Genomic DNA, 279775 nt, shown 5'->3' on the forward strand with positions numbered 1-279775 from the left:
TAATTTTTGTATATATGTTATTTTTCACAAAAAAAGAAGGAAAAAAGTTGATTGTGATGATAAAAAGTATTTAAACCTTCTAGTCTCCCATATTCTGTAGCAGCTAGAAGGAAAAATATGAGAGGATCACATGGTAGCCCATGACAGACTCTGGGATCTGTCCTGTAACCACTTGTTGAAGAGTGCTTTGAAAAATATTGCTTTTTTTATTTCTTTCCTTTGTATATATGTTATACTATGCAATTTTAAAAGTTTTTTTAAAAAAGAAGAAGACATTGGGCAAACATAAAGAAGAACTCAAAAGCATGAAAAAATAAATGACAGAACTTATGGGAATGAAAATCACAACTGAAGAGATGATAAAAACTGGAGAACAACAGCAGATCTGAGAGGCAGGAGAAAGGATTAGTGAACTACAGGACAGAACATTTTAAATCCTACACACAAAAGAACAGATAGGAAAAATAAAGGAAAAATATGAGCAGAGGCTCAGGGAATACAATGACAACATGAAGCACATAAATATATATGATATGGGTGTTCCAGAAGGAGAAGAGAAGGGAAAAGGACAGAAAGACAAATGGAGAAAATAATCACTGAAAATTTCCCATCTCTTATGAAAGACATAAAATTACAGATCCAAAAGTATATACCCCAAACAGAATAGATTCACACAGATCTACTCCTAAGGCACTTACTAGTCAGATTGTCAAATGTCCAAGACAGAATTTTGAAAACAGCAAAAGAAAAATCAATCCATCAAATTCAAGGAAAGCTCGATAAGACTATATGTTGATTTCTCAGCAGAAATAATGGTGGCAAAAGGCAGTGGGATGAGATATTTAAGATTCTAAAAGAGAAAACTGCCAACCAAGAATTCTATATCCAGCAAAACTATCCTTTAAAAATGAGGGGGAGCTTAAAGTATTTTGAGACAAACAGTTACTGGGTGTGTTAGTGACTTAGAGACTGGATCTACAAGAAATAATAAAGGGAGCACTACAGATAGATAGAAAACAACAGGAGAGAGAGGTCTAGGGCAGAGTGTAGAAATGAAGACTATCAGTAAAGACAAAAAGAGAAAAATATATAAGATATGACATTTAAAATCCAAAACACAAAATGGAGAATACAATACTGCCTTTACAGTAATAACATTAAATGTTAATGGATTAAACGCCCCAGTCAAAATATATAGACTGTCAGAATGGGTTTTAAAACGTGACCCATCTATATGCTATCTACAAGAGACTCACTTTAGATCCAAGGATAAAAACAGATTGAAAGTGAAAGATTAGAAAAAAGATATTTCATGCAAACAACAACCAGAAAAGAACAGGGCATCTATACTAATATATGACAAACTAGACTTCAAAATGTAAAACAATCGAAAGAGATAAAGAGATAAATTATGTATTAATAAAAAGAACAATTCTTCAAGAAAATATAACAATCATAAATATTTATGCACTGAACCAGAGTGCCCCAAAATACATTAAGCAAACACTGAAAACCCTAAATGCAGAAGTAGACAACTCTACAATAATAGTTGGAGACCTCAATTAACTGCTCTCATCAATGGATAGAAAATCTAGACAGAGGATCAATAAAGAAACAGAGATTTTGAATAATACAATAAATGATCTAGACTTAACATTTACAGAACATTACACCCTATAACAGTAGGACACACATTTTTCTCAAGTGCTCATGGATCATTCTCAAGGATAGACCATATGCTGGGTCACAAAGCAAGTCTCAATAAATTTAAAAAGATTAAAATTATGCAAAGCATTTTCTAGGATAATAATGGAAAGAAGTTGGAAATTAACAACAGGCAGAGGGCTGGAAAATTCACAAATATACGGAGACTAGACAATGAACTCAAATAAACAGTGTGTCAACAAAGAAATTACAAGATAAATCAGTAAATATCTCGAAGCAAATGAAAATGAAAACACAACATATCAACACCTATGGGATGCAGCAAAGGTGGTGCTGAGAGGGAAATGCCTATATTAAAAAAGGAAAAAATAGAGGAATTAACTGTTCACCTGTAATAACAACAAACTAGAAAAAGAAAGAACAGCAAACTAACCCTAAAGCAAACAGAAGAAAAGAAATAATGAAGATTAGAGAAAAAATAAATGGAATTGAGGATATGAAAACAATAGAGAAAATCAACAAAACCAGAAGTTGGTTCTTTGAGAAAATCAATAAAATCAATTGACCTTCAGCTAGACTTACACAAAAAAAAGAGAGAAAGAGAGAAGATGAAAATAAATGAAATCAGAAATGGGAGAGAGGACATAACCACTGACCTTGCAGAAATAAATGAGGTAATGAGAGGATACTAAGAGAAACTATATGCTAATAAACTAGACAGCATAGATGAAATGGATAACTTCCTAGAAAAACACAAACAACCAACATTGACTTGAGAAGAAATAGATGACCTCAACAAACCAGTCACAAGTAAAGAGATTGAATCAGTAATCAGGAAGCTCCCAAAAAAGAAAAGCCCAGGACCAGATAGCTTCATATGTCAATTCTACCAAGCATTCAAGAAAGAATTCTACCAATCCTTCTTAGATGTAGCAAAAAAAATTAAAGAGGAGGGAATGCTACCTAACTCATTCTATGAAGTCAGCATCACCCTCATACCAAAGGCAGGCAAAAATACAAGAACAGAAAATTATAGACTAATCTCTTCAATGAATATAGAAGCAAAAATCCTCAAAAAAAATACTTTCAAATAGAATCCATCAGTATATTAAAAGAATTATACACCAAGACAAAGTGGGATTTATTCCAGGTATGCAAGGTTGGTTCAACACAAGAATATCAATTAACAAATATCAATAAATCAAACAAATCAATCAATAACTCAGTTGATGCAGAAAAAAGGCATTTGATAAAATTCAGTATCCTTTCTTGATGAAAACACTTCAAAACATAGGAGTAGAAGGGAAATTCTTCAACATGATCAAGGGAATATACTAAAAACCCACAGCTAACATCATACTTAATGGGGAACACTGAAAGCTTTCCCTATAAAATCAGGAACAAGACAAGGATGCCCATTGTCACCATTTTTATTCAACATTGTGCTGGAAGTTCCAGCCAGAGCAATTTCCCTTATGTTTATGGTATCACAACCTTCTTCCATACAACACCAATTACTATCTCACAGAACACATGTTCCTTAGAAGATACTCTGGAAAGCACCACCATTAGCAGTTCCCTGTGCGACCATTTGAACATAGCAGAGTGGGGTCTCAGTGAACAGGTTCGGGTTCCCACAAGCCACTCATCCATTGATGAACATTTGGACAGTTTCCATTTCTTGGCAATCATAAATAATGTTGCTATAAACATTGATATGAAAATGTCCATTTGTGTCCTTGCCCTCATGTCCCCTGAATACATACTAGTAATGGAATTGCTGGATCATATGGCAATTCTATACTTAGCTTCCTGAGTAACTGCCAACTGCCTTCCAGAGCAATTTTATTTTACATTCCCACCAACAGTGGGTAAGTGTGCATCTTTCTCCACATCCTTTCCAGCATGTGTCCTTTCTTTTCTTTTCTTTTTTTTTTTTTTTGATAATCGCCATTCTAGTGGGTGTCAGAACCTGATCACTACTTACCCCCAGCAGAGGTTAAAATATTCCCTTCCTCACTGCAAGGAGAACAGGACCAAGCAGGTAGAGCCTTGATTCTCTCCAGGTGGGGAACCTTGGTCAACAGCCAACACCCTTGGACTCAGCAAGAGACCCTGATTCATGCTTTTGTTGCACCCTTTACTTTTCCTGCATAATAGTAATTATATGGCTTTTTACACTGTTCTTTGTGTGCTGTCTCTATGGCCATGAGACAGTAAATTCCCCTTGGGCCAAGGACTGTGTGTACCATTTTCACTGCTGATGGGAGTGATGGGAGGTGCTTGGTGAATATTTATTTGATGAAAGAAAGAAGGGAAGAAAAGAAGTAAGGAGGGAGGGAGGCATGAAAGGAGGAAATTTCTCAAACTTGTTTCTTCATCTGTAAAAATGGGCCAGTCATTCCTATAATACAGGATATTTGGATGGTTCAATAAAACACCTATTTGCTAAATTTCCCCACCTGGGAAACTCAGTCTCCTAAGCATTGGCAACTACCAATTTAATAGGCCAAGCCCTCAGCCTTGGAGCTTGCCCTTATGAAACTTCAAAGAAGACAAGCCTACTAATAATGATGTCTGAGAGTCACCCCCAGAGAACCTCTTTTGTTGCTCAGATGTGGCCTCTCTCTCTAAGCCAACTCAGCAGGTGAACTCACTGCCCTCCCACCTATGTGGGACATGACGCCCGGGAGTGTAAATCTCCCTGGCAACATGGGCCAAGACTCCTGGGGTGAGCAGGGACACAGCATCAAGTGATTGAGAAAGCCTTCTTGAACAAAAGGGAGAAGAAAGAAATGAGACAAAATAAAGTCTCAGTGGCTGAGAGATTTAAAATAGTCAAGAGGTCATTCTGGAGGTTATTATGCTTTATATATGTATTCCTTTTTAATTTCTAGTATATTAGAATAGCTAGAAAGAAATACCTGAAAGTGTTGAACTGTAATCCAGTAGACTGGTTTCCTGAAGATGATTGTATAACCATACAACTTCTACAGTGTGACTGTGAGAATGAAAGCCTTGTGACTGGCACTCCCTTTATCCAGTGTATGGACATATGAGTGAAAAAATAAGGACGAAAAATGCCCTTTTCTCCTCGCTCCAGCAGGAAGGCCCCCACCTCCAAGCATTCCTCAGTGTTGCTCCCACGGGGGCCTCAGCTTCTTTTCCACATCCAGGTCTTGCAATGTCACAGTTTTTAGGCTCTGGTTCTTTACCCATCTCTCTGCCACCAAGCCCAGCTGCTTGAGGGCTGAGGTTGTGTCTTGTTTGGCTTTGTAGCCAAGCAAGGATCTAGCATGATGCTTGGCACAGAGTAGGGCCTCAAATACATTTACTGAATTGGTGACGTCAGCTCTTGTACACCAAAATGAAAATATTTCCATCTCAGCTGAATCCCTGGCAATTTGGCCAAAGAAATTAACTCAGTAGTAGAAATGTGGACCAACCAAGACTCAGCTGTAATTACCTAACTAACTCTTGGCCAGAGATAAATGGCAAAGGAATTACCTGAAGATAGTAGACTCTCCAGCCTCCGTAGGAGTGGCCCTTTTTGCAGTGTGTAGGTGGGTGTAGGGTGGTGTGGTAAGTCAGATCATGCTGCCCCAAACATACCCACATCCTAATTGCTAGATGCCATGAATATGTTATATGACACGGCAAGGATGAATTAGGGTTGAAGTGGAATTAAGACGCTCATCAACTAATCTTAAACAGATTATCTTGGATTATCTTGGTGGACCCCATTGTAACCCCAAACGTCCTTCCAATGTGGGAGAAGGTGGCAGATTGTCAGAGATGGAAGCAGAGTTTGGAGTGATAGGATTACTGGCTTTGAGTATGGAAGTGGGGCTACAAGTCAAGGAATGCAGGCAATCTGCAGAAACTGGAAAAGGCAAGAAAATGGACACTTCCCTGAAAATAATGGAACTCTGCTAACTCCTTGATTTAGCTCCATGAGACCCATTTTGGACATCTGACTTCCCAAACTATCAGATGATAAATTTCCAATGTTTTAAGCCACTAAGTTTGTTACAACAGTCATAGGAAACTAATTCAGATTGTTTCTTGATGAGTTGTCCACTTCACAAAATAGCTCTAATTATTACTGTTATAGCTAGCACTCTTTGAACACATTCCATATGCTAAGTCCTAGACAGACATAATCTCATTTTATTCCTCCATTCATTCTCACTACCTCAAATAGGTAGATAATATTACTATCATGCCCATTTTATGGATTAAGACAACTGAGACTTTAAAAAGATTAGCACCCAATAGTCCACATTTCCTTTCCCCAATCCCCACTGGGTTGTTGGCTGCCTTTCCCAGCAATCAGCCCTAGAGAGCCCCACTGTAGCCTCCTGTGGGTTTGTCTGTCCTCTGTGACTTGTGGGCTGGATGAGATGGAAGAAAGAAGCCACAGAGATCACCGCTGCTGCTGACCACATAGCCCAGGGTCTGCATCTACCATGGGGGTTCCTCCTGCCTTCAAAGGCGCAGAAATCTCAATTCACCACCTCGTGGACAAAAGCACCTGGAACCATGCAACCCAACAAACAGCACTGCCTGCACAGGCGCGGGAGGCAAATGAGTGAATGTGCATTTGCATGGTTTATAATTCATGTTTCCAGTTGCCTCTCATTGGCTTTCCAGAGAATAGCAATCTGCCAATGTTGCTAGAGACATCCCACACAGGTCTCTTTCCTTTCGCCTGGAGATAGTCCCTGCAAGCCTGGAACCCCGTAAGTGGGACAGAAGTCCTGGGAGGCCAGAAGATGAGAGCCGAGGTTCAATGGGCTTGGCTCTTGGAAAGCAGCGAAGCTTATAGGGTTTGGGGTTAGTCCATCTGGGTTCAAATCTGGGCACAGGCACTTCCTAGCTACATGACTCAGGACAAATAGCCTCTCTAAGCTGCCACGTCTGATCTATGAAACAGGAATCACAGCTCACATTTGAGTTCTAGGACATTGTGAGGCTTAAATGAGATGATATGTGTAAGGCTCTTAGCTTGGAGCCTGGAACGTGGTAAGTGCTCCAACAAATGGGAGCCCCACTCCTCAGTACCCTCACTCTGCTGAGCTCAGAGGATGCCATGTGTCTCCTTGCCAGCTTCCTGTTGTGGTTGCCATGAGGTTGGACTTGGCAAACCTCCTAGTGAAAGGTACAAGAGGGCTGCTGGTGCCATTGCCCCATGCATGCTGCCACCAGAGGCAGGGGCCAAAGTCCAGGCAGGGGCACGTCTCTCACACATGAACAAACTGTCCCCAAATCCCTCTTCCTCAACTCTCCTGGCAACACAGTGAGGAAGGGAAACTAAAATAGCCAACGCATGCCCCTGGATGAGTGAGATCATGGGTGTTTGGGGTTTTCTTCTCTATGTTTTTCTACTTTGTTAAAATATTTCTGCAATAACCATGAGCTGTATCCCCTACTTCAATAGATAATTATGGAAGAAAGTGAGATAATGCTTGTAAGATGCCAACCACAACATCCCTTGATGATAGTTGGTGCTCATTTAAAAATTTCATTAAAAACAATACTGTAGTATGATGCATTAGAGTGGCTATAGGGAAGTACCTGAAACTATACAGCTGTGTTCCAGTAGCCTTGATTCTTGAAGATGATTATATAACTACACAGCTTTTACAATGTGACCGTGTGATTGTGAAAACCTTGTGACTGATGCTCCCTTTATCCAGGATCTGGACAGATGAGAAAAAAAAATAAGGACAAAAAATAAATAAATAATACGCGTTATAAATAAATATCCAGTTTTAAAAAAATGAATAGATTTGAAATGCTGTGGTCAATGGGAGAGAGAGGTAAGGGGTATGGGATATATGAGTTTTTCCTTTTTCCTTTTTTTTTTTCTTTTTCGGCAGTGATGCAAGTATCCTAAAAATTATCATGGTGATAAATACACAACTATGTAGTGATAAAAACCAGTCCTCTATCTTTTGTAGAACTTCATGATTCCTGCACTAGTTTTATATGCTTTATTTCATTCAGCTATTCACAATTTGAGATGGACTTTTTTCCTCCCATTTTACAGATTAGGAAGCTGAGGCTCACAGACATTTAGAAGGCTGGGACACGAGAAGCAGCAGGGCAGAGCCAGGCTCCCACGGTGAAACAGTGACAAGAATCCTGCTCTCTGACTCTCCCTTCTCCTGCCGCTTCGAAGACTCAGGACCCCCAGGCTCCCTGCATCTCCTTGAGAAAGGAGCCCAGCGCTGCCTGGCACTTACCCCTGACTTGGGGCTCCCTACCAACTACTGAGTCTACAAACCAGGCTCTGGGTCCCTGAACCCTACAGACCGCTGGCACTCTGTGGACAAACCACAGGCCTGAGAGGTACAGGAGGGGGGCTGGTTCCCCCAAAGTGGTGACCGGCAGGAGACGGAGGCCTTGGTTGAGGGACAAGGGTCTGGGGATGAGAGGCAGGAGACCCCTCTTTACCATGCATCCACTTGGAAAGGAGGACAAAGCCTTGAAGTGTTTATTTTTTCATCTTTGCAGAAAAATACCTGCTTTTTTCTTATCTTATAGGGGAGACGTTTTTGAGTAAAAAATAAGATCTTTGTAATACTTTGAACTCCTTTAAGTTGGAGGGGGGATATCAACGTTCTCCAGAGAACCCATTGCACGTGCACACACACACATACACACACACACACACACAAGGAATTGGCACACACGATTATAGGGGCTGGCAATTTTGAAATTCATAGGGCAGGCTGGCAAGCTGGAAGCTCAGACTTGATTTATGCTGCAATCATGAAGCAGGATTTTTTCTTCTCCAGAAAACTGTGGCTTTTGCTCTTACAGCTTTTAACTGATCAAAGGTAAACTCCTTTACTTAAAGTCAACTGATTGTAGACATCAACCCCATCTACAAAATACCTTCACAGCAATACTGAGATTAGTGTTCATGATAATCAGAGCTCCCTAGAGGAACAGAAGCAAGAGGAGAGACCCATAAATATGAGACTTATAAAAGTGTCTCATGCAACCGTAGGAATCAAAGAGTCAAAAATCTGCAGGGCAAGCTGTGAAGCTGGCAGCTCTGGTGAGGGTCTGAATGAACCCCGCAGGGGAAGCTCACTGGCTGAAGATGCAGTGAAAAAGTCTCTCTTCTTCCTTAAGTCTTCAATTGATTAAATCATCTCACTGTGGGAAACACACCTTAGTTGATCACAGATGTGATCAGTCACAAATGCAATCAACTGATCGTTTAATAAACCAGCCTTCCAGTTTATCAACCAGCCATGAAATATCCTTGCAGCCATGGTCAGGCCAGTGCTCACCTGACCAGACAACTGGGCCTCATCACTTGGCCAAGTTGACACCAGAATCTACCCATCACGGTGTTGGATTAGGTAACTGGTATTATAGACTAACCAAATTGGCATGTAACAGTAACCACCACAAGAGGTGACAAATGTCTGTTAAAAGGGTTATTCTCTCTTTCGTTCATTCAACAAATAAGTATTGAGAGGCTTCCACCTGCCAGACTATGACTGTGAACAAGATAGAACTCCCCTCATTCTCATGGAGTATGAAGTCCAGTAAAAACAAACCCCAACCCCCAGTAACCAAAGCAGTCAGATACCCAAATATTCTTCCAAGCAATTCTTGGTAGCATTTTTTCAATCCTAAAATGAAAGTAGCACTATCCAGCTTCTAGGTCAAGAGGGTCACTGGATCTGGGCTAGACCCAGTGGATGGAGAGGCCTGTACCCTCCTCCAAGGAGCCAGCCAACCCAAAAAAACCCTAAGGATTGGGAGAAAGACCAAAGGTGATGGTGGAGTTATACAGAGAAGGTCAGGTTTAACAAATGAGTATGATTGCTGAATCATGGTATTAATACTTCTTTCAGTCTCCAGTATCTTAGAGCAGCTAGAAGTAAAAGCCTAAAATTGTGGAATTGTAACCCACATCAAGCTATGAAATCTGTTTTACAACTAACTGTTGCAGTGTGATTTTAAATTTAGTGTTTTTGTATATATGTTATTTTTCACAATTAAAAAAAAAAAAAAAAGCCAGCTAGCCAGCATCCCAGGAGGCCATACCAAGCTCTGGCCTCCGGAAGCCTTATGTCTGCAGACCCTCAGAGCACCCAGCTCCCCCCGCCCCCCATCCCCCGTCTCAAGTGACTCATCAAGTTTGGAGGACAGGGAGGCAGTATCTGTGCTTTTCGGTCATCGCTGTTCACATGGCTAGTGTCTCTGGCTTGAGCACCTAGAAATATCTTCCAATAATGTCGGCATTTATAAGGGGCTTCTTGGCACTGCTCCCCTCCCCCAGGACACCAAGTCACTTTCTTCCACTGCTCTGCAGCCAACCAAAATGTACTGCCCCAACCACTCGGTTTAAATAAAAGTAAGAAAATAAAATTTTAGTAGAAAAGTTGTAGGTTTCCAGAAAATCAAGTCCCCATAGACCCCTGTTAGTACAGCCTGGCCTTAGTGTTGAACCTTTGTTACAAGTGATGAAAGAATATTACTCTAGTTGTACTATTAAAGGTAGCCCATGGTTTACTTTAGGGTTCCCGTTTGTGCTGTACACAGTCCTAGGGTTGTTTTTTAAATGTTTATTCTAGTAGCATATAATACCCCCTAAACTTTGGTTCCCGCCGCCCACCTCCTCCCCCTCCAGGCCCGGGGATGCTGACTGCTCCTGTGCACTGCAGTGCTGCTTCCCTAAATCAGCTTTCGCAAAACCTCTTCCTGTTGTCCCTCCAGGGCCGTGCAGGGCCCCCCAGAATGTCCATGCTGTCCAGTCAGCCTGGAAAAGGAGGTGCGCGCCCTCTTACCTCTGCTGGGGTGCCTTGAGAGCAGAGGCCCCAAAGACAGCCCAACAATGCCACCCATGGCAGTGCCGGGGCCCTCCCTGTTAGAGCTCCCACAAAATGCTTTCATTCCATTTTGACCCACGCTCCCCTCTTCTCTCCCCACTAAAAAAAAAAAAAGGTAACACCATGCAGCTGGAACATAAAATTGCTTGTGTTGTTTTAATCAATGCAGCATCTTTCTCCCAAGACTCTTTCCCGAAGCCCTCAGGGCCTGCCCTGAGACCACATGTCCCTTTCCCCCAGCCCTGCCCCATCCTACAAGTGGTATTTGTTTTAAAGCCCCTACTTAGAGCCCTTCAGAACCCTCCAGCCCTTGCCCCCGGGGGCACGTGACTTTCTCTCCAAAGATGGCAGCAGCCAGAGGAGGGTGTGTGGTCAGTGAGCTGGCTTCAGCAGTGTGGCCACCACGGGCCCCGGGGCACCGCCTGGGAGCTTGCTTTCCAGGCCCGGAGTCTCTGCGCGCTTAGGCATATCTGCAGACCGTCCCGGTGTCTTCAGGAAGTGGCGCCTGGGTCTAGAGCTTACCTCACACTGCAGCCCGCGGGGCCCTGCGCTTTGCAGGGTTGGAGGAAGTCGTGGGGCATCCAGAGCTGATGCAGAGGGTCCTTTTGGGGTTCAGCTAGTTCAGGGATGGCCAATGTGGTAAAGCAGAAGTGGCTCTCTGGATCCTGCTCTGAGAAGACCTCTAGGTCAAGGCTGGACTCCGTGAGAAACTCTGCTGCCATGAATCAGTGACGGCCACCATTCTGTGGGTGCAGCAGCCATGGCTGTCCTGGACTTGCCATCCCTGGGTGGATGTCTCCTGCTAACTGCAGCTGCCAATTCCTGAGGGGTGACATGGGCTCAATGAGAGGCAGCCTCGCCAGTCTAGTTATTCCAGCCTGGATGCTAGAGAGAAAAAGGAGATAATCCCAATTCTCCTTTTCTTCATTTGTTTAGTTTTTTTTTTAATTCCAAAGTGTGAAATTGTCAAAATGTTAATTATACAGAAACATCCAAGCGAGTAGTACTGAATGCAAAAATCTAAAGAACCAGAGAATCCAAAGACAGATTGGTGTCTTTTTTTCTCATTTCAATTTTCAATTCTCTCTGCATAATTTGCTCTGTGTTTAGAATTATTTTCCAAGCTAAGTCATCACTGCTTTTAGCTCATTCCCAAAGCCTGAGGTGGAGCCAGAAGGCTTTCGAGGCAAAAGTGTTCCTCGCCCTGGTTCGGGTCCGAAACTGGAGGAGAGGGTGGCTTGGCGGGGTATGAGCACTTGTCAGTGCAAACAAATCCACGGTGGCCCCGCGGTGGTGAACTCCAGCACTGGCAATACAACAAAAGCCCCTCGACCTCTCTGCTTTATCAATCTGTCTCTTACTGCTGGTGGTAATGACTAGTCCTTAGAAGATCAGTCCACACCATGTCAACACTTCAACCTTCTCAAAACCATAAATTTCGCTCTTTCTAGTTCATAGCAGCACTATTCACAGCAGCCAAGAGGTGGATACAACCCAAGTGTCCTGTCATAGATGAGAAGGTATATACAATGTGATTTATCCACAGAGCAGAATATTAAGCCAAAAAAACAGGAATGAAGTTCTGATACATTCAGCCACGTGAATGCACCTTGAAAGCATCATATTGTATGAACTAAGCCAGGCACAAAATAGTGTACGGATCAAATGATCCCACTTATATGAAATATCTAGAATAAGCAAATTCATTAAGTAGATGAGACATGATCTGAGGCTAGAGGTTGAGGGATGGGGTGATATTGCTTCATGGGTACAGTTTCTATTTGGGAGGTCGTGAAAAAGTCTTAGCAATGGCTGGCGATGATAGTAGCACAACGCTGTGAATTCAGCTAATACCCCTGAAATTGGTTCACAATCAGAACCAAACTACGGGCACCAAAAATGCATCTTCATACCCCCTAACATCTGCCCAAGACCACCTCTAATTCAGCAATATTGCCACAATCAGAATCTTCAAGACTGTCTAACCATTCTGTTGATCATTTTGCAACCAATTAACTTTTTAAAAAATTTTTTATTAATTAAAAAAATTACAAGAAGCACAAACATTCCCAACACATACACTCAGCAATTCACAATATCATCACATACTTGCATATTCATCATCATGATCATTTCCCAGAACATTAGCATCAATTCAGAAAAAGAAATAAAAAGACAACAGAAAATATAACAAACAGAAAAAAAAATTTTACATGCCATACCCCTTACTGATCCCTTTCATTGATCCCTAGCATTTCAAACTAAGTCTATTTTAACATTTGTTCCCCCATTATTTATTTTTATTCCATATGTTCCTCTCATCTGTTGACAAGGTAGATAAAAGGAGCATCAGACACAAGGTTTTCACAATCACACAGTCACATTGTGAAAACTGTATTATTATACCATCATCATCAAGAAACATGGCTACTGGAACACAGCTCTACATTTTCAGGCAGTTCCCTCCAGCCTCTCCATTACATCTTGGATAACAAAGTGATATCTACTTAATGCATAAGAATAACCTCCAGGATAACCTCTCGACTCTGTTTGGAATCTCTCAGTCATTGACACTTTGTCTCATTTCACTCTTCCCCCTTTTGGTTGAGAAGGTTTTCTCAATCCCTTGATGCTGGGTCTCAGCTCATTCTAGAGTTTTTCTCAATCCCTTGATGCTGAATCTCAGCTCAATCTGGGATTTCTGTCCCACGCTGCCAGGAAGATCCACACCCCTGGGAGTCATGTCCCACGTAGACAGGGGGAGGGTGTTGAGTCTGCTTGCTGTGTTGGCTGGAGAGAGAGGCCACATTTGAGCAACAAAAGAGGTTCTCTTAGGGGTGACTCTTAGGCTTAATTTTAAGTAGGCTTGACCTATCCCCTGTGGGGTTAAGTTTCATATGAACAAACCCCAAGACTGGGGGCTCAGCCTATAGCTTTGGTTGTCCACACTGCTTGTAAAAATATCAAGAATTCAACTTGGGGAAGTTGAGTTTTCCCCCGTTCTCACCATTCCCTGAAGGTGACTTTGCAAATACTTTTCCACTCACTGATCAAATCACTCTGGGATTCATCAGGGCATCACCTGGACAAACCAACAAAATCTCATGTTCTATACAAAGTTCCATGTACTTAAGGTGTTCAATCAACTATCTACATAAGTTATATTAGGAGATGCACTAGTCAAAGTGTAGATTTGTACCAAATAAATGTTTTTTGCTTTAGTCTCACACAGTTGAAATTTTAAAATATTAAGTACCATCTATTTTCAGCACACTGCAGTAATGACATTCTTTTGTTCTTCCTCATGCAAAAACATTTTTTAAATTTGTACATTTAGTCACTATCATTATATAGTCTAGGCATTCCTAGATTACACCATCTCAATCTTTATCATCTATCTTTCTTTGTGATTTCATTTATGCCCCAGCCCTCCTCCCTCTATCATTCTCATATGCAGCTTCATTCAGTGTTTTAACATAATTGTATTACAGTTAGGTAATATTTTGCTGTCCATTTCTGATTTTTATATTCAGTTCTGTTGCACAATCTGTATCCCTTCAGCTCCCATTACCCAATATCTTACCCTATTTCTATCTCCTGATGGTCTCTGTTACCAAGGAAATATTCCAAGTTTATTCACTAATGTCAGTTCATATCAGTGAGACCATACAGTGTTTGTCCTTTTGTTTCTGGCTAATCACACTCAGCATAATGTCCTTAAGATTCATTCATGTTGTTATATACTTCATAACTTTATTCTGTCTTACAGCTGCATAATATTCCATCTCATGTAAATGTCACAGTTTGTTTAGCCAACTCTCTGTTGATGGACATTTTGGCAGTTTCCATCTCTTGGTAATTGTTAATAACGCTGCTATAAAGGTTGGTGTATAAATGTCCATTTGTGTCCTTGGCTTCGTCTCCTTTGAGTAGAGACAGCATATAGTCCTGTTTTTTAATCCATTCTGCCAGACTATGTCTTTTGATTGGAGAGTTTAATCCATTAACATTCAGTGTTATTACTGCATGGGTAGTACTTTCTTCTACTATTTTGCTTTCTGGATTTTATATGTCATATCTAATTTTCCTTCTTTTTACCTTTACTCATCGTCTTCCTTTCTACACTCTTCTCCACATCTCTCCCTTCTGTCTTCGTATCTGTCTCTAGTGTTCCCTTTAATATTTCTTGCAGAGCTGGTCTCTTGGTCACAAATTCTCTTAGTGATTTTTTGTCTGAAAATGTTTTAATTCCTCCCTCATTTTTGAAGGACAATTTTGTTGGATATAGAATTCTTGTTTGGCAGTTTTTCTCTTTTAATAATTTAAATATATTATCCCACTGTCTTCTCGCCTCCATGGTTTCTGCTGAGAGATCTGAGCATAGTCTTATTGGGCTTCCCTTGTATGTGATGGATTGCTTTTCTCTTGCTGCTTTCAAGATCCTCTCTTTCTCTTTGACCTCTGACATTCTGATTATTAAATATCTTGGAGTATATGCTATTTGGATCTATTCTCTTTGGGGTACGCTGCACTTCTTGGATCTGTAATTTTAAGTCTTTCATAAAAGTTGGGAAATTTTCAGTGATAATTTCCTCCATTAGTTTTTCTCCTCCTTTTCCCTTCTCTTCTCCTTCTGGGACACCCACAACACGTATATTCGTGCGCTTCATATTGTCTTTTAATTCCCTGAGTCCCTGCTCATATTTTTCCATTTTTTTCCCTATAGTTTCTGTTTCTTGTTGGATTTCAGATGTTCTGTCCTCCAGTTCAGAAATCCTATGTTCTGTCTCTCGAAATCTACCAGTGTAAGTTTCCATTGTTTTTTCCATCTCTTCTACTGTGTCTTTCATTCCCATAAGTTCTGTGATTTGTTTTTCAGACTTTCAGTTTCTTCTTTTTGTTCTTTCCTTGCCTTCTTTATATCCTCCCTCAATTCATTGATTTGGTTTTTGATGAGGTTTTCCATGTCTGTTCGTATATTCTGAATTAATTGTTTCAGCTCCTGTATGTCATTTGAATTGTTGGTTTGTTCCTTTGACTGGGCCATATCGTCAGTTTTCCTAGTGTGATTTGTTATTTTCTGCTGGCATCTAGGCATTTAATTACCTTAATTAGTTTATTCTGTAGATTGCTTTCACTTCTTTTATCTAGGGTTTTCTTGCTGGATGAATTTGTTGTCTATCTGTTCTTTGACATTCCATTCAGCTTTATCTGGACCTTTAGCTTAAGTTTTGTTTAACAGAGGAGAATTTTTCAGTTCTTGTTTTCTTGCTTCTTGCCCTGCTTGTGTGGTGCCTTTCCCCCACACACACACTTAGGAGGGTCTACTTAGATATTATAGACCCCAGCCAGATTTTCCCAGACCAAACTGGCCTCCTATCAGGCGGAAAGAGTCACCTGCGTCAGTTTTCCCTGAGGGCGAGACCCAGCAAGTTGAAAGACTTTTCTGTGAAGTCTCTGGACTCTGTTTTTCTTATCCTGCCCAGTAGGTGGCGCTTGTATGACTGCAGGTCCCACCAGCACAAGATGATGCGGTACCTTTAACTTTGGCAGACTCTCCCTGCTGGGGGTGTGGTGGAGACAGAGGAGAGGTTGTAGGCTCATTTTAATGGCTTCAAATTACCAAGCCCTGGTGTCTGAATTCCTTGATGGAGGGATTCCACCTGGGTGGGGCTTCACCCCTCCCCTGGGGAAGGCACAGGCTCCAGATAAGCTCCCCAAAGAGCTCACTTCTGCCTATGCCTGGGGCAGCTGCAGCCTGAAAAGTCCTGCCACTGTATCCAGAGGCAGTCAAGCCTTTGTAGATACACAGCCACAAAAACCTCTGTTTCCTTCTTTCCCCCCCCCCCTTTTTCTGTCAGTCCTGCCCCCTTGGTGCTGGGGCAAAAATAAGCAACCTCTGCTTTGACCAGGTTCACCTAAACTGGGGGCCTATTTTTAGTAGTCAGAATTTGTTAATTAGTTCCACATTTGGCGTTTGATTGTTCCCAGTCCCTGCTGCTGGTAAAGTCCTTTCCTTTCCCCTCTGGGAAGTGGCCTGTAGGGGAGGGGTGCTGGCTGCCACAGCTTTGGGAACTCATGGTTCTGGGGGGTGATCGCAGCCGGTCCAGCTGGTCCAGACTGGGATATGCTGTGTGTCTGGTCACTGACGTGGCCCCAGGAGCTGTTCTGTACTGTTTCTGGTTATTTAGTAGTTGTTCTGGAGGACGAACTGAAATGCACGTTGTTAAGCCGCCATCTTGACCCGGAAGTCCCCCAATTAACTTTTAATAGAAAAGAACCGATCATTCTTATGTTTTGATCTCATCTCTCTATATCTAACCTGGGAATGGATAATTTTATTTTTCTTTTGCAAATAATACAATTATCTATCTAGAAAAATCAAGGAAATCAACAAACAATTACAACCCATAAAAGATTCCAGCAAGTTTGTTAGATAAAAGATTAACCTCAAACATCAATTACTTTTCTCCACACTGGCAATAATCAACTAAAAAGGTATGACGGAAAGATAATGGCAATACAAATATAAAGCATGGGAATTTCATTAAGTTTGCACACAAGATCTCTATTTTATAAACTTTATTAAAATAATCTATAACAGAGGATGATAATAATAAACAGAAAGACATTCCACGGGCTTGCATAGGATGACAATATTATTAAGATGTTCATTCTTCCCTAAATGAATCTATAGATTCAGTATCATCAAAATTGGACTTTAGTGGGATTTTTGGAGGTACTTAATAAACTTACCTATAAATTGATTTGGAAGAGCAAAAGTATATGGATTGCTTAATTAACCTTTAAAACATGTAGCAAAGAGGTAAATTTTGCCCTATTACATAATAAGATGTATTTTGAAGCCATACTGAAAAAAACAGTTTGGTGCTGGTACAATAAGACAAATCTATGGGAAGAATATAAAGAGATATTCCCATGTGTCAAGGGAATTTAATATATGAGAACGGGGGCACCACAGACCAGTGAGAAAGAACAGATTTCTTAGCTACGTGTGTTGGAAAAAGTGGCGTATTATTATGGAGGAAAATGAAGCTGGATCCCTACTGAACACTTCACACAGAGGTAGACTTTATTGGATTAGAGTCCTTGGCATGAAAAAGAAACTTATATATTTAAGAGAAGAAAATGTGGGAAAATATGCAAACTAGAGCTAGGGAAAAATTTCTCAAACAAAACCTCAAAAGTAAAAAGACTGCAGTGCAAAAAAAAAAAAGGATGGCCTGAATAACATCAAACCAAGGATTTCTTTTCAACGAAGACATTATGATCTTAGTTCATAGAAAATGGACAGAAAGGAAGAAGGTATCTGGAATACCTAAAGTCGATAAGAGACTTAATGCCATATATTGACTACAAACGAATAAGAAAAAGACAACCATGATGCGGAAAAATGGATAAAAGATATGAATAGGCGATTTGGGGAAAGGAAGTGCAAGATATAACGTGTATGATGAGGTGCCCAAAATCACTGGTAAAATCCTAAATGCAAATTAAAACGAGATGTAATTTTGCATCTGTTACACTGGTAAAATTAGGGGGCTTTACGATGCCAAGTGGCTCAGCTTCCCAGGGCTGCCAAAACACAGTACCACAAACTTCAAACGAGGGAAGGGAATGGCATGTTAATGCTGAAATTGTACAGAGTTTCTATTAGGGTTGAGTAAAGTTTCATAACGGATGGTGGTGATGAGAGCACATTAAGGGTAACTAACTAGCCATGAATTATATATGTGAAATAAAAGGGGAAATTTTAGGTCATATATATGTTACCAGAATAAAAACTAAAAGAAAAAGCACAGGACTGTACAACACAGCGAATCCTATTGTAAACAAGGGACTATAGTGAATAGTCTAATTATAAAGATGTTCCTTTATGGATTATAACAAATGTACCACACTAATGCAAGGTATTAATAGGGCGGGGGTCCGTGGGAACTCTGCACTCTCTGCATGATATTTTAATAAACCTGCAACTTCTCTAATAGAACAAAATGATTAATTAAAAAAAAAATTCTCAATACCAAAAAAAGAAAAAGAAAACTAATCCTACATGCTAGGCCAGAGACATTTTTTTAAAGTTTCCAACTTTTTTCTTACAAAACATCTTTAAAAAGGCATTTGGAGATAAAACGGCCAATTACATGGCGATTCTGAGCTCCTTCTTGTGAGCGTGGGTCATTTCTCAGGATGGGGCAGGAGGTGGGCGGGGCACTGCTTAAACAAAGGTATGCTGCTAGGTGCTTTCCACAAGCTGTTTCGTTTAGTCTTCACCACGAGAGGTCTGTCCCATAATCCCCGCTTTCCAGAGGACGGACCTAAAGCTTAGAGCAGGCAAGTGACTTGGCCAGGGTCTATGGTAAGAGGCAGGTATCTGAAGCCAGGTCTATGTGCTGTGCACACGACGTCACGCTGATGGGCATTGGACGGGGGCAAGGTCCAGCTGCTCCTTTTGACTCAATGCACTGAGTACCTGTGGAAAAGGACTCAGGGTCCTGTGTGCAACCGAGGCAGGAGGCCCACATGGGGCGTGCACCCCCTTTCTCATCCTGGAAGGATAGAAGGACATCCTTCTCCCAGGTTTCCCTCAAGGGCTTCTCAGTTTTGTCCAAGCCCAGGGCTCCTGGCTCCCCTTGCATTGCTCTCTAGGGTGCTCCAGCCTTGTCATGGGTTTTTCTTTCGGGGTCATTTTCTCAATCAGGGAATATGCTCTCTTTCCATGGCCAGCTCCTCAAGGGCAGAGACCACTGGGGACCCTCTGCCCAGCCCCAGACAAGGAGCCGGCTCAACAAAGAGGAGATGCCTGTGTATCAGTTGTGTTTCAGTGAAATTAAAATGCAGTGCTTCTATCCATCACATTAGTTCCACATACCTCTGAGTTTGAAAATGTCTTGTTTATACCACTAAGGAATCAGGTTGTTAGAAAACTAAAAAATAATGCAAAAGGTACAGTGCTTCATAGCAGTCTGCCTGCTGGCGCTGTAGCACCCCAGGTGAAATTGCACACATACATTATAAGCCAAGAGAGTGCAGGCTGACCACCAAAGGTCTTAGAACCCCACAGCCACAAGGGATTTCCAGAGACCCAGTAGTTCGGCTCCTGGCAGGCACCATCCAGGCTGCGGTGAGTCAAGGCAGCCCCAGCTTTAAATCCCAGCTCTGCCTCTAACTGTGAATAGTAGTCGACAATCTTAAACTCTTCAAGCCTTGATTTCTTCATCTGCAAAATGGGGATAGTAACACATTCCTCCTACAATGGTTGTGAGGATTTGTTGCAACTGTGAATGGAAGTATATAACAGAATATCTGGAATACAGTAAGTGCTCAATAATGTTCATTATTTTTGCTGTTAAATTATGAACAAGTATCTCCAAGAACGGAGACTCCCTTTGTACTTTAAGCAATAACCCAAGAAGTCAGGTAGAAATAAACATGATAATCTTGGCTTAAATGGTCAGAGAACACACTCATTTATCCAGGTGTTACAGCTGAGTACACAAAAGAAAAATCAGTTCAAGGGATTAAGAAAATGTTCTTGACTAAAAAGGGGAAGAGAGAAATGAGACAAAATACAGTGTCAGTGGCTGAGAACTTTCAAACAATGTCAAGAGGTTATCCTGGAGGTTATTCTTATGCGTTATATAGATATCCCCTTTTTAGTTTATGGTATATTAGAGCAGCCGAAGGAAGTACCTGAAACTGTTGAGCTGTGTTCCAGTAGCCTTGTTTCTTGAAGATGATTGTATAATGGTATAGCTTTTGCAATGTGCCTATGTGATTGTGAAAACCTTGTGTCTGATGCTCTTTTTTTCCAGGGTATGGACAGATGAGCAAAATATATGGAGTAAATAAATAAATAATAAAGGTAAAATAAATTACGTAGATGGAAACACTGGTCGTCAATGAAAGGGAGGGGTAAGGTGTATGGTATGTATGAGTTGTTTTCTTTTTTCTTTTTTGTTTCTTTGCTGGAGAGATGCAAATGTTAAAAAAAAAAGATCATGGTGATGAATACACAACTATGTGATGATATTGTGAGCCACTGATTGTACACCATGCATAGAATTTTGCATTTTTGTTTGTTGTGTGCAATAAAAATATTTAAAAAAATCAACTGTGGTAAAGGATAGGTCAAGCCTACTTAAAATTAGGCCTAAGAGTCACCCCAAGAAAACCTCTTTTGTTACTCAGATGTGGCATCTCTCTCCAGGCAACACAACAAGCAAACTCACCACCCTCCCCTTGTCTATGTGGGACATGATTCCCAGGGGTGTGGACCTTCCTGGCAACGTGGGACAGAAGTCCTGGAATGAGCTGAGACTCAGCATCAAGGGATTGAGAAAACCTCAACCAAAAGGGGGAAGAGTGAAATAAGACAAAATAAAGTGTCAATCAATGGCTGAGAGATTCCAAACAGAGTCGAGAGGTAGTCCTGGAGGTTATTCTTATGCATTAAATAGATATCACCTTCTTAGTCAAGAGATAGTGGAGAGGCTGGAGGAAACTGCCTGAAAATGTAGAGCTGTGTTCCAGTAGCCATGTTTCTTGAAGACGATTGTATAACGATATAGCTTTCATAATGTGACTGTGTAATTATGAAAACCTTATGTCTGATGCTCCTTTTATCTACTTTATCAACAGATGAGTAAAACATATGGAATAAAGATGAATAATAGGGGGAACAAATGTTAAAATAAATTTAGAGTGAAATGCTGGTGATCAGTGAGGGGAAGGGGTGGGGGGTATGGTATGTATGAATTTTTTTCTGTTTTCTTTTTATTTCTTTTTCTGAATAGATGCAAATATTCCAAGAAATGATCATGATGATGAATATGCAACTATGTGATGATACTGTGAGTTACTGATTATACACGTAGAATGGAATGGTCAAAAGTTAAGAATGTTTGCATTGGGTGGGCCACGGTGGCTCAGCAGGTAAGAACGCTTGCCTGTCATGCCAGAAGACCCAGGTTTGAGTCCCAGTGCCTGCCCATGTAAAAGAATGTTTGTGTTTGTTTGGCGTTTTTTGGTATTTTTAAAAATTTTTTTAAATTAATTAAAAAAATCAACTGTGGTTCTTCTTGCATTCATTCACACCTTCAAATGTTTAATTTGTATAGGAAACATTTTATTGCATGCTATTTCCCTGACATTTTTTCTTGAAAAATTTTTTAATTAAAGCAAATTAGAACTATATATTCTTAGAGTTAGGACGGAAAGTTCCTAACACACATCCCAGACCCTTTCTAAATCGAAAAATGTTTTTCCAAGCATCTCTCTACTCCCATCACTGGCAAAGAAACAGCTTCTGCCTGTGTAATTCCAGTGCCAGGGAACTCACAACATCACGAAACAGAGCTTGCAAGTTGCTATTGTTTCCCTCGCAGTTGACTTTTTCTTCTCCATACCTTCAACATCAGCATTAAAAGTATTCACTTACATTGAAATGTATGGTTTCTTTTGTTCATATGTTATTTTTTTACGAAAGAAAAAAGAGAAGGAAAAGTATAATAGAGAAGATAGAATTTAACGAATGAATATGACTGCTGAATCAATATATGTATTTCTTTTGCTCTCCGGTGTTTTGGAGCAGCTAGAAGAAAAAAATGAAAAATCATGAGACTATAACCCATACTAAACTTTAAAATCTGTTGTATAACTGCTTGTTTAAAGTGTACTTTAAAATTTATTGCTTTTCCGTATATATGTTATTTTTCACAATAAAAAAAATGTTAAAAAATAATACAAAAGATCCATGATGAATATAATATTTAAATCTTGGAGAAAAAAAAGTATGCATTCATCCATGAGAGCTGAGTTTCAGTGCTAGTTTACTGCCATATCCCAGGACCAGGCACATGCCTTGGAACCTAGGACATAACCAAGAAATATTTGTCGGATGGATGGATGGGTGAATAAATGGGTGAACAGATGGGTAGATGGGTGGAGGGATGGTTGGATGGGTTGATCGATGGTAGATGGTGCATGGATGCATGAATGATACGCCATCTCTGGGTTTTATAGAATAAGTTAACCATATTTATTTCCCCCATCATACTATGCCTTCAATTCAAGTCATGTGAAAATTAATTTATGCCTAAATTAAAGATGTTGGGTAGATTTCACGTGAAACAAGTGCTATAGAACTGTTTCAATCCTAAGACCTATAAACTATCTCAAGATCTGGTATCTTCAATAAACACTGCTTATGTGATTTACCCACTGATTATAGGGGTATGGGTAATTGCAACAGTCCGATGAAAAACAGTCTCATTCATTTCCAAATATTAATACTATCAGGTACCCGAGAGATAGTTACTAATATGTACATTCCTTTCCAAATGTCTTTTTCTTCTTTTCTTTAATCTTTAATGAGGTATAACCTAAAATCTGTTTTGTACTTAGTGAAATGCAAGGTGCAAATATTAGCCTAAATGTATGCATTTTTGAACTGGATAGAAGGACAGAGTTTTGACAGAATCCATTTACACTTTCCAGAAATGTGTATTCAATCATTGGCAACATGCTCTCTTTCCCGGATTTGGTCATTGGATTCTTTAATCGATGTGTCTGAGAAGAAGATGGTTTTCACACTTATATTCCATATAAATAAAGGAATGCATTCACTTTTTTTATAATAGATCAAGTTCCAAACTGACTTTACTATCTCTCTGTTTTCTTTCCTCTGTTGCAGAATTTCTTTACGAAAACTTTCAAGCCATGCCCAATAACTGACTTATTGTTTTCTTCACAGGATAAGGTGGGAAGCATTGGAAGTACCCAGCAAAACCCAGACAGCTGAGAGATCCACGGAATTCAACCAAGTGGCAAAGGGTGAGGTGAGGTGTCCCTTCTTGGTACAACCATGTCACAAACCTAAAAAGGCTTCTCAGAGGTGGCTGAGTCTATCCCCAAGGCCCTGCTCTGTCCTCAACCTTGGCTTTGCCTGCACAGGGCTGTTCTTCCTTGCTAGGCTCCCTGCAGGACCTCCAGGATCCAGGAATTTAGAGTGAGCAGTAGAGATAGCACCAGCAGAAAGAGCAATCAGCAGCTTCCCTCCTGTACCGCCTGATGATTTGATGCAGATTCTGCTCCACTTTGTAAAAAAGATAATTCTGGAAACCTACAGGATCATAATGAACTGAGGAAACACAACAGTCCTAGGACCTTCTACCTCTAAATACATATACATGTCCCCTTACGGTACTGAGGCCATTCTGGTGATAGACCACACTCTCTGCGTTGTCCTTGGCTACAGTGAGGAAGCACTGGAAGGAAGAGGATGCTTTTCCACTTTGGGTCTTTATCTAAAGGGAACATCACTTTGCAAACTTCTTGTAGGAAGTGACTTTGTCAATTCAGTCTGATACCAGACTGGCACCAACATGCAATCACCACAGTATGCACGTAGGGGTTACTCATCTCCCTCCAGAACAGGGTCAGGGACCCAGAATGGGAGGAAAGGCCAACTCCACTCTGTGCTAGGGGGAGGAAGAGGGGCCAACAAAAAGGTGCCATGGGTTTTGCCTATCACTTCTCAGGTTGTTTTTTCTTGATTCAGTACTTGCTCTTTAACTGTTTTCTGGAATTTTGAAGAAGATGATCCTGCCAGTATTTGCTAGTTGTTCAAAGATTACATGGGGAGACAGTACCCTGTAGTGTCTTACACTGCCATCTGGGTTGATTGGAAGTCATTATCCCCATTTTAGAAATGAACAAATAGACACAGAGAGGTCAAGCAACTTATCCAAGGTCACACAGCCCATAAGTGTCAGGGCTTGGATTCAGTCCCAGGTTGGCTGGTTCCAGAGCCCATGCTCTTGACCAATCTGTTTTCATTTGTGACTTCCAGTTGGTGCCATATCAACTGATATACTTCTATGGATTATGGATTTTGGAACAGCTCTGCCAGCAGCAGCAAGAGGCTCTTAAAAGCCAGGTCAGCCTCACCTGGCTTCAAACCCAGAGCCTCAGAGGCAATGCCTGGCCTCAGTACCAGCCCACCAAACCTACACTGGGACAGATGTCCATACACATCATTTTTCATTCCCTACCTTAGAAGAAGATGTCAATTAAAAAGGATGGGAAAAATTCTGGTGATGGGTGGTGGTAGCATAACATTGTAAATGCAAATGATGTCATGGAATTGTACGCTTAAATTAAAATTGTACACTTAAAAATGGTTAAAATATGTATATATAAATTTTTTAAAGGCATACATAAGTTAGAAAAAAAGGATGAGAATTAAAAATTACATAAATTATATTTGTTAGAAAGTATGAGAACGACACACCACACAGTCTTGGCAAGAGTGTCTGTGAGATGGAATCCTTAGTTGGCGAGCAAAGGTTAACATTCAAGATGTCAGGTCATAAGGCACCCAGCTGGGACTTCCTGCTCCTCTCCATCCAACCTTATCCCCTGCCCAAATGACTCTGGTTATCCTGCTGGCAAACAGACAAATGTGTTTTGTCTCTGTGGATAACTGAAGACAAATATAGCTTGTCGAACTTAAATCTTCTCAGCAAGTGCATGACAGAAGTGCACAAACCATGGAATTATTCAACCACAGTCTATTCAGTGCAATACAATTTAACAAGTACCACTGAGCGCCTGCTGCGCTGGCCAGGACTGTGTCGGGGCTCAGCATCCAGATGTAAAATCCAGAGGCCCAGCAACTCTGTCCCATGGGAAGGGTGCACATAGAAGCACACTCTAGTGCACTGCACTGCATGTATTCATTTGAAATAAGTTAGGACAGGAGAGGGAGTAATTTATTCTACTAGTGCACCAGGAAGGCTCCCCAGAAGAGATGACTTCTGGGTTGGCTTATGAAGAATAAATAGGAATATAAAAGAAGGGACAGGCCTTTCAGCCTTAAGACAGAGTCTCACAGAAGTCAAGATTGGGGGCAAAGTAAAAAGATGCAAGTAGAGGGAGGAAATTCATTACAATAGATTCCCTGTTGTCAGATACAGTTAACCAAATGGTACTTGGTACCCGGTTAACCAAATATGGTGATTAACAAGTGTTTCCATGTAACTAACCCATCGGAAAATTACTAAATTTCAAGGATGCTTACTGGTCGAATTCTGTGAAACATAATCCCACCATTTTTTCTTAATAAACTGTTTCATTTTCTTATAGAACCACAGTTAATGATTATGAATAGGAAAGGGCCAGCTTACAGAGTTGTGGTTTTATAGAATGCCCCTGTACTTTGTTTTGTTCCCCACATAGCTCAGAAAATCATGGCTGTGTTGCTTAAAACAACCCACTATGGCTACCACACGTCTCAGCCCACTCTTTCATTTAAAAGCTTAATGTAATACTATGATGCATTCCAGAGTATCGGGGGCAGATAAAAAAAAATATTTACAAAATCCCTTGAGAGTGGGCCACGGTGGCTCAGCAGACAGAGTTCTCACCTGCCATGCCGGAGACCCGTGTTCGATTCCCGGTGCCTGCCCATGCAAAAAATAAAATAAATTTTAAAAAATCTTTTAAAAGTCCCTTGAGAGACTGGAGTAAAAAATACTGAACTATTAACTTTCCCACCTGGGAAATTCCTGATATTCTCTTAAGCATTTGGAACTCCCAACTTAATAAGCCATGCCCTCAATCTTGAGGCTATCCCTTATGAAACGTATTTCTGAAATGGTGAAGTTAAATTTACTTATAAACACACCTAAGAGTCACCCCCCAGAGAATCTCTTTTGCTGCTCAAATGTGGCCTCTCTCTCTCTCTAAGCCAAACTTTGCCAATAAACTCAATACCATCCCCTTATGTAGGACATGATGTTCAAGTATGTAAGTCTCCCTGGCAACATGGGACATAATTTGCAGGGATGGGACTGACCCTGGCACCATGGGATTGAGAATGCCTTTTGACCATAAGGGGGGAAAGAAATATAACAAAATAAAGATTCAGTGACTAAGAGATGTCAAAGAGAGTCGAGAGGCTATTCTGGGGATTACTCTTATGTGGGCTTCAGCCACATATTACAAATTGCCATGGGATACTAAGCTCCAACCAGCAGTGTTCCTGAAAACCTTAAAGAAAATCCAGGGTCAATCTAAGACTCTACAAAAGTTTTGCTTATTAAATTTATTTTTCAGAAACTTAAAACCTCCAGCTTATTCCCAGGCCAGATAAGCCTTGAAACTTAGAGGTACCAATCTCTTCCAGAACACTGACCAGTTGCATCCCTCTACCCCATAATGTCGACCCCACTTTTCAACGTGAAAAAGTTAGAATGTTCATTGCCCAAATATCCCTGAAGTTTGAGAGAATAATCAAAGGAGAGGGATGAGTTGTAACAGAGAAGATAGGATTTAACAAATGATTATCACTACTGAATCATTATATAGACATTTATTTTTAGTTTCTAGGGTATTAGAACAGCCAGAAGGAAATACCTGAAATTGTGGAACAGTAACCCATACTATACTTAGAAATTTTCTCTATAAGTACTTGTTAAACTAAACTTTGAAATTTATCACCTTTCTGTATATATTTCACAATTAAAAAAAAATTTAAGTCAATACAGGGCAGTGCAATGGTGGCTCAGTGGCAGAATTCTCACCTGCCATGCTGGAGCCCCCCATTCGATTCCCAGAGCCTGCCCATGCCAAAAAAAAAAAAAAAAAAGAGTCAACACAAACCAATAAAACATGTGAAGAAGCAGCGGCAAAGCACATCCAGGGTTTTGGGGTATTCTTCCTATTTAATTAACAGAAGGAGCTACACAAATTTGCAATGCAACACATCAAAATCGTTTTCTTTTCTCTGTGTTTCCAGTTACTGTGTGGGAAGCAGAGACTTTGCCAGGATTCAGGGGTGCTGGTTCCACACACAAAACAGGAGGGTCACACCAGACACTGCTGACGTCCCCACAGGTTCATTCTCGCCAAGTGAATTGCACCAGTTCCCGATGTTCCAAGTTCAAAATTGTCACCGTCCTTCCAGGTAAATGATTAAAGAACAGTTAACAGCTTTCTGTTAAGCATAAGCAGATGGCGTGGGCCCTGGGAAAGGATTCTGTCTGATAGTGCTTACAGAATTTACTCTTACAGTCATGGCATATGATCCATACACTGGTAGCTTGGCCTCTATCAGTATTCTCATTTTATGAACAAAGCAAGAGGTTGATGTCAGCAAGACTCAGTCCACCCAGCATGTAAGTAATGGAGCCAGGATTCAAAGTCCAGATTTTCTGACTCCAAATCCTATGTTCCTTCAATGCTCGGCAGTTGCATAAATAAGGAAGCACCCACAGCCTTCTCTACTTCTCACCAGAGACATCCACGGTCCAACCAAGTTCCTTGGAAGTCATCCTAAACTTAACCCTCTTTTAGTTCCCTGGTAATTAGAATATCAACATCATGGAGATGGTTCTTACAGCTTGAGAATCTCATGTGCCTTAAACTTACGAAGCCAGAACCCACATGGAGATGGTTCTTATAGCTTGAGAATCTCATGTGCCTTAAACTTATGAAGCCAGAACCCACAAGTCTCAGTGCCACATCCAAGAACTGTGTCACCTTCAAGAACATTCGGTGTTCTGTTCAGCAGCCAGGTCTATTATAAAGGAACACACTCACCACACAGCTCTCCAAAACGAATTGAAGGGATGATCTGCAGCAACAGTCCTGCTGAAAATACCATCTCTCCTTTTAGCAATTCCCCCATGCTCCGCGCCCATCCCAGGGACCTTCTGCTCTAGAACCCCCTCCCCATATTCCCACCCACCCTTTCTTCACCCTGTGGATTGGCAGGACAGCAAAGCATTCAGGGTCTGACTTGTTTAAATCCTGGCCCTACCACTTACAACCAGGTGACACTGAACAAGTTCCTTCCCGTGTCTGGGCCTTGATTTTCCTCATCTATAAAATGGGGGTGGAAATAGTACTGTGTGTACAGTAATGTTGAAAGGATTAAACATGATTATGGGTGTCGAGTATTTAGCACTGTCAGTTAGCGAAGTCAAACTTCAGTATTTTTTTTCTGCAACTCTGCAGATCCTGGAGCATCTAGACAACCACTGAGAAAAAGCTCCTTCCGTGTACAAACAGGCACAAGACAAACAAGGCTCGGGTGGAGATGAGATTTCAGGCAGACCTTCGCTTCAAGCCAATGTACTCACTACTTAAAGTTTCTGGCTTAAACATCAGTGGGCCTGGAGAGGGTGGGAGAATGGAGATTAGAATGGAGACTAGGGTAGGTAGGCTCACTACCCTAGGGACCAATGAAATGTCTCCAATCTTTGCTGCAAGCGGTCAACATTCCATAGTGCCAAAATCCTATAAATACATAGGACCTGCCACCGCAGAGTAAAATTGGATATATTTTTCTTATTCATTTCTTTTCTTACCAAACTAAAATGCAAGCACTCAAGTTAGGTCGTACTTCATGATATGTATCATGAGTCGAGTTTTTAATATTAAAAAAACACTATTTATTATAACCACAATCTTACTGCTTCAGTCCACCTTTTCAACTAATAGTGTCCTGATAGCCTGTTTCATTTTATTTATTTCTATTTTTATTGAGATATAATTCACCTGCCATAAAATTCCCATTTTAAAGTGTATAATTTGATGGGTTTTAGGATATTCACAAGGTTATGCAACCATCACCACCATCTAATTGCAGAGCATTTTCATCATCCCCAAAAGAAACCTGAATCTAATAGCAGTCACTCTCTATGCCCACCTCCCCCAGCCCCTGGCAACTACTCATCTACTTTCTGTCACTATGGCTATTTGCCTTTTGTGGATATTTCATAAAGTGGGACCATGCAAGATAGGCCTTTTGTATCTGGCTTCTTTCACTTAGCAGAATGCTTTCAAGGTTCATCCATGAATCAGTTTGCCCTTACTTTTTAATGGCTGAATAATATTCCATAATGTGAATATACCACATTTTATTTATCCATTCATTGTTTTTTTAAAATATTTTTATTGACAAAACAAAGTGCAAACACAAACATTCTTAATATTTGAACATTCCATACTTGGTGTATAATGAATAGCTCACTGTATCATCACATAGTTGCATATTCATCATCACAATCATTTCTTAGAACATTTGCATCACTCCAGAAAAAGAAATAAAAAGAAAAAAGAAAAAAGCCATACATACCATACTCCTTACCCCTTCCTCTCATTGACCACTAGGATTTCCATCTACCCCATATGTTTTAACCTTTGTTCTCCCTATTTTTTCCTATACCCCTTACCACTCCCTTTCCTTAATTACTAGTATTTCAGTCTACTCAATTAATTTTACTATTTATTCTCCCTATTATTTATTTTTTATCCACATTTTTTACTTATCCATCCATACCGTAGATGAAAGAAGCACCAGACACAAGGTTTTCACATTCACACAGTCACGTTGCAAAAGCTATATCATTATACAATTATCTTAAAGAAACATGGCTACTGGAACACAGCTCTACAGTTTCAGGCAGTTCCCTCTCGTCTCTCTGATCCACCATAAACTAAAAAGGGGATATCTATATAATGCACAAGAATAACCTCCAGGATAACCTCTCGACTCTGTTTGAAATCTCTCAGCCTCTGACACTTTATTTTGCCTCATTTCTCTCTTCCCCCTTTTGGTCAAGAAGGTTTTCTGGGACCCTTGATGCTGAGTCCCAGCTCATTCTAGGATTTCTGTTCCAAGTTGCCAGGAAGGGTCACACCCCTGGGAGTCATGTCCCACGTAGAAGGGGAGGGCAGTGAGTTTGCTTGCCATGTTGACTGAGAGATAGAAAGGCCACATCTGAGCAACAAAAGACGTTCTCGGGGGGTGACTCTTAGGCCTAATTTTAAGTAGGCTTAGCCTATTCTTTGTGGGGATAACTTTCATATGAACAAACTCCAGATTGAGGGTTCAGCCTATTGTTTGGTTGTCCCCACTGCTTTCAAGAAATCAGGAATTCTCCAAATGGGGAAGTTGAATTTTCCCCCTTTCTCACCACTACCCCAAGGTGACTTTGCAAATATTTCTTCATTCACTGTTCAAATCACTCTGGGATTTACTGGGTCATAACACTAATCTGGACAAACCTACAAAATCTCATGACCTATTCAGGGTTCCATGTATTTATGGTGTTCACTTAAACTGTCCATATAAGCTAAATTAGGAAATGCACTAGTCAAAATATAAATTTTGTTAACCAAATAAATATTTCTTGCTTTAGTCTCACACAGAAGTTGAAGTTTTAAAATATGAATGACCATCTATTTTCAATACCCTACAATGCTGACATTCCTATGTTCTTCCTCATACAAAAACATTTTTTAATTTGTACATTTAGTCACTATCATTGTACACTCTAGGCATTCCTAGATTACACCATCTCAGTCTTTATGGTCTATCTTTCCTTCTGGTTTCTTATGTGCTCCCACCCTCCTCCCTCTATCATTCTCACATTCAGCTTCATTCAGTGTACTTACATTATTGTGCTACAATCAGGTAGTATCGTGTTATCCATTTCTGAATTTTTACAATCAGTCCTGTGGCACAATCTCTACCTCTTCAACTCCAATTACCCAATCTCTACCTGTGTTAGTTAGATTCAGTTGTCAACTTGGCCAGGTGAGCATACCTAGTTTTGTTGCTGCGGACATAAGCCAATGGTACGTGAACCTCATCTGTTGCTAATTACATCTGCAGTTGGCTAGGAAGTGTGTCTGCTGCAATGAGTGACGTTTGACTTAATTGGCTGGTGCATAAATGAGAGAACGCAACATAGCACAACCTAAGCAGCTCGGCATTCCTCATCTCAGCACTTGCAGCTCAGCCCAGGCCTTTGGAGATGCAGAAAGAAGTCACCCCGGGGAAAGTTGTTGGAACCCAGGGACCTGGAGAGAAGACCAGCAGAAACCATCCTGTGCCTTCCACGCAAGAAAGAACCTCAGTGGAAAGTTAGCTGCCTTTCCTCTGAAGAACTAACAGAATAAATCCTCTTTTATTAAAAGCCAATCCATCTCTGGTGTGTTGCATTCCGGCAGCTAGCAAACTAGAACACTACCTTATTTCTATCTCCTAAGAATCTCTGTTCTTAATCGAAATTGTCCAAGTTCATTCATTAATGTTAGTTCATATCAGTGAGACCATACGGTTTTTGTCCTTTTGTTTCTGGCTAATCTCACTCAGCACAATGTCCTCAAGGTCCATTCACATTGTTACATGCTTCATGACTTTATTCTGTCTTAGAGCTGTGTAATATTCCATCATATGCATATACCACAGCTTGTTTAACCAATCATCTGTTGATGGACATTTGGGCTGTTTCCATCTCTTGGCAATTGTAAATAATGCTGCTATAAACATTGGTGTGCAAATGTCCATTTGTGTCCTTGCCATCATGTCCTCTGAATAGATACCTAGCAATGGCATTACTGGGTCATATGGCAGTTTTATACTTAGCTTCCTGTGGAACCACCAAACTGCTTTCCACAGAGATTGTACCATTTTACATTCCCACCAACAGTGAATAAGCGTGCCTCTTTCTCCACATCCTCTCCAGCACTTGTTTTCTGTTTTATTGATAATGGCCATTCTGGCGGGTGTGAAATGATATCTCATTGTGGTTTTGATTTGCATTTCCCTAATAGCCAGGGAAGTGGAGCATCTTTTCATTGCCTTTTCGCCATTTGTATTTCCTTTTCTGAGAAGTATCTGTTCATGTATTTTGCCCATTTTGTAATTGGATTGTCTGTCTTTTTGTTGTTGAGTTGAACAATTTCTTTATATATTCTGGATACTTGACCTTTATCTAATATGTCGTTTCCAAATATTACTTCCCATTGTGTAGGCTGCCTTTTTATTTTCTTGACAAAGTTCTTTGATGCACAAAAGTGTTTAATTTTGAGGGATTCCCATTTATCTATATCTTTCTTCAGTGCTCGTGCTTTGGATGTAAGACCTAGTAAACCGTCTCCTATTACAAATTTTAAAAGATATTTCCCTACACTTTCTTTTAAAAGTTTAATGGTCTTAGATCTAACGTTCAGGTCTTCAATACATTGTGAGTTAATTTTTGCATAGGGTGTGAGATATGGGTCCTCTTTCATTCTTTTGCATGTGGATATCCAGTTCTCCAAGCACCATTTATCGAAGAGACTGTTCTGTCCCAGGTAAGCTGGCTTGACTGCCTTATCAAAGATCAATTGTCCATAGATGAGAAGGCCTATATCTGAACACTCTATTCTGTTCCATTGGTCAGTATATCTATCTTTATGCCAGTACCAGGCTGTTTTGACTACTGTAGCTTCATAATATGCCTTAAAGTCAGGTACTTTGAGACCTCCGACTTCATTTTTCTTTCTCAAGATATTTTTAGCTCTTCAGGGCACCATGCCCTTCTGGATAAATTTGGTTATTGGTTTTTTTATTTTTTCAAAGTAAGTTTGGGGGATTTTAATTGGTATTGCATTGAATCTATAAATCAATTTAGGTAGAATTGACATCTTAACTTTGTTTAGCCTTCCGATCCATGAACACGGTATACCCTTCCATTTATTTAGGTCTTCAGTGATTTCTTCCATTCATTGTTTAGTTGTGGTTAGAGCTAGTTCCATCTTTGGGTCATTATGAATAATGCCACTATGAACAATTGTATACAGGTTTTTGCATGAACCTGTTTTCAGTTCTCAAGTATATATATCCAGAATGGAATTGCTGGGTCATGTGGTAACTCTAAGCTTAACTTTTTGAGGAACTGCCAAACCATTTTCCCGCAGCAGCTGCACCATTTTGTATTCCCATCCATTTTCCTGCATCCTGGCCAACACTTCTTATTGTCTATCTTTTCTTTTTGTCATCGCCATCCTGGCGGGTGTGAAGTGGTATCTCATGGTGGTTTTGATTTGCGTTTCCCTGGTGACTAATGATGTTGAGCCTCTTTTCATGTGCTTATTGGCCATTTGTGTACCTTCTTTATAGAACTGCCTATTCAAGCCCTTTGCCAATTTTTTCTAGGGTTGTTTGTCTTTTTATTGTTGGATTGTAGGAGTTCTTTATATAAAGACCTCTGGATAGTAGCCCCTTGTCAGATAAACAATTTGCAAATACTTCCTCCCATTCTGTGGGTTGTCTTTTCACTCTTGATAGCATCCTTTTACATGCAGTGGTTTTTAATTTGGACGGAGTTGCGGGTCAGTTTTCCACACTTATAAATTCTGAGAAGCAGCTTTGGTAGCAAAGGTCTTGTGGGTAAGTGAAATCTGCCTGCTACAGTGGCCTGCAGCCTGGTGGCCTGGGACCCTGGCTGGGTGGGTTCTGGGTGCGAAGCAAGTCATGGATCTGCTGTTGCCTTAGGCCTGGCCTCTGCGATGGGAAGGTCTGGAGAGGGAAGGTGTCAGAGTGGATGGACCCCAAGAGAACTCAGGATTTGTGGATAGCCAAGGATCTGTGTCTAAGAGGAAGGAGAGGCGAGGAGAAAAAGGGCAAAGGTCCTGTCCACAGGCAGCCTGACGGGGAAAGAGACCTGACTGCCAGAGAAGCCTGGTTTCCATGTGACCGTGGGCAGCTTGGGAAACCCGACTCAGTTGGGAAACCCTCACAGATGGGTGGGGAGCACTCCTCCCAGCTACAGGAGGCCCAGGGGGCAATAGAAGCTGTAGCTTGTGAATTATAGCATGAAAAAGAAATGCACTATTGATTATGGAGAGCAGGATGCAATCTCCTGTGTAAACAGTAAATAAATGAAAGTCCATCTGCCATCCAAGGAGGTGGGAACTATGACTCTCTCAGATGCTTATTATTCCTTCCCTATTCTTGCAGGTTCTCAAGAACATTAATTAACACAAGCTGTCTGCTCTGTCTAAGGCAGATGTGGGGAACAGGAAGAGCATTAACTTCCCTCTGCATTTCAAAAACTGAAAGCATAATTATAAAATAGGCTGCCTCTAAATATCACTCAGGCTTTTGACAAGCAGCCATGGGAATGGATTTAAGGCCCAATACAAGATATATTGACACGTCAACATCCTGGCCCTCATCCATAAGTGGTATTACACGTAAATCTCTTGACTTCATAAATATTTGAGGCTCAATCAGACCTGCACACTGAACCTGCCATGAGCCAGCCCTCTCTGCTCTACATGGATGAAATTTCCGCATCAGAAGGTTAAGGGCTATCGGTACTGTTTTTCTGTCTGATTTCATCTCAGCCTGATTTCTTTCAGCTCCTGTGTGATTTCTTCCCAACTTTTCATCTGTGGGCCCAGGTTCACTCCTGAGTGGGTTAGCTATGGCTATATAGGGTGGATGAACCTTGTGAAGCAAGAGTGGAGCTGCTTTGCAAACACTGCATTACTTTGCTCCTTGCAGTCCTTAGACCAGTGACAGCTCACCCTCACCATTGTCAACTCATCCCAGCCCCCCCCCCTTTACACAGAACAAAGAGTGAGAGATTTCTCACATGCTATTTATGCCACACCACTTGTTCTAGTTTGCTAGCTGCTGGAATACAATATACCAGAAATGGAATGGCTTTTAAAAAGGGGAATTTAATAAGTTGCTAGTTTATAGCTCCAAGGCTGAGAAGATGTCCCAATTAAAACAAGTCTGTGGAAATGTCCAATCTAAGGTATCCAGGGAAAGATACCTTGATTCAAGAAGGCCGATGAAGTTTAGAATTTCTCTATCTGGAAAGGCACATGGTGAACACGATCAGGGTTCCTCTCTCATCTGGAAGGGCACATAGTGAACACAGCATCATCTGCTAGCTTCTTCTCCTGGCTTCCTGTTTCATGAAGCTCCCCTGGAGGCATTTTCCTTCTTCATCTCCAAAGGTCACTGGCTCATGGACTCTGCTTCTCGTGGCTATGTCGTTCTGCTCTGCTCTCTCTGAATCTCTCTCTTCCCCAAAATGTTTCCTCTTTAATAGGACTTCAGAAACTAATCAAGGCCCACCCAAATGAGTGGAGACATGTCATCACCTAATCCAGCTTAACAACCACTCTTGATTGAGTTACATCTCTGACCTAATTACAGATTCAAACACACAGTATTGAATAGGGATTATTCTGCCATTAGGAAATGGGATTTAGATTAAAATATGGCTTTTCTAGGGTCCATACATCCCTTCAAACCAGCACACCACCCAGCTTCAGCGAAGACGCTGTGATGAAGCACTTCATCTGTGCAAGCTGGGGTGCCACTCTCACCCTGCTTTGTAGGTATGTCTCCTGGTGGGCCCACGACAGTCAAGAGCCAGCCAACCTCAGCAAGGCCAATTGCACCGGCATCCAGGCCACCCAAGGGCCTCCCATTCACCTAAATGAAGTGCATGTCCCAGGGCTAAAAAGACAGAGCACCCATCCCACCGAAGAAGTCTGTCTGTCTGGGCACCCCTGTTCTTGAGTGATGTAGCATTTGATCCAACCCAAGAAAATCTGCCAGCAAAACTGACCCTGGCCCCTTTTGTCCCATCCCCTACCTACGCGCAAGCACGCACACACACACACGCACGTGTGCTCATATGCACATACTCACACAGATACACACACATATGCACATGTGCACACACTTACACACACATACATTCATTCGCATATACTCATAAGCATGCACACACATGCATATGCTTACACACATACACATGCATGCTCACTCACACACATTCACACACTCACACACATGCATGCATGCACATGCTCAGTCCCCCTTCAGAGTTTCCCACACAAGGGTCCTGCCCTGCAGGCTTTACCCCAGGCTCCTGTCACCAGCTGAGTTCCCATTGAGTTCTGCCCTCACCTATAATTAAGCCTTGTAATAGCAAAATGCAGCAGGAGTAAAAAAAATAAATAAATAAATAAAGAGCAACTTCTTGGGAATTTAGTTTAAGGAAATAACTCAAGAGAAGAAAAAATTTTATGAAATAAGACATTTAACCCAGTGTTATCAAAGGAAGAGAACCCAATAAATAATCTAACTGTCCAGCAAAGGGGACAGTACAGTAAATTTTGGCTACCATATTGTATGTAGTTTTAATTATTAAAGATGATGAAAATTACTAACATTCACTGAGTGCTTATTTATCTATCACCTTCTAAGTGCTCCATGTGTTCTTATCACATTTCACCCACAACCCAGGTACTATTATTGCCCTCATTTTACAAATAGAGAAACTGAGGCACAGAGCGTTGAGCCTCTGGCCAGGGGTCCAGACACCCAGAACTCTAACCGAGGCAGTCTGGCTCCAGTGCCCCTGACAGTTACAGAGATATGGAAAAAGTACGAGACCCAGTGTTCAAAAAGCAGACTGGAAAGGGATATGCACATTAGGACTGAAACCTTTACCTGTGTGGACAAGACTGCAGAGTTCAAATGCAAAAACTAAAATCTTACCGATCGAGTGTTTTCCTCCTTCCTCCTTTCTTTCTCTCTCTCTCTCTTTCTCAATTTTCTTTAATGTTTCACAATGTCTTTTCAATTTACTTTGACATAGTAACGCCAGTCTGTACCCCCTGTGCCTCCAGGGGCGCGGTGGACCGAGGCCAGGCAGCTTGGGTCAGAGCCAAGGCTCTTCCCTTGGGCAGCTAGGTGGATGGTGGCTTTGCCGCTCCCAAGTGTGTGACCTGGAATAACGTCTCAGTTCCCCCATCTAGAGGACCAGGGATTAGAGTAAACCCGATCTCACCCGGTGGTCGGGAGGAGTCAGGAGGCTTTGTTACATAATGCACAAAAACGTGATTAGTATTTCAATAAAGGGCTGGGGCAAAATCAGTCTCTCTAGGGGAAGAGCACCCGCTCCTTTCCTGGGGATCGTGGTCTTCCGAAGTCACTGTCACCGACGCTTTTGCGTCAAAGGCTCTGCCAGGTTCCGCCGGGGGAGTGAGTGCCTGTCACTCCTGGGTAGCGCCCCCAGACAAGAACCGACGGGAGCCCCCAAAGCAGCTCAGAAACAAGGAGCTGCGGGGTCTTCAGCAGGAGCCTCGGTGCAGCCATTAGCAGAAATGGACAAGTGGGCTCCCAATCCAGCAGCTGCCAGCCAGTGGAGCTCGGAGTTCTCGCTGCTCCTCCAGCTGCCTGCCTCCTGCGGGTAAAGCCTGGGGGCCTGGTCCGCCCGGCATCGGTGCTGCTCGCCCTGGGGGCGTGGGGGTGGGAGGCTGCACGTCCTTCCACAGCACTTGGCCAAAGAGGTTCTCCTCTGCACACGCCCAGCTTCCGCCTTGCACCTGGGACGCACCAAATGGCTGGAGCCAGCTCAGGTGAGTTTCAAGCTTGACATTTCCCTCTGCACTTGGAAGGCGGTGGGGGGTGGGGAAAGAGTGCAAGTGAAGCCCACAGTGCTGGGACTGAGTCATCTCTCCCATAAAATGAAACCCCGCTTCCCTATCTGAGGATGAGAGAGGACGGAAGATTGAGAATCCAGGAGGAAATGTTCTCCAGAGGTATCCCCAGGCAGGTAGGTCACCCTCTTCCTAAAAAGACATCATTCTGCCCAACAGGTCCTCTGGTCTGGGGTGTGGACGCTTCACTGGGAGGGAAGGGCAGGAGGAGGGAGCCAGCCTGCCCTGCCCACCTCCCAGCACGCCCCCCTCCACCTTCTCCAGCTCCCAGTCACCATCTCCTTTGCAGCTTTGGCCCCCTCCAGCTTGGAGAGCCAATGACGCCCTTATTCAGGGACATGGCCCCAAGACTTCAATCAGTATTTTAGTGGCATCAGCATTTAGAAAACTTGCTACTATTCATCCTGTTGGTTCCGTGCTGTCAAGTTCAGGGCAGATGGTGGATCCTCAATCAATTTATTCACTTGTTTTCTCAACCAATAATGCCTATTCGAGGTCAAGAATACTGGAGAATGTCTATTGGGTAAGGAAATGGAAGCATACTACTTGTCATAGTTCTCATTCTGAGCATTTCCGCATTGCCCCGGGGACCCGCTGTGGTGGTTCACCTGCTGCCGAGATTGCCCCCTGGTGCCTGCACTCCCTTCTCCCTCGGGGCTCCCTCTCACTGGCCCTCTGTTTCACCTGCCACCTGCCACCAGCCTCATTACCATCTCCTGAAACCATGCTCTGCCCTATGGCCGGGGCTGGCCCTCCCTTGCCCAACTAAGCTGCCCCAGCCATGCCTGTCCTGGGGTCCACAGCCTCCAGCTCCTGGCTCTCCTGGGGCAGCCATCCCCACCATCCGCAGTCTCCAGCTGCCCATCTTGAGATCTGTTGTTTAGGTCAGAGGTTACAAATGTATCAGCCTCAAGGTCAGAGCCAGTCTGGACTCATGTTTTGTCAGGCCTGTGCAGTGTTGTACAAATTGAGAAATTTCACATGAATCTGGATCTAGGGCTCTTCTTGGAAGATGGAGGATCTGGCAAAGAGAGCCTGGTCCGCACACAGCCACCAGGCGACAGGATTGGAGCAGCTGCCCCTTTCAGGCAGGGTGTGTGGCTGTCCCTCATGCCAACATCGCCATCCCCCCACAGGCCCTGTGGCTCAGGTCATGGGAGCTACCTTAGAGATTTGGGGGCCAATATTACCCAACAGTATTTAACTCAGTCTGCTCCTTTAGGGTGTGGTGGAAGCCCTGCTGTATTATTCCCGATTCTGGAAGCTCACCTCCTCCCAGGGTCCAGCCACTTCCGGGTCCCCTGACTCCAGGGACAGAGCTAATCCCCTGAACCCCAGACCATTTCCCTGCAGGCCCGCAGGTGGGCATGCTGGAACCACCCTCCCTGGGAGGCTCCACGTGTTTGTCCTGGAGATGCCCTGTGAGAAGGACGCCCCAGCAGCCTACATTGAGTCAACCTCCCAGCCAGCGCTCTCCACATCTGGACTGACATCCTGCTCAGGGCTGGCATGGCGCGTTCCCGCCCAGCTGAGCAGCTGTGCACTCCTTACAGGGAGGTCTGTAGGTGGTCATTGGCAGGGCCTGGGTTTGAGCCCAGGAAGTTTAGAACCACCCCTTGAGGTCAGGCCAAGGGAAAGTACCCTAGAGCTTAAGTCCATTTCGCTGCTGATGGTGCCATGGCCCCGTCCTAAAGGAATTAATTGCCTGGTATCTTCTTGAGAGGTGATACTCTCTCTGCCTTTGGTGGGCCAGATTGGAGCTTCCGCCATCTCCCCCACAGCATCACACCACAGCCAGGTCTTGGGGGCAAGAAGAAAAGGTCAGTAAAGTTCTCTTCTAGGAATGGACCCCAAATCACATCACATCTAAGAGTATACAACTCTCACTTTTCCAAAACCAAAGCGGTAAGGTGGCAAATGGACTTCAACAATTTCAGATATAATTCTGGTGAGAAACCAAACTAAGATATTAAAAATTCTAGATTTTAGGTCTCGGTGCTGAAGGTCTCCATTTTTTTAAAATAGAGGTAAGTGGTAAGGGTTGCTGTAAGAAAACCCAGTGGGTCCAAAGACAAATTTTCAAAAAGTTAACTGATGATGATACATTTTTCCAAAAATCATAACTTTACAGAAGTCTTCACCATAGAATTTCTTTAAATGATGAGCGTCTCGGATGCATTTGCAATCAGAGTAAATGTATAATCAGTTTGTAGATGAGCATCAAGCACGAACATCATCCCAAGATTCATTTTCAGCGTGTGAACGCCTCTTGCTCCCTCCCTTTCCCCATCGGGTCCTCCCTTGGCTCATGGAGCCCTCAGCAGGATTGACGCCCAGGCACTGACTGTGCTCCCTCGAGGAGTTAAAAATAAGTCTGGGCTTGGCAATGGAAGCACACAAAGAGGGTCCCAGCAAGTTAAGGCCACAGTCTGGAGTGGAAAGAGGCACAGCCGAGGCATGAGGTGGACTTGACTCAGAGATAGGCGTCTCTGCCTCCCAATGCCAATTGTTTGGACTCCAAATCACAGCATCCAGCCTGGATATTTCAACAGATCTCTGGCATGGAGCAGAAGCAATCCTGATCTGTCTGTTTTATTTTCAAGAAGATCAAAAAAGCAAGGAAGAGGAGCTTTCAGGATCAGAAGTAGAGAGAAAATGGGATTGGCCACAATCACTTTGGGTTTCGTTTTTATTGAGCCTGCTGTGCAAGGAGGATAGGAGATTATAGGAAAGCGAGGCTGTTTCATCAACAAAGTCAATCAAATAGAAAGCTAGCTTAAAACCCTTGAGGGAATAAGAAGTAAAATTGTTCTAGGTCTTTTAGATATAGTTAAGAAACCCACGGTAGACATGACCATGGCAGACAGAAAGTTAGCTTTTGGCCAAGAATTTGCCTCTGATTCCCTCAAATCATTCATTCCTCACTTGTTGTGACCCCTTCTATAGCCAGCATGGGCTTTTATTAGCAAGATCAAAGAATTTGCAGGATGTAGGAGGAATGCAGCTTCTTCATGCAATGAGTTGTGCTTGAGGTTAAACATCATCACTAGCAAATTCATAAATTCTAGATGAATTACAATGCTCAGCTTCCAAAATGACCCCTTTTTGTATTTATAAATAAAATGAAATGTAGGGGGACAATTAGTCCTCATTAGGAAAGTCAGCAAACTAAAAAAATAAAAATAAAGAAAACCAAGAATTAGTGTGAACAAGGCTCATTTACATCCATAATGATGCAATGCCCCATAAGAAAGACCAATAATTTCAAATATGTATTTGTTTATTGAATAAAACACTTACCCAATAGGTCAATGTTTCAGTTTGCTAAAGCTGCCAGAATACAATATACCAGAAATGGATTGGCTTTTTTAAAAGGGATTTATTAAGTTACAAGTTACAATTCTAAGGCTGTGCAAATGTGCAAATTAAGGCATCAACAAGACGATGCATTCACTCAAGAAAGTCCAGTTATGTCCAGTGTTCTCTGTTACATGAGAAGGCATATGGCGACCTCTGCCATCATTTTCTCCTGGCTTCTGGTCTCACATGGCTCTCTCAGTTTCTGACATCTCCCAGGGTGCCCTCCTTCTGCATCTCCAAACGTTTGTGTCTCTTGGTTTCATCTCTCTGCCCTTTGTGTCGGTTCTGAGCTCTCCATGTTTTCTGCCTGTTATTCTTTTCACACAGAGCTCCAGTAAAATAATTAAAACATACCTTGAATGGTGGGGTCACATCTCCATCTAATCAAAAGGTCCCTACTGACAGTGGGGTGGGTCACATCTCCATGGAAGCCACCTAATCCAACAATAGGCCTGCACCCACAAGACTAAATTAAAAGAACATGGCTTTTCTGGGGTACATAACAGTCCCAAACCAGCACAGTCAACATTCTGGGGAGCTGAGTGTGAGCACTGTTCTGATACTAAAAATAATATGCATATTGTAGTAGTTAGGTTCAGGAGTCAACTTGGCCAGGTGGTAATGCCCAATTGTTAAGCTGTGGACTTAAATCATCAGAATGCAAAATTCATCTATGGCTGATTACATCCGCGGTTGGCTAAGGGGTAATTATGTCTGCTTCTCTTACGGCTTAAGAGAAGTTAGAAGAGAGCTCAGCAGCCCAGCATACCTCAGCTCAGTGTTGGCTCAGACCCAGAGGTTTGGAGATGCAGAAAGGAAATGCCCTGGGAAAGCCATTTGAACCCAGAAGCAGGGAGAGAAGGCCAGCAGTCATCGCTGTGTGCCTTCCCAAATTAATAAATTTGTAACTAAATAAATTGCCTTTTGTTCTAGTTTGCTAGCTGCCAGAATGCAATGTATCAGAAACGGAATGGCTTTTTAAAAGGGGAATTTAATGTGTTGCTAGTTTACAATTCTAAGGCCGAGAAAATGCCCCAATTAAAACAAGTTTATAGAAATGTCCAATCTAAGGCATTCAGGGAAAGATACCTTGGTTCAAGAAGGCCGATGAAGTTCAGGGTTTCTCTCTCAAGTAGAAAGGCACATAGTGAACACAGTCAGAGTTTCTCTCTCATCTGGAAAGGCACCTGGTGAGCACGGCATCGTCTGCCAGCTTTCTCTCCTGGCTTCCTGTTTCATGAAGCTCCCTGCGAGGCATTTTCCTTCATCTCCAAAGGTCGCTGGCTGGTGGACTCTCTGCTTCTCTTGGCTGTGTTGTTCTGCTCTGCTCTCTCTGAATCTTCTTCACTCTCCAAAATGTTTCCTGTTTTACAGGATTCCAAAAACTAATCAAGACCCACTCAAATGGTTGGAGACATGCCTCCACCTAATCCAGCTTAATAACTACTCTTGATTAAATCACACCTCCAGGGAGATGATCTAATTAAAGTTTCAAACATACAATGCTGAATAGGGATTAGAAGAAACAGCTGCCTTTACAAAATGGGATTAAGATTAAAACATGGCTTTTCTAGGATCCATACATCTTTTCAAACCAGTACACCTTTGTAAAAGCCAGTCCATCTCTGGTGTATTGCATTCCAGCAGCTTTAGCAAATTAAAACATATATATATACATTTTTTTAAATTCACCAGATATCATATAACCAAAATGAGTTTGCCTTTCCCTTAAGGAGTTGCTGATGATCTGTAGGTGGTTTATGCTTTTCTAAGGATGTTTTCTGTTTTCAAAATTGATATATAATTTGCATACTATAAAATGCACCCTTTTAAAGTGTACAACTAAGAGGATTTTAGTATGTCACAGAATTGTGCAAACATCACCACTATCTAATTCTAGAACATTTTCATCACTCCACAAAGAAACCCTGAACCCAGTAGCAGTCTCTGGCAACCACTCCTCCAGTCTCTGGGAACCACTAATTAACATTCTCTCTCTTTGAATTTGCCTATTCTGGACATTTCATATAAATGAAATTATATATAATATGTACCCTTTTGTGTCTGACATTTTGCTTATCATGACATTCTTGAGATGCATTCATGTTGTAACATGAGAACTTCATTCTATTTTAATAGCTGAACATTACATGATTGCATGAATATGTCACATTTTGTGTATTCATTCAAGTTATGGACATTTGAGTTACTTCCCCTGTGTTCTAGTTTGCTAGCTGCCGGAATGCAGCACACCAGAGATGGATTGGCTTTTAATAAAAGGGGATTTATTTTGTTAGTTCTTCAGAGGAAAGGCAGCTAACTTTCCACTGAGGTTCTTTCTTACGTGGAAAGCACAGGATGGTCTCTGCTGGTCTTCTCTCCAGGCCCCTGGGTTCCAACAACTTTCCCCGGGGTGACTTCTTTCTGCATCTCCAAAGGCCTGGGCTGAGCTGCAAGTGCTGAGATGAGGAATGCCGAGCTGCTTAAGCTGTGCTACATTGCATTCTCTCATTTAAGCACCAGCCAATTAAGCCAAATGTCACTCATTGCAGCAGACACGCCTCCCAGCCGACTGCAGATGTAATTAGCAACAGATGAGGTTCACGTACCATTGGCTTATGTCCGCAGCAACAAAACTAGGTATGCTCAACTGGCCAAGTTGACAACTGAATCTAACTAACACACCCTCTTTGACTATTACGAATAATGCTACTGCAAATATTCAGGTACAGGTTTTCATGTGGACATGTTTTTGTTTCTCTGAGAGGGAAGACACGATGAAATTACCTGGTCATAAGGTGACTCTAACATTTCAAGCAATTGCTTTCTAAAATGGCTGCACTGTGTTACATTCTGATCAGCAATTATAGGCTTCCAATTTCTCCATACACTTGCCATCACTGGTTATTATCCATCTTTTTTATTACAGCCACCTTAGTCGGTGTGCAATGGTATCTCACTGTGATTTTGATTTGCCTTTCCCAAATGACTGATGATGTTGAACATCTTTTCATGCACTGATTGTACATTTTAATTTCTTTAAAGATGTATCTATTCAAATCCTTTGCCGATATTTAAAATTGAGCTATTTCTCTTCTTATTGTTCAGTTGTAGGAATTTTTAAATAAATTCTGGATACTAGTCCCTTACAAGATGTATGATTTATAAATATTTTCTCCCATTCTGTGCATTGTCTTTTCATTTCTTTCTTTCTTTCTTTCTTTCTTTCTTTCTTTCTTTCTTTCTTTCTTTCTTTCTTTCTTTCTTTCTTTCTTTCTTTCTTTCTTTCTTTCTTTCTTTCTTTCTTTCTTCTCTCTCTCTCTCTCTCTCTCTCTCTCTCTCTCTCTCTCTCTCTCTCTCTCTCTCTCTCTCTCTCTCTCTCTCTCTTTCTTTCTTTCTTTCTTTCTTTCTTTCTCTTTCTTTCTTTTTCTTTCTTTCTCTCTCTCTCTCTCTCTCTCTCTCTCCTCCCCCCCCTCCCTCCCTCCCTCCCTCCCTTTCTTTCTTTCTTTCTTTCTTTTTTTTGACTTAACAGCAGGAATTTTTTGGCTCACAGTTTCAGAGGCTGGTACGCTTGCTTCCTCCAGGCTGGTACCACTGGCTGCCCGGCAATCCTTGAGTTCCTTGGCTTTCCTGGCACATGGTGATGCTTTCTTCTTTCTCTTTCAGGTTCTGTTGATTTCTAACTTCCAGGTCCCTGATCCTACCCATGGCTTTCTCTTACCTCTTTTCACCTTCTTGATGGTGTCCTCTGCAGTACAGAAGTTTTTCATTTTGATGAAGTCCAATTTGCCTAATTTCCCCTTTGTTGCTTTCCATTTTGTGTCATATCTAAGAATTCATTGCCTAACCAAGTCATAAAGATTTACATCCATTTTCTTATAAGAGTTTTGTAGTGTTAGCACTTACATTTAGGTCTTTCATCCATTATGAATTATTTTTTGCATATGGTGTGAGGTAGGGATTCAAGTTCATTCTTTTGTATGCAGATATCTAGTATCTGGTTGTCTCAGCACAGTGTGCTGTAAAGACTAATCTCTCCCACATTGAAATACTAGATAAACTTCTTGCCAGTACCATACAATCTTACTGTAGCTATGTTATTATTTTTTAAATCAGGAAATGTGCATCTTCCAACTTTATCTTCTTTTTCAAGATTGTTTGGCTTTTCCAAGTCTCTTACAATTCCATATGAATTTTAGCATCAGTTTATCAATTTCTGCAAAAAAAAAAAAAAGGTAGCTGGTATTTTTATAGAGGGTGCATTGAACCTTTAGATCGATTGGGAAGTATTTCCTTCCCAACAACCAAACATTCCATTTAATGAACATGGAATACCTTTCCACTTTTTTTTAGCCCTTCTTTAATTTCTTTCAACATGTTTTATAGTTTTCAGTATGTAAGTCTTGTTCTTCTTTTGTTAAATTTATTAGTAGGTATATTATTCCTTTTGATTTGATTGTAAATGGAATTGTGTTCTTAATTTTGTTTTCTGATTGTTCATTGTGAGCATATAGAAGTACATTTTTTGTACATTGATCTATGTCCTGCAACCTTGATGAACTCAGTTATTAGCTTTTATGTTTTGTTTTTTGTGTTTTTTCTTTCTAAGATTCCTTAGGGTTTTTTATATACAGCACAACCCATCTATAAATAGAGATAGATTTGCTTCTTCTTTTTAATCTAGATGTCTTATGTCTGTTATTTCTTTTTTTCTGCCAAATTGCTGTGTTTGCCCTCCAATATAACATTGAATAAAAGTAGCAAGACTGGACTTCCTTGACTTATTCTTGATTTAAGGTGAAACCTTTCAGTCTTTCATCATTAACTATGATGTTAGCTGTAGGTTTTCATACATGCACTTCATCAGGTTGAAGAAGTTCTCTTCTATCCCTAGTGTGTCATTATCTCTAGTTGCTATCCCCTAGTCTCATGATAAAAACATGAAAGAGTTTGGGATTTTGTCAATTGTCTTTTCTGCAGCTATTGAGATAGTTGTGTGCTTTTGTCCTGTATTCTGTTAATGTGGTGTATTACATTAACAGATTTTCATATGATGAACCCACATTGCATTCCTGGGGTAAATCCCACTTGGTCACGATGGGATTTATATGTGGTTGGATTCTGTTTGCTAGTATTTTGTTAAGGGTTTTTGCATCTATACTCATAAAGGATATTGATCTGTAATTTTCTTTTCTTGTGATGTCTTGGTCTGGTTTTGATAAAGTATGTTTTCTCTATTCAACATATTTTTATAGCACTTCTCCTGAACCTACCTTCATAGTCACACAAGAAAGCACTCATCTTTTCTAGTCATATCTCACTTTTAGTTTAGCTTTAGTTTACCAAAACCGATATCACCCAGTTTTATCACCCACCATAATTGCCACATTTGGCTTCAGACAGCCTTTAACTCTTTCCAGGTACTGCTGAGAAACTACCATAAAACACGGTGTGCTGGTTTGAAAGGATTATGTGCCCTAGAAAAGCCACGTTTTAATCCTGATCCATCTTGCAGAGGCAGCCTTCTCCTTTAATCCCTATTCAGTACTGTGGGTTGGAAAGTTGATTAGATTATATCCACAGAGCCATGATTTACCCAGTTGTGGGTATTAATCTTGACTAGATGAGGATGTGACTCCACCCATTCCAGGTGGGTCTTAATTACTTTATTGGAATCCTTTGAAAAAGGAAACATTTTGGAGAGAGCCTGAGAGCCATGAGATCCATGAGAGCCAAGAGCCCACACAGCTAAATATCTTTGGAGATGGAGAAGGAAAACACCCACAGGAGAGCTTCATAAAACAAGAAGCCTGGAGAGAAAGCTGGCAGATGTTGCCACATTTGCCATGTGCCTTTCCACTTGAGAGAGAAAGCCTGAAGTTCATTGGCCTTCTTGAACCAACGTATCTTTCCCTGGATGCCTTATATTGGACACTTCTATAGCCTTGCTTTAATTTGGACATTTTCACAGGCTTGGAACTGTAGACTTGCAACTTAATAAGTTACCCCTTTTAAAAGCCGTCCTGTTTCTGGTATATCACATCCCAGCAGCTTGCAGACTAGAACATGTGGTAACAATAAAGTGCACATGCCCCATACTGGACATTGTTCTAGGCACTTTACAAAGATTATTTCATTCAGTCTTCACAACCCCATGCACTGAGCACTGCCATGGTAATTGCATCACAAATGAGGAAATGGGACAGAAAAGTAAGGTGACTTGCTCCTGATCCCTCCAAGGTAGTGTCAACGTTCAAGCACTGGCAACTTGATTCTCAACCATCAGGTTTCAGCACTAAGAGTTTTCAAATAGGACTGTTTTAAATACTTTAGAGAACTTTAGAAGAGGTGGTCTGGAATTTTTTTTATTATTATTATTTTTTTTTTTTTGAGAAATACCAGCGTACTTGGGGAAAGCTTTAATCTTTTTTGGAAATTATTAAGAAAATCTCAAACATCCTTTTATGTGAAATTCGGATAACTTTGTTTAAAACATTGATCACATTTTCTTGTATAACAATGAAGATTTTTTGACATTGATGGTCTTGTTTATTGTTTTTACTCTCCTGCAAACTCTGCATGGTTTCTAGAAAAAGACTATCTAAGTTACATTTCAAACTTTTTTTTTGTTTTCAGGGAAAAATATCAGCGACCCTTTTAAAGGATTCTTCAATGGTACATTTTTAAATGTCTTGCCCTTGGGGAAATATTATAAAGTTGCTGATTCTTTCTAGTTACTACACTCACTAGGAAAACCAAGGCTTTCACTTGCATTCCTTCTCTGTTGTGCCTCAAAGATGCACATGCGTACAGCAAACATGAAATTATGTCTCCTCAAATATAAATGTTTTTTCTATTGCCAATTAGTCAACAAGCTATTTGTGTGCCTTCTAGTGTGCCACACAAGACGGGAGGCTAAAAACATGGGCTCTTGTCAGACAGCCTGGGTTTGAATTTGAGCTCCATCATGTTTTAATTATATGATCTCAGCCATTTTTCTTAAATTCTTCAAGCCTCAGTTTCCCTATCCTTAAAATGGGAATAATAACAACACAGCTATGGGAAGATTAAATGAGACAATCCACATAAAGTCTTCATTAGTGCCTAGCGCCCAGTAAGCACTCATCAAATACTATTACTATTTTATTATTAAGAAATTTTGAAACTGGCTGGGATAGCCTTTCTCCCCCAGTAATTTACAATATCATATGTAATGGAGCGTTAAGAACCAAAGGTCTTAAAACAGCCGGAGAGGTGAGGAGGATGTGACAATTGGGCTCAGAGGAATGGATGATGTTAAAAGGCAAGAAATGTCTCAGCTTGGGCTTTAGATGTGAACAGACAGACTGGCAGAGTTACGTTACTTACCCTACCCCCCCAAAAAGCAACAACACAGGAAGAAACATCTCTTCTAGAGTGTTTAAAATCCACCAGCCCTGTACTCATTGCCTAGACCTGCACCAAGAGAAGCAAATCAGGAGAGCCCAGGACAACATTTGCACAGAGTGAGAGACCCAATAAGTACCGTGGACTTGGTTAAATGGCTCAATCAGGAACTTTCCCTAGTAACACAGGCATAATCCGAAATAGCAGGGAAAGGAGGAAGCCTGGGTGAGAGGGTCAGAAGGTAGAAAAGAGTAAGGGATAAAGATCTTGAGGGTATCCTGTCTTCAGGACCATGCAAAACAAAGTTGCCGTCTCTTCTTGGAACTCTGGACCTCATCCATGGTGCCAGCGGTTGTTGTTCCTCCTGAACCTTGTCACTTAAAACTCTGGGGCCATTCTTCTTTTTTTTTTTTTTAACTGCAACAGATATTTATTTCCGCAAGAGTTTTTGTAGGATATATTCTTGGAGATTGAATGTCTGGGTCAGAAATATTAAAATTTAACATTTTAAATATTAACAATTAAAAAGGTGTCTTTTTGAAACCTTATCTAATAATAATACTGAGCAATTACCATGTGCCGAGTGTGAAGCATTCATTCAGATTTTCTACTGATTGAAAAAAAATGCCAACGGTCTGACAAACTTCTATAAAGTTTTTTTTTGAATATTCTGAGATCTTAAATTTGCAAGAGCATAACAGAATACTTGGTTCATAATGGGTGCTTGAAAAGTTTCCATTCTCTTCTCTCAGCTTCTTTTTTTTTTCCCATCAAGTTTTTCTTTTTTTGTATGTTGTATGGCAGGGTCACATTTCATTCTTTTTCCATGTGAATATCCCAATATTGCAGCACTATTTGTTGAAATTTTTGTTTGTTTGTTTTATTGGTTTCTTTGTTTGGGAAGTGCATTAAACACAGTCAAGAGGCTAGGCACTTCTGTGCTTTGGACTTAGTCTAGGGGTGTGACCACTGAATCTCTTCAAGAAATCATTTCCTTGCTCCCAAAGGAGAGGTTATCACCACCTGCCTCACATCTTAATTATGGCAATGAAGTTGTTTAACACATAGCAGAGTAGCAGCAGAGAGCTTGGCAGAAAGTAAGTAGTCAGAAAATGCTGACCTCCACTCAACAAGGGGTTACCACACAGGAAGCCTGACAACCATGGGGAACATTTGCTTTTCTTTCCATTTGTCTCCAAAGCCCAGAATCATTTTATTCAAGCTCACCTACTCCATTTAAAAGTCACTTGTTAAAAACCAAAACAAAAACACCCAGTGGCTCAGTGGCAGAGTTTTTGCCTGCCAATGCGGGAACCCGGGTTTGATTCCCAGTGCCTGCTCGTGCAAAAAAAAAGTCGCTTGTTGCTTCTTTCTTAGCATCGAATACATTTGTGCTGCCAGAAGAACCTGCTCAATACGATTTCAAGACCCTATGGAGTCCAGGGTGTAAACCACCACCCACCTGAAGCTTTTAAGAGAGTAATTCCAGCTTTGTTTACACTGGAGATACCAGCTAGAGACAGTCTTCCAGAGCAGTCCCTCTTCCTATAGAATCAGCAGACCCATGCTCCATAATCCAAGAAACACTCCTTACGCACAAACCTGAAACCCTAAAGAAACTATCTTGTTCCTGACTTTTATAAGTAGGGTATTCATTTCTAATCTCTGCTCAGCAAGTAAAAGCTCTCTGTTACTATTAAATGAGCAAGCCAACCAGTAAGTGTTTGGAGTAAGCTAACTGCAGTTAATTTACACCACACCAGGCATCTGGTGGGACAGGAATAAAAATGGGTAGGATGTGGGCTAGAGGAGAAGAATGGAGAAAGCAGCTAACCACAGCCTAGCGGCAGAGGCCATTTCAGATTCTTCTTAACACTCTGTATCCTCCCTACTCTATCATTTAGCAACTAAGCGACAGGCAGATGAGAAAGATAAACTAGAAGCAAGTTCTGGAGATAACTTTTTAAAAGCCACCAACTCTGCCATAGTAAGTGATAAGTGGAAAGACAAAGAAACAGCAAATGATACCTTTATCCTGCTTCTTGGGGCACTGAGGACCAAAGGTAGGGACAGTGATTTATGTTTTGTTTATATGACACCCTGTCATAACAGGACACGCACAAAGAAGGGTGGAGAAGGGAAGGGGAAGCCTGAACCAACCGCTTGGCTGAGATTTGTCATTCTGCCTGTAGAACCATTTCCTTACAAGTGAAACCAGTTTAATGAACTTTACAGCTTACGGAAAGCTGCCTGCTTTTAAGGGGGAAAAGGGGCAAATGTGCAGTGAATGAGTAAACGAGCATAAGATACCCAGCATTATTATGCTAGTTGGGAAAATTAAGAAATATTTTAAATGAATAAGAGAGTTTCTCCCTTCCGGGAGCTAAGTCTGAAAAAGAAGATAAACGTGTTCTAGTTTGCTAGCTGCCAGAATGTGATAAACCAGAAACAGAATGGCTTTTAAATAGGGTGAATTTAATAAATTGCTAGTTTACAGTTCTAAGGCCACAAAAATGTCCCAATTAAAACAAGTCTATAAAAATGTCCAAATTAAGGCACCAATAAGAGGTTACCTTCACTCATGAAAGGCTGATGGCATTCAAGCTTTCTTTCGCAACTGGAGAGGCACATGGGGAACGTGGCAGCATCTACTAGCTTTCTCTCTAAGCCTCTTGTTTCACGAAGCTCCCCCGGGGCATATTCCTTCTTCATGTTCAAAGGTCTCTGGCTGTGCGGCTCACATGGTTCTTGTAGGGATGGGTGGAGACATATCTCCCTCTAATTCATACCCACAGTTGGGTGAGTCACATCTCCATGGAGACAATGTAATCAAGGCTCCAATCTACAGTGCTGAAAGGGATTAAAAGAAACGGCTGCTTCCACGAGGTGGATCAGGATTAAAACATGGCTTTTCTAGGGCACATAATCCTTTCAAACCTGCACAGCATGTAAACACCAGTCAAAGACGTTATGGAAAAAAAAGTGGAGGGTATGCCAGGAGGCAGGGTAGGAAGAGTCTTGTCTTTTGGCTTGGATATTGAAATGTAATGCAGGGGCAAGTTGGGGGTCGGTGGGCTATAGTGTTTCCCAAGGTGTGTTCCCCAGAATGCAAATCTATTATATCTGGGGAGAGGGGCCGGATGGTTGGTTCCATGGTTAATTGATAAAATACATATTATAATCCTACCATAGAGATTCAGTACAAACATTAGCAAATTAGCAGATCCAAGAAGTCCCCTACTAAAAATAAAAGCACAAACATGATTTGTTTTTCCACATTTAATCAATCATGGAACCCTTTTTACCAAATAGTACCTACAAAAAATCAGTGAGGGAGAGGGGTAAGGGGTATGGCATGTATGAGTTTTTTCTTTTTTTTTTTCTTTTGCTACAGAAATATAAATGTTCAAAAAGATGAATGAATACACAACTATGTGATGATATTGGGAGTTATTGATTGTAACCATGTCAAAAATGTTTGTATGTTTGTTTGTTGTTTATAATAAAAAAATAGAATTACAAAAAAAATCTTGGGACAAATTTTTGGGAAATAGGCAGTATGGTCTCCATGGTGCTAGGCAGCTGCCAACACTGCAGGGGAGGATGAGCCCAGAGCCAGGAGAATCCCTCAATGCTTGGCCTCTAGCAACGTTGATTTCATCCATTAACATTTCAATAGCTACTTAGCACAAGTAAGCAAAGAGGGATCTGTAATATACTACCAAGCAGGAGGAGAAAAGCAAACTCACAGATAATACCCGAATTCTCATTCTGATTGCAACTGTCAAGCTTCTGAAATGTCAACTCTTACCAAAGACAAAATTTAAGAGATACTGCTATTGGGGTACAACAGGCTAGGGTGTCTTAGCTTATGGCTCTGCAGTCATGTAAGTGTCAATCATTGGGCCATTCCTGTAGCCTGGTGGGGGAGGCTATTTACATCACACTCTTTGGTGGCAGTTTTGATATGCTGTGATAACCAAGGCCATCTAAACAGAGACTCGTCATCCCTCCAGTCCCATTGCTCACACAGACACATTCACCATACCATAATTGTTAAGGGGTTTCAGAGTGAACCTCTGTTCCTCTTCTCACTTATGAAAAATGTTCAGATACCATGCTAGAAGGTAATGAAGTCACAGAGACTAGCAAGACCTTGTCACCACTGTCAATGACCCATTCTTTATCCAAAAAGTCCTCTTTTGCATTGTGGCACTGCACTTTGGTTTATTCAAAGATTAGATTACACAGATCCCACCTTCACCCTTTTCTTTCCTTTTCTCAAAGATGCTGCAGAAATGAGAGGCTAAGACTACTGATAATTATGCCTGAGAGTCATCCCTGGAGAGCCTCTTTCGTTGTTCAGATGTGGCCTCTCTCTCTAATCCAACTCAGCAGGTGAACTCACTGCCCTCCCTTCAACATGGGACATGACTCCCAGGGGTGTAAATCTCCCTGGCAACGTGGGCCAGAACTCAAAGGATGAGCCGGGATCCAGCATCATGGGATGGATAATGCCTTCTTGACCAAAACTGGGAGAGAGAAATGTGACAAAGTCTCAGTGGCTAAGAGATTTCCAGCACATATGGGGGGTTATCCTGGAGGTTATTCTTATGCATCATATAGATATCCCTTTTTAGTTTGTGGTGTATTGAAGTAGCTAGAGGGAAGTACCTGAATCTGTTCCAGTAGCCTTAACTCTTGAAGAAGATGTGTAACCATATAGCTTTTACAATGTGACTGTGTGATTGTGAAAACCTTGTGTCTGATGCTCCTTATATCCAGGATATGAACAGATGAGTAAAAAAAATTAAGATAAAAAATAAATAAATATAAGTTCCAGGAAGATGGGGGAAGAGGGTAGGTCAAGTTCACCCCTGCTCTAAGAACAGCTAGAGAAGGGATGGGAAGATGTCTGAGATGGCAATTCCAGGGTATAAGTGACCTGGGAGGGTCTTCTACACCACAGGGAGAAGCCCTGGTTGCAAAAGCTTAAGAATTGAGACACAGAGAACTGGAGACCATCTAGTTAGTGCAAACATCTTAACGCACCCCCCTCCAAATGGAGGGCTGGAGCCCTCAAGAGTGCACGGACAGGGAGACAGGGACTGGGAAGTAAGCCAAGCAACGTTCCTTGAACATGCTACGCTTACCCGTGCTGCCCCTGCCCCACAACATGTGATTTACCCCGTACCCCATGCACCTGAATCCTGTCACCTGCCCCTTCACTGTGCTCCAAGTGCCCCTGCACCCACCTCCCGAGTGCATCCTCACCTCATATCCCAGCCCTGGGCATGACCACACCTTCCCCAGCCCAACCAACCTCTCCTGCAGAAGCACACAGTCTCGCCCCAACCAAGAACTGCATATCCATACCTAGTCTCTAGACCCCGATCTTCCCTTCCCTGCCCCCTGCAGGTGGTCGCCTGCAGATCTGGGCTGCAGGTGTGCGCCTTCATACCCGGGCCACACCCGCCTCCAACCCACGCATTTGCACAACCCAACCCCACCCCCCTTGAGCTCAGCACACGTGCATTAGCTTACAGCCCTCCAAAACTCACACCCACGCACTTGCACACCCCCGTCACGCCCCCCAGCTCTAAGCAAATGCTGGCCTGAGCATCAGGGCCATAACCGCACCCAGCTCATGCAAGTAGAAATGCTAGCCTGCTGCCCCTGAGCTCTGCACACACACACACCAGGGCCCACCCCCTACGCCAGCCCACACCAGGGTTCCACCTTCCAGACCTGCGTACCTGCATAGCCACATTTCTCCACACTTACACATCAGTATCCTGGGCCCCCTGAACTCCCTGCACAAGGACACACCCATGCTCTGCCCTGCCTGTGCCCTGACCTCTGAGCCACCTAGCCCACACCCTGATACCCACAACCCCCATGCTCCATGCACCCACCCACATCCTGTCTGCACCTCAGCCCTCATGCATCAGCAGAACCTCCACCGCAACTCCCCCTACCCTCACCTCCCTACCTCTAGTGTCCCCCACGCCACACCCTGCTCCTGCACTCCAAGACCTGCCTGAGCTGCACCCCACCCCCATGAATCCCACACTGCATCTCCACAACCCTGCACCCCACACCCTATGCTCACAGGCATCAACGTAGCATCCAGACCCATGCCTATACCTGTGCTGCAACCTTCACAGCATTGTGGTGCCCCACCCCACTCCCTGCACCCTGCTCCACATCCATCCTGCAAACACAAAGCTTTAGACTATGGAAACAAATCAACTGCCAAAGTCACCCTATCAAGTTATTTACAGGCCACAAGGCAACAGAAGATCACTAAGCATATGACAATGCAGACAGATAAAGTCCAGCCTAAGGACCAAATTAAAATGCTGGAGGAAGCACAGACATTGGAACAAGTAATCAAAGATGTTCATATAACTCTATTAAATAAAATAAATGGGATCGCTAATAACATAAAGGAGATCAAGAAGACAGTAGAAAAGTATAAAGAGGAATTTGAAAGAATAAATAGAAAAATAGCAGATATCACAGAGATTGAAGATGCTGTAGACCAAATAAAAATATATACTAGAGAAACACAACACCATATTTGAAAAGGCAAAGAAAGAATAAGAACTAGAGGAGAGGGCAACAGATTTCAAACACACAAAAGAGCAAATGGCAAAAAAAGATGGAAAAATTTGAAATGGATTTCAGGAAAATGAACAAATCAAAGTACACAAATATAAGAATCATGGTGTCCCAGAAGGAAAAGAGAAGAGCATAGGGCTAGGAAGATTAGTTGAGGATATAATGGGGGAAAACTTTCCAAACCTTATTAAGGACATAAATATGCAAATCAAAGAAGCCCAATGAACTCCAAACAGTATTTACCAAGATACATACTAATTAGTCTGTCAAATGTTGAAGAAAGGCAGAAAATCCTGAAAGCAACAAGAGGAAAACAATCTACTACAAAAAAGGGAACCCACATAAGACTGAGTTCATACTACTCAACTGGCACTATGGAGGTGAGAAGGCAGTAGTATGATATATTTAAGATGCTGAAAGAGAAGGACTTCCAGCCAAGAATTCTGTACCCACCTAAGCTGTCCTTCAAAACTGAGGGAGAGATTAACATTTTCACAGACAAACAAATGCTGAAACGATTTGTCAACAAGAGACTGGCCCTACAAGAAATACTAAAAGGAGTTCTGCTGGCTGAAAAAAAACAGGAGAGGGAAGTCTGGAGGAGGGCACAGAACTGAAGAGTACCAGTAAGGGTAACTTGAAGGATAAAAAGAGAAAGAGGGAAAAAATAAAGAAATCTGACAAATAAAATCCAGAGGATAAGATGGTGGATTCAAGAAACGACTTTACAATAATAACTTTGAATGTTAATGAACTAAACTTACCAATTAAAAGATACAGATTGGCAGAATGAATTAAGAAACATAATCCAGCTGTATGCTGTTTATAAGAGACTCATCTTAGACATAAGGATACAAATAGATTGAAAGTGAAAGGGTGGAAAAAGATTTTCCACGTGAGTTGTAACCAAAAGAAAGCTGGAGTAGCTATACTAATATCGGACAAAATAGACTTTAAATGTAAAAACATTATAAGAGACAAAGAAGGATAATATATAGTAATAAAAGGGACAATTCACCAAGAGGAAATAACCATCATAAATGTTTATGCTCCCAATCAAGGAGCTCCAAAGTACATGTATTAGTTAGGGTTCTCTAGAGAAACAGAATCAACAGGGAACACTTGCAAATATAAAATTTATAAAAGTGTCTCACGTGACCACAGGAACGCAGAGTCCAAACTCCACAGGGCAGGCTGCGAAGCCGACGACTCCAATGGATGGCCTGGATGAACTCCACAGGAGAGGCTCACCGGCCAAAGCAGGAATGGAACCTGTCTCCTCTGAGTCCTCCTTAAAAGGCTTCTCATGATTAGATTTAGCATCACTAATTGCAGAAGACACTCCCCTTTGGCTGATTACAAATGGAATCAGCTGTGGATGCAGCTGACGTGATCATGACCTAATCCTATGAAATGTCCTCATTGCAACAGACAGGCCAGCGCTTGCCCAATCAGATAAACAGGTACCACAACTTGGCCAAGTTGACACGTGTCCCTAACCATGACAGTACATAAGAAACCATTGGCAAAACTGAAGGGAGTGATAGACATTTCAACAATAATAGTACAAAACTTCAATACACCACTCTTTGCTATAGATGAGACAACCAGACAGAGGATCAACAAGGAAATAGAGTACTTAATTTAATAAATGAATAAATAACACACACATATAGGTCATTATAGCCCAAAACACCAGGATACACATTTTTCTCTCGTGCTCGTGGAACATTCTCCAGCATAGATCATATACTGCAGCACAAAACAGGTCTTTATAATTAAAAAACACTGAAATGACTCAAAGCACTTTCTCTGATTACAATGCAGTGAAGCTAGAAATCAATAACCACCAAAGAATGAGAACTTTAACAAATATATGGAGATTAAATAACACACTCTTAAACAGCCAGTGGTCAAAAAAGAAATTGCCAGAGAAATCAGTAGCTATCTGGAGATGAAAGAAAATGAGAATACAACATATCAGAACTTATGGGATGAGGCAAAGGCTTTGCTAGGAGGGAAATTTATTGCCCTAAAAGACCATATTAAAATAGAAGAAAGGGGGTACAAGGGTAGTTCCATGGTAGAATTCTTGCCTGCCATGCAGGAGACCCAGTTTTGATTCCCAGCCCATGTACTTCCCAAACAAACAAATGAAAAATCAAACAAACAAAAATTCAGCAAATGGTGCTACAGTAAGGGGATACTTACATGGAAAAAGAATGAAATGTGACCCCTGTCAAGGAGAAGGAGGAGGGCGAGGGGGAGGAAAGGGAGAGGGGAAGAGGGAGGGGAGGAAGAAGAAGAGGAGGAGGAGGAGGAGGAGGAGGAGGAAGAGGAAGAAGAAGAGGAGGAGGAGGAGAGGAAGAGGAAGAAGAAGAAGAAAAAGCAAAAGCAAAAGTCAAGGACTTAACTGCTCACCTGGAGGAACTTGAGAAAGAACAGCAAACTAATCCTAAAGCAAGTAGAAGAAGATAAATAACAAAGATTAAAGCAGAGTTAAATGAATGGGCGAACAAAAGAACAGTAGAAAGAATAAATAAAACCAAAAGTTGGTTCTTTGAGAAAATCAATAAAATTGATGAAACAATAGCAAGGCTGATAAGAAAAGAGAGAGGATGCAAATAAACAAAATAAGAAATGAGAAGGGAGGTCATTATCACAGACCCAGAAGAAATAAAAAAAAAAATCATGAAAGGATATTATGAACAACTAAACGCCAACAAACTGGACAACTTAGATGAAACGGTCCAATTCCTGGAAACACACAAACAAGCTACACTGACTTAGGAAGAAACAGAAGATCGCAACAAACGAAATCAAGTAAAGAGATTCAGTCAGTCATCCAAAAATCTCCCTACAACGAAAATCCAAGGGCCAGATGGCTTCACACAGGAATTTTATCAAACATTCCAAAAAGAACCAACACCAATCCTGCTCAAACTTTTCCAAAAAATTGAGGAAAAAAAAGGGACACTACCTTACTCATTTTATGAAGCTAACATCACATTAATACCAAAACTGGGTAAAAATGCTACAGAAAGGAAAACTACAAGCCAATCTCCCTAATGAACATAGATGCAAAAATTCTCAACAAAATTCTAGCAAATCAAATCCAACAACACATTACAAGTATTATACAACATTACCAAGCGAGGTTTATACCAGGAATGCAAGGATGGTTCAACACAAGAAAATCAATTAATGCAATACAGCACATTAACAAATCGTAAGGGAAAAATCATGATCATCTCGATCGATGCTGAAAAAGCATCTGACAAAAATTTCAACATTCTTTTCTGATCAAAATACTTCAAAAACTAGGAATCAAAGGGAACTACCTCAATGTGATAAAGGGCATATATGACAAACCCATAGCCAGCATCATACTCAATGAAGAGAGACTGAAAGCTTGTCCTCTAAGACCAGGAACGAGACAAGAATGCCCTCTGTCACCACTGTTATTTAACACTATACTAGAAGTTCTAGCTAGAGCAATTGGGCAGGAAAAAGAAATAAAAGGCATTCAAACTGGAAAGGAAGAAGTAAAACTTTCATTATTTGTAGATGACATGATACTATACTTGGAAAATCCTGAAAAATCTACAACAAAGTTACTTGAGCTAATAAACAAATTCAGCAAGGTGGCAGGATATGAAATTAAGTGTAAAAATCAGTAATGTTTCTATACATAAGCAATGACCTAACTGAGGAATCAGTTAAGGAAAAAAATTGCAACTAAAATAATCAAGTATCTAGGAATGAATGTAACTAGAGACATAAAGAACTTGTACACAGAAAACTACATAACACTGCTTAGTCACAGAAGATCTAAATACATGGAAAGAAATTCCCTGCTCATGGATAGGAAGGCTAAATATAGTTGTCAATTCTATCCAAATTGACCTACAGATTTAATGCAGTACCAATCAAAATTCCAACAACCTACTTTGAAGACTTGGAAAAGCTAGTTACCAAATTCATCTGGAAGGGAAAGAGACCCCCGAATAGCTAAAAGCATCCTAAAAAAGAAGAAGAAAGTGGGAGGATTAACACTTCCCGATTTTAAAATTTATTATAAAGCTACAGTGGTCAAAACAGCATGTTTCTGGTACAAAGATAGAAGTATTGACTAATGGAATTGAATCAACAGTGCAGAAATAAACCACCAAATCTATTGTCAACTGATTTTTGACAAGGCCCCCAAATCCACTGATCTGGGACAAAACAGTCTTCCAATAAATAGGCATGGAAAAAGTGGATATCAATAGCCAAAAGAATGAAAGAGGACCTTTACCTTACGCCATACACAAAAATTAACTCAACGTGGATCAAACACCTAAATATAAAAAGCAGTACCATAAAGCTCCTAGAAGAAAATGTGGAGAAATATCTCTAAGACCTAGTGATAGGAGGTAGTTTCCTAAACTTTACACCCAAAGCACAAGCAACAAAAGGAAAAAATTGATAAATTGGAATTCCTCAAAATCAAATGCTTTGGTGCCTCAAAAGACTTTGTAAAAAAGGTGAAGAGGCAGCCAACTCAATGGAAGAAAATATTTGGAAATCACACACAGATAAAGGTCTGATATCCTGTATACATAAAGAAATCGTACAACTCAACAACAAAAGAACAAACAACCCAATTATAAAATGGGCTAAAGATATGAATAGGCATTTTCCTGAAGAGCAAATACAGATGGTTAAAAAAAAAAACCATGAAGAGATGCTCATTTTCATTAGCTATAAGGGAAATGCAGATCAAGACTACAATGAGATACCACCTCACACTCATAAGAGCGGCTGCTATTAAACAAACAGGAAACTACAAATGTTGGAGAGGATGTAGAGAAATTTGGACACTTATGCACTGCTGGTGGGAATGTATAATGGTACAGCTGCTATGGAAAACAATTTGATGGTTCCCCAGAAAACTCTTCTCAGTATATACCCAGAAGAGATGAAAGCAGTGACACAGCAAACATTTGCATACCGATGTTCATAGCTGCATTTTCCACAATTGCCAAAAGATGGAAAAAATCTAAGTGCCCCTCAACAGATGAGGGGATTAACAAAATGTGATATATACATGATGGAATATTATGCAGCAGCAAAACGAAATGATATCCTAAAGCACATGACAAGATGGACGTGCCTTGAAGATACAATACTGAGTGAAATAAGCAGACAGAAAAGGATAGGTACTCTATGATTCCACTTTTATGACCATAGTAAAGTCAAATCAGAGGCTTATAATACAGAATATTGGGGAGCTAGGGATACACGAAACCTAGAGATGGGTGAACAGTCAGCTAATGAGGTTGAACTCCAATGTGAAGGAATAGATAGATGTGAAGGTGGTTCACTAGTGGGTCCATAAGTAAAGTAATATCACCATATTGAAGGTGAACATGACTGAAAGGGGTTGTTTAGAACCATGTGTAACACCAATTTACACTACAAATATACATAAGTTCTTTCATGAACTACTTCAAAGGCATGAATCTTGTACAAAGAGTGTATAAGTTCAGGGGGTAGGGGGAAAACTGATATTGCATGCTATGGGTTATATTTAACAGGAAAACCTCAACAGTACCAGAGCAAAAGCAGGGATAAATAATGCCAGGGAAAGGGACAAGAGTTAAAGGGAGGTTTAGATTTTCTATTTGGTGAGCGTGTGTTTATTGGTTATCTTTCTCTTGGGAACACTGAAATTATCTAAAATTGAGAGTGTTGATGGACTATTGACTTTGGATATACATGATGCCTAATGAATGGAGGTGGCTAAAGGATGCACTGACTGAGAAGCAGACTGGCCAACAATGGTGTATATATATGATGGAATATTGTGCTGCTACAAAAAGGAATGAAGTCGTGAGGCATGCAACATTGTGAATGAACCTGTGTTACATTTGGTGAGGGAAAATAAACTAGAAACAGAAGAGCAATTATTGTATGGTCTCACTTAGAAAATGCTTATAACAGGGGCCTAGATTGTAAGCTCTTATAGCAGTCACATTTTGTCTGGAGTGGTAATTATTATTTCTGGATTTTTAGGTGCTGTTTTATATATGTATAACCAGATATTTAGAGATAAGAAAGAAGTCAGTCACATAGGGATTAAGATAATTCTGAATACAGGTGTAAAGAAGACATTGTCTATATTTTAGAACCTCATCTACTCTGAGACCAAAGGAAGAAAGGTTTGTGTAGAACACAAATTTTCTGTAGCATATAATCTAACTCAACCTGTCTACATAGGTCATTTAAACAATCAAAACACAGGGAACCCAGAATAAGAATGAGAACCTTTAATACTGTATAGCTTAATGTAATATCTGGATACATCCCTGAGTATATTAAGCAACTAATCAAAAAGTAATGGCAAAGTCCCTTGAGGGATGGGAGAAAAAATATGTAACTATTTAACTTTACCACCAGAGAAACCCCTGAAACGGTTTAGCGACACCCAAATCAGTAAGCCAAACCCTTGATCTTGAGGCTTTCTATTGTGAAGCTAATGTATGTAGCAGAGAAGCTTAGCATACCTATACATATGCCTAAGAGTTACTTCTGGAGGACCTCTTTTGTTGCTCAGATGTGGCCTCTCTCTCTCTAAGCCTAACTCTGTAAGTGAAATCATTGCCCTTTCCCTTATATGGGACATGACATCCAGGGATGAAAGTTTCCCTGGTGGCATGGGAGATAACTCCCAGGGATGAATCTGGCCCTGGCACCATAGGATCAACAATGCCATCCTGACCAAAAGGGGGAAAAGGAATGTAACAAATAAAGTATTAGTGGCTGAGAGTTCAAACAGAGTCAAGAGTCTTCTCTGGAGGTCACTCTTAAGCAAGCTTCACTTAGACATTGCTACCTACCATAATTTGCCAGACCCTAACCAAAACCATTCCTGCCAATCCTAACAAACAGCTAAGGCATTATATAAGATTCTACAAAGTTTTCATGCACTAGGGAAACTTTCCAGAAACCTACAGCTTCCAGATGTGTCCCTGGACCAGATAAGTCCTGAAACCTAGAGGGCCCAGCCTCTCCAGAACATCAACTATTTCCATCTCCCTATCCCATATTATCAACATCCCCTTCCAACATGAAAAAGTTAGAATAGGCATACCCCAAATACCCCTAAACAGTGGGAGAAAGATCAAAGGTGATGGTTCAGTTATACAGAGAAGGTAGGATTTAAGAAATGAGTATAATTGCTGAATCATTATATTGATTTTTTTAGTCTCCAGTATTATAGAGCAGCTAAAAGTAAAAACCTAAAATTGTGGAATTGTAACCCATACCAAACTCTGAAATCTATTCTGCAAATAATATGAAATTGCTTTTTGTCTGTTACTTTTCACAAAAAAGAAAAAACAAACAAAAGGAATCGTGTTTTGTAGGATTTGGCTTGGAGATTGATTTCAAGATCTGTTTTGGTAATTTAAACATGCAAAGTATACAGGGGGTGTTTTTGTTAAGGAAAAAGAGTACTTTTCCCCATTAAGTAAAATAACTGATTGTTGCAGAATGAGAAACAGGAATGTGTAGGACAAAATGCATGGATATAGAAAGTTGTAGTAATCTTGTTGGAAGTGAATTTTATTGGTTGTGGTTAAGGTTGGCTAAGATTTTATAGTTTTATAAGATTTTTAATACTTTTCTTATTAGATGCCACCTTCATGGAAAATAAGAATTTGGTTTTCACTGTTAAAATGACAATGTTTTCTTGGATTGTTTGCTTAGTGAGAAACTATAAAATGTTTTTAACCATCTGAGTAATCCGCCTAGATGACGAAGATTTTGTGTCTTATCAGACCAATATACTTATTGATATGTAAAAAATATAAATAATGGGGGAGAGAAAGGGTAAAAACAGATTGAGGTACTGTGGGTTAGTGAGAAGGAGGGGTAAGGGATATGGCATGTATGAGTTCTTTTTTTTCTTTTTATTTATTTTTCTGGAGTGATGCAAATGTTCTAAAAATGATCATAGTGAGGAATATACAATTATGTGATGATAAAAGAAAAAGAAAAAAGATTCTGCAGAAAAGGCCAACTGCTAAAATAAATAAAATTGTTCACTAGTTTCAGGACAGGTAACGCCAAATCAATGTTTCCACTGTTTTTTCCCTTTCTATGGCCCTTGTCTCTTACTATGAATATAACCAACTCAAAATTTTCTGTGTATTCCTTATTAACAAGATGGATGAAATGCACCATATTCTATATTCTATGCTCATTTTGTTCTCACCACATTCATGGACCACCTCCTCCTATGTGCATGAAAACTGCAAACCAATTTTACCATTACTCTAAAGTGAAACAAAGCTCCCTCAAAATACAATGTGGCCTTAAAAATTTAAATGTCAAATAGAAAGTGATGAACTAAATTGTAGTGCGGGGGTTGACAACCTGTGTTGTGGCACCTGTCTTTGTTAATAAAAGTTTTTTTGGAACATAGCCAACAGAATACAACATGGACATCAAAATGCTTGTCAAATACTCATGCTACAAATTCTTTCCCAGTGGTTTGCTAGAATTGGTGAGAAAACATTTTTGAAGTGTGTTAGTTGGTATTTGTGTGTAGGAATGGGGTGGAAATGGATCCTGAGCTTGGAATAAAAAAATGTGCAGTTCCTGGGCTTTGCTTCCTATCAGGTGTGTAATCACAGATGACTTAGCTCATTCATTCCATGATAACGGTAGGCTGAAACTATTTCTAAAGTTCCTTCTAATTCTAAAGATTCTTACTTTCTTTACTGTCTACCATTTCATCTGTGGTGAGTTGTTTAAAAATGGTTCATAGATAAATTAGAAAAATTTGTTAATTCCCTTATCACTCATACTTCCTATCTGCGAAGTTTCTATCTTTAAATGTTAGCACACAGAACAACTATAATTTCTAACCTTTCATTTTCTTTGCAGATTCTAGCCCACGAGGCAAGCTAATTGCATCCTTGATAAAGCTAAGTATACAGAATGTAGCCATGTAGCCTTAGACTTTTTCAATACCCTAAATTATGACTTTTAAAGTCCATAATACAAAGTTGTGACTTTGACATTTATTAAATGGCTCCAAAATGTAGTCTAAGGCACTGAAAACAAATCATCTCAGGTGCTTGCTAAAAATGCAGATCTGGGCTTCAGAATCCACATTTTACCCTGGCAATTTTTATGGCCACATAAGTTTTAGAGATAATGGCTGCAGGAAACATTCCAATATTAACTAGAAATCATTTTTGGAAATTAACTATTGAAAAAATGGGGCATAGCTCTGAATATTAATTGGAAAGAAGGGGAATTATTAGATAAATTTACCAAATTGGAGGCTTTGAAAGTTGCACAGAACTTTCTAAACAATCTCCGTGTAGCTACCCAGTAGGCAGCACTGGATACTATAAATAAAATTCTAGGGCCAGCCATAGTGGCTCAGTAGGCAGAGTTCTTGCCTGTCATGCCGGAGACCCAGGTTTGATTCCTGGTGCCTGCCCATGCAAAAAAAAAAAAAAAAAAAAAAATCTAAGTACATTTATTCTTTTAAAATGTACTCAGATATTACAAATCAGCAACTCACACTTTTATTACTTCTTGGTTTGGGTCATGATGTCGTTTGTTTTGGAAATGATCCACAAGGCTAAGTGAGGTTTTCAAGGAAGGCACCAGCGCATGAGTGGCACAGGAATAATCAGAGGGATGGAAACAGTGGCACCCAGGTCCACAGATTGCCCTTACCTTTGCTGCATTTACCCACCTCATCTAAACCTTTCAACTTAAAACCCCAGATGCACTAAAAAAAAAAAAAAAAAGCCTATCTATCAATATTAACAGAGAGCAAAAGGTCTGTGAAAAATCGAGAATGAGATCCATTTTTAGAAGATTTACACCATTATCCCATAAACAAGGAATGGAGTCATTCTAAGAACTGGCTTCAATGCTTGGCTATGTTGTACTTTTTCCTCTTTAATTTTCCTTCATCATAAACTAAACAATATCATTAGGATGCTTTTTTTTTTTTTTCAAAAATCAATGGATATAACTGACTTTCAATATAAATGGTGACTTCCTTCAAATGGACAGAAAACTCGGGATTCCTCTATCCTTTCTTTCCTGCAGTTGTTACTGAAAGGTCTCACTTTTTGGGGGGCGGTGCATGGTCTGGGAATTGATCCCCGGGTCTCTCACATGGAGGCAAGCATTCTACCACTGAATCACCCATGCACCCTCAGACATTATTTTTAAAGCAGATTAACCATTTTTCTTTTTCTTGAGAAAACCCATCACAGGTATTACAGTATTTGGGGGATAGGGTCCAGATTAATACTTCAACATCTCACGAGAAACAAAGGGTCATGTGTACAGTATAGCCTAAAACATTCCTTCCAGCTAGTTTCTTTGGTGCTCCAGAAGCTTCCCAGTTGCTGTCTTGCATCAGGGGGCTATTTCACAACTATAAAGAAAATATCCTCACTGGTTCCTGCCTTCTATTTCTTTCAGCTCATTGTAGTTGATGCAGATTTTTTTTTTTAGAGGGATTTGGGAGGTTTCTTCTTCTGGAAAGACTTAGAAAAATTGTGAAAGTAAAATAAGTTTCGCCTGTTTTTCCACTTGTTCCTCATCTTATTCAGCATTTTAACGAACACCATTTCTGCAGGCTGCCAGAGTACACCAAGAGAGGTCCTCAAGTTTCTCTCAGCAATCCTATTCTAATGACTGCCCCTACATTTCTATATTGTTTTTCTGTTGAAACGTTGAGTACACCAATTATCTTTCTGAAGCTTGCTACAATTACTTTAAGATTGCCTTAGTATATGTGTAAATGCCACTATACAACCTCAGCTTAATTCAAAAATGGTATGGTACAGACAAAGCTTGAGCACATCAGGATAAGTAGACATCCTTAAAACTTCAACAACACTGAACAGTGTTCAAATTATTTCTCTTTCAAATTTAATCTGCTTAATGTTCCCTCTCCCTCAGGCAATCAGCCTCAGAAGGAAAAGAGATTCTCAGTAAAGAGTTGTTGGCAAGTCTCAATAATGTATTGAAAAGAAATAGGATGGAACAATTCTAATAAAACCAAGAAAGTTGGATCTACTTGAACTACAATCAGGCATTATTTTTATTTATGGAGAGAAACAAAGATCAGAAGTTAGAATAATGAAAATTATGCATAGGTTTTACACAAATTAAATATTCCTAAAGTCATTTATCTGAGAATTATTTGCATGCTACCGTAATTTGTGCTAGAAATCAAAGGAACACTTTTGTGACTAAAAGGATGAAGACAACCACTCATTAGAAAATCAATTACTTTGGGGACTATTTCAGGGAGAGGGGCAAGTCAATACAGTACAGCCTCCTGTACTTTCCATGATTTTACCATGACTTTTGCAACCCCTCACAGATTAGACCAAAATGTCACATCCCTCAGAATAAGCAGCAGAAAGCCCTCTTAGAAAGGCTACATGTCAAAAAATGAAAAATGAAACACAGAGGCAGGGCTAAACTTGAACAGAAGGATCATTGTCAAAAGCTGGTAACAACAGGGGTTGATGACAGAAAAGATAAAGGATTCCTTTCCTGGAATTCAACTAAGTAAAAACAATGTCAAATCCTCGAGCCAGGAAAGCCCAAACCACTATTCCATGCTATGAACAGTCACAACTGTCTCAGCAACCAGAATGACAATTTAAGGCTGATCTGAAATCTAGCAATAATTCACCAAAAATTTATAAATAATACTGATGTCCATGTAATTTACATAGATCTCCTGTTGGGAGGCACTAGCCCATATCACTCAAGGCAAAATGGCTACCCTTCCACAGAGGAACTGCAGAGGCAGAAATGAGCCTCAGCTTTCAGTACACCAAACTGGTCAATCTTAATAAGAAAATGATTCAGTCAATTGACAGTTGGGGCATAGACGGTACACTGGGGAAAATAACCTTTATCTCGAGCTTATACTTTCAGAGATCATTTGTTCAGCCTCAAGTAAGACAGTGATCTGAAGGGCCCAACAGACACGATATCCTCCCCAATACATCCCCTTCTCCTTTGCTTTCATGCAGAATTCTGCAAAAAATACCTTACCAACTTAGCTAATATGCTCATGGTCTTTTAAAATGTAAAAAGCCTGAGACATTATGTTTTAGTTTAGATGTGTTTCAAATCTTATGACTAGGTTTTGATGTGAAGAGTATGGCACCAGAGAGAGAAAAGGCAAAATGAACAGACTGAAAAACTGCTACTTTACAACTCCATGGTTCACCTACAAAAATCAATTAAAAGGTCAAGGGTCTATCTGAAGGATTATGACCTCATGAACAACTGTCAAATGGAAATAAGAATTTTCCATTAAGGAAAGCTACTAAACACTGTAATGATCCCTTTTATTAATCTCAGAATCTAAACATATGTAATTTAAGACCAGACAATATATTCCAAATTTTGTTTAGCTCATTGAATTCAGCAGTACGACTGCAGGCAATTACCTTAACAACTCCACACTTAAATGATTTCCTGCTTTACTTAAAATTATTTTGTAGAGGTAAAAAGGTTTAAAGAATCACATATGAAAATACTATTTAACATTAAATACTTCCTTTCTTTGACAGGGTTCATCTTCAGTATTGGGAGACTTTCACATCCCCTAAAGTAAATGAACAGATCTGAACAAACATGTTCTTCATTTTCTTCTATGCTCTTCATCATTGAGTTACAATCTCATTTCTTCATACCCTATAAAATATGTTCTCCTAAAATGTAAAAAGATGAGGATATGTGATAACTTTCAAATGTTATGAACCTGAAAACACTCCACATTTTTATTATCATTTTATGTTAAGTTTATTTCACCCTCTTAATCCAAATGTATTTCAACCTTCCTTTTTATTGGTTACTCTTTCCCCCACTCTTGCCAAAACACCAAAGGCACAGCAGCAATGGATGAACAGTGAGTCAGGGCACAGGATGGCACAGGACAGCTTCCTCAGGGAGGATGCCAAGCCTTGGTAAACTGAGGGTGAGGGATGAATGAGAACAGCTTTTCCTTCTCCTGGGAAATTCAGGTGGATTGCAAAGTGACCACGAGCAAGGTCTTCTCAAATGTGTTTCCTTTCCACATATTTTCCAAGAAGATTTGAGTTTGTGAGAAAAGCAGAGCAGAATAATGAGATCCCACTTGAACCCCCAATTTGTTGGGGTCCCTTTGTAAGGATGGTATCAAGCAGCTAAAGCCTACACTTTGGAGTATGTGACATGCCCTAAACTTACTTCATTTTAGTGCCATCGCAATTTTGGTGAGAAGGGAAAACGGGTTGAAGGGAAGCAAGGAAACTACCAATGTTCTAAAGTGGTCTGCTTTTAAATAGTTTTGATAGTGCTGGCCAATGTGCCACAGTTATAATCGCTTTCATTACCTAGGCAAAAATGAGAATACAGTGGGTATTGTCAAAAAAACTAAGAACCTACAATAAAAGGACAATGTAGATTATCTAACATGTAAGCAAAGTTACGTTTAACAAATATGACTTTCAAGTGGTGTATTTTTTTTAATGCTTTTTAAAAACAAAGGCCTTTAATATTCCATTACCTTAGGATTTCAAAAAAATGATTACTTTAAATGTGATTATTCCTAAACCACACAGGAGTAAAATAGAGCATTTATTGATGGAATAACAAAAGTGCTTTTCTTAAATATTCTTCAAAATACATTTGTACAACTTACAATAATATATCCAAAATAACTGTATATACAAAACATTACCTAGTTTTAATGTATGTGCTTTTTCCCCAAAAATTACAAAGTAACTTCTTTTTTTTTTTTTTTTTTTTTTGGCAAAGTTCAACCTTAACAGAGGTGACAATTTTAAAGGTTGGTTTAAGAAAATAGAACCTGAGGGAAATTGACACGCAAGAGTCAATGACAAGCAAGAGATTTGGAGGAATAGTTTTAGTTTGTTAAATAAAAATGTTTTTTAGAGTGATACTTTTCACATTACAAAAATAAACCAAAATGAAGAAAAGGTCACTGTAAAATGATGGAAAAAAGATTTGTAGACTTCTTTTAGTATTTCAAATAACCAACAATGCATGTCAAAAAATGAATGCAAGAGCACAACAGTCTTGTATTTACTTTGTATTTGGAGAAGATAGTGAAATTAATGGCCACATTCTATTTTCTTTTAGTTGCTATTAATATGATTGATCTGATTTGCTCTTCGATGAATTTCATCCAAGAAGTTCTCCAGTTGTTCTATTAGCATTCGTTTTTTAAACCTGTATGAAAAAATAAGTAATAACACTCTCAAGCTTCTTTTTAATGACCTATTTTATATACCCGTACAATGTTTTTCAAAAAATGATAAACTGCTTTAGGAAGATTTTTCAAAATGAAATGAAAATTGAAAATCAGCACTCTATGCTACACAAAATTTTTTGGAAGATTACTAGATTACCAAATCAGTAGAGTATTATAATTATCCCTAAAACAAATAATCTAGATTTGAATATGATGGGAAAGAGGCTATATCTTCTACAATAGAGAAATTAATGAAAAAACTAATATATAAGGGTTGCAAATAGTCTAGCATAATTTTGGCTCCCAAAGCAATTGCTCCAATAGCAATGCTTTTTGAAAGGTAAAGGTTAAAAGGAATGTGAACAAAATACGAATATAAGTCCACACAAAGTGGAAGGAGAAATGAGAGCTGAGAAAAAGCATTTAAAACTGTTCTACCATTACTTGCTAAATTAAAAAGTAAGTAAATCAAGGCTGGGCTAAAGAGACATCCATAATATAGGACACAGCAAAAACTTAAGGACCAAATGGCAATTTTAAAAAATTTCAGTAATAACCAGAGGTAGACTAATTTCAAATTAAAATTGTATCTGTCTATAAGTATTAATATGGTTTATGATTTTAGAATAGCCAAGAGCACCATATAGTCTATATCTACTTTCTCTCCACTTCTAAGCTAATATAAATAAATAGCCACCATAATATTATACAACTCTCTACAAGGTGGCAAAGAGTGCAGGTACCAGCCAGATACTCAGAAACAGAGCTAAGTCCATGACGAGGTGTGATCTTACAGAACATCACCATTAACAGCAGAACAGGTTAAATACTTAAAATTATATAAAAAGTTATAGCCTTAGCTTGACCCATAAAAATGGCCTATTCTCGAGTCACTAAAAAGAGAAAAATTTAAAACAAGAACTAATTGCTCTAAAATTATTAAGTGTGGCAAAGAAGAGAGTGGGGGACTAATTAAAGGGTAGGTATGTTTACATTTGGAAGGTCAGATGGAATAAACGCTAAATTACAACACTAGAATTCTGAAAGTTGGAGGAAAAATTAAAAATCATTTATTGTACTTTTTAATACACACAAGTACATTTCTCAATTAACTGCACTTCCTAGTTACCATGTATAACCTTGATCAAAATGTTTTTACTGAAATACATAATCCTAGGACCCTGAAACAATCAGAATAAGGTCCATTAATTACATGTTTTCCCAAATACAGTGCACTGCACACCTGCATTCAGTTATTGTCTTTTGAGGTTATTCCTAATCACTGATTAATATTAACTGTGGTTCAAATATATATTCATATATAAAGGAGTAAAATAAAGGCTGAATTAAAAAATAAAGACACCAGAAAGTCAAAGATTGGAATAAACAAGAATTATGCAAGTATCTAGTAATTTGCAGGAAGCAAAGGAACTTATCCACAATTTCTGAAGAATTTGGGTGTGGCTATTTTTTAGGTTAAGAACTTCTTTTAATAAACTAAAAATAAAGAGAAAACAAAAAAAAACTAAGAGAGAAAGATACCTATATACATGGAGGTGTGTCAAATACATGCATGAATAACACAAATGCAAAACAGGTACCATTAAAATACTGACTGTATAAACTGGAGGATCATTTCATCATCATTTCATAAAGTGCAATAGTTTAATTACCTTGATGCTTCTTTAATGACATTTTGTAAAAATATTAGCCTTGTTTGTAAACTTCCTTGCACGTGCTTCAATAAAGTGAAGATTCTTTCATATTCTTAAAACAAGAGAAGAAAATCAGAAAAATTATTAAATGGCTTTCATTTGTACGCTAATCCAGTATTTTCCTACTGCAGTTTACTATATTAAGATATATCCTAAGGCAAAAACAAAAATATTCTCTATAAAAATTTCACTGCTCATTTAAGAATTTATAATGCATTTGAACACATTTATATGAAGGAAAATAAACATCAACAAAAATAACCTGTCAAATACTTCTCTTTTTGTTAAAATTCTCATTAAGGTATTAATCATAAAGCTTAGAAGGACAAGTAAACGGCTTTTTAGTAGCACCTCTGAAAAAAACAAGAGGCAAATGGCCTTGACAAAAACCCACCCTTATAATTCTAAACTACAGCTAACATGGAGGTAAATGGAGGGGGAAAAACATCAGCTTAAAAGTGCTATTTCAGTTTCAAATTCGCACAGAAAATTCTGCCAAGGACTCAAAGATCCTAAAAGGCAAGGATTGAGTCTCATCTGCCAACGTCTTCTAAGCTAGTGTCATTGACATGATTTTCCACTAAGTTCTTCTGTATTCATAATTGTAGTTTTTTGGTCTGAACACAGTCCTGGTCACTATCAAGGTTTAAGTCTTAGCAATGGTAGGAAGTGTGTCAAGAGTTTTACAGCTACGAAGCTATTTAATTTTCATGGCATCTTTCTGGATTAATTGCTATGCTAGAAATCCCAGTAAGTTGCTGATAAGAGTAATGCTTAAGATTGTGAGTAAGACTATGAGTTCCTCCTTTGGCAGGAACTATGTGCAATTTATCTGTGAATTTTTCCCTTGCTCTCAGCCTCTCCTGCCCACCTGGGACAGAACAGATTTGAGTAAGTATTTGTTGGCTAAATCAAGAATCAAAATCTTATATATTTATGAACAGATGTTGTTCAGGACTGATCTTTTAGTTAATTTGACTACATTTTAGCTTTTCACTTTTTTTTTTTTTTAAAGCACACACGGAAATCATATTTGAGGTTTGTGTCTAATTATACATACTTCTTCCTGGCTTTCGAATCTCTTTCATTATTTGTGCTTTTAGTTCGGTGTTGACTTCTTCATGGCTTCTGCAATGCATCAATTTCTTTCCTTTGTTGAGGGAAGATGCTGGTATATTCTCTTCAGCACACTGTTGTTTATCTCGTGGTTCCTCATGATTTTCTAAAAATCCACCAACACTGAGGTCATTAGTTCCTAAATGATCATGACCAACAACCTCTGAATGATTGGTTGGTCGTTCCAGTAAATTGGCTGGAGAAGAGGATGTTGACAATTCAGTATCCAAAATATTTGGTGTAATGTCTGATGAAAGTTGGTCTGCAACATGATTTTCAACCACATCATCCACTATTGAATCATTAGTGGCTTCTGAAACTAAAAACAAAGATAAGGAAAATAAATGGCAAAAGCATGTTTCAAAGCACATAGTAAAGAAAACTAAAAAGGAACATCATCTACAGCAAACCCTAAGTGATTCTTTGACTATTGCAAATTAACAAATAATGTGAGATATGGTTTTTAAGCTTTGCCAAACATGATTTCAATGTGAATCAATGTGGTGAATTTCAATGTGAAAAAAATAAATAAATAAAATTTCACAACTTTTATAAAATCTTTGCAATTTCTGACCTGAAGGGGGAATAAAAAACTATTCAATCAGCTTTTAGTTCTCTGATTTACTCTATGGCAATTTTATTAACCCAGTAGGATTTTTGCTTTGATGAAATATACATGATGAAGATCACCAAGGCGATCTTTCTCCAAGAGAGCTCTGGCTCATTCCAACATAACCCTGCTTTTATACATCTATTATCATTTATAGGCAAAAGTAATGCCTAGAGGATTTGATAGGCAGTTCCATATTCTGCAGGAACACACCACCAAATACATCATACTTCACAGCACACCCATAACCAAACATCCAGCCCTCATCACTTGAACAATGCTAGGAAACTTGGGGCACACGTCAGCTCATTAAGCCAAAAGACCACAAAGCATGCAAGCTTGCCACTTGTGCTGGTTTGAAGGGAAGTATGCCCCCTAAGAAAAGCCATGTTTTAATATGGATCCCATTTCTTAAAGGTAGAATAGTCTCTACTCAATGCTGTGTATTTGGGACTGTGATGGGATCATCTCCCTGGTTGATGAGACTTAGTTAAGAACGGTTGTTAAACTGGATTAGGGGATGACATGTCTCCACCCATCTGAGTGGGTCTTGATTGGTTTCTGAAGTCCTATAAAAGAGGAAACATTTTGGAGAATGAGAGATTCAGAGAGAGCAGAGAATGCTGCAACACTACAAAGCAGAGAGTCCACCAGCCAGCGACCTTTGGAGATGAAGAAGGGAAACGCCTCCCGGGGAGCTTCATGAAACCAGAAGCCAGGAGAGTAAGCTAGCAGATGACGCCGTGTCTGCCATGTGCCCTTCCAGCCGAGAGAGAAGCCCTGACTGCGTTTGCCATGTGCCTTTCCAGATGAGAGAGAGACCCTGAACTTCATCGGCCTTCTTGAACCAAGGTATCTTTCCCCGGATGCCTTTGATTGGACATTTCTATAGACTTGTTTTAATTGGGACATTTTCTCGGCCTTAGATCTGTAAACTAGCAACTCATTAAACTCCCCTTGTTAAAAGCCATTCCTTTTCTGGTATATTGCATTCTAGCAGCTAGCAAACTAGAACACCACTTAAGGTCAGATTATTAGACTTGTTCCCCCACAGAAAGCAGCTGAATTCTAAGTTCCTTGGATGTTCAGTAACCTCCAGACACCAGCTAAATTCATCACTATATGCATTTACTGTCCAAAACACCAACTCCCTTTAATGAAAGGAGTTTAACAAAATGTAAGCTCCCCCAGACAGTCAACCTCATAAATTCCCTGAACTCCTGACTCCCTCCCTCCAGAATCTTATTCTATGATTTGGAAACTCCTCTTTACTAAATATTCTCTATAATGAGCCATTTACAAGACTATTTCTAAACTTTGGATACAATGTATGTGAAGATATATCAATAAAAAAATTTTTTTTTTAAAAAAAGTAATCCATAGCAAGACAAAATTACCCAATGAACTCCTAAGTTAAACTGTACATAAAAATTAAAATTTCCATTTAATAATAATTTTTAAAAAGACCGTTTCTCCTGTGCACACTTGTAAAACTCTTGCTCTTTTGAGGCTCCACCATGCCATGCCATTCATCCTCTGAATCCCCATCACTATCTTATATTAATCTTCAGTCACTGATGTCTCTGATCTGTTTCACAGTCTTCCTCCCGCCCTCCCCTCCCAGGCCCTCCTGGCAGCATTGTAGGTCCTTACTACTCAGTCACACAGCAGCACAGCACCAGCGGAGAGCTTGCTAGACCTGCTGACTTAGAATTTCTAGTTGAACAAGATCGTCAGTGATTCACCTGCACATTTAAGCTTGAGAAGAGTTGTGGTGAGAGACTTCGATGTCTACATCAAGAATCTGGGCTTGCATTTCCTCAATTTCTCATCTCCAAAGAACTTTTCCACTTATACTTCTGCCTCCCATATCAAACACAAATCAGGATCTAGGAACTTACACCTTAATCTTTGCAATAATCTTGGGATACTGCTCTTTAACTCTTCCAGACTTTCACTTCAGTAACTCTCTTACTTTCTCCTTCCTATTCATCAGATCCCTTCTAGACATACACTTTCCCATTATCAATTTTGCCAATGTCCTAAATTATTTTGGTCTACTAAGCTCCCAGCAACATCTGTTGAGCAAAATCCCAAAATCAGATAAATCTATCTGCTTGCTCCAGACCTATATTTGAAATCATCAGCACTATACAATCACCTTCTTTACCTGGATCCTCAACATTGTCTAGCAATGCTTTACAACCTTCTCTCCCCCTCTTACAAGATTATTTAAACTTCTCTATGCTCTTCAAATCTTTGCCATGCCCAAAATCTCCTTCCCATTTTCTCATCTCTTTCTTTGGGCTTCTGCATTTTTACCCCACCAAATTTACTCTTGCTAAGATAGACAAAGTCCATTTAGATCCTTGATTAATCTGTTAGTTTCTGAGACTATCAACCACTCTAATTCTCTCGCCTCTTGGCTTCCATGAACACTAAATTCGTCCTCAAATTTTCTGCTGAGTCTTTCTTTTCAATGTACTTTTCTGAATCTTCTTTCTCCTTTTAATTTTGGCATTCTCAAGATTCTGCTCTAGGCCATTTATCTTCTTCTGTTTCCCTTGGTGAGAGATTCACTCCAACCGGCTTTAAGTTATCTCCTAATTAGGTATACTTCTCCATCTTAGTCCTCATCTCTTAAGTACCACAGTGAAATATCCATCTTCTATCCTAGATTCTGCAACTGGCTTTCTGATAGGCACTTCTCAACTTGTTCATCATCTCTTCTTCCACACATACTCGATACCATCATCTACCCAACTTCTCTCAAGATCCAAGCCTGGCTCCTCTCTGCCCTGATCTCTATCATCCAATAAATCACAAAGTCCTCTGCTGATATGTCCAATTATTTTTTAAATCATATTCTTTGCAATCCTACTCTGAGGTCACTATTATCTTTTCCCAAGGTCTCTACAATCAAATGTCCTAAATTCCTCTGCATTTACAATAGTATTTAATAATATCAAATATCTAGTCAATGTCACATTCTCCGATTATCTTTATACATCTTCTGTTTATATAAAAGTTTGTCTTGTTTAATTCAAGATCCAAATAAGGTTCAAACATTGCAACTGGTCTCCTATGTTTTAATCAGTAAGATCCTTCTATATTTGTTCTTGCTACATCTATGTTTTCTCGGGGAAAAAACCCACAACATATTCTTTGTCTTACAAAGTTTCTCATCATTTGAATTTTGTTAACTGTACCCTAGTTTATCATTTAACATGTTCCTCGGACCCTTGTATCTTCTGTAAATTGGCAGTTAGATCCAGAGGCTTGATCAGACTGACAGTCGATTTTCTTTTGGCATGACTACTTCAGAGGTAGTATTACATATTTCCAACAGCAGGTATATGATATCTGGTTTCTCTCCAGTTAAGATGTTTTCAGGCACAAATGATCACAGCTGGGTCTGTATAAAATACTAATCTTATTAAGGCCACAACCTCTTTAAAGTCTTTTTTGATGGATTCTCATTGTCCTTAGAATAGAGTCTAGAATCTTTCTGCTTTGAGGCCCTCCATGACCTGGTCTCTGACTATCCTTTAGTTCTCATACTACCTCACTGTCAATACCCTTGTCATACTGGAATTTTTTCAGTTTCCTTAATGTCTTTCTGTTTACTTTGTACCTTCACACATATTCTTCTTAGAATACAACCTCTAGCATAGGCAACTGCACAGCTTTATTAACTAATTCTCATTCATCATGCCAGTGTTGGTTTAAATATAAGTTCTTCAGTAAAGTACCCTGACCTATTCCCAGACTAAGTTAAATACTCTTGCCAAATGCTTCACAGCAATACTTGGCTTCTCTTTTGTAATATCATCACATTCCTAATTACTTGTTCAATGACCTGCTTTCCTCACTTCTTGAAAACAAGGACAGAGATCACTATTGTCTTGTTCATGCTCTACCCTCAATGCCTAGCACTATTCAAAATAGCACATGTATTTAATAATTAGTTGTTGAATTAAACAAATTGAAAACCATTTTCCATGGGTACAGATAATGCCCCCTTCAATTAAGTTATTTTGAGATACTTAAGATATGCAAATAGGTATTCAGGGCATAACAGCTAACAAAAAGTATCACAAATATAAGAAATGCACAAACATTTGTTAGAAAGACCAAAATGATTATATGTCAATTTAGAATGAAAAAAAATCTCCTCTAGACAAAATCTCTTTCCCTAAAAGGAAACAAAAAGCAGCAAAAAACTTAAAAAAATAGCTCTTACTCTTATGAAGAGGAAGGGGTTTAATAAGATCTGGCTGTGCTTGAGTCATAGGGACAGGTGGTCCTTTTCCTCCAATATGATTGTTCACAACAGGATTCTGCTGTCTGCCTCTGAGGAGTGGAGACATACACCGACGTCTTTTGGGGATCCCTTGCATATTTGGTTCTCCAGGTCGTTTATGTTTATTTTGAGGTCCAGCCACAAATTCATCTGCTTCATCTATCATCATACCCTATAACAAAAAGAGAACATAGATTTTCCTAAACTTACAAAAATGTTTATATGGCACAATAAAGATTCCAATTAAAACTACAACTGTGGGGAAAAAAAAACAAAAAAACCCACTAAATTTGTGTTAAGAATATGCTGACACTATTTACTTAACCAGGAAAACAATTTCAGCTTACTTTAGTCAAATTATCAACTGCTGTAAACTCTGCTAAATCTATAGAGCCTAGCACAGTGCTTGGCACCCAGCAAGTTCTCCATATATATTTGTTAAATGAATGGAGAAATGAGTGGCCAAATAAAAGATTAACTTCTAAGGTAAATGGTATGACTGGAAATCAAGTTCTCATAAATTATGTCTAACTTGACCTAATAAAGGAATTTTTATCCTATTATGCAATTAACAGCAGAATATCTTTTGGAATAAGTTACAAATACCGATATATTCTCCATGAGATTCAACTTGCAAGAAGGTCAAAAACAACTTGAAAATTTTCACATTTCGAGAATTTCTGATATTCTGGCAAGCAGTGGGGACAACCAAATCAATAGGCCAAGTCCTCAATCTTGGGGTTCGCCCCTATGAAACTTATTCCTGCAAAGGGTAGGCTAAGCCTACTTAAAATTATGCCTGAACAAAAGAGAAACTCCTTTGTTGCTAGAATGTGGCCTTTCTCTGTAAGCTAACTCAGCATGTTACTGCCTTCCCTTCTACATGGGACATGACTCCTAGTGGTGTAAATCTTCCTGGCAACGTGGGACAGAGAGCCTGGAAATTAGCCAGGACCCAGCATCAAGAGATCGAGAAAACCTTCTTGACCAAAAGGGGGAAGAGAGACATGAGACAAAATAAAGTTTCAGTTGGCTGAGAGATTTCAAAAAGAGTTATGAGGTTATCCTGGAAGTTATTCTTATGCATTATATTCATGTGCCTTTTTAGTTTATGGTGTATTGGAGTGATGAGAGGGAAGTATCTGAAACTGTTAAGCTGTGTTCCAGTAACCTAGATTCTTAAAGACAATTGTATAAAGGTATATCATCTACAGTGTGACTGTGTGATTGTGAGAACCTGTGTCCAATGTTCCTTATATTCAGGGTATGAACAGATAAGTAAAAAATATGGATACAAATAAATAAATAAATAATGGGTGGAGGGAAAGGGTAAAATAAATAGGGAAATGGAAACACTAGTGGTCAGTGAGAGGCAGGAGTAAGGTGTATGGTATGTATGAGTTTCTTTTTTTTCTTTTGTTTTTCTGGAGTGATGCAAATGTTCTAAAAAATGATCATTGTGATGAATGCACAACTATGTGATGATTCTGCGAGCCACTGATTGTACACCATGTATAGAAAAGTATGTATGTGAAGATTTATCTCACAAAACAAAACAAAAACTTGAAAACTGAGAAAATGAAGGCAAAGTTATTATATGATTCTCTAAATAAAACAAATAGGCAAGAAATTATAAATTTTAACCTCCTTTAAGTATTACAAAAGAAAAGTGCAAAACATGTCATCTATCATACAAAGAAGGAAATACATGCTCTTTTCCTCAGGTAGCACTGATTACAAGATTGATAAAATGATTCAATATAAAAACATAGTATGGAAAATTCTTCTCAAAATATTCAGCCACTGACCTGAGTCAAAGTAAGAACTGTTACAGATCCTATTAGATCCATGGTACCTAAATTACATAATAGGATATTTTTAAATTACCTTTTTAATTGTAACCCATACCAAACTCTGAAATCTGTTCTAGAACTAATTGTTGCGGAATGCTTTGAAATTTATTGCTTTTTTGTATATGTGTTATTTTTCACAAAAAAATCGACTGTGATGATAATTGCATAGCTCTATGATGATACTGTGAATCATTGACTGTACACTTTGGATAATTACATGGTATGTGACTATAATAAATATCAATAAAATTACCTTTTTATCCAGCTTAAAGGGATTCCCGAATGTATGCAGTCTTCGAGGCTGATCAGGATCAAGTTCTCTTAGCGGAGAAGGGACTTGCTTGAGGTATTCCTGGTAATTTCCCATTTGTGCTATAGGAATACTGTGCATTTGATCTTTTCAAACAGAAAACAATAACACAGGTTAACTTCACTAAAACTACACCCATCTCATCATCAAATAGTCTTCTTATATATGAATGCTACCTAGTGTTAGTCTAGGTAATGTTCCCTTACCACATTTTCTAAATCAGTTTGTTCCAATTAAACACATTGTGGTATAAAACCTTATAGATTTTAAAAATAAAATTTCACATATTGATTTCATTTTCTAGACAAAACAAAAATATGGTAGTTAATTCAATTCATAAGCTAAATGACTTGCATGACATTACCATGAAAAGGTATGCCTATTTGTTCCAAATAAACAGCATTTAATGATAGCAGAATTTACTAAAAGGAGAAGCCACTCAGATAACTTTTTATGGAGAATGCTATAGTTGGAATGCTTAAACTAGAGAAAGCAAACAGTTCTATTTTCATCTGACCTGATTTGTAGTAGGTGCCATGGGAATAGCTGAAGGAAATATCTGAATGTGCCAAGTACTGGCCATCCAGAGATAAACCACAGATACTACAGTACCACAAGGAACTGAGTTTGTGTCTATGTTTATCCATGTGGGTAAAGGTATGAAGAAGGCTAAAAAGGAAACCAAACTGTTAACACAGGACAACAGTGATGGTGGAGAGAAAGGTAAAGAAACAGAGATGACTCAATTTTTACTTCATTTGTTTGAATTTATAGTGGGACGGCGACACTGCAGTAATTCTTTAAAATTTACCATATCATGTTTGGTTTTTTTTCATGCTATAAAGAAAAAAATTACAAAAGAATATCAATTATTAAAACCATGATCTAACCTTCATCCTGTCCTTTGAGAAATTTACGGGTGCTCTTCAAAAGATTTGATCTCATTCTTGTTAAGTGATCCAAAAGATTCCGTCTTGGTATGTCGTAAGCATTTCTAAACGTCTGCGGTTTCAAATCCTATTGTTAAAGACAAAAATTATTTTCTACACATACAATTAAGAGAGATGAAGAACATTAAAGACTGTAGTCTAAGTTTAGAAATAAGACATTCTTATTTCTTTGAAAACAGCTTTGAAGGCTTAATTTGCAAAACATAAAGTCACCCATTTTGAGATTAGAGTTTTAGTAAATTCATAGCTGTGAAAATGTCACCCCACATTCAGTTTTCAAACACTTCCACCATCCCCAAAAGTTCTCTGTACCTATTTGTAGTCAATCTCCATTCCCATCCCAGAAAACCATTCATCTGCTTTCTGTCTGTGTATACTCCACTTTATAATGGAGTCTTACGCTATTTAGCATGTTTTTTAAGTCTCATCCCCATTGCGGTTCTGACCAGTAACCTGTTCTTTCTTACGGCTGTACAGTATTCCTTTACTTGGATATACTACATCTTTATCCATTCTCAGTTGATAGACTCTTGGGTTATTTCTAGTTTTTGGCTACTATAAACAATGCTGCTATGAATATTCATGTACAAGCTTTTTTTTTTGAAAGCAAGCCACACATCCTTTTTACTGCTAAGTCATAAAAAGGCATCAAAATTAAGAGGAAAAATTACAGGATAAGACTTAGCATTAATAGGGATGTCAAAGGAACTGGAAATAGATGGAGCAGGCAATATGAATTAATCAAGATGGGGAGGACAAGGAAGGGGAAAAGAGGGAGATACTAGGGGAGAGGATCTGGTGAAACAACTGATCTTAGACAAGCACCTAAGTAAAGAAATAATGGAATAAGATTTCTAAGCCCCACTATGCGTCTAGTCATCCTTGTCCTTGGCATTGTCTCTGCCATCTTCTCCTTCTTCTGCCTCTTTTTCATCATTCTTGATCAACTCCAGTTGCTTGTATGCTCTGCTGCTTTGCAATTTTTTTCCAGTCTTTCAGTAGAGAATCCACTTTTTGTTTATCTGGGTCAACTTCTTAATGGTTGTCATCTCCTTTCAGCTTTCCAGACTTAGAAGATGACCCTTGCTGTCCACTCTTGGAATTGAAGCCATTTTCCTCAGTTCACTTTTGGCTCTGCAGCCAAATTAACACCTAAAACCTCGACAGCATTCATTTTATCGTCCTCTCCTGCTACAGCAGTCTGTGCATTTCTCTTGCTAACAAATTGAACAAAGCTGAGGCCCTTTTGAACATAGCAATCCATAACTTTACCCTATTTCAAGACTGCCTCCACTTCAGACTTCTTCACTACAAGAGTGCTGGGACACCCAATACTTGGAAATTCACAGAGGTGGGGATCTGTCGTGTTGCTGGCCGTGGTGCCTGATGATAAGGTTTATCGCACAGCCAAAAAACATAGCTGAAGAAAAAAAAAATCTCACACAAGTGGAGAGGGAGAAGGGATTTGAATCTGAATCTCCTACTCCCAGGTTCCATGGGAAGAAGCCAACTGCTGCTCAAGGCCAGCAATGCAGACACGATGGCTAAGTCTTTGTTCAATTAAGTACAAGCTTTTGTATGGACACGTATTTTCATTTATTTGGGTAACTACAAACAGAACTGCTGGTTGTATAGCAAGTGCATGTTTAATTAAAAGTGCTAATTGTTTTCCAAAGTGGTTTACCATTTTACATTCCCATGACCAATGTATGAGAGTTATACTTGCTCCACATTCTCACCTATACTTGACTATTTACAGTCTTCTAAATTTTAGCCATTCTAGTGTATATGACGTGGTATCATGTTATGGTTTAAATCTGCATTTCCCTAATAATTAATGATACTGACTATCTTCTCACATGTTTATTTTCCATTTATATATCTTCTTTGGTTAAGTACCTAATCAAATATTCTGTCCATTTTTTATTGGGTTGTTTGCTTTTTTATTATTAAAAACATAATAATATTCTGTATGAGATATTTTAATTTTTTGATACAAATCCTTTATGCTCCCAGTCCGTAGCTTACCTACATGTTTTTTAAAGTTTTTCAATGAGCAAAAAATCTTTTTAATGAAGTTCGACTTAATAACTTTTCCCTAATTTTTGTTTGTGCTTTTTCTGTCATATTTTAGAAATCTTTTCTAACCAATGGTCACTAAGACTTTCTCCTATATTTTCCTCTAGAAGTTTTACTTTTTGTTTACATTTAGATCCATGATCACTTTCAAGAAATGTGAGGTAAATATCCAGGTTCATTATCTTGCATATGGATAGCCAATTGTTGCAGATCTATTTGTTGACAAGACCGTCCTCTCACCTCCTAAATTATTTTGGGACCTTTGTTATAAATCAATTGACCATATATGAGAATCTTTATCTAGATTCCATTCTGTTCCCTTATCTGTATGCTTATCCTTATGCCACCACCACACAGGTTGATCATGGTAGCTTTATAGTAAAAGTTTTTAAATCAGATGATGCATATCTTCCAATTTCATTCTTCTTTTCCAAAGTTGTTTTTACCATACTATGACCTATGCATTTCCACATAAATTTTAGAATCAGCTTGGCCATTTCTACAAAAAGCCTACTGGGATGACAATCTTTTTAAATAATGAGTATTTTTAAGGCATTTTAGGACCATGCTATACCCAAACTCATCAGTGTAAGTAATCAGAGTACAGTGAAATTATAGTAGGCTCAACTCTACCCTTAGCTATGTAACTTTGGGATCTTCAAGCCTCTGTTTTATCAACTACAAAATGAATGGGTTAATGTATTCTTTAACCATCCAACCACAGTCACTCACCCTACTCTGTTCTAATTTTAAAATTCAATGATTCAATGTTAGTGTAATGATTATGATTCTGCAGAGGTAGAGAAGTACTTTTTAAAATTCTGAGAAAATGAGAGTATAGATAGATGAGTTAAAAAAATGAGGACAAAATAAATAATAATGGGGAGCGGATAAGAGGTAACAAACAATTGGGTAGACTGAAATGCTAGTGGTTCAAGAACGGTTAACAGGTATGGGATGTATGAGTTTTTTTCTTTCTTTTTTTTTTTTTGGTAGTGATGAGAATATTCTAAAAATGATCTTGGTGATGAATGCACAACTATGTGATGATAATTGTGAGCCACCGATTGTATACTTTGGATGGACTGTGTATGTGAAGATATCTCAATAAAAATATATATTTTTTAAATTTTGAGAAACTGAAAGTTAACAGAAAGTATGATTTATATTCAGCAACACAATGTACTATAACCATAGTAGTACTAAATTCACATGGTTGTTACCTTATTCAGCAAAGCTACTTGGAAACCAGTGTACTCCTTCATGTTAAGATCTAGCAGTCTGTGAGGAACATCTTCTGAAATTCCCTGGAGCAGTTGCTGAAAATCTTTCCTATAAGCCATTGACAAACCATGTGATCGGCTGCGGACTTTAATTCCAGTTTCCTGTACTACTTTTTTGCCTACAGATCCGATGACTCTATCAGATTCTATTTTGGCCTGAATTAAAAATAAATGAGAGTTTTCTTGATATAGTTTAAATTGATAAATCATATAGATTAGTCAGTCTGGATATGCTATACAGTAAATATTTATTATATTATATTTTTAGAGTATAAAAGAAATTAAAAGCTCAAGCAGCACAAGTAGTTTATGTCAAATAGTGGGTAAACTAAAGATTATTTAAACATTAATGTCCCATGATTTTAAATTATTACAATTATAAACTTTTGGAACTGGGCAAACAAACACAGTTTCAATTTATTTCATATATTAATATTCTCTATGCTTAAATCATGAAAAATAAATGTATCCTAAATGAAAAGATACATTCTCAATCCAGAGATAACAAAAAATTAGAAAAAACTCATTAATGTTAACTTAAAAATACTTATTAGCATATAATTAAACATCCCAAGAGATGGCAAACGGTAATGCAGTTTTTCAGAGGAACACAAACAGGAATGTATCAACTTCTCTCAGCCTTTATTACAATTAGCAGTTAAGTTAAAGATGTCAGAAGTACTAGAAAAATAATGTATTTTACAGAACAGTAATAATCTGGCAATCAGTTAAACTGCATACATGCTTGATCACCACAGTATCTATTAATAAGATTTGAGGCCAAAATGACAAAACACATGGTTTTTGTAATCATTTCACAAGAAATTCCCATTTGAAAGAGAAATTCAAAAGGGAATTTGTGGGTTTTAAAACATAAAGCAAAACAAACTGATTATGTGCTAAGTAAAACAATTTTTCAATATAAATTTCTCAAAAGAAAACAAACTGTTCACTTACAGGAAGTCTAGGGCCAGATTAATGAAGCTATTTACATAAATTAGGAATTATTATAAAACTTTAAAATGAACATTTCAAATTATGGCATACCATGTACATGAAAGAGAATTATGTTAATATATGACATATGGGACTTTAAAACATGTTAGATAAAAGGAAACTTCATTAGAACCATCAAGAATAAACCATTTGACTTATAAACCATCTTAGCAAAAGCCATTCAAAATGCTTAATGGCTCATTCTATATGTCTGGATATTACCTGTTGACTCAATTTTTTGAGGTATGAAATGACACTGTAACTAAGTCCATATTCCATACTGTCTGCTATTAGGTTAGGTGCGCCCATCATTCTAACAGCTTTCTTCAAGGGCTACAGGAAAAGAAGAAATATCATTCAACACTAAAGTTGCTGTTAAAAATTTATGGCTATATGCATAATGAGTCAAGTTTGACGCTGCAAAAGTGATCAGACTTTGTCTAGACACATGAATGGAGCTGATCTGGATAGGACTAAGGTAAATCAGAATACTGAGTAAAGGACGATATAGTCCATGTTTTCAAACCTCAACCTCTGTGTGAGACCAAAGAGAGAGATGTTTATTTTATATTTTGCAAATTTATATTTTGGGTAGCACATTATCTAATTTAACTTGCATGGTCAGTTTACTTGAACACCATAATTATATGGAATCTTGAATAGGGCATGAGATTTTGTTGACTTGTACAAGTTAGTATGATACTCAGATATACTCCAGAGTAATGTGGAGAGAGAATAAAAAAGTATTTGCAAAGCCCCCTGGGGGACTAGAGAGAAAGGAAGAAATATTAAACTTCCCCATCTAGGGAATTCCTAAGATTCTTGCAAGCAGTGAGGATAATAGGCTAAGCCCTCAAACTTGGGGCTCCCCTCTAGGAAGCTTATTCCCACAAAAGAGAAGCTAAACCTACTGATAATTATGCTTAAGAGTCACCCTCAGAGAACCTCTTTTGTTGTTCAGGTGTGGCCTCTTTCTCTAAACCAACTTAGCAGGTGAACTCACTGCCCTCCCCCTCTATGTGAGACATGACTGCCAGGGATGTGAATCTCACTGGCAATGTGGGACAGGACTTCCGGGATGAGCCGAGACCCAGCATAATGGTACGGAGAAAGTCTTCTTGACCAAAAAGGGGAAGAGAAATGAAACAAAATATAGTCTCAGCAGCTGAGAGTTATCAAACAGTCAAGAGGTTATTCTTACGCATTATATAAATACCCCTTTTGAATTTATGGTGTATGGGAGTGGCCAGAGAAAAGTACCTAAAACTGTTGAACTGTGTTCCAGTAGCCTTGATTCCTGAAGAGGGCTGTATAAGTAAGTATACAGCTTTTATGATGTGACTGTGTGATTGTGAAAACCTTGTGTCTGATGCTCCTTTATCCAAGGTATGAACAGATGAGTTAAAAAAAAAAAAGAAATAATGGGGGGGAGAGAAGGGTAAAAACTGGGTAGATTGAAATACTGTGGGTCAATGAGAGGGAGGGGAAAGGGGTATGGTATGTATTAGCTTTTTATTCTTTTTATTTCTTTTTCTGGAGTGATGCAAATGTTCTAAAAACAATCATGGTGAAGAATACACAACTATGTGATGATATTGTGAGCCAGTGATTGTATAATATGGTTGGACTGCATGTGCGTAGATATTTCTCAAAACATATTTTTAAAAAAAGTCAATTTTCAAACTTTCTCCAAAAGAATTCCCCATTCTTTTCCTCAATAGGTAAAGGAGTAATAGAATAGTATCTGTATTTCAGCAAATGTTTGTCAGTAGCAGGAAAGGCAGAATTTTAAGGATTAGAGGCCATAATGATCCCGAGGGCAAGAAGAGAGGAAGCCTGGTCTCCCTGGAGAGGGCGAGTTTGGAGGAACTGGACAAGGGACACACACTGCAGAGAGACTGGCTGGAGCTTGGGCAGCAAGGGAAAAGGTTTCTGCCTGGGGCAGCTAGGTGGGGTTGCACCTTAGCTTCCGCATCTGTGAAATAGGAATAACAACAGTACCTACCCCACAGGGCTGTCTTGGGACTAAATAAGTTAACGCTTGCAAAGCCCTGAGAAATGTATCGAGCACAAGTAAGCACTCAGCGTATGTAATGTCACTGTTATTATTATTAGCTGAGATGAAAGACAAGCGACATCTGAAGGGAAAATCAGGAGGAAAAAATGGTCTCCATTTACTACAGATGGATTACAGTGAAATCATCTCCAAATGGAGGGGAGACCAATTGAAAATGCCCAGCACATGTGAAAGGGGTAGAGCCACAAACAGAATGACAACCACTGACAGAGCAAAGAAGCACTGGTATTAAACTGGAATCAAATCCCAGCTCTGATATCTAATATATACGTAGCTTCGGCTAAGTTCTCAGGGTTACTATGCAGCTTAAATAAGGCAACATATTTCACATTCAACAGTTCACATTCAAAGTGTTTCTTCCTTCACCCTTTCACGTGGCAAGCACCATATGCCAGACACTCATGCAATTCTCTTTTTATAACTCTAAGGTGTATTGATTTTCAAAGCTCAAGAAATTAGTCTTCTAATCATATAGGAGTCATTTAGAAAGATTAATTACAGCCAAATGCTACAATTTTCCTGGATCAAAGCAGAAGTATTGTTTTAAGGTGTTTTTAGTGTAGGTCTTTTGGTTAAGAAGTTATTTTTCCTAAATTAAATAAATTAATGTAGGTAAATAATACATAAAAGCCTGTATTTTGGTCTTATCTGTTATAATAACAATAGTTTTCAAGTTGTCAGGTTTTCTAAAAGTATATGGTTCTATAACAGTGTATACTTAATCTGCCTAAAAAAGCTGTTTCTGGGGATTCAGAAATCATGCTTTGAAATCCACTTGTACCCTTAAAGTATAAAACTGCAATTTAAAAAGGCAGTACAATATTTGAAGTTAAGAGCCTAAACTGTAAAGCCAGATTGCCTGGGAATGAATTCCAGTCTCCCTCACTCTCCATGTAATAGCTATAAACTCTTGGACAAAATTACTTAAACTTTTGGTGCCTTAGCTTTTTTACTTGTGAAACAGGAATAGCATTTCTACCTCCCAGGGTTACTATGTAAATTAAGTGTTAACACAAGTAAAGTGCTTAGGACAGTATCTGCCTTATAGTAAGTATTATCTAAATATTTTCTATCATCATCATCCAATCAACCACTGGAACATAGCTATGCCATTACATCAATATTGGTCATATGTACACTCAATTTTCATGACATTTAAACTATAATAACAATAAATAAACTTTTATACCAATACCTAGAATAAACTAGAAGCATAATATAAAATTTTATAACAATTTCTACTTAACAATGATAATATATTCTTACCCCAAGATAGTAGGGAGGCATCGTCTTCAAATAACTTTCAAATGACTGTCTCCATTTCAGTGTTGGTTTTGCTTTATGTACTTTAAACAAGTCATCTAGAATGTTTAATGTGAATAAACTCTCAATGTTCTCATATATAAAAACCAAATGGAAGAAGTTTAGTTTTTAAGTATGGGCTTTGTTATTTGTGGGAGTAATGTCAGACATAAGGCTTTAACAAAATTAATTTTTAACAAATTTAACAAAATATATGGTTCCAGAATTCCCTTTTAGCCCATTATGGTCAAATATTATATGTAATAATAAAAGTAGAGAAAACACACAAGGAAAACCTATACCCTGTCTAGATCTAGACACAAAACAGTTTTAAGGACATAAAGTATGTACAATGTTTTCTATAAAATATACATACTTGTATTTTGACTGCCATTCTTAAATCTGAGGTGATACCAACGAAAGAAAGAAGTTTTCTCCAATAGCAGTTCTCAAAAACTTACATCTACACGATACCTAGAAACTTAACTTTAGGATTTTATCATATTATTTTGGGACAAACTCCTTCATTTAAAAACATATTTGCCAAATTAAATTTAAAGTATAGATAAATTTTTGGAAAGAAAATACACTCATCTTGTCAAAAGAATATGCTACAAAACATTCTGCTCAACAAAACAAAGCGTGCACTGCTAAGAAATGTAACTTACAGAAAAATTTGAATATTTTATATTTTCAAAATATAACTTTATTAGTTTGCAACAAAAGTGCTTTGACACTAATTTTCAACTTACCACATAAACAAGTTATTGTAAAAATTTCTTTAGATAGGCTTAACATTTCCAAATAGTAAATATTTTCATTAATTTCCAAAAGTTAAGAAAAATTATAAATACAGAGTTCACACAGTTTGTTTCCAGAAAATTTTTATATATCGTAAGCCACAGAAAATGTTACAAGAGTCACTTACCTAAAAGGGGAAGAAGAACTGGATAATTGTAAGGCATCACAAATAAGTTGACACAGTTCAGTGCTGTGCTGGCTTTCAAGTAACCAAAAGGATGGCCAAGTTCACTATATTTTGCACTATTGCTCACATATACCTATTAAAAAGGAATTGTTAAAATTTCACATTTATTAACCTTTAAAGAATGTTGTATAAATCACTGAATCAATTTAACTTTAAAAAAATAATCTGACTTAATTTTTTTTCTTTTTGTATGGGCAGGCACTGGGAATCGAACCCCGGTCTTTAGCACGGCAGGTGAGAATTCTGCCACTGAGCCACTATCATATTGCCCCTGACTTACATTTTTAAATTACTATACTCTTTCAACTCACCTGCCAACATGTTTGAGGAGATTTCCTTTCCAGGATAAATTGAGTCAGTGGTGAAGGTTCCAACTCATATTTGTCAAAAGGCAATTTGTCAATAACCATTGGTTCACAGTCTGTACAGGAGAACTTCACTACAGGATGAGATGTACGAGGTGGCTAGAGGGAAAATCTTATTATTACTATCGATACAATATACCAGAAACTCATACTAAGTACTGCCTCAGTTTCTCAGCTTTGTTAAATGAAAATTTGATCTTTCCTACTAAGCACCATATTGCTGAAAGAAATACCTGAAAAGGTAAATGTATAAATTATTTAATATTCACAAGAAAACAAAAACATTTCAAATTTACACTGAATGAAAACACTTTTAGGTCTTAACATTTATCTAAGAAGTTAAATGCAAAATTTTGAAATTAAGTACTCAGTTTTTACAACCGAGGAATAAGAAATGTACAGAAACCATCCTAAGTCCTCATTTGAAGTAATTTAATTACCTGTATACTAACTACAACTATATACTCTGATCCATAAAAAGTTTCTGAAAATACATATTAGGACATACATACATTTACAGATTAATGTATTATGTACATAATAAAATATATGGAAAATAATATTAAAATGGAATGTTTTCTTCCATTCTAAAAGTAGACTGTTTTGGTTACCCCTGTGATGTGCACAACCTATTTTAGAGACCCCTGTTGAGGAGGTATAAAAAAACACACTACTTGAAAAAAAAAAGCCATGTTATTTTCAAATTTGCCCTTAGTAAAAATTTCATCACTTGTGAAGTCTCCTTTCTAAAAAAATCTCATCAGGTGTGAAGAAAATATGAGCTGTGAGAAAATAACTTAAACTCTCATAGCTATGAAAGACTCCACTGGCCTCAGTGACTACCCATACACTGGCAGCTCCCACACCCACGGTGTCAGGGCCAGATCTCACTCTACCTGCCAAGCATCCAGCTGCTTTCCGGACATTCCCTGAATCTTCGACAGGACCCTCAGACACATTATGACCAAGTCCTATTCTGAAAGCCTGGATATTATCTAGCTATTTCCTCATTCTCCATTTAATCTTCACAAAGACCTAGATAAAATTTAAGGGAAATAGGACTTCCAGGAAGATGGCTGAATACAGTAGCTCAATATTAGCCCTGCTGCATAGAAAACTTAGAAAAGGGACAGGAGGGCAATCCATGGTGATTCCGGAGTGTGGCTGACCTAGAAGAGGCTTCTGCACCACACAGGCAGCTCTGGTTGCAGAGGCCAAGGAATTGAGAGGCATAAATGGAGCCTGGTGCAGAGGCATGGAGCCCACACGACTGCATGGATGGGAGCTGGGGACCAGGAAGTAAGCCGCATTTCTTGGGTGCACTACCCTCACCAGCACCGTCCCCAGTGCACGTGACCAGTGACTTACCCCATACCCTATGCACCCAACCCCCGTCACCTGCTACCATTTCCCACACTCCAGGTGCCCCCACCCCACCAGCCCCCAGTGCACGTACCTCTCCCACACCCCCACCTCAAGTGCAACCAAACACTACCCCCCCCTTCCTGTTCTCTACAGGCTGCTGCTGGCGCCTAAAGATGCAAGTACTAACCTCCATACCCAGGCTAACCGTGCCCCCCTGCCCATAGTGTCGCACCGCCGCACCCCGCCCACCCTGAGCTCTGTGCATCGGTTTATGGCACTCCTAGGCCCATGCATGTGCACGAGATCCCAATCACGTCATTCAGCTCTGGTAACCGCACTTGACAGCAGTCCTAAAACCGCGCATGCACATGGCCCACAGCCACACTTCTCAGTTCTGAGAAAGTGCTGGCCTGCATAGCAGGGACATATCTGTCCCCAATCCATGAAGGCATAATGCTAACCTGCTGCCACAGCTCTATACATGAGCACAAACGGCCCCATGCCTCAGACCAGTGCACACCAGGGTTACACACCCCCAAACCAGTGCTCCTGCACAGCTTTGTCCTCCCTGGCTGCTGGGCACCCATGTTTACAAGCATGAGTGCAACAACCCCAACCTGTGTCCATACCAGCCCTGAAACAAATCACTGCACTGAGTACCCCACCTAGTACCCTGCTCCCTGCTGTACAACCATTCTGCAAACACAATGCCTTAGACTACTGAAAGAAATTAACTCCTAAAGTAAATCAATCAAGATATTTACATGCCACAAAGACAACAGAAGATCACTAAGCATATCACAATGCAGACAGATATAGCCCTGTCTAATGACCAAATTAAAACACCAGAGGCAACACAGATGTTGGAACAACTCAAAGATGTTCATATACTCTACTTCATAAAATAAGTTGGATAGCAAATGGCATAAAGAAGATCAAGAACACAGTAGAAGAGCATAAAGAGGAATTTGAAAGAATAAATAGTAAAACAGCAGATATCACAGAGATTAAAGAACCTGCTGACCAACTAAAAAACATACTAGAGGCACACAACACCAGATTTGTACAGAAGGAAGAAAGAATGAGTGATACAAAGGACAGGATAACTGACTTTAAAGACTCAAAACAGCAAATGGCAAAAATGATGGAAAAAATGAATTGGATTTCAGGGAAATAAAACAAAGCGCACAAATAAAAGAATCACTGGTGTCCCAGAAGGAGAAGACAGGAGTAAAGGCCTAGGAAGATACAATGGGAAAAACTTTCCAACCCTCATAAAGGACATAAATATACAAGTCAAAGAAGCCCAACAAACTCCAAACAGAATAAACACAAATAGGCCTTCCCGAAAACACATACTAATTAGTCTGTCATATGATAAGAGAAGCAGAAAATCCTGAAAGCAACAAGAGAAAAACAATCTATGACATACAAGGGAAATCAAATAAGACTGAGTTGAGACCTGAAGGCAAGAAGGCAGTAGTATGATATATTCAAGATCCTGAAAGAGGAAGACTTCAAGCCAAGAATTCTGTATCCAGCAAATCGTCCTTCAAAATTGAAGGGGAAACTAAAGTTTTCACAGGCAAAGTCCAGAAAAAATTTGTCAACAAGAGACCGGCCCTACAAGAAAAACTAAAAGGAGTTCTGTGGCTGAAAAAAAAAGACAGGAGAAGGAGGTCTGGAGGAGGGCACAGCATTGAAGAGTACCACTAAGGATAATTTAAAGAATACAAAGAGAAAGAGGGAAAAGAATATATAGATCTGACAAATAAAATAAAAAAGATAGGATGGTGGAATCAAGAAATGCCTTTTCAGTAATAAATTTGAATGTTTAACAGACTAAACCTACCAATTAAAAGATACAGATTGGTAGAATGGATTAAGAAACATAATCCAGCCATAATGCTACTTACAAGAGACTCATCTTAGACACAAGGATACAAAAATAGACTGAAAGTGAAAGGATGGAAAAAAGATTTTCCACACAAGTTGTAACCAAAAGAAAGCAGAAGTAGCTATTCTAATATCAGACAAAATAGACTTTACATGTAAAGACATCATAAGAGACAAAGAAGGACACTATATATTAATTAAGGTGTCAATTCAACAAGAAGATATAACAATCAAAAATCCTTATGCTCCCAATCAAGGAGCTCCAAAGTACATCAGACAGACACTGGCAAAACTGAAGGGGGCGACAGATGTTTCAATAATAATAGTAGGAGACTTCAATACACCACTCTCCTCTATAGATAGAACAACCAAACAGAAGATCAACAAGGAAGTAGAGAAGTTAAATAACATGATAAATGAATTAGATCTAAGAGACATATATAGGTCACTCTACCCCAAAGCACAAGGATACACATTCTTCTCAAGTGCTCAGGGAACATTCTCCAGGATAGATCATATGCTGGGGAACAAAACAGGTCTTTATAAATTTAAAAACATGGAAATTATTCAAAGCATTTTCTCTGATTACAATGGGATGAAGCTGGATCTCAGCACCCACCAAAGAATGAGAACATTCATAAATAAATGGAGATTAAGTAACACACTCTACACAACCAATGGGTCAAAGAAGAAATTGCTAGAGAAACCAGTAGTTATCTGGAGATGAATGAAAATAAGAATACAACTTATCAGAACTTATCAGATGTGACAAAGGCTGTGTTGAGAGGGAAATTCACCGCCCTGAATGCCTATATTAAAAAATAAGAAAAAGCAAAAACTGAGGACTTAACAGCACCTGAGGAAATTGAAAAAGAACAGCAAACTAACCCTAAAGCAAATATGAGAAGATAAATAACAAAGATCAAAGCAGAGATAAATGAATGGGAGAACAACAGAATGACAGAAAGAATCAATAAAACCAAAAGTTGGTTCTTTGAGAAAATCAAGAAAATTGATGGGCCAATAGCAAGACTGAAAAAAAAAAAGAGAGAGGATGCAATAGACAAAATCAGAAATGAGAAGGGGTGCATTACAGTAGACACTGAAGAAATAAATCACAAGAGGATACTATGAACAACTATGCACCAACAAACTAGACAACTCAGATAAAATGGACAAACTCCTGGAGACACACAAACAAGTTACACGGATTCAGGAAGAAACAGAAGATCTCAACAAACCAATCATCAAAACTCTTCCTACAAAGAAAAGCCCAGGGTCGGATGGTTTCACAGGGGAATTTTATCACACATTCCAAAAAGAACTAATACCAATTCTGTGCAAACCTTTCCCAAAAACTGAGGAAAAAAAAAACACCATCTAACTCACTTTACGAAGCTAATATCATTTTAGTACCAAAACTGGGTAAAGATGCTATAAGAAAGGAAAACTGCAGGCCAATTTCACTAATGAGCATAGATGCAAAAATTCTCAATAAAATATTAACAAATTGAATCCAATAGCAGATTAAAAAAATTATATACCATGACCAAGTGGGGTTTATACCAGGAATGCAAGGATGGTTCAACACAAGAATATCAATTATTGCAACACAGCACATTAACAAAAGGGAAAAATCACATGATCATCTTGACTGATGCTGAAAAAGCATTTGACAAAATTCAGCATTCTTTTCTGATAAAAACACTCCAAAAGATAGGAATCAAAGGTAACTACCTCAATATGATAAAGGGAATATATGAGAAACTGACAGCCAGCATCGTACTCAGTGGAGAGAGACTGAAAGCCTTCCCCTTAAGATCAGTAAAAGACAAGGATGCCCACTAACCATCTATTATCCAATATTGTGCTAGAGGTTCTAGCTAGAGCAATCAGGCAGGACAAAGAAATAAAAAGCTTTCAAATTGGAAAGGAAGAAGTAAAACTCTGATTATTTGCAGATGATATGATACTATACACTTGGAAGATCCTGAGAAATCAACAAGAAAGTTACTTGAGCCAATAAACAAATTCAGCAAGGTGGCGAGAGATATAAAATTAATGCGCAAAAATCAGTAATATTTCCATACACAGGCAATGAGCTAGCTGAGGAGTCAGTTAAGGAAAAAGTTCCATTCAAAATAGCAACTAAAAGAATCAAATACTTAGGAATGAACTTAACTAAGGACATTAAGGACTTGTACACAGAAAACTACCCAACATTGCTTAAAAGAAATCAAAGGAGATCTAAATAGGTGGAAAGACATTCCCTGCTCATGGATAGGAAGGCTAAATATAGTTAAGACATCAATTCTCCCCAAATTGATCTACAGACTCAACAAGTACCAATCAAAATTCCAACAACCTACTTTGAAGATTTAGAAAAGCTAACTACCAAATTCATCTGAAAGGGAAAGAAACCCCAAATAGTTAAAAGCATCCTAAAAATGAAGGACAAAGTGCAAAGATTAACACTCCCTGACTTTAAAACCTATTATAATGCCACAATGGTCAAAACAGCATGGTACTGGCATAAAGACAGAAGCATTGACCAATGCAATCAAATCAAGAGTGCAAAAATAGACCACCAAATCTATGATCAACTGATTTTTGACAAGGCCCCAAAATCCTCTGAACTGGGACAAAATAGTCTTTTCAATAATTGGGCATGGAAGAACTGGATAGCAATAGCCAAGAGAGTGAAAGAGGACCCCTATCTTACAGCCGACACAAAAATAACTCAAAGTGGATCAAACACCTAAATATAAAAGCTAGTACCACAAAGCTTCTACAAGAAAATGTAGGGAAACATCTTCAAGACCAGTAATAGGAGATAGGTTCCTAAACTTTACACCCAAAGTACAAGCAACAAAAGAAAAAATTGGTAAGTGGGAACTCCTCAAAATCAAATGCTTCTGCATCTCAAAAGACTTTGGTCAAAAGGTGAAGAGGTAGCCAACTCAATGGAAGGAAATATTTGGAAATCACATAATGGAAAAAGGAGGATGGATCTCTTGTATATACAAGGAAATCATACAACTTAACAACAAAAGAACAACGAACCCAATTATAAAATGGTCTAAATATATGAATAGGCATTTTGCTGAAAGGCAAATACAGATGGCTCAAAAGCACATGAAGAGATGCTCATTTTCACTGGCTATAAGGGAACTGCAGATCAAGACTACAATGAGATACCACCTCACACCTATAAGAATGGCTGCTATTAAACAAACAGGAAACTATAAATGTTGGAGAGGATGTGAAGAAACTGGGACACTTATGCACTGCTGGTGGGAATGTATAATGGGGCAGCCACTATGGAAGACTGTTTGGCAGTTCCTTAGGAAACTAAATATTGAGTTGCCCTATGACCTAGCAATAGCACTACTTGGTATATACCCAGAAGAGCTGAAAGCAAAGATGCAAACAGACATTTGCACACCAATGTTCATAGCAGCATTATTCACAATTGCCAAAAGATGGAAACAAGCCAAATGCCCATCAACAGACGAGTGGATCAAGAAAATGTGGTATATACATACAGTGGATTATTGTGCAGCAATAAGACAAAAAGACGTCCTGAAGCACATGTCAAGATGGATGAGCCTTGAGGACATAATGCTGAGTGAAATTAGCCAGATGCAAAAGAAGAGATACTGTACGATTCCATTTATGAAGAGCATAAAGGTATAATCAAAGGCTTATAATACAGAATATAGGGGACTTAGAGATACATAGAAGGTAGAGATGGGTAAACTGTTAGCTAATGAGCTTGAACCCCAATATAAGGGACTAGATAGGCATGAAGGTGGTTCTCTAGTGGGTCTATAAGTAACATTACCATATTGAAGATGAACAAGATTGAAAAGGGTTGTACAGACTTACATGTCCCACTGATTCACAACAGAAATCTAAACAAGTTCTTGCAAGAATTACTTCAAAGATAATGATACTTGTAAACAGTGTTTAAGTCCAGGGTACAGAGGGAAAACTGATATTGCATGCCATGAGCTATATTCAAAAAACAAAACCATGAGCACCACCACGGCAACAGCAAAGGTAAATAATGTAGGGAGGACAAGAGTTAAAAGGAGGTTTAGATTTCCTATTTGGCAATGGCGTGTTTATTGATTTTCTTTCTCTTGGGGGCAATGAAATTATCTAAAATCGAGAATGTTGATGAACTGTTGACTTCAGGCCTTCTACATGATGCCCAATGAATGCAGGTGGCTGAAGGATGCACTGACGAGAAGTAGACTGGTAAACAATGATGTATACTTATGAACAAAGGTTGTGCTACTACAAAAAGGAACAAAGTCTTAAGGCATGCAACGATGTGCATTAACATGTGGGACATTCAGTGAGACAGAATGAGCCAGAAACAAAAGAACAAGAATGTTATGGTCACCTTTAGAAAATGCTTATAAGAAAACAGGGTCTACACTGTAAGCTTTTAGAGCACATATATTAAGTTTGGAGTGGTGATTATTATTTCTGGATTTTGAGAGGCTGTTTTATATATATAACCTGATATTTAGAGATAAGAACAAAGCTGAACAGGTTGGGGTTAAAGTAATTCAGAACATAGGGGTAAGGAAGACAGTGTCTATATTTTAGAACCACACATATTCTTTTGAGACCAATTGAATAAAGGTTTATTTGATCTGGAACTGAAATTTTCTGTAGTGCATAATCTAATTCAATCTATCTTATAGCTCATTTGAACAACTGATATACAGGGAGCACAGAATAAGAAAAAGGTCCTTTAAACCTGTATAGATTTATTGTAATACATGGAAACATTCTAGAGTTTATTAAGCATATAATCAAAAGGCACTGGCAAAGTCCCCTGAGGGATGGGAGAAAGAATATAGAACTATCAAACCTTACCATCAGGGAATCCCCTGAAACTGTGTCAAACTTCAGGGACACTCAAATCAATAGGCCATGCCCTTGATCATGAGGCTTATTCTTGTGAAGTTTATGCAGGCAGTGGAGAAGCTTAGCCTGCCTATAGGCATGCCTAAGAGTTACTTCTGGAGGATTCTCTTGTTGCTCAGATATGGCCTCAGTCTGTCTATACCCAACTCTGCAAGTGAAATCATTCCCCTCCCCCCTACATGGGACATGACATCCAGGGATGAAAGTCTCCCTGGCGACGTGGGAGAGGTCTCCCAGTGATGCATCCAGACCTGGCACCATGGGATCAATAAGTCCATCTTGACCAAAAGGGGGAAACATATAATTAATAAAGTATCAGTGACAGACAGAGTTCAAATAGAGTCAAGAGGCTACTCTGGAGGTTGTTCTTATGCAAGCTGCAGGTAGACCTTGCTATCTATCATAACCTGCCAAATCCCAATCAAGACCACTCCAGCCAATCCTGAAGAACATGGAGGGCAGTATCTAAGATTCCACAAGGGTTCCAGGAACTAGAGTAACTTTCCAGAAACCTACAACCTCCAGATGGTCTCTGGCCCAGATAAGTCCTGACACCTAGCCCAGTCTCTCCAGAACATCATATAGTTCCATTTCCCTAACCCATATTAGTGACAGACCCTTCCAATATAAAAAATTTAGAATTGCCATAGCCCAAACAACCCTAATGTGAGGTATGGAAAGATCAAAGATGATAGTAGAAATATACATAGAAGATAGGACTTAACAAAAGAATATGAATACTGAATCATTAAACTGATATCTCTTTTAGTCTCCAGTATTTTAGAGCAGCTAGAAGTAAAACCCTAAAATTGTGAAATTGTAACCTGTTGGAGAAGCCATAAAACATCGCCAACATGGCTGCCGTGGCTGATGCAAGGCAACACAAAATGGCTGACCTGAAATCTGCCCTCCGCCCTAGCAACAACGGTGACCAATCCTAGCCCAACCCGTGTCCCTGCATGCTCCCAGCCTATATAACCCTGTGCACTTCCTAGATAAAGCCGACACCTTCCACTCACCCCTGAGGGTTGTCTCCAAAGTCGCGTGCTGTGTGCTCTGTGTCTGTGTGACTGACTCAGTACGGCCACTTACCCCCAGCCATCAGCTACCCAACAGTAACCCATGTCAAATTCTGAAATATGTTCTACAACTAATTGTGGTGCTACACTCTGAAATTTATAGTTTTTTGTATATATGTTATTTTTCACAAAAAAAGGAAAAGTCTATTGTGACGATAAAAAAATATTTAAGCCCTCTAGCCGCTTATATTCTGGGGCAGCTAGAAGGAAAAATCTGAGAGGATTGTATGGTAGCCCATAACAAACTCTGGGATTTGTCCAGAGTTGAAGAGTGCTTTGAAAACTAGTGCTTTTATATTTCTTTGCTTTGTATATATGTTAACTATACAATAAAAAAAGTTAAAAAAAAATTTAAGGCATTTAACAGAACACATAAAACATAGCAGGTGCTCAATATTAGCTGCCTTCGCTTAACAATACTAAATTCTCATCTTTCCAGAAAGTTTTCATATACTTCTTAGCAATTTAATTCAGCCTTCATCACTTCTCATCATACCAGACTAGTAACTGTGCTTTTTAATCAGCCATCCTAACTAATTAGACCCTTTCAATCAATTCCATGGCTACATTACTCCCAGAATATTTGTTCTGAAATACAAATAAAATCATATAATTTTCCTGGCTAAAACTATTCCATAAAAGTAGCTCCCAAACATCTAAAAATAGGGTCCAGATCCTTAAAAACATCTTCAACGGGTCTGTGATCCTCATTAAAAAAAAAAAAAAAAGCTCAGATTCCTTAATATTACATTTTAAAGTCATCATCTATTTATTTTATTTTATAGTTCTCCTAATATCCTATACTATGCTCTGCTACATTCCTCTAAATACATCTTTTTCTCTTTTATCTCCATACTTTTTTCTCATATTGTCTTCTGATCAAATCGAAATCCTACCCATCCTTTAAAACCTTCTATGGCCTGTAATTATTCGAAATAGGGCACTACAGTAATTATAAATAGATAATGCTTGTGATATTGGTTTTGGATTTCTTTTCATTAAAACTTAAGTACCATACATACTACTGTGGGTGTGAAATACATACAAAAGAATGAATAACCAACAGGACAGTATTTCATACAAATATTTTATCTGTTCTAGTTATCTTTTCTCCAGAAGAACAAGTAAAATGACTAAAGGAATTGAGTATTTCTTCTTGACAAAATGAAGAGATAAAAAATCATGATGGTTAAAAAAAAAATCATGATGGTTTAATCAGAAAAAAGGAGTAAAGAAGATACCCATGGAATTTATAAAATGTCAACAGATATCCTATAATTCCCATTTTCATGTACTACTTCATTAGATCATTAATGAATAAAGAAAAGATCATTTTATAGACCCTGTACAGACTCAAAGTAAAAATTATCTTGAAGACCTGATACTGGTTTAAAGCAGAAATTCAAAAAGGGTTCAATTTAAGTCATAAATGATAAGCCCCACAGAACTCTTATTAAGGAATGCTTAATGATCTTTAAATACAGTTCATATCATCTAAGGGTAATAAGCGAGAAGAAACACTGTCATACTCTCCTACATATCCATTGATGTCCTCAGAAACTAAGAAAAATACTAGAAAAATAGATAATCTGGAAAAAAAACCAAAAAACAACACTAACAAGATGGAATAGATCCTAATTTGCAAAAATCTACCCTAAGAACCATATACTTAATACTGATAATTCACCAGTTTCATTTCCCCTATTCCATATGGTCAACACCCTTGTTCAACATGAAAAAAGTTAAATGGGATTTTGGGGCATAATCCAAATATCCCTAAAGACTGGGAAAAGGATCAAAGGAAAAGGAGAAGTTAGAAAAGCTAGGATTTAACAAATGAGTGTGAGTATTGAATCATTATATCAATATTTCTTTTAGTCTCCAGTGTCTTAGAGCAGCTAGAAGGAATAACCTGAAATTGTGGAACTGTAATTATACCAAACTTTGAAATCTGTTCTGTAAGTAGGACTATTTGCTAAAATGTACTTTGAAATTTGCTTTTTGTATATATGTTATATTTCACAATAAAATATGTTAAAAAAAATTAAGTCGCAAAAGATTGTAGGCAAACTACCAGAATTTTTTTCTAAACCTTCATTTAAATTCTGAATTTTGAGAGAAATCATCATGTTACATTATGTTCAAAGTTCAATGAGAAAATCTCATTACATTTATGATTCTATACCCAAGTGTCAGAAATAAAAACACAGCATAGTATGTAAGATTCTAAAGGAAATAAATGCCTCTTCTCTACTACTTCATAACCAACAATGCAGCAAATAATGACTTATCATAGCAGTCCTGAGCATCTAATTACCCTAAATGAGCCAACGACAATAGTATTTAAGATTAGTAAGAAAAGCAGCTAAATGGTTACAATTACATAACCACAGTCTCTATGGTACTTACTAGTGTTGGGGAATTCTGATCTGGCCAGAAAGATTCTGGTACAGGCCAGTGGCCAATAGGAACCCCAGTCTTAGGATTTGGTCTGACATATATGAGCTTGTGACAACTATGCCAAGGCTGAGATCCAAAAGGCCTTGATATATCTGGTTGCCCATCTATAGCAAAGAAATTAAGACAAAGCATATTATCATTAGGGGGAGAAAAGCATAGTTAAATTACATCCATTATTACTTACTTTCATAAAAATGCCTTAACATTTGTTCATGTCTGGATTTTCCCATTTTTCTCAAATGGTAGAACACTACTATCATTTCTGCTCACCACTTAGACTAGATTAAAGTCACTAGACAATAAAGCCTACGAATTCTGACTATCAGCTCACCAGTTGAAAGGAGGTCCCAGAGCAAGCTTTGCTGGCTCAATCAGAGCATGTAAAACACACATTATAATTAAGTATTTTAAATGAATGACAGATAGGAAAAGTATCTAAACTGTGTTCTTCATCATCATATCCCAAATGCCAAAAATAGTGCCAGGTACACAGTAAATACTAGGTAAGTATTGCTACATGAGTATTTCTTACATATCTAAGGATTAATAATTCCTTTAAAAAAGGTTTGAATGCCAATCCAGATTCAAAGCACCCACCTTTAATTCAAAAGAAATTCTAGTAAAATAGCAACTCTTCTACAATTACTTGATACCTGACTAAGCCAAGCACTAAAAAAAAAATTTTAAATATATTCCATGTCAAATAATTAAGAAAACAAGACTGTGGGTGTTTTTTTTTTAAACCAGATACAATACAACTTATCCAGTTCTTACCACCTTTTGCCCCTTTTCCTATAATCCCCTCTGAGGGTACTCATCTCCATCACCCTTCTCTTCTCCCAATTACCCACTCTAGTGTCTGACTTTTGCAAAGTGTGACTTATGACTTTCTAATTCTTGAAATGAGTTACGTCCAGTGCAGAGGGCCCAGCTGGTTCTAGCATAACTCCATACATCTTCTGATTAATAGTTCATGATCACAGAAATCACAAATAAAGCCACAGAGGATTTAGCTGGAGTTAAAAGAATCAAGCCTAATTCAAAGGTTGGTCCCTAATTTGTAGACACACACAAACCATTTGCCTCCGAACAACTTAATCGTTGGAACAAATGTAGCCAAGGAATTAAATAAACCTAAATTTGGGCACACTGTAAATTAAGGGGCATGGAGAAAACATGTGGAAAGGTGCAATGGTATAATACTAAACAGGAAATATGAGGTTGCTTATATGTAAATGCTTAAATAGATTTCTGGCTTTTATTAAAACTTCCTGCTATGAACAACCATTCATATAAAAAGATGATGCTACTGAACCATATCAGTTTATTTTGACTTTCCTACTTGATCCTCTCTCTTGACCCATAGCAGTTTTATCATTTTAACATAAGGCTAATCACAGAAATTTTCCAGTTCTAGTTGTATAAAACAAGTTTAGAATGTCTATAAGAAAAAAGCAAAATACCTTCTACAGGGGAAGGATCTGGTCCTGCTTTTTCAAAGTTTATTACCACCCCACTTTGCACCTTTTGCACCAGGGACTCCAGACACTGATTAAGCATTCTTGGAGAACACACAGAGTATGAGCGGCCTGAAAAAGAAAAGGAAATAAACTAGTTAGTTGCAGGAATTTCTGTCTTTAGCAAGGAAGAACCATAGTGGGGTTTCTGACAGTACTAATTAACAAAAACTTAATGGTAAACGTTAACTTATTTTATTATCTTACGAAAGAATTACAAAAATAGTTATTTCCAACCAACCAACAATTCTATTCTGTCTTTAATTATATGTTTATAGAATACAGAAGTCTTAGTCTAGACAGTGAAAAAAATCACATTCCATATGTTATAATAACATCTACACTTAATATACATACATACGTAAAACTTTTAGGAACTGTCCCCCCAAAATCTTACTCCTACATAACAAAAGAATTACCAATAAGATTAATGCTAAGTACCCAGCAGAAGCACAATTATTTAATTGGTCTGCTGGTAGTTACCACATTCTTAAAATTTTGCGTTATAATATATAGATGGATCAAGCTTTGCCAAATTTTAGTTGCCTTACATACTTGGTAATACCCTTCTGTATATTTTAATGTAAATATTTTTACTTCCAAACACTAAAATGTTAGTGTTTTTAAAAAAAGATATAATGAAAATATCTCTTCAACAGGATTTTCAACAAAAATATCTAGACCTGTACTGCCCAATACTGTAGGTGTTAGACACATATGTCTCTTAAGAAGCTGAAATGTAGCTAGTCTGAGTAGGCAGTTACGTGGCATTTTACCACACAAAATGGCTAGTCTGAAATGTAGCTAGTCTGAGTAGGCATTTTACTGTAAGTGTAAATTTATACCAAAGTTCATGGACTTAGTATGAAAAAATGCAAAATGCCTCATTAACAAATTTTCATCAGTTCCATGTTAAAATAAGATTCAGAACATATTAGGTTAAATAAAACATAGTATTATAATTAATGTCACATATTTCTTTTTGTTTTTCACATGGCTACTAGGAATTTTTAAATTACACCCACAGCTTATACTATATTTCTATTATATAGAACTGATCTAAACCAATGCTGAAAATCTTGACAACTAAAATTCAATCTTTAGTCAACGTTTGGAAATGTTATTTGTAATAAATTAATATGGAAAATAAATCCTACTCTTTTACAAATTCAACCAATTATTTCAGAACATTACATCATTATATTTGACATATCAAATTACTCTTACAACTTGATACTTAAGGTTTGATCTGATAAAAGCTACCTAGAAGAGAGAACATCAGACAGTAATGAATTATTCAAATTGTCAGCTTTATTTAGAAAAACAAGTAGCATGTGACACACAATTTATCTGGATACAATAATGACAATTACAGTAAAAAACAGCTGCCAATTATGGAAGTATCTGCTCTCTGTGAGGCACTCTTCTATTCACTTCATCACATTAATGTACTTAATCCTCACACTCGTATGGATTATTTTCCCCATTTTACAAATGAGAAAACAAAGGCGTGGAAAGGTTTACTAATTTATCCAAATTAGTACAGTGGTAAGGCCAAGATCCAAACCCTTAAAGGGTATAACAAATTTTATTCTGGGTTATACTTTATTGCCTGGAAATCATGATTTTAATCTGAAATTGCTATTAAAAGAGTATCTATACATTACATACCAGCGTATAGTCAGCAGATAATCAAAAAGTATTGGCAAAGTCCCACAAAGGATGGGAGAAAAAATATGAAACAAACTTTACCACACAGGAAACCCCTGATGCTGTGTTAAACATTAGGGACACCCAAATCAATAGGCTAAGCCCTTGATCTTGAGGCTTACTCTTGTGAAGTTTATGTACGTTGTGAAGAAGTCTAGCCTACCCATAGCTACGCCTAAGAGTCACCTGCAGAGGACCTCTTTTGTTGCTTAGAGCATCTCTCTAAGCCCAACTCTGCAAATGAAACCATTGCCCTCCCCTCCCCACTACAAGGGACATGACTTTCAGGGTTGAAAGTCTCCATGGTGGCATGGGAGATGACTCCCAGGGATGAGCCTAGCCCAGTGGGATCAACAATGCCATCTGAATCAAAAGGGGGAAAAGAAGTGTAACTAATAAGGTATCAGTGGCTGAGAGAGTTCAAATAGACTCAAGAGGCTACTCTGGAAGTCACTGTTATGCAAGCTTCAGTTAGACACTGCTACCTACCATAACTTGCCAAACCCCAACCAAAGCCATTCCAGCCAATCCTAAAGGACACCTAGGGCGATATTTAAGATTCTACAAAAACTCCATGCACTAGGGTAACTTTCCAGAAACTTACAACCTCCAGATGTATCCCTGGACCAGACAAGTCCTGAAATGCAGAGGGACCAGCCTCTCCAGAAAAATAACTAGTTCCATCACTCTATTCCATGTTATCAACAGCCCCTTCCAACAAGAAAAAGCCAGAATGAGAATAGCCTAAATACCCTTAAAGAGTAAGATAAAGATCAAAGTTGATGATGGAATTATACAGAAAAGGTAAGGTTTAACAAGTGACCATGATTGCTGAATCATTATATTGTCATTTCTTTTAGTCTCCAGTATCTTAAAGTAGCTAGAAGTAAAAACCTAAAATTGTGGACCTGTAACTCATACCAAACTCTAATATCTGTACTACAACTAACTGTTGAGATGTGCTTTGAAATTTATTTATATGTTATTTTTCACACACACAAAAGTCAATTATGATGACTTTGTTCTGGACAGTGTTCTGGAGCAGCTTGAAGGAAAACTCTGAGATGACGGAATGGTAGTCCATGACTAACTCTGAGATCTGTTCTGTAACTATGCGTGAAGAATGCTTTAAATATTATTGCTTTTTTCTCTTTTTTTTGCTTTATACATATGTTATATTATACAATAAAAAATGTTTTAAAAAACTAAAAAAAAGTATCTATACAGAGCCACACCTACTTGGAAAAATTGTTAAATTCAATTTTTTTCTAAGACAATTTAAACATATACATAAAGGCTGACCATCATAATATGCAAAATATTTGGAAAAGGATATAAAAGCTGGATATCCTATTTTGTGACATTTAAGCACCTGTCCAAGATGCTGTTAAAAAATAAAATTTATAAGTAAATAATTGAGGTAATTCTCTCTACTTCCCTAGCTATATCTTTAATTAATTGGTTAGAAAAATATAGGTAAAAAATGATGACTTTAATTATAATCTTAATATAAAATGAAATTACAAACAACGATGTTCTATGAAATCAGAGAAAAAGCACATCAACTTGAGTTACTTGGCAAAAACAATTATTTTGAAAGTAAAGAGAAACTGCATTTTTTTATCATCTTTATATCCTATGTAATCTAATGTTTCTCTTATGCTTTCTTAGTCTTTATGCCGAAGCTCATCCCTTGGAATTTATGACACTCTTGTAACTGAAGCATCAAGTTTAAAGGATCACTAATTATATTTGTAAGAAACTTGTATTAACACACACCTTCAAGTCAAAACACTGGCTCACTTTTAGTTAAATAGAGCCCACAGAAAAATAAAAAATTCAACCAAATATAGTGAGTCTGAAGGCAGTAAGGTAAAAAACAACTTGCCCAGAAAAATATACTTCTAGACTGACATTATAGTAAAATGGAAAATAGGCAAAAAGAACATTGCTAAGTTGGGCAACAGTCCTTATAGAGGGTAAGAAAGTTAAAGGTACCTATCTAGAAAAATCTTTAATTAAATTTTATCAGGTATTTTTCATCTCAATATTTCCACCAATGTGCCTATTAGACACCTTTTGATTTACTATCATCCCTATACCTCCCAAAATATGCTTTTCCCCAGTATACCCATCTCAGTTCATGGCACTGCCATTCATCTTCCTTGGTTCCACCAAATGAGTCATCTGGGAATCATTCTTGATGTCATCTTCCCTCACTTCCTCCCATCCCTGCTTCTCCTGTGAAACATATCCTGTTATGAGACCTCTTCTCACCACCCCCCACCAAGCCCTCTAGACCAAAGAACCATCATCTCTTACTTGGCTCCTCACATCCATTCCTGCTGCTCGACAGTATAGTGTTACTTAGCAGCTGATGTGATCTTTCAGAAATAGAAATCAGATGTCAGTCCCTATAAAAAGCCCTCCAATAGCTTTCCATCACATGTGGAAAAGAAAAAATATCTCTTATGGTCTAAAGGCCCTTCCATACCTACTACTAACTATGTAAGTTCTAGCCATGCCAGCTTTCTTGCTGCTTCCAAATATACAAAGCTTGATCCTTTCTTGACTATTTCCTCTGCTTAGACTGCTTCCCCAACTTTAATCCCATGCCCAGATCTTCACATGGTTAATCCCACTATTCCAGTCCCTAATCAAATGTCACCTCCTTAGAAGATAAGTTCCCTAAAATACTCATTCTCCTCCTCCTCCTCCTCAAATTACTCTCTATCCCTTTAATTTCTTTTCTTCATAGTAATTAGCACTGTCTTAAATAACATTTATTTCACCTGATTACAATCTGTCACCTAAAACTAAAGTCCAAAATTGTAAGCTCTTTGTCTATTGTTTTTGCTGTATTCCTAGTACCCAGAACAGTATTTGGGCACTCAGAGTGGGCACTCATTAATCATCTAACAATAAAAGAAAAATGCTTACAATTACTACAATTATGCAATTAAGAAATACACTTAATAATTGACTTCTTGGGTGATAGATGTGAATTTCTACCTTTTCCCTTAGTGAACATAAACTATTTTATATTGAGAAAAATAAATGCACACACAAATGGCTCTTATGTAAGTTAAGAAATGCACAAGGAATTGTCAGCAGTTATTACATATTTGGATAGTACAATACAGAGGATACTAGCTTTTTGTTTTCTCTACTTGTCTGGTGTTTAATGATCAAAACTTCCTTTAGTGGACATTCTTTCTTCTACAATAAGGAAATAAAGAAAGCACATTATTCAGATATATGAAAAGGTCTGTGACATTTCTACTATTGCTAGCAAGAAAGAGCATGAAAAGAGGTTAAAAAAAAAACTAGTATGCAGGAATGACTCAGGATGTATTTGGGGGTAACTTCCTAGTTTTTTGTCTAAGGTTTCTGGGTCATTGAAAGATATTACCAAGGGTGACTTCGGAATCCTCTCCTCTGGAGATGTTCCTTTCAAAGAATAAACAAAATAACTTTAGTACATTACTACCCAAAGGCAAAGATATTAACTACTACATGTTGTCTCAGGGTCCTTTCTTCAGACCCTCTCTGATTCTACCACTCACTACATCCAAAGACAAAGGTTATAGTACATGTAGCCCACAACTTAATCGTAATCCTAAATTCAAACTAAGTAATTCACAGAAAAGAATTTCCAAAGCAAGAATTTTAATTACAGCCTCAAGGCCCTTCAATTTGTTAAGAGACAATTTGTTAAGTGAAAGACATAAATTAAAAAAATTAAAAAAAAAATTTTTTTTAATCAGGACTTTGAACAAATGGGTCAGTTCAAGACTAAAAACTAAAATATCATGAATATAAATGGGCATTTGCCCACAGAAATAATTAGGACTGTTACTGAGAAATATTATCCATGTGCAGGAACTGTGAACAGTGAATTTATGAATTTAGAAGACAGACAGGTTGTCCCTAAAAAATTAGTCATATACTTTTTTGTTTGGGGGTGAGGGGGGAGGGAGGTTATATTGTGAAGGCATTACAGAAGATTACAAAAAGTTTCTATAAAATGGGGACATTTAATAATGTGAATAACTTCCTAACTTATCTACTTAATATACCTGTAAATAGCTAGTTCTCTAATTGTCCATGCATTTTGCAAACTTCCAAATCTCTAAGAATTTTAGTAGAAAGTCTCCAAAATATTAATGAGAATGTATTATTTTCCCTTAACTGATGTAAATGGCTCTCTATAGATTTCTATTATAGGTGAAACAGTGATTTACCAGGTCTGGACATTTCAATATTGAATTCCTTAGTTGAGAACTAAAATGCTTCATGAAAGTAAGGACAGGTGTCTAGCCTCAGGCACTGCCAAAGCCCTACAGCATGAAGTAGTACACTCAATACCTATCCATGAATTAGTATTTATTAAAGAACTAAATTATCCCACTTAACTGTTAAACCAATTCCACAATGAGTCTGTTATACACTATATTTCAAGATTTTCATTACTATTCACTTAACATAATAGGCACCTGAGCAGATTTATTTATAAGTGCAATGCCTCCAATAACCTATCCACCTCCTTGCACCTGGGAAACATTCCACTTGAGTCCAGGCATACACAACCAAATTCTCACACTTTTCACAGAAAGTAATTCTACCCCATTTTTAAATCACTGGAAATCTGTAGATAGGAAAGTTAGTTTAACAACTTCAAATACCATCATTTTCATTTAGGTAGGGAAAAGTTACTATTCATTATCAGATCCAATATAACTACATTCTATTGAAATCAAGATCAAAGACCTTCATCAATAAATGCAGTTTTGCAAGCGTATGTCTACGTATTAATTTCTAATTTCTACCTGTTAAACAAAAACAACATAGAACTTTTGAAATACATATTTTAAAACATTCAGATAAACCCTGCTTTAAAACACTGAATTACTGCCAGCAAATGTTTAGAGCCTTACCTCCTGTCACTTCACACATGGGTGTGATTGCAGAGTCATCCAAAGGCACCCCAGTCAGTTGTTCCGATTCTACTGACATGGTACCAGGCAACCGCAACACTAATGCAAAAAGTCTCTGATCCCAACGAAAGGGTTCCTTGGTCAATTCACTTCCAGGCAAAGGAGAATTAAGAGGTAAATGGAGCTGAAATGAGAAGAGCCCAAAAGATTTACATACTTTTTTTCTCCCAAAAAAGCTATTTTTAATTACACATAACAAAACTGTACTCATTGATCACCACAATCAACTTTAGAACATTTTCATTACTCAAAACAAACAAAAAACTGTATATGGGTCTTCTATCACTCAAAAACCAAGTTCAAAAATAGAAGCTTTATATAGACACAGCTAAATAGCATATAAGGTATTGTTACTTTAATTTTCTTAAGCTTTATTTCAAAGACCTCAATTGAAAAATCTAAATTACTGCAATGCTTTGCAATTTGATATTCACCTATTAATTGGTGTTGGACTGCTTTCAAATAATTAATTTCATTTAATCTCTAAAACAACCTCATCTTAGATGTCTTATCATTCCTATTATCTAGATTTTTAAAAAAGGTGGGGATGGGAGTGGGGAGGGTCTCAGAGAGAATCAATGATTTTCTCCTGGGTCCACATCACTACAGCCTTAAACACCCCCAGAGTCCTTAATAATTTTAAATATGCTTCATCTTATACGAGACATCCATTCGCAAAGCAACTGCATAAAAGTAAATTTTGCTAGTCTAATTATACATTAAATACATTAAAGGTAGCAACTCTAGTAAATGTGGAGAATTTGTGTGTGTGTACTTTAATAATGTTTCTCCTCCTCATCAGACCTGCTAAATCAGAATCTTCTGATTTTTAAGATTCTTAAGAATTTAAAAAATTTCTAAAGTGATCCTAATGGGTACCTCTAGTTAAAAATCAGTGTACCAAAGAATCCACTCATCAATCTTAGCAGCTGGACAGTATATATTCCATGATACGATGCAATAGGAAGTTCATAATATCAACTATAAAGTATTCTTACCAAGAAAAAAAGAAAATGTTGAACATGAATCTAATCAAGTCTTTAAACCTAACTACCAGTTTAGAGAGAGTACCGGGGATAAAGGATCAAGTTAAACACCATTACAACAGAGCAATCAGTCAAATACAGAATGTGGGACATTCTAGGACAAATAACCTGATTTCTTCAAATAATCAACGGCATGAAAAAGCAAGGAAAAGGGGTGACGGGGGGACTCTGCTGGAACTGTTATAGAATAAAATAGATGAAACAATCAACAGCAAAGATTTGGGGGACAATCAAGAAAAGTTTAAATGTATTATGGGAATTATCAATAATACTTTAAGTGTGATAATGGCATGGTGCATAGGAAAAGCACCATGTATCACTTATTTAAAAGACAGAAATAAAGTCTACATGTTGAATGAAATAAGTCAGACACAAAGGGACAGATACTGTATGAGTCCACTCATATAAAATAGCTACATAAGCAAAATCATAGAAGGAAAATAGAGTACTGGTTACCAGGGAGGGAAATGAAAAGGGGCAATAGGAAGGGGACAATGGTGTGTAGGGTCCCTGTGATGGGAACAATCTGGCACTGGAAGGTGATGAGAGGAGTATGGCTTTATCAATGTGATTGCTCCCAATGAGCAGTGTGTTTGGGAGTGGGCGAGATGGAAACTATATTGTATAATGTTTCCACAAGGGGAAAAAAAAGAATAGGAACAATTAAAGAGACAAGAAATTCAATACGTGATCCTGGACTGGATTTAATAATATATGGAAAAGGCCCAAAAGGACATTATTGGAACATATGAAAAAGGTGGAATATAGACCATAAGAGCTTTATACCAATGTTAAATTTCTTGAACTTGATTACTAAGTAAGGCAGTTACAAAAGTGAATATCCTTGTTCTTAGGAAGGAAGAAGTAAGTGATTAAGGGGTATGATATATACATCTTACTTTCAAATGTTTAAAAAAATGGATATATAGATAGATGGACAGATGGATGGATGGACAGGATTATATGATTTATGTGGCAAAATGTTGGTTAGCTGGGTATCTGTATGGGGATGTGTTAAGAGTTCTCTGAATGGGTTTTGTGTTATTTTTGTAACTGTCCTAGAAGTTTGAAGTTATTTCAAAATAAAAAGTTAAAAGTAAAATAATGTCCAGGATCAGCATACCAAGGGAATTTATTATTATACAAACCTTGGAATTTGCTTCTTTTCAAGTGTAGAACACTTTAAGATGATCATTTCCAAAGTAATTTCCCAAGTTTTTACTTACTTTCATGAAGCAAGATATACTTGAATTGCTTACAGCCTTTCTACTTCTCACCTCAGTGAGTTCTGAATTTAATAAGTTAGGGATTAAAGTCATTCACTGATTTAAACCTCAAGTTTCTTCATTGACTTTTATCAAACGAGGACAAAAAAAGTCAGATTCTATTCTAAGAAGACGATTCCTAATGCTATACCAGCATTTCTCTCCAAAGATTCATGTCAAGAGAATATACTGAAAGACTCCTTTGTCAAGACCTGCCAAGATTTTATAATCAAGGACAGAAGATCCGAGTTCTTCCCCTGGCTGTGATCCTACTTGAGGCAGAAGTCAGAAGCAATTAGAAAATAATGTTGAAGAAATCTGGGCCAGAATGTTCCCTTATGACGGTTCCCCAACCTCAAAGGCTCTGTGACACTTGCAAAACAGCCCTGAAATTCTACACCTTTGCTGTGATTACCACATTCTGCCGGAAGATAAATGAGAAAGCACTGCTTACACCATCCCCTTTCATCTCAGGATCACCCACTTTTGCACACGGAAAGCAAAACTACGGGCTTGGTTGTTTTCTCCATGGTGAAGCTCTTTCTTCTGAGTGAAAACCCTGGAAATTTCACAGCACCAGTGGCACTGGCTGAAGAGGATCTCAACTGTAGATGTAGATGCCCTGGGGAATAACTTGTGAATAACAAGACTTGATAGGGGCCTCTTATTTAAAGGGTGGCGGTTGATGGGATAAGGACACACCTCCAATACACACACAACGAAGCACACAGTGATGAGCATCTGCAACACGACAATATACAAAGAAATAACCGGTCTTTGGCTGCACAGTGTTAAATCTAGAATTTATTTCAAGGAAAAAAGGAAGTGAATAGGGGTCACAAGCATTTTACACACAGTGGTTTCAATTTTATAAAGTTTCCTCAAAACTTTCTATTTCTTCTTATTTCCCCCTTGCCATATCACCACCACCGTCTCATCATCCAATGGGGGAGAAAGAAAAAAAACCCCTATAGCCCAACTGTATTAGTAAAACAGGAAGGAGTGATGTTAGACAAACAAGCACACAAACAAACAAAAAAGAGACAAAAGTCTGAAGGATAAATATTCTCAAGAGGGTTGGATTCCTCCAAGTCTAAAATTTAGAGTTGAAACTCTAGCAACGTCTTAAAATTACAAGAGGGAAATGGGTGCTTTCTGAATACATGGACTCTAAGAATCAAGGAATACTGCATACGAATCAAAAAACTATAGAAACTACTATACTGCGTGGAATAGTGTCCCCCCAAATTGATGTCCATGCAGACCTCAAAATGTGCCCTTCTTGGGAAATATGGTAGATGTAATTAGTTTAGTTAAAATGACATACTTGATTTAGGGTGGGCCCTAAATCCAGTGAGTGGTATCTAAGAGAAAGGAAAGGAGATTCAGACATAGAGACATGCAGGGAGAAAGCCGTGTGAAGATAGAGGTAGAGATTGTGGAATTATGCAGCTACAAGTCAAGCAATGATCCAGATTGCAGGCAACCACCAGAAGCTGGAAGAGAAAAAAAAAAGAAAACAAAAAACAAAAAGATTCTTCCCTAGAGCATTCAGAGGCCCTACTAACATCTAGATTTCTGACTCTTAGCACCCAAAACTGTTAAAGAATAAATTTCTGTTGTTTTAAGCCACTTAGTTTGGGTTAATTTGTTACGGCAGACCTGGGAAACCATTACAACTATGCATTAGAAATATGGGCAAAAACGACAAATACTATTTTGTATTCCCAAAAGTGAAAATGGGTAAAAGAATACACAAAAGGAAATCATATAGCCTATCCACATGTGAAAAGTTGCTTAAACACACCAGTTATGAGATAACACACATTAAAATAAATATCAGTGCGATACCATTCCATACCTATCAGCTTAGCAGAAAACTTTAAAGTTTGACTAAAAATGTAGTGCAATGGGAACTCTCCAATACTTACTGTAGTCTTACAAATGGATACAACCACTTTGGAGATAAATTTGACAACATCCAGGAAAGCAGTAAAGCTGAAGAGCATACTCTCAAACTCAGCAATGCTACCTCTAGATTCACATCCTAGAGAAATTCTCATATATTTGCACAAGAGATCATGTAGAAGAATATTGACAACAATATTGTTTGAAATACAGGATACTTGCAAACTATCTAGAAATCTACTAATAGAGGAGTCAATAAATGGTGGTCTGCTCGTATATCTTTCCATGTTCCAACACAGACAGAGAGACATGAATCTCGAATGTATTGCCTGATGAACTTTGGCAAGTTGAATGCACTGTGTAACTAGCACTCACATCAAGAAACAGAACCATACTAACCTCCGCCCCTCCCTGACAGCCTTTCCCCAATTAGTGTTTTCCCTGGTCCTCAACTCTCCACAGATGCAATTATGTAGTCTGGTCTCACTGGCTATGGCTTCTGTCATTCGTTATTATGGGGATGAGATTCACCTGTGCTACTATACACAGCTGTAGCTCCTTCATACCCACTGCCACAGAGAGTGTGAGAGAGGGAAAAAGAGAGAGACAGAATACACCACAATTATTTATCCATTCTTCCACTGAGAGGCAGAACTAGGTTGTTCCTAGTTCGTGGATATTGCGAGTAGCACAATTATGAAATTATAATACAAATCTTTATAGAAGACATACATATGCATTTCTGTTGGTCTTACCTAAGAGTGGAATTGTTGAATCATAGGGTATGAATATATCTATCAAATACCACCAAACAGGTACAAGGGTACTTCAGTGGCAGAATTCTCACCTGCCATGCAGGAGACCAGGGTTCGATTCCCAGCCCATGCAATTCCCAAATAAACAGGCAAACAAACAAAAATTCAACAAACAGTGCTGCAATAAGGGGATACTCACATGGAAAAAGAATGAAATGTGACCCCTGCTATACAGCATACAAAAAAAAAAAGAACAAACACTGCCAAACAATTCTCCAAAGTTACTATACCAATTTACACTCCCACCAGCAGTGTGTGTGAGTATCAGCAGCTCCAGATCTTTACCAAGACTTACTACTGGTTGTCTTTCTCATTTTAGCTATTTTGGTGAGTGTGTAGTAATATAATCAATGGTATTCTAATTTCCCTGATAACTATGAAAGTTGAAAACCTTTCATACATTTATTGGCCATTTGGATGTGTTTCTTTTTGAAGTATTTATTAACATCTGCCCACCTGGTTTTTTTTTTGTTTTTTTTTTTTTGTGGCATGGGCAGGCTTCAGGAATCAAACCCGGGTCTCCGGCATGGTAGGCAAGAACTCTGCCACTGAGCCACCATCGCACCATCCTCTCCCACTTTTTAAACACTGGTTTATCTTTCTTTCTTTATCGATATGAAAGATTCTTAGTATATTCCAGATATATGAGCTATTTGTGGGATATCTGTATCGCAAAAAACTGAAATTACAGTCGTGGCTATCAGGATATTTATCAGGATTTTTATTTCTGAACACCTGAGAGGAAATAGTTTTAAAAGAACTGTTTTTGGGACTTAATCTCAGGAAACTTTAGTATGAGAGTATTCAAATTTAAGTGTCTAAATAGATGAGGATAAAAAATTAGCCATTAATAATAACAATAATACTTAAATAGTAGTTGCATGCCAGGAGTCGTTCTAAGCCCTTCATATATATTAAGTCATTTAATTCTCAAAATAAACCAATGAGACAGGCACTATTATTATTCTCATTCACATAGAATAAAAAGTGAGGCACAGAGACTTTAAACAACTTAGCCAAAGAGTGGTGGGGAAACAAAATTCAAATCCAATTGGCCTTTTTCCCCAAATCTGTGCTCTTAACCACTGCACATACATTATTGAAACCATAATCTGTGTTTGAAAAATCAATAATGCTGAGATATTAGTGTGAAAAAGAAATTAATTCTATTAAATGGAAAAGGGAAAATTTTGATTATTAAAAACACCATCAATTCTCAAGTCTAGTGCTTCTAAGCCACTAATTAATATATCTAATAAAAAATTTTAGACTGTTTTTATAAAGCACAGCCCTACACTTTTCCCCAAGCTACTTTTTCTCCAAAGGAGCGCAGTAATATGCTTTTCATCCTCTTATTTTTCACTTTCAATCCTCAATACACAGGTAATAACAACAATAAAAGAAAACAAAAATAAGAGCTAGTCTATTCTAAGCCCTCACTATAAGCCAAGCACCCATTCTATGAGTTTTACATATAATGTTTATAACAACTCAGTGAGGTGGGAATTATTATCCTCATTTTATAAATTAGTTTAATAGACAGTTGCACATCAACAGATATTTGTCTGGAGAATATACTCAAGTAACCCCTGCAATACAATCAAGTTTAGAGCATAATAGGAAGACTGAAAGTTTAAAAACTGGAAAAATCAAGTGTGAATCAATGAAACAGTAATTTTTTATGAGAAAAAACTATACTTAAAAAGGTTTAATATTATCTGAATAAAATTGTAGTTCTCTATATTGCTAAATTAAATGACTGGGTTGTAGCCAACAGAAAACGAAATGTTGGTCCACCTTAAAATCTTAGGAGGACTGTCCTATTTTTCCTTCTGTCCTATGGCTATCTTACTGCCCTCTCACGTTTGAATTCCTCCTGAACTTCTTATAAAAAAGAAAATAATTAATTTCTCCACAGGTCTAAAAAAACAGAGGGCAGATTAGGAAGCTGATCATTTCTCTATCATCAGGCATGCTTGAATTTTATGTACTTATAGAAGAGAAATACACCTTTATTTGTTTTGTTTGACTATGTCTCAGATCCTAATTGCCAAGATTGGATTAAGAGTCAACTTATATTTTAATCATTCAGTGATGCATTGGACACTGACCAATAAGTCAGGTTATATTTCAGAATTTAATAAAAAATTATATACAAAGCCAAACAAGATTTAAAATAATGTTTCAGCTAGCTCACTTTAAGAGAAACAACTGTAAAACTTCTAGTAATCAGGATTCTCATTCATTATTACTTATTTTTTAAACTTGCAGAATATAAAAAAGTAAAACAAAACAAAAGACAAGTAACGATAAAAGAGAAATTTGTTCATAAAACATCTTCAATTCAGAAATCCAAACAGACGTCTGCTGATGACGATCACACCCAGGGCCCATGACGTGTCAGTTTATCTGATCAACGCTGACAGTTTACTCTTGAACTTGGATGTTCTGCCAATAGTTGTATTACTGAAGTAACACAAATTATGTCCTTTAATCACAGCACTTCCCACGTTAAGTTTTTGGTACCTACTTAGCCAACTGCCAATCCTACTCAGCTTGGGAGAGGGCAGGGATAGGGATCTGGTTCTTTTTTGGGTCCCCCTGCAGTAAAATAAATGAGGTCCCATTCCCACAGTCTAAGAAAATTACAAGAGTGAGCAGGATAGAGTGAAAGTTGTGGTCACAGAGCACAGGTGTTTGTCAATGTCCCACTAACAAGAACTGTGCTCCCTACCCCAACACAAATACACCTAGGAATGCTAACACAAGCTCAGTTTTCATGGTAACTTGTATGAGATGGGTCATAATTTTTCCTTGGAGATAAGTCTCATCTCCAGGAGCTGAAAGTTAATTTCTCCCTATATGTAACTAGTTATTTCTATGGCCCCTGTATATACAAAAAGTAGAGACACAAAGACACATGTGGCAGAATCTGCCTGACACCTGGAGCAGGGAGTGGAGAAACAACATTTCACAGGCTGGTGCCATAAGCAACTACCCCATCCAGCTCAGTGTAAAATACTCATGAGAATCTACACATGGACACATTTCTACTAAAATCTACACAACACAACCTCATATCATTGCTTTATTCAGAGTCACAAAGAACCTGACCATACTATTTCTTGCAAATATTCTATCTTACACACCAAACCACCACTTTTCCCTATAGTTTATTGCACTAGCTTAATACCAATAAAACTGGTACCATATTATACATGTAATTTAGGTCATTATAAATATACAAATTGTGCTATCATGTAGGACTGTTTAAAAAAAATTACAATAGTCACAAAAATAGGGGCCATAACTTGGTAGGTAATTTCAATGCCCTCCCGGCTACATGGGACATGACTCCCAGGGATGACCTGAGGTCTCTTCCTCCTTTTGGGAGGTTATCCTTACACATTATATAGATATCTGTTTTTAGTTTATGGTGTATTGGAGTGGCTAGAGGAAAGTACCTGAAACTGTTGAGCTGTGTTCCAATAGCCCTGATTCTTGAAGAAGACTGCATAACTATACAGCTTTTACAATGTGACTACATGACTGCGAAAACCTTGTGTCTGATGCTTCTTTTATCCAGTGAATGGACAGCTAAGTAAAATAATAATAAGGATAAAAAAATAATAGGGAGAGATAAAGGGTAAAAACTGGGTAGAATGAAACACTGTGGGTCAATGAGAGGGAGCGGTGAGGGATATGATATATATGAATATTTTCTTCCTTTTATTTCTTTTTCTGGAGTGATACAAATTTTCTAAAAATGATCATGGTGGTGAATACACAATTATATGATGATACTACTACCCACTGGTTGCATAATACAGTTGAACTGTATGTGTGCAGATATGTCTCAATAAAAATATTTTTTTTTAATGGGCACATAAGGCAGCCAATGGTGGCTCAGTGGCAGAGTTCTTGTCTGCTATGCTGGAGACCCAGGTTGATTCCCGGGGCCTGCCCATGCAAAAAAAAAAGTGGGGCACATAAATCAAGCTACAACTCAGAATTACTTAATGAAAGGCAATAATGAAAGGACATTGTGATGTACAAAGACAAGTAATTAATTTCCTACCTTCAAGAACATAATTAATTTTAAAGTGAAAACATAATACCATAAGAAAGTTACAAGGAAATGGACTTTTCAAAATGCTTAAAACTGGAAATAGGTGCAAAAGTACTTTAAGATGAGGGTTTCATTGTGAAAGTTGAAAAATGATTCAAGAATCCAGTATTTTCCTTCAACAAAAGCACATGGACTGTTAGTGGAAGTTCTTCCTGAATGGTGACCAGGGTGGTAAAAACAACACATTACAGATAAAGCAAGATTACCTGCAGCTACATTGTTTAGAACTTGACTAAAGAAAGCAGTGCTGCGATATGCTACTTTGCTCCTACTAGGTGTGGGACCTCACTTTCATGAACTATGTACCCTTGGCTAATTAGGTCAGAAACATGCACTAGCCTTACAGTAGATGTGAGTGTAGACTTCTACCAATCTACCCCATGCCTGAAGTTAAGTACTTTGTTTGAAGTTACCAAACTGTAAGATAAAGGGGCAGGTATTCAAAAATACAAGTCCAAATCCAAAGCCAATGTCTTTAATCACTATACTAACATTTCCCAAACTAATTTAACTATAAAACCTGTTGTGTAACTAGTACTACAAAATCAAGCAAACAAACAAAAAACCACCCTGCAGTAAACACTGGGAAACACACCATTATGTCCAACAGAGCACTTCCTATGTTCTAAGAACTGGGTTAAGTAATGGATGGAGGTCAAATGCAAATTGAGGCATATTTCTCTACTGAGAAATTCACAGGAGTGACCTGAATAAATAATTGTAATTGATATGTTATGATATATGTAACAATAAAAGTATACATAAAGAACAGAAATGAACTTTCACCCCTGGATGTCACGTCCTGCCTTTCTCTCTCTAATGCCAACTCTGCAAGTGAAATCATAGCTGTCCCCCTATACGCGACATGACATCCAGGGGTGAAAATTTCCCTGGCGGCATGAGAGCTGACTTCCGGGGATGAGTCTGGCCCTGACATTATGAGATCAACAATGCCATCTGAACAAAAGGGGGAAAGGAAATAAAACAAATAAGGTATCAGTGGCTGAGAGAGTTCAAATAGAGTCAAGAGGCTATTCTGGAGGTCACTTTTCATGCAAAGTTTAGCCTGCCAAACCCCAACCAAAACTATTCCTGCCAATCCTAAAGAACACTTAGGCATTATGTAAGATTCTACAAAGGTTCCATGCACTAGGGTAACTTTCCAGAAACCTACAAGTTCCAAATGTAAACCTGGACCAGATAAGTTCTGAAATGCAGAGAGGTTAGCCTTGCCAGAACATCAACTAGTTACATCCCCCTAGCCCATATTATCGACAGCTCCTTCCAACATGAAAAACTCAGAGTGGGCATAGCACAAATACGTCTAAAGAGTAGGAGAAAGATCAAAGTTGATGGTGGAGTTATACACAGAAGGTAGGGTTTAACAAACAAGTACAATTGTTGAGTTATTATATTGATATATTTTTTAACTCTAAAATGTAGAAGAGTAACCCATGCCAAACTCTGAAGCTGTTCTACAACTAATTGTTGCGATGGGCATTGAAATTTATTGCTTTTTTGTATGTACGTTTTTTTTTCCCCCACAAAAAAAGAGAAAAAAGTTGATTGCAACGAGAAATGCACAGCTATATGATGATACTGTGAACCACTGATGGTATACTTTGGGTGATTACATGGTATGTGAATATATATCAATAAAAAACAATATATACCAATAAGAAATTTTAAAAACTTCATAACAGTGAAGGAGAGAGAATCTGGAGATTTTAATATGGAAGAGAGATGAGAAACATTCAGGGAGAGGAAGCACATGAGTAAAGAAACAGTCAGCATTCAAAGAATTGGGAGGCTGGTTTGAGTCAAGGTTAGTGAAAATACAGAGGCGTATTAGGAATTTTGCTTCATCTCCTAATTATTTCTCAGTCCACTTCAGCTTCTGCTCCATCACTTCATTAAAACAACTCTCATCCTAAGGTTTTCAATGCCCTTTGATTGTCACCATGGTAAACTGCTTGCAAAGATGGCTGTAACTACCCATTCCAACCTGACTCTTGTGCCCTTTTACAATTTGACTTTGCCATTTCCTGCTCAACAGACAGAATCTATTTCCCTTCTCCTTCAGCTGGGCTGGTTGATTTACTCTAACTAATGTAAAATGGTGCAGGTGTTACAGGTCTACTCTCTTGTTAACTGTGCTAACATGTATACAACATAAAATTTCCCATTTTAAACACTTTCAAGAATGCAATGCAATGGAATTAATCACATTCACAAAACTCTTCCATCACCCCAAAAAGAGCGCTATTCCCATTAAGCATTAGCTCTCCATTTCCCCTCCACCTATTGCTGGTAACCAGTAATCTATTTTCTATTCTATGAATCTGCATATTCTACTTATTCCATTTTCGTGAAATCACATATCTGTCCTCTGTGTCTGGCTTATTTCACCCAGCATGATGTCTTTAAGGCTCATCCATGTTGTCACAATATCAGAACTTCATTTCTCTGCACAGCTGAATAACATTCCATTGTGAGAATATACAAGTTGTTTATCCATTCATCTGTTGATGGATACTTTGGTTGCAGGCTATTGTGAATAATGCTGCTAGGGACAATGGTGTACAAATAGTTGTTTGAGTTCCTGCTTTCAATTCTTTGGAGTAGACAGACATCTAGAAGTGGGATTGCTGGGCCTTGTAATTTTGTTTTTTGATGAACTGTCAAGATGATTTCCATAGTAGCTGTACCATTTTGCATTCTTGCCAAGAATGTACAATTGTTAGTTCTCTGCATCCTCACCAATACCTGTTATTTTCTATTTTAATAATAGCCATACTACTGGTTGTAAAGTGGTATCTCTCTGTGGTTTAGATTTTCATTTCTCTAATGGCTGATGACGATGAGCATCTTTTCATGTACTTATTGATCATCTGTTTATCTTCATGGTTGTTTTTAAATTTGGTTCTCTACATTTCTGTTGTGCTCTAAAAGTTTTGATATATTCTAGAAATTAAATGCTTATCAGAAACATGGTTTCTGAATATTATCTCCCATTCTATTGGTTGTCTTTTTACTTTCTTGATAATGTTCTCTGAGGCACAAAGTTTTTAATTTTGATGAAGTCCAATTTATTTTTGTTTTATTGCTTGTGTTTTTGATGTAAAATCTAAGAAACCATTGCCTATAACAAAGTCTTAAAGACATTTCCCTATATTTTCTTCTAAAAGTTTTTTAGGTTTAGCTCTATGTTAAGGTGATTAATTTTTAGTTAATTTTTAGTACCCATATGAAGAATGAGTTCACATTTTCTTTCTTTTGCATTCCCAGCACCACTTGCTGAAGATGATTTTTCTCCCTATTGTATGGAGCTGGTACCTCTTGTCAAAAATTTATTGACCATAGCCATGAGGGTTCATTCTATTCCATTGGTTTATAACTATATCTGTGCCAGTATTTTGATTACCCTAGGTTTGTAATAAGTTTTGAAATCAAGTGGGCCTACTCTTAAGCCTTCCAGCTTCATTCTTACACTCTTAGAAGTCAGCTGCTGTGCCAAGAAGCTCAAATTAGAATATTATGAGAAATCACATGGAGAGAAAGAGGCTACAGGGACAAGATACAAGGTGCCCCAGCGAACAGCCAGCACCAAAGACCAGACATGTAACTACCTGGGATGTTCAAAGCCCCAGCTAAGAACCCCAATTGATGCAGCCAACCCACACAATCATAAGAAATAAGAAAGTGTTGTTATTTTAAAGCTACTAAGTTTCAGGGTAATTTGCTATATAGCAATTGACAACTAAAAGGATCATTAGACTTAGTGAAGACTTTTCCAATTTGACTTCCCAGCAGCATGTAACACTATTTACCACCAGTCTTTGACAAACATTTTTCCTTTGGCTTTTCTCACAGCTTTCATCCTCTTCTCTGGATGCTTCCGTGTCCAGTTCCCAATCCCCCAACCCCACCACTCCAACTCAATATTCCGTACTTGGCCCTTAAGTATTTGTATATCCTTAAGGTTTCTTCTACCTTAGCCTTTAGCCAATTTAAACTCTAAATCTTCACCCCACATATCTAAAGTCACTACCCACACTCAGAGAATGCCCCAAAACTATACATGTCCAGCCTCGATCTCTCTTCTGAGCATCAAATATTCTCCTGTCTCCTTAACATTCCCTCTTGAATGGCTCAGTCACCTCAAACTGAACATATTCAAATGAGCTTATAATATTCCTCTGCAAAAATCATCCTCTTTCAACATTCTGCAGTTCCGTAAATGGCACCATAATTTATATGGTTTTGCAAGAAGCCATCCCCTTCTTCCTTACTCCCCCAATGCAGTATTGCCAGCAACTTTTATTGATTTAACCTTCCAAATTATCTTCTAAAACTGCTGTTTCTCTTCTTCTCTACTACCATCACCAAGCTTCTTATTTGAGCTCCTGTCATCAGGACTAAAATTTACATGGTTGACTGGTCTAGAAATATCCATTGCCTGACCCTCAGAAACAACCTTTAGATGGCTTCCTATTGCTTTTATATTAAAATGAAAACATTATTTAGCAAAGCCTTAAAGCCTTGTGTGGTCAAGCTTCTTTTCCAGTCTCATCTTATGATTCCTCTCTCTTTTTGCTAAGTTCCTCATTCACAAAACACACTCCCTTTGGTTAGAGCCTTTGTACATACTAGTACCCCTGCCTAGTATGATTTTCTTTCCCATTTTCTGTTTAGGAAATCCTACCCTCTCTCCAAATTTTAGCCTTCCATGACTTGATCTAATGCCTTTCATGCAGGTTCTCATGGCACATATTCCACCCCTCCCCCACGCTCACTATTTGTAGATGTTATCTGACAGCAACTTTACCTTTATCTATTTGATAGTTTCATTAATGTCTGTCTTCCCAACCAGATCCATGGGTGTAGGGCTCCTATTTGGTTTTTTGTTGTTGTTGCTGCATGGTCTGGGAAGTGAACTCGGGTCTCCCACATAGAAGGTGAGGATTCTACCACTGAACCACCCGTGCACTGTTCTATTTGGTTTCACTCACCCTTTTATCCTCAGAGTCCAGCAGTGTGTCTAAGATCACAGAAGAAGCTTAATAAATATGGCTGAACAAATAAATGGATAGATAAAAATAAAGTGATTGGTTAAGTTGTGGAAGGCACTGAGGAATCTAGTGGACAATGGAAAACAATGAAATATTTCTGAGATGTGGAATAAGAGAACCAACTACTGTACCTGAGATTATTATCATATGTGAGATGGACTGAAGTCAGCTAAGACAAGTTACAAAGCTAATATAATAGTTCAAGAAAAATATCAAGATGAGTGAATGCAAAGGAATAGGAATGGAAAGAAGAAATAAATTTATGAAAGCAAAAAGTTCAAAGACAAATGCAAAGGAAAAAACACAGAACTGATATATCCAAAGGTCCTGGGTTTTTCTCTACCTCTGTTACAGTGATGATTTAACATGTTCAAAATGATGGCAAGGTACTGGAATATATAAAAAATGATTTATAAAAGAATATACAAAACTAAGTTCCAAATACACAAACACACATCAGTGTGTTTCTCAAAAAGAGGTATAATAAGGAATGGTGAAATAATGGCTATAAAATCCAAGTTGCCCAACAATCCTGTTATGTGAAGCATTACTATTTATTGAAGCACAACATTTGAGTAAGAACAGTGAAAGCTTAAGCATTAAGCAATGCTAACTTATTTATCCAAGTCAACAATTATAGTCTTCCTGCTTCAAAAAATATATACCTTATCATTAAGTCATATAACTGCATATTATCTGAAACATTATAAACTAGTTTCTTTTAAGAAAACTTATAAATATAATTTTCTTATTGTCTGTTTCTCCCCAATTCATCCTCTTTTAACTTTTTTTATTGTTTAGTATAATATATACAAACAAAGCAAAGAAAGAAAAAAGCAATAGTTTTCAAAGCACTCCTCAACAAGAAGTTACAGGACCAATCCCAAAGTTTGTCATGGGCTACCATACCATCATCTCAGATTCTTCCTTCTAGCTGTTCCAGAATATAGGAGGCTAGAAGGAATAAATATTTTTTTAGCCTCACAATCGACTTCCAATTCATCTTAATTAGTAAGGTTTCAATTCAACAAATGCACAGTCCTCTACATATTAACAACTCTAAAGTATAACCACACATGATGGTCAAATAAAATCTCAAATTATTCAGAGCCTAGCATAAAATATTTAGACTGCCATAAACTATTAGGTCAAAAGGCACAATGGTAAAGAAACAAAAAAAGACAAATTTAGTAAAAGCTTGTGAATCATCTGGAGCATCTATTTTCTAGATAACTGAGAGCACTTAAAATCTTATGCACAAAAACTTTAAAGTAACTTGACAGAAACATTCTGAAATTCATAACATATGTCTCTTTCTTCTGAAAATTCTCTACCTCCAAAAATGACTATTAATCTTGTTTTGATCATTCAAAGGTTATAAGAGATTAAAAAAAACACCTTAAAGACCACTTTGCTCATATCAAATATCACCCAAAATCACATAATAAGTTAACAGAATTGACAAATTTCTTGAATTCCTATATTGTGCCAGGACTTTAAGTAGCTATCCTGCTTGTATCATGTCATTTAAACCCTTCAACAAGCCAATTACCTTTAGCTTAAATTCTAAAGTGTATCATAAATTAAATAAATTTCCTTGCTTTTCTAAAATTAACATTAAATGTGCAAAACAAAGTTTTCGAACAACAGCATATAATTATCCATGCAGCTGCATATCCCTTTTCCTTCCAGGATTTAAGAACTGTAGTTAGAATTTAAGCCTTTTCTGTACCAAATCTAGAGGTATTCCTGAACCCTTCAGCTGGTTGTATAGGGTGAAGTTGAGCATCTCAGGTTGTATTTTCCAAGCAGGGCTTAGGATTATGATCTCTTTAGCACCTTTATTTTGAATAGCATAATTTCAAGGTATTTTCCATTTGATTAGCCTTAGAATAAATAAGTTTGTATTCTCCTGATTTAAATTATACATTGCTAGAAGATTCAACGTTTTTCTTGAAAAGGTATGCTTTGGACAGATATCTGAGGCCTCAGAACAGTCCTTCATAATCAGTGAAATACTCATAATGCAAAATTTCATAGCTTACAAAACTTTACCATCTCTTCTCAGAATCTTGGCAATTTCAACTGCCTTCAATTGCATTGTCTGGTATAGGTGATCTAAATATCGTAAGTTTTTTTTTGTTCCAGTGCTTAATTCACCCTAAGGTGATAATCTTTTTTAACAAAGTTTAAGGAATAATTAGAGATCTACATTTACATTAAACTTCTACAATGAGCCTTCTAGTTCAGTCTAGTATACCTGTTTATCTTTCCCTACTAAACTTATAATAAAGAATTAAGCAAAGTTTAACCCCACAAAATGAAGACAAAAGGAAAGAAATCATCATAGAGAGAAAGTTGACAGAAGCTGTTGAAGCTGAGCAAAGGATACCACAGAATTTACCAGCAGAAGCCAGATGATTCCCTAGACTGGGTGAATGAGGGGTGGAGATGTGAGGTAGGACAGAAAACAAAGAGATCAACTACCGCCATTCCTCACCTCACCTCCCCAGCATTTATTCCCCAGGCCATAAAAGAGGGAAGGGGAGCAGAGCATCTAATTAGGCCTCTAGATGTGTAACTGTACAGGAGGTGATCGGACAAAGTCAGAATGAGGAACATGTTTCTTTAAAAAGTAAATGGCCTGGGGAAAATGGGTGAGTGGTATGATGGGGGGAGTACTGTTAAAGATTTTGTAAGGCAAAAATACCTAACGACCAAATGTAATGTGTGAAGCATGTTTGGATTCTGATTCATACAAATCAACTGCAGACATTTCTGACATAAGTAGGAAAATTTAGATATAGTTTGAGAATTAGATTATATTATTTACTGAGGCCTTAAAAAATGTTACGTGTGATGAGAACATTGCAGATGTAGATATACATATTTAAATTTCTTTATATGTTAAAGATGTACACAGAATTATTTATGGGTGAAATGATAATGATATAATATCTGAAATTTGCTTTAAAATACTCTCCAATGATGCAGGTGACAACATAGGTGAATCTTGAGGACATTATATTGAGTGTTAAAAGTCAGACACAAAAGAAGAAATATTGTGTGATCTCACAAACATAAACTAATTATACTATATAAACTCATGAACATGGAATCCAGAATATAGGTTACCAGGAGATAGAATGAGGCTAGAGAATAGGGAGCTCTTACTTTAAATGGGCAGAATTTCTAACTGGGTTGTACTCGAATGAATGGAAATGGATAAAGTTGATGGTAGCACATTACTGTGAGTATAATTAACAGTGCTGAACTGCTGGTCAATGTGGCTGACAGGAAAGTTTAGAGTCATGTATGTCAACAGAAGGAAAGCCAGAGGTTAAAACTCAGGCCTGTATAAATTCGTAAATCTTGTGGTAATAATGACTGTGATTAACTGCACAAATATAAAAATTTCCTCCATGAACTAGAACAAATGTTCAAAACTACTACAAGTTAATAAGAGGGGTATATGGGAAAAAATGCACTTACTGTAAACTAAGGACCATAGTTAACAGTAATATCTTAATATTCTTTCATCAAAAGTAACAAATATACTACACAATTACTAGGGGGATCAACGATGGGAGGATAAGGGGTATGGAATGTTTAGGTATTCTCCCCGTTTTTGTGGGTGGGTGGGGCTTCCCTACAAAACTGATTATGTTAATGAATGCATAACTGTGTGATGGTACTGTGAGCCACTGACTGTGTTCTTTGCACAGATGGCATGGCATGTGAATATATCCCAATAAAACTGCATTAAAGAAAAAAAAAAACACTCCCCCAAAAAGTATGTATGGGTATAGGGGCAGAACAGATGAAACAAGACCAGAAAAATGTGGATAATCATTGAAGGGTTCATAAAAATTGGACATATGTGAGTAACCAACAAAACCAAACTGCAAGTAAATCAAAAGCTCTGTGGAAAGTAAATGAGAATGGGGAAGAAGGAAGTCTTGCTTTTATTACCAGCTCTTCTATAAAACCTACCAGCCAAATGCTCACATTACTTTAATCAGAACACTTTAAACTGTTTTAAATATACTATAACAATTTCACCTGTATGAGGTGTTAGGCCAGTAAATAATTCACCTGGGCTGATAACCAGATGCCCCTCTATACATGTCTAAAGATAAACTGAGACAGGCAGTAACAAATACCTGTGCATTACAGCTCACTCCTCTAACCAGGATGCTGACAGTTTCTATGGCCAGTAACTTTAAGACCCATCCTGATTTCAGTACTGCTGAGAAAGAAAATGGGTGCGTAATATTAGAATCAAAGAAATACAGAACCTCCATTATTTTTTTAGATAAGGAAACCTTGCCACAAAGAGTGATCAATTTCTACAAATTAATGCAGCTTCTGGAAAAAAAAGAAAAACAAAATTTAAACCCATGTTCTTCAAATATTTAGGTTTCCCATCTGTGTTTACATTGTGTACCTCTACTGTATACATTACTATCACCCTAAGATATGATTATCTGCTTGACCTTACAATAATCCCATATTGCAGCTTTTTGAGTTCCCATGTCTGCTCAGTTACCACTTTTGCGTATCAGTTTCCTCCTCTTTATAAGTTGGTTTAATATTTAAAAATCAATCAATGTAATGTACCATATTGACAGGATTAAAAAAGAAAAACTGTACATCATTTAAATACATGTATAAAAAGCATTTGACAAAATTCAACACTCATTCACAATAAAAAGTCCCAGCAAACTGGAAATAAAAAGAGAACTTAATCTGAATTTTTTTAAAAGCCTACAATTAAACTCACACTTAAAGGGTGAAAGTCTGAGTGCTTCACTCTCCACCCCACCCCTCAAATTCAAGAACAAGACCAGGATGTTCATTCTAACCACTTCTACTAGTCCAAAAAGACAAGAAAAAGAAACAAAAAATACAACAAACAATAGAGATATCTATAAGAAAGAAGCAAAACTGTCTATACTTGCAGACTGTATGATCATTTACGTAAAAAAATTCCAAGGAATCTAGAAAAAGCCATTACTTAATAAAAAAAAAAGTTTAGGAAGGTCATTTTACAAAAATATTCTATTTCTATAAATTAGCAACATTCAGAAGCAAAACCAACAAAATTTATAATAGCATCAAAATATATGAAATGTCTAATACGTGCAAAACTTGTACACTGAAAACAAAACATCGCTGATAAACACAGGGTCTTAAAGAAATAGAGGTATACCATGCTCATGGATCAAAACAATCAATATCAAATACCAATTCTTTTGGAGTCAATGTAATCCATATTAAAACTGTTGCAGGCTCTTTTGTAAAAAATTAACAGGCTGATTCTAAATTTATATGGAAACCTGAAGCATCTTGAGTATACAAAACAATTTTAAAAATGGAAATCTAGAAAAAGACAAATACATAACCAACAGACTTTCATCAAAGATGTCAAGGCAATTCAATGGCATATTAATTTGACAAATGATACTATTACAAGAGTTAGCCAAATGTCAAAAATGAACCGCAACATTTTCTTCCCATCATACATAAAAATTCTAAATGAATCATGACCCTTTAAAGTAAAAGCTCACACTAAAAATCTCCTTGAAGAAAATATAGGAAAAAGTCTTAGTGATTTTGGGTTGGTAAAGATATCTTAAATGGGACACAAAAAGCACAAACTATAAAAGAAAAAATAACAAATTAAAAACAATTTATTCGCTCTTCAAAAGACACTGTAAAAACTGAAAAGGGAGGTCACAGACTGGGAGAGAAGATGTGAAATACATATAACCGATAAAGGACTTGAATCCAAAATGCATAAGAACTTCTTACAACCCAATAATATGACAATCGATCCAATAAAAAATGGGCAAAAGTTCAGAACATTCAGTTCACAGAGAAGATATACAAAAACCAAATAAGCACATGAAAAATGCTAAACATCCTCAGCCATTGGGAGAACACAAACTAAAGTTAAAACCAAATACCACTACACACTGTCTAGTTTGTCTAATATTTAAAAGTCAAAAAAAGAAAAAAAATCAAGCATAAATGAGGTTATGGAACAAATGGAATTCTCATACATTACTGGTGGGAATTTAAACTAGTACAGCCACCTTGGTAAACACTTGGGCAATTTCTTATAAAGTTAGTATACCCTTACTATATGAACCACCAATGGCACTCCTACCTATACAGTCAAGAGAAGAAAACACATGTCCACAAAAAGGCTTGTATACCAATATTCATTACAGCTTTATTCATAACGTTCAAAAAGTAGAAAGAATCTAAATGTTCCACCCAGCGAATGGTAAGCAAATTGCAGTAGAGCTATACAATGAAATACAACTCAGCAACAAAAGGGGAAAAACTACTGATAACACACAAAAATGTGGATAAATGTCAAAAGCATTGCTAAGTGAAAGAAGCCAGATATACAAGGGGTCAGTGGTTAGCAGGGGGCAAGATGGGGATTAACTGCAAAGGGACACGAGTAATGCATAGATTTCAAATCATGATTGTGGTATGGGTTACACAACTTTTTACAAAAGTCATCTAGTTTTATATTTGAAATTATATTTCACTGCATATAAATTTTATATTAACAAAGGTGACAATAAATACATACAAGTAAATGCAAAATTTGAGTTATCATACATTTAGCAGCAAAAAAGTAAATAGGCTCTAAAATACAAACAACATTTAACTTGGGGGTCTGGTGCCTTCTTCTCTGCCCTGTGGCATGTCTCTTTTCCAAGAGTACTGCCCTGGGATCCAGATGATCCCAGATGACTCAGAATTCTCATTCTCAGTCTTTTCCATGAAACACACACACACACACACAGCCATGGTAGAACCAGAGTGAACGCTTAGGAGAATGATGCACATGCCCTGCTCTCTACCATAAAGGACACAACAAAGAAGAAGAGTCAGAGCCACTTCATTACAAGGGACACTTTGAGCCTCCTGCTAAAAGTACACATCTCAGTAAAGAAGTATTACCAAAAACCTAAGCCCAAATCAGATAAAACCTAATTACCAGTTTAAAGAAAACACAGGGCAGAGGAAAGCATTACTTGACATCACAGGAACCAATCAGCAAAATCCACAATGTGGATTTTGTGAGTTCACAAGGACAAGTTACCTGGATTCTTAAACAAATCAATCACAAAAAACGACTAAAAAAGAGGGAGAGGGACCCTACAGACTAAAAGGCTTCTACTTGAAAGGACCAAGTCAAATGTTGGGAGAGAGACAGAAACAATGGGGGAAATCTGACTGGACAGTTGACCATATTAAAAATTTTTTAGAAGCTTAATAATAGTATTTGATAGTTTGTTTTAAAAAAAGAATCTATTAGCAATACACACTGAACTATCTCAGGATAAAATGATATGAGGCCTATGTAGACCCAGGTACATTTCCCAGTGCCTGCCCACATGAAAAAAAAAAAAAAAGATACGAGGCCTAGAATTGACTTTAAAATAAAGGGGGAAGAGTGTGATTAGCAACAGAAACCAACCAAGTTTGGCCACAAATTGATAATTAGTGAAGACAAGTAATGTGTATAAGGGAGATCATGATACTATTCTTTCAACTTTTATAAATATGTGAAGTTTTCCATAATGGAATTAGCAAAAAAACCTTTTAATCCTAATACTTAAACTGAGCTGGGACCTGGGATTCAAATGAATCTATGAAAGTTCTATAAATAAAATTTTAATGTTAAGTAAACAAAGTCAACAATAAATAAAACAATTATATTTTATGTATCTCAGATTGTGTTAATTAGATTCAGTTGTCAACTTGGCCAGGTGAGCATACCTAGTTTTTCTGCTGTGGACATAACCCAATGGTACCTGAACCTCATCTGTTGCTAATTACATCTGCAGTCAGCTAGGAGGCCTGTCTGCTGCAATGAGTGACGTTTGACTTAATTGGCTGGTGCTTAAATGAGAGAACGCAATGTAGCACAGCCTAAGCAGCCCAGCATTCCTCATCTCAGCATTTGCAGCTCAGCCCAGGCCTTTGGAGATGGAGAAAGAAGTCACCCCGGGAAAAGTTATTGGAACCCAGGGACCTGGAGAGAAGACCGGCACAGACCATCCTGTGCCTTCCACGTAAGAAAGAACCTCAGTGGAAAGTTAGCTGCCTTTCCTCTGAAGAACTAACAAAATAAATCCCCTTTTATTAGAAGCCAATCAGTCTCTGGTGTGTTGCATTCCGGCAGCTAGCAAACTAGAACACAGATTAAATGATAAAAAGAGTATAATTCTTATGCCATAGCAGAGACTAATAAATGCCCCTCAAAATCTAACCTCTCCATCCTTCTGCTAATCAAAACCCCTAAATCTTCGTGGGACACATGGCCACCCAAGCAGAAATTAATGCTTCTAGTCTGCCTTGAAGCTGGGTGTGGACAGGAGCCTAAATTCTGGCTGCTGGGCTCTGGTCCGAAGTTTGTCATGTCCAAGCGTGGGGTAATGCTCATATTAGGAAGATGCCTGCCCTCCTCACTCTTTATGCCTTCCCACAGGCTGAATTTCTATTGTAGTGTTTCATGAGGATGTACTGTAAAACCAGTATCATCCATTCAGATGAAAGCAACAGAGATTGAGCAACAAAAGAGAAGGAACTGGGACTTTAATAACAAGTTTGAAGGAGAGCCACCCTACCTCCCACCACTTAACCAGCTCTGTCCTTGATGTGAAAGAAAAAGTTGCTTTCTATCTTTTTTAAGGCACTATTATTTTTGTCCTAGTTAGAGCAAGAAAAACCTGTTGTAAAACCAACATCCTAAAAAATATACCTTGCCAGAAGATTTTCAGACCTTTGAAGGTTCACCTAGATAAATGTCTGTCAATTTGTCTTGCTTTGTGGCAGAAAATATGCATTCCCAGAGGCACTGTATGTGTGTTAAGGGCAGGGAAACACACATTCTAATCAAACTAATACTGTCTTTCTGATTTAATAAAATGAAAACTGAAAACTGGCAACTCCAACGAAAGATGCATTCTAGTCCCAATTTTACTCAGGTTTACTTGGATGATGTAAATAGAAAAGGAATTGCCAATAAACTTTTGAACATTTTAATTGAAGTTGAGTGGGTAGTTTTTAAATCATCTTCTCTAAATATAATACGGCTTTAGCCCCTACTCATAAGATAACAAATTACAACCAAAGAAAACATAAAAATATCAAGTCCTTAGAGTTTCAATTTCCTCCTTTTCAAAGACATAGGAATAGTTCTAAGACAGGATGTACAGTCCTTCAACTTGCTTTTTCATTAAAAAGGCTGGAAGAGAATTCACTTTTGTTGAACCCAAACCTTAGCAAACGCAAAGCACTATGTTAGGCCTTTACCAATTCAAGTGAGCATAGAGCAAGTACAGCCCTATCAAGTGGCCATTATCCTGAATTTAAAGATGAGAAGACTGAGCTTTGGGAAGGTTAAACAATTCACACATTATGACAAAATTGTAAGAATCAGAATGGAGATTAAAACCACTGATTAATAGGAAGCTCTTCAAGGATTTTAAGTTGAAAAGTGTCACAAATAGATTTGCCTTTTGAAAAAAATAACGGTTACAATGTAGAACTAAGAAAGGTAAAGACTAGAGACAAGAGACTGATCCAATAAAGGAAATAATAAAAGCTTGACAATAAAAAATTGTCCAGTTAAAATAATATGATCTGGAAGGTGCAAGGGTAGTTCAGCAGCAGAATTCTCACTTGCCATGCGGGAGACCTGGGTTCAATTCCCGGCCCATGCAGCCCCCAACTCCCACCCCCCACCCCCCCTGCCCCCCAAAATATGATCAGATGGATTGTATGATCTGTGACTATATCTCAATAAAACTGCTGAAGAAAGTAACATGATCATTCTCTCCAGAAATTCTACCAAAATAAATGTTTAATGGTATAAATTCACAAGGACAAAAAAAATAAGACTGAGAGACTACAGTAGACAAAGATATCAAGAAAATCTGGACGCTAGAAGCCAGGTGGTTAAGTGATGACTGACTTAAGAGTGAAAGCAGAAATCTAAGCAGTCAGGGAACTGCCAACAAGAAGAAAGCTCCACACAAGAACAGAAAGCCAGTAACTGAACGCAGCAAGCACTTCAGGAAATGAAAATAGGAGGATTGGTTCAAGGTCTATATAAGGAAAAAAATCCATAACTACACAGTGAACCCTAAGTTAAGCCAAGAACTACAGTTAATAGTACAATCGTAGAAATGTTTTTTCATTAACTGTAACAACTGTTCCACCCCAATGCAAGGGGTTAATACGGTGATATATGGGAATCCTGTATTTTATGTGATTGTTCCGTAAACTCCCAATTTCTCTAATAAAGAAAATAAAATTTTAGAGTCTATACAAGGAATAATTAATTACCCAGACCCCTTCTCCTACACTAAGTAGCCATGAAACTGCCCCTCCCTCATCCTGCTGAAAGAACAGAGCCAAACTGACTCTGGAGAAGTTGAATCAGGAGCACTGACAGGGACACTGGGCATAGCTGAAGCTGGGAAATACAGTGCAATGCTGAACACAGAAGGGTTAAACAATAGGACTCTCAACCATCTTTCCCCTAATTCCCAATTCCTAGAGTGCTTGCTGGCTGGTGGCCTGACTTGCAGTCCTTCCCCTACATCAGGACATGAGAGGAATTCTCTCTAGAGAAATGACCTAATGAAAAAGAGAACTACAGATAGTGACCTGAGAGCCCTCATTCACCATATGGTGAAACGTACCAGCTGACAAACTGCATGCAAACATCTGTGCAGAGATAGAGTGCACACACACAAGAGCACTTCCACTCACTCGGCACCAAAAACTGTGTTCAGAATGAAGAACCTATGTGCTCTCACCCATGGACACACCTCCAACTATTCTCCCTACCCCACTCCATTCCAGTCACAAGGAACTCCTTGCTATTCCTCTAATTCACCAATCTCCTACATCAGCACTTTTTTTTGGGGGGGTGGGGGTGGGGGTGGGGGGTGCAGGGTCTGGGAATCGAACCCAGCTCTCCCACATGGAAAGCAAGCACTCTACCACTGAACCACCCGTGCATCCACATCAGCGCTTTTATACTTTCTGGTCCCTCTGTCATCTCAGCTTGTCCCCAAATATTTGCCCAACTCACTCCACTTCTTTCATTATGCAAATGTTATTTTCTCAGTAAGACCTTTCTTAGTCAGACTATACAGGAGGACAGGAACCTTCAACACACAAACTATTTCAAACTCAGAATCCTCTTCTTTGCTTTATTTTTCCCCATGACATACTTAAAAACATATGACACGTTTCAGTAATTTAGTTTGCTTATTATATGACTCCCCGACAAAATAAAACTTCAGTGACCGAGAGATTTCAGAGTCAAGAGGTTATCCTGGAGGTTATTCTTACGCATTATATGGATATCCCTTTTTAGTTTATAGTGCATTGGGGTGGTTGGAAGAAGTGCCTGAAACTGCTGAGTTGTGTTCCAGTAGCCTTGATTCTTGAAGACAACTGTATAAAGATATAACTTTTACAATGTGACTGCGGGATTGTGAAAACCTTGTGTCTATTGCTCCTTTTACCCAGGGTATGGAGAGATGAATTTAAAAATATGGATAAAAAAATAAATGAACAATAGGAGGACAAAGGGTAAAATAAATTGGGTAGATGGAAACACTAGTGGTCAATAAGAGGGAAGGATAAGGTGAATGGTATGTATGAGTTTTTTCTTTTTTCTTTTCATTTCTTTTTCTGGAGTCATGCAAATGTTCTAAAAAATGATCATGACGATGAATACACAACTATGTAATGATATTATGAGCCACTGATTGTACACCATGTAAGGAATGTATGTGTGTGAAGATTTAGCAATAAAAGTATTTTTAAAAAAAGAGACATTAGCAAAGGGTACACAGGTAGTTCAGTGGTAGAATGCTTGCCTGCCATACGGGGAGACCCAGGTTCAATTCTCAGCCCATATACCCTTCCAAAAAAGAGAAACATTGGTAGAAAGCACTTAACATACATTTATCAGACCAGTTTTCAGAAAGAAGAATTTTTAAGTAACTAAATTTTCTTAATGTTAAAACACACATAACTCCAATGCCTTCAAACTACCCTGGCACACCTCACTTGGGCATTATGGGAGACGTTATTCATTCATTTTCCACTCCATAAGAATCTATTAAAGGCTTTTTTTAATCCAGGAATTCAAAAAGGTATGGAAATGTAAATTACATCTCAAGGTTTATTAAAAGCAATTGGTACTTGTAGAAAGGGAGGTGGCAAGTAAAGGTGACATGCTTTACTTTTTCCTTTGAATTTGTACTACCAATTATTTGTCTTACTGCTATAATTAAAAAAAAAAAAAATTTTATTCAACTAAGAAGTACTCTTCCTAAATTAATTTGCCTCAAAGATTATTTTTTCTGCAACATGACTGCCAATAACATTCTGAGATTTTTCTCCAATTAAGACTCTATTGTGCAAATGGATCTGTGATGCTTACCTACACTGTGGCAGCTGATAAATATTCCCTTCAATTTTTATTTGTAAGCAGTCAGTAACTACCAAAACTCCAACAGTGTGTTTAACTAAATAAAATTCACATTAATGTTAACATGAAGTAAAAAAAAGAGGCATGGAAAGTAATCTTACTTTCTAGGAGCTTAAAATCTAGTGCAGTAAGACAAGTAAACAAGTAACATAATTACAATAAACCATGGTAACAGTAATAAGAAATAAACTTTAGGAATGCAAGAAAGGCAGTGCAACTAAATATGTAAAATCTTCCCAGGAAGCAGTATTTTTTATCAGAATCTCAAAGAATAATTATTAGGTTTTGGGGAGAAAAAGATAGCAAGAAACAGGAAGCATTCCCAAATTATGGAATGGAATGTTCACAGTCATTGGTAAATAAAAGTGTTGTGCTCAGAGAATAATGGGGACAGTTTGGTACAGCTGAAGTACTTAGGAACAGTACAAAGTAAACAAATATGACCCTAAATGCCCCATTAAGGACAGCAGATATCCCAAGGTAAGAATTAAGAAGGGAGAAGTCTTAGTAGCATCAAAACCAATTAGAAAGGATCCAAGATGGCAGATTAGGGAGTGCTAGGCTCACTTCTCTCCCATAAAAACTCAGCAAAAACAGATCTGGGGCTCTGGAGGTCAGGGAAAGTGTTCTACAACACCCAGAAAAGTACAGGATAAAGAGAAAGAAAAGCTGTGCAGAAGGAACAAAAGGGACGCCCCCAGCAGTCTAGGCTCCTGGTGTCCACTCCTGGGACAGAAACTTTCCAACTCTTCAGTCTCTGGCCGGCGAACAGTTCCAGAGTGAAAGGACCACAGGGCATGACACGGTCTAGATTGTGCCAGTTTTTGGTCAGTGAGTCTGGACTGTTGGAACTACCAGTGGTTGAAACCCATTCCACCTGGCACAGCTATGTCACTGTCTGGAGTCAGCAGGCGCCTTCTCAGCCTTCTGAAAGGGAGGGGAAGAAGATGTTGAAGAGCATCTTCTACCGGCAGCCTAGGAAAGCGCACCGCCAGGAGCAGATATAAAAGGCTTTTGGGCAAAAAAGGGCCACATGCTAAGCAGGTTGGGCCAGTTCCCTGTTGGGGAGCAAAATTAAAGACTTTTAGGCATCTTTACCTGACCTTCTCTGGGGACCTGTGGAACTGGTTTGTACTCCTTCGTGGGTACCTCGCCCAGCCCTGGTTGGGTAATACTGACAAACCAAGTGACAAAGAAGAACATTAGAACAAAGCCAATCAACCACAAAAGTTTTGGCAAGAGAGAGAATCCAACCTTCAGAGTAAACTCACCAAGATAAGCCGATGCCCAGACATCAGCAAAAAATAATAAGCTATATTAAGAAACAGGAAGCTATGGCACAGTCAAGGGAGCAAATCAAAAAGTCAAGGGAGATACAGAAGCTGGAACAACTAATCATAGATGTTCAAATAAATATCCCAAACAAACTCAATGAGACAGCTAAAAGAGATAAAGGATATTAAAAAGACACTGAGTGAGCATAAAGAAGAATTTGAAAGTATACAAAGAAAAAGAAAAGATCTTATGGGAATGAAAGGGACAATAGGTAAAAATACTGAAAGCATGTAGGTTTAAACAGGCAGAAAAAAGATCAGTAAGCTAGAAGACACGGAATCCACATTCAAACAGATTAAAGAACAGGTAATGAAAAGAATGGGAAAAATGGAGCAGGGTCTCTGAGAACTGACAGCACAAAGCACAGAATCGCTCACGTCATATGTGTCCCAGAAGGAGAAGGGACAGGGGAAGAAAGAATATTTGAGGAAATAATGGCTGAAAATTTCCCAACTCTTATTAAAGGCATTGATATCCAGGTCCAAGAAGCGTATACACCAAACTGTATAAATCTGAACAATCCTACTCCAAGATACATATCAATCAGAATGTCAAATGTCAAAGATAAAGAGATTCTGAAAGCACCAAGAGATAAGCAATCCATCATATACAAGGAATGCCCAATTAAGACTAAATGCTGATTTCTCATCAAAAACCATGAAAGTGGAACATATATTCAAGATACTGAAAGAAAAAATTACCAGCCAAGAATTCTCTACCCAGTAAAACTGTCCTTCAAAAATGAGGGAGTATTTAAGATACTCACAGATAAGCAGAAGCTGAGAGTTTGTTAATAAGAGACCAGCCCTATAAGGAATATTAAAAAGAGTCCTAAAGACTGAAAGGAAAGGACAGGGGAGATAGGCTTGGAGGAGAGGGTCGAAAAGAAGATTATCAGGAAGAGGAATAAAAAGGAAAAAAGAGAGACAAACATAAGGTATGAATACGAAACCCAAAGTACAAAATGGTTGAAACAAATACTGCCTTTACAGTAGTAACACTGAATGTTAATGGATTAAATTCCCCAAAAGATCCAGACTTGCAGATTGATTAAAAAATATAAGCCTTCTATATGCTATCTGCAAGAAACTCACTTTAAACCCAAGGACACAAACAGGTTAAAAGCAAAAGGCTAGAAAAAGATACTCCACATGAACGGTATTCAAAAAAAATAAAAGCTGGGTAGCTATACTAATACAGGACAAAACAGATTTTAAATGCAAAACTGTTATAAAATACAAAGAAGAACATTATATATTAATCAAAGTGGCAATGACCAAGAAATATCATAAATATATTTGTGACTAACCAGGGTGCCCAAAATAAATGAGGCAAACACTAGCAAATCTGAAAGGAGAAACAGACATCTCTACAATAAACAGTTGAAGAGAAACTGCAATATGTCACTCACAACTCCTCAATATGATAAAGGGCACATATGAAAACCCACAGTTAGCATCATACCCAACGGTGAAAAACTGAAAGTTTTCCCTCTAATACTGGGAACAAGACAAGGATGTCCACTGTCAACATTATTATTCAACACTAAAAACTATTATTGAACACTGTACTAGAAGTTGTAGCTAGAACAATTAGGCAAGAAAAGAAAAAAGGGGCATCCAAAGTCAGAGAGAAAGAAGTAAAACTTTCACTAATGGAGACAATAATATCCTATACCTAGAAAATCCAAAAAAATCAACAAGGCTACTAGACTTAATAAAGGAGCTCAGCAAAGTGGTGGGGAACAAGATCAACATGCAAAAAACAAACTTGACTGTTTAACCACATAGCTTTTACAACGTGACCGTGTGATTGTGAAAACCTTGTTTGATGCTCCCTTAATCCAGGGTATGGCCAGATAAGTAAAAAAAAAAAAATTAATAATAAATAAATAATGGGGGGGTGCAGATAAGGGGTAAAAAAAAAAAATTGGGTAGACTAAATATATACCAGTAATGAGTAACCTGAAGAGGAAATCAGGGGAATAATTCCACTTAAAATAGCAACTAAAAAGAATCAAATGCCTAGGAATAAACTTAAGACAGGATATAAAGCACCTGCACTCAAAAAATTACAAAGTAATGCTAAAATAAATCAAAGAAGACCTAAATAATTGAAAGGACATTCGTGTTTCACAGACTGGAAGACTAAGTATTGTTAAAATGTCAATTTTATCCAATTGATTTCGATTCAATGCAATCCCAATAAAAATTCCAATAGCAAATTTTGCAGAATTGGAAAAGCCAACTACTAAATTTATTTGGAAGGGTAAAGGGCCCCAAATAGCCAAAAACTCTTGAAAAAGAAAAATGAAATTGGAGGACTCTCACTTTCTGACTTTAAAGCACACTACAAAGCTAGTGATAAAAACAGCATGGTATTAGCATAAAAATAAACATATTGACCATGGACTTAATTAAGAATTCAGAAATAGACCATCACATCTATAGTCAACTGATTTTTGGCAAGGCTGCCGAGTTCATCCACTGGGACAGTTATGCTGGGAAAACTAGATATCCATACTCAAAAAAATGAAAGAGGACCCCTATTTCACACCCTAGACAAAAATTAACTCATAATTGATCAAAGACCTAAATATAAAAGTTAGAACCACAAAACTCCTAGAAGAAAATGGAGATAAGCATCTTCAAGATCTTGGAGTAGGAGGTGGTATCTTAGACCTTACACCCAAAGCATGAACAACGAAGGAATAAATAGATAAAGGGACCGCCTCAAAACTGAATTATTTTTGTGCTTCAAAGAATTTTGACAAGAAGAGAAAAGGCAACTTACTCAATGGGAGAAAATGTTTGGATACCACATATCCAATAAGAGTTTAATACCTAGGATATAAAAAAACATCCTACAACTAAACAATAAAAGACAAACAACCTAATTAAAAGATTGGGCAAAAGACACAAATAGATATTTTTCCCAAGAAGATATACACATGGCTAAAAAGCACATGAAAAGATGTTCAACATCACTAGCTATTAGGGAAATGCAAATTAAAACCACAATGAGATATCATTTACACCTACTAGAATGGCCATTATTTAAAAAAAAAAAAAAACAAAAACCTGCAAGCATTGGAAAGGACGTAGACAAACAGGAACACTTATTCACTGCTGGTGGGAATGTAGACAGGTACAGCCACTGTGGAAGAGAATTTAGTGGTTCCTCGGAAAGCGAATTATAAAACTGATCTGGCAATTCCACTACTAGGTACATACTCAGAAGAACTGAAAGCAGGGAAGAGAACGGACATTTGTATAACTAATGTTCACAGCGGCATTATTTACAATTGCCAAAAGATGGAAACAGCACAGGTGTCTATCAACCCATAAACGGTAAACAAAACGTGGTATGATTTTGGATGGAATAGGATGCAGCTCTAAGAAGCAATAAAGTCAAGACACACGACAACATGGATGAACCTTGAGGACATTATGCTGAATGAAGTAAGTCAGACACAAAAGGACAAATATTTTAAGATCTCACTAATATGAACTAAATATAACTAGCAAACTCATGGTGTTAAAATCTAGAACATAAGTCACCAGAAGACAGAATGAGGGCAGAGAATGGGGAGCTGATACTTAATTTGTGCAGAATATGAAAGAAGTTTGATTACAAATGTTTGGAAATAAATGGGATTGATGGGAACACATTATAGTGAGTATAGCTAACTAGTGATGATGTGGGTATGACTGTGGTTGAAAAAGGAAGTTTAGAGTCATGCATATCAACGGAAAATGAAACATGGGACTGTATAACACAGTGAACCCTCTTGGGATGAAAACGTTCTAGAACTGGTGGTGATAATGAATGCACAACTCTGTGATATACTAGAGGACACTGGTTATACAATTTAGATGGACTGCACGGTATGTGAATTTATCTCAATAAAACCGCTTTAAAAAGAAAAAAGCCCAGCTAGAGATAAAAAGACTAGCAAAGCAGATTTGATGATCTGTATAATGATATAGCTTTCGCAATGTGACTATGTGATTGTGAAAAACTTGTGTCTGATGCTCCTTTTATCTATAGTACAGACAGATGAGTAAAACATATGGATTAAAAATAAATAACTAGGGGGAACAAATGTAAAATACATTTAATAGATTGAAATGCTAGTAATCAATAAAAGGCAGTGGTAAGGGGTATGGGAAAACAAAGGCTAAAATATATTGGGTAGATGGAAATACTAGTACTCAACGAGAGGGAGGGCTAAGTGGTATGGTATGTATGAGTTTTTTTTCTTTTTTCTTTCTCTGAATTGATGCAAATGTTCTAAGAAATGATCATGGTGATGAATATACAACTATGGGATGATATTATGAGTTATTGGTTATATACCAAGAATGGAATGATCATATTGTACGAATGTTCGTGTTTGTATGCTGTTATGTTAAAAAAAAATAAATTGAGTAGATTGAAATATCAGTGGTCAATGAGAGGGAGGAGTAAGGGGTATGGCATGTATGAGTTATTTCTTTTGCAGGAGGGATGCAAATGTTCAAAAAAATGATCATGATGATGAATACAAAGCTATGTGATGATATTGTGAGCCATTGATTGTAACCATGTTAATCGAAATGTTTATATGTATGTTTGTTGTTCATAATAAAAAATAAATAAAAAAGAATGAGACCTACAGAGGAACGTACCTGAAACTGTATTTCCAGCAGCCTTGATTCTTAAAGACTTGACTGTTTAACCACGTAGCTTTTACAGTGTGACTGTGTGATTGTGAAAACCTTGTCTGATTGTTCCCTTTATCCAGGGTATGGCCAGACAAGTAAAAAAAAAGGACAAAAATAAATAAATAATGGGGGGGCGCGCAGATAAGGGGTAAAAAAAAATTGGGTAGACTAAAATACTAATGGTCAATGAGAGAGAGGGGAAGGGATATGGGAAATATGAATTTCTCCTTTTTTTCTTTTTATTTCTTTTTCTGGAGTGATTACACAACTATGTGATGATATTGTGAGCCACTGATTCTACACTTTGGATGGACTGTACGTGTATAAAGATATCTCAATAAAAATATCAAAAAAAAAAAAAAAAGAATGAGGTCTATAAACCACAGAAAGCCAAAGGAACAGCAAGGGAGTATAAACATAGAAGCCTAGAGAAGTTTTTAAAAAAGAATGTTCAGTAGCGCTGACAAAACATCAAAGAGAAAAACTAAAATTCAACAATTGGATTTGAAAGATGAGAAAAAGATGAGTGACCTTGTTAAGATTTCTAGAAAATCAGAAGCCAGATTGTAATAAACCGAGTAAAAGGAAGGGGGAAGTCAATAAAATATCAGAAATTGTTTCTAAATTTTGCAGTAGATGGAAATCACTAGAGAGGGAAATAGAGCAGGCAGGGGTAAAGATAGGTTTTTGTTTTTCTCCTTTTTTTTTTTTTTTAACATGGGCAGACACGAGGAATCAAAACCAGGTCTCCAGTATGGCAGGCGAGAATTCTGTCTGCTGAGCCACTGAGGCCCGCCCTCATTTCTTTTACTGCAATTTTTTTTTAAATGGCTGAGCTAGGAAGGCAGAACTGTACAACTACTACAATTTTATTTCAGAACATTTGCATCACCCAAGAAAGAAACTCTAAACCCACTGCCGTTCCCCTCTTCCCTCTGCTCCTAGCAACACCTACTTAACTCTATGAATTCGCCTATGTTGGAGGTTTCCTATCTATGGAACTATGTGCACACAACATGGTCCCTTTCGTGTCTGGCTTCCAAAGTTTCTCCATGCAGTAGCATGAGTCAGCATATCATTCCTTTTATTGCTGAGTAATATTCCATTGTGTGGCTATACTACATTTTGTTTCTCTACTTATCAGCTGAAAGAGATTTGGATTGTTTCTACTTTTTGGCTATTATGAATAATGCTACCATAAACATTATTGTACAGGTTTCAGATGGATATATGTTTTGTTTTGTTTTGTTTTCAGAGAACATATGTTTCTAATTCTCTTGGACACATACCTAGGAGTGGAACTGCTGGATCATATAGTAACACTATGTTTAACTTTTTGAGGAAGCACCAACTGCTTTCCAAGGTGGTTACATCATTGTGCATTCCTACCAGTACCATATGAACGATAATTCCAATTACTCTGCATCCTCATCAACACTTGCTACTATCTGTCTTTCTTATTATAACCATTCTAGTACCTCTGAAGGGGTATCACTTTATGATTTTGATTTGCCTATGACTAATGACGGTAAACACCTTTTCATGTGCTTACTGGCCATTTGTATATCTTCTCTAGAGAAACGTCTATGCAAATTCTTTGCACATTTTTTAACTGGGTTCTCATTTTATTTTTGAGTTTTAATAGTTCTTTATATATTCTAGACACTACACCATTATGAGGTAAATGGTTTGCAAAGTATCTTCTCCAACTCTTTAAGTTTTCATTTTCCTGATAGATCAGTCCTTTGAAGCATTAAAAATTTTTATTTTGATGAGTCCAATTTATTTATTTTTCCCTTTGTCTGTGCTCTTGGTGCCATACCTAAGAAAACTTTGCCTAATCCAATGTCATGAAAATTTACACCTGTTTTCTTTCTTCTAAGACTCTTGTTATCTTAGCTCTTACATTTAGTTCTTTGATCCATTTTGATTTAATTTTTGTATACTGTATCAGGTAAAGACCTAACTTCATGCTCCTGCATGCTGATATCCTCTTGTCCCAGTACCATTTGCTGAAGAAACTATTCTTTCCCCATTGAATTGTCTTGGCACCCTTGTCAGAAATCAATTGACCATAAATGTGTGAATTTATTTTTGGACTCTCAATTCTATTCCATTCATCTTTATGTCCATCTACACCGCACACCACTGGTTTTAAAAATCACACACTAGGGTGTAAAGAGCAATGGACTTGGGTTAAAAAAGGGGTGGAGGGAAGGGGAGGAGAGTAAGGGCCAACTCGGTCTCTTACTGGAAGGAGTCAGCTCTACTAATACGCATTTTCTTTACTTTCACACAATTGTTGAGATTTAAATGAGATGTAAAATTACCTTGCAAACAATAAAAACTTCTTCGATTAAGTTGTATCCATATATTGTAATGATTATGCTAAACCATCATGAATTAGTTTCGTAGCCAGCAACTTAAAACATTATTATGAGAATCTTTCGCAATGTTACTAAGAAAGTGTCTAGCATATAGGTAGGCCTTCAATAAACATTTACTGAGTTAAATGAACTGTTTTCCAATTTCTTTGTATTTTCAAATTCACTTTCTATGACAAAATTATGAGACAACATTATAAATTTAAAAGCATTATACTTCAGGTATTTCTTTAGCAATTATTTCCTTGAAAAAAAAAAATCAAGCAAATTTCTCTTAGGCTATTTCTTGCTTTTAAATAATATTATCCAACGTAAGCATTTAAGAAGGTTCTCCCCATATCACATGTAATAAGAGAAATTACAAAATTATTAACAAAGTGAATTCTATAAAATTCAATAACCTGGTTTCTTTCTATGTTTTGACAGCTTTACTGAGACACAATAGCCAACATAAAATTCAACCGTCTTAAAAGTGTACGTCAATGATTTTTAGTAAATTTACAGAGCTGTGCAACTATTGCCACTGTCCAGTTTTTAAATATCTCCATCACCCCAAAAAGATCCCCCATGCTCATTTGCAATCAGTCCCCAGGCCACCCCCAGGCAACCATGAATCTATTCTCTGGACATTTCATTTTACATGGAATCTACAATTTACGTGATCTTTTGCATCTAGCTTCTGTGACTGTTTCAGCACTTTCCACGTTGTAGCATGTCACAAATTCATTCCCTTTTATTGCTAAACAGTATTTCAAATATCTTTAAGTCTGCTATAAAATAACCTACAAGACATTGTGTTCTCTCTCACAAGGATGTTAAAAAAAAAAAAGGATGCGTTGCCAAAAACTCCATCCTTTGTAAATTCCACACTACTGTTGCTATCTTTTTAAAACACTATGTTTTAATGGTTCCATGATCACTGTAAAGCAAAGCCAAGCTTCTTCGGCAGAGCATAAACAAAGGGCCAGGCTATGCTGACCAGTTTCATTTCCTACTGCTTCTCTCCTCAACACTTTACCAGCTGTCAATGCAAAGGCCAAGACCTACACTTCCTCCCCCTCTCTATCACCTTTATGTCTTTGCACCCACTTGCTTGCAAATTCAACTTTCAGAGACCAACTCAGGACTTCATTTCCTAGCACCACCTTCAACCTCACTTTCTCAACTGTACCACCACAGTTAACAGTGCAGTACTTTTATTCATTTTACTTCTTATAACCATGCCATAATGGTTTCCCATCTCTCTTACTGAACTCATGACTCCAGCATCTAACCCAGTTTCTGAACATCACTAGTATTTCAGCTGTTTGTTCAACTACGGTGAACACATTCTGACTACTAGCATCCTGCTGCTCACTTCACCAAAGAATACCGAGAGAAGAGATAAAGTCTATTCTAAAACTAATGGCGAAAGAGACATATCAGAAGTAGTATAACACAGCTTCAAGGTCAGAGCCGTGGTCTACAAAATAGGACACATACCAGGGGTCAGCAAGCAATGGCCCACCACCCAAATTTAGCCCACCACCTGTTGCTAGAAATAAAACTTTACCAGAACACAAACTCATTGTTTATAATGCCTTTTTCATGGCTGCTTTTCCCTACAATGACAGAGGTAAATAACTACAACTGAGACCACATGGGCCATAGAGCCTAAAGTATGAATTTACTCTCTGGTCCTTTCAAAAATAAGCTTGCTAACATCTGGTATACATAACAACCCTTGGTGTGGGGGAAGAAAATATCACAACTTCCTCTGTACAGATTTCTTTCTCTCTTCCTTTTAAATTTCTAATTCTATTTATGTTTTCTAATTTAATAACATATTAGCACAGCAGTAATGTATATACTTTCTAAATTTAAAAATATACATACATTGGGGAGGCTGCATGCTCCAGATTTTGTTACTAATACAGGTGCTCGATCAAATAAACACACAGCAACAACAAAAAACAAAGACAGTAAGTTTTAGGACAAGTTTTAGAGTCTATTTGAAACTTTAGCAATAAAGGTATTACATGAGTTCCATAAATTGCAAAGAGGCCTAGAATTATCAAACCAAAATAACAGAAGCATCTCAAAAGAATGTTTTTATGGGGCTAAAGATCTGTTATTCAAATAATACAGGTAGTTAATATTCTTCAAGTTGAATTCAATAAAACATGAGCTACATAAATCCAAACTGCTTATAAGATGGCTATGTTTTTAAAAAAGTGTTTTGAGACAGACAAATATAAATCTGTCTTTCTAATTCCTAAAACTCAATTGCCTGATACATAATTAATATGATAAATATACATACTAAGAGAATACCTCAATGACTACACTTTTTAAATAGCTATCTTTATTTAATGACTTGATGTAATTTTGTAACCAAAGTGTCCCCTAACTATGATACTACCCTAAGGCTCTGAAGAGCCCAGGAAATACTAAATAATTCCTCACCGAACAGCTCTTAAGTAGTGGTTTCTCATAATTCAAAAGTTGGGGTCTGATCATCATCATCAACAAATTATAAGTTGAAAGTTAATTTACCAACTGAATCTGCCTTTATCAGGTTAGGGTTGTCATTCTATGTTGAATCAGATTCTCCAACAAATAGTCACAGCCCCCAGAGAAAACTACACTCTACTCTGCTCACCTTTAAGGCTTTTTCTGAGGCCTTCTGAGATGACTAGCATCAGACTTTTGAGGAAGGCTAGCCATTAGACAAGGCATTTCCCCACGATCTGACTGCTTGCGGTGACATCCAGGACCAGGTCGATCCTGTACCCAGGAATCACGACCCTCCCTGAGGCACCAGTCAGCATGAGACAGTCAGTGCACTTTAGCAATTCTTGAAAACCACTGGGCTGCTCCTTTAGCTGAAAGGAAAAAAAACATCAAAACCACAACAAACAAAACAAAGGGGGAAAAATCAGTAATTCAACCTGAAAAGACAGAACGTGGGGAAAAATATACCAAACTACCCTTCCCTAGATAAAATGTCTCCTTTGCCTGGATATAAACACCATAGTGTCAACATTCTTCCACTCACTGCCAAAACTTATTCCTGCACTAACAGAAATGAGTATTCCTACTAACACAATGTAATAAGTCTGAAAGGAACAACTCAAAGTAGAAATTAAATAAGGTAACTAATTATGAAAACGCAGCTACATCAGTATAATCAGGAATTCCTAAAACGGGCTGCCTAAGGGTTATAAGGATGCCTGGTTCAAAGACCAAATACTCAGCATTTTCATTCTTTCAAAATGTAATGTGAAACATACTTAACAGGCTGCATTTAACAGAAAATTGCCAGTGCCATCACTCACACCTGTTAACCAATCACTCCTAGTCTTAAATAGTAACAATTGTGAGCTGCATTTCTTGGCTGATCTAACACAGCACAAGGAACACTACACAAACACACAAACACACACACACACACACACACGATCCTCTCATTCTCATGCTCTGACAAGTCCAATGCCAAAAAGTTGGTAAACACATAATAAGATGATTTGAGACTTATTATTTAATTTGCTTCCAAAAAAAATTCTAATTATAGGAGTTCAGAGATAAAATTGTCTTAGTTTCTGTGTTTTCAAATTTCCAAACTTGTTTCCTAACAAAATGTCCAAAGACAAGAGAAAATCTTTGACCTACCTCTCAGATCTCTACCTTACTGTCCCCTACTGGCTTAGTTCTGACACTCCTCATGTTTTTCTTGGGTTGTTACAGGTAGTTTGCTAATTCTTCCCATGTTACCACCTTTCAACCCATCCTCCTTCACCTTTAGTTGGCAGAGGAGCCATATTAAAATGCAAATCTGTTCATGTCATTACTTACCTACTTACAGTCTTTAGTAACCCACCCACAGATATTAACATATCCTCCTCAGTGGGGTATCACCTGGCCTCTACCTACACTTCAGGGATCCTCCCCTCCCACAGAATACTCCAGTCATATCATTTATGATCTCCCAACCCATGGTTTTCATGGAATCACTTCTGCACACACACTGTCCCTTCTTTCTGAAATGTCAGGATCCAATTCCCTATCCATCCCTTAAAACTTAGCTCCTCTCTTTATGCTCTCTCAGAACCTTCTCATTCTGCCACAAGATTTATCTCAATACAGTATATCACTGCTTACTTACTTGCCTGTCTCCTGTGACAATTTTCTAGGAGCAAAATCCTTGCTTAATTCCATTTCTGTGGCCCCATAATGCAGAACATTAATAGTACCAAATAGTAATGTACTGTGATGCCACTATTCTTGTATACAACCAAAGTTACTATGTAGCACAGGAAAGACTGCTGCTGAATTCATCTAAAATATATTCTAATGTTTCAAAATCTGAAGAATTCATTCTCGAAGGATATTTTAGCAGCAAATCTCTAGAAAGCAAAAATTACATTTAACTATCACCAATTCCTTATAAATGGCTCTCACCTGGGTCGGGTATATATATATATATATTTTTAAATGATGCTACTGATACGAACATTCAGACCTGGCATTTTAACTTAGCAAGGATAACAGAATACCACACGGTCCTTTTTTGTACAAAAACTCCGAAGCCAGGGAGAGCAAGTACATAGCAAATAATGTTAATTCCTGCCCTTTCTCCCCTAAAACCCCAACTTGTACTCAGTCTAAAAAGAGTCATGTCAAAATAGTAAACCATAAAGCAATAACTACAGGTTGATGGCAGGCACAGAAGTTAATATTTTCAGGCTATCCATAATCTATCCTAAACACTACCAAAAACATTAGAGAAGATCCTCTATCTTCTCTATAGCCACAGAAGGTCAATTTCATATTCCTTTGAAACTCATGCCCGAGACTAACAAATTTAAAGGTCAGGAATTAATTATTTTTATCTTAAACAAATCATGTTTTGCTGACCTTGTAAGTTAAAAACATTTGTAATTTGTTTTGCTAAAGGTGTTCATTATCACATGCTTTTGGTGTAGGTTTTTTTTTTATTTGCAATTATATTGTGTTCTATGCTTTCCAAATCTGACTTTGCATCAGAATCAACTGGGACATTTTTAAAAACACAGCTTCCAAGTCTCTGACAGATCAACTGAACAAAATTTGCCAAAGTTGGAGTTGAAGTACGTATATGTTCTAAAGCACCCTAGGTGATTTTGATGCACCCCAAAAGAAAGCAACAGTTCTACTCTGTTGTATAAGGCTTCCTTCACTCAGTATAAGAATGCTGTATATATTTTTTTTGCATGGGCAGGGACCGGGAATCAAACTCGGGTCTCCAGCATGGCAGGCGAGAACTCTGCCTGCTGAGCCACCATGGCCCGCCCTGAATATTTCTTAATATTTAGGAATTTTCAATTTTATGAATTACTACCAATTGTTCATACATTCTCCTACTGATGGAAAACTGGACGACTTCCATTTGGGGCTATATGACTAAATATGCTATAAACATTAGAAAAAGAAAACAGCATGGTACTGGCATAAAAATATACATATTGATCAATGGAACTGAACTGAAAGTTCAGAAAAAGACCCTCAGATCTATGGTCAACTGGTTTCTGACAAGGCTCCCAAGTCCACTCAACTGGGACAGAACAGTTTCTTCAGTAAATGGTGTTTGGAGAACTGAACATCTACAGCCAACAGAATGAAAGAGGACCCCTTTTTCACACCCTACACAAAAAGTAACTCAAAATCAATCAAAGGCCTAAATATAAAAGCCAGAACCATAAAATTCCTAGAAGAAAATGTAGGTAAGCATCTTCAAGACCCAGTGATAGGTGGTAGTTTCTTAGACCTTACACTCAAAGCACAAGCAATGAAAGAAAAAAAACAGATAAATGGGACTGCCTCAAAACTGGATACTTTTGTGCTCCAAAGGACTTTGTCAAAAGGGTGAAAATGCAACTGACTTAATGAAAATATCTGGAAACCACACATCTGATACGGGTTTAATACATGTAGAACATATAAAGAAGGCCTACAACAACAATAAAAAGGCAACCCAATTACAAAATAAGCAAAAGACATGAATAGATGTTTTTTCCAAAGAGGAAACACTGGCAGCTAAAGAGCACATAAAAAGATGCTCAACTTTACTAATTATTAGGGAAATGCAAATCAAAACCACAATGAGATATCATCTCACACCTACAAAGAACAGCCACTATTAAACAAACAGGAAACTACAAGTGTTGGAGAGGATGTTGTGCTGGTTTGAAAGGAAGTGTGCCCCCTAGAAAAGCCATGTTTTAATCAAAATCCCATTTCATAAAGGTAGAATAATTCCTATTCAATACTGTATGTTTGAAACTGTAATCAGATCATCTCCCTGGATAATGTGATTTAGTCGAGAGCGGTTGTTAAAATGGATTAGGGGACAACATGTCTCCACCCATTTGGGTGGGTCTTGATTGGTTTATTGGAGTTCTACAAAAGAGGAAATGTTTTGGAGAACAGGAGATTTGGAGAGAGCAGAGAACGCTGCAGCACCACAAAGCAGAGAGTCCACCAGCCAGCAACCTTTGGAGATGAAGAAGGAAAATGCCTCCTGAGAAGCTTCACTAAACAGGAAGCCAGAAGAAGCTAGCAGATGATGCCGTGTTCGCCATGTGCCTTTCCAGATGAGAGAAAAGCCCTGACTGTGTTCACCATGTGCCTTTTCACTTGAGAAAGAAACCCCGAGCTTCATCAGCCTTCTTGAACCAAAGTATCTTTACCTGGATGCCTTAGATTGGATATTTCTATAGACTTCTTTTAACTGGGACATTTTCTCGGCCTTAGAACAGTAAACTAGCAACTTATTAAACTCCCCTTTTTAAAAGCCATTCTGGGTGGGCCACAGTGGCTCAGCAGGCAAGAATGCCATGCCAGAGGACCCAGGTTCAACTCCCAGTGCTGCCCATGTGAAAAAAAAAGACATTCTGTTTCTGATATATTGCATTCCGGCAGCTAGCAAACTAGAACAGATGTAGAGAAACCGAACACTTATTTCTGTTTGGTGGGAATGTAAAATGGTACAGACACTGTGGAAGATGGTTTGGCGGTTCCTCAGAAAGCTTAGTACAGAGCTGCCATAATCTGGTGATCCCGCTACCTAGTATATACCCTGAAGACCTAAAAGCAGAGACTTGAACAGATATTTTGCATACCAATGTTCACAACAGTATTCACAAATTGCCAAAAAAGATGAAAACAACCCAGGTGTCTATCAACTGATGAATGGATTAACAAAATGTGGCATGCACATATGATGGAATATTATCCAGCAGTAAGAAGGAATGAAGTCCTTGAAGCATGCAACAACACAGATTAAATTTGAGGACATTAATGTTGAGTGAAATAAGTCAGGTACAAATATCATATCATCTCACTAATACGAACTAATTATAATATGTAAACTTATAGAGACAAAATCCAGAATATAGGTTACCAAGAGATAGAATGAGGCTTGAACAGGGACCACTTGCTTAATATGTGCAAAATTTTTAATTAGATTGAATTTATATGTTTGGAATTGAATAGAGGTGATGGTAGCACATTATGGTGGGCATAATTAACAGCACTAAGTTATGTGTATGATTGTGATTGTAAGGGGAAGCTTAGAGTAACATATGGCACTAGAAGAAAAGCTAGAAGTTAAAACAAGGGACTGTACAACACAGTGAACCCTATGGCAGACAATGACTGTGATTAATAGTATAAATATTAAAAAGTTCCTTCATGAACTAGAGCAAATGTACGTCGCTATTACAAGGAGTTAATAATAAAGGGATATATGGGGGAAAATGCACCTATTCCTAACTATAGACTATAGTGAACAGTAATTTTTTTAATATTCTTCCATCAACAGTTACAAATGTATCACACCAATGGTAGGGATCAATGTGGGGGATCAATAATAATAGGTATGGGATAATTTGAGGTTTGTTTTGTTTTGAGTAATGAAAATGTTCTAAAATTGTGGTGTTGCATGCACAACTACGTGATGAATGCACAATTACAATTATGTGATGATATGTAATTGCATACTTTAGATGGACTATATAGTATAAATTACATTAAAAATAATTTAAAAAATAAAAGCATCTGTTCTAAATATCACAGTAGTTTATATATGGAATTGAAGAGCTAGAATCAGAGAGTAACAGAAACATTTCTAAATGAAATTTCCTTACATATGTAGAGACTCTAATTGCTTATTAGTTCTGACAGGCTAATAAAGGCAGGGTGAAGATGCTTCACCCTCTGAATAAAAACAATTTTGATACATCCTACCACAGAATTCTAGATAGTAGATTGGGTTAGTTATTACAGCCATACAGCTTCATTAAAGAGAGAACAGCCAGCATTTCTTTTTAGTTTCTCTACTGTTATTTATGTCTAGAAACATTCCTTAAGTCTTTCTTACCACATGACCTCAAAAAAAAGTATATCTGATAAGAGTATTACAAAAATGAGAATTGCTGAATATTCACCATAGACATTTAATTGAAATATTTCAACTTCTTTTAATTAGGCATTTTAATTATCTTTTAATTATGTTTAGAATAAACTAATAATTGAAAATTTATACATTTCTATAGCAAACCAGAAGTAATAACCCCAAGGGTTGAGAGAACAGGGCCAAAAATATGGATAGAAAAAGAAAATGCAAATGATCTACATCCAACAAATTCTTATTAAGTGTTCTTGGAAAGCTGAATTGAAGAGACTAACATACAATAATGTTGTACGTGTAGCTAGAGCCTTTGAATCACAAATCAGTTAGTCAGGAGCTAACCTTAAGATTCCTACCCAGACCCTGGCTACATCAATAATGAAGAGGCACCTCTACTAAGTGGTATGTATATAGGAAAACTCAGAAACAGATTCGAATACATTCTATCATATTGCAACAGTATCCCTTGAGATTCCTTACTGGTCTTTTTAAAAAAAGAAAAACATCCTCCAAAATTCTAAATCCTGGAAAAAAGCAACTATTTTAATATATTTACAGTCCTCACTCACAGAATTCTGAAATTAAAAAAACAGAGTTCTGACAGTCTTTGACATGTTTTTGTGATTTTAGTGAAATAACTTATAGGTAAGGAGAAAAAGGAAATGTGATTTCCAAATCACTTCCAGATACTAGAAAAAGACTACAAAAAATTCTAGATTGTCTTTTATTCAGTGTAGAACATTAAGAGTTAAATGCAAACCATAATTACAGATCCTTTCCAGTTAAGAAAAAAAATCACACATTGATAAAATAATCTGAAAAATTACTGCCAATACCAACCCACATCTCAAAAACTGGTGGGCTACCGCTCAAGAGTGCAAGAAGGGTCAAAAGTGATGGTGGACTTACACAGAGAAGTATACAAATGAGTATGATTGCTGAACCATATTGATATTTCTTTTAGTCTCCAGTATCTTAGAGCAGCTACAATTAAACTTAAAATTATGGAATTGTAGCCCACACCAAACTCTGAAATTTGTGCTACAACTAAGTGTTGCGATTGATGTGCTTTGAAATTTATTGTTTTGCATGTTTTTTTTTTTTCACAAAAAAAAGAAAAAAAAACAATCTTAGTTGGTAGGCTGTACAAAAACAGGCAAAAGGCCAGGTTTGATCCATGGGTCATAGTGTACCAAATTCTGCTTTAGATTAAATATATTTTTTCAAACAGATACAGTATATAGATAGGATTTAATAAGACACCATTCTCATGTCCAAGATCTTTCAATACTGGGAAGAGAAAAATATGTTCAGATTAATTTATGTAAAAGTCTCTTCTTTTTTTTCTCTAAGCATTGAAACATGCACTCCTAAAATATGTATTTTAAGAACGGGACAGAAGCCAACATACACAATATGATACTATATAACTGCTATAATGGTAGAGGTTGGAAACATCCAGGGGAGCACAGAGAAGAAAGTCATGACCTCCTCCTCCTGGGGAATTTGCAAGTGATACTCTTTAGAGAGCACATAATATTCTCTTCTCTGCACTTAAATGAGATTTTGTAACCTAAAATACAAGAGATAGGGTGTAAGAAGCCAAACATTCCTAAATTATTTAAAGGATGACTTTAAGTTTCAGAGACACATGAAAGGTTTAATTAAAAGGATGAGAAGAGTATATTCATGTTCTTGGTAATATTGAACCTGAGGGTGGAACAGAAAGGAATGAGAATTAGTGTTCTGAATGTGCTAATTTTATAATTCAGGGGTCCTGTGGAGCCAGTGTCCATGCCAGCTACCTAAGGAATTAAGTTCATACATTTATGTTAAACAGCTTCAGTCAAATATTTGGGAAATACAACTCAATGTTATTTTTTTCAAAATGGGAGGAATTTATACTCGCTTGTGTATGGCTCTGTATTTATCTATTTTTTCCATAATATGGAGATTTCCAAAAGGATCTATTAAATAATTTACTAATTTCATACACACCAAAAAAGACTGGTGGACCTTTCCATCAACTTTTGAGAAATGACAAGTTAAAAGGTAAGACCCTGATCTGTAGTCATATGAATACACAGAACTAACCCAGACACTCATTCTCTATTAGCCTTTTCCATTATTGAACACCTGCCGCAAGAAGTTATAAAAGTAGATGCAGAAGGTAATGTTAGAAATCTAGATCTGGATAAAGGGTATATAGGAGTTTTTTGCATTATCTTAGCCAACTTTTCTGTAAATTATTTCTAAATTAAAAAGTTAAAGATGTTAAGAAAAAAAAGCAGAAAGGGGAATTATGGTGTATACATACAATGGACTACTGAGCAGCCACAAGAAGGAATGAAGTTGTGAGGCATGCAACTAGGTAAATGAACCCTAAGAGCTGTATGTTGAATGAAATGTCAGGAAAAAAAGACAAACATTGTCATGCCTCAATCATATGGAATAACTTTAATTTAAAAATTTGATGAACTAAAGTCAAGAGCATGGGTGATCAGGCTGGGGCCTATTATAAAGGGTCCTAGATTGTAAGCTCTTACAGCAGTCACATATATTCATGAGGTGTAACTGTTAATTCTAAATTCTGAGCTCCTGAGCTGTTTGTATACAACATAATCTTTCCCAAAAACTTTGGGTACCTATGTGACACCTGTGACTCAGAGTCAGAGCTTTGCAACAGTGTAAGTGAGTAGTAGTGGTGAGTAGGAACTGTTTAAAAGGTTGAAAAAGGGATTAGACTTCAACTAGAGATATGAATGAAGCTGATCTGGATAGGACAAGGGTAGATCAGAATAAAGGACGTTGTCCATAGTTTAAAACTTCAACTTCTGGGTAAGACTAAAAGGAGAGATGTTTATTTGCTGCAAAATTTATATTTTGGGTAATGCCATCTCCTAATTTAACTTCTATGGTCAATTTAGTTGAACACCGTAAGTACATGAAATTTTGAATAGGGAGTGAGATTCTGTTACTTTGTCCAGGTTAGTGTGATGCCCCAATAAATCCCAGAGCAATCTGGGCAGTGACTAAAGAAGTACTTACAAAGTCCCCTTTGGGGAATGAAGAGAGAGGAGGAAATACTCAACTTCTCCATTTGGAGAATTTCGAATACTCTTGCAAGCAGTGGGGATAACCAAATCAAAAGGCTGAGTCCTCAATTTTGGGGTTGACCCCTATGAAACTTATTCCTGCAAAGGAAAGGCTAAGCCTACTCAAAATTAGGCCTAAGAGTAACCCCCAGAGAATCTCTTTTGTTGCCCAGATGTGACCTCTCACTCTAAGCCAACTCAGCATGTGAACTGCCTTTCCTCCTAAGTGTGACATGACTCTCAGGGGTGTAAATCTTCCTGGCAACGTGAGACAGAAAGCCTGGGTCAAGCTAGGAGCCAGCATCAAGAGATTGAGAAAGTCTTCTTGACCAAAAGGGGAAAGAGAGAAATGAGACAAAATAAAGTTTCAGTGGCTGAGAGATTTCAAACAGAGTTAAGAAGTTATCCTGGAGGTTATTCTTATGCATTATACAGATATCCCTTTTCAGTTTATGGTGTACTGGAGTGGCTAGAGGGAAATACCTGAAATTGTTGAGCTGTGTTCCAGTATCCCAGATTCCTGAAGGCAATTATATAAAGATATTACGTTTACAATGTGACTGCGTGATTGTGAAAACCTTGTGTCTGATGCTCCTTATATGCAGGATATGGACAGGTGAGTAGAAAATATGAATATAAATAAAGAATAGGGGGGAAACAGGGTAAAATAAATTGGGTAAATGGAACACTAGTGGTGGATGAGAAGGAGGGGAAAGGTATATGGCATGTATGAGTCTTTTCTCTTTTTATTTCTTTTTCTAGAATGATGCAAAAGTTCTGAAAATTGATCATGGTGATGAACACACAACTATATAATGATACTGTGAGTCACTGTTGCACTATGCATAGAAAGTATGTGTCTCAAGATTTCTCAATTAAAAAAAAAAAAAGAAGTAGATGCAATCAATGCCTGATAGTTGGTCTTAAGAAGCTAGGAAAGCTACTAAGAAGGCAAAATTGCTTCATGTTAAAACCCAAAAGGGTTTTTTTTTTTTTTACTGGAAATAACTTCTTTAGAATGTTAGTCTCCAAGGTAATTGTAACAATGATGAAGAGATGTAGAAGGATTCTTCAGCATATAGAAATTTCAGTATTTGAAAGATAATACTACTACTAGCACTTTCAAGGAAGGGAAAAATAACTGCTACACTATTCTGGAATGCCATTCATCACTAAGATACTGGCATGATTTCTTCTGGGCCGCTTTATTGAGCAATATAGCTAGCCACCTGTTCCTGAATCTTAGTACAGAAGAGTTTCCCACTGTAAAGCAGTTAGAGAGAGGATCTTTGCAGGGAATAAAAACCAGAAACATTTTTTAAATAATTATATTATTTGTTGATTTTACCAAAGCATTTAATACATCATTAAGTAAAGATGATAAATTGTACTATGAATATTTGGCCACAGGTATTACTACCTCTAATATAAAGATTACTACTTTGAAGATAAGCAAGAGTTTTCTTGCGTGTCAGAATTCAAAGTCCTGTCTACCTCACTCCCTCAAAAAGTGAAAATATTGCAAACAACCACTTTTCCCACAGCTGCATTAAAAAATAAGAGACAAAATCACACACATACAATTTCAAACCAAGTGGTCATCAAAAATTTAGACACAGAAACCAAAAGTTCTAAACTAGAAACACATTCATGACACCTCAAAGAATGACTTGGACTTTGATTAAATGAGGCTAAAATTAAAGTCATGAATTGATTTAAAATGATCAGACACCTCCTGATTTCCACCTGAGATACAATGCCATTACTCTTCTTTCGCAAACATAACACATTGCCAAGTGGTGAGCTATTACAGAGAAGATGGTATCCCTATATTCTTATGACAAACAAGTTATTAATTGAGTCATTTTTGGTCTGTACCAAAAATGGACTTAGCCAGGTGAAGAGACAATGTAAATTTTTCCACTAACTATTTTCTCGGCTCAAAACAACTTTATAACCAGTCTTCTCTGTCAGGTTCACAGATGTGTACTAGAGCCACACCTTCTCCAAATCATCCACGAGATCCTGGAATTCAACCAATCAAAAATGATTTATGACTATAAAAATTCACATTACACAGCACTTAACAGATGCACAAAATTGGTGCTGTTTAACCTTCCCTCTTCAGTGCTCCCATACACATAGTTATATATCTTTATTTCATCATTCATAAAACTGTTTAATCTCGCCCATGAGACTAAACTTAACCAGAAATTCATCTTATTAATTTCTGTTATCCTCTTTGCCCAGAAGCCGTAGAACACTGAGTTAATGGAACACTGTATAAAAAACAGAATAACTGTATCACTGTTTTATAATGTGGACAAACAAGAAAATCAGGTAAATAGAAGGTAAATTTTAAGAACACACAAAAACACAGAATCAAAGGTGCTGCAGAAGAACAGTACCAGAAAAAAAGCACTGTTCAAGGGGCTGCAATGTCTTCTTTAGAATTTAGATAAATTCTAATCTAGAGTTTGGCAGTAATGAATGTCTTAACCTTGGGACAATCAATCACTTTACCACCCTGGATCTCAATGTCCTCATTTGTAAAATAAAAGGCAAGACTAGATGCTAAGCTCTGAATTTCCTTATATGCTATGAGGATGATTTTAAAATCAGAAAAACTTATTCCTGAAAATTGGCACTAATAGAACGGATGCAACTAGTGCACCGTGTTAGCTAACAGGACTCTTGAGCATAGGATATCACGGGTGGAATGCAAAACTCCATAAATAGCAACAGGTCACATAAATAGCAGCTACAGCCAACCCAGAATAACACACACACACACACACACACTTAATGCAGAAATTACTGCTGCATTCATTCACTTACTAAATCCAAAAAGACTCAAGTTTTGCCAAAAGCAAAGTTTGGGATATTTAAAGAGAAAGAAACACTAAGACAAAATGGTTTGTTATTCCCTAATACAAATTACAATACAGATGATATTCTAGTGGGTACCCACAAAAACACACACCCACAAGAGCAAAACAAAAGCATCTTTATGCTTTTTGTAATAGAATGGCTCTTTAAAATGAATCATATAATTATTCAGGCTCGATTAGACCAGTATTTCACAATATTTTAGCAAAACCTAAGTTTCAACAATATGTACATCCGGAGTACATTCTCTCTATGCCCCACAAGATTAGTCTTATGGGACATTAAAATGAAAACGATCAAAGACATAACTAAACTTGAAAACCAAAACACCTCACAGGCCTATGTTTCAACTTCACAGCCAAAATAAACCTTTCCCTTAAAAAAAATGAACCTTCCACTTCAGATAACAAGTAGGAGCAGTACTCAATTTTGGGCCTAATGACTATTACACTTAATATAACAATGCAAACAATCAATATATATGAAAATATTCAAAATATATGAAAAAGTAGGAGGAAGTCTCATAAAATCATTATAAACAAAAACAGATCCAGATGTATATGAAGAAAACATATCACATTACAAAGGGTATTTCTACAAAAGCAGTTAAGACAGATAAACCAAATAGATAATCTCACATGCAGGAATATTTTACAACGAAAAGAAAAATAATTATTCTATGGTCATAAGTACAAGTCAACCAAAAGCATTCAGGATGAAAACAAAACAATTATTATGGCCCCTTATCAATATATTCCTGACCTTATTACTGATCCTCAGTCTTTCTTTCATTTAAATTTTTCAAAAGGAAGGGAAAGTGGGAAAAATTAATTTGAGAGTTTCAAATTCAAAGCTAAGTAATATTTCTATTGCTTGCTCATTTCAGATATAATTAAAGTCTATCATTCCCAATAGTGTCAGGACATAATTGGCTATACATATCAATAAAGTTGAAGAAAGTCCAAAAACTAATCAATTAAATTCAGTTACAGAGCATTCAAAGACTATCAAATGTGTGTAGAATATAAATTATTTAATTATAAATTATAAAACTCCCTACACCTTTGAACTTTATTTTTAAGATTTATATCAACTGTTCAAACAATTATAGCTCTTCCCCCAAATCAAGATCAGGCTGTTAAAATTCTTTACTGGTTCCATTATTCCATGACAGAACAATACTATGTTCTTTTCTTTAAAGCCCACCAAGCAATTTCACATGCACAGACTTCCAGTAACCCTATGTGGCAAGACAAGAATCAACATCTTTATTTTATAGATAAGCATACAGACTTAGGAAAGCTAGGTGACTGGTATGAAGTTAACTGCTAAAATGTTATGATTCCATGTCCAATTTGCATTCTACAATATCACATATATGAATACAATTATAAAAATTACTGAACTTAAAACTATACTTTTCCTGTTTAATCAAGCCCTTAATCAAAAATGACGAAAATTAAGATTCTAAAGCAAATGCAAACAGTAAAGAAAGCAGTCTAAACAATCTCCTTTGTATGTCAACATGTATTTAAAAATAAATAAAATGTTCAAGTGTACATCAAATACTAAAATAAAAACATTTTAAAGTTAAAAAAAAAAATCTGTTGTATTCACCCTACCACATCACACACAACCAACCCTTTACACTAGGAAAGATGCATACTAGTAAGAGTCAAGGTTAGCAACAAACCATACTGTATTTGACTTATAAAACATAAAGATGTCCAAAAATCTTCACTTTTCCTCATTTTAACCCTCTTCTGACTGCTGTATGCTAATCTAGAGCTCTCCACAGTAGAGTTCACATACAATCCATTGAAATATGGGAAAAAATTTTTAGAATAGTGTTTTCATTTTTTTTAACCTGAATATAAGAAATTTACTTCTCTAATATTTACTACGTAGACTACACTGTTACCCTCATATAAATTCATACATGCACATATATTCACAGAAGGGATTCCTATGCAAGAAAATTTGGAGACCCACTGCTAAAAGTCACAAAGAAGGCAGATATGAGCCCTAGAAGGTGTGATGACTCTAGAACACATCAAAGATAGAATGTATTTAAGGTGGTACATATTCTACAGTGCATAATACATAAAGATTTTAACTGCATTTGCATAACCCATGCTAATATAAGCAAAGCTTACCTCATCCTGTACTCCACTGGTAGTAGTCAACTTGCTCCCATCAGTAATTGTAATAATTATTGCTGGCTCCAAGAAAAAAGGGTTTCTTCCCTAAAGTCAAAAGCACATTAATCACATTAAGGTTAGTCTTTGGAATACAATTTTTCTGAGTTAAAAAGTCAAATACAAATTCAAAACACAGGGGTAAGGAAGACATTGTCTATATTTTAGAACCACAAATATGCTTTGAGACCAAAGGAAGAAAGGTTTATTTGGTTTGGAACTGAAATTTTCTTTGGCACATAATCTAACTCAACCTCTCTGTATAGCTCATTTGAACAACTGAAACACCACAGGGAGTCCAGAATAAGAAAGAGGGTCTTTAATCCTGTATAGCTTAACGTGATGCCTGGATACATCCTAGAGTATATTAAGCAGATGACCAAAAAGTATTGGCAAAGTCCCTTGAGGGATGGAAGAAAAAATATGGAACTATTAAACTTTACCATCAGGGAATCCCCTGACACTGTGTCAAACTTTAGGAACATCTAAAGCAATAAGCCATGTCCTTGATCTTGAGGCTTACTCTTGTGAAGCTTATGTAGGCAGTGGAGAAGCTTAGTCTACCTCTAGGTATGCCTAAGAGTTACTTCTGGAGGACCGCTTTTATTGCTCAGATGTGCCCTCATTCTCTCTAAGCCCAACTCTGCAAATGAAATCACTGCCCTCCCCACTATATGGAACATGCCATCCAGGAGTCAAAGTCTCCCTGATGGCATGGGAGATGACTCCCAGGGATGAATTCAGACCTGGCACTGTGGAATCTACAACTTCATCCTGACCAAAAGGGGAAAAGAAGTGTATCTAAGAAAGTATCAGTGGCTGAGAGAGTGCAAATAGAGTCGAGAAGCTATTCTGGAGGTTGCTCTTAAGCAAGCTTAAGTCAGATGTTGCTACCTATCATAATCTGCCAAACCCCAACCGGGACCATTCCAGCCAATTCTAAAGATCACCTAGGGTAATATATAAGACTCCACAAGAGTACCATGCACTAGTGTAACTTTCCAGAAACCCACAACCTCCAGATGGGTCTCTGGTCCAGATAAGTCCTGAAACCTAGAGAGCCCAGCCTCCCCAGAACATCAGATAGTTCCATTTCCCAACCCCATATACTGACAGACCCTTCCAACATGAAAAAGTCAAAATGGTCACAGCCCAAACACCCCTAAAGAGAGGGATAGAAAGATCAAAGGTGATGGTGGAGTTACACGGAAAAGATAGGATTTAACAAATGAATATGACTACTGAATCATTAAACTGTTCTTTTAGTCTCCAGTATCTTAGAGCAGCTAAAAGTAAAAACATAAAATTGTGGAATTAATGTAACCCATGTCAAACTCTGAAATCTGTTCTACAACTAATTGTGGTTCTGTGCTTTGAAATTTATTGCTTTTCTGCATATGTTATTTTTCACAAAAAAAGAAAAAAAAGTCAATTGTGATGATAAAAAAAATATTTAAGCCTTCTAGCCTCCTATATTCTGCAGCAGCTCAAAGGAAAAATGAGAGGATGGTATGGTAATCCAAGACACACTCTGGGATCTGTCCTGTAACTATTTGTTGAACAGTGCTTTAAAAACTACTGCTTTCTTATTTCTTTGCTCTGTATATATGTTACACTATACAATAAAAAAAGTTTAAAAAAGATCAAATACATTTTATATGTAGTATATACATATTTATACATTTAAAAAAGGTTTAGAAGGACATACAAACTAAGTAGTGGTTAACCCTGAAGAAGTGGGATTACTCTATTCACTTTTGTATTGTTTGATTTTTACAATGAACACCTATATTTTTGTAATTAAAATATTTACTAATTTCTGTAATGTGGAATGTAATTTTACATTAAGATATTACAAATCCCAGTAATAGACCATTTTTGCTGAGAAATTCTCTTTAAAAGGAAGACAAAATAGCAGGTGAATATTGCCATAACTCAACCTATGCCATAACTGAAGTGTCTAAAGTGAAGGTATACAGGTGGAAGGGTTATAACAACACTAGGGCTATTCTGAGCTTAACAAAATGAAAGTTTAAATTAAAAATGGTTACTTATAAGAGTGCTGGCAGAATACAAATTACGAGTAGCAGAGGCTACAGGACAGTGATACCAAGCTCTCAAATACTCTCTTTATCTATGTAAATCATTTTCATTCAAATCTCTGGACAAGCCACTCGAGTATTATGATCAGTTCTCAGTGACACATTCTGTGAGGGGCTCAGCTAAACACAAGCTTGCCTGTTACACATTAAAGGTTCTCAATTTGAGATATTAAACACATTCTGAGAGCTCCTTAATACAGTCTAGAAGTCTGTTCTAACATTAAGATTTAAAGGCTAACAGAACAGGACCCAAGGGTGTAAGCTGCAAGAGCATAAACCTTGTGTTTAAAATGGAAGATATCAAATTCTCGGCTAGTAAGGATGTTCAAGGAAAGACTGACTGAACTTTTGCTGGATGTGATGGACAAGAGCGTGACAAGCTTCAATGTGCAATGAACCAGTCGGAGATGTTGAAAAAATGCAATTCTGATTCAGTAAGCCCAAGATAAGAGCCTAAGAGTCTGCATTTCTAACAAGATTGCAGGCTAGAATTGTAGGGATGTAGAGGGTCATACGCACATAAAATATTTTAGAGTCCTATAACCCCTCCATTTCTATTACTCAATTCCTAGCATATTACAGTATGTATTCAACATTTGTTGAATCAATTTATACTTTCCACATACAGCAATTATACGATCATCATTATAAAATGGGGGGTGGGGTGGGAGACCTGGTAGATTAAGTATCTTGATCGAGCAACACAATTTCTAAGTGGCACATATATTATTCAAACTGGTGCCCAAGAAACAACGGTTCCAGGAAAAAGCGTCCTCTGGTCAAATAAAATTAAAATATATTGAATGTAATATCTCATCCTCTAGAAGATTTCAAATGCAGAATACCATTTAAATGTCACAAAAGTCTTACAAGAAGAAAATAAGAATTAATTTACCTTCTTTTCCTCCTCTACAATACTCATGTTAAATGGAATACATTTTGGGAAACATTACAACTCTAATAATGCAGATCTTCTTTGTTTCCCTCAAGTGAAACACTGTCTTTTCCCTACCACAATCTATCCAATTCCTATTCATTCTCTAAGGCCCAGTTTACATCTTCCTTTTCTTCCATGATCCCTTCCCTGACTACAACAGCCTTCAATAAAACTTCCTCCCTCACCCCTCTCCAAATTCTAATAGTGGTCATTTTCAAGTTTTAATTAAAGAAAAAGATAAATATTTCTTCAAATAAAACTGATATATATGGAGAGGTTTCATGGTGTACATTTTGAATACACCGTCCCTAAAGCATCTATCTTTCTCTCTCATATAATCAGATAGATAGCTAGATAGAGATCATCTTGTATGTATCTGTATCACGTGTTTGAACATACAAAGACAGGGATCAGGTCATATTTCTTCCACAGGACTAAACAAAAACTAAGCAGATTTAGAATTTACTCAAATTTCAACAAGCCTTAGAAAGTGTATATGTGTGTGTGTGTGTGTGTGTTACCTTTACCTCAATATAAATCAGTGCTTCCCAAACTCAATCCATAATTCATCAATCAGCTGGGCTACACGGGTATAAAAGGGAAACACCATCTTTCTTGCATGGTTTTCCAGCCAGCCACTCCACTGTCTCCTCATTCACATAAGTCTTCAAACATGTACTGAGTGGATACTGTACATCCAGCATATATATATATATATATATATATATATATATACAAACATAATACATACATATTCATATATACTAAGAAACTCTCCTCACTTTCTTGCCCTCAGCCAATAGCATTTTAACTCAAAAATTGACAAAAGGAGATAAAGAAAATCAAGGATGCCTCGCCTTCTTCAAAACTACATATTTAACATTCACCCTTAAGTGGAAACTACTTTTGCTCACTTGCTGCCTTTCAAAAACAGATATACAAGTCACCACACCATGGCTCAAATACTAGTAAATAGAATCTTCTGTATTGCCTATACATTTTAACAGGAGTCAATGTCAGATCTTGCAATCAAATGTCTGACACCCATCCATTTTTATTCCTGAGTAAGCACACTGCGAAATACCCCTCTTAGGACAGAGAATTAGTCATACTAATAATTTCACAACAATTAACCACGTAATAAGACCTTTATGGCTGATGATGCCCACCAAAAAAATAATACATATTTTTTAAAGGACCAAAATGTGTAAATTTAAGTTAAAGCGAATTAAAACTTGGCAAAGTCTTTGAGTTATTAAACCTATTTATGTTACATTCAAACATAAAAATCAACATCAATTTTTTCAAGATAAAACAAAGCTTTTAGCTGCAACTTTAGAATATTACCATTATTTCACACTCTCCACAGAAGCTATGCCTGTAGTTACTGTAATAAGCAGGCTCTTCACAGCAATAGAACACATATATTTGTTCAACAAACACATAGCATTTGACCCTAAAAACTGGGGGACATAAAATACTCAGGGAGATTAAATGATATAACCAGATAAGCGGCCATAATCTTGTAAACCTTCCAACTCTAAATCAATCTTTTTGCGGCATCTAGAGGTTCTACTGGTAGCAGTTGAATTCTCTTGGATACAATTCAACATCAACACAGGTTGTGCCGTATTCACCCAACAATGGTGTTTCAATCACGTATGGTGGGTTGTGTGGTTTTTAATATATTCTGCTGCACTGAAATTAACTACGGAACTATTTCTTTACTTCCTTTCCTGTTGCTAATTCCTTGTCTGCCAACTTTTCTCTATTTAAATCAATATACTTTCGTTCAACGCAAACACACTGAAACAACAAAATACGGTTTATAAGTGTTTACTACTGAAAAAAGTATAAACTTCAACCAATTTTCTAAGGGTACGTATACAAACACAAGATAAAATAATGTTTTTTAATAGCTTTGAATTTTGGAAATTCATATAAAAATCAAAGGAAGAAAAAAGTTATAAAAAAAATCTTTGCGCTGATTTAATTATACCCTGTTGTGACTATAATCCCTTCCTAAGATGAGTTTGGCCAAGATCACACTTAAAAAAGCAATAATATTAGATAATATAAAAATCAGGGTATACTAAATGAATGTCATTTATACACAAAAGGTGGTAGGTTCTGTTTGTTTTTTATTTATTTCTTCTGGAAGTCTTCCTACTTCTACATAGAAATACTTGAAATTAACAAATTTATATAAGCATAAATTTCCTAATTACCAATAAAAAGGCCTCGGTAAAGAAAACATGTTGCTTCAGGTTTCCCTATGTACAATTTTTCTTTTTTGGCATGCTGGGGGTTCATTCTTCTCTGTGTGAATATACTGTTATCACAATATCATGTGTTAAATTTTCTTTTTCCTATGATAATTTCACAGTCTGTCTTCTGCCTTGTTCACTCACTCTTGGTGGGAGCAAAATAACTAGCATCTTCATCAACCTTGGTTTTTATCCAGCAAACTAAGATTGTTTGCCAGGATCAAGAGATTATTCTTTTTCATGTGTTTATAAAAGGTAAATTACCTTTTCAAAACTTTAAGTTACAGTTATGATTTAATCACTTTAATACAATGTTATTAACTGGAAAATACTATGCTATCTGGTGCCAAGCCTCTGCAGCTCAATAACTCTCAAATTCTTACCTTTGAAAGCAATTACTTTATATTTTTATTCTTAAAACCATGTTCATGAAATCACTAAATTTGGGGACAATCCATATTAGTAAAATTTCCTCAAAATTTGCGTTGGCCATAAAGTGATAAAGTTTTTATCATAATTATAAAATCACACTCACACACCCTCTGCTAGGACAAAGTCAACCAGTAGAGGGACTACAAGTTAACTTTTGCCATTAGCAGATTAAACTAACTTTTCACTCAGACCAGTGGTTTTTAGCCCAGAGAAATAGTCACATCACTGGAAAATATTATGCCATGTATAACATTCTACCTTAAGAGCTGAAACATGTAATTTTCTATTTACTAATGGAAATCTCTTTATCATTTAGTAAATCTCAAATAAGAGTTCTGTCATAAGGCAAATAATACAAATTTTCACATCACTTGAGGTTTCCTATCATAGTTCTCAATAATTGAGCATTATATTGAATAACTGAATATTATCATGGTATTAAGTAATTAAGACATAAAATCTCAATAACAAGAAATTTTAAGTAATATAATGTAATTAGATCTTATCCACTGGAAGCTATTTTGTTTTTACAAAGAAAATGCTTTTGACAATGTTGTTTGCAAAGTTTTGAAAATGTAAAAATAAGGTAATTTCCCCCAAATATAAACTAACTGAGTTCTTATAATCAGAATTATTTCAGTTTTACCCAAGGAATGAAAGATATGATGGAGAGATAGCAGGGATTTAATAATGTGCTCCTACACATTACAGTGATTATTTTCTAAAACAAAAGATGACATTGAGGGAAAGTCCATAAGGATTCAGTGGCTATCTCCACGGCAAGACCAAAGTGCCCAAGTTCTTCCAGCACCACCCTGCTCCTCCATGCATGCCTACCTGCCCTTGGGACAATCCACAGGGAAAGCAGCTAGTTTTCCCGTAGCCTAAGGCTCCCACTGAAGGGGTCGGCTATCAGGCTCTCCTGTGACAGCATCTTCAGGTAGCCCACACCTATTATTGTCTGGCTGTTTTGCTAGACCCAGGAAAGGAAGATATATTCAAAACTATGACCATTACAAATTAACACATGAGATGTTTTAACATATATCCCTATGCTAAAGCATACCACCTAGCAAGAGAAGTCAAGAACTTGTGCTTTTTTTACTCTAATACTCCTTTTTCAAGTAAATAACAGCAACAACAAACAAAAATGAGGAAAAACGGTTGCTGCCTTGATAGACAAGTACTACATCACTAAAGGGTCTTATGCATACACTGGACAAGTTCACAGAACTGTTGTTAAAAACTCTGAAATGGTTAAATTGCTAAACAAGATGATCTGAAGGTTCATTTATTTACATCTGTTGAATCTACGTAGATAATAAATGTATTTTTAAAATGAAGTCTGTATTGTCTAGCCCACTACTTTCTGCTACTCTACAACTATGGGCAAGAAAGAGGTGACAATATGTTTCTCTAAAATATTAGAAACCATCTCAAATTCCTTTAGAAACTTTTTTTGACACTGGCTATGAAATTTGTCGAAATTCAGATTCTATAAAGCAAGTATTAAAATATGGAAACATTAACATTAAACATAATCTTCTACCACTTTAACTTTAATTTTATGACAGAAGTATCTTAAGATCCAGCTCACATCCAAAGACTTATTAATCTTAATACAATTATACAGAACTGAGGAAATATGCCTCTTTTAATACAAAGCAAGGCAACTAGAATAACATTCTTCAAACCAATACTGCTCAAACCTCAGACATTTGCCTATAACCACCACAATTTCTGCCACGTCTGCTAATTGCCCATAATAATATTCAGCTAATATTTTTCTTTAAATTGGTTCTGATTTTTTAAATTTATATCAAATTATACCAACTGCTATGAAATCATAGTTTTGATGTGCTAATTATTTTCCTATTGAGTAAATGATTATCACTATTAATATTCAGCATTTTTTTAAAGGTATAGGATGGTTCCATTATTTTATGGGAATGAATATACTAGCTAATTACATATTCCAAATAAAATATAGTAATTATTTAAATTGATAAAGGCCTGAGGTGTTACATTTAAATCAATATCCCAAGGCCAGAAGTTTTGTTTGCTTTAAAATTCAGTTAAGTTTAATTCTTTAATTGTTAAGATTTCACATAGTGTAGAATAAATAAGTCTTCTGAGATAAGAATTCAGAATAAAATATTCATCTTAAGAAATGAACATTCTAAAAATAATACCTTTGACTATATACAAAAGATCTCTGAAGATATATATTAGAAACTTATTAACCATGGTTGCCTATGAAGAAAGGAAGTGAGCGACGGGTCTAACTTTTTATAATGACTCAACTTGTTTTTAACAGTTACAAATACCACTTATTACCTATTCAGAACAGATAAAATTCTTTAAAATTCAAATGTGCTTGGTATTTCAAAAGAAAGCACTTTTTTAAAAACCTGCTAATATATAAAAACCTGGCATCTTAGAATACAATAATGTCTGTAACTATAGAAGAACATGTTAAAATTTCACATTAAATACATTTCAGTTTCAAGGAGCTCCATTATACAATGGTGCACCAAGTTCACTTAACTATGCAATTCTTTATGAAGAAAATATAACAGCATTAAAAACAGATGATATAACAAGACTTAAATAAAACTAAGAGGAAACCCCATTATTTTATTTTAACATAACGACTAAGGAACAACATCCTGCAGTTTGATTTAAATACCAGATCAAATAGTAATGAAATAATAAATAGAAGAAATATTCACCAGAAGAGAAGAATTAAAGGTTGACTTTGTAAAAAAAATTAACCTTAAGGACACTCAACTGATAAAGCTAAGTAACACTACATCAAAGGACAGTAATATAAATTCACTATCTGTAACATTACCTAACAATTTGATGGAATTTAAAGTAATTACATTTGAACTAGACTCGAACTGGTTTTGGCATTACCTAAAAGGAAGAAGCAGGCCAACAGCATTAATGCTAACAGAGAAAGAATAATGGAGGCATCAGAAATATAATTTTAATAAAGAAAAACAGTAATCTGGATAATCCATCCATTTTATCTAAGGAGTAGGCAACAGCAAAGCAGCAAAAAATGTTCCAACGAAGTACGTAACAATAAACCTATCAGAAACATGGCAGGCAATGTTTCTGTAGATTGGGAAAAGCTTCAAAAGAGAAAGAGGAGGTATAACAAAGAAAATAGGATTTAACAAATGAGTATAACTGCTGAGTCATTATTTTATTTTATTTTATTTTTGTGTACGGGCAGGCACCAGAAATCGAACTCGGGTCTCTGGCATGGCAGGCAAGAACTTTGCCTGCTGAGCCACTGTGGCCCACCCTGAATCACTATATTTTAATATTCTTTCCAGTCTCCAGTGTTTTGGAGCAGCTAGAAGGAAAAATCTAAGATGTAGAATTGTAGGCCATGACAAACTCTGTAACCTGCTCTGTAATTACTTGTTGAAGTGTGCCTTGAAAATTAATGCTTATTTCTCTGCTTTGTGTATAAGTTATATTTTACAATTAAAAAAAAACTGTTAGGAGAAAAAAAGAGGAAAAGGAAAGAAAAAAGAAAAAAAAAGAAAACCCAAGGTGTGAACATATTTTCATAAATAAATCATCCAGATCTGCCTATTCTATCAAGATCAATGATATCTTTGGGTTGTTGATTGCCACCAAATCTATAATACTTGCCTCTGCAAAAATCTAGTTAAATCACACCTTGAACTCAGCACTGAACTCAATTTAAACATCTTGATAAGCAGCCCTTAAATGAAGAATAAAGGAAGTGGATCAAGAACCATACTAGTGGGCGGGCCATGGTGGCTCAAGCCAGAGGACCCGGGTTCAATTCCCGGTGCCTGCCCATGTTAAAAAAAAAAAAGAACCATACTGGTTATAGCCCCTGAATATCTATACTCTTTATTCTAATCAATTCCCATAACCAGTAGTAGTTCTATGAAAAAGATGGAATTCTCTGAAAACTTCCTACACAAATATCTTAAAGAACACAACTAAAAATGAAAAACTGCCTAATAAGCATTGCCTATCAGGAAGGTCAGCAATAAAGCATTAAATTGAAAACGGGAAAAAAAATTCATGATAAGTATGCAGAAAAATTCTACAGTCTATTGTTTTCTATATACTATGGCTGAAAGCCAAACTGAAAATAATTTAATTGGGTAAGACATAATGTCAGACGATGTCAGTGTTTAGGAACTCTGCTTTGGAAAAAAAATGGATTTTTAATTTTTAGAATAAGAACTGAGCGGTAACCCAATTTTATGATTTTTAATTTTTAGGGTAAGAACTGAGTGGTAACCCAATTTCATGAAGGAGCAAATAGTCAAATTTCTTCAAATCCATTACATTGGTACATATACTTGAGTATAATATTCTGGAAATCCATTCTTGTTAGATTTTGAGTCAAATATTCATTGATATTTGTGCTAAATGCTTTTCATTATTTTTTATAGACTTTAAATTTTCAAAATAGATGATTTTTGGAGAAACAAACTACATATTTGAGCTACCCTTCAAAAAAATTTTTTTTAATTTTTTTTTAACTTTCCTAATTATACATACAAATACACCAATGGTTTGGCCTGCAAATGCATCTCATGAAAAAGCAGCTGTCACATATGGATGGTTGCACTAATGGTTAACATGTTTTAGAATTTAATATAGCTCACGATAATGAAAGCTCTAAGAGCATGACAAGAGAACCACTTTTGGTATTAGGATTTGCATTCAATATAAACACATTTGGAATTAGTTGACCCATTCTGAATGACAACAGAATTTAGATATAAAGACCTTTTACTCTTTCTACTATCTGATTTAAGCTCAATCTTCTGAAAGCAAAATCTTGGTTTTTCTTTCTAACTGACTGGTTTCAGAAAATGGTATTACATACTTGGACAACTAAAATTCAAAACTTTACTCAATTATCTGGCAAAATACATAAAGAATCAAGAATTATTACAACTCAAGCATTTCTAGAGACCACCAAGACATCATTTTGTTTACTCCTGATAATCCAAACTACTCCACCAGCTTGACTGTATGGCCTGGGCCTTTGTAACATCATCAACTATCATTTGCAGCCTAATCTTTCACAGTACACGACATACCCAATCTCCAATTCCTGTGACTTAAAATGATAGATGACTTTTAACCATTACAGAATAATTCTGTTGTTTGGACGCGTCCAATGTTGAAAACCCAGAATAGCAAGTAAGATTTTGTTGATGTTTCCTATTACATAACTAGGTTCACCAGTTTTAAGACAAAGTTTTCCTTTAACATGCCAGCATCAATCCTGTCATTTATTAGTCACAAATTATATCCCAAGGAGTTATTGCTCCAGTACTATCTTTCTCACACTCGGAACTGTCTTCATATCCATAACAAACTTACAGGTGATACAATCTTTCCAAGGGCCTTTTCCATAAGTCCCCCAGCTTATTTGGGCAAAACTACTGGATGGAAAATGTGGAATGTAACATCCTTTTAAGGCACAGATAAAGAAGGGCAAGAATAAGTACAAACTAAAATAAGCTTTGAGAAGACTAATCACTAGCCTGAAGTAAATAAATCTATCTTTTGATCGCAACTATCCTTTTAACTGAACTAGATTTTTTTTTTTCCACATGGGCAGGCACCAGGAATCGAATCCGGGTCTCTGGCTGTGGCAGGCAAGAACTCTGCCACTGAGTCACCATCGCACCACCCTGACCTAGAAGATTTTTAAGTTAAAATCTTTCATGTGCAACTACATCATTCAATATACTCCTAATCAAATTTCAAATGAGACATACCCTAAAAAACAAATTATCTCCCTATTAAAAAATCCCTCTGAGCAGGCAACGGTTGCTCAGTGGCAGAGTCCTCGCCTGCCATGCCAGGAGACCGGGGTTTGATTTCCGGTGCCTGTTCATGCAAAAAAATTCCTCTGAAGTTTATGATTTTCCACATAAATGTAATTATAAATCATGAAAGGGATTATACATTTTACTTTTCTTCTCGATAAGAACATTCTCCTCCTTCCACCCCTATCTGAAATACCACTAATTTAAATTCTAAAATATATAATCACAAAGCCCTAGAAATGGGCTCAAATCTAAATTTTCTGTGAGCTTAAATCTTACTTGCCTTGAATATCAAAAACACGTTTGTCTTTTTAAGTACTTACTGTTATCAAACTATCGTCTAAAAATAAAGTAAGATCTTGGGGGGAAGTTTTTGGTATCACTAAAGGGAAAAGTATTTTCAAAGCATTCTATAGAGCTTTAATCCAAAATCCAAACCCTTAATATTCCCAACGACAACAATTTTACTTTGGCTGGAGCTACTGGATAGCTAATTCTAGCTTCTGATGATAGACATATTGTTATGGATAACCTTCATTTTTTTTTTCTCAAAGACTTCAGATTAGAAAGCTTTTATCTTGGTAAATGCTCACCCTAATGTTGTGGATGATAATGATAATTATCATCTGAATTCCTACTATGTGCCAGGCACTTTCCCAGGTAATTAACAAATATTATTTCTAATTCTTGCAAAATTTTTCAAAATTGGTATTATCACCATTTTGTGGATAAGAAATCTGTAGCTCAGAGAGGATGCGGAATCTAAGCTAGTGAATGGCAGCCAGGTACAGCCAGTTCTAATAATATACAAACTGCTGAAAAAAACAGAATAAAAATTATATATACCCACCATTCCAATTTTTTAAATTCAAATTCAAAGTTCATAAAATGACAAATATGGTTGTTACAGTAATAAAATAAGTTGTATGCCACTTAATTTTTACTACAATACCACAAGATAGGTACTTTCATAATATACTCTGACAGATAAGTCAAGGGAATTAAAAAAACGAGCAAGTATTTCTGACATGATGCTTAAGATATTTTCAGAATTACCTGAAATCAAAGGAAAACATGGTAATTAACTAATTACAAAACCATCCACATAAAAAATAATTGCAGGCCTAATACCGGCCAGCTTAAGAAACTGAAAAAATTCAACTAAGTTAATAGCTCTACATTAAATATGTACATGAGAAACTGAATAAACAATGAAATTCAAAAATCAAAACGTATATATATATGAAACTAATATGGTACCTTGACAATTATCTCCCATTTTTCATACCCTTATTTTTTTCCAAACAAAATGTGTGGGTAAGAACCGGGAGGTTTCTATCTGAAGCTAATATGCAACAAACAGCACTTTAAAAGTGTTACAAGAAAAGTTTAAGGTAACACAGGCAAAATCAAATGTCTGACTTTCACAAGGAATTGAAAAACTTCATACTGCATTAGAGAACTACAGACACACCCCAAAAAAGAGGTTCAATCCACTGTTCTATATCTCTAATAAAATTTGTTAATATAAAAAATTGATAAAGCTGTTCTATAACCAATTATTTTTTAATATTTCATAAATGGAAAGAAATCAAAAAAGCCTTATAACCCTTCTGGACCTTATTTTTTTTCACCTATAAAAGCAGCAAAGTTCTGACATCACTTTCATTCTAAAGCCTCACAAAAAATACTTAAGAGTTTAATGAAAAGCTGTTAGTAGATGAAAAAGTTCAATTTTGTTTTCCTAGAGTATATGTAAAAATTCACCAAGCTTCACACATATTTATGTATTTAAGTTATATAGTAATAAAAAAAAGGGGACAAGGGAATAAAGACACTAAAACAAAACCAAAAAACTTCAATATTTTGTTTCTAGACTGGCATCCACACCTACATTAAAAAATAATAATCCTAAACAAAAATAAGGTTTAAAAATGTTTCTATAAGGGTAATTGCTTTTTAAAAAAAATAGAAAACAGGGCTGGAATATGTAATCAAAAAAGGGAAAGTTTAAAAAAGTACATTGATACCATTTTAATTAGATTATAAATTGGAGGAATTATAATGATGGAGAATAATCTTTTTTAATAAATATTTCAAACTATAAAATACTGTACTTTTTAAAAATTCCACGACATTAACATGCCTAAAAAATAAATCCTAGCTAATTCTGCCCACAAATGACTTTATATCAATTCAAAATATTTGAGTAAGTGAATAGAATTCTGATTCAATTAATTTTGTGCCTGGCCCTTTTAATTTGTAGTCTTGCGTAGTTTAATACATAATTATTCATATACTCTTAAACAGAAAATAAAATTCTCCTTTTTAAAGAAGTAGAACCCATTAATTTTGCCTTTGTACTTAAGATTTTCAATAACTTCTAATTAAGAATGTAATGACATCCTAAGGATATCGTTTTTCATTTTCTTTTGAAATATTGGAAATATTGCGACAGGAAAAATTTCTGACCCTCTAGAAAACAGAGTCAAAGTGGTACATTTTATGGAAAAAATTGCAAATACTTTTAAAGAAAATAAAAGCTGGGTCTCAAAATATTTTTCATTTTAATTACCACCTTTAAAATTCATTCTCAAAAGAATATAAGTCATATCCATTTAATGCTACCTTGAGCTCAATTCTTAAAATATCCCTTGGTTTACCCAACAGATGTGTTTCTGAAAGGTTCCTTGCAAATCAAATTTGGGTAAATCTCATCTGGAACACACTAGGGGGAGCTCCCCATTCAAAAGAATCCAAGAGCACGTGCTTTTGTCAAGGGCTCCTTTTAGAACTCTCATAGTTCTGCAAAAGAATGACTTTCTAATTTATCTCTGAACTGTTTACATCCAGTTTTCATTGAACTTATTTAAAAAACACTATTCCTATAATTTATCTCACACTATCACTTGCTGTTAAGACAACTTTGGCCAAGTTATTGGATTTAATTTTTACATCCTCTTCGCCAGGACTCAATTCAAAGCCCCAAAAGAGAATCCACTTACTAGGCTACTAACAGGGCATTTTAAAACAGGTAATACAAATCAGTTTTCAATCTACGAGGTTTTTACAACTGTAATTTCAAAGTTAAACTTTAAAAATAGAAAATTAGGAAATAAGCTGATCTACTTAGGAAGAAAATATGCCTTGTATCTACTGAGTACCTCATAATTTTTAAAGTGTATTTAATTAATCATGGCAGTTAAACCGCTCACAGATGCTATAGTAACAAGGGCACATTCACCTCATTATTGCCAATTTGAATACGGAGTAACAAGAGGCCCAGGGGTGGTAACATGACTGCCTACTGTTACACAGGAATTCAACCGCAAGGTCAGAACTGGGATTCTAAGTTTTCATATTCCTAACTATTGCTTTTTTTTTTACACAAATAAAGGTAGAGGGAAAAAAACATTTAAATAGGTTGACTGTAGAAGCCAAATATTGAAAATACTTCTTAGACGGCTTAAAGTTCAGGGAACTTAAAAAATTTAATTTTTTTTTTAAGTTTTCAGTGTTTTCAGCTCATATTCAGCACAGTAGCATGTCCAACTATGATTATCTACCTTTGTGGGAAGATATCTATAACTCACTAAATACCAAACTGTCAATACATTTGTTGACAGCCTTAGGGAAACCGAAAACCCAAATGTAAATCAAGTTTATTACTTCACCTACCAAAACTGAAAGTGGAGTCTGTATTTAGTACTGAATACTAACTGGGTAATTCATGGGTAACCAAAAATTAGAGTATTGTTAGATCTCTACCTGCAGAGTAGGTAGAGTTATCTGCCAAATTCAGAAAGGGATCTTTATGCTGAAAAAAGCTGGTTATTCTCCTTAAGAGTTACTCAATTTGATCTTGTCTGAAAGCCACCATTTTCCAACGAGGTAAACACTCAGCAAAGAAAATCCTCAAAAATGTAAACACATTTAATCTCCTGTTATGGCACTGGTACAGGGATTGTCTTCAGTGAGAACACACAGTAGGTCAGGTACCATTCTAAGTCCTAAAACAATTTAATCATTACTAGTATCTTGGGCAGAAGAAGTAACATATCAGGTCAGTGATAGAAATGAATTTCAGGCTAGAGTAAGATTTAGCAGCAGAACTTAATCGAGGAAATGTAAACCTTAAAATAAAATGACAATTTTGCACACACTGACAGAAAAAAGAAAGATCTGGAACAATACAAAAATAAGCCAATATATATATATATACGGTGTTTAACAGACCTCTAAAACTTTATACATGCCCTAACTTTAGATATTAAAATTGGGTCAAATTTCCAGTAGCTCTCAAAGGATGAGCATCATTTGAAACTCTGCTGAAGATATTTGGAAAAAATATATATAATTTATCTGCAATGATAAGCAATTTAATAAAAGGTACTGGTATAATTACAGAAAATATTGACTAGAAGCTACACACTACTCCATAACTGTAGACATATAAGCAAATGGTGCTGATTATCAAAGTTAAATATTTATAAGGATTTCCATATGCACAGAATCTTTTAGCGGGATATCCATTAGTTTTATCTGTAGGTATGCTAACTAAATTAGATGCAATATAAAGATATTTTAAATGCTCTTGCAGTTGGCAGTGGAAAATCATGTGAATGGTGGTGGGGGTGGCAATATCTATATGTAAATATAAATACACACATATACACACCATAACCCACATTCAGGTATTTAATAGGTAAGCAATTGAGAAAGTATTCTCAGGTGCTCTATAAAATAGACGTGCTTTGTCTTCCATCTAAGTCACATTTCCTCATATCCTTCAAATACTAAGATTATGTACAATAGGGACCCACAGATCCTAGTATAGAGCATGAAAGGGAGTAAAAGAATTCCAGGTTAACTGGGCAGATACAAAGTACTTTTACAAAGAAGAAAATAGAGGAATTTACAGTACTAAATATTTTAATCACCTGAAGTTCCTGATAATTTATCCTTTTCATGAACAGAAAATGCATATTTAAATCAGCAAGGAACAGTTTTATGATGAAAAATTCCTTCTGAAAAGATGCTCTCTTTTCATTGTACACTTTACTCAATCATCATCATTTGGAAATGGGAGATTCTTAAAATTATTTTAATATTAGTATCATTTTTATGTGCTAATTCAGGACATAACCATTAACATTACTTCTTGAAGCTCTGCTTAATAATCAAAATAACTTAACATTATTGCTCTCCCTTGTTGAGCTGATAACCCCTAATATGCAAAAGCATCCTATATCCAGGCTTTTCTCTCCGTCAAAGTGGTAAAGCACAGCAGAGCTAACTTTGACCTTAAACTTTCTGCAAGCTTTAAAGTGTTCTTCCATGGAAAATGACAACTGGGAAAAGGAAAACATACATTTAAGTTATAAATGCCCACAACTTCTCCACAACAATCAGGATTCCTAAGAAAGCAACTAAACAATATTCTTAATAGCTAGTATTGGTGAACTTTTCCACTTAAGGATTGTGATGGTGGAAAACAGGAAATTAATAGTTCTGCTACATACTAACCAAAAAATAAGGATAACCAAACAATGGAAAGTTTCACATTTTTCTTTGATTTCAAAAATAAAGTTTCAACTATAATGTAAGCATAAGATACCTCACCTTTACAAATAGCAAAGGAAAGAAACCCATTATTTTATAGAAACAAACTAAAAAGTTCATGGCATGGCAAATCTGCCTAAATTACTGAAAGGTGTGAAATGAAGGGGGGTGGAATAAAACTATAATGTGGTAAGAAAATACACATATACTTAAATGACCTGCAATTTGGTAAAAGCAGAAGTGACTGCATTGCAATGCACACTTTAAAGGTCACTGAACTAAAATCAGCCATTTGCAAAGGTCCTTAAACACTCAAGTTATCAGTATTAAGTAAAACAAACATTTCTAAAAGAAAGGAACAGTTCAAAGTTGCAGTCACAGAAAGAATTTCCCTGTGATACTTATGAAATCTGTGGCTCATGGAACGTGGGAAAAGATCAGATGTAATGTATAACTAAATGTATCATTGTGGTAATAGTGCTTTACACTACATCATAAGTCCTTGGGTTTAATATTCCTTTCTTATGTGCAACATCACACATTCTTCAGTATCTTTTATTTTCCAGGCCAGCAATCTCATATAAGAGTTATAAAGGACCACCTAGATTATTTCATAGTGAATCATCAAATGATTTAAGGCTCTGTGGGAAACCTTATGTCATCCTCAAATGAAGAAATGCAGGTACAACAGACGGACTTGTGGGGGGGGTTAAGATAGGGTTCCTTTCATATTTTTTCAGACAGCCTCTTTTCCAAGGGTTTGGAGTTTTGAAAAAAAAAACACCACCACCCCCAAAGAAAAACACCTCTAGACCTGCCATTTAATTCAGAATCCCCCTGCAATAGTCACTAATGGTGTATCCTTCAAAAGCTGAGAAATCTTAATGTGCCAAACCAGTCATTGTACCTCAATGAGAACCCTTTCAGAATTGCTATGTCAGAGGATTAAATTAAACCCTTTTGCATTTCCTCTAACATTTTTACTAATATAGAAATAAATAGCACTACTCCACAACCACTAAGGGTTGCCCATCTGCCTGTGGTAGGGTATCAATGCAACGGGGTAAGACCAGACAGGTTTCTTCTTTTATGAACTTCAAGGGATTAAGACCAAATTCATAACACGTAACTTACAGAAAAAATCAGATTCTAATTCTGAATACAAATGCACTGTTAGAACAAAAAAAAAGAGGGCTACAAAACCGTGAACAGTAAGGTGAGAGTTTCACCTTTGTAGTACGTGTTACTATATGTTTTAAACTTACTTCAGCTTAAGTTTTCACCTAAAATGTTTCATACTTCTATTTCAGGTCATATGGATTTTGGAGTGGAATGTGTTTTCCCACAGCATGAAAAAATCAACTATTTTTCCACCTTAATATTCAACCTACCTGCCCATAGTTGTCTATGCCAGTTACTAATCTATTTAAATTTAACAAATCAAAAGCTGTTCTTAGGGACTGGCCAAGAGTCGTAAGTCCTTCAGCCTGAAGGTTTTTCAGTTCATTCATAAACGTTGCATGGTTCTCTTTCCATCCAGCCTGAAAAGAAAAATTTAAGAATATTTTTTCGTCTTGGGGACAGCCATTATAATCTGATGTTCACCAAGTGGCCTCTTTTTCTTGACAGTATGGTCTGGTTAACTTGTTTTATATACTGTATCCCAACTGGGGAAACTCTCCTCCAAAGGTGGCCAAGAACAGGAGCCGCTTGCTCCCGGGGTGGGGTGGCCAGCTGCCTCCGCACTCTGTCACTTGGCTGGGAAGTAGACTACCTGATCTAACACCCCAAGGCGCGGGGTGCGAAGGTTCTGGAGGGAAGAGGACCCTCGCCGGCTGACCTCGAGCTGCCCGGCGGCCCGGGCCAGGCTAGGGCCCTCCGGGGGCGGCTCTGCAGCCCCCCGTCCCGCAGGCGCCCCCGGCTGGAGCCTGACCCGTGCCGACCGCCGCCTGGACGCCTGGGCTCCCGGCCGGGGCCAGCGGGGCGCGGCGGGCCGCTGTCACCCGGGCCGCTGGGAAGAATATCCCCCACAGTTCATTGCTGCCGCCGCGCCGCGGAGGGGAAATGTCGGCCATGTTGAGCGCAGCGCCGCGGGCCGCGCCGGGGAGGGGGCGGCGGTGGCGGGCGGCTCGGCGCCGCGCCGCGCGACCCGAGGCGGGGGAGGGGGCCCGCGGGGGAGTCGCCCGGAGACCCGCGGGTGGGGGAGGGGCGCGAGGACAGCGAGGGGGGAGCGGGGAGGGCGCGGAGCCGACACCAAGAGGGGGGGGAGGCCGAGGGCTGTTACCTTGATGGCATAGGGCGGCTCTTCGAAAGTGACCAGCATGTACCTGTCTCCGCGGCTGGCGGGGTCCCGGGCGCGGAGCTGCGGGAGAGCGGGAGGGAAGCACGCAGGCCAGGGTCCCCGCGCCGCATCCCCCCACCACCTCCCCAGTACCGCACACGCAGCACCCCCCCACGCCGCCCCCACACCCCAAGGGCCCCGCACCCCGCCCGCGGCCGAGCCCCGCTCGCAGCGCCCGCCGCCCGCCCGCCCGCGCGGTGGGGGAGGGGCCCCGCGGCTCCCGCAGCCGGGTCCCCGGCCCCGCGGCCCGTCGCCCCCACCGCCCCCACCGCCCTGCCCCCCGCGGGCCGCCGGGCCGGGATCGCCGCCCGGGCTCGCTCCGTCGGTACCTTCATGAAGGTCTCTACCGCGCCTTTGGCCGTGTCCAGGTAGGTGGTGCCCAGATGGCTGCGCTGGTTCATAGAGGCAGACGTGTCTATCAGGAACAGTAAGATGGGCATAGTGCTGGCCGGGGACACCGCGGCCGGCCGAGGCAGAGATGGCAGCGGCGGAGGCGCCGGGGGCGGCGGCGGCGCGCGGCCCCCGGGAGGAAAACACCGTCTGGGTCTTCCCTCCGGCTGCGGGGAGTTTCTCCCCCGATAGTTGAGAGGAAACTCCCCAGACCCAATCGTCCCCGTCCACCCCCGCCTCCGCCTCCGCCCGCCTGCCTGCCTGCCCGCTGGGCCGGGCGCCCGGCCGTCTGTCTGTCGGTCCGTACCCCCCCGCCTTGGGGGTCCCGTCCCCGCTCCCGGCCCCTGTGTGTGTCCCAGCGGGAGACGGGCCCGACTCCCCACCCCACCCCCGGTTGCAGGGAGTGGGGACCTGGGAGCTGGCGGAGAGGGGAGTGGGCTGAGGGGAGATTGGCCCTGGGGCTGTTGGGAGAAGTTTCAGGGACTCCCTCCGCACCCCAGCGGTATCACCACTTTCTCAGCCCCTCTCGCTACTGAAGCGCTTTTCTCTCGCACACTCCGGTTTTAACTCGGGCAGGGGCTGCAGAGGCTCCGCCCCCCGGACACGTCCCCTGGCCACGTGACGCGCCGCCCCGCCCTCGTATTGGCTAGCCCCTAGACTCTCATTAGCATATTCAAACAGCTCAGGGGCGGGGGAAGCTTGGAGGCCAGCTTTGGGGACGGTTACTGAGCACGCGCGGAGGCGGGGCGTCGGGGGCGCGCGAGCGCGAGCGCGAGGGGCGGGCGGGCGGGCCTGCCGGCGCGGAGGCGGGCTCCGGGAAGGGGCGGGGCCGGGCCGCGGAAGGGCCGCGGCGTGGGGGAGGGGCGGGCGCGCTTTGCGCCTGCGCGTCAGGGCCTCCGGCCTCTTCTGGGCTGGTGGAGGTGATCGGGGTCGGGGGGAGGGGGAGGGAGCCTGGCCTCGGCCTCTTCTGGAGGTCTCTGTGGCGCACCCCTACCCGGTGGGCGAGTGCTGAAGGGACGAGCAAAGTGCACGCGGGTCACTGTGCAGCGAGAGGCGGTGCACTGGGCGCGGGGCGTGGGGGGCGGCCCCGGCGCGGGCGGGTCCGGGAGGGGGAGGAGGGGTTGTTTATGACCAGGGACTAGCCACCTCGCTAGGGAGTGCGGACCCAGGGCCAGGCCTGCAGGGGAGCCGCCGAGGCTGGGGCCGGGGCAGGCCGGGTGCCCTCCGCGGGGGGCCAGAAGGAAAAGACCACCGAAGGGCATGGGGGAAGATAAAAATATCCGTCAGCCGCTTGCTGCCTTTTTACTCTGGGGGCAAGATTGACTGGGCCTAGCGGAAGAAATGCCTTTCTCACGTCGAGTTTACAAGGGGCCTTAGGATATCCAGCCTTGAGAGCTGAAAGGGCCCTCGGTGGCCATGACCCATTACCTTTCCTTTCCAAGTGGAAAACTGACTTCACCTTGCCCAGGCAGCCGAGAATGCACCGAGTGGATCCTGATCACCCTTCCCCAGCTCTTTCCTCCCACTACGTGCTACCTTTCAGACTATTAAAACAAGCCCCTGTCGTTTCACCTGGAGTAATGTGTCCTCAATTTACTGCAGTGGAAGAACTGGCCACATTGCCTTAGATACAGGTAGAATTAGGAGCACAGGGCTCTTATAAGCCTTTGTCGTTATTTATAGAAACTTTCCTACTCATGTTAAATGTGATTTTTTTTTTAATATTCTGAGATTCTTGATATTTGCCTATCGGTCATTTAGAGAAATTGTCCCAATTAATGTCAGCAGAGAAGAGATACTTTGTGTCACATTTTAAAAATCTGTGAGTTTCACAACTTGGAATTTTCCTAGTATTTAAGATATGCTCTGAAACTTTGTGCTAATTTGTAGTAGGACTATTTCAGTAGATAGGGTGTTTTGTGAGTACCTCCCATAGAAGTGTGATATTTGTAAGGAATTTGGACTATGAAGTAGAAAGGGTATGGAATACAGGTCTTTAAGCAGTTTGTTCAGCCACTTTGCTGAAGACCTACTGTGAGCTAGGTATGATGGAGAGTGAAAAAAAGAGGAATGAAGCACGGGGGCCCTCCCTTCAGAGTTTAAGGTTTTCTAGGAAAATATGACATACACATTAAAAACTATTACTAAACCCAAATGATAAGTGTGGTATAAACAGCTCTGCAAATCGCAGGAAAGCTAAGTGCAATCAGCCAAACCCAAAACAGGTAACCAGAACCTATGCCAGAAATGGAGCCTGAAACCAAAGGCCAGTGTTTGGTCCAGAAGCAATGTCCAGAAAGGTCGGGGTGGGGGGGGGGGGGGGGGGGGGGCGGGAGAAAAAGGAAGAAATCCGAACAAGCATAGGTAGCAAATCAAGAGGCAATCAGAAGCCAGGAAGCATTGACTGGCAGACCCTAGACAAAATTATGAAATAGGTCAAGTTTATTCTTAGTGACTCATTTGGTTGACAGTTAAAGCACAGGTTGACAATGGTTTAAAGCAATGATTCTTAGCCAGGAAATGCACATCAGCCTCACATATAGAGCTTAAAGTAATGACAATAAATATACCAGCTTGCCATCCCCAGAGGAAAGTGATTGATAGAGTAGAACTGGAATGGGCCCTGGTCGTCCACATTTTGAAAAACTCTTCATGTGAATCTTATAAATAATAGTGATTGAGAACTGCATGCTTAAAGTATAAAAAGTATGTGTCTGACATCTAGTAGGTACAAATAACTAAAACATTCAAACACCCTTAGATTTATTGCATTTTTGCAAGGACTCCTAAAATAAACAACCCTGCCAGCTAAAGGGAAGACTATGAATGTGGTCACCAATATATTTAACACAATATATTTAATATATTTTTGGCAGAGGCTTATTTAATTTTTTTTTAATTCAACTATATATATTTTGGCAAAAAATAAAGAGAAAAGTCATTTAAGCCGTGCCAGAGATCCCCACTGTCTCCTTCAGTGAGCATAGGTCCTGGAGTGAGCATGAGATGGGAGCCATGAGGCTACCTGTGATTCTAACATGTGGTTATAGAAAGATAATGCAAGATTGTTTTTCTAAAATGTGGCCCCTGAATTCAAGCCAATTATTTCACCTGAGATTCAACTGAAGAACCAGCATTTTAGTGCTAGAGGAAGAACCAGTTAGGAGTCTCTGTGCCCAGTCCTGTTTCCTGTTGTGGTTAGAAGATCAAGGAAAATGTTCCTGAGAAAGCACTGGTCAGAAGAGATATGGTGGAGAAAAAGTGCTCTCTGCTACTGTTTTTAAAGGAGTGTTGTTCAAATGCTCTGGCCCCAGTTTAAAAGGGAGCGAATAAATTGTACAGGAACTGCTGAAATAATGGTGACTCTGGGCCAGACAACGGCTTAAATGGTTGAAATGGAGCTATTCTAACAGAATTAAGAACTGATGAATTAGATACATTTGTAGGAGCCAACCAGAGCTCTTTTAAATTATTTTAAACCAATTAAGCAGGGTAACACGGTTTAAAAATAATTATGTGCCAATGACTCGGTTTCTGGTATCTGGGCATGACATCTGAACATAATAATCAGATGAACCTAGTGTTCCTCAATATGTAACCTAACCAAGTCTCTTCTGGCTAGCACACCAATGCTGTGGCTTCTGTCTTCTAACCTGTGTGAGATGACCTTAGTCAATGATGTTTAAAGATTGAGAACATCAAAGAAACATATAGAAGTGATAAGCATAAACAATTAGATGTGAAACTACATCCAGTGTAGTCAGGTAATACATACATAAGGAAATTTTATTTTGGTAATCCCAATATTACATACTATCAGTCCTCAGAAAAATGCTGCTAAGGACTACTATTAAAAAGAAATTCCAAGGAGCAGTGTTTCACAGTAAGAGTTGAAGTCTCAGATCATTCAAAATCAGCCCTGTAAATAAACATACTCAGATTGAGAAGGGAGTCACAGGGGAACTGTTTTTCTAGCAAAAGAACAGGAAATTGCAGTCAGTCTTTCAGCTATTGTTAATTGCATACCTGATATGTGACGGGCACTGTGCTAGACCCGCAGAGAACTTATGACCTAAAGGGAAAGAACAAAGACCAATAAACAAGAAATGAGAATAAATAGTATGGGATTCAGCAGACTCCAGGCATGATATAATAATGCCTGCCATACAGGGTTGTTTTGAAAATTCAAGGTAACATCCATATTTCATCAATTCTAATACACTATCACCACTATTTTGGGGCCATTAACAGAGACAAAAAATGCTGCTAATTAAACTATGATACAATGCTTTCTTGTCACTTAGAATTTTTCCACACTCTATTGAACTCCATCGACACGAGTGTTAGAGATACAGCATTTTTTTAAAAAAATGCTCCTCTGTTTTCTCTGGTGTTTTCTTCCAAACTATTGGCACCCATTCTATGAGTTTGATGCTGGTGCTTTCTTGATCCACCTTAGTGTCAGTAGCATGTTACCAAAGCACAACCAGGACTTATCCTTTCTTTAAATGGTGGGTTGACCGAAATGTCAAGGATTTGCAATCGTCTACTCCTGCCGCCAGTAATAACCACCTGTGCAGGCCATCGCAACTACATCATGACTGCCTTCTGAGTGACAGCATTGTGATATGCTGCCGAATGTCTTTCACGTTCTGATTTCAGTGATTTAAAATCAGAACACACCTTCAGTAATGGACTTTTTAGAATCCATGCAATGTCCTTTAGTGCTTGTAGCTCTTGAAACAGCTTTATTAGAAGAATATACAGAGAACCCTATGAGCCCTGAGGCTGGAGTGACTAACTCACCAAGTGATGTTTAAGCAGACAGAAATGGAGATGGATGAGTCTCAAGGAAAGGGCAGTGGAGTTGGCACGTGTGTGTGAAAGAGTGTGTATATCCAACTACGGAATTTTGAATTTTATTCTTTAGGTAACGGAGAGACAAAATTTTGAGGCAAGGGAGTAATAGAATCAAATTCTCATTATAAAAAGATAATTCCAGGGTGGTGCAATGGTAGCTTAGTGGCAGAATTCTCGCCTGCCATGCCGGAGATCCGGGTTCGATTCCCGGAGCCTGTACATGCCAAAAAAAAAGATAATTCCAGTAACAATTTGGAGAATGGATTAGAATGGGAAGAGAGTGGGCCAGGAGACCACTTAGTCAGTCTCTGCCTTAATCCAGAAACAGATAAGAACCTGCACTATGGAAGGGGCAAAAGGGAAGGTAAAGAGAGGGTTGTCAAAAACATTGATTGACGTGTCAGATTGACAGGACTTGATGGCTGAGTAGAGGCAGGTAGAATCATATTTTGTAATTGAATCCATTTTGTGACATGTAATGTGAATCTCATCAGCTACTTGCAGCTGTAAATTCTGATATGATGTGTAACCCTTTCCTAAAGGACCAACAGTGTTTCTTCAGTTATTTGTTCAGCAAATATTATTGAGTGCCTAATATGTGCAAAAGCTGGGGATTTAGCAGTGAACAACAACAAAAAAAATGTTTGTCTTTATGAAGTTTACATACTAGTTGGGGAGGGAGACAGTAAAAAAGATAAGTGAGCAAAATATATGATATATTAGTGAGGAGTGCTAAGGAGCAAAATAAAGCATGGAAAAGAAACGTGTTGTAGAGGGAATAGAATTGCAATTTTAAGTTTGGAGGACAAGAAAGGCCTCACTGAGAAAATGACATTTGAGTAAAAACCTGAAAGAAGAGAAAAACAGAGTTGTGTAAATACCTAGAGAAAAATGGATTTTATCCATTTATTTTACTGAAGCTTAATAAAATTTTTGCTGTTTGAAATGAATATACATATTAAAGTCTTAGCTGATTGTAACTTACAATTTTTTGCTATGCTTAGTAAATATTCTTATTAATAACAATAATATTAATAAGGATTGTTAATTAACGAATATTCTTTGCTGTCACAGATTCTCCCTGAAAGGCAGAACATCAGTTATTCATTAAATATTTCTTGAGAGTCTTATAAGACAGGTACTGTTTTAGATTCTAGAGATTCAGTAGTGAATACGATAAATCCTCACAGGATTGCCAGATAAAATAAAAGATGCCCAGTTAAATTTGAATTTCAGATAAACAACACATAATTTTTTAATTTGGGTCATACTTACGCTAAAAACGTTATGCATTGTTTATCTAAAATTAAAATCTAAACTGGGCATACTATATATATTTTTTCACCAAATCTGGCAACTCTATGCCCTCACTAAATGTACAACTTAACCTACTGGAAGCAGAAACTAGCAAATACAGTCAGTGTAGGTAGACATGCTATGACCTGAGAAGCCATAAATGGAAAGTGCTAAGACCCTAAACCTCTGATTGGACTTACCAACAACAAGGAAGAGCAAGAAATAAACCTCTTGTGTTTAAGCCATGACAATGTTTTTTTGGATCTATGTGCACCAGGGTCTCTTTGTTATTCCAGCCTAAATAACACAAAATGTCAGTCTTTGAAATCCAATATCATTCCCAAATGAGGATTTTTTTTCCCGAATCAAAGTTGTATTGTAAATAAAGGCAACGGAAAGGTAGGCCAAACCTAAAAATGTCTTTACTGTACCTCCTTGTAATCATCATTCTAATAAAGCTCAAGAAAGTCATAAGGGATGTCAGATCAATAAAAGGAAATTTCTTTTTTGATTATTGCAAATAAAAATGTATGGATGGAATGGCTCAATGCATCATTTTTTTTCTAAAAGGAAAATCTGAAAAATAATCAAAATATCTAATAATAAGAGGAAAATAACTTCATGATTTCCCTAAGTAACTACCACTATACATACTTTATTCTTGACTATTAAAAGATTTGTTTTTCCTTTTTGTTTCTTTCAGTTATTGAATGTCAAGGCAGGTGTCATAGGCTCTAAAAATTATAAATAAGGCATCGTTTTTACCTTCAGAAAGTATATGACCTTGTAGAAGAAATATACATAGCACTAGGCATTAGGCAGAGTATTAACAGTGCAAAAAGATATGTGCAAATCGTGTCTCTAATTGAAGTGAGAAATTCATTGAGACTAGAGAGGAATAGAGAGGAAATACCAAATGAAGTATTTATTCATCAGATCTTTACTATTTTAAATCTTATTAAAATTTTTTTATTGAAAAGTAGAGCATATTCATGGCCAAAAAATTTACAAAATATAGAAATAATAAATAAGCAAAAGAAAAATCACTTTGAATTTCACCACCCAGAGACAGCCACCGGTAACATCTTCATCTATATCCCAGCCTATTTAAAAAAACAATTGGGGTCTAGTATATATATATATATATATATATATATATATATATACATATATCGTTTCCTATCTTGTTTTTAAAACATTTAAGGTGAGTATTTTTTCATATCATTTTTCAAAAAGATGATTGAATGTATAATATGTCATCCTATAGATATACCTTAATTTATTTTCCTCTTATTACTAGATATTTTGATTATTTTCAGATTTTCCTTTTAGAAAAAAATGATGCGTTGAGCCATCCCATATTTGCAATAATCAAACAACTGCTTTTTGAACACTTTTACTGCTCTGAATGTTGGGGAGACATCCATGAACCTGATAGTTCAAAATCCCTGACCCCTTGGGGAGCAGGGGAGACAGATAGTAAATAAGTAGGCTCTATATTATGTCATTTCGTGATAAGTGTTCTAAAGAAAAATAAAGTAAAGTAGTGGTGAAATGGGGAAGGGGCAGTCCCTGGACTGCAGTTTCAAACTGGGTTGGTCAGCTTCTTGAGATGGTGACATTTGTGCTAATACCTGAAGGAGGTGAGGCAGCAAGCCAGGTGAATAACTGGGGAAAAGCATTCCAGGCAGAGGCTGAGTTGGGAGTGGTCCGGCATGCTTAAGGACAGCAGGAGCTCTGAGGAGACTGGAGGAGGACCTTGATGGGCATGAATGGAATGTGGCCTCAAACCTGAGTCTGATGGGAAACCATTGGAGAACTTTTAGCAAAGGGTGGCATGATCTTATTATTTTGGCCATTCTGTGAGAATTGACTAGTAGAGCAGGGTGGACACAGAGAGAAGCATCGGGAGGTTATTGCCACAACCCAGACAGGCAGTTTTGGTGGCTTGGGGATACCTGGGATAACACTAGGAGTGGTGTGTTGTTGTTGCTGTGAACGCCAGGTATGAGAAAAAGAGAAGAGCCAAGGTGACTCCGAGCATCTCCAGTTAGTTGCATTTCTATAAGGGGAATTTATCAGATGCATGTTTAGGACTCTTTAATGTATATCACCAATTGTTCACCTGAGAAGTCAAGTCAATTTATATTTCCAGAAATTCTGTAGAGAATACAATTTGACAAAAGTGTTTCAGCTAGAATTTTTTAATAGCTTTACTAATTACTTTAGCCCTCCATAAAGGGGTCAAATTGTTGACTTAAGTTTTGCATGTATATGTTACTACATTTGAAGCAGGGAAATCTCTTTGATAGAGCTTGGTATTTCTCTTTTGAACTTATCCTGTGGAAAAAACATGGAGTGGGATCTGATAAATGCCAAAAAATTGCCATGAGGAAGGGGGGAAAAGAAATGTAACAAAATAAGGTTTCAGTGGCTAAGAGGTTTCAAATAGAGTCTAGAGGTCGTTGTAAAAGGTTACTCTTATGCAAACTTCAGCCAGATATTGCAAAATTGCCACAGTATTCCAAGTCCCAACTAACAGTATTCCTGAAACTCCTAAAGAAAACCCAGGGCTCTATCTAAGACTCTACAAAAGTTTTACTTATTAAATTTATTTTTCAGAAACTTAAAACCTCCAGATTGTTCCTGGACCAAATAAACCCTGAAACCCAGAGTTACCGATCTTTCCAAGAACATCAACCAGTTGCATCCCCCACCCCGTAATGTTGGCACCCTTCTCCAGCATGGGGAAGTTAGAGTGGACGTTGCCTGAATGAGAGGAAGGAGTGGGAGGCAGGTTAGGGTATCCCAAGTGATTGTCACGCTGGATCACCGTGCAGATTCTTCGCTTTGGTTTCGAGTGATTGGGATGGCCATAGGGAAATGCCTGAAACTGTGGAACTGTAACCCGTATTATACTTAGAGATTTTAAATGGAAAAAAAAGTACTGTGGGGAACACTTACCTCATAGAGGGCAGAACAAGAAAGAGGAACCAAAAAGATTATTAGAGAAGAAGGTGAAGAACGAGGAATATGAGTTGCCACAACAACAAGAGAATTTCAGAAAGGAGAGTATATTTTTTCAAAAGCTGAAATGTCAAAACAGTGAATACTGAGAAAATTCTAAGTTATTTGATATAAGAAAGCCCTCGCTGACTTTTGAAAGGGTCTTCTCATTGGAATAGGGATGCGGAGAGAAATCAATTAGATCACCGGAGATTTTAATGAATGACTGAAGGCAGAGAATCTAAATTTCTCTTTTTGCATTAAAAAAGGAAATGGGGTGGTAGCTGAAAGAACCAAACAGCGCCTGTCTGTTTTTTTTTAAAGGAAAAACGTGAACATATTTTTAGGTGGAGATAGAGCTTGAATATGGTGAAGGTGTGAGAAAAGTAAAATCTGTGTAGTGTTGTCTCAGGAGGCAGGAAAGGGCAGGATCAGGGGCACAAGAGGGAACAGTGGGATGGAGAAGAAGGAACCCTGTCTTCTCTGAGACCAGAAATAATGATGAAAACCTGAGCAAAGCAACTAGCACAGTGCCTGGTCTATAGTAAATGCTTAAACTATGTTGAATGACTGACACGAGTATTCAGAAAGTCAGAGGTGTAGACGAGGGAAATTATGGGACGCCACCCAGACATGCCCGGGCAGAAGGGAAGCGGCAGTCCCTTTAGTGGCTGCCGGAGGATGGCATGGACAAGCCAGCAGGTCATCTAGGCTCCTTAGGAGCCTCTGACAGACAGGTGGTCAATTCTGAAGAGATTCAACAGGCATCCCTCTAAGTGTTCAGAGTCCCCTAGTAGGAATGCGGTGGGGATGGGAAGAAAACAAACATTTTATTGTCTGCTTGTGCTAGCCACTCTGCTAAGCACCTTCCAGGCTCATCTAATCCCCTAACAGACCTGTAAGCTAAGTATTGCTGCTTTTTCAAAAAAGGAAATGAAGTCCAAGTGATATTAAGTAGCATAGTCCAAGGCCACAAAGCAGGATGTAATGAGGACCTGGATCTCAACCCAGAGGCATAACACTGAGCAAGTCTTATGGTAGGTCTGATTGATCCATTCCTGGGAATTAGGGTTAGGGGCAGGGCTCCAATCTCTGTGAGAACTGTAGGAACCTGGCATGAACATAAGGTAGAAATCCGGGTACAGAGAAAAATGACAGGGAGACAGCAAAATATCTTATAAGGCAGCGATTTGCTCATGAACACAGATGAAGAAAGATAAAGGGGCCATGTTCTAAAAGACCCATATTCTAAAATAGTGAATAAAATTTAACATCATGTTTTAGTTTGTTAAGCTTTCGGAATGCAATATACCAGAAACAGGATGGCTTTTAAAAAAACGAGTTTATTAAGTTGCAAGTTTGCAGTTCTAGGGCCATGAAAATGTCCAAATTAAGGCACCACCAAGTGGTTACCTTCATTTAAGCAAGGCTGAAGCCAGAATAGCTCTGTCAGCTGGGAAGGCACTTGGCTTCTGGACACCTGTGTCAGTTGGGAGGGCACACAGCAACGTCTGCTAGCTTGGCGACATCTGCTAGCTTCCTCTCCCAGCTCCTTCAGCAGCTTCCCTGAGGGTCTCTGACTATGTGGGCTCTGTTGGCACAGAAGATTTTTCCAAAATGGTTCCCCCTTAAAGGGCTCCAGTAAGCAGCCCCTCCTTTAATGAATTTGCCAAATTAATGGACGATCCTACACGTGTAAAGGTACAGGCTCAAAATTAGTAAAGTTCTCTTCAATATCCTGGCGAATTTCTGTCCCCACTATAGGTTTCATGTGTTTTTTCTGAGGCATTTTTCCCCAAATCCATTTATACCAGTTGAGCTTGTAATTACATTATCTGATTAAATATTATATAAACCAAAGAAATGTGAATACCTATGCCACCAAAGAAATTGCTCTCAAATTAGGCATAAGCAAGATGACTGCCAAATTCTGCAAACTTTCCTTAAAAGTCTACAATTATTTTGTACTTTGAAAAACTGACAAATGAGATACATTTGTATCTTAAGTTAAAAACTTTATGGTTTATATGCATCATTTTTCATTTCTCTAGCTTAGTAGACTTTTTCAATCAGCCAGTCACCACCCAGTATTGGCTAAGAGGGCTTTTCTCTCTTAGAGAAGCCCTCTGTTCTATTTACAGTATACTTTTGTTTGTTCTTTCTAAAGAAACACAATCCATCTAGAAAAGTAAAAATGAAGGCCAGGGTCCACATTCTTTCAGTGTCTCCATTCAGCACTTTTGTGTGAAACCTAAAAACAGAGTATACTACTACTTATGTATGTAGACTATCCCTCCAAATCTTAGGGATGGTTTGGCGTGTGTATTAAACTCTGCATTATGAACATTCATGGCTCAGTAGTATTCATAAGGGCGCCGGGGATTATGCACGTGGGGGCCAGGTCCTCACTGGTGCTTCTGTTGTTTCGGTATAGGCAGATGTGTGTAGCATCTTATTATTTCTCTCCATAAGGAATCTTAGAAATAATTCAGGGCAAATCTTTGTTAAAGATGAATAAACGAAGGACTAGGGTTAAGGAAACTTGCTCAAGGTAAAAAAAAATTATCAAAATAATATTAAGGGAAATGTTTAAATAGCCCTTAACATTGTATCTTGCCCATGATAGATAACCCATTTAATACAAGGATCTCAAGGTACTTTTAATCAGATCATTCACTATTCTGATATCTATGTGTCAAATTGTTCTCCTATTTTCTACCAACTGGGCTGCTTCGTGCCAGACAGTGAATTAAAAGAACCACCATCTCCTTTGCGGTGCGTCATCAGAACATTACACCACCTTCAAACAAGAAGCCTGAAAAGAGTGGTTATTTTTACCATATATGTCAGAGGTAGGCAGCCCAGCCCTCATTTGGCCATGCTACCATCTCACAGTGATACCAGGAGCCGGAAGCTCTGTGCTTCCTTGTTCAGCCATTCTTAATGGGTACTTGTCAACTCATAATGAGCTAATTCACCTCAATTATCTGATTCTCTGTGGAAGTAAGGGGAAGGAAAAGAGATTTTCTGGAACCTCTCCTAACCATTTCCTCTAACATCTGATTGCCAACTAGGTCACATGGACAACTATAGCTGTAAAGGAGGCTGGGAAATGTAGTTTTGAGCTTGGTAAATTATCCCTCCAACCAATGAGGCAGTTAATAAGGAAGAAGGAGAAAATGAATTTGGGGAGGGCAACTGGCATTCTTTGTCACTGTAGGGCTATTACCAAGTTGAAAAAGAGCGTGTGTGCTACCCAGCAGGTGCCCGGCCCCTAGGAGGCACTGAAAAACTGTTTAGGAAGAAAGAAAGTTACTGATTGTATCTCCATATTTCTTTCATAGTAGTTATGAAGAAATGTTTTCATACCTGGGAAGTATCAATGTGGTAACAAAATAATTTTCAGTAAAAGAAAATAAGTTTTTATTTAGCACTAAATTATTAATACAGCAACTTTTTCTTCTTTTTTTTGTCCTTTTTTAAATTAGAAGAACAATATCTACAATTTAAGAGTGTGTTGGTTTAATACAGCAACTTTTTTGGGGGGCAGGTGCATGGTCCAGCAATTGAACCTGGGTCTCCCGCATGGAAGGCAAACATTCTACCCGGAACTACCCAGGCACCCCCGAAATAATACAGCAACTTTAAAAACTCATTTGCTTAACCAGATTATCGTTTTGGGCAATGGTCAATTATTTATGAATGTGCACTGCAGTCTCAAGCATTTTAAATATAAATGACCCTTTTCCTCCCGTTATGTTGTATGAATTGGAAAATATTTATTTATTATATGACCTTATCATTAAATATGTATTTTATCATGCCTAAAGCATGTTCAAATTGGTGACATGTTAAAAAAAAAAAATCTGTCAAACCATTAAAATTTCACCACAAATATTTATTTGTACCAATCATACACTAAGTAAAGATCTTGTCCTTCAAAAGATGTATCTGTGGAACCATTGGGTCTCTGACTTTTCTCAAGAATTTCCAGTTTGCTATAGGCATTGTCTCTAGAATGGCAATGCTGGAAGTTTTATGTAAGATGCTTGATTTTGTGAAGCAACAAGAAGGAAAAAGACAAATATGAGAAATATGTATTTTATCAAAAAGTAAACAATTTTTTCACATGCAGAAATAAAAAATGTTAGCAGTATTTCATAGATATGAAAGCACCTAGAGCCTCAAACATGTGCTACATCATTACATCACCAGGCAATCCCATGATAAAACAAAAAGCTCAAGTACAATTCAATATTTTGTTATACTGGAATTTTATTATATAAATTGTTTTGAAATGAACAAGCAAAAGTTATCACATAAGACCTTTTTCTAAATATCTTCTTTAAAATGAACTAAATGTGTGTGTGTTTGTGTGTGTAATAAGGGAAAGGAATCTAGCCATTTAAAAGTTCTCCTATGTGGGAACTTCTGTGTTTTACAAATGCTCATATTTCTCAATCTTTACAAAAACTCCAAGTAGTTATTACATAAGGAAGGGAATCGCGTAGAAAGGAGACATACAAAGAGGCTAAGTGTCTAATACAGGGATTGCAAAGCTGTAATTTGAACCCAAGTCTGACTCTAAAGCCTCTGTTTGTCCCTCTACTGAATGCATTAAAAATGTCATTACCTCAGGAATATGATTTAGCCTCTTAGTTTTTCATGTAGCAATTTTGTGAACTTTGATGCTAATAGGTATATGGTAGTTTTAATTTTCAGACCTATAAAATGTACTTTTGGTTCAGATTTGCTTTTCAAAATACAACCCAAGACAATAGGAGCAATGTAATATGAAAAAACAAGTAATTAAGTGGTGAATTAAATCAATGTATGAAGTTCACATTCAAACTTTCCCCTTGATTGCAAGTGCATGTTTCTTTCCTTTTGATCTTCTTGGATCTTTTTCCTTTGCTTAGATTTAACCCATCATTTAAAAGTAAGCCCATTTTAGATGACCTTTATCCTTTAAATTATTTCATTTAGCCAAATTCCACCTTTTCCAGCTCCAAACTACAACCCCTATCCCACCCCAATTTAGCATATATCCTGTTCTTACCTATAGTAATTGTGTCAACATCATCATCATTTCATTGGCAACATTCTCACTACTAGAAGTCAGGCTTAACTGTGAAGGAGGGTTTGCTCAGTTATTAAAAATAACTGAAATAACATTATTTCTGTTTGCTAAAGCTGATGAAATGCAATATACCAGAAACGGGCTGGCTTTTAACAACGTGGATTTGTTAGCCTTTAATTTACAGTTCTTAGGCTGAGAAAATATCCAAATGAAGGCATCAACAGGATGATACCTGGGCTCTGAAGACAGGCTGCTGGCATCCGGGACACCTCTGTTCCATGGAAAGGCACATGGCGACGTCTCTGGGTCCTTCACTCCTGGTTTGTTTGATTTTAGCTTCTGGCTTCAGTGGCTCCCTCTCTGAAGTCTCTGAGGTCCTCTCTTAGCTTCTCTTAAACTTTTCTCTATGAGCGTCTCTTAATTTCATCTCTCATAAAAGGACTCCAGTGAGATGATTTAGACCCACCCTGAATGAGGCAGGTCACATCTCAATTGAAATAACCTAATTGATAGGCCCCATCCACAATAGGTCTGCACCCACACGAATGGATTAAAAGGACATGGCTTTTTCTGAGGTTCTTGACAGCTTCAACTGCCACAAACATACACATTTAATTCTTTCAAATGTTCTCCCAACATCTTAGCCCTCCAGACAGCACTTTTCTAATATCTTTTCTTTATCATTCCCATATTTATTTTCTGTTTCCTTCAACCTTTTCATGATTGTCATTCCAGACTCCTCTTAGTACCCAGTTTGTTTTGTTTCTTCCTCTTCCATGTGAATAGGCTGTCGAAGCATTTCACTAAACCTGTGTCTTAGTTTCTCTTTCATAATATTGCTGATCTCTGTAGGTTATATGCTCAGATATTGGTTGAATTGACTGGTCACATGAAATGCCTTATCCCAAACTCCCAGTCCAATTTGCCGTACATTTACAATAGAAGCTTTTTTTTTTTTTTTTTTGGCATTTTGAGCCTTTGCTGCCCATTTCACTTTTTGTTGTCACTCAGTACCTCCATCTTTTGCAGACACAGAATTTTTTATTTTAAGTGAAGGTGCTCTTTGTTTTTCTCACTAAGGTATCCAACAATATCTTTTCGTACTATAAGGAATACCATTCTCACTTGCATAAAGAACTCTGAAAACTATTGACTAGTCAGCTCCAATAGAATGTTCCTTTCCACAGATTAAGCTAAGCAAATTTCCCTGGCAGTGAGCCACCCTTAAGTCCAGTAACAGTCTACTGCTCTATTCCTTCACACAAAGAGCCCCCAAATGGCCGGCTATCCTCACGATCAGACAAATGTTCTATTTCTCTTAACTGTCTCAGACACTTACTTAAGGAAAGGCTAAGTAAAAATGTTTGGCATGGTAGATTTAAAAACTGAAATAAAAACATACTTACATCATGGATAAACTATTTCTATGTATGTTCTGCTTTATTTTCTAGGTATAAACATGTTTCAAAGCAGTTTCAATAAATCAGATGTCAAAAAGTTACTGGAGCTTTTTTGAGCTGCTTTCATTTTGTCTGAATCATAATATTTATTTCAATACTTTGCTCTACCACGGACTGTGTAGGTTGGTCTGGTCATATCACAGCCATCAAAGGGAAATTCTTATTTTAAATCTCTGCATCATCGTTAAATAGTTCTAATAATAAAAGGCCTAAATTTTAAGTCCACAGAGACATCAAGGTGTCTCATCTACTACATCGTAATAGGCAACAGAGGGTAAGAACAAAACCTAAACGTTGTTACCTTACTGTTAATGATATCTAAGATATAGCATAAGATAATAAAATATTTTGTTTAGAACTGATAGGTTATTTTAATACATGAACCAAAAGGGAAAAAATTCTAGGTGTATCTATTTCAGGATACATCTTAAAATTGACCCTTTTTCTTAAATGAATGTATTCCTTCCAGTATATAGTTCAGTGTTTTCCTTGGGAAAGCAGTCATTTTTAAATGGAGTTAAGAAAAGTCCACATTTCAGCTGGTTGAGCTTTGCAACGGCCTTGTAGATTTATGTTCAATTATGCAAGTCCACTAGTAAAGTGGACCTAGCATAGCTTATAAATTCAAGACCCCCCGATTTTTTTTAATCTACTAAATATTTTTACTTATTTCTTGAGTAAGGGTTGTAAAAAAAAAAAAAAGCAAGAGGCTCATTTGTCTCATGGCCTGAATTTTGACAGCCAAAAATAAATATAAGGAAAAAAAATCATGGCTTTTCAGATGCCTCTTGGAAATTTGGCACAGACAAAAGTCAATTTTACCTTTGCGCTATTAAAAAAAAAGTTTGCTAGGTAGATAGTGTAAATACTGGTCTATCTTACTTTATAATGAATGTCAAACTAACCGAGAGCTTTTAGTCTTAGCATTATTTGTACATAAATAGTAAAGATCGTTGCAGACGCACCTTATTTCCATAGCCTGCTTATTTCCTTTACCTATAGGTTGTGTTGCTGTGCCTTTAAAGTAATGTAAGTTGTTATAAGTTATAAATGTATAAAAATGAATGAAACTTTTAGAAAAGTTCTGCAATATATATCCACACGTACATTTCTTCCTTCCTTGTTTTTTCAATTGTTAGAGACTCTTCCCGTAGAGGTTCTCAGCTAGAGACGTTTGGAAATGTATAAGGGTATGTTTGGTTTCTCAGTGGTGAAGAGAAGGCAGTGAGCTGCTGCCCTTCAGCACCAGGAGATTGGGACATTAAACATCTTGCAAAGGGTGGCACTGTCCTGCACAGCCATGAATTATCCCATCTAAAATTCCAATGATGCTGTCACCCTTGAGAAACACAAGGGACATAACTATTACAAATAAATGAATATTCATTGTGAACAAATGTAGAGGCACAGGAGTACAGGGGCTTGATATAAGGCAGACAGCTTATATCTGGTTTTATGACACTGAACATATTAATTAAATGATTTGGGACTAAGTAAAATGGACCTACTACTAGTATCTGCCTCATAGAATCGTTATAAGGACTAAAGAAGTTAAAAACAGATAAAGGGCTTGGCATATGGCAGACTCTCAATAAATGTTGGCTATCGCTATCATAAGTTCACTCAGGTTTTTCACTTTACATTAATTAGACTTGGTAAGAGAATGGACAAACATGCTTTTTGAAACCTGAGATTTCTAAATTAAAAAATCTTGAGGTTGGAATCCATCCTATATTAGAAGACATTTCTTGCTGATAAAATGTCACATCGAAAGCATGTTCTCTCTATCGTTAAATTTGTTTAGACAAAGCTGTAGGTATAGGAGGGACAATCCTTTAGGAAAGGGATGGTGTAAGGGGACACTTCATAAAATGGGGAGATGCTGAGGAGGTCTGACCAGATTAAAACACATTTGCTCAGTGGAGATCGCAGCTGCCGAGGTGCTTATTGCTGATGTGCCATGGGGAAAATGAGGCCCAGATTGCAGGCCCCATGGAGGCCATTTGTGGGAGGCACTGCGCTTACATGGGGTCTCTAAGCCTGACGCCTCTCGGTGCGGACAGGGGACCTTCTGAATAGTTAAATTCTTTCTGTAAAGAAGAGACTTCTGCCTCTGCAGCTAAATCTCCAATTTATTTGCACACAGAGGGCTTGCTTATGTAACTCACTTTTAACTATAATTCACTGAGCCCTTTGAACATGTAAAGGAAAAGCCAGTTTTACTTCTTTTAAGGATTTATAAACCCAGAAGTCAATGCTGAATTAATCCTAGTGTTTTACACATTAAAAAAAAAAATGAATCCGAACAAGATTGAGGTTAGTGCCTGTGGGAAAAATAGAATATTTCATCACAGGTGCATATAACACATTTTTTTTCCTAAGTACAAATTAAGCAGCCAGAAACAAAAGGAACTGAAAAAGTAAAAGAATGCCAGTCACCCTTTCAGTTTTTCAAATCAAAATCCTGTCAGCTGCCGCACGTGCCAGGTGAGGATTCAAATGATTGAATGCTTTCATCACAAATAGGATTAGGAAACATCACCATTAATAAGAAACTTCCAAATATAGCAGTAATACTACTATATTGATTCATTCTTTTTTTCAAAGAGTGAGTCACAAAGTACAAAATCTAGCAAACTGGATTCGGTGACAGCCAATTATCCTAGCTCCCTATCTCTCTTGGTTCCTCTTCCTTCTGCCTATATCTTTGCATTCCTAAAGATTCAATATTCTCTGTTTTCTAGCTATACCTTTGCATCCTGTATGCACACACTTTTCTTTGGAGACTCTCAAAAGCAGCCTCTCCTGGAACTTATGGGAATGTTTCTTAAACCCCTCTCCAGCCTCGTCTTCTGGCACACAGTCAACATTAAATGAGTATTTCTTGAACAAATCCCAAAATTCAACTCTCTGACTTGTCTAAAACCAGCTTCTAATACAGATTACCCTATATTTTCCTGATGGTCCACAGTTTTCTCCTGCTTAAAAATCCATCGAGATTCAAAAATCTTGCAGTTATCTTTGTCTCTGCCTGACACTAGCACGTCTAATAAGTTACCAAAGTCTTTCAATTCCAAAATGTTCCTGGAATGCATCCCCCTTCCTTATTTCTACTTATTTCTTATTGTACTTACTTCTTATTTCTACTGCTACCTCCCTCATTAGGAAGCAGGCTTACTTGGGTTTGCATCCCACCTTCACCATTAGCTAGTTAGAAGATCTTGGGCAAGTTAAGTTGGAGGGAAGGGATGGTGGTGGGGGTAGGAGATCTCAATTTTTTTTCATCGATCGAGTGGTACTTAACTTCACAGGGTGGTCACGAAGACTAAAGGAGATAAGGTATCAAAAGCATGTAATCATACCTGACACAGTATTCTCTCATGCCTGATCCATGGCAATATATTTCTAACTGATATCCCGTCTCCTTGTTTTATTCCTTTTTTATACATCATACCACTACTACCAAAAAATCTTCCAAAAGCATTGCTTTGATCCTGCTCCCTAATTTACTCCATAAATTTCAAAATCTTTCTGTGGATGAAAGGAAATTATAAATTTGAGTGTCTTCTGTGTCCCAGCTGCTATACGCATATTGTATAAAAGCCAATCATTCAAGCCCAGCACCCCGTGATGGTTTGAAGCTGCATGTACCCCAGAAAAGATCATGTTCAGAAAAGATCAGTTAATCCATGCATGTGGGTGTAGATGGATTGAGGGTGTGGACCCTTTGTGAGCAGGATATTTCAGTGAGTAGGATCCTAACCTGGGATGTGACTCACCTCATACAAGGTGGCTCTTTATCCTCTTACTGGAATCCTTTATAAGAGGATAAAAGACAGAGAGAAGACACAGAATAAAGCCCCAGAGAGAAAAGCCAGAGAAGCTTAGAGAGAAGGACACGAAAAAGCTAAAAGAGAGAGAGAAGCTAAAAGAGACAAACCCATGGCCTCAATGGAGGGTTTATAGCAACATCGCCAGCTTGTCAGCTTTCACCAACCAAACTGGTGGAAATGAGGAATGAGCTCTTTAATAAAGAGAAAAACAGGCAATTGTCATTAACTCCCCTAACTAAGAAGATTGACATTAAACATGTTGAGAAATCTGACCACGGCACTGTCTTTGTGATGAATAAAAATGTTTCAACTCCTTATAGTTGTGCCATGCATTTAAGGGAGTGGTATTACAGAAAGTCCACTCTGGCTTTTGTGGGCAGACAGCCCTTGGACATATATAAGCCTTTGACCAAGTTCTGTGAAATTAAATTTCTTTCTTTCAAAGATCGTGATCCAGAAGCGGTAAATAAGGCTTATTGGTGATCTTGTGCCATGATGATGGGTTGTGTAATAGAGAAGGCATTCAACGATGAATATGCGGACAGTTGGGTCAGAACTCTAGAAGTGCCTTTTATTGCCAGAGCCTTCTGTTATGATGTAGGTTTGGATAAGAGACTTGATGAGTGGATGCCAACAAAAGAGAGCTTGCGTACCCTCACAAAAGATGCTTATGCTTTAATTTATAAAGACCTTCCTTTGAAACTCTGGAAGTTGATGCAAAAGTGGCATTAGAAACATTTCAGCACAAGTGCAAAATAGATTTTTTTTGTTGTTGTTTTTTTTTTGAATTTTTTTTTTTATTAATTAAAAAAAGAATTAACAAAACAATTAGAAATCATTCCAATCTACATGTACAATCAGTAATTCTTAATAACATCACATAGTTGCATATTCATCATTTCTTAGTACATTTGCATCAATTTAGAAAAAGAAATAAAAAGACAACAGAATAAGAATTAAAACAATAATAGAAAGAAAAAAAAACAAAAAAAACAAAAACAAAAAACCTATACCTCACATGCAGCTTCATTCAGTGTTTTAACATAATTGCATTCAATTGGGTAGTATTGTGCTGTCCATTTCTGAGTTTTTATATCCAGTCCCGTTGTACAGTCTGTATCCCTTCATCTCCAATTATCCCTTCTCTTTTTTTTTTTTTTTTTTTAATTAACGGAAAAAAAGAAATTAACCCAACATTTAGAGATCATACCATTCTACACATGCAATCATTAATTCTTAACATCATCACATAGATGCATGATCATCATTTCTTAGTACATTTGCATTGGTTTAGAAGAACTAGCAACATAACCGAAAAAGATATAGAATGTTAATATAGAGAAAAAAATAAAAGTAATAATAGTAAAATCAAAACAAAACAAAACAAAACAAAACAAAAACCTATAGCTCAGATGCAGCTTCATTCAGTGTTTTAACATGATTACTTTACAATTAGGTATTATTGTGCTGTCCATTTTTGAGTTTTTGTATCTAGTCCTGTTACACAGTCTGTATCCCTTCAGCTTCAATTACCCATTGTCTTACCCTGTTTCTAACTCCTGCTGAACTCTGTTACCAATGACATATTTCAAGTTTATTCTCGAATGTCCGTTCACATCAGTGGGACCATACAGTATTTGTCCTTTAGTTTTTGGCTGGAGCAAAATAGATTTTATAGAAGAGAAGTCATCTCAGAACCCTGAGAGAATAATCAAGCTGCACAGATTTGGTGACTTCACAGATGTGTGAGGGTCTTTATATTTCGAGAATCCATAGACAGAGCAATCAGAAGCTGAAAGCTACAAAAACCAGGAGAGAAGGGAGAGACCCGCAGATGTGCCATGTGCTTCCCATGTGCCAGAGGAGCTGAGATTGCCAGCAGCCCATCTTCAGAAACCAGGTATCATCTTGTTGATGCTTTGATTTGGACATTTCCATAGCCTCAGAATTGTAAACGCGTACGTTAATAAATCTCCACTGTAAAAACTGACCCATTTCTGGTATATTACATTTTTCAGCTTTAGCAAATCAAAACACACCCAAAGCCCACCTAAGCCTGCCTCTCCACTTCCTAGGCACATCAAGACCTGTAAGAATTCCACTTCTCCCCATACGGCCCATCTCCTCCCTAATCCTTGACCACCCCAGTCAGAAATAGTTTATTTTTTACTTTGGATTCCTTGAATTCTTCAAACACCCTTATTTGCAGTACAGTAATTTGTATTTGTAATCATTTCCCTATCAAAAAGTATGTTCTCCCATCTTTACCACTGAGTTACCTAAGGAAAGCTACTTAACAACTCTGTGCCTCTATTGGTAAAATGAGGCTAATTACTCACTAAATTAATGTATAGAAAATGTACATGTTCACAGTATTGTGAAACGTAGTGTGAAAATCGTACTTAATACCACTAATCTCTTGGGAGGCTTGTGTAGCAATGAAATGAGCCATATTATGTCCTGTCAGGCTCAGGAATGAAGACAGATCTGCACAGTTAGGTTGTAGCTAAGAATCACAGAGCACAGCCATTACGTGATTCTAGAATGAGGATGTAAGAAGATCCACAACTAAAAGATCAGCCCCAGACAAAGAGAGCCAGTGAGAGTCAGTATTTAAGACCCAAGGCATCCACTCACTTTGGGAAACTGCAAGTAATCACCAATAACTTAAGTAGGTGGAATGATTAGGTCAAAGAATTCCAACACTTATAATGCTGAGTCTGCAAGTGAAAATAGAAGGCAGATACCCAATCCCTAGGACCAAGTTTCCCACATCAACGCAAGACCAATAGCAGATGTGTTGAGTGCAAAATATGCCTACAATATTATGCCAGAAATCATTCTCAAAACAATATTAGGCCAACTATAGGTGGTTGCTAGATAGCTTCTGCTGTGTGGATTAAAACATGAGGGGAAAGAGAGATAATAATGAAGGACTCTTCATTATTATCCGGTAGACTCTTGAGAGACTCAGAGACGGCCTCCTTTTATCTGTGGGCTGCTCACTTTCTTCTTGCCTAGCTCAGCATCCTTACCAAACATCGTGGGGTTGATTTTAGGTCTAAGTGCAGCTTAGTTTGACTACCAAAAGTCCTTCTTATTCAACTGCATGACAGGGTCTGCGTAGGACTACAATGACTGGGTAGAATATGGCTGAAATTAAATTTTACTGTTGATTCTGGAAAATAAAAGAAGATATTGGTTGTGAGTGGAAAAACTTCAGTGTTCCTGGTCAGAGTCCTGGGGAGTGAATCTAGAGGAGCAAACGTGAGCTATCTGGCAGCCCTCAGTTTCGAGAGCACAATAAAGTCTAGTTCACCTTACTCCTCTAATCAATCTATCCCTGTCTCTTCTCCATGTTGTTCTTAAGCATAGCCATCTCCCCAGGCTTTACCTTCAAAGGGCTCCTTTCAGAGCTCCTGTTCCTCTGGCTCTTACATGGATTTATCACGATTATGCATGATTCCTGGGAATGTAGCCCTAGCTATAACCTAATCCAACTGCCTGATGAATAACTTGACTCCAATGGTCATTGGTATCATAAAAAAACAGATCCTAATCTAAACCCACAATCTCTGGCTAGCTCAGCTCCGATCTGGCTCCTCCTAATTTATGCTGTTTCTGTGAATAGTTCTATCATTCTCCCAATTACTCAAGATTGTAAGCTCAGTCTGCTTATCTATGCCTTCCGTTCTTTGTTTTTTGTTTTTTTCTTTTTTTTGCCCTCTTTTGATTGCAAAGTCTGTGCCTTTTACTCCCAATTTGTTTTTCCACTCTGTCTAATCTCATGATGTCCTGGCCTCTACTTTTTACCTGTACTGTCCTAATAGATACCTAAATGTTATCCTAGCTTTAATTCATTTTATACCCATTCCACTGCACAAATCTTTAAGTTTATTACGCCAAGTTGCCTTGTTGATACAGCCATATGGATCCCCTCGAAATGAGACATTTGAGGAGAGGGAACAATCTATAAGATAGATCTTCCTAAATCCTTTAAACAGGGAACCTTTAAAGTGTAAGTAGGTTAACAGAGCATGGAGCACCCTCCCCAGAGAAACTGGTTGCAGAGAAACTGGTCATCCACATAATCTGCCTCAAAAAACCAATGCTCAAAAAAGCCTCTGAAGACTCCCCCTTGTTTTTCTAATGAGAAGAGCATAAGCTCTACAGCTGGCCATTCTAGCCTATTTCCACAGTGTGTCCCAACTCTGCTTTTTAGACTTTACTCCCAAACTACCATACCATCTACAACCTATCCTCTACCTAAACGCAACATTCCAAAATGCAACTTGTGATTGTCCCCTCTAGTGTCTTTGTGCATGTTTTCCTCTTTCCTCGCTGTGGGCTTCTCACCTTAATTCTCCAAATTCTACCTGTTGAAAATCTATCTACCCTTCAAAGCATATGCCTAGCACTCTTCCTTTAAACAGTTTTTTTTTAAGTCTTTAAAAAAGCCTTTCTTTAGGGCAGGCCATGGTGGCTCAGCAGGTAAGAGTGCTTGCCTGCCATGCCCGAGGACCTGGGTTTGATTCCCGGTGCCTGCCCATGTTAAAAAAAAAAGGCTTTCTTGATTTCTTCCAACTAAATGTGATCTTTTCCTCCTTTGAACTCTTAAAAACCTTTTAGCACTATTGTTTTACTCGTGTCTGTAGAGCATTTGTATTACCTAGTCCACAGTTATTTGTATGCTTGTCTTAGCCCCTTGCTGTATGATAAGCTTCTTACAAACATGGCCTATGCCTTCTTCAACTTCAAATTTCTTTTAATATACTGTATTTCACAATCTATTAATTCCATAAATATTTTGAAATTCTGGTATTTTTTTTTCTTCAGAAAGAACTGGCTATCCCCATACACTTCCTCAAAGTAACCGTATCTCATGTATAATCCTTTAGGCAGGAAGGAGGACAATTTTTTTTGTTACTGTTGATCTCTTGTTTACAAAGATGAAGTTATTCACCAGAACATGTCTTATTCTTCTGAGTCCTTTCCACTCTCCTTCTCAAGCTGGTAGGAGCTAGAGACCAATTGGTCAATTTTGTAAGTGAAATCTCTTTGGCAGTTAAATTTTGTATGCATATATGTTGAAGAAATGAAAGAATCCATGCATATCATGACTGGTACTAGGCACAATTTCTGTCCTGTTGGATATATTTCTATTCTCTTCCCACCTCTACTCAGTCAAAAAACTACCTTGGGAAAGTCTCTTAATCTCATTGAACCTTAGAGTGTATGGACCAGACCTTTATTTTCAAACTTTTCTTTTAAGCTGAGGAGCTCTTTAATCAAACAAAATCTTCCTTGAACGTGCACTATGTAAAATAGATATCAGGGCCAGAGGTAGTTTGTTTGAAAATTGGGGAAGGGTATGTGAAAACTGGTAGCCAAGGTGTTTCCGTTCTCTCTAATGCTGCTGGAAAACAATATACCAGAAATGGGTTGGCTTTTTATAAAAGGGACTTATTAAATTACAAGTTATAATTCTAAGGCCATGAAAATGTCCAAATTAAGGCATCAGCAAGAGGATACCTTCACTCAAGAAAGGCAGATCACATCTGGGGTTTCTCTGTCACATAAGAAAGCACATGTCTAGTGTCTGCTGGCCCTTTGCTCCCAGGTTTCATTGCTTTCAGCTCCTGGTTCCAGGCATCTCTTCTCTGGGCTTCTGCTGTCTCCAGACATCCTCAAAGGTCCATGTCTGATTTCATCTCTCCATACTCTGTGTCGGCTCTCCAAGCATCTGTCTGCTCTCCTCAAAATGTCTCCCTCTTATAGGTATCAAGTAAGTGGATTAAGAACTACCTTGAAAGGGCAGAGTCACATCCTCATCTAATCAAAAGATCCCACCCACAACTGAGCGGGCCACATCTCCGTGGAAACAACCTAATCAAAAGGCCCCACCCGACAATAGGTCTGCCCTAACGAGACCGGATTAGAAAACCATGACTTCTCTGGGGTACATAACAGTTTCAAACCAGCACACGAGGTGACCTCTCAAGTTCACTCCAGGTCTAACTCCTCCAGTAATCACTTTGTCAAAATGTAGTCAGGGATCGATGATTCCAACTAGTAATGACTGGTAGAGGTTTCTAAAATACTAATTGACTGAGAATGTTAAAAATAACAGGCAGAAGTACAATATTTATCAGTTTTGGAACTATTTGGGTATAGAGAAAATCTACAGAGTGCCTATGGCAACCAGAATCAGTTTCAAGCTATCTACTGATAAAGGAGATTTCCTCTTGAGTATAGAGAATTTCTCAAATGCCAGTCTCAGGCAAAAAATCATGCTCACCAGAGAATGGCTTGCACAGCACTAAATCAGTGGTCACCCCAAAGGCTTTTGGGATCAAAGAGATTGTTCCTCGTCACTGCAATGATTCCTGAAGTCTAAGTATCCAGTTCGTATTTTCCATCAGAAGCCAGGAGAGAGCCTCAACAATAAAGCAAAGGACTGTCACCCCATGCCACTGTGTTATGAAACTTGCCTAGGAAAGTTTTTCAGAATCCAGAGTTGCCTCCAATAACCCCGTGTTGAACCACAGAAGGGAACTCAGTCACAGGAGCATTGACTGGGGCAGTGTCCAGTAACTGTGGTAATAGGGTATGAGAGTAAATTTGACATCATAATTTGGAGCCAGACCTGGCACTTTCCAGGGAAATCATACTTTCAGCCTGTTTTTTTCATACCAGAGTCTATATTACTGTTAGTTAATTAACAGACTTTTCTATCCCTTGTGCAGTATTAGTTTGGCTGCCCTAACACAAAAAAAGTTTGAATGTAAGCAGTTCAAGGGCAATAGGGAGCTTTGCAATGGCTGGGAGCCAGGCTCCTGCCATCTCATTGCTTTGCCACCCTAGCTTGTGGAACTTGTCATCATGGTCCAAGGTGTCTTATTATATTCAGCAGTAAAATGGAGAAGAGGGAGTGGAAGGCATGCTCTTTCCCTTTAAAGGTACAAACTCAAGGTTGCATGTATCACTCTGCTTTCATCCCAAGAGCAAAACTCAAGACTGTGGACACACTTAGATGCAAGGAAGACTGGCTGATGTAATCTGTTCTGAGCAGCCATGTGCCCAGCTAAAATTCAGGAGTTCTTTCACAAGAAAATAGGGTAGAACAGATAATAAGGCACAACTGGCAATCTTGGCCAAATGCACTAAGGTACAAAAGAATTCCTGCTCCTTGACCATTTGGAACCTTAGTGCTATCCAGGAGGTCAGTGGCTGTCCATTATTTTAGTCCAGCTTCCCAGGACTCCTGACATTCAGAGCTGCATCCTACACTGGTTTTTCTAGATTAAAGAAAACTTCCAGGACAAGAGTCTTAACTCCAAGTATTTGGCTAATTCAATCCTGGGGGACCATGGAGACAGACTTCTCAAGATTTAGTGAAAAAAAAAAGATTTAGTGGTCTTTTTAAGTGAGAGTGATAGAGGGAAACTCCTGTAATTCTGGAGTAGATATAAAGAGACAGGTAAGTGTCTGAAACTTGGTCTCTCCCTGTGGTGTTGAAGAATTTCTAAGGGTCGGGTTTTGTGGATTTGCAAAGATAAGCTTTAGGTTTCAAGAGAGAAAGGAGTAGTCTTTGATAGTTGAGGAAGCTTGTTTAGGTGGGCAAATAAGCACAGATACTGAGATTTTAGGAGCAGCTGGGTTTCAGGGATATGGGACTAGGCCTCATATCCTTATCACAGAGAAGCAGGCCTCTGAGGCCCCCAAGGATTTCTCTGGGCACTGTTGAGACCTGTAGCAAAGCTTCCCTGATCCTGAGAAAACATTCAAAATGAGCTATTCCTGAGCCCATCATTTCAGGGCCAGGGGTGGTATGCTGTCAGGATTTTGCAGCAAGAGTGGTAAAGCCGGAAGATGCTGTTGGAAGAGCTGGCACTTTCCATTCAAGACAGAATGCCTCTGGCATTCCCAGCTGGGGTGGAGGTATGCTCAGGGGTGGAACCAAGTCTTGGATTCAGAGATGGGAGTAGTCTGGTAGGTATAACCTAGGCTCCTTGCTTAACTGAGGAAATGATATTTCCTCATTTAACTGTGAAACAGGCTGCTGAGGTTGCTTTTTCTGTCCACAGGCTCATGGCTCCCTTGGAGAGGTAGGAGGCACAGCTCGTCAATACTGACATCATATTGACTAGTACAGGATAATGAAAGTACTCTGTGTGTTTGATCTCATGGTGGTTAAACAGATATGTAACCATATATGAAAAATTCATCAGGCTCTATTCCTGAGATTGTGCAGTTTAAATTGCACCCAATTTAAAACGAATAAATATCGTCAGGAAAAAATATATGTAGCAGCCCCATAATTATTGGTACTTCCAGTCTCAACTTGAGGCTTTTGGGAGGGAATATTTGTCTTATTTCGCTAAAGCTACCTTAACAAAGTACCGCAAACCGGGGATGGGGGGTGGGGGTGAAGGGGAGGGAGGGGCATAAAGCAACAGAAATTTATGGTCTCACAGTTCCGGAAGCTCAAAGTCCAAAATCAAGATTGTGGCAGAGCTGTGCTGCCTTCCAAGTCCATAGTAAAGAATCTGTGCCATGCCTCTTCTGGCTTCTGGCGGTTTTCTAGCAGCCACAGCATTGTCCCTTCTGTCTTTGTCTCCAAATTGCCTCTTCTTATAAGGACGCCAGTCATATTGGATTAAGGGCATACCCTACTCCAGTACGACTTCATTTTAACTTGCCTAGTTCCATCTGTAACAACCCTGTTTCTGAATAAGGTCACATTCTGAGGTACTGGGAAGTAAGACTTCAACAAATTGTTTTTGAGTGGACACAACTATAATCCATAACAGCATGTTATCTAACCAGGGCTTGGTCAAGAGATGAAGTAGGTTGAATGGTCCAATCTATAGGAAGGTTAGAATCAAGTGTCCAAATAAACCCACAAGTTTAAACAATGACATACAGTTAACTATGGGAGCCCAAGCAGGATATTCTTGCTACGGGAACTGACTTGCAGGCATATGTATTCAGAAAGTAGATCTATAGCCAAGATATAAGTCCTAGATGGAAAAGACCAGTCAGAATATGAGTTCTTCAACCTACAATCTAAACAGAAGCATTGAAGAACCAGCAACAAATAATGGGGTCACAATAGAAAATTTACTATCTATATAACATATCTATCTTCACATTTAGAAATCTGCCTGTTTGCAATGTGCTTTGAAATTTTTTTAAATATCTTTATTATGAACAACGAACCAACCATACCAACATTCTTGACATACAATCAATCTTGACATAAAAACATTCTTGACATGATGGCTCACAATATCATCACAGTTGTATATTCGTCACCATGATCATTTTTTTTAACATTTGCATCTCTCCAGCTAAAGAAAGAAAAAACTCATACATGCCTACCCCTTAACACTCCCTTTCATTGATTACTAGTATTTCAATCTACTCAATTTATTTTAACCTTTGTTCTCCCTATAATTTGTCTATTTTTATCCATTTTTTTACCCATCTGTCCATACCATAGATAAAAGGAGCATCAGACACAAGGTTTTCACAATCACACAGTCACATTGCAAAAGCTATATCATTATACAATCATCTTCAAGAAACATGTCTACTGGAACACAGCTCTACAGTTTCAGGCACTTCCCTCTAGCCTCTCGAAAACACCGTAAACTAAAAAGGGGTTAACTACATAATGTGTAAGAATAACCTCCAGTATAACCTCTTGACTCTGTTTGAAATCTGTCAGCCACTGACACTTTATTTTGTCTCATTTCTCTCTTCCCTCTTTCAGTCAAGAAAAGCTTTCTCAATCCCTGGATGCTGAGTCCCACCTCATTCTAGGATTTCTGTCCCACATTGCCAGGGAGGTTTACATGCCTGGAAGTCATGTCCCACGTAGAGAGGGGAAGTGCAGTACGTTTTCTTGCCGTGTTGACTGAGAAGAGAGAGGCCACATCTGAGCAACAAAAGACGTTCTTTGGAGTTGACTCTTAGGCATAATTTTAAGTAGGCATAGCCTATCCTTTGTGGAGATGAGTTTCATAGGAACAAACCCCAAGATTGAGGGCTCGGCCTATTGATTTGGTTGTCCCCACTGCTTGCAAGAATATCAGGAATTCTCCAAATGGGGAAGTTGAATTTTCTCCCTTTCTCCCCATTCCCCCAAGGGGGCTTAGCAAATACTTTTTTATTCACTGTTCAAATCACTCTGGGATTTATCAGGGCATTGCTCTGGATAAACCTACAAAATCTCATGCCCTACTCAAGGTTCCATGTACTTTTGGTGTTCAATTAAATGGTCCATATAAGTTAAATTAGGAAATGCACTAGTCAAAATATAAATTTTGTACCAAATAAACATTTCTTGCTTTAGTTTCACAGAAGTTGAAATTTTAAAATATGATTGATCATCTATTTTCAACACACTGCAATATTGGCATTCCTTTGTTCTTCCTCATGCAAAAACATTTTTTAATTTGTACATTTAGTCACTATCATTGTACACTCTAGGCATTCCTAGATTGTATCATCTCAGTCTTTATGGTCTACCTTTCCTTCTGGTTTCATATGTGGCCCCAGCCCTCCTCCCTCTATCATTCTCACATTCAGCTTCATTCAGTGTATTTATATTATTGTGCTACGATCAGGTAGTATTGTGTTATCCATTTCTGAATTTTTACAATCAGTCCTGTGGCACAATCTGTATCCCTTCAGCTCCAATTACCCAATCTCTACCCTATTTCTATAACCTCTGTTCTTAACTGAAATTCTCCAAGTTCATTTATTAATGTTATAGTTCATATCAATGAGACCATACAGCTTTTGTCCTTTTGTTTCTGGTTAATCTCCCTCAGCACAATGTCCTCAAGGTCTATCCACATTGTTACATGCTTTGTGTCTTTATTCTGTCTTACAGCTGTGTAATATTCCATCATATGCATATACCACAGCTTGTTTAGCCATTCATCTATTGATGGACATTTGGGCTGTTTCCATCTCTTGGCAGTTGTAAATAAAGCTGCTATAAACATTGGTGTGCAAATGTCCATTTGTGTCCTTGCCCTCATGTCCTCTGAATAGATACCTAGCAATGGTGTTGCCAGGTCATATGGCAATTCTATACTTAGCTTCCTGAGAAACCACCAAACTGCCTTCCACAGCAGTTGTACCATTTTACATTCCCACCAACAGTGAATAACTGTGCCTCTTTCTCCATATCCTCTCCAGCACTTATTGTTTTCTGTTTTATTGATAATGGCCATTCTGGTGGGTGTGAAATGATATCTCATTGTGGTTTTGATTTGTGTTTTCCTAATAGCCAGGGATGTTGAGCATCTTTTCATGTGTCTTTTGGCCATTTGTATTTCTTCTGAAAAGTGTCTGTTCATGTTTTTTGCCCATTTTATAACTGGGTGTTTGTCTTTTTGTTATTGAGTTGAACAATCTCTTTATATATTCTGGATACTAGACCCTTATCTGATATGTTGTTTCCAAATATTCTCTCCCATTGTGTAGGCTGCCTTTTTATTTTCTTAACAAAGTTCTTTGATGCACAAAAGTGTTTAATTTTGAGGAGTTCCCATTTATCTATTTCTTTCTTCAATATTCGTACTTTGGGTGTAAGATCTAGGAAACCACCTCCTAGTGCAAATTTTGTAAGATATTTCCCTACATTTTCTTCTGAAAGTTTTATGGTCTTAGCTCTAATGTTTACGTCTTTGATCCATTTTGAGTTAATTTTTGTATAGGGTGTGAGATATGGATCCTCTTTCATTCTTTTGCATATGGATATCCAATTCTCCATGTGCTTTGAAATTTATTGTTTTGTATATACATTATTTTTCACACGCAAAAAAGTTGATTGTGATGTTAAAAAAAATACTTATTTCTTCTAGCCTCCAATGTTCTGGAGTAGCTAGAAAGAAAAATCTGAGGATCGTATGGTAGCCCATGACAAACTCTGGGATCTGTCCTATAACTACTTGTTGAAGAGTGCTTTGAAAACTATTGCTTTTTTATTTCTTTGCTTTGTATATATTTTATATTATACAATTTAAAAAGTTAAAAGAAATCAACTGTGACATAAATTAATGAATGGTGAAAGATAGTCCAAATCCTATTGTTATGACTAGCTAAGGATAATTTGTATGGATTTATATATTTATAGGCACTAACAGGATGGATTTTCTGAATTAGGGTTGAGAGTTGCACAGTGAAGCTTGGGATGTTTGCTTCTGTGGTTGGTGAGACGGGAGCTACTGGAAGGCTACCATGTGGAGGCTGAGAATGGAATTAATAAAGAGGAAATGGAGATAAGGTATAGATGCTGGTGAATCCTGGGTCAAGCTATACCTGAAAGTAAACTAACCTCAGCTATTCTTTTGAGAAAGATTCCCTTTTCTGCTTAAGCTATTATTTATTTATTTATCTATCTATTTATTTTAGGAACTGGTTTCACAAGAGTAAAAAAGTAAAAAAGATGAATTATTTCTTCCATTAAGCATGCTAAGGAAATAACATTCCAAACCTTATAATGAAATGTGAAAATGAGACAACAGAATGTCATTATAAAGTGCCTTAGTGTACCAAAAACAAAAGTCAGATATTCTTTATTTACAAATGATTTTTATCACATTTACAGAAAGGCAGATATTACGTGGAGAGGTAGCACAACAGAGTATAAAGAACTCTAGATTTGGAGTCAGAAGATCTGAATTAGTCTTGGCTTTGCTACTAATTGTCTCTGACCTTGAGTAAATGTCAATTTTTCTGGGCTTCAATTTTCTCATTGTAAAATGAGATGTAGATCTGACTGCTTCTAAGGACAGTCCCCATCCTCTCACCCCCACAGATGTAAAATTCTCTGATAAGCCATTTTTGAGTTGAACTCTCTGTTGCTGGCAACCAAAGGACTCCTGTGTTTTATAGCCATTCATTTTGCAAACAACTTTTATTAGAATATTTGAATATTAGATATTATCACAAATTTTGGAATAGCAAGGCCTACATTAATGAGATAAAAATACACAATATATATTTCCTTAAATGGAAAATGTTTCACTGATTTTTGTCTTCTCAAATAGTGGTATAGCATTAATGTTGACTTACACAGTAACGTTGTTACATTCTTTTATTTTTTACATAGTTGACATAATTACTTAGAAATGTTAGATAAGAAAAGAACTTTAGGCCAAACATCTTACTTCACAGATGAGGAAGCAAAGGTTCAGAGTGAATAAGTAAATTTCCAAAGATCATAGAGACAGCCCTAAAACCTAGGAAGTTTCTGGAAATTTAGTCGAGACCTCTTTCCAATACATTGAACCAGTAGGACATGAGTTGACTTATGTTATATCCAAGTCAATGTTATAACATGATATATGTTATGTTAACATTATCATGCATTAAATTAAATACCAACTTGTGATGGTCAGTTCGATGTGTCGACTAGGTTACAGTCTCTAGTCAATCAAGCACTAATCTAGGTGTGACTGTAAAGTTGTTTTTTTTAACGATTAACAGTTTTTACCAATATTTTAAAAATTAAGGCATGTACATTGTTTTGTCATGTTTTCAGGCATAATACTATTCATTAAAACCCATAATCCACTGATTTTAAGTAAAGAAGATTATTCTGATAATCTGGGTGTGCTTGATTCAGTTAAAAGATCTTAAGAGCAGAGCTGAGGTTTCCCTAAAGAAGAAGAAATTCTCCCTGTAGACAGTAGCTTCACCTTGTGCTCGAGCCCTCCAGCCTGCCCCTCCTGGAAGCTGCCCTGTGGATTTCTGCCTTGCCTAGCCAACCCCCTCAATCACATAACCAGTGTTTGTAATAGATCTCTTAAGAACTTGTCAGTTCTGTTTCTCTGGTGGAACCTTGACTGAAAACACAAGTAAAGTCATTTTCGTGAATTTTTATTTTTATTTATTTATTTTGGCATGGGCAGGCATGTGGAATCGTACCTGGGTCTCTGCCATGGCAGGCGAGAACCCCATCCCTGAGCCACCGTCGCACCACCTCTCACTGAATTTTTAAAGGATAAATCACTGAGTAACATTTAAAATATATATTATGAAAAATCATAATAAATCATGACTCTTCCATGTCATGATTAATAATCGATTCACATTGATTCCCTGACTTCTATTTTTAAATTAATGTTTCAGACACTAACCATGTAACTCAGTGACTTTTAAGGGAAAGACATCATATCTTAAAACAGTAAGTTTCTTGAAATCTCATCAATAGCTTGCATCACTACTGCCATTTACCTTGCAGTGGATTTATAACTTTTTTGAAACTTTCCATCTAACCAGAATTTCACAAACAATTTTATTTATGTAAAGAAGATCTATTTTCACTTGCTTTAGTTTTACTTTAAACATAAAATGTACCCTTATTGCTATAGTAAGCAATAATGAACCTTTTATGCATTGCTCTTTCTTTAACTGGCACTTCTAATTCAGTTTTAATAGAATCTGATTTCATGCATCATTCCATCGCCTAAGGGTATTCTAAAGTAGTTTAAAGGCCTAATTAAGCAATAAATTTCAATATACTGATAACCTTGATGCATATTTTTATTTATTAAATTGTGAATGATGACCTCTTTGCAAATCATATTATTTCCTGATGCCCTTCGCTTTTCCACACAAGTAGTAATGCAATCTACACAATTCTCAGTTATCCATACTTAGAGGAAAAACAGTGAAACGAAAGATCCAAAATGGTAGATCTTCCAAAAATCATTTATATTTGACTTTACATTTGACCTCCCACACTGGAGGTCACACAAAGCAAAATCAGCTGTGAAACTTTTAACACCCCCCCCCACCACCACCCATATGCCCAAGGTCTCATGCCCACAATCTTTTGATTATGTAGGGCTGGACTGTGGCCCTGGCACCTGAAAACGTGCATGCAGCCAGAGCTGCAGCCCGCTGGACAAGGCGCTCAGCAAACGTAGCTTTATAGCCATCACCAGGATCATCTTGACATTGGCACTGATCATTTCCATTATTCTCCCCGTTGGCACATTCTCACACCGAAACTTGTTCAACCTGCTCTAACGTTTCGTGGTTCCAGAGCAGCAGAAAAAAACATCAAGGCATTGAGGAAGAGAGAGGAGGCCAGAAAGATCACCAGCATGGCATAGCTTGGAGAAAAGAGAAGGGCACAAGCCTGTGGGCAAAATGTGGGTGAGAAATACATTCGGTGGATGTGAAGGAGAAGCCGCATGGCTTGGGAAGACAAGGCATCCTGAGAGTTTATGATTTGGTGTTAAACAAGTTCTACTGTGAGGGCATGCTGACAAGGAGAAAAATGAAAATGATTTCATAGTAAAGATCCTGGTAAAGATTTCCATAGCAAAGACTTGAGTAGCTGGCCTCCCTCCCTACAATTTCCATCTCCTTTGTCCTCCTTGCTATCCCCTTCACATTAAGATAGCTTTCAGTAACATTTGTATAAGAAGCCAGCCTAAATAAAGCACAATAGACCCCTCAACTTTGTCTTCCTCTTTCTGAGACAGAGTAAATGAATATCCTGTTTGTTTTTATAAAATTCTTCATTCACTCATAACAATGTCCATGTCATATAGACATAACAGTCTCTCTCTATATATATAAATATATATTTTTTAATTATATAAGTAATACATTCTTGTAATAGATTCTCACCAAACCAGCTACAACACAAAAGCCCCCTCCATACCTTCCTTTTTTTCCAGAGGTAAATGCCATTGGCAGTCTGATGGGTGTGTTTTAACTTATTTCTTCTATGCATCCAGTACCTTCAACAGAATCAGAGATCAAGATATGCTATAAGTAATCCTGATCATGATCATCAAAAGCTGTAGCCACGTGACTTCCTCTTTTTCTTTCACTTGAATATCTACGCTGTCCTTTGAGACACTAACCCTGCTATTGCCACCAGTTTCTTCACATGGAATTCTCCTGAAGGGTATGTGTCATTTTCCTTTCTTCCACGAATAGGTTAAAAATCTTCCCTATAAGTGGATAAATTCATAGTAAACAACAAAGTGCTGTATCAGTTCAAGTTTTCAGAGAAACCTAAAGAGAATCAAAGGAAGTACGTTTGGCTAAGCTGAGGAACAACAATTTGTATTATCTGGGGAAGAAGAATGGAGGATGACTCAAGAAGAATCTAGGCTGTGATGAGTGGATAGAAGTCTTAAAATGCTCACCCTGTGAAACGAATGAGATGTAAAATTCATTTTTAGCAATAAAATGGCTCATTTGCCTCACCACTTATTGAGCATCGGGCACCATTCTAAGTACATTGCATGTGTCATCTAGTTTCATCCTCACATCAGCCATGGTAGGTGGATGCCGTCATCACCGTGTAGATGGTGAGACTGTGTCCAAGTCATACCGTTTGTAAGTAGTAGATCAGGTATTCCAGTTTAGTTCTGTCTGACTCCAAAGCTCATTTATTTCATTTCCTCAACAAATATTAATTGAGCACCTGCTGTGAGCCAGGCATTGGCAAGCCAGGCAGATGACGGTCTCTGCCCTCATGGAGGTTACAATCCAGCAAGGGAGATAGATATTCATCAGATGCTTAGACAAATAAATTTTAAATCAAAATCATCCAAATTCCTAGGCAATGCCTGTCCAAAATATACTGGTTGAGCACTGAATAGGATGGTTGTGGAAGTGAATATGGGCAAACTTACCCCAATCATGGTGGAAAACAAGGAAGGTTTTTCTGAGAAGGTGACATTGAAGCTGAGATTTGAAGGATGGGGAGTAGGAGAAGCTTGCAGAGAAGGGGTGTTTTAAGCTGCAGGCCTAAAATGCTTAACTCAGGGAAGAAGGTCGGTACGTAGAAGGGGCAGAAAGTCCACCAAGGCAGTCGAAGCAGGAGAGAGATTGAGACAAGCTGTGCAGGTGAGAAGGGTGATGATCACACAGGTCCTGTGAGCCACACTGAGATCTTTTTATCTTTACTCTAGGAGCAATGGGTTGCCAGGTATAGTAATTAGGTTCAGGCATCAGCTTGGCCAGGTGATGGTGCCCAGTTGTTCTGTTGCTGTGGACTTAAGTCTTCAGCCTGTGAAATTCATCTGTGGCTGATTGCATCTGCAGTCAGCTAAGGGGAGTGCCTTCCGCAATGAATGACAGTTAAGTTGATTAGCTGGACGCTTGAAAGGAGAGTCAGAAGAGAGAGAAGGAGTGCAGTGCAGAAAAGAAAAGAAATCTAAAAAAGAAAAGAAAAAGAACTTACTGCCATGGTCCAGACTTGAACAAGGGTAATACAGTGGGGAAGGGAATAGATAAGGGATGCTTAGGAGGTAAACGGCTGGATATGAAGGATAAGGGAGAGGGAGTGCGTCCGTCAGGGTACTGTATTAGTTAGCTATTGCACAAAACAAATTTCCCCCAACTTGAACAACTTCAAACAACAAATATCCATCTTATTACAGTTTCTGAGGGTCAAGAGTCTGGAGACGCTTACTTGGGTTCTGGCCAAGGGTCTCCCAAACTGTTAGCAGGTGCATCAGTTTCGATGGAGGCTGGAGGATTGCTTTCAAGTACACTCACATGGTTGTTTACAGATCTCAGTTTCTGACCACCCACATGGGTTTCTCCATGAGGCTCCTTGTCACAGAAGCTGACTCTCCCCAGAGCAAATGATCTGAGAGAGAGAACAAGCAACCAAGATGGAAGCTGCAGTATTTTTTAATTGTGTAATCTCAAAAGTGACACATCATCCGTTCTCCCATATCTGCTGTACACAGATCAGATCATATGCAGTCTAAGAGTAGACCATACAAAAGTGTGAATGCCAGGAGGCAGAGATCATTAGGGACTACTGGCCACTGTACCTTTATGAAAAAGATGGCACCTTCAAATTTGAAAGAAGTTCAAATTTGTGTATGTGTGAATAGTTTGTTTGTTTTCTTACCAAGGGACTATTTACAAGGATGTGGGCAGGATGTGGGGGACCACAAAGGGGTAATTAATGCTTGTTCCCCGAGCAAGCATCAGTACAGCTGTTAACACCCCTAGGCCCAAAATAATAAGAGGAGGGAGAGGAACCCTGGAACTGAAAGAGAGACTCACACCTTGAAAAGCGTGGTGTCATTCTGTCCATAGACAAAGAAAGACAGTGAGTGAGATGCTAGAGTCAGCTCACAGAACTCGAGAGCCGATGGCTAGCATCTTTTCCTAACTCTGCTGTGATGTCACTGTAGCCTAAAATCAGTCATGTGGGGATATTTGCAAATGCTACAAACCAGGATTTGTACAGACAGCCTGTTGTTGAATGTTTATTAGCACACCACTAGACACAGCCAGCTTGAGACAACCTCTCAGGGTGCGAGTTAGAATTCCCACCCAGCTGTCTTCTCTCTAGAGTGAAGGGGGGATCAATGTCAACCAGAAGCCAGAGAACACAGAAACTTCTTGAGGTGTTCTAGAACGCCGTCCCCTGGGGAAGACAGCAGGGTGCAGGAGGGTGGGAGAGTGTCTCTAGCATAGGAAGGGTGCTGTGTGGACAGCGAGTCAATTCGCTGAAGGAAACAGAGACAAAAGATTATTTGTCACAAGACCTATTATACTTTCCTGTCCATTCTCATCACTCTTGATTTCCCTCATCAATGGAGGTGACCTTGACATATCATTTGAAAGCACAGAATTCTCAATTAGAGTTAATGAAATGAGTTGGGTTTTGTTTTTAGTTTTGTTGTTTTTCATTTGGGGGGCATGGGCCAGGAATCCAATGAGGTTTTTTTGTTTTGTTTTGTTTTGTTTGTTTGTTTGACAAACAAAAGAAACTAACTCTGGCTAAGTTGAGAGAGAACTCATTAGAAAGGCTTTGGAGAGCCCGGTTCCTGTGTGGGGAGCAAAGCACGGACAGGGCAGGACCAGGAAAGTCCTGGACAGCCACATGGTAGGAAGCAACCCTGAGAGTTTCACTGCTGGAATAAAAAAATCCTGTTCCGATCTTTTTTCTTTAAACTGTCCTTAATTTATACGCTAATCAGTATGCACAGTGCCAAGGTACAGCTTCAGACAATGATCACTCTTGGCAAGAAGAAGGTAGGGTTTCTTGACTGATTTCCCCCATGGGACTGTAACAAATGGGGGGGCGGTGGATGTTCAAAACTTCCCAAAGACAATGGGTGCTGGGAAGCCAAGAAGCAACAATTATCTCTTACAGTCTGGGACATGACCTGCTCCAGGGTCCTTCCTGAGTTGGGGGTGGTGGTGGGCAGGGGTTTTCAGACCATCCGTAGACAGGTAACTGGGAATGAACTGTTCTTAAAGGATCCCTAGGCACAATGTCAGTAGTTCAGAGTGTCATACTATTTGACATTGAGTTAATGTTTTAAGAATCACATGTATGTAAAATAAATGTTGGCGCTAAAATAATTGGAAGCTGAAATGTGTTGATTTTTTTTAAAATCTCAAAGCAGAGTTTATTATGGAAGGAAAAAATATTAGCATAATATACATACACAACATATATAATTCGAATATTAGCATGTCTTGTAAATTGGAAAAAATGAGCTGGAGAAATAGGGAAACAACTTCTTGACACGTTAACATTGAATTATCAGCAAATATAGCTAAGCAAATTTCAGTTGCCTGAAATTTTTTGAGTAAGAACATCATAATGTTAGTTGTTCACATTACCAAACAAAAGTTTTTAAAAATATAATAATCTTCAATGTGACTGTATTTATTTCTATGAAGCAGTTAAGTGAACGGTAAAAATGATCAGCTTTTAATTTTTTTTTTTCCAAAAATGTTGGTGTCTTTGTAGACGTGCTGATGTTTTAACGTAAAATCAAATTGCCACTCTTTTGACGAACCTGATGACCACGTAAGTACGCTCCTGCCGCTCTAGGAAACGGAAAATTTGGAGTTAAATGGAGACAGGCGGTAAATATCCTGAGTTTGTAGGAGACTTTCTGGCATGCCTCAGTTGAAAACATGAGTTCAGAGAAAACGCTCCATCTTCTCCTTCCGCCATCCGAGCTCAGCCACCCTTCAGGACCCACACCCACGCCTTCTCCCCTCCGCGTCTTCCTGGGCCAAACTAGTCCAACCAACCCACGCTGGACTAGCGCTGCCTGTCTGCAGGATGCACTTGGCACCTGACACATGTCCCCGCGGGGTGCACATTTCCCGTGTGCGTCCGACTCCTCGTCTCGGGCCAAAGAGTATGAGGGGCAGGAATTCGGCCTATTGGCGATGAGTTGGCCATTGGATGTTTAATGTCACTTTTTAAAAACTTGGTCTTTCTTCCTTTTTTCTAGTTCCTGTTCTTCTGCCTAAACCTTGAAGAAGAAAAAAAAAAACAAAAAAACGGATCTTAACAAGGGTTTACCCCTCCTCCCTCTTCTTCTCTCCGTTACAGGGTTATTGAGAGAATTATTGAGAGTATGCATAAAAGCCTGGGCAGGGCTTCCACTCAGATGTTTTAACTTTGTTTGGTGCTCTTTCCACCACAAGCCACTGGCTTCCAAGCACAAAGAAAGGTCCCTGTAAAGGTTCCTAATGTTGACGATATTTGTCTCACAACGGCATTTGCCCTTCCTCAAGGAGCTCCTGCACGTGGCAGTTTGGACTGCACTCTTTGCAGGGATGCTTTTCTATCTGCCTCCAGCCAACTCATCTCTCAGTCCTCAGGCCCAGATTTACAACTGGATGTTCTGTAAACAAAACAGACTCAACAGATCCTGAATTGAATTCATCCTTCCTCACAAACCTAGGCCTTTTGATTTAAACCTTTGATCTTTTTAAAAAATACATATATTTGATATCTTCACACACCATACAGTCCATCCAAAGTATACAATCAATGGCTCCAGTATCATCACACAGTTGTATATTTATCACCATGATTGTTTTAGAACGTTTGCATCACTCCAGAAAAAGAAATAAAAAGAAAAAAAAAACTTATATACTCCATACCCCTTACCCCTCCCTCTCACTGACCACTAGCATTTCAATCTACCTGATTTTTTTTTTTACCCCTTATACCCCCTATTATTTATTTATTTTTATCCATATTTTTTTACCCACCTGTCCATACCCTGGATAAAAGGAACATCAGACACAAGGTTTTCACAATCACACAGTCACATTGTAAAAGCTATGTAGTTATACAGTTGTCTTCAAGAATCAAGGCTACTGGAACACAGCTCAGCTGTTTCAGGTACTTCCCTCCAGCCACTCCAATGCACTCTAAACTTAAAAGGGACATCTATATGATGTATAAGACTAACCTTCAGTTTGTTTTCCAGTGCCTGCCCACGAAAAATAAAATAAAATAAAATAACCTTCAGGATAACTTCTCGATTCTATTTGAAATCTCTCAGCCACTGAAACTCGATTTTGTTTCATTTCTTTCCCCCCTTTTGGTCAAGATTTTCTCAATCCCTGGTGAGCCAGGACCCATGTTGCCAAGGAGATTTACACCCCCTGGGAGTCATGTCCCATGTAGCGGGAGGGCAGTGAGTTCACCTGCCGAGTTGTAAACTCAATCTTAAGTCATAACCATGCCACCTGTGTGACTTACACTTGAAATGTCAGAAACATCTCAGCTCCAGCATACATCTCCATCTCTCTCTCTCTCCTACCCAACGTAAGTTGCCAAATCCTTGCAGACCTTACCACTGTGTTCTCTTTTCCTTTGCTGCCACATGTCCAGCTATCATTAAATCTCAACTCAAGCCTTACAAGAAAGCTCTGACTAGTTCCTCTGTCTCTAGCGTCCACCTCAGCCCATCCTCTACACTGACACCAGAGTTCTCGTCCTAAAACTACAGATAAGATCTTGTCATTTCCCAGCACCAGCACTGCCACTACCCTGCACACACGTACACACACACACACACACACACTCCGAAGGCTTCATTCCACCTGCTGTTGCATGTAAGCAATCCAAGTTTGCTGTTGCAGTCCTGACAACACTTTCTGGCCTCCTCTCCTACAATCCCCAAACCCAACACCCTGTCGTCACAAACTCAAAGTTCCAGCCACTGGCTTTATTTCACATTTCCAGAATATGCCTTCCCTGACCCACCGCTGCTTTTGCTGAAGCCCTTTCCTTCATCCTGAACGGTCTTCCAACCCAGGATCTTCCCAATCTTATCTGCTCCAAGACATCGTCCTGTGTTTCACCAGTTAAATTCATTGTTCCTTCAAGAACTGGTCACAGTCACCATAGTGAACTGGATATTTGCCAGGGGCACGTATTCGGCATCTTATCACGTTTAATCCTGGACACCGGGCAGCAAGTTAAGTGTTACAGGCCTTTGATTCTTTATGTGAAGCCCTGCGGCCATCTGTACTTCCAGGTTCAGAAGGTCTTGGTTTTCACAAAGGCGAGACAGTGGAATGTTTCTCGGTTTCCCCATCTGTAAAATGGGGAGGATAAATAGTCCCTCCTGGGATTGTGATGAAATAGATAATATATTCCTGAGAGAAGGGCCTGGTGAAATGCCCTTACTGGGTGCATTCTTTTTGCTCTATTTGTTTGACTGTTATATTTAGCACTTGCTTACATACTATGACTTACCAGAAAGATAAATAGGACTTTCACAGTCACCTAATGTGTACCAGGAAAGTCATTTGGATGAGGAGCCCTCATTTTGTTCGATGTTATGTTCCTTTCTCTTTTTTTGCTTTCATTTCCTCCAGCTACTTGCCACACCCTTTACTCAGCATTTCCTATCAAAATTACAGGCCTCCTGCTACTGCAGTAAAAATTCTTTGTTCCGTTTTCTGGCCCATTTTACTATTAGCTCATACTTTTCTCTGGCAAAAATTGCACCAGACAATTCTTCCCTTCTCTGGCAAAAACACTTCATAACAACTATTCTAATTTGAAGAATTCAATGTAAACATCATTAATAAACTCATTCCTTTTACTCCTCCATGGAGCTAGATGCAGAAGAGACTAAGAATTGAGAGCTAGAAGGGACCTTGACATATATATGACCTGGGTTTATTAATGAATTATTGAGATAGTGAGAAGAGCAGAGAGGTGGAATGGCCTGTTCACGTTCACACAGCTAGAGGTGACAGCCTTCGTAGGCACCATTGCTGCACGCCAACGCGATCCCCAGGTGGCCACTGAGGTCCTTTCTGTCCCTGTAGATGAATTTTGCCTCTCTTAGAGTTTCATATAAATGGAATCATACAGTATATATACGTATATATATTTTCATTTAACCGATGAATATTATTTTTTTGCTAAGCCCACAATATTGTTTCTAGAAGTACCATACATGATCAAAATGCAATCCCAGTTTCGGATTACTTCCCTGTGGGTCATGGAAGACAGACATGGAAGGAAAACAGGGTGTGATCAGAGTTAGCACAGAGGGAAGCTCAGTCTTCAGTTTTGTTGCTCTCAGAGGGGTTGGAATTTTACAGAAAAACCATAGGCCCCGCCCCCATTATTAACATCTTCCATTAGTGTGCTAAAATTGTTACTATTGATGAAAGAATATTATCATAATTGTACTATTGACTACAGTCGGTGGTTTGCAGTAGAGTTCACTGTTTGTGTTGTACAGTCCTTTTTTTTTTTTAAGTTTTATTCTCAAAACATATATTGGGTAAAAATCCCCCTTTTAACCACATTCAGATATACATACAGTTCAGCGGTGTCAGTCACATTCACGTTGTGAATCACCACCACCCATTACCTTAACCTTCCCCTCTCCCAACACAGAAATGCTGCACCAATTAAGTGTGAACTCCTCCCCAGCCCCACCCCTGGTAAACTGTATTCTAGTTTCTGATTCTATGAATTTGCTTATCCTGATTATTTCATCTTGATCATACAATAATCGTCCTTTTTTGCGTCAGGCTTATTTCACACAACATGATGTCTTCAGGGTTTATCTATGTTGTCACATGTATCAGGACTTTATTCCTTTTTTTTTTTTGTCCTGTTGCACAGTCTGTATCCCTTCAGCCCCAATTACCCAATTTCATTCCTTTTTAAGGCTGAATAATATTCCACGGTATATATGTAGCATATTTTGTTTATCCATTCATCAGTTGATGAACATTTGGGTTTTTTCTATTCATTCCACAACCATGAATAATGTTGCTATGTACACTGGTGTGCAAATATCCTTTGACTCCCTGCTTTAAATTCTTTCAGGTATGGACCTAGAACTGGGATTGTGGAATCATATGGTAATTCTACACAACTTTCTGAGGAACCACTAAATTGATTTCCACAGCAGCTGCACCATTTCACATTGCCACCAACAATGAATAAGTACTTCCTATTTCTCTATATCCCATATAACACTTGTCTTTTTCCATTTTTTAAATAATAACCATTCTAATGGGTATGAAGTGGTAACTCATTGTGGTTTTGATTGGCGTTTCCCTTATGGCTAATGACATTGAGCATTTTTTATGTGCTTTTGGGGCATTTATGTATTGTCTTTGGAGAAATATGTATTGAAGGCTTCTACCCATTTTAAAATTAGGTTGTTCATCTTTTGTTGTTGAATTGTAGGATTTCTTTATATATTCTGGATATTAAACCCTTATCAAATATATGGCTTCCAAATATTTTCTCCCATTCTGAAGGTTGTCGTTTTACTTTCATGATAAAGTTCTTTGATGAACAAAAGTTTTAAATTTTTAGGAAATCCCATTTATTTTTCCTTTGGTTGCTAGTGCTTTTGGTATAAAGAGAATCTAAGAAACCATTGCTTGACATGAGGTCCTGACGACATTTCCCTATGTTTTTTCCCAGGAGTTTTATAGTTTTTGTTCTTATATGTAGGTCTTTGATCCATTTGGAGTTAATTTTTTTGTGTATGGTGTGAGATAGGGGTCCACCTTCATTATTTTGCATAAGGATATACAATTTTCTCAGCACCATTTGTTGAAGAGACTATACTTTCCCAATTGAGTCGATTTGACTCCCTTGTCAAAAGTCATTTAGCCATAGACGTGAAGGTTTATTTCTGAACACTCAATTCAATTCTAATGGTCTATATATCTGTTCTTCTGCCAATACCAGGCTATTTTCATTGCTGTAGCTTTGTAACATGTTTTAAAATTGGAAAGTGTGAGTTTGCCAACTCTGCTGTTCTTCTTTGAGATGGTTATTGCTCTTTGGCGCCTCTCCCCTTCCATATAAATTTTATGATTAACTTTTCCATTTCTGCAAACAATGCTGTTGGAATTTTGATTGGGATTGCATTGACTCTGTCCATTGCTTTGGGTAGAATTCATATCTTCCTATCCATGAACGTGGAATGTCTTTCTATTTACTTAGGTCTTCTTTTATTTCTTTTGACAATGTTTTGTAGTTTCCTGTGTAGTCTTTTAAGTTCTTGGTTAACTTTATTCCTAGTATTTGAATCTTTTAATTGATATTGTAAATGGAGTATTTTTCTTGATTTCCTCTTCAGGTTGTTCATTAATACTGTATAGAAACACTGATTTTTGCATGTTGTTCTTGAACCCTGCCACTCTGCTGAATTCATTCATTAACTCTGGTAGCCTTGCTGTGCTTTTTTTCAGTGTTTTTAAATGTAAGATCATGTCATCTGAAAATAGGGAAAGTTTCACTTCTTTTCCAATGTGGATGCTGTTTCAGTTTGCTAAAGCTGGCAGAATGCAAAATACCAGAGGTGGGTTGACTTTTTCAATGGGGATTTAATAGTTTACAAATTTGCAGTTCTAAGGCCATGAAAATGTCCAAATTAAGAGGAAGATACCTTCTTTGAGGAAAAGCTGCTGGCATCTGGGATTCTGTCACACAGGAAGGCACATGGTAATGTATGCTGGGCTCTGATTTCAGCAGCTCTCTCTGCTCCTCTGGGGTTTTCCTCTCTTTTATCCCCTCACAAAGGACTCTAGAAAAGGATTAAGGCCCACTTTGAATGGGCAGAGTCATCTCTCAGTCGAAACAACCTAACCAAAAGGTCCCACCCATAATTGGTCTACATCTACAAGAATGGATTAAAAGAACATGGCCTCTTCTGGGGCACATAACAGCTCCAAATTACCACAGGTGCCTTTTATTTCTTTCTCTGGCCTAATTGCTCTAGCTGGAACTTCTAGCACAACGATGCATAACAATGGTGAGATGGCATCACAGTCTTGTTCCTGACCTTAGAGGGTATGATTCCAGTCTTACTATTGAGTATGATGTCAGCTGTAAGTTTTTCATATATGCCCTATTGTGCTAAGGAAATTTCCTTCTATTCCTAGTTTTCTAAGTGTTTTTATCAAGAAGTGCTGCATTTTGTCAAATGCCTTTTCTGCATCAATAAAGAAGATAATGTGTTTGTCCCTTTCATTTTGTTAATGTGGTGTATTACATTAATTGATTTCCTTGTATTGAACCACCCTTATATACCTGGGATAAATCTTCTTTGATCATGGTGCATACTTCTTTTAATGTGCTGCTGGACTCAGTTTGTTAATATTTTGTTGAGGATTTCTGCATCTATATTCATAAGAGATTTTGGCCTATAGTTTTTTTTTCTTCTGGTGTCTTATCCGGATTTGGTATAAGGGTGATGTTTGCCTCACAGAATTAATTAGAGAGTGATTCTTCCTCTTCATTTTTTTTTTTTTTTTGTAAGAGTTTGAGCAGAATTGGTATTAATTCTTCTTGGAGTGATTGGTAAAATTTGCCAGTGAAGTCATCTGGTCTTGGGCTTTTCTTTATTGTGAGGTTTTTGCCTACTGCTTCAATACCTTTGCTTGTTATTGGCCTATTGAGATCCTCAATTTCTTCTTTTTTTATATAATACAGTTTTATTGAGATATAGTCACATAACATACAAACCATCTGAAGTATAAAATCACTGGCTTACATTATCATCACATAGTTATGCATACAACTCCATGATTAATTTTAGAACAGGGAGACTCTTTCAAGCAGCTTTGCTGGCAAAAGGAGGAAAGCCCAAGGGGGGACATTTTTTTAATGAAAGAGGCTTGAGTCCTTTTATTACTACATGTAGAATTACATGGGAGAAGGAGAGAATAAAGGCAGAGGAGAGAGTTGATAAAGCAGGACAAGTAAGGGAGGATTGGCTCAAAGCCACAGGCAGCAGGATTCACCTTAAATAGGCATCTTTGAAAGTGGTAGGAAGCAAGTAAAGATGTGTGTAAATGTGGGACAGATTTGCAGAGGGGGGAGGAGGAAAGAGATGGGGGCATTTCATACCTGAGGCCTCCATTATCTTGATGAAACAGGAGACCAGATTGGGTATGTGTAAAGGATTGTGTGTGTTGCACAAATCCTCTCTTTCTCTGTACTTAGGCTTCCCACCTTTCAGCTACCTTCACAGAAACGAGATGGCCACTGGAAAGCTAATTGGGGGTGTAAGGCTGAGGACACAAATTGAAAAGAAAAGAGTTGGGAGGTAAGTGGACTGGCCATTATTTGTAATCTCAACCAGTGTTGACTGAGTGCTTGTTTCCCTGTGTTCTGGGGATGTAAATGGACAGTTCAGCAGTGGGGAAGAAGGACTTGGCCGGAGTCACCCCATGAGCTCTGGGTTTGAGTTTGGTTGGACTATGGCTCTAAGAAATGTGTCCTTGGGCAAAGTCTGCAAAAGTTTAGTTTCTGTAAGTGATATCTGAGAGTCATACCCACTTGAAATCTCTATGAATTTTAGCACCTATTCCCAGAAGTCAAATAATAGTTTTTCTGAAAATGAATTTATTCATAGGGAAGGAAACTTACAGTAGAAAATATCCAGGAAATCAATTCCCACTCAAATTGCCTCCTCCTTCTACATTCAGTTTCCTTGCACTAATCATTTCCACTTCTTATCCTCTGCTTACTGAAGCACCCTTTGTCCCTGGTCACTATTTTTAAAACTTTTTCATATGAAATTTCAAACATACACAAGTCAAGGTAACAGAATAATGGGCCCCTATGCACCTATCACTCACCTTCAGCCCTATGCACTCCCAACCTGAGATGACTCTGAAGTGATTCCCAAATAACAGATCATTTCAACTGTAAATAGTTCAGAATGCATCTCTTAAGAAAAAAGAACCTCGGTATCAGTATCACACTAAAAATTAACAAAAATATCTTAATATCATTAAATATATAATCAGTGGTCAAATTTTTCCAATTATCTCATAATAATTTTATAAATGTGAATCAGAATTTTAAAATAAAGTCCATACATTGCATTTTGGCATGCTTCTTAGCTGTTTTTTTACACTGATCACTATTGTCTAAGAGACAGTTCTGTAATCTTATGATATCTCCTGATTTTATATCAGAAACGACTGCAGGTTTAGACAGCAAACTTTCCACAGCTTAATTTAAAACTTCCTTCTAGACACACTCAAAAGAGGAGTGTATAGATAGCCAATGAAGAACGGAGGATAGAAAGAAGAAAAGGCTGCAGCAAGATCTAAGTACCCAAATTAAGAGGAGCAAAAAAAAAAAGAAAAAGGTAATCGCTATTGACCAAGAATTTTGAAAATCCTTACAAATGTGTTATCTTATACATGTTAACATTTTTTATTGTGAAATATAATATATATTACAAAAAAGCAATAAATTTCAAAGTACATTGTAGCAAGTAGTTATAGAACAGATTTCAGATTGGTCTGAGTTATAGTTCCACAGTTTTAGATTTTTCCTTCCAGTTGCTCCAAGACATCGGAGACTAAAAGGAATATCAATATAATGATCTAGCAGTCATACTCATTTGCTGAATTCTACCTTCTCTGTATAACTCCGCCATCACCTTTGATCTTTCTCCCAATCTTTGGGAGTATTTGGGCTACACCCATTCATTCTAACTTTTTAATATTGGAAAGGTCTTTTGATAAAATGGGATGGGGGATAAACTAATTGGTATTCTGGATAGGTGGGCCCCTCTGGGTTTCAGGACTTATGTGGCCTCAGACCCATATGGAAGTTGTAGGTTTCTGGAAAGTAAACATTGTGTATGGAAACTTAGTTGAATCTCAGATACACCCTAGGTCTTTGTTCTAGTTTGGTAACTGCCAGAATGCAATATACCAGAAATGGAATGGCTTTTAAAATTTTAATAAATTGCTAGTTTACAGTTCTGAGGTCGAGGAAATGTCCCAATTAAAGCAACTCTATAGAAATGTCCAATCTAAGGCATCAGGGAAAGATACCTTGGTTCAAGAAGGCTGATGAAGGTCAGGGTTCTTCTCTCAACGGGAAAGGCACATGGTGAACACAGCAATGTCTGCTAGCTTTCTCTCCAGGCCTCTTGCTTCACGAAGCCCTCCCAGATGCATATTCCTTCTTCATCTCCGAAGGACTCTGGTGGTATGGGCTCCAGCTCTGTCATTTTCATGGCTCTAAAAAGGGACTCTCTCCAAAATGTTTCCTCTTTTAAAAGATTCCAGTCAAGGCCCACCTGGAATGGGTGGGGTCACATCTCCATCCATTCAAAAGTTAATGCTCATGATCAGGTAAGTCACATCTCATGGGAACAATCACAAAGCTCCCAGCCAGCAATACTGAGTGAGGACTAAGGACATGGCTTTTCTGGGTCCACAGATTCAAACCAGTGCAGTGCTCTTTAGGGTTGTCAGGAATGGTTTTGGTTGGGGTTTGGCAAATCACAAAAATACTAATATCTAGCTAAAGTGCATAAGAGTGGTCTCCAGAATAGTCTCTCAACTCTCAGCCACTGATACCATATTTGTTGCAATTCTTTTCTCCCTTTTGGTCAGGAAGGCATTGTCAGTCCCATGGTACCAGGGCCAGGCTCATCCCTGGGGGTCATATCCCACATTGCTAGTGAGAGTTCACCCATGGATGGAGGAGACTAATCTTTTCCAATTGAGTGGTCTTTGCCCCCTTGTCAAAAATCAGTTGGCCATAAATGTGAGGGTTGAGTTCTGAACTCAATCCGATTCCATTGGTCTATATGTCTGTTTTGATTACTGTGGCTCTGTAATAAGTTTTAAGATTGGAAAGTATGAGTCTTCCAACTTCTCACAATGGCTTTAGCTATTTGGGGCCACTTACCCATCCATATGAATTTGGTGATTTGCTTTTCCATTCCTGCAGAGAAGGCTGTTGGAATTTTTATTGGGTTTGCATTGAATCTATAAATCACTTTGGGTAGAATTGACACCTTAATGATATTTAGTCTTCCAATCCGTGAACCCAGAATGTCCTTTCATTCACTTAGGTCTGTTTTGATTTCTTTTAGCAATGTTTTGTAGTTTTCCGTGTACAAATCCTTTTTTATTATCAAAAAAAATTTTTATACTCCAAGGTTAAAAAGATTTTCTCCCCTGTTATATTTTGAGTTAATTTTTTGTGTAGGGTATGAGGTAAGGGTCAGGGTTTATTATTTCCACATAGATATTTAATTTTTCCAGCTCTATTTGTGAAAAATAGGTTGCTTTCCCATTGAATTACCTTTGCCATCAGTTTTGAAAATCAATTGATCATAGATGTATGTGTCTATTTCTGGACTCTATTCTATTCTGTTGATCTACATGCCTATTGCTATGACAAACCACACTGTTTCTATTATTATAGACTTACGGTGAGATTGAAATCAGATAGAGTAGCTTCTCCAACTTTTTCCTTCTTAAAAAGTGTTTTGGCTCTTCTAGGTTCTTTAGAAAATCTAAAATTTGAGCAATTTTAAAATCAGCTTGTCAGTTAGAAAAACTGGTAGAATTTTGATCAGCATTTCATTGGATCCATAGAACAGTTTGGGGATCACTGATCCATTAACAATATGAAGTCTCTATTCCATGATCATGATATATCTTGCCATTTATTTAAGCATTCTTTAATTTCTCTCAGAAATATTTGGTATTTTTTGGTGTATACATTTGCATGTATTTAATATTCCATAAGTATTTCATGTTTTTTGATGCTATTATAAACAGAAGCTTTTATTTCATTTTCCAATTGTTCATTGCTCATTTCACTGTATAGAAATACAACTAACTTTTGAATATTAACCTTATATCTTTACAGCTTATGCATTCTAAGTTTTCATTCTGTCAGTTTTTGCCCTGTGTATTTTGAAGCTCTACACCTCTTTGCCTCTGGCAAAACACCCCTTGCATTTTATCTATTATTAATACAGTCTTATGCTTACTGTTTACCAGATAAATCATTTTTCATACTTTTATCTGTTTTTATTTCTGTATTTAAAGTGTGTCTTTTGTTGCCAGCAAATCATGGGTCATGATTTTTTAGACTTCTAATGATCTCACTTTTATGTTTGGCAAATTTGATTAGAATGTTTGGTAAATTTAAAGCAACTGGAATTGTTCATGTGGTTGGATTTTTGTTAACCATTTTGCTATTTGTTTTCTGTTTGTCTCACTTGTTTTTACTACTTTGCTCCTTTTCTCCTACTTTCTTTTTTGTTAGTAAACTATTTTTATCATTACATTAAAAAAAAATTTTTATTATCAAATATAACATATATACAAAGAAGAGAAAGAAAAAGCTAGAAGGAATATCAATATAGTGATTCAGCAGTCGTATTCATTTGTTAAATTCTATTTTCTCTGTTTATAACTCCTCCTTTTCTCTTGATACTTTTCCTAATCTATAGGGATCTTTGGGCAGTGTCCATTTTTACTTTTTCCTGTTGATAAGGGGAGTAGACAATAAGGGATTGAGGTATATAATTAGTTGATAATCTTAGAGAGGCTGGTCCCTCTGGGTTTCAGGATTTATCTGGCCTAGGAACCCTCTGGAGGTTATAGATTTCAGGAAAATAAATTTAGTGCATGAAACTTTTATACAGTCTCAATTAGAGCCCTAGGTGTTCTTTTTTTTTCATTTATAAACAGTTGTATTCACAGATCATACAATCTAACCTAAGTAGAAAGAATCAGTGGTTCCCTGTATAATCACACAGCCATGCTTTCACAACCACAATCTGTATGAGGCCATTTCCTTTCCTTCCAGAAAGACTCCCATGCCTCTCCCCCACACCCCCTCTTACTGACGTTTAGCTTTGGCATAATGCCTTTGTTGCACTCAGTGGAAGTATATTACAGTGTTACTGTTGACTATAGACCCTGGCTGGCATTGATTATATTTTTTTCTGTATACCATCCCATTTTCAACACCTTGGAATGTTGACATTCATTTGTTCTCCTTCATGCAAAAACATTCTTGTATTTGTATATTTTGTCACATCATTGTCCATGCTAGGCGTTCCTAAGTTATACCTTTTCAGTCTTTATCCTCTATCTTTCCTTCTGGTGTCATACATGCCCCCAGTTCTCCTCCCTCAATCAAACTCACTCTCAGCTTCATTCACTGTACCTAAAATACTGTGCTACTATCAGGAAGTATTGTGCTATCCATTTCTGGGTCTTTACAATCATTCCTGTTGAACATTCTGTATTCCTTCAGCATCAAATGTCCAATCTCTACCTTCTTTCTATCTCTGATAACCTGTGGTCTTTTTTTAAAATTTTTATTGAGAAATCTTCATACACATACAGTCCATACATGGTGTACAATCAGTGACTCACAATATCATCACATAGTTGTGTGTTCATCACCATGTTCATTTTTAGAACATTTGCATTACTCCAGAAAAAGAAATAAAAAAGAAAAAACTCATACATCCCATATCCCTTACACTTCTCATTGACCACCAGTATTTCAATCTACCCAATTTTTTACCCTTTATCCCCCCATTATTTATTTTTTTATCCTTATTTTTTTTATTCATCTGTCTATACCCTGGATAAAAGGAGCATCAGACACAAAGGTTTTCACAATCACATGGTCACACTGTAAAAGCTAAATTATATAATCGTTTTCAATAAGCAAGACTACTGGAACACAGCTCAACAGTTTTAGGTACTTCCCTCCAGCCTCTCCAATATACCTTAAACTAAAAAGGGATATCTATATAATGTGTAAAAATAACCTCCAGGAAAACCTCTCGACTGTTTGAAATCTCTCAGCCACTGAAACTTTGTCTCTGTTCTCTCTTCCTTAGCATTATATTTTAATTCCTACATTGGTTTTATAGCTATATTTCTTGGAATTGTTTCTGTACTATTTGCCTCAGGGATTACCATATACATCATTAATTTATCACAATCAACCCAGAGTTCACAATGAATTACTTCATGAACTTCAGGAAACTTCTAACAATATAGTTTTATTTAACATATCAACCATTCTTTGTGCTTTTGTTTTATATATGTATGATAAACCATACTAGATCACCATTTGCTAAACTTTACCTGCTTTTTGGTCAGTTATTTAATTTCAAGCATCACTCTCAATAGTTAAAACCTGACACATGATCAAGACCAATTTCTCAATGGACTGAACATTTTCCTAAAACATTTAATGTTTTTATACCATCATAAAACCTAGGAAAAAACTGAGCAGTTCCCTGAAGTTTATTTCTTGCTTCTGAAGCAAACAATCAGAAACTTTAAATTTAAAAACTTAAGGAGAACGAAAATATTTTCTTGTCTGCCCCTTCATTTTGTATACAAAATGTCCAAGACATAAACACTGATCAAAGATCATATGTATTCACTCATTTATTTATTCACTTAAAATTTCAACACCCAGTCTAAAAACACTTATTAAGTGCTTGTCATATACCTGTCAATGTGTTAGGCATTGAACATACAAAAGAAAGTAAGAATTAAAAACAATTGTGTTAACACATAAATTGGGTATATAAATCATTCCTCAAGTAAAGCTGTTTGAAAAATGACCAAGATCTATTCCTTTCTATCAAGGAAGTCACTGTTTAATGAAAGTGTAAGACAAGCACAAACAAGAACAATACAATGTGAGCAAGCTGTAGCAGACCAGTTTGCGTAGCCACATAGCGTTGGAGTACCCGGGGACTCAGGCCTTGGACCTCTTGTTTTCTCTTTCAACAACCACTCCCTTAATGAGCTCATTCAGTGTCATGGCTTTAAATGTGAATTGTATGTTGATGACTCCAACACTTTTGTCTCCAACAGATTTCTCTCCCAAACTCTAAACTTATTTATCCAGCTGACAACCAGACATGTCCCCTTTAAGGCCTAATAAGCGTCTCCAATTCCTGTTCAAAACAAAATTCCTAATCTTCCCCACTAAATATGCTCCTTCCACAACTTTCACCATTTCAATTCATTCATTGCTTGATCTTTACATTTGCTCAAGTAAGAAACCTGAGAGTCATTTTTTGATGTCTCTTACTCTCACATCCTGCATTTAATCCATCAGGATATCCTTTTGGCTCTACCCTCAAAGTAGATCCAGAATCTTACCACTTCTCACCACCTCCCCCTGCTACAGTGCTGCTCATCTCTTATCTGGACCAGCCACCGTCATCTCTTATCTGGAGTATTACTTTGTTCTATCACAGTCCAACTTACACAAAAAACGTGGAGAATTTTGGAAATGTAACTCAGGATGTCCCCTAGATGGTAGAGTGAGATACTGCAGGATTCTGGCCCTCCAAAGAATTTGTAAACATTAAACAAAGACTAACAAAACCACCTTTCTCAGAGTTCTAGAAAATAGCTAAAGCACTGCGCTAACTGGGTGAGTGCTGCATCAAGAAAAATAAAACCTGTGGTAGGTACCATTACTGGGTCCTCCCCTAAAACTCCCTGGCTCAGTGCAGAGCCAGCCCAAGTACTTTGGCTCCAAAAGTAGCAGGGTAGCTCCTGCGCACATTCCAGTATGCATGCATGTCTGTGCAGCATGTCTGGTGGCAGCCTGAAGGAATGAACCAGGGCACTTCTTTCTGACTTACTGTCCCAGAACTTACCTTGCACCCAGATGCAGCTTGTAGGGCAGTTAAATCTGCATAAGAAACAATCAAATCGTAGAAGCTTAGAGCAGAGGATTACCAGTTTAAGGCATATAATAAAGGACCCTGATCTAGGAAGAAAGATTATTTCCCAGTAGGAAGAGGAGCCAATCCAAAGGGCATGAGTGCATACCCAGGACAAAACTCATGTTCAGCAGATCAATCATGGTCATATCGCAACAGTTGCAAGTTCCTTGGGATTGTTCAGTACTGCTGGAGTTGAGGATTGCTATGCTAGTAAATTCGGAGTGGTGGGTTTTCATGAATCCCTGAGCCATGAGCTAAAGGCTGCTAAAAAGGATGGAATGAAAACGACGTTGGTTTGCCCTTTTTTGAAGCAGCTGTTTGCACGTATGGGTTCCTAGGAGCGGATAAGACTATGTATCCCTTTCTTTGCTCAAAGAAAACAAGGCACAAGTAATAATGAAGCAAAAAACAAACAAACAAAAACCCAGAATCTAGAATCTTTTTGTGCGGAATATCATTTGTTTCAGAAGAGGATCAAAATGTTCCAATCCAGAGCGGTGCGACAGTGGCTCAATGGCAGAATTCTCACCTATCATGCTGGAGACTTGGGTTCGATTCCCAGTGCCTGCCCATGTGAAAAAAAGAAAGAAGAAATGTCTCAATCCAGTGTACATCAGCATTACTGACATTCTCTCGATTCTGAACCCATGTTGACTTTTTTTTAAATCAAATTAAAAAAATGATAAAGGATAAAATTAATGGACTTAGAGTGTTTGAAAATGTGATCAGCCAACATGAGCTTAGATGGTTGCCCATGGGGTCCTAAAACCAGTCATATCTTTGCACATGCACTGTGTGTTATCTTCAGACTACCATTATTCTTTCTGTTAGTGAGCAGAAAGTCTAGAGATAATAACTACAGTATGTTTCATATGTATGATTTTTCTTAGTTCCTATAGAGTTTATTAATTCTTGTAATTAAACTCTAGCCAATTGACATCTTTGCTATATTTATTCATGTTTTCCGAGTTTCAGTTTTGCAAAGCCTGTGTGGCTTTTTCATGATGTTTGCTCAGCTCTTTTAAAAAATAATTTTGTAATCTCCATCAATTTGAAGTAATTGGTGTTTGGGTGAAGGTGATCGACTCTCTTCTTAAAGTCAGAAGAGCTAAAGAATTAGCTGAATTTTTAATTTTATCTTTGAAATATTTCATTAAATATCTATCACTCTGGGGACCTACTTTCCCCAAAACACCATACATTTTCTACCTATGAATTTTGCTGCATTCAGAGAGTACCCTTTCTTCAGGAAGCTGCTGTTTCATTTTTTTGTATGGACTCTTTATCTAGAATATATAACAGCTCTGCAAAGAAACAGTTTCTTAAAAATGGGAACTTCTACATAGAAAAGTCCCCATTTTTGTGCCAACGATGAAAATTGAGGGGGGGGGAATCTTATTCTATAGAGTATGTAATGGAAGGTGTAAACATTCTTTTGAAAGTTTTATTCACATTGTAGAATAGCAAATGACATTTTCAGTATTTTTTTGTAACACAAACTATTCTGTGCCTTGAATTTGGATATGTGTTTTAGTAAAACATTGTAAAAGTGAACTTCTACCTCTGTATCTAAATGTATACCATCCACTCGTAAATTACTATGAACTGTTATAAGATTGCTTTTTTTTAAGAATGCCTTATTTAAATAGTGCCCAATATTTAAGACTATTAAAATAAGTCAACTTTTACTAATTAATTGGTAAGTTTTATAAGAACTGATTAAATTTAAATAATTGACCTGCATACAATTGACTGTGTGATTATTAGTTGTTATAATTAGTTATAACAACAATGCTATAAGAAAAATCATTGTGTTTTTTTTCCATGACATATCCTACCTTAGTCACAGAAAAATGTTTGAATGGAATAATGTTTGGGAACGGACATTAACAGCTTAAGGTGCCATAGACTCAAATGTCCAGTGTTAACATCTATTTAGACACTGTCATGGGCTTGTTTATACCAAAAGTGGGAAACTAGAAAGGATCCCACTACCTGTGGGTTAATTTGGCTGCACGTGTATCCATATATAGGAAATGTCTTGGCTCGCTGCTAGTGTCCCCCAAAGTTGATCTTAAAGAATAACTTCATGATACATTTGTATTTCTCTTTGTAAATAACCAAACCTGAGGCCATTAACAATTGAGGCACTGGCTCCCTGCTAATTTTCAATTATGGAATAAAATAAAGACTTTTAAGTAATCTCATAACCATGTTGGGTAGAAATATATTCTCTCAGGTTATCCAGGGCTGCCTGCCAGTTAACCAGGAGCACACTCAAACGCCCTAAACAAATCCATCTGTTCTAATTTAATGTCCCATTTATCAATCATAAGACTAAAGAAAGTCATCTTTACATTTAGTTTTATTCTCATGCTTTATAATTTTTGTTTCTGTTTTTATTTGCTATTACCATTATGAGTTGGTGCATCTCTAAATTCAATAAACCTAACTCATTAAAAAAAATGTATACTCAGCAAAGAGCAAAGAGGAGCTATGCTTTCACGTCAGGCTGTTCATCAGGTTCTTTATTAGGATGTCTGGACTCTAAAGGAGAGCTCCCTGATACTCAGCTAATTTGCAAAGCTGAATGATGTTTTGTTCTTACTTCATGGAATTCAAGCAAATCTCTATCATGACACTAGATGGAAAATCTATCTTTAAGGAAAAGACAGCTCAGGGACTAAATTCCAGAGTTGACATATTAAAATATCAAAATATCCAATGTGCAGAAAAGAGTACAAAATGTACAAAGAAACAAGAAATGATGAACTATCCAAGGAGCAAGATACAAATCAGGAACCATCAAAAAAGGAGACCAACTTTGGATCGATAAAGACATTTGAACAAATAATCTTAAATATGCCTAAAGAGGTAAAGGAAAACATGGACAAAGAGCAAGGATATCAGGAAAACAATACATGAACAAAATGAAAATTTCAATAAGGACATAGAAATCATAAAAAGGAACCAAATGCTGGAATTGAACATCAGTATAACGGAAATTTAAATTTCCCCTGAGTGGTTCAACAGCAGATTGGAACTATGAAAAGAAACAATCAGTGAACTTGAAGACAAGAGAATTCAAAGTATTCTGTCTGTGGTATTTAGATCTTCGTACAAGATCTAAAATGCCAATGCATAAAAAGCAGTGATAAATCTAGTATCTTGGACTCACAATGTCTGAAGATGTAATTTGTGAAAATAACAACGTAAAGGTGGGGAGACAGAGCGGCATTCAAACATAGTTTGTGTATGCTATTGAAGCTAATTTAGTATCCAATGACACAAGATTGTTATAGAGTAAGATATTAAATTTAAGGCCCATGGTAATAAAAAAAAAAATGTCAGAAATGTAAGTACAAAAGGATAGAAGGGATTTTTAAATGGTACTAGAGAAGATCAGTTAAATGCAAAGAAAGAGAAAAGAATGAAGAAAAGAGAGTAGAGCCTAGGAGACTTGTGGAATACTATCAAGTATATGAAAATATACATTATGGAAATGCCAGAAGGAGAAGAAAGAAAAAGGGGCAGAAAGAGTATTCAAAGAAATAATGATAATATAAGCAAATTTAATGAAGGACATAAATGTACACATTCATGAATCTCGATGAACTACAAAAAAAACTGCATGACTTCTTCCATATTCACAACATATTGTTTCTCTCTTGATGCTTTCCATATTCTCTCTTTGTCTTTGGCACTTGACAGTTTTATTTTAATGTGCCTTGGTATGGATCTCTTTGAGTTCTTCAGGTCAGAAGGAAGAACACTAGGAAGTAGATCAAAACTGCATGGAGAAGTAAAAATATCAGGTAAAGGTAACTACATGGGTAAATATAAATGCCAATACTATTGTTTAGGTTTACAACATCACTTTTTACTTCTTACAAGATCTAAAATACCAGTGCATAAAAAGCAGTGGTAAATCTAGTATTTTAGACTCACAATGTCTAAAGATGTAATTTGTGACAATAGCAATATAAAGGTGGGGAGACAGAGTGGCATTCAAACATAGTTTGTGTATGCTATTGAAGCTAATTTAGTATCCAATGACACAAGATTGTTATAGAGTAAGATGTTAAATTTAAGCCCCATGGTAATAAAAAATAAAATGTTGGATATATATGTACAAAGGGATAAAGGGATTTTTAAATGGTTCACTAGAGAAGATCAGTTAAATGCAATAATAGGCACTAATGGAAGAAATGAGAGACACAAAAAAGGATGACTTATAAAAATTAAATAGCAAAATGACAGAAGTAAGCACTGCATCTCAGTAGTAACTTTATATAAATGGAATAAACTGACCAGTCAAAAGGCAAAGACTGGTAGAAAAGATTAAAAGTCATGACCCAACAATATGGTATTACCAGATATTCATCTTAAATTGAAAACACAAACAGGTTGAAAGTGGAAGAATGAGAATAAAATATTTCATGCAAGCAGGAACCAAAAGAGAACTCGGGTAGTTATACTAAATACTAAACTATACTAAAAGCCAATAAAATAGAAATCAACTCAAAAACTGTTACAAGGGACAAAGAAAGACACTATGCATTGATAAAAGTGATTTGTCATATACAATGGAATCATTACCTACAAGACAACTGCAATAAGACTAAGTGCCAATTTCTCATCAGAAACCATGGAAGAAGATAGTAGTATGATATATTTAAGGTACTGGAAGAGAGAAACAGCCAGCCAGAATTCTTTATCCATATAAACTGTCATTCAAAATGGGGGAGCGACATAAAAAATAAATGAAATAAGAAAATATAAAAATAAAATGAGGGAGTTTCAAAGACTTCGATATGGTGAACCTATCAAACCTCAAAATTGTATTTCATGCTTTCATGACTATGGCCTGAGTTCCCCAACCCTATTGTTTTTTAGATGAACCCTAGCACACCTTCATATGTTTTAGCATTAAGCCTTTCTTGAGTATTCTGTTGAAGTCATCTAAGCTCATAGCTGATCCAGTAACCAGTTTCATGCTGGTTCATTCATACTCACTACTTCTACTGCCATGGTGAAAATGTGGAGGAAAATAAAAGTATCTCTGTGTGTCTGGAAAGCATTATTACTCTTGTGCATTTTTTTAATCCTCTGATTCTGTAACATTTCCTGAGCTTTTGTTTTGTTTTACAGAAGGAAAAGAAACAAAAACAATGCAGTGATAAAGCAATCACTAAACTAAGAGGTTTATATCGATGCCTAGGATTGCCTGGTCTGTGCTAGGCAATAGGTCCACATCGCCAAATTGATTTCCTAGAGTAATAATTTTCCAGAAACCAATTTGTTTCCTGTATTTTCTGTATGAAACTGCCAATACCTTGAATAGAAGGGGAGAGTGATAAAAGAGAAAGCTACCAATGTTCGGTTGCATTTGTGTTACCTAAAGAAGCAGTATGGGGGCAGGCACAATCAGCCAAACTTTGGGCACTCAATGGAGTTGCTTTGGAGGCATGCGTACTGGCATTCTGTATCCTTTGTATGTAATATTGCCAAAGACAAGCTATTTCATCATTTATTGTAAATAACACTTTTTCCCCAGATCTTCCATAAAGTTTCTGTGGTGTATTGTCTTCCTTTTGCAACAAAAATTACTGAGAACTGCCTTTACATTAATAATATTGAATGTTAATGGATTAAACTCATAATCAAAAGACACAGATTGGCAGAATGAATAAAAATCTATGATCCAATTATATGCTGTTTACAAGAGACTCACCTTAGACACAAAGACACAAATAAGTTGAAAATGAAATATTGGAAAAAGATATTCCATGCAAACGGTACCCAAAAAGAGTTGGGGTAGCCAAAATACTAACATCAGACAAAATAGACTTCAAATGCAAAACTGTTATAAGAGACAAAGAAGGATATTATGTATTAATAAAAGGAACAATCTACCAAGAAGAAGAAATAGCAATCATCAATATTTAGGCACCAAGCCAGGGTGCCCCAAAATATATGAGGCAAACACTGGCAAAACTAAAAGGAGAAATAGATGTCCCTACAATAATAGCAGAAAAATTCAGTACACCACTCTTATCAATAGATAGAACACCTAGATGGAGGATCAATAAGGAAACAGAAAACTTGAATAATATGATAAATGAACAAGACATAACAGACATATATAGAACATTGCACCCCTAAAACAGCAAGATATACATTCTTCTCAATTGCTCATGGATCATTCTGTAGGACAGATCACATGTTGGATCATAAAACAAATTTCAATAAATTTTAAAAGATTGAAATTATATGAAGCACTCTCTCTGATCATAATGGAATGAAGCTGGAAATCAATAATAGGCAGAGAACCCACAAATATATGGATGTTAAACAACATACTCTTAAATAATCAGTGGGTCAAAGAAAAACTGCAAGTAAAAATCAGTAAATATAAAATGAAAATGAAAGCACAACATATCAAAACTTATGTGATACAACAAAGTCAGTGCTGAGAGGGAAGTTTATAGCCCTAAATACCAACAGTAAAAAAGAAGAAAGAACTAAAATCAGAGACCTAATTGCACATCTGGTGGAACTAGAAAAGAACAGCAAACTAATCCCAAAGCAAGCATAAGGAAAGAAATAACAAAGATTTGAGCAAAAATAAATAAAGTGGAGAATAGAAAAACAATGGAGAGAATTAACTAAACAAAAAGTTGATTTTTGAGAAGATTAATAAAATTGACAAACCCTTAGCTAAATTGGCAAAGAAAAAAAGATGCAAATAAATAAAGCCAGAAATGAGAGGAGGGACATTACTACTGACCCCACAGAAACAAAAAAGGATTATAAGAAGATACTATGAACAATTTTATGCTAACAAATTAGATAACTTAGATGAAAATGGACAAATTCCTGGGAACACATGAACTGCATACACCGAGTCTAGAAGAAATAGAAGACTTCGATAAACCAATTACAAGTGAAGAGACTGAATCACTCATTGAAAACCTCCCAACAAAGAAAAACCCAGGATCAGAGGGCTTCACAGGTGAATTCTACAAGTCATTCCAAGAATTAATACCAATTTTTCTCATACTCTTCAAAAAAATTGAAGAGGAATGAATACAACCTAACTTATTCTGTGGGGTCAATATCACCCTAAAAGGAAAGCCAGATAAAGATTCCACCAGAAAAGCCAATTACAGACCAATTTTCCTAATAAATATAGATGCAAAAATCCCCAACAAAATAAATCAAATCCAGCAGCACATTGAAAGAATTATACACCATGATGAAGTGGTAAAAAAGCACATTATCATCTCAATTGATGCAGAAAAAGCATTTGACAAAATCCAGCATCCTTTCTGGATAAAAACATTTTGAAAAATAGGAATAGTTCTTCAACTTTATAAAGGGCATATATGAAAAACCCACAGCTAACATCATACTCAATGATGAATGACTGAGAACTTCCCCTCCAGGATCTGAGTCAAGATAAGGATGCCACTGTCACCACTGTTATGCAACATTTTACTAGAATTTCTAGCCAGAGAAGTTAGGCAAGAAAAAGAAATAAAAGGCATTCAAATTGGAAAGGAAGAAATAAAAATTTCACTATTTGCAGATGTTATGATTTTGTATACATAAAGTTTCGAAAAATCTACGACAAAGCTACTACAGCTTATAAACATTTAGCAAAGTGGTGGGATACAAGATCAGTCCACAAAAATCACTAGCGGATACAAGATCAGCCCACAAAAATCACTAGTGTCAAAAAATTTTACAAGGAAATCAAGAAAAAAAATCCATTTACAAGAGCAACTAAAAAAATCCAGATGAAATTTGCTCAAGGATTTAAAGGACTTATACACAGAAAACATTGCTAAAATGCATAAAAACCTAAATAGATGGAAAGACAGTCCATGTTCATAGATAAGAAGACTAAATATTGTTAAGAGGCCAATTCTACCCAAATTGATTTACAGATTCAAAGCAATCCCAATCAAAATTCTAAGAGCCTATTTTTAAAAAAGGAAAAGCCAATCATCACATTTATTTGGAAGGGTAAGGGGACCTAAATAGCCAAATGCAACTTGAAATAGAAGAGCAAAGCTGGGTGACTTACACTTTCTGACTTTAAAGCATACAACAAAGCTGTAGTTTTAAAACAATATGGTACTGGGTGGTACCATGCTGGCTCAGTGGCAGAATCCTAACCTGCCATGCTGGAGACCCGGGTTCAATTCCCAGTGCCTGCCCATGCAAAAACAAACAAACAAACAAAAAAACAATTTGGTACTGGCATAAAGATTGACATACTGACAAATGGAATTAAATTGGGTGTTCAGAAATAGATCCTCACATCTATGGCCAGTTGATACTTGACAAGGCTGCCAAATAGTCTCTTCAACAAATGGTGCTGGGAGAAGCATGTATACATACGCAAACGAACGAAAGAGGGCCCATGTACAAAAATTAACTTAAAATGGATCAAATTCCTAAATATAAGAGCCAATACCATAAAACTCCTTGTAGAAAATGTACCGAAGCATCTTCAAGATCCTGTGGTAGGCAAAAAGTTATTAGACTTTACACCCAAAGCACAAGCAATGAAAGAAAAGATAGATAAATGGGATTTCCTCAGAATTAAAAACTTGAGTGCATTAAGATCAAGAATGTGAAAAGACAACCTACCCGATGGGAGAAAATATTTGGAAATCACATATCTGATAAGGCTTTAATATTCAGAATATATAAAGCAGACTTACAAGTCAATTGTAAACAAGCAAGCAACCCAGTTTAAAAAAAAAAATTATTGCACACCTACTGAGATGGCCACTATTTGAAAAGCAGAAAACTACAAGTTTTGGAGAGAATATGGACAAATAAGAACAATCATTCACTGCTGGTGGGAATGTAAAAGGGTGTAGCCATTGTGGAAGACAGTAAGATGTGGGCGTCCAGTCTCTACCCTGTTACCCTTCTGATCTGGTCTCTGCTTCTCTGCTCTCTGCTCTCTGCTCCAAGGGTTTCCTTACTGCTCCTCAAATTTTATAGGCAAGCTCCTACTTCTGGACCATCACATTTGGAATTCTGCCTGAACTCCTCCATCACTCCTCACTTCTTTCAAATCTTTGCTCAAATGTCACCTCCCTGGGTTCTTTCCTGAGTACCCTACTTCAATTTGTAAGCACCTCCTCTTTCACATACACTCTATCCTGGCACCTCCTGTAAGCACTTCTCAGCTTCTAACATATTATATAAATAATTTACTTATTTAGTTCATTGCTTGTTTATTCCCATTACACTAAATGCCCTTGTCTGTTTTGTTCACCACTGGATGTTTCCCAGCATCTAGAACAGTAAGCAGTCAATAAAACATTCGAATAAGTGACTAAATGTGCCTAGTACTTTTGAAGAAAGAAATGAGCGAGTATGTTTTCCCCGTGTCCAGGCCCCTGATTTTTTTTTCGAGGAGCAGGAAAGGTTGCTGGCAGTTAGGGAAGAGTTAACGCGGAACTGACAGTTGAACTGAGTTGTGAAGGATGATTGGAAATTTCCCAGAAACAGTAGGTGGCCAAGGTCCGTCCAGGTAGAAGGAACAATATGTGTAAGGTCATGAGCTTTTGCAAAAGCCTGGCATGGTCAGAGAATGCCGAAGAATTCAGTATCGTATAGGGTAAGTATGGAGCAAGGAAAGTGAATTGGTGAGGCCAGAGAGGCGCTCCAGAGGGTTACACAGAGCTGGTCACCAGAGTCCAGGCGGTTCAGACCCCAGGCTCCCACCTCCCTATGCAGGGCCTTGCCCACTGTCTCATAGTTTCCCTCTTCAGCCAAGATGTTATTGTTCCTTTAGGTATTGTAAGTTGATTCCTTCACCACCCACCTTTTCCTTCATAAAGAAAAATGCCTTCAAGATCCCAGAATGCGAGATTTCAGGCAGGTGTTTATGAAAATATGCACATTGTAAGAACCAAATAGCTGAACGGTTTTATATTTTGGAATAGATTATAAATTTTTGATTTCTCAAATTCAAAAGACTGAAATAATTTAAACTTCAAAAGAAAAGACAGTTTGGCTCCTACTGCAAGCCTATTTTCATCATCAATTTAGAGTTCAAACTGTAGGCGAAAAAAGTCAATGCATACCACACAGAGAGCTTGGAAACAGAGGCATATTTGGGGAGATTGAGAAATAGTTTCCAAATTTGGGGGCAATTATTAACCTGATATTATGCTATATTCATTGAATACAATACATTATATTGTATTAAATTGTACTATACTAATTATATATAAATTGTTAAGCAATGAAGAGAAGGAAATTATATGTGGTAAAATGATCATGGGTTATAATAGCATTTTGTTATTTTTTAAAGTGATATATCTTGTACTTAAATTATCTTTAATTTAATTTTTAATGCTGAAGGTCTTGTGCCTTTTATTAACTTCGTCAAATAATTATGCATTAAACACTTACAAAGGTGAAGAACAGATGATTATAAATCATTCATTCAGAAAATATTTTTGAGAGCCTACTATGCATAATGAATGTAATTTAATTTTAGATTCCAATTGACACACAAGCGAGTAGTTATTTCTCTTTTCTTGAAGCTCTCATGAGGAATACAGTGATATATAGTGCTGAGAATAACAATCAAAATGAATCTGTGTATCTACAGTCTTATTTGGCTAAGCTGAAATAGTAATGATACTCCTCCAAAAGATTTATGGAAAGTACATAAGTTCCATTGACTTATATTTGCAATGACTGACTAAAACTTGGTTAACTTCTGGTTTTCATGGAAATCTGTATTTTGCCTTCAAACAGAGATGTCTCTGAGACTCCCCTTCCACTAAAGTGGACTCAACCTCCAAACTATGGGGGCCTGGTAGTTTAACAAGATCTGTTTTCTGATGCCTACACATATATCTCCATAGTATTTTAAAATTGCATTCTTTGTAATATGTAACAGTTATCACACAGATGTTCTCTTATTTGGATCTAGCAATTGTATTCCTGGAAATTTATCCAAAGGAACTAAATTCCACAGGAGCAAAAATCTAGATGTACAAAGGTGTTTAGTACAAGGCTGTCTATAGCGGCCAAAATCTGGAAGCAACCTAAGTTGTTTTGTGTGAGAGGAAAATGATTTAGGAAAGTGTAGTGCATCAATAAGATGTCATGCATGTGATCACTGTGATGGTTTAAAGCTGTTATGGGCCTCAGAAAAGATGATGTTCTTAAAGCTAATCATTCCTGTGGGTGTAGACCTATTGTGGCTGGGACCTTTTGATTAGGTTATTTCGGTTAAGGTATGCCCCATGTGGCTCTTAATCCTCTTTCTTTATAAGAGATGAAATTCACAGAAGCACACAGAGAAGCTAGGAGAGAAAAGGTAGAGGCTGAAGCAATGAAACCCAGGAAAGAAAGACCAGCAGATGCCAGCCATGTGACTGAGGAGCCCTGGATTGCCAGCTTCCTTTCTTTGGGGAAAAAGCATTGCCTAGTGATGCCTTGATTCAGACATTTTCACAGACTTAGAAATGTGAATGTGTAAGTTAATAAATCCCCATTGTAAAAGCCAACCTATTTCTGGTATATTACATTTTGGCAACTTTAGCAAACTAAAACAATCACTAAAAATCAAAACTATAAAGACTGCAGACACATCAAAAGTATTTCTGATAAACCTTAAATTAAAAGGAAGTGCTCCATCAGCAGAAGAAATAAAAAAAATTCCATGACAATAGCAACTAAAAAAATAAAATATTTAGGAATAAATGTAACCAAGGATGTAAAGGAATTGTACACAGAAAACTACAAAACATTGCTAAAAGAAATCAAAGAAGGCCTAAGTGAATGGAAGAGCATTCTATGTTCATAGATTGGAAGACTAAATATCATTAAGATGTCAATTCTACTTAAAGTGACTTATACATTCAATGCAATCCCAATCAAAATTCCAACAGCCTTCTTTGCAGAAATGGAAAAGCCAATCACAAAATTCATATGGATGGGTAAGTGGCTTCAAATAGGCAAAGCCATTGTGAGAAGTTAGAAGACCCACACTTCCCAATCTTAAAACTTATTACAGAGCCACAGTAATAAAAACATCATGGTACTGACTCAAGGACAGACATATAGACAGTGGAATCAGATTGAGAGTTCAGAATTCAACCCTTACGTTTATGGCCAACCGATTTTTTGTGTGTGTGACCAATTGATTTTTGACAAAGGGGCAAAGACTACTCAATTGGGAAAGACTAATTTCCTCCATTCATGAGTGAACTCTCACTGGCAATGTGGGATATTACCCCCAGGGATGAGCCTGGCCCTGGCACCATAGGATTGACAATGCCTTCCTGATCAAAAGGGGGGAAAGAATTGTAACAAATATGGTATTAGTGGCTGAGAGAATTCAAACAGAGTCCAGAGACTATTCTGGAGGCTACTCTTATGCACATTTTAGGTAGCTATTGCTATTTCCATGGTTTGCCAAACCCCAACCAAAATCATTTCTGACAACCCTAAAAATTATCTATGATTCAACAAAGTTTCCAGGCACTATGATTGCTTTCCAGAAACCTAAAACCTCCTGAGAGTTTTTAGGAATTATCTGGCCTAGGAGGGGCCAGCCTCTCCAGAATATCAGCTAGTTCTATCCCCCTATACCATATTATCAACAGCCCTTTCCAACATTAAAAAGTTAGAATGGGTGTTGCACAAATACCCCTGAAGATTGGGAGAAAGATCAAAGGAGAAGGTAGCATTATAACAGAGTAGATAGGATTTAACAAATGAGTATGGCTGCTGAACCATTATATTGATATTTCCTTTAGTCTCCAGTGTCTTGGAGCAGCCAAAAGGAAAAACTTAAAAATTGTGGAATGGTAACCCATACCAAACTCTGAAATCTGTTCTATAACTAATTGTTGTGGTGTGCCTTGAAATTATTGTTTTGTTTTTTTCTTTTGTGTATATGTATTATTTTTCACAATAAAAAATTAAAATAAAATAATGAAGGAAAAAAGGTTAGACTCTTCAACAAATGATGCTGGGAATATTTACCAAAAAAAAAAAAAGAAGAAGAAGAAGAAGGAAGGCCCCTACCTCACACCATATACAAAAATCAACCCAAAGTGGATCAAAGACCTAAATATAAGAGCTAGAACTATCAAACTAGATGAAAATGTAGGGAGGCATCTCTAGGACCTTATGTTAGGCAATGGTTTCTTAGACTTTACACTCAAAACACAAGCAACAAGAGAAAAAAATAAACGGGTCTTCATCAAAATTAAAAACTTCTGTGCCTCAAAGGACTTTATAATGAAAGTAAAATGACAGCTTACACAATGGGAGAAAATATTTGGAAACCACATATCCAATGAGGGTTTAATATCCAGAGTACATAAAGAAATCTTTCACCTCAACAACAGGAACAAACAATCCAATTTTAAAAAGGGCAAAATACTTGAATAAGTCTCCAAAGAAGATTTCTCCAAAGAAGATAGACACAAATAGCCAATAATCACATGTAAAAAGATACTCAGCATCATTAGTCATTACAGAAATGCAAATTAAAACCACAATGAGATACCATTTCACACCCAGAAGAATGGCTACTGTTAAAATAGTGAGAAATTACAGGTGTTGGAAAGGACTTGGAGAAATAGGAACACTTAAGCATTGCTGATAGGAACATAAAATGGTGCAGTCACCATGGAAGACGGTTTGGTGATGTGCTGGTTTGAAAGGATGTATGTCCCCTAGAAAAGCCATGTTTTAATCAAAATCCCATTTTGTAAAGGCAGAATAATCCCTATTCAATACTGTATGTTTGAAACTGTAATCAGATCATCTCCCTGGAGATGTGATTTAATCAAGAGTGGTTATTAAACTGGATTAGAGGAGATGTGTCTCCACCCATTTGGGTGGGTCTTGATTAGTTTCTGAAGTCCTATAAAAGAGGAAATATTTTGGGAGATTAAGAGAAAGATTTCTGAAAGAGCAGAGAATGACCTAACCATAAGAAGCCGAGTCCAACAGGCAGTGGCCTTTGGAGATGAAGAAGGAAAATACCTCCAGGGGAGCTTCATGAAACAAGAAGCCAGGAGAAGAAGCTAGCAGATGATGCGGTGTTTGCCATGTGCCCTTCCAGATGAGAGAGAAGCCCTGACTGTGTTCACCGTGTGCCTTCTCACTTGAGAGAGAAACCCTGAACTTCATCAGCCTTCTTGAACCAAGGTATCTTTTTCTGGATGCCTTAGATTGGACATTTCTATAGACTTGTTTTAATTGGGACATTTTCTCAGCCTTAGAGCTGTAAACGAGCAATTTATTAAATTCCCCTTTTTTAAAAGCCATTCCGTTTCTGGTATATTGCATTGCGGCAGCTAGCAAACTAGAACAGGCAGTTCTTCAGAAAGTTAAATATAGATTACCATGAGCAGGCAACCCCACTACTTATACATCCAGAAGAATTGAGCAAATATTCATTCTCATAGCTATTTTCATAGCAGCATTATTCACAATTGACAAAATATGGAAGCAAGTCAACTGTCCATCAACCGATGAATGGATAAACAAGATGTGGAACATAAACACAGTGGAATATTATTCAGCCTTAAAAAGGGGTGAAGTTCTGATACATGCAACAATATGGATGAACCTTGGAGACATCATGTTGAGTGAAATAAGCCAGACACAAAAGACAAACATTGTATGATTTCACTGATATTAAATAATTGGTATAAGCAGACTCATAGAGTCAGACCCTAGAATATAGGTACCAGGAGATTGGAGGGGGTGGGGAGTGGGGAGTTAATGTTTAAAATGCACAGAGTTTCTATTTGGAACTATAGAAATATTTGGGTAATGGATGGTGGTGATGGTAGCAGAACATTGCGAATGTAATTAACAGCACTGAATTATATATTTGTGTGGTTAAAAGAGGAAATTTTAGGTTGTTAAACATGTTACTAGAATAACAATTTTTAAAAATCCATGAAACGGCACAATGCACACACACATAAAGGCAGTGCTTCTAAAGTGGCACTTACATTGTGATTATAAATATGAAACTACACACACATTTGGAGGAGTAGAAGATAATAGGGGGAAATTAAAATAATTTTCCTTCTTGTAAAAATATCTTGAGTTTTGTTGTTATAGCAACTTTTCAATTGGAGAAATAGGATTATTTGCCCTGTAGAATCAACCCACTATTAGGAGGTGTCCAAACAGATCACGGATAAAAGCTGGGCTTGTGCAGAGTCGATCTGTATGTGTTCTCCGTGAGCTTTTTCACTATAGCTTTTTCTTTGGTGTCATCATTTTTGCCCGTGGTATTCAACCGTAAGGAGCTGTCTCCAATATGCAAGTGCTGGGCCCAGCTCAAACCCATCAAATCAGAACCTCTGGGGGTTGTACCTGGGCATATGCATTTTAAACTCCCACCTCTATCCCCTGCCCAGGTAATTCTGAGATGCCGCTAGGTTCTGAAACATGGAGTGCACCATGTAAGAGGGCCGAATGGCCGCACCAAAATCTGAGATAGCTTTAAAATTTTCATTTGAAAGAAAAAACAAAAATTATAGTCAATGTTCAAGTAACTACTTCTGTTCTTGATTTCCTGGAATGCATATAAATGCAGCACAATGCTGCTGGAACCCAAAGCATGCTTTTGTACTGTCCTCAGAAGACACAGACCTAAGGAAGGAAGAACTTCAAAAGAATGTAGAGGATCCCATTTCAGCCCACATCCTCAAGGCCAGCCAGGCCCCTGTGCCCACATAACTCTGCAAGGGGGCAGCTGGAGATGCTCAGGGCTTCCCTAGAAAATAAATTTTCCTTTCCTCATTGAATTTCTATATGTGTAATGAGCATGCTCATGACTATATCCAGACTATAGGTCACCAGAAGATAGAATGAGGGCAAAGAATGGGAAACTGATGCTTAATTATTACAGGATGTGTAATAAAGTTGATTGTAAATGTTTGGAAATGGATAGAGATGACGTATCACATTAGAGTGAGTGTAGTTAACAGCAATGACACGTGGGTGTGACTGTGGTTGAAAGGGGAAGTTTAGGGTCATATGTGTCACTAGAAGGAAAGCTAGAAGATGAGGCCTGGGACTCTCTGCCATAGTGAACCCTGTGGACGATGAGTGGGGTCAATAGTACAAATATAAGAATTAGAACAAACGTACGATGCTATTACCAGGGGTTACCAATAGGGTGGTATATAGGTAAAAATACACCTAAAGCAGACTGTGGTCTGTAGTGAATAGTACTATATGATTATTCTTCAATTGCAAAAAAAAAACCCACAACATTATGCTAAGCGGAAGAAAACAGACATAAAGTACTATACACTGTCTTGCTCCATTTATAGAAAATGTAAATATAAATAAATTTAGAGAGATGGAAAAAAAAGGGTTTGCGCTAACAGGATTGGAATAGTGGTCATGTAGGGCTGGGGAATGATAGAGGGAGTGAGACGTGTCTGATAATGGGCATGGGGTTTTTCTTTTGGAGCAGTGAAAATGCTCTAAAATTGATTGTGGTGATGAATGCTCAACTCTAGATACACTACAAACCACTGGTTGTACACTTTGGATGGGTTGTATAGTATGTGAACATATCTTAATAAAACAGCTTAGAATTTTGTATATGGTGCTCAAAAACTCTAGGCATCCAAGATTTGTATTATTTTGGCCTGCAGTAGTTTTCAGACACCCAGCAGCATCCCAGTATGTACTTCAGCAGAGCCAATGCAGGCAGCAGGGTTCTCAGGAGGAACGGCCCAGAGTAAATGGTCCTGCGTTCCAGAGGCCCTGGTAACGGGACCTCTCCATCTGCTTTTTTCTCCAAAAGGGGCCTATTGCCACCCACCCCCTTAGTTGCCAGGAGCCCTTGCCTTTTCTCTTTGCTTTATAGGTTATATGATGCTTTGGGTCACTTTATAGAAATGGACCACTATCATAGAATATTCAAGTTGGAAGGTACCTGGCCCAAGCTTATGTATATATATATATATTTTTTTTAATTAGATATTTTTTATTTATTAAAGTGTTCTTTAGTGTATCAACAGAGCACCAGTAGCCTCACATTTTATTATAGATGTGCAGATATTTTGCTTAATGCAGATATATATGCCTCATCGGCAACATTTAAGAGTGCTTCGTAAAAGCATAATCTTCAGAATAATCAAAAGAATGGGGTTATAAACAAAACTAACCTCCTTAAAAGGGCTGTCAGCCATATCCTGTGGAGTATGTTGGACCAGGATTATAGGTTTTTATCAATACTGTCAAGTTTCGGAATGAGACCAGCTGATAGAATGGGAATTCTATTGTGCCAACTGTAGGGCAGAGTTATAACAGTCTCAGATATAGATTATTACAGATATTCGGCACCTTCTCAAAATTTACCCTTCCCACCACCACAAGAAACAAAGACCGAAACTATTCTGTATGTATCAGTCATCCCACATTCAAATACTTGAAAATCTTCCCTTGATCCTTTCTAGCAACAACCTTTAAAGCCCCTCAGCCGCTTGAACTTGATACAACTGAGTCACATGTTATAGCCAAAAGGCCAAGCTCTATATATTTTTTTTCAACACGTCTTTCGTTTTATCTTCACAAGACCCCTAGGAGATAAATAGCTTCCTTTTTAATTTTTATTATGAACAACAAACAAACATGCAAACATTCTTGACATGGTTACAATCCATGGCTCACAATATCATCACATAGTTGTGTACTCATCACCATGATCATTTTTTTCAAGCCTTACATTTTTAAGTTGAGAAAAACCAGGGCACAGAGAAGAGAAATGACTTGCCCAAGGTCTTAAAACCCACTCTCCTTTGCATTATTGTTAGGAAACTCAGACTCCTGGCCACAGCCCGTAGCCGTGAGTTGTCCCCCCAGCAAGGGTGCATGACCATGATTGGCCCATGCGCTCTGGCTCAGGTGCCCTGGCGGGGGCGGGGGGCACCCACTGGGCCCTCTGCCACGAGGCTCTAAAGGCAGGTGCAGGCCAGCAGAGAAGCACAGCAGAGGTTGAACCTTTGGCGTCAGCCTTGCTAACAGCACACATCTTGGAGTCCAGTGGCCTCAGAGCAGAAAAGGTGAAGTAGGGTTAGTGTGCACGCCTGGTTTACCTGGGATTGCACGTCAACCCCGTTGCCACCAAATGCCAAGGGAATTAAATCATTCAGTCATTGAATGGGCAGTTGCCCATATGTCAATGAGACATATTCAATATTACGTGAAAGAGTGTAGTATTTGGGACTCTGTACCCATTTTTGTTAGAGAGAAGATTACATAGGGATGTTACTACACTGAACCTCCACTGCCCCCCATGGCTGGATATGGCCCTGTTGGCTTCAGCAGCCCTAATGTCCCCAAATGACATACAGTCTGTGGGCTGGGTATTCTGGGCTCCACAGCCTGGCACCAGGAACGCAGGTGCTCTGTGCCACAGCCGTCCAGTGTCCGCTTTGGATGGAGGTCCATGCTCAGATGCTGCAGGGTGAGTTCTGATGCTGGCTTCGGCAGCTGTCCACCTGCTTTCATGTTTATATATGAAAGCACGAGTATGTACTCATGTGCGCTTTCAAACTCATCCAACAAATATTTACTGAGCACCAAGTATATTCCAGGCCCACAGGTACTAGGATACAACAGAGAACAGAACATTCAGGAACTCCTTTCCTCATGGAGCTGATCTTCTATGGGGACGACAGATGATAGGATCAACGAAATGAGTAAAACGTACGATATGCTAAATAACAATGGGCAATGAGGAGGTGAGTAGAGCAGAGAAGGGTCCAGGGAAAACTGACAGCAGGAGAGGGAGCTGCAGTTTAAATGGGGGGGCTGGAGATGGCTTCTCTAAGTTGCCTTTGGTGTAAAGACCAGAGGGAAGCGAGAGAGGGAGCCAGGCATATATAATTGCATTCCAGAACATTCCAGAAGTACCAAAAGGCATAGGACCTGAGGTGTATTAGAAAAATAGCATGGCACAGAAAAGAGTAAGTGAGAGCTCGTAGACCCACCGGCTGCCCCCATTCTGTCCCCAGAGTGGGACGGCCAGACCTGCCCATGCTGTCACACAGCGCCTGGGCTGCAGGGAGCAACACAGTGGAGGAGTCAGAGCTGCTCGGGAATGCAGATACCTATCCCTAAAATACCTAACAAAGATTTACTGCCCGGAAAAAAAAAGTGCTTTCCAAAAATAAACCAATACTACATGCAAGTCTGTCCCTGCCATTTGGAGGAAGGAAATATCCTGTAAATTGAGGGTTGGTCTCTCGGTAAGAAGGACCTGGCTGAAAACAAAATATAAATAAGAAGACAAGGGTCCAAGTCCCAGACACTTGTCAGTTTTCTCAAGTCGTTTTAAACCCATATCAACACATGCAACTGAAAAGAAAACAAAATAATTAGACCACTCCGCAAAATTCATTCCAGTACTGATGGTTTTCGCTCCTGCTCGACTATGCCTCTGGCCAGGCTGTCCAGCAAATGTGCACTCGGGGTCTCCAGCAAATGTGCACTCTGGGTCTCCAGCAAAAGTTGGGGTGATTGCTGGCCCTCCTTTTTGTTGGTTTGTTTGCCTTTGCCTTTTTTTCTGTTGATATTTTTATTGATAAAACAACATACAGACATCCTTAGCATACAAACATTCTATACATGGTGTACAATCCATGGCTAACAATATCATCACAAAGTTGTGTGTTCATCACCGTGATCATTTTTTTGAACATTTGCATCACTCCAGAAAAAGAAAAAAGAAAAAACTCATACATACCATAACCCTCTCCACCCCACTATTGACCACTTGTATTTCCATCTACCACAGTTTATTTATTTATTTATTTTATTATTATTATTTTTTTCTTTACATGGGCAGGCACCGGGAATCGAACCTGGGTCTCCATCGTGGCAGGTGAGAACTCTGCCACTGAGCCACCATTGCCCACCCTACCTAATTTATTTTAACCTTTGTTTCCCCTATTATTTGCTTATTTTTTAATCCATATTTTTTACTCATCTGTCCATACCCTGGATAAAAGGAGCATCAGACACAAGGTTTTCACAAGCACACAGTCACATTGTAAAAGTTGTATCTTTATACAATTGTCTTCAAGAATCAAGGCTTCTGGAACACAGCTCCACAGCCTCACTCTAATACACCATACACTAAAAAGGGGATATCTATATAACGTATAAGAACAACTTCCAGGGTAAAATCTCGATTCAGTTTGAAATCTCTCAGACACTGACTATATTATACTTTTCCTCATTTCTCTCTTCCCCCCTTTTGTCAAGGTTTTCTTGATCCCTCGAATCCGGGTCCCATCACATCCCGGGATTTCTGTCCCACGTTGCCAGGGCTGGCACTCCTTTAATGGTGGGTCTCCAAGACTTTATAAAAGACGACCCTTTTTTTTGCTCCATAGAATAAATTCAACCTCTGCAATTAATACACATAAGATTTTAAATTGTCACATCTCTTCTCTAGACTCACCATCTGTCCTTTCCCTCCAAGCCTGGTTCACCAAGTCTAAGAAGAAATCCCAGAAGGGAAGATCAAAAGGACCAGCCTGGTGCCATGCTCCCCTACCTGCCCCACAGGGCATTCCCCAGCCGGCCACGCTCCTCGGCTGGCATCATCCAACACATCTTCCACGGCTGCATAAAGTCACTAGAGCATGTCTGGAGAGGATGCTGGGCCCATGAGGGAGCCATATCTGCGGAACAGAGGGGTGGCCTCTCCCTCTCTGTTGCACACAGCCATTTCAGCGCAGGGCCTCTCCACGCCCATCCCTGCCCTTCTGGTTAGGCCGTGGCTCTTGTCCACGCTCTCCTGGCACACATGCACGTTTCCTGGCCTTTCCTGGCCCTAACACTGCCCATCTGATACTCAGGTGTCTGCGCATTCCCGCCCCTCCCTCCTCGGCTCAGTGTGACATGCAGAGCTTCAGCTGGACCCTGAAGGAAACCAAACTGCCTGCGGCACGCCTCCGTGCACAACTCAAGACGCTGGGGGGCAGCCACCCACCCTCTTCGCACAGCCCCAGTGGAAGCAGCACCACAGAACCTCTTTTCTGCACAGACTCTCCATCCCGGGTGCCATCTTTTCTTAATATTTCCATATCAAGGCAAGACTGAAGCCCAGAATTCATTCAAAAGCCCAAATATGAAGTAAAAGTAATCACTTCCACTGAGGGAAAAAAAATCCTTTGCATACCAGTTCATTTAAGGTCCAGCTTCTCTTGCGTTTATTTTTTTGTCTCTCTCTTTTTAAATTTATATGGTAACATACTAAATACACTGTTCTACACCTTGTTTTTTTCTTATATCACTTTATCGATGCATATTTTATATGTCATACACTCACTCATTTCAAACATACAATTTAATGTTTTTTTTACTACATATTCCAAGTCATGCAACCACAACCATAAATCAGTTTTGATCATTTTTATCCCTCCTGTGAGCTCCCTCATGCCTACTTGCAGGCCATTCTCTGCTCCCCTCATGCCCCGCAGCCCCAGGCTACCTCTTTTACCTTCTGATGCACAATTACCATCAAGAGATTCTAGATATTGTCATACTAGTCTAAAGAGACTCGGCAAAAGTCCTTCCTATTTGAAGAAACAGGAATTTTCACAATGGCCAGATATCTCAGGGAAAAAGCCTCCACTTCTGATCTAAACCAGAGGGTAATGGTGAAAATGAAGGCTCGGAGTTGGGGAGGGGCGGCTGTTTTAAATTCACAGGAAAATGACTAAATGCCTCAGTTTTATTTATTTATTTATTTATTTAAAGATTTGAATTAAAATTCAGCTGAAGCTTCAACTCGTTCTCGTTCATTGTTTGGCATATTGAGAAGTCATGCAGTGGAAGAGACAGCCGCGGCTGCTCCCTGGTTTGGGAACTTCTGAGCTGCTCTTTCCAGTATACAGCTAAGACAAGACATCCTTCCCTTTGCAAATGGGGCAAAAGACTTTCATTACAGTTCTCAACTATTTGTGATCTTTGGATTCTTCAGTTGTCACCGCTAAACTCAAAAGCTGCTTCTTGTTTGGAAAACTGGTGAAAAACTTTCACACGCTTTTTCGCTTGAATTTACAACTATTTTGTGTACACGGTCAATAGTATATCACTACACCTGATACACTTTTGGCACAAATGATCTTCCAGATGGGAAGAGAACATCTGAGCTATTCAATACTGTTCTAGTTTGCCAAGGCTGCCAAAATGCAATACACCAGAGATGGATTGGCTTTTATAAAACGGATTTATTTAGTTACAAATGTACAGTTCTTCAGAGGAAAGGCAGCTAGCTTTCCTCAGGCTTTCTCTGTCACATGGGAAGTCACTTGGCAAAGTCTGGTGGCCCTCTCTTCTGGATTCTGGGCTGAAATGGCTTTCCCGGGGCATGTCCTTTCTTCATTGACAAACGTCTGGATCTGTGTCAGTTCCGAGCTCTGAGCTGAGCTGCGCCGGGCTGCACTAAGCTATTTCTCTCTCTTCTGACCTCTCTCTTTTAAGGCTACAGCTAATTAAATTAAACGTCACTTATTGTGGAAGGCATACCCTTAGCTGACCACAGATGCAATCAGCCGTAGGTGAACTTCACATGCTGATGGCTTAAGTCCACAGCAACAGAACAACTGGCACAAATTATCACCTGGCCAAGTTGACACCTGAACTTAACTGCTACAAATACAAACCCACATTTTTAGTGAGTGACATGAAATGTCTTTTGTTTTCATGGTTATGTCTCTCTGACTTCAAGTCTTCATCCTACTTTAAATGTGAAGATTTTCTTTAATCCTCTTTCTTAATGAAAAAAAAAACTATTAGGGAGATTAAAAGTTTAGCATTTTTTCAGTGTTAATGCTTCAAGGATATTGATTTATACACTTTATACCCCTTGGTAACACAAATGAAGAAAGATTTCAAACTAACTTAGAAGTTAGCAGGGTTTTCCCATCTTAGGCTTCTGTGCAATTAATTCAGACAATGGGGAAGCCTTTCATGAAACATATCAAACATGAGCTTACCCTCTTATTCCTTTATCTAAGCTTAGCATGTTGGTTTCTAATTTCCTTTTTTCCCCCAATGATGTTGGTTAACACCCAATCAAAAAGCAAAGAGATTTTCTAATATTGAGATTATGATGTATTTAATATGATACATCATAATTCCTCATTTCAAATTACAGCTTTACTCCAGAAAAAAAATGTCATTACAAAAGTTGCCCTCTTCAAAACTGCAATTAATATCACAACCAATTTCTTTTATTTTCTTCTAGTGGTAGATATTATTGAGCTCCTGGTAGGCATTAGCACAATGCGATGTTATATCTCTTTCGAGGGTAAATGGAGGTGAACACAAGGGCTCTTGTTAACTAGCAGGAATCTAAGGGACCATGACCTGGTTCCCAAATGGAAATGAGATGTTTCTGAGTGAATTTACCTGCGCTCCCCTTGAGCTTTGGCAGGGACAAGCCTGGCACCAGAAGTTGGTAAATAAAACTAAACGTACCTACATGAAGAAATCGTTGGCCCTATTGATGCTGTGATGTCTCCTGCTTAAGGGCACCTACTTCCCCAGCCACGGGGACTGACAGCCCCTGCAAAGACCCTCTCCTAGAGTCACCCTCAGCTGAAGAGCTTCCAGGGAAGCAGCCTGTATTGGACGACTAGTTGACCAGAGAGGGGGAAATAGAGGTCCTGAGTCCTTCCCTCCTCAAGCAGGCCCAGAAAGGGCCCTCCCAGTGCCTGGGCACCTGGTGGGATCCATCACAATCCGTGCTTCTGGCTGCCAAGTCCCTTACCCCTGGTGCACATACCCACTGCCCCCCTCATGTACCTCCTGTGGGCACAGCTCTGTCTCAGTCTGATTTCTGGGGGATCCCAGCCACAGCAGTGTCAAGTGCTGATAAATAAAATTTGGAGGCCCCTGAGTTTTGGTCTTGTTTCTGCTTCCATAGCAGCAACACCTCTCATTAGAAGGAAGGGCTAGACTAGATCACCTCAGTAATTTATATTTCTACAAGCCTTGGGTTCCTGATATTTTCACAAGCAGTGGAGACAACCAATTTGATGGGGTGAGCCCGTGATCTTGGGGCTCACCCCTGTGGGTCTTGTTTCTGCAAGGGAGAAGCTAAGCCTACCTGTAATTATGCCTGGGAGTCACCCCCTGAGGGCCTCTTTTATTGCTCAGGTGTGGTCTCTCTTTCTAAGCCAACTCCACCGGTTAGCTCATAGCCCTCTCCCCTACGTGGGACATGACTCCCAGGGATGAGCCAGAAACTGACATTGTGATATTGGGAAAGCCTTCTTGATCAAAAAGGGGAAGAGAGAAATGAGACAAAGAAAAGTTTCAGTGGCTGAGATATTTCAGGTGGATTGGAGAGGTTACCCTGGAGGTTATTCTTATGCATTATGTAGATATTCTTTTTTTTAGTTTATGGTGTATTGAAGTGGCTGGAAGGGGGTACCTGAGACTATTGAACTGTGTTCTAGTAGCCTTGATTCTTGGAGATGATTGTGTAACTATGAATAGCTTTTACAATGTGACCGTGTGATTGTAAAAATCTTATGGCTGATGCTCCTTTTGTCCAGGGTATGGACAGATGAGTAAAAAAAAAGTGTGTGTGTATTGGGGGGGGAATAAATAAATAAGTAATAGAGGGGATAAGGAGTTTAAAAAAATTGGGTAGATTGAAATACTAGTGATCAATGGGGGGAGGCAAGAGGTATGGAATGTGTGCTTTTTTCTTTTTATTTGTTTTTCTGGAATGATGCAAATGTTCTAGAAATGATCGTGGTGATAAATGCTCAACTATGTGATGATATTGTGAGCCATGGATTATATATTTTGGATGAATTGTATGGTGTGTGAAGATAGCTCAATAAAAACATTTTTTTTAAAAAATGGCTGTAGTAATCAATTTTGATGGCTCTTCTAAAAATTATGACTAACATCAACTGAGAAGAATGCAGAATGGAAATCCAAGGACTTAGGCTGTGTTTCCTAATTTGGCAATACATGATAGATTTTTCCTCAAATATCCATCTGAAAAAAGAAAATGTTGTAAATCTTCTGAGTTTCATTGACCAACTTCCGGTGACTTGTTTGTCCCTGCCTAAGTTCACGGGAGCACAGGTAAATTCACTCAGAAACACCCCACCTCTGGGAACCAGGTCATGGTCCCTTAGATTCTGGTAGATTCTGTCTGGAGTCAGATACCTCAGAATCCAACAAAACTTTGTTAGTATTTTTAAATGATGAACTTTAAAAGGAAGAAGGGTCTCCTTTAAAACAATTTAATAAAGATAATCAGTTCACTAAATGAACTATATCCAACTAATTACAACATATGGAGCCACTATTTAATGACCCAAGTCCTTTGTGTCTTGTTTTATCTTCATGTTATCTTTTTTTGATGTTGTTAAACCCATTACGATACGTGCTTTAACCCTATCCTTGGCAGGTAATGGTAGAGAGAACTTAAACTGCCTTTGAAAGTTTGTGTCAGTTATTGCCCTTGTACCAGGGTATTCTTTTTTTTTTCATTAGAGAAGTTGTAGGTTTACAAAACAATCACACAACAAATACAGAGTTCCCATATAACTTCCCCATTTCCCATTATTAATGCTTTGTATTAGTGTGGTACCTTTGTTACAACTGATGAAAGAATATTATTATAATTGTACTATTAACTATAGTCAATGGTTTACATTAGAGCTGTCCTATTTTGTTTGTTTGTTTTCTTTCCTTTATTTCTTTATTAAATTTTCTAGGAAAATTGTGATTTTAGAAAAGCATTAAGTTTATAAACACTTTTACTCTTTTGACTTTTTAAATTTTTTATTGATTTATACTATATATTCACATATCACATAGTTATCAAAAGTGTACAATGGTTCACAATATCATCATATAGCTGTGCATTTATCATCACAATTGACTTTTTTTATTTTTCATGAAAAATAACATATATACAAAAAAGCAATAAATTTCAAAGCACGTTGCAACAATTAGTTGTAGAACAGATTTCAGAGAGTTTGGTATGGGTTACAGTTCCACAATTTTAGGTTTTTACTTCTAAATTTTTTGTAGAAGTAAATTTTATTTTTTTTACTGCTCTAAGATACTGGAGACTAAAAGAAATATCAATATAATGAATCTGTAATCATACTCCTTTGTTCAACCCTACATTTTCTGTATGACTCCGCCATCTTCTTTAATCTTTCTCCCACTATTTAGGGGAATTTGGGCTATGCCCATTCTAGCTTTTTCATTTTAGGAGGGGTCATCAGTAATAAGGGATAGAGGGATGGAAATAATTGATGTTCTGGAGAGGCTGGCCCAGTCCTATTTTTTTATTTTTTTATTCTAGCAACATATACACAACCTAAAATTTCTCCTCTTAACCACAATCAAATATGTAATTCAGTGGCAGTAATTACATTCACAAAGTTGTGCTGCAATCACCACCATCCATTGCCAAAACTTTCCCATCCCCCCCAAACAGAAATTCTGCCCCAGGTAAGAATGGACTGTTTCCTACTCTCCTCCTTCAGCCTCTGTAAGCCTGTATTCTCATTTCCGATTCCGCAGATGTGCTTATTCTAATTATTTCGTATCAGGGAGATCATACTACATTTGTCCTTTTTGAAACAGGGCACTCTCAAGCCCCAGGTAGGTTTTTTTTTTACAAATTCACTTTGCCTCCTAAATTTCCCCATTCGTTCTTGTTTTGTACAGTCTGCTTTTTGGTCCTTCCTTCCTGCATGTTCCCAGCAGTACATACTTTGTCCCTTACCGTTTTCTATAACTGCACGCTCTGTGTCTGCATTAAACCTCTGCTACTGCTATAGCCTCAGCCCTGTCCCTGTCTCCCACCACCGCCCGCCTAAGTGTTACTGACTCACTCTGCAAAGCACCCAGCTCAGCTCAGTGTTCAGGCTGCCTGCTCCCTGTGGAGTGTTGTGTTGGGATAAAGTGTTGTTAAGTGTTGTGGTGAGGTGTTATAAGGTGCGGTGTGAAAAATGTGGTAGGGGCATGGGTGATTCCAGTCTTTTTTGCTTTCCTTTTTAACCAACTCCATGCGTAGAAGGGGGGATTAATTATAACCTGCTCTGGAAAACCTATCATTGCCCGAAAAGGTTCAGCCTTCTGGCAATGCTGTCAGTTACCAGTTAATCCTGGAACACAAACACATTCTCCATCTATGTCCCTGACAAAGGAAAGTGGACAAAATTACCGACCACTCAATGTCCAGGTGAGTGTAGCACCCTATCATCTTAGCAGCGCTTTTCATTTACTCTCCACCTGCCCAGGATGTGTGTACAAATTTTTTTATCAAAGCTTTTGGGGGAACAGGATAAGATATTTAACATCATTGATCATCAGGAAAGCAAGTCAGAACCACAATGAGATACCACTTCACACTCACTAGAATGATTGTTATCAAGAAAAATATTGGGTCGGTGAGGATGTGAGAAATAGGAATCCATACACACTGCCGGAGGTGTCATAAAATGGTGCAGCTGCTGTGGAAATCAGTTTGGCTGCTCCTCAGAGAAGTTGAAAATATAATTCCCATATGATCCAGCAGTCCCTCTGCTTGTTATACACCCAAAAGAAGTGAAAGCAGGACTGGAAAGGACATTTGTACACCAATATTTATAGCAGCATTATTCACAATGGTCAAAAGGTGGAAGCAACCCAAGTGACCATCAACAAATGAGGGGTTGTACAAAAATGTAATTTATATACACAATGGAATATTATTCAGCTGTGAAAAGGAATGACATTCTGGTGGTGCTACAACATGGAACTGTGAAGACATCATATTGAGTGAAATGAACCAAAGGTAAAAAGACAAATATTGTATGATCTTGCTTATATAAAATACCCAGAAGAGCAAAATTCATACACACAAGTGGTAGATTATAGGTTAAAGGGGGGAGGGCTGACGAGGGAGTTATTGCTGCATGAGTGCAGAGTTTCAGTTTGGGGTGATAAAAAAGCTGGGGTGATGCATATTGGTAACAGTGGCACAATTTTGTGAATATAATTAATACTCCTAAATAGTACACTTGAGAGTGGTTAAAATGGAAAATTTTGAGTTTATATATGTTACTATGATAATTTTTTTTCTAAAGAAGGTTTGGGGGGAGATGTTCGGATAAGAAATTTTCTACCCCATTATCCCTTGAATGTAATTGCTACGTGAAAAAAAAAGAAAAGAAAAGAATCTTAAATTTAAGTTTAAGTAACTTAAAAAACTTACATTAGTTCTATTTCCTCCAGCTTATCTTCCACTCCAAGTTTACTGCCAGTCTTACTCATTCTTTACCACCTTTACTCCCAAATTTATACATCCATAAAATTGTGATGTAGAAAGAACAAAATTAGCTTTAAAGATGGCAGGCAGTACGTTTAAATTTTTTTATTAGGTGTCTCCTAGCTTCTTTATGGCTGTTTTAATTTGCAAAACAAAAATTGTACTTTAAAATGATTGAATAAAAAGTGATGCTAGGGTGGGCCATGGTGGCTCAGGGGCAGGGTTCTCGCCTGCCATGCTGGAGACCCGGGATCGATTCCCAGTGCCTGCCTATGTGAAAAAAAAAAAAAAAGGATGCTTGGCAGCTGAGAACCCAGGCCCGCAGCAGACCAACAAAAATGTCTTAAGTATTTAACTGTGCACCATCCATCAAGAACTTTGGCATCTGGATGGTCAGCTTTGTCTTCATTCCAAGGGCGGCTATTAATCCAGGCAATTTCCCTGCTCTTGTGGATGACCTGTTCAACCCCATGACCTCAGAGTTGAGCTAAGGGTCTTGAAGCCAGCCATCCTTCTGTTCAAATCCCAGCTCTGCTCCTGTCCCTGGGTGACCTCAGGCAATTGTCTGTCTCCCCTAGAGCCTTTTAAACCTTAAGGCCTTAGGGTCTGGGTCAACCCAGTCATAAGTCCAGCCCCAAACTTGTTGCCCTTGCAGCCAGGCACTCAGCACATCCCACATGAATGAACACAGCTGTAAATTTAGGACCTCTAGCCAGTCACACCCTTCCACAGGGTCTGTAAATAGCTACCTCCACCCTAAATTTCCAAATGGTGCTTCCAAAACTTTAACCATTTTCTATTGATCTTTCCCCACCCCCAACCCCCAACCCCCCCTTCACTCTTATTGGGCATCTTCAAGATTATTTCTCAGAGAAAATTCGATCAGAGAGGAAGCCCTGTCTCTTGTCCTCCCTGCACCCAATCAAAGACCCTTTTTCATTTACACCTATCATTCCCTTCCTCTACCACTCAGCCAAGGCTAATCCTGACTTGCGTCTTCATGATATCCCTTCTTTCTTTTGGTGCTGTAATCTTTGATTTACCCATTCTATGCTGTATCCTCAATCCCTCTCTCTTTGCTGCCATCTTCCTTCAGCCTATGAGCATACACAGGTTTTCTAGCTTTAAAGAGGAACAGATGATCTTCTGTTTCCTCCACATGTTCTCTCTTTCCATTCACAACAACCCTCTTCAAACATCACTCAGTTAAACTGTCATTGCTTATTCACCACTGTCCCATTCCTTTCTAATCCCATGCCAATTGGGCTTAATAGTTACTCTCTCCCAGCCAGCAAAAGGCCAGGTGACATCACCCAATCCAGTATGGAATGCACAGACTTCAATATCCATGATGCCTGTGTCCTTGACCACTGGCCACACCTCCCTTTGAAATCTCCTCTTCTTCCTTGGCCTCTGTGACATCTCTCTTTCCTGGTTTCCCACCTACTTCTCTGGTCAGTTATTTTCAATCTTCTCTTCCTAATGCTTGAAATGTTTATATTCTCTTTGGTTCTGTTCTTGCCCTTCTTCACTTCAGCCATTCCCTTGGTAATCCCACGTGTGCTGGTTTGAAACTGCTGTGTACCCCAGAAAAGCCATGCTCTTTAATCCTGATTCAATACTGTAGGGTAGCATCTTTTTGATTGAGTTGTTTCCATGAAGATGTGGCCTACCCAATTGTGCATGGGACTTTTGATTAGGTGGCTCATGGAGTTATATCTCCACTCATTCAGAATGGATCTTAACCCACTTATTGTAGTACTTTAAGAGGGAACCATTTTAGGAAAAGCTCAGAACCAACACAGACGGAGATGTTTAGAGATGGAGAAAGAAAACGCCCCCAGGGAAGTTGTTTGAAACCAGAAGTCAAAGGATCAGTAGATGCCAGCCACATGCCTTCCCAGCTGACAGAAGTGTTCTAGTTGCCATCGACCTTTCTTGAGTCAAGGTATCTTTCTCTAGATGCCTTACTTAGACATTTTTACGGCCTTAGAACTGAAAACCTATAACTTAGTAAATCCCCTTTATAGAAGCCAGCCCATTTCTGGCATATTGCATTCCAGCAACATTAGTAAGCTAAAACACCATCCAAACCCATAGTTCCAACTTCCTCCTATGATCTTTTGATTCCCTAGAACACTGGCCTAGATATCCCAGACCTCACTCTGAGCCCTAGGACAGTCACTCCTCTATGGATGTTTCTACTTGATGGTCACTCGGGCTTATCGGAGTCACTGTGCCCTAAACCAACGTCTTCACCTTACCCCCACACCTGCTTTTCCAAGTTCTTGCATTGTTGAAAGTTACTGTCAGCCATCCAACCACACATGCCAGAGAAATCTGAGTGTTAGCTTTAACTCCTCATTCAAGTTCTGCCTTTTCATCTTTCATTCCCAATTAGTAAAATCCTATCACGTATGTTTCTTAAATCACTTGAATTTGTCCCTTCCTTTGTGACCCTCAGTGACTCTCCACCCTGCACTGGTCTCCCTGTCCCCAGCTTTGTCCCTCTCCAATTTACCATGCATAAGGCTGCTAGCAGCCACCTTTCTTTTCAAAAGTAACTTTCTAAATAGCACATCAATCCTCAGCTTAGAGTTCTTCCAGGAGGGAACATGCCAAGAGGTTGGTAAAATTTACAGATGGATCTCCTTCTATTTACAAAACATCTATAATTTTGGTATACAAAGTTTGTAATCTAAAATATCAGGGCTATTTTGGCAGAGAACTATGCAGGATTTCCATTCTGGAGACTTTCTCAGACTCGGACAAGTCAATATGCTGTTTCAGAACTCAGTCATTAATAGTTGTCCATTGCAGGTTGGTGAAATATACACTACATACAAATTTAATGTTCAAATCAAATCATGTCTTTATTTCTATCAATGTTTTATGTTCTGTTTTAAACATTAAATAAATATTTACAAAAGAATAATTTTATTGGTGCTTTTCTTAAGTTAGTGTTTAACTCCCTCTTGCTTCTCTGAGATCTGATGCGAGGGCTGCTGGTTTTATGTTTAGAGTGTCAGGGAAACTCTGAGTGCAGCAGGTTTTGCATGTATTTCTGAGTCTTTGAATCTAAAGGGGACTTTTTTCTCCTTTGTCCCTTCCAATCCCTGAGTCTGAAAGGAGGACAGGGGTGACAGCAGAAGGACATAAGGAAATTTTCCATTCCTGTTCATCCCTTTTATGCTGAATAATTAAGTATGAAGTCAGAAAAAGAAAGGGGGTGGAGGGAGATTGGACATTTAGAATTTCTTCTCATTTCACTTTGCAAAAAGAAGACTGAAAGATGTTTAAAATTATTTACATGGCTAGCTATAACTCTAGGAGCTAAGATTTTCCAGGTCTGAATTCCAGGTTCACCACCTACAAGCTGGGTAAGCTTAAGCAAGTTCCTTAACCTCTCTGTGCCTTCAACAATAAAATTGGGATAAGAATTATAATGCCTATGTACAGGCCTGCTGTGAAGATCAAAGATTAGAACAGAGCCTGGCAGGGATCGAATGCTCAGGAAGCGTCAGCTCATAAGGGTTTCTCTCTGGGACTCACACTTCACAAGAGCAGACTCTGTCTGTTTTGGTCACCACTGTTTGCCCAGCACTTGGAAAACAGCAATAAAGATTTTCAGTCCAGCTCATCTATGTTCAACAAATATTTATGAATAATCACGACCTGCCTGACAGACCCTGGAGATCCAGTGAGGAGTGAAATCCGGGCCTTCTCCTGAAGAGTTGAAGACAGAGAAGGAAACGTGTTCTCTTTTCCCCGTCTCTTTGCACAGGTTATTCCTTCTGCTGGGAACACTCTTCCACTCCTCCTTCATCTGGGTAATTCTACCACCATCATTTACCCGTTTCCAAGTCCTTGGTTTAGATGGCACGTCCCACAGAAAAGCTTTCCTGACCCCGCAGTGTGGGTAAGGAAACTTCCGCAGTCCCCGTGCCAACTTCTGTCATGTTCTTAGCAGATGGCAATTCGTCTGTCTCCTCCAACAGACGAGACTGAGGCCGGGACAGTGCCTCTCACTCTGTGGCCCCCACGGCGTACACAACAGGTGCATAATAAATGGTTAAAAAAAAAAGAGGTTCATGGTGATGGAAAAGCCTGGTCATCTTCACAAGACAGAAGGACTTATTTTGAACAGCAGCACCATAGCTTGGAGAAGCAAAGGCATGTATAGTGCTGCAAATCATCATTTTAAAATGGCACAATAAGGGCGGGCCACGGTGGCTCAGCAGGCAGAGTTCTCGCCTGCCATGCCAGGGACCTGGTTTCAATTCCCAGGTCCTGCCCATGCAAAAAAGAAAAAAGGCACAATAAGCCAAACTTCATAGAATCTCTTTTACCACCACACCCCGCCCCACCCCCCGCCCTAGGTATTAAACCGCTTTGAAAGTTTCATAGAAGAAAATAACTGAGCTAAGTGATGAGAGATTAAAATAAGATTTCGCTTTTCTCTCTGTGATGTAACCATGGAACTGGTGACACTAGCTCAAAAAGCACGTCAGACAACAGCAAGACTAGAGTCATTCTGACATGGCAACATCAAGTTTATTCCTTCATAAAATGTAGGGGAGAGAGGTAGAATTCCCACCTACCATGCAGGAGACCTGGGTTCGATTCCCAGTCCGTGCACTTCCCAATAACAAACAAACAAGCAAAACAAAAAGAAAAAACAAACAAACAAAAATTCAACAAATGGTGTTGCAATAATGGGATACTCACTTGGAAAAATAATGAAATGTGACCCTGCCATACAGCATACAAAAAAAAAAAGTAGAGGAGAGAGATTAATTTTCTCACTGCCCAAAGTATTTTATCAAATACCCTCTAAAACAATAAAGGCATTGGAGTGTCTCTAGTGGTTATGGAGATACAACAGACATTAATCCAAGTCAGCGGGAGGTTTTGGTTAATGTTGTAGGATCGGCTGCCAACATAACCTGGACTGAGGTTTAGGGTTACCTGCAACTCAAGCCTTGGCTTTCTTCAGACTCGTTGCCTTGTCAACCTTATGCTCCTCCAGTAGGTGTGGGAGGAAGAACAGGTAAAAATGGTTCCTACAGAGGGAAAAAGGGCTTCCTGCTCCTTCCCTGCCCTTCCTTACCTTCTGGCAAGCTCTGAAAGGCTCTTCCAGGGGTGTGTCCCACCTCCCTCTCCCCTTCACCTCTTCCAACATAGCTATGGCCTCCTCTCCAAATAGCCACTAAATAGCCGGGATCCACTTGACTTCTTTCCACCTGTGCTGGTTTGAAAGGATTTATGTACCCTAGAAAAGCTGTGCTGTAATCCTAATCAATCTTGTGAGAACAACGGTTTCTTCTCATCCCTATTCAGCACTGTAGGTCGGAAACTTGATCAGGTTATCTCCACAGAGACATGACTCAATCAGTTGTGGGTATTAAACTTGATTAGATGGAGGCTTGTCTCCACCCATTCTACGTGGGCCTTGATTAGTTTCCTGGGATCCTATAAAAGAGGAGACATTTTTGGAGAGCGTGCCTGTTTGAGAACGATGAGAAAGCCACAGCAGAGCCAAGTAGAGCCACAGGGCCGATAAAACCACAGAATCCACCCACCAGTGACCTATGTAGATTCTGAGAGAGCAGAAGAGGACGACAGAATGACAAGAGCCACGAAGCAGAGTCCACCAGCCAGTGACCTTTGGAGATGAAGGAGAACGCCCCTGGGGCAGCTTCATGAGGCGACAGGCCTAAAGAGGAAGCTAGCAGATGGCGCCGTGTTCGCCACGTGCCCTTCCAGCTGAGAGAGAAACCCTGAACTTCATCGGCCTTCTTGAATCAAGGTATCTTTCCCTGGTTGCCTTAGATTGGACATTTCTATAGACTTATTTTAATTGAGACATTTTCATGGCCTTAGATCTATAAACTTACAACTTATTAAATTCCCCTTTTTAAAAGCCATTCCATTTCTGATATATTGCATTCCAGCATCTAGCAAACTAGGACACAACCTCTTTGTGAAAATCTGCTTTTAGGCAAGAGCCGGGAAGACTGTGGCCACTGAGACTTGCATGGCCCTGAGTGTTATACGGGACCCTAAACAGGACTATTAGTGTTTTACAGAAGATTAAGTGTTACTCCAAAGAAACAAATTCCTGACTTCAAAAATTTCAGGCACGGGTAGCTATGGGAAGGGTTCTGGGGTCTTGCCCAAGGTCGCTGTCAACTCCACCTACTTGGACAGCCAATGCGTTTTAGACAGTAGTTTCTATTTCGACAGAAGCTCCTCTTCCTTCTCCCGTAAAAATTTGCCCAGACTTGTGACCCCTGCCAAACTGACAACCATGTGTAACGTTTTGAGAAAAACCACAATGATGAAAAACTCAAGGTAATCTTTTATGCCAACACTTCGTAGTTTCAAACTGATCAAAAGTTAATACACAAAAAGAAGTGGGGAGGAATACGGTTACAACTAACTAATCCCCAAATCTGAGCAGAGGGAAAAGACTTTTGAATCTAACAGTCTTTCCTCAGCGAAAACGTTGTTCTGGGAAATATCGGCATTTAATCAAGTTTAGGCAAGATTTTTGTGTTGTAGTTTAAGATTGCTGCAATGGTTTCACATTAGGCTTCCCTGCCCCTTTCCAAATGGTTTGCAATCACCCCTCCCTCCCCAGTGCTTTTGAAATGAATCATCAACTCTTCTTTTTCAAGTACACTATTAAATTAGGCTCCAGCCTGGAACCAAACATTTGTTCCTATGAGCATTTCTTTCATGTCTTCAGCTGTAATGGAAACCAGAAATCCAGTAGGCAGATCTTATCTCCACACAGCAGAAGCAGCGGATTGCCCAGGCCCACGTTTTTGCAGCCATGGACCATTTGGAAAATTTCAAAGCTCATTTTTAAGGGTTGTGGAATAAATGGTTACATTAGAAAAGGCCAACTAAATTTATATGAAAATTCATTATTTGAATTCAGAAGTGAGACATTTCATTCACACTGTATAAAAAGATTTAAAAAAAAAAATCCTTCACCTGAATCTTGAGCTTATGTAAGACCCCTTTAAAGGACATCCATCCGTTAAAATAAAGTGTTTTCCAAATTCCAACTTCAAGAAATTAAAGACAGCTTCAGTCCCTTTTTGAATTCAGGGCACGGCAACTGGTGAATACAAAAGTACGAAATTATAACACTGGCTTACCATGTAGTGGTGTATTATTATGACAAGCACACATTTACCAAAAGATATTAATGAGATAACATGTAAAAGCATCATTCATGAATATACTCATTCAACAAGTGTTTTTGCTATCACGAGGCATGTAGCAATGAATAAAACAAAAATCCCTGTCTTGTGGGGCTTATATTTCAGGGAGGGTGGGGAAAGCCAGAAAACAAACAAAATACATCAGTACATATATAGTCAGTTAGACAGGGAAATGTTATAGAGAAAATAGAGTAGGAAAGGAGGCAGGGGAGTATGTTATAATTTTAAGTAAGGGAGTTGGGGCCAAGGAACCATAAGTGCAAAGGTCCTGTGGCACAAGTGCTTGGTACAGTTCAGGGCTGCCAAGAGCCAGCAAGGTGCAGGGTGAGCAAGGGGAAGAGTGTCAAAAAACAAAACCATGGAGGGGGGGGGGATGATCAGATCCTATAGGCCTGTAGGGCATTGCAGAGACTTTGGCTTTGAACCAGATGGGGAGCCACTAGGAGATTCTAAACAGAGAAGTGATCACATCTGACTTAAGTTTTTAAAAGATTATTTAAGCCACTGTGTTGCAAATAGATTTGGGAAAGGTAAGGGTAGAAGCAGGAAGGTGAGCTGGGTACATAGCAGGTATTCCATAAACATAAATCCTTGTTTATTATAAATTGCATTTCACTCTTTTTTAAAAAATAACTTACTGCACCTTTTAAAATTTTTACTTTATTTATTTACTTATTTTCCTCTTCTCTGTGCCCTCGGGTGATAATATATTTAAATGTTAAAGCAATATAATTTATATTTCTTTAAAACATTGACAGTATTCAAAGTGTTCACCACCAAGTCAAATTGGTCTCTTATTTGAATTTTTTTTTCTCTTCTCCAGTTTGGGCAAAGGGTTAAGATAAGTTTATTCTCCAGAATGAACAACACCAATCAACAGAAGCAGATGAGAGCAGCCACATACTAATAGGTAACATTTTCTCCAGGGTTCTCCATGTACTAGGCACAAAGCTCCGTGTTCATCAATTCACTCATTTCATCTTCACAGTGACCTGCAGAGGCAGGTGCTGTTATCATTCCCAATTTCACCGACAGAGAACAAAGAAGTGGCTAACTGAGGTTACACCACGAAATGGCCAGGTCTGGGCTGGAGCAAGGCCAAGGGGCTCAGAGCCTGCAAACTTGACCTCCATGAGTGCTCCACCTGCCTTGTAGGCATCTACACAAGTGCACGCTCCCTGGGAGACTAAGGAGAGAGGAAAGACCCAGGGAAACTTCAGAAAGTAACTGCCAAAACCCCTGGGTTACTTTGTTTTATGGTGGTGGTTTAGTTTGCAAGCTGCCAGAATGCAAACATACCAGAAACGGAACAGCTTTTAAAGAGGGGAATTTGTTAAGTTGCTGTGAGTTCTAAGGCCGTGAAAATGTCCAAATTAAAGCCAAGCTATAAAAATGTCCAGTCTAAGGCATCCAGGGAAAGATACCTTGGTTCAAGAAGGCTGATGATGTTCAGGGTTTCTCTCTCAGCTGGAAAGGCACATGGTGAGATCTGCCAGCTATGCCTTCAATGGCTTCCCCGGAACTCTGTTCTAGTGGCTGTTGTGGCTCTCAAACTCTTAAAGGGCCCCAGTAAGCAACCCCACCTTGAATGGGTGGAGATGCATCTCCATGGAAACCATCTAATCAAAAGTTACCACCCACAATTGGGTGGGGCACATCTCCATGGAAATGATCCAAAAGCTTCCACCCAGCAATATTGAATGAGGATTTAACAACTTGGCTTTTCTGGGATACACAACACATTCAAACCAGCACAGAAGGAATGAGGTTTACAACTGCCAGGGTTTACCCAACGCTGTCCAAGGAACAGAGAACACTCGCCGTTGTCCGGAAGTACCCCGCGTCCTAGCAGTGCGCTGCCTCACAGCAGGGGAGGGCGCATTGGGTTTCTATGCAGACTGAAAACACCCCTCCCATGTCCTGTCTATGGACAAATTGGCATCTCTGCGTGTGTAAGCCTTTGGTGCGTGTGGTTTGCTGGAATCAGCCCCTTTCTCCCCCTGCCCCAGCCCCTCCATCTCCCGGAGCTTTCTCAATCCCGGGGTCAACAGAGGCTGGGACTTTAGGGATGCTAAGAGCCCCCCCGCCTGCACGCACAGCAGCTCTCCCTTCTGACGTGCCAGGGTTCGAAGAGGCTCTCCCGAGTTGTCTGCGGCACAGTCCGAAGTTGTTTGGACAGAGGCTTTTAACTTACTCTTGTGCCGTATTCTTTCATTTATTTATTCCCCCGTTTAATTGAACAGAAATTTGTTGTGTCATTTGCACCGCGGAACGTGGGGTTCCTGTCATATTTGCATACAAGAGGGGAAAGCTGCGGTGGTGAATATTTATACTTAGTGTGGTTAGTGGCACGGACTCCAGATTTCCTGCCGTAATTTGGTGAGGAAATGCATTTGAAGTTTAAATGAAACCGGTAACTGACAGAATAGGAAGCATTTCAAACTGTGTTCTCACTTGCTTCTCTCTTTTTTGTATACAGACTCTTTATCAGGTCTTTGCCCTCCATTTGACTCCTTAGAACTACTTAGTAGATTGGTTTTCTAACAAATAAAGGTTTGACATTGTTACATGTATAAATATATGTAAGAATGTGTGTGTGTGTATATATATATATTTATAGTCTTTTATTTTAAAAAGAAAACTTATTCTCTAGTAGAATACAGTTGCCTGCAGGAAGAACTTCGTGTCTAGAGAACAGGGGTGAAAAGGAGATTTTATTCTTATTGTAAACTATTTTTTTTACCTCTTGAAATGTGTACAATATTTACGAATTATCTATTCAGGTTAATTAATTGATTTACCTTAAAATAAAACTATTTCAGATTAAACAAAAGTCATTCCTTTCTTATGTAAGTCAAAAGTCTCATATTGTTTATGAAGAACTTATTTTTTTAAACAGAGTAATAAATTGCTCTAGATAAATATTGTTCAAAGGAAAATATTCCTCGAAAAGGAATGTTAATAGAACTCCCCCTTTATAATCTTTAAGCCATACTCAAGCAGAAATTATATAACAATATATTCTTAAAATATAATTTTAAAGAGGTTTTATGGCAATGCCATGTTTCCTCAGCTTACACCACTGGCAGAAAAATTTAGAGATATTAGCAGACACTGAAAGGCATTTAGTACTAAATATGCACAAATTACCATACTTAGTGGCAAAACGCTAGAAACATTTCCATTAAAGTGAAGAAAAACAAAGATGTTGCAATTACCACTGCTTTTCAATATCTTGGAAGACAAAATAATAAATATAAACATTGTAAAGGAGGAGGAAAAGTTGTCATTATTTGTAGATGAGATTATCTACTTGAAAAAAATAAAAGAATTCATGAAAACAATTAGAATTAGTGCTAGATGAGTGGTTACAAAATGTTTAAAAGTCAATAGAGGGGGTGCAATAGAGGGGGTGCAAGGGTAATTCAATGGCAGAATTCTCACCTGCCATGCAGGAGACCTGGGTTCGATTCCTGGCCCATGTATATCCTCCGAAATAAACAAAAATTCAACAAATGGTGCTGCAATAATGGGATACTCACATGGAAAAATAATGAGATCTGACCCCGTCATACAGCGAACAACAAAAAAATAGTCAATAGACTAGGTACAACTAGATATGCACATGCAAAAGCATGGTATCAGTTTCAACCTCATACTATATGCAAAATTTAACTCAAAATGAATTTCTAAGTGTAAGAACTGGAACTATAAAACTCATGGAAGAAATTATAAGAGTAAATCTTTTTGATCCTGGATTAGGCAATGGTTTCTTAAATATGATGCCAAAACCACAAATGGCAAAATAAAAAATAAATAGGACTGCATTAAAATTAAAACTTTTATGCTTCATGTAGCACCATCAAGAGAGTTAAAAGACAATCACAAAATGGAGAAAATATCTGCAAATCATATACTGATAATATTCTAGTCTAATATCTAGAATATATAAAGAACACTTACAACTCAACAATAAAAAGTCAAATAATGCACTTTAAAAATGGGCAAAGTATTTGAAAAAACATATCTTCAAAGTAGACATATAAATGGCCAATAAGCACATGAAAAGATGCTCAATATCATTAGTCATTATGGAAATGCAAATCCCAACCACAGTGAGATACCACTTCCTGTCCATTAGGATGGCTGTGTTATTCCTGGTGCAAAAACATTTTTTTAATTTGTACATTTAGTCACTATCATTGTGCACTCTAGGCATTCTTAGATTATACAATCTCAGTCTTTATCATCTATCTTTCTTTCTTTTTTCATTTGTGCCCCGAGCCCTCCTCCCTCTATCATTCTCACATTCAGCTTCATTCAGTGTTTTGATATAACTGTATTACAGTTAGGTAGTATTGTGCTGTCCATTTCTGAGTTTTTACAATCAGTCCTGTTGCACAATCTGTATCCCTTCAGTTCCAATTACCCAACATCTTACCCTGTTTCTATTTCCTGATGGTCTCTGTTACCAATGAAATTCTCCAAGTTTATTCACTAATGTCAGTGCATATCAGTGAGACCATACAGTGTTTGTCCTTTTGTTTCTGGCTAATCTCAGCACAATGTCCTTAATGTTTTTGCATGAGGAAGAACAACAGAACGTCATTACTGCAGGGTGTTGAAATTAGATGGTAATTCATATTTTTAAATTTTAACTTATGTGGGAGACTAAAGCAAAAAAATGTTTATTTGGTACAAAATTTATATTTTGACTAGTGCATTTCCTAATATAACTTATGTAGACAGCTTAATTGAACACCTTGAAGAGGGCATGAGATTTTGTTGGTTTGTCCAGAGTGTTTTATTGTCCTGATAAATCCCAGAGTGATTTGAACAGTAAATAAAAAAGTATTTGCAAAGTTCCCTTTGGGGAATGGTGAGAAAGGGGAAAAATTCAACCTCCACAGGTGGAGAATTCTTGATATTCTCACAAGCAGTAGGGACAACCAAAGCAATAGGCTGAGCTCCCAATCTTGGGGTTTGTTCATATGAAACTTAACCCACAAAGGATAGATCAAGTCTACTTAAAATTAGGCCTGAGAGTCACCCATAAGAGAAGCTCTTTTGTTGCTCAGATGTGGCCTCTCTCTCTCAGCCAACACAGCAAGCAAACTCACTTGCCCTCCTCCTGTCTACCTGGGACATGACTCCCAGGGGTGTGGAACTTCCTGGCAACGTGGGACAGAAATCCCAGAATAAGCTGGGACTTGGTATCAAGGGATTGAGAAACCTTCTCAACCAAAAGGGGGAAGAGTGAAATGAGACAAAATAAAGTGTCAATGGCTGAGAGATTCCAAACAGAGTTGAAAGGTTATCCTGGAGGTTATTCTTACGCATTAAATAGATATCACCTTGTTAGTCAAGATGTAATGGAGAGGCTGGAGGAAACTGCCTGAAAATGTAGAGCTGTATTCCAGTAGCCATGTTTCTTGAAGATGAATGTGACTGTGTGATTGTGAAAACCTTGTGTCTGATGCTCCTTTTATCTACCTTATCAACAGACAAGTAAAACATATGGAATAAAAATAAATAACAGGGGGAACAAACGTTAAAATAAATTTAGTTTGAAATGCTAGTGATCAATGAAAGGGAGGGGTAAGAGGTATGGTATGTATGATTTTTTTCTGTTGCCTTTTTATTTCTTTCTGAATTAATGCAAATGTTCTAAGAAATGATCATGATGATGAGTATGCAACTATGTGATGATATTGTGAATTACTGATTATATAGGTAGAATCGAAAGATCATAAGTTAAGAATGTTTGTGTTAGTTTGTTGTTATATTTTTTTAAAAATTTAAAAATTAATTTAAAAAAGATGGATAATAACAAGTGTTGGCAAGGATGTGGAGAAATTGGAACCCTTACACATTGCTGGTGGGATTGTAAAGTGATGTAGGGGGTTTAGAAAACAGTTTGGCAGTTCTTCAAAATGTCAGGGATAGAGTTATCAGATGACCCAGTAATTTCATTCTAGGGATATACCTAGAGAGTTGAAAACATATATCCACCCCAAAATATATACATGCCATATGAATGTTTGTAGTAGCCTTATTCATGATAACCAAAAAGTGAAAATTCCAGGACCAGAAGATGGTGAATACTGCCAAATAATTTTAAGGAAGAATTAACACTAATCCTTCTCAAACTTGCCCAAAAAATCGAAGAGGAGGGAATTCTTCCTAACTTATTCTATAAAGCTAATATTACCCTAAAACCAAAGTCACAAGAAAAAACTAAAGCCAATTTTCCTTATGAATATGGATGCAAAAATTCTCAATAAAGTGCTAGCAAGTCAAATCCAACAACATATTAAAAGAACTACACACCATGACTAAGTGGGATTTATCCCAGGAATGCAAGGGTGGTTCAACATAACAAAACCAATCAGTGTAATACACCACATTGACAGAATGAAGGATGAAAACTCATTTCAATTGACACAGAAAGGGCATTTGACAAAATCCAACACCTTTTCTGATAAAAAAAAACTGAGAAAATTAGGGATGGAAGGAAACATCCTCAATTTAATAAAAGACATAGACGATATCAGCTGATATCATAACCAATTGTGAGACTGGAACCTTTCCCCTGAGCCCAGGGACAAGACAGAGATGCCCACTGTCACCACTGCTATTCAATATTGTACTGTAATCCTTACCAGAGCAATTAGGCAAGAAAAAGAAATAAAAGACATCCAAACTAGAAAGGAAGAAGTAAAGCTATCTCTCTTTACAGATAACATAATACTCTATAAAGGAAATCCATAAGAAACTTCTAGAACTAATAAACAAATTCAGCTAAGTTTCAGGCTACAAGATCAACACCCCCAAAATCAGTTGTGTTTCTATACACAAAGGATATTCTGAAAGGGGAATAAAAAAGCAAATAATTCCATTTACATTATCTCCTAAAAGAATAAAATACCTAGGAATAAATTTAACCAAAGAAGTAAAGGACTTGTACGCTGAAAACTACAAAACATGCTGAAAGAAATGAAAAAAGATCTTTTAAAAAAGCAACATTTCCTGTGTTCAGGGATAAGAAAACATAGTGTTATTAAGATGTCAATACTACCCAAAGTGATATAGATTCTATGCAATACCTATCAAAAGCCCAGCAGCCTTTTTTGCAGAATTGGAAAAATTTTCTGGAATTCATATTCCTATGGAATCATGAGGTATCCCAAATAGCCAAATCATCATTGCAGGAAGAAAAATAGTGGGGTATTACCATGAAGATGGACATGTAGACCAATGGAATAGAATTGAGAATTCAGAAATAAACCCATACATCTATGGTCAGTTGATTTTTTACATTTATGCAAGTGCTTCAGTTGGGGAAAGAATAGCCTCTTCAACACATGGTGCTGGGAAAACTGGATATCCACTTGTAAAAGAGTGAAGTTGGACCTCTACCTCACACCATACACAAAAATTAATTCTAAATGGCTTATGGACCTAAACATTAGAGTTAAAACCATAAAGAAGAAAATATAGGGAAGAACCTCATAATCTATGTGGTAGCAATTTCTGAGCTAAGAGACCAAAAGCATGAACAGAAAAAGAAAAAATAGATAAAATGTATTTCATCAAAATTAAAAACCTTTGTACAACAAAGGACATTATCATGGAAGTAAAAAGAAAACTTATAGAATGGGAGAAAATAATTGTTAACAATATATCTGATAAGGTTTAATATCCAGAATATATAAAGAACTGTTACAACTCTACTACAAAAGGACAAATAACCCAATTTAAAAATGGGCAAAGAACTTGAAAAGACATTTCTCCAAAGAAGGTACACCAATAGCCAATAAGCACATGAATAGATGCTCAACATCATTTGTCATCAGTGAAATGCAATTCAAAACCACAATGAGATAGTACTTCACACCCACTTGGATGTCTATAATAAATAAATAAACAAAAATAATAAATGTTGATGAAAATATGGGGAAATAGAAAAATACATTCTTGGTAGAATGTAAAATGGTACAGCCACGGTGGGAATCAGTTTGGCGGTTCATCAGAAAGTTGAAAATAGAACACCATATGACCCAGCAATCCCAATTTTTGGTATATACCCCAAAGAAGTGAAAGAAGCAACTCAAATGGATATTTGTATACCAATGTTTATAGCAGCATTATTCACAATAGCTAAAAGGTGGAAGCAAGAGCCCATCAACAGAGGAACGGATATACAAAATATAGTTTATACACACCGTGGAATATTATTCAGCTATAAAAAGGAATGAAGTTTTGATGATGTTGCAATGTGGATGAAACTTGAAGAGATCAAGTTGAGTGAAGTAAGTCAGAGACAAAAAAAAAGACAAATATTGCATGATCTTACTTACACAAAATGCCTAGAAGAAGCAAATTTCATAAAGGTAGACAGTGGATTATGAGTTACCAACGTTGGAGAGAGGGAAGGGTGAAGGGGGTATTATTGCTTTAATGGATACAAAGTTTCTGTGTAAGGTGGTGAAAAAGTAGGAGTGATACATATTGGTGATGGTAGCACAATATTATGAAAATCATACTATTGAATTGTATACTTACTTGAGAGTGGTTAAAATGGGAAATTTTGAGTTTATGTACATTACTACAATTGAAATTTGTTTAAACAAATGGAAACAACCCAAATGTCCATCAACTGATGAA

General features: G+C 38.1%; 2 protein-coding genes across 10 annotated transcripts; one reads left to right on the top strand and one right to left on the bottom strand.

Annotated features, from left to right (window-relative positions):
• Positions 1-68887: 68887 nt before the first annotated feature.
• INTS6 (integrator complex subunit 6) lies at positions 68888-181774 on the bottom strand. Of its 3 annotated transcripts, XM_077158117.1 has the most exons (19): positions 181645-181774; positions 181089-181174; positions 180703-180780; positions 179810-179959; positions 161228-161317; positions 109393-109576; positions 102692-102817; positions 101178-101332; positions 89431-89583; positions 89060-89192; positions 88096-88190; positions 84975-85085; positions 83697-83912; positions 80335-80461; positions 79388-79530; positions 77222-77453; positions 72313-72687; positions 71211-71304; positions 68888-69515 (listed from the first exon to the last, which is right to left on the bottom strand). In XM_077158117.1, exons 2-19 carry the CDS (start codon positions 181158-181160, stop codon positions 69422-69424), a joined length of 2628 nt encoding a protein of 875 aa, XP_077014232.1. In that variant the 5' UTR covers positions 181161-181174; positions 181645-181774; the 3' UTR covers positions 68888-69421. The 3 variants fall into 3 exon arrangements, with proteins under 3 accessions (XP_077014232.1, XP_077014231.1, XP_077014233.1); XM_077158116.1 differs by lacking the exon at positions 181645-181774 and having other exon boundaries at positions 181089-181274; XM_077158118.1 differs by lacking the exons at positions 161228-161317; positions 179810-179959; positions 180703-180780; positions 181089-181174; positions 181645-181774 and adding exons at positions 127851-127933; positions 147301-147451.
• On the top strand, positions 181017-238230 carry LOC143681257 (uncharacterized). 7 transcript variants are annotated; one of them, XM_077158120.1, is made up of 7 exons: positions 181017-181127; positions 212868-212988; positions 216461-216633; positions 220465-220524; positions 224827-224861; positions 227968-228070; positions 235984-238230. In XM_077158120.1, exons 4-7 carry the CDS (start codon positions 220517-220519, stop codon positions 236168-236170), a joined length of 333 nt encoding a protein of 110 aa, XP_077014235.1. In that variant the 5' UTR covers positions 181017-181127; positions 212868-212988; positions 216461-216633; positions 220465-220516; the 3' UTR covers positions 236171-238230. The 7 variants fall into 7 exon arrangements, 3 of the variants coding, with proteins under 3 accessions (XP_077014235.1, XP_077014234.1, XP_077014236.1); XR_013174494.1 differs by lacking the exon at positions 212868-212988 and adding an exon at positions 229007-230123 and having other exon boundaries at positions 181026-181127; positions 224827-224946; positions 234420-238228; XR_013174495.1 differs by lacking the exon at positions 212868-212988 and adding an exon at positions 229007-229123 and having other exon boundaries at positions 181026-181127; positions 224827-224946; positions 234420-238226.
• Positions 238231-279775: the final 41545 nt, after the last annotated feature.

The sequence above is a fragment of the Tamandua tetradactyla genome, chromosome 4 (genome assembly GCF_023851605.1).
Source record: "Tamandua tetradactyla isolate mTamTet1 chromosome 4, mTamTet1.pri, whole genome shotgun sequence".
In the NCBI taxonomy this organism is placed as follows: Eukaryota; Metazoa; Chordata; class Mammalia; order Pilosa; family Myrmecophagidae; genus Tamandua; species Tamandua tetradactyla.

Excerpts from the sequence above, each read along its gene's own strand:
- INTS6 (XM_077158116.1), bottom strand. The coding sequence starts at position 181,199 with ATGCCCATCTTACTGTTCCTGATAGACACGTCTGCCTCTATGAACCAG. Across the intron at positions 79,531-80,334 it reads TCTCAAAGGACAGGATGAAG|ATCAAATGCACAGTATTCCT; the intron begins GTTAGATCATGG and ends CTGTTTGAAAAG. Across the intron at positions 71,305-72,312 it reads GATTCGAAAGCCAGGAAGAA|AATATGAAAGAATCTTCACT; the intron begins GTATGTATAATT and ends TCTTGTTTTAAG.
- LOC143681257 (XM_077158120.1), top strand. Across the intron at positions 224,862-227,967 it reads TGGGATTGTGGAATCATATG|GCTTCCCACCTTTCAGCTAC; the intron begins GTAATTCTACAC and ends CTCTGTACTTAG. Across the intron at positions 228,071-235,983 it reads GAAAAGAAAAGAGTTGGGAG|AAGAGGATCAAAATGTTCCA; the intron begins GTAAGTGGACTG and ends CATTTGTTTCAG.